The sequence below is a fragment of the Schistocerca americana genome, chromosome 5, assembly GCF_021461395.2.
Source record: "Schistocerca americana isolate TAMUIC-IGC-003095 chromosome 5, iqSchAmer2.1, whole genome shotgun sequence".
Lineage (NCBI taxonomy): Eukaryota > Metazoa > Arthropoda > Insecta > Orthoptera > Acrididae > Schistocerca > Schistocerca americana.
This window is the reverse complement of record NC_060123.1, coordinates 59,248,394-59,536,751: the sequence shown is the minus strand read 5'-3', so window position 1 is coordinate 59,536,751 and position 288,358 is coordinate 59,248,394. Positions and strand designations below refer to the sequence as shown.

Sequence of the window (288,358 nt, the reverse complement as noted above, 5' to 3'; positions counted from 1 at the left end):
GTGAAAATTGCACTCTGCAGTGGAGTATGTGCTGATATGAAACTTCCTGGAAGATTAAAACCGTGTGCTGGACTGAGACTCGAAATCAGGACCTATGTCTTTTGTGGTCAAGTGCTTTAACATCTGAGTTACCCAAACACAATTTGTGCCCCATCCTCACACCTTTATTTCTGCCAGTACCTTGTCTCCTACCTTCCAAACTTGACAAAAGCTATCCTGTGATACTTGCAAAACCAGCACTCCTGGAAGAAAGGATGTTGTGGAGACATGGTTTTGCCACAGCCTGGGGGATGTTTCCAGAGTGAACTTTTCACTCTGCACTGGAGTGTGCACTGATATGAAGTTTGGAAGGTAGAAGAAGAGGTACTGACAGAAGTAAAGCTGTGAGAATGGGGCATGAGTCGTGTTTGGGAATCTCAGATGGTAGAGCACTTGCCCGCAAAAGGCAAAGGTCCCGAGTTCAAGTCTAGGTCCAGCACACAGTTTTAATCAGCCAGGAAGTTTCAAATTTAAGTTACTAATAAACAGGGCGGAAAATTCAAATTTCTTACGGGTCCATATTGATGAGTATTTAAATTGGAAAAAATGCATTTTAGAATTCCTAATACAAATTAGTTCAGCCATATTTGCACTTAGAATCATTGAAATTCTCGGACAGAGACAAATCACTAGGTTGACATGTTGTTGTTGTTGTCTTCAGTCCTGAGACTGGTTTCATGCAGCTCTCCATGCTACACTATCCTGTGCAAGCTTCTTCATCTCCCAGTACTTACTGCAACCTACATCCTTCTGAATCTGCTTAGTGTATTCATCTCTTGGTCTCTCTCTATGATTTTTACCCTCCACGCTGCCCTCCAATGCTAAATTTGTGATCCCTTGATGCCTCAGAACATGTCCTACCAACCGGTCCCTTCTTCTAGTCAAGTTGTGCCACAAACTTCTCTTCTCCCCAATTCTATTCAATACCTCCTCATTAGTTATGTGATCTACCCATCTAATCTTCAGCATTCTTCTGTAACACCACATTTTGAAACATTCTATTCTCTTCCTGTCCAAACTATTTATCGTCCATGTTTCACTTCCATACATGGCTACACTCAATACAAATACTTTCAGAAACGACTTCCTGACATTTAAATCTATACTCGATGTTAACAAATTTCTCTTCTTCAGAAACGCTTTCCTTCGCCATTGCCAGTTTATATCCTCTCTACTTCGACCATCATCAGTTAGTTTGCTCCCCAAATAGCAAAACTCCTTTACTACTTTAAGTGTCTCATTTCCTAATCTAATTCCCTCAGCATCACCCGACTTAATTCGACTACATTCCATTATCCTTGTTTTGCTTTTGTTGATGTTCATCTTATATCCTCCTTTCAAGATATTGTCCATTCCGTTCAACTGCTCTTCCAATTCCTTTGCTGTCTCTGACAGAATTACAATGTCATCAACGAACCTCAACGTTTTTATTTCTTCTCCATGGACTTTAATACCTACTCCGAATTTTTCTTTTGTCTCCTTTACTGCTTGCTCAATATACAGATTGAATAACATCGGGGACAGGCCACAACCCTGTCTCACTCCCTTCCCAACCGCTGCTTCCCGTTCATACCCTCGACTCTTATGACTGCCATCTGCTTTCTGTACAAATTGTAAATAGCCTTTCGCTCCCTGTATTTTACCCCTGCCACCTTTAGACTTTGAAAAAGAGTATTCCAGTCAACATTGTCAAAAGCTTTCTCTAAGTATACAAATGCTAGAAATGTAGGTTTGCCTTTCCTTAATCTATTTTCTAAGATAAGTCGTAGGGTCAGTATTGCCTCACGTGTCCCAACATTTCTGCGGAATCCAAACTGATCTTTGCCGAGGTTGGCTTCTACTAGTTTTTCCATTCGTCTGTAAAGAATTCGCGTTAGTATTTTGCAGCTGTGACTTATTAAATTGATAGTTCGGTAATTTTCACATCTGTCAACACCTGCTTTCTTTGGGATTAGAATTATCATATTCTTCTTGAAGTCTGATGGTATTTCGCCTGTCTCATACATCTTGCTCACCAGATGGTCGAGTTTTGTCAGGACTGGCTCTCCCAAGGCTGTTAGTAGTTCCAGTGGAATGTTGTCTACTCCCGGGGCCTTGTTTCGACTCAGGTCTTTCAGTGCTCTGTCAAAATCTTCATGCAGTATCGTATCTCCCATTTCATCTGCATCTACATCCTTTTCCATTTCCATAATATTGTCCTCAAGTACATCGCCCTTGTATAGACCCTCTATATACTCCTTCCACCTTTCTGCTTTCCCTTCTTTGCTTAAAACTGGGTTTCCATCTGGGCTCTTGATATTCATACAAGTGGTTCTCTTTTCTCCAAAGGTCTCTTTAATTTTTCTGTAGGGAGTATCTATCTTACCCCTAGTGTGATAAGCCTCTACATCCTTACATTTGTCCTCTAGCCATCCCTGCTTAGCCATTTTGCACTTCCTGTCGATCTCATTTTTGAGATGTTTGTATTCCCTTTTGCCTGCTTCATTTACTGTGTTTTTATATTTTCTTCTTTCATCAATTAAATTCAATATTTCTTCTGTTACCCAAGGATTTCTAGTAGCCCTTGTCTTTTTACCTACTTGATCCTCTGCTCCCTTCACTACTTCATCCCTCAGAGCTACCCATTCTTCTTCTACTGTATTTCTTTCCCCCATTCCTGTCAATTGTTTCCTTATGCACTCCCTGAAACTCTGCACAACCTCTGGTTTAGTCAATTTATCCAGGTCCCATTTCCTTAAATTCCCACCTTTTTGCAGTTTCTTCAGTTTTAATCTACAGTTCATAACCAATAAATTGTGGTCAGAGTCCACATCTGCCCCTGGAAATGTCTTACAATTTAAAACCTGGTTCCTAAATCTCTGTCTTACCATTACATAATCTATCTGATACCTTCTAGTATCTCCAGGGTTCTTCCATGTATACAACCTTCTTTCATGATTCTTGAACCAAGTGTTAGCTATGATTAAGTTATGCTCTGCACAAAATTCTACCAGGTGGGATCCTCTTTCATTTCTTCCCCCCAATCCATATTCACCTACTATGTTTCCTTCTCTCCCTTTTCCTACCGTCGAATTCCAGTCACCCATGACTATTAAATTTTTGTATCCCTTCACTACTTGAATAATTTCTTTTATCTCATTATACATTTCATCAATGTCTTCATCATCTGCAGAGCTAGTTGGCATATAAACATGTACTACTGTAGTAATTAAAGCCACTTAAATGTAGCACCAGTAAAACATGTTTGATGGAGTTTAACAAAAATAGTTTGAATAATGAAATTAAATTATACATGGGCAACGAATTGGTAAAGAAAAAGTCTAGTGTAAAATTCCTTGGCGTAACAATCCAAAGCAACCTGAAATGGGACTCACATATTGACTCTCTAGCAACTAAGTTGTCAAAAAATAAATTTGCAATCTGTACTATTAGCAAGTTCTGTAGAGACACCGTAGTCCTAAAGACTGCATACCATGCTCTTTTCTCCTCTCACTTGAACTACGGTATTGAAATTTGGGGGGCAACAACCAAAGCTAATCTAGATAAGCTACTCATTCTTCAAAAAAGGGGTGTGAGAATAATCTGTGGAGCAAAATATAGGGAATCTTGTCGCAACTTGTTTCCAAAAACAGAGGTGTTAACTGTTATAAACACATACATTCTAAAAGCCATATTGTTTGTGAAAAGACTGCACCCAAACACTTATTCAGATTTCCACCAGTACAATACTAGAAATAAAGAAAGATTTTACATTGGCAGCCACAGAACAGCACTTTACGAAAAGCGGCCTCAGTATGCAGGTATAAAATTAGCTAATGCACTGCCTAGAGCAGTCATGGCTCTTCCTACAATTAAACTGAAACATCAGCTTAAGAAATTTTCAGTAAAACACCCTTTCTACACATTAGAAGAGTACCATACTTATATGAAGAACAACAAATGCTTTGTGAAATTATGTGAATAGAAATAAGTAAACACCTTATTGTAATTTTGTTGTAAATTAATGACGTATTCAGAAGAATGTGTCTTGTGTATTGTACAAATAACTTTAACCATTACTGTTTCTTTGTACATGTGCAGTGTACCATTCGATGTTGAATAAAGCTATTATTATTATTATTATATTATATTATTATAGGCATGGGCTTCGTGTCTATCTTGGCCACAATAATGCGTTCACTATGCTGTTGGTAGTAGCTTACTCGCACTCCTATTTTTTTATTCATTATTAAACCTACTCCTGCATTACCCCTATTTGATTTTGTATTTATAACCCTGTATTCACCTGACCAGAAGTCTTGTTCCTCCTGCCGCCGAGCTTCACTAATTCCCACTATATCTAACTTCAACCTATCCATTTCCCTTTTTAAATTTTCTAACCTACCTGCCCGATTAAGGGATCTGACATTCCACGCTCCGATCCGTAGAATGCCAGTTTTCTTTCTCCTGATAACGATGTCTTCTTGAGTAGTCCCCGCCCGGAGATCCAAATTGAGGACTATTTTACCTCCGGAATATTTTACCCAAGAGAACGCCATCATCATTTAACCATACAGTAAAGCTGCATGCCCTCAGGAAAAATTACGGCTGTTCACAGTACCAGCACAGCAGTACCTCATGAAGTTTGTTGGAAATAATTCACTACAGCTCAAAAGGAACAAAGGAACAATCCTGTACACAATTACAATACAGGAAGGAGACATGTCATTCATTGCTAGATTAGATTAGATTAGGTTGTCTTTAGCACAAAAATGCTGCAATAAAATTTTTTTTATCACATACCAAGTGATATAAAAGGCAGGCAGCAAAATAAAATCTGAAAACAAACAGAAAGTTTCTCCTTGACAGCTTCTTCCATTCAGTAGAATAATTTCTATTATTGTAATGTGTAAATGATGGTGGGTAGGAATTGCTAACTCATATCTTTATCATTTCTTTCATTTCATAATAAATAAATAAATAAACTTAGAAATTTTCAGAATGTAAGACTATGTACAAATTAACTTGTTATGTGATTGTAAAATGACTTGTCTCATGTCATTATGATCTATCATGCAAAATGATTCCTAGAATACATAGGGGAAAAAAATGAAAAGATAGTAGATAAATAGCAGTTAAGAAATAAAACTCAGGAGGCAGCAGCATCCCTTAAAAAATAGCAGCTTTCTTACTAATCCACTCAATTAAATTTAGGTAGCATAAGTGGAAATAGCATCAAGCAGTATGGTGACAGTTTATTGCTAATACAATTCACAATTCACAATTGCACAAACAACAACCGAGGAATCTTTCAATGCTTTTTCTAGTACATTCATGTCCATATTTGAGATGTGTTTTCCAAAAAAGCTCACAAAGATCAATGTCATGCCTAGGAACACAAGCCAGTGGATAACACCTGCTATTAGAGTATCTAGTCAAACACTAAAACATATCAGTCAACTCAAAAAAGATAACAAAGATGAACACTTCACAGATTATGTTAAGACATACAAGAAAATTTACAGGAAGGTGATCAAAAAAGCCAAGACAATGCACAATGAGTGTAATTGCTGGGTCAGCAAACAAATCAAAAGCTATATGGAATGTAGTAAAAAAAGAAATAGGCCCAAGCAAAAATGTTAGAAATCCAGATGACTTTGTTATAAAAGATGATCAAGGTATGCTAGTCAGAAATCTTACTTTAGCAAATTACTTTAATGACTACTTCATAATTAGTCCAATCAATCTGAGTAAAAATTGTTCTAAGATTTGTAGAACATCAATCCCAGAAGAACAAAGCGTTAATTCATTATTGCTACCTCCCACGAACAAATTGGAAGTTAATCAAATAATAAAAACAATGAAGAATAAAATGTCCTCAGGGATTGACGAGATACCTTGCTCAGTCATGATGAGATGTGCTAGTGTCATATCAGACCCACTCTCACACATCATAAACATATCATTTTCAGAAGGTGTCTTTCCACAACGATTAAAAATTGCAAAAGTAAAACCATTGTATAAAAAGGGTAATGTACATGAAGTGGGAAACTATAGACCAATAGCTTTATTATCGGTATTTTCAAAAGTAATAGAGACAGTCATGAAAAACAGAATTACAAATTACCTCGAGAAATTCAATCTATTGTCTGTAAACCAACACGGTTTTCCCAAAGGAATGAGTACAGAGTCAGCCATCACCCAATTCATTAAAAATATTGTAACAGGGCTAGATAAGAACAACAATACAAGAGGAATAAATTTGGACCTCTCAAAGGCATTTGATACTGTCCAACATGATATCCTGCTAGACAAATTAGAATACGTCAGTATACAAGGAGTAGCCAAAAAGTGGTTTCAGTCATATCTCCATAATAGGAAACAGGTAGTAGAAATTGCAACAACAAACAGTAAAAACCAAGGTATTGTTTACAGATCGGATATTCAGACTGTGCCAATTGGGGTACCGCAGGGGAGTGTTCTAGGACCTCTTCTATTTCTTCTTTACATAAATGATATCAAGATTCCAGTAAATGGTACTCATATGACCCTGTTTGCGGATGACACAAACAATGTAGTAACTGACATAAACCGGGTATTGCCAACATCTGCCACCAGAGTTATAGAATATTTGCAAAATTGGTTTGAAGCGAACAAATTAACCATAAATATCTCTAAAACTAATTATATCCATTACAGGAAAGCAAAGTCACACTCTGATCTAGATCTCAGAATACAAAATAAAGAAATTGTGAGAGTTGCTACCACAAAATTCTTAGGTGTACATATAGACGAAAATTTAGACTGGAAATCTCATATCCTGTATCTCTCGCATAAGCTAAGCTCTGCTTGCTTTGCTTTACATGTTATTAGCTTTGTATGTAGTAGGGAATGTAGCAGAGCTGTTTACTTTGCTTATATACATTCTGCTGTTACCTATGGCCTCACCTTCTGGGGTCATAGTAAGAAAAATCTCAAAACCATCTTCACTCTACAAAAACGAGCTGTTAGAATAATTACCAACAGTTCAAGGCTAACTCCTTCAAAGCAATTATTTAAACAGCTGAATATTCTACCCCTACCATGCCTCTATATACAGAAAAGCATAATTAATGTAAAAAGAAATATTAACAATTTCCAATCCAACTCGGATCTACATACTTACAACACAAGAAAGTGCAATGACATTCATATAAAAAGAGTTAACAAGGCTTTGGCGCAGAAACAATCAAACATACAAGGAAGCAGATTGAATAACAAACTACCGGTAAAGATAAAAGAAATAAAAAAATTGTCTTCGTTTAAAGAAGCAGTATTCAAATTTTTAATGACCAACTGCTATTATAGTGTAAGAGAATACCTGGAATAGCTCCATACCAAACAATTATATTTATGTACTCTGTGCCAATAGTAATTTTTATCTGACTGTTGCTATGATCTAAATAAAGAATATGTACAAAAGTGCAAGAATTGTACGTGTTATATCTAAATATCAACTGTGTATTCCATGTAAAAAGTCTTTCTCATACATCAATGTAAATCATCAAAGTTGTACATGCTATTTCAATGTGGTCTGATGTTATGTAGTCTACTATGCACATCTGTATTTTGTACAGTATTGTTCACCCTATATGTGTGTATATATATACTATTTTCCCGAATTTCTCCGTCCTTTAACGTGTTTTGGCGGCAACACAACCACCTAACCTTTCTGCACATCGTTGTCTACCAACCCAAGTCCAACATAGCCCAGCTGTAACCAACACCTTTTCGCCTTTTTCACACCAGATCTCCAGTTACTTTCAGAAAACTCTTTGTCTTTAAATATGTCTGCTTGTGTCTGTATATGTGTGGATGGATATGTGTGTGTGTGCGAGTGTATACCCGTCCTTTTTTCCCCCTAAGGTAAGTCTTTCCACTCCCGGGATTGGAATGACTCCTTACCCTCTCCCTTAAAACCCACATCCTTTCGTCTTTCCCTCTCCTTCCCTCTTTCCTGATGAGGCAACAGTTTGTTGTGAAAGCTTGAATTTTGTGTGTATGTTTGTGTTTGTGTGTGTCTATCGACCTGCCAGCGCTTTCGTTTGGTAAGTCACATCATCTTTGTTTTTAGATATATTTTTCCCACGTGGAATGTTTCCCTCTATTATATATATATACTATGTATTTTTTGACGAAATCCCTGCAATGTACATTGTCTCTGGATGAATAAACTACTACTACTACTACTACAGATTAAGTTTCTATGATATCTTTGTCTTATGTTAATATATACGTTGATTCATTTCAAGTCCCTGAAAGTTCATCTTCTTGAGGGGTTCTACAGGACATAATTAATGAATAAATGAATGATACTGGTTGGTGAAAGGTTATTTATGTAATTTTGTTGAAAGTACTACATAAATACAATAGTTGAGTGATGTGACAGGAGGAGCCTTTTTTCCCCTAAATAGCCATTTCCTTCTTACCATGCATATGTAATACAATTCAGAAGTAATTATATAATTATCACTTTAAGTAGATTAATGCTGATCATAATTTGTTGTTATTGTACTTTACAGAAGAAGCCAGCAGTAATTGCTTGTGCCTGTTAAAAGATAACTTGACTCCTTCCACATTCCTGACAATGTTTCTTCATGAAGAGACTTATGTAACATGACTCAAGAATAAATGTTGAGTGAACAAACACAGAAGTTGCACTACTTTGCTTTCTAAAGATCTGCAACATATGACTTCTAGTAATCATCTAAGAATTAAGAATGTCTGTCACACTTAAAAATTGATCCTCTTTCATTACTTCCAGTTGTTTTGAAGCAGCAGCTATACATTTGTATGAAAAACAGGGAAAAGTCATTGTCATGGCAATACACAGACCACCTACTGGGGATACAGACATATTCATCAATCAATTAGAAACACTGTTCAACATTTTACTGAAAGAGCCACTGTAGTTGTCTGTGGGGATTTCAACATAAACCTTATGAATGACAGTAGGCTAAAAAAATCAATTCCTAAATCTATTAGGTAGTTTCAATCTGTTTCCACACATACATGAACCCACAAGAGTAACATATAATATAAACAGTCTTATAGATAATATATTTTCAAATTTACGATCCACAGAAGTAGAAGTAACAACTACTGATTTGGGATTATCAGACCATAATGCTCTTGTCCTCAATATTCCTTCAATGCCACTGCAAGAAAAAAAGTGTACTTCATCTATAAAAGAAAATTTGCCACTGAAAACTGTGTAAAATTTACAAATATCCTAACTAGTGAGTCCTGGGCAGAAGTGCTGCCCCTAACAAATACAAATGATGCATATAACACTTTTTCTTCAGTTTTCATTTGATATTTCGAAATGTGCTTTCCAAAGAAGCTGTCAATAATCACATCATATCACAATACAAATCCAAGTTCTAGGATCATAGATGGTATCCTGTGAAACTATAAGGAGACTAAATTCAAAATTAAAGACAGCTACAGATCCACAGTTCATAGAATATGTTAAGAATTACAAGAGGGTATATAGAAAACCAATTGCCAATGCAAAATTTATGAGTAATGACAACTTAATAAGACAGTCTAATAACAGATCAAAAGCCATATGGGGTATCATGAAGACTGAAATAAGAAAGAGAGGATATCATTCTCAAAAACACAGAAAATATTAATATTAATAAACAAGATTTGCCAAATTACATCAACAATTATTTCATAAAAGCAACAACTTCCTTAAGCGAAAAATTTAAAACCCAAGAAAAACCAGAATTTCCAAAAGCTGCTTATAGCATGAGGATAGATCCAACAGTGAATATGAAGTGTTTAAAGTAATAAAAAGCTTGAAACCTAAACCGTCAATAGGAGTAGATGAGGTGCCTGTTTGTATCTTAACAATGACAGCTGCTCAAATTGCAAAGCCCTTGGCATACACAGCCAACTTTTCATTTAGTGAAGAACTATTTCCAGAAAGGGTAAAAATGTCAAAAGTGAAGCCATTATTCAAAAACAGCAACTATCATAAGGTAGAAAACTATCGGCCAATATCCCTCCTTCTGGAACTTTCCAGCATAATAGAAAAATTAATGAAGCATGGAATCAACAAATATCTAAATGACCATGAGTTACTAAATAGAAATCAGTATGGCTTCCAAGCTGGTAAAAATACAGAAACAGCAGTGATGTGTTATACTGAACAAATAATCAAAAATCTAGAAAAAGACAATTGTGTAGTAGCAAGAAATTTAGATCTCTCCAAGCATTTGACACTGTCAGTCATGACATTCTTTTAGAAAAACTGGAAGCATTAGGTGTTCATGGGACAGGGAAAAGTGGTTTGAATCATACCTACAAAACAGAACACAGATTGTAGGACTGAGGTCAGATTACTCCAACCACAAAATAAATTTAGTATCAGATGCAAAAAAAGTGGAAATAGGAGGCCACAAGGTAGTATTCTAGCCCCCTTATTATACCTCGTCTACATAAATGACATTCACACCTCAGATGGAGCAGCAAAGGCCACTATTCACAGATGACACCAGTGTGATAATAGGTGCTCCAAAGCAAACACTGCAAAAACTACTGATCAAGTAATAAAGAATGTCCACACTTGTTTCATTGCAAACCAGTTCACATTAAATGCAAATAAAACAAATTATATGCAGTTTGGGAAAATATGTCAAAATGTAAATCTTGATTTGTTGTAGGGTGACAAGGCCATAGACAGAGTGGCATCAACAAAATTGCTGGGGATTCATGTAGATGAAAATCTTAATTTTAATGACCATGTAATGAAACTTGTACAGAAACTTAACTCAGCCTGTGCTGCTCTTAGAATAATTGCAAATGTTTGTACTGCAGAGGGTGACAGAATGGCATATTTTGGCTGTTTTCAGTCTCTGCAAAATACAGAATAATATTTCGGGGTTCCACCACTTGTCTGTCTCAGTGGATCAGGTTGTCAGACAAATTACATCAAATGGTTGTAGCATCAGCAGTTACTGCTAAAAAAAATTCATTCACCACTTCTTTTGCTCATACCTTGTACTTTGATCCATGTGACAGCTGGGTAAGTGCAGTACTCAGTTCTCCTGCACCGGTGTCATTCCAGACAAACCAGCTCATATCACGAAGCTGTGCTCAACTGGTTGAGCCTTGTGTCATGTACCATAGATTTCCTTCCACACCATGCTGGTGCAATGAGTTGTCTACCACAGTTTCTGGACAGATTTTGCATGCACCACATGGACAGGGTTTTGGTGAAGCAATGTTCCATCTGCGTCCTGTGATTAAACTGCCTATTTTTCAACCAGATTGCCCAGAGATGTGGTTTTGGATGGTTGAACTCACTTTGAATTATTATGGTATTGTGGATGATGCAAGGAAATTTGTAACCTTGCTGTGCAATCTCTCCAGTGAAGCTCACATTCTCAGTGACATTTTACAGGCACCTCTGGGAAATTTGAAGTAGTGAAGACAGCACTCCTACAATGTCCGATAAAGACACCAAAACAACTTCAGCAAGGTGCATTTGAAGAAAGAATTGGTACCTCATAACTTTGGAGACTGATATGAGAATCCATCCTGCATGATATTATGTCATACAACATGCTGTGGGATACTTGGATTCTTAAACTTCCACTACTCATTCAGTCTGTGTTAACTGTAAAAGAATGTCATACTATGGAGAACAGGTTATGTTAGGATGACAGGTTACATGGAATTCAACTGCAATGCCAGAGAGCTGCAGTTGCCTCTAATAACACTCAGCACTTGCTGCTCATGGGCATGAAGAGACTGCAACAGCACTGCACAGACACCACCGACCAAGCAGTCCTGAGAACTCCCAAGAATACACAATGGCAGTTTACTTATATTCAGCCTACATCCACCCCCACCCTCACCTGATATCAGCACTTTGCATGCCATGGCTTCAGTCCACTCACAAATGTGTTGATATCACACACTCTTTGGAGAGAAGGCACACAACTGATCATTTCCATATAATTACTCAGACTTTTCGGATGGCTGACAATAGGTGCACCAGGACACACTCAAACAAGAATTTGCCTAATTGGCCAGGTTGGCAGCCAAACAAGTGTAACACTGCTTTCAGGAACGTTCTTGACCATGACACATGTTGTATTGTCTCAGGCTCCACAGTGAGCATCTTACGAGGTACTTCAGACCCATCACAGTACAGCACATTGGAATTGTAGAACAAAGCTTAGACATTGGGCTTAGTGAAAAGTGCACATGGCAGTTTTTTATTGCAAAAGTGAGTGAACTGATTTTATTTATTTTTATTTACACATCTAGCACCACAGGACCAAATTGAGGAGCAATTCTCCAAGGTCATGGAATGTGTCAGTGCATGAAATTACAACATTAAAGTAATAAAATGTTATGAACCCAAAAAAAGTCAACCTGTAAGTTTAACTATACACAATCAACAATATAACACAACAGTCACCTTAATTTGTCAAAGAAATCTTCAACAGAATGGAAGGAGTGACCCATGAGGAATCTCTCCAGTTTCAATTTGAAACCATGTGGATTACTGCTGAGATTTTTGGATCCTTGTGGTAGCTTATTGAAAATGGATTCAGCAGTATACTGCACACCTTTCTGTACAAGAGTTAAGGATGTGTGATGCAAATGCAAGTTGGATTTCTGCCAAATATTAACTGAGTGAAAGCTGCTTATTCTTGGGAATAAGCTGATATTGGTAACAAGAAATGACAGTAAAGAATATGTATATTGAGAGGCCAATGTCAAAATACCTAGACTAGTGAATAGAGGCTCACGAACGTACACCACTTATTACCCGAGCTGCCCATTTCTGAACCAAAAATATCTTTTTAGAATGGGAAGAGTTACTCCAAAGTATAATACCATAAAACAAAAGCAAATGAAAATAAGCAAAGTAGACTAACTTTTGTGTTGAACAATCACTTTCTTCAGGTACTGTTTGATTAGTAAAAATGGCAGTATTAAGTCTTTGGAGAAAATCCTGAACATGGGTTTTCTATGACAGTTTACTATCTGTCTGAACACCTAGAAATCTGAACTATTCAGTTTCACTAATCATATGCATGTTCTGTGAAATTAAAATGTCAGGTTTTGTTGAATTATGTGTTAGAAACTGTAAAAACTGAGTCTTACTGTGAGTTAGCATTAGTTTATTTTCTACAAGCCATGAGCTTATGTCATGAACTGCGCTATTTGAAACTGGGCCAGTGTTGCACACAACATCCTTTACTACCAGCCAAATGTCATCAGGAAACAGAAAAATTATAGAATTACCCAGAATACAATAGAGCATATCATTTATATAAATAAGAAACAGGAGTGACCCCAACACAGATCCATGGGGCACCCCCCACTTGACCATACCCCACTCAGACCCCACATCACAGCCATTCTCAGCACTGTGACTAATGACCTCTGGCTGTCTGTTGTTAAAGTAAGAGGTGAACCAATTGTGAGTGCTCCCCGTATTCTGTAATGGTCCAACTTCAGGAGCAATATTTTGTGATCAACGCAATCAAATGCCTCAGTTAAATCAAAAAATATGCCTAGCATTTGAACCCTTTTGTTTAATCCATCCAGAACCTCAATGAGAAAAGAGAATATAGCATTTTCAGCTGTTAAAAGACTTCTAAATCTGAACTGTACATTTGATAGCAAATTATGTGATATAAAGTGATCAATTTTCCTTACATACACAGCCTTTTCAATAACTATAGCAAACACTGATGGCATAGAAATAGGTCTAAAATTGTCTGCATTGCCCCTTTCTCCTTTTATAAAGTGGCTTTACTACTGTGTACTTAATTGTTCATGAAATTGACCATTCTTAAAGGAAAAATTACTAATTTGCCTAAGTAAAGAGCTAACATGTGGAGCACAGGACTTTAATAGTCTGCTAGGTACTCCATCATATCTTTGAGAGTCCCTAGTCTTCAGTGATTTAATTATTGACTCAATCTCCCCCTTGTCAGTATCACGGAGGAGTATTCCAGACATCAGTTGTGGCATTTGCCATGAGAGTTATATGATTCCCTGTGGAAAATAAATTTTCATTTAATTCACCAGCAATGCTCAGAAAATGATTGTTAAATACTGTACATATATCTGACTTATCAGTAACAGAAGTTTTTTTGCTACGAACTGACTTTATATCTTCAACCTTGTGCTGCTGACCAGACACTGCCTTCACAGCTGACTGTATGGTTTTAATTCTATTCTGTGAATTAGCTACTCTATTTGCATACCACATACTCTTGCCTTCCTAATAACATTTTTAAGCACCTTACAATACTATTTGTAATGGGCTACTGTAGTTTGATTGTGACTACTTCTAACATTTTGATATGATTCCCACTTTGTTCTACATGATATCCATATCCCACTAGTCAGCCACCTAGGTGGGAGCCAATTTCCTAAGTTTATCTCAGTCTTGCAACTGATTTGGCAGCAGGATTACTCCAACAGGTGTGAAGTGGAGAGACAGTTTACAGATGCTCTGGGACACCTCTGGTTCCATTACCTCTTTGTCAGCAGCAGGACTATAGCAACGAGGTTGTGGGACCTGAGCAAGCTTTACTACAAGGTCTCTGCAGCAGGGCAAAGAAATTCAAGGATACCAGATAGGGACATCTGAATTTGTGTACAGCAAATGTAGAACTGAAATAGGAACTACTCTCATAATGAGAGGACCTGAGCAATGCTTGCGACAGTATTGCCCTCTTACAACAGTGTCAGCGACAACAGCAACATCTTAACATCAACCTCTTGGTGGCTGCAGCAGCAGTGTACACAGCACCTACACCATGAGATGTCACTGCCTACATGGGTATCAGATGCAGAATAGGTGGCCAAGGCTAGTCCAGCACGTGTTGCTATAAATGTACATTCCACCTCTATGTGAGTGATGAGTGACACTACTCAGCAGTGCATACAGTTGGCCAGACACAGTGTGAATGATGAGACAGTGCATCTTATCATTATGATGCTGAGAGCATCAGTCCATTATAAGTCTTGGCATATGGCACCAGAAAAATTGTGTTTAGCAATGCATATTACAGATGAGTTACTCAATGCTGAGATTATGAGACCATCAGATAGTGTTGAGCTTTGCCAATACATTTGGTCTCAAAGAAGAATGGGTCTCATAGAACGTGTGGGGACTGTCATTCACTAAATGCATGAATGGTACCAGACAGGCACACCATTCCAAACTTCTGGACTTTTCTCATGCTTTAGCATTGGAGTCTGTTTACAGTACAATTGATTGCAAAAAGGCATATCTCCAGATAGCCATGGTTCAGGAAGACATGTCACAGACAACTGTTATTACTCTATTTGGGTTGCATGAGTTCTTTTTCATGCATTATGGCCTACAAAATTCTTGCAGATGTGGCAACATTTGCCGATAAAATTTTAAGATATTTTCCTTTTTGTTACTTATACCTTGATGACATTTTCTTTTCTTTACCTTCTCTGGCAGAACATGAGGTACACTTTTGCTCTGTGTTTGACAGCTGTGCAGGAAGTAGTCACATTTCTAGGACACATGGTTAATGCCTCTGGGGCCTGACACTGCGCAGAAAAAACAAAACTGATTCAAGCTCTATCTTCTCCACGAACCTACAGAGAATTTAAGTGATTTTTAGGAACAATCAACTTTTATAGATGACATCTAGCACAGGCTGTGGCAATTTTAGCTCCACTCATGGATGCACTGGTAGGCAGAAAAAAAACCTGGTAGAAACTGATGAGGGCTACAGAAAAACTCAGGGGCTTTGATAACTTGATGGAGTCCAACAACCATTATGATTCTTTTTTCAGAAACTTATGGATTCACAGCATAAATGGTCTGCGTTTGACTGAGAACTGTTAGAAGTATGTCGTTTCAAAGCAGAAGTAGTGGATAGACCTGTCACTATTTTCACAGACCACAAGCAGAGGCTATACAGAATCCCAGGAAGGACTGCCCTCTACATCTTTACCCAGGGCAGGTAATTAAAGGTAGCACTTTTCAAGGAATTGTGTAGCCTCTATGGAGTATAACATTTTCACACCACTGCTTGCCATCCATAGAGCAATTGCTTTATGGGGCAGTGGCACTGCACACTTAAGGTGTGGCTGATATGCCATGGCCGACAATGATCAGAGGCCCTTCCATAGGTGCTTCTTGGTGTTCACAGTGCTTTCAAAGAGGACCATCAGGCTTCATCAGTAAATATCCTATATTATGAAATATTGAACCTCCCACCAGAGTTAGTCGACCCTGTGGCATTACCTGACACTGCTGAACTGCCAGCAATGGTTCAACATATCTCCAACATCACAATGCCTCCTTTGCACTGTCATGGATTTCTCAAGGTTTTTGTGCACAAAGACTTGGTGATGTGCAAGTACATGATGTTACATGATGAAATTGTTTAGGCATCATTTCAGCCACCTTACTCTTGTCCTTACAAGATCCTGTGCTTACAACTAGAAAAATTATCTCAAGATGATCAAAGACTGGTATTTGTGGAACTTTTGCTTGATCAGTCACTTTCAATCATTATTTTGGTATTACATGTAATAATGTTTTTAACATTTATTGTAATTCTTATTTTGAGTTTGATTCTTTACCCATATCTATGTTGTAATCTCTGCATATTATAATCACATTCATTTTCAACTTCAGTAATGATTTTGTTAGTTTTTTTTCAGAAATGTTCCAGTATTTCCCACTCGAGATGTGTATATGCAAAAAATTCTTACTTCCTGATTCATTATGCCAATAATTTTAATGTATTTTGCTATGCATGCTGGGAGTTTTATGCATTTGTAATATCAGTATTTTATAGAACGCCAATTCTTGCTGTATATACATCAACACCTCCACCTTATATATCAATATGCAGAAATAACTAACCTGATCAGTCTCCGATTATTAGATTACAAAGTTCTGGTTCATTTAGTCCATGCTCCTTAATGCATAATTCATCTGGTTGTCTTTCACTTCTACTTTTAATTTTTGTTGTCTATCTATTGTTTGTTTTGGTGCAAGACTTCAATATTATTTTCCTTTTGATGACTGTGGAGCTGTTGAAGCTCTGTTGTATTGTTAGTGACTGAAATGTGAACTCTAAATGCCTTCATAATTTTTTATCTTGCTTTCTGCTCTTTCATTGTCTTTGCAATAAAAAAGTTTCTAAATGTTGGGGAACGACTTGTGCTCTCTGAGAAGTCCTTCCTGGTTTATTTTCTGTTTGTTATCATTTTCTCAATGATGCTGCTGGGTTGTTGCTTCTTTTTTGGAGTTTGACAAATTTCACATTCTTTGTGTGGTGCTACATGTGTGTGTGTGTGTGTGTGTGTGTGTGTGTGTGTGTGTGTGTGTGTGTGAGAGAGAGAGAGAGAGAGAGAGAGAGAGAGAGAGAGAGAGAGAGAGAGAGAAGATTCATAACGTTTACCTGAAGATGAAGCTGGCCAGATCTTACTTTGATGAATTGCTCCTATTGCGAAATAAGACATTGTTATTTGTTGATGATGCATGGCAGTAGGACAAATTTTACTTTCTTCTTGTGGTGCTCTGTGGTGTGTGTGTGTGTGTGTGTGTGTGTGTGTGTGTGTGTGTGTGTGTGAGAGAGAGAGAGAGAGAGAGAGAGAGAGAGAGAGAGAGAGAGAGAGAGAGAGAGAGATGATTCATTTTTCACATTTAATGCTGCTGGTTCACTCTTGAGCAGTTGATCTCCCTCTCTTTGAGGGTGTGATGGATCCATTCCTGTTGCTAACTCTGCATAAGCTGGTTCTGTTCATGGATCAGTATGATTTTCCTAATTTTCAGCGTTAATGATCCAGTTAACACATTCAGTGTTGAAACTTCCTGGCGGATTAAAACTGTGTCCATGACCGAGACTCGAACTCGGGACCTTTGCCTTTCGCGGGCAAGTGCTCTACCATCTGAGCTGCCAAAGCACAACTCATGACCCACCCTCACAGCTTCACTTCTGCCAGTATCTCGTCTCCTACCTTCCAAACTTCACAGAAGCTCTTCTGTTAACCTTGCAGAACTAGCACTCCTGGAAGAAAGGATACTGCAGAGACATGACTTAGCCACAGCCTGGGGGATGTTTCCAGAATGAGATTTTCAGTCTGCAGTGGAGTGTGTGTTGCTATGGAACTTCCTGGCAGATTAAAACTGTGTGCCAGAGCGAGGCTCGAACTCAGGACCTTTGCCTTTCGCGGGCGAAGGTAGGAGACAAAATACTGGCAGAATTGAAGCTGTGAGGATGGGTCATGAGTCATGCTTGGGTAGCTCAGATGGTAGAGCACTTGCCCGTGAAAGGCAAAAGTCCCGAGTTCAAGTCTCGCTCTGGCACACAGTTTTAATCTGCCAGGAAGTTCCATAGCAACGCACACTCTGCTGCAGAGTGAAAATCTCATTCTGGAAACATTCAGTGTTGCTCCAGTGAGTTCTACTCTTGCATCTATGCAATCTTCCTGTTTTTTTTATTTATTTTGAAGGTGATTATCTTTCCTCTGTCATTATGGTTTGTACTCCAATTCTTTGTATTTTTGTGGTCTGGATTTCAGTTTTTGCCACACACTGTACAATTCCTTCCTCCCTTTCTTATTCACATCTAGTCCTTGCCATAAGAAATCTTGCTTCTTATAAAATAGATTAAGGAAAGGCAAACCTACATTTCTAGCATTTGTAGACTTAGAGAAAGCTTTTGACAATGTTGCCTGGAATACTCTCTTTCAAATTCTAAAGGTGGCAGGAGTAAAATACAGGGAGCGAAAGGCTATTTACAATTTGTACAGAAACCAGATGGCAGTTATAAGTGCACATGGCAGTTTTTTATTGCAGAAGTGAGTGAACTGATTTTATTTATTTTTATTTACACATCTATCACCATAGGATGGGCACGAAAGGGAAGCAGCAGTTGGGAAGGGAGTGAGACAGGGTTGTAGCCTGTCCCCGATGTTATTCAATCTGTATATTGAGCAAGTAGTAAAGGAAACAAAAGAAAAATTTGGAGTAGGTATTAAAGTCCATGGAGAAGAAATAAAAATGTTGAGGTTCGCCAATGACATTGTAATTCTGTCAGAGACAGCAAAGGACTTGGAAGAGCAGTTGAATGGAATGGACAGTGTCTTGAAAGGAGGATATAAGATGAACATCAACAAAAGCAAAACGAGGATAATGGAATGTAGTCGAATTAAGTCGGGTGATGCTGAGGGAATTAGATTAGGAAATGAGACACTTAAAGTAGTAAAGGAGTTTTGCTATTTGGGGAGCAAAATAACTGATGATGGTCGAAGTAGAGAGGATATAAAATGTAGACTGGCACTGGCAAGGAAAGCGTTTCTGAAGAAGAGAAATTTGTTAACATCGAGTATAGATTTAAGTGTCAGGAAGTCGTTTCTGAAAGTATTTGTATGGAGTGTAGCCATGTATGGAAGTGAAACATGGACGATAAATAGTTTGGGCAAGAAGAGAATAGAAGCTTTCAAAATGTGGTGCTACAGAAGAATGCTGAAGATTAGATGGGTAGATCACATAACTAATGAGGAGGTATTGAACAGAATTGGGGAGAAGAGGAGTTTGTGGCACAACTTGACAAGAAGAAGGGACCAGATGGTAGGACATATTCTGAGGCATCAAGGGATCACAAATTTAGCATTGGAGGGCAGCGTGGAGGGTAAAAATCGTAGAGGGAGACCAAGAGATGAATACACTAAGCAGATTCAGAAGGATGTAGGCTGCAGTAAGTACTGGGAGATGAAGAAGCTTGCACAGGATAGAGTAGCATGGAGAGCTGCATCAAACCAGTCTCAGGACTGAAGACAACAACAACAACAACAGGAATCTGTTTACATCAGCCACTTACTCACTTGCTTTATGACATTGTGGCAATGCTCTAGTATGTGTCTGTGCCTGTAACCTGTCTGCTCTAGCAAATGATCTCACACTGTAGCATATGACAAAGTCCACAAGCACCTGAGGACAAGATTTTCTCTGCCATGTGCATCTTTGCCACAGTGTATGTTGTTTTTCCCTAAAGCATGCTACAGGAGGCATCCACAGCACACAGCACTTCCTGTGCTGATGCTGAGCTGTCCACACAATGAGTTCAGTGATTTAATATTCCTTCAGTGTTGAGTTTATGTTCAAGTTATTTATTATTAAAATTTAAAGCTTGCCGTAGTACTATCAGATGGGTATGCAATCCATGAAGACATCAACTGTGAGTCTGTTTTGTGCATCTATAAGGCACACAGCATTTCAGGCTCCTACTACACCCATTACAGCAGCTAATAGGCAAGATTGACATCATACTTCAGGGCAACATTATTCAGCACCCGACTCACTGTCTCATGTTTTTCTTTACAGAGTCCATTATATTACAGTGATTGTGGCAATGTCTGATTCCTTTCTGTGAACTATATGCAAACCACTGTTGCCCCACACTTGCAGCCATTAGATACAGAAATCCCCAACTGAGTTAGATCAGCTTCACCTACAGTACCTCAAGTTTGTTTATTTGTATCTTGTATTTGCTTTAGTCATTGTGTTAGATTAGCATCATTTACAGTACCTCAAGTTCATTTATTTGCATATTGTATTTTGCTTTCAGGATTGTGTTAGATTAGCTTCACCAATGGTACCTCAAATTTGTTTATTTGTATTTTGTATTTTGCTTTGATCACTGTGTTCTATTAGATACACTCACTGTACCACCAAGTTCATTTACTTGTATTTGCATATTTCCTTGATCAGTATTAGATTAGCCCTGCTTAACATACCTCAAGAAAAATTAAAGATGTTTCTCATGTCGTCTTAAAAAACTGTGTAAACTGATTCCGTCACACACAGATGGTGGACCCCTGTTGCACGTACTCATAACACCTTCATGACTTGTGGGATTTATTGGACTGATTCATTGGGAGTTTTCATTCATAGGCTTTTTTTACCAACCTACCTTTGTAAATGTGTTTTGTAACTAACTGTACCTTTTAACATTATAATAAAGGAATTGTTTTGTATTCAGACAACAAGCATTTTGGCATTGAAGTCACAAATTGGCAGACACCTTGTGCATGTCCACAAATAATGGCAGCCAAGGGCACCAGTACCTGGTGGCAAGGTGGGAGTCCAGTTAGACTAGATTAGATTTACTCTCATTCCAATTGATCCCTAGTGCGGAGGTCCTCCAGGATGTAGAACATGTCAGAAAAACAATAACACATGACAAATATTTACAACTAAAAAAATAAGCTAATGTACCTTCCACAGGTCCCAAGTGGAATGATCATCTTTCTTCCTTTCTTTTTTTATGAACACTATATGAAAGGAACATTTTTTATTTATAATGTAATAAACATATAATTGAACTACTACAATCCTTATTTTCCATCAATGGAGTAGAAGGATTTGGCCACCAATAAATTCTTTAGGCTTCTCTTAAACTGAATTTCAGTGGTTGTTAAGCTTTTTGTGGCTGCTGGCATGTTATTGAAAATGTGTGTTTCTGAATAATGCACACCTTTTTGTAGAAGTGTAAGTGACTTTAAATTCTTGTGAAGATTATTCTTATTTCGAGTATTGATTCCATGAACTAAGCTGTTGGTTTGAAAAAGTGATATATTCTTAGTTCCCTTAAAAGGCCTCTGAAGGATGTTCTTGATTTAACACCACATATAACTCTTATTGCACATTTTTGTGCACAGAAAACTTTACCTTGGCTTGTTGAATTACCCCAAAAAATAATCCCATATGACATTATGGAGTTGTAGGAAGCATGGTATGCCAGTTTTTTCATTTTTATATCCCCAATGTCTGACCGAATTCACATTGCAGATAGAAATTTGTTAAGAGGCTTCAGTGTTCTGTTGTATAGTTGAATTTATTATCAAGCTGTAATCCCAAGAATTTAACACTGTCCACTTCTTTTATCTGCCTGTCATCATATTTTAGGCATATACTCTTGGGACTTCCCTTACAAGTTCTGAACTGCTCTTAGTGTGTTTTTTCAAAGTTTAGTGACAAAGGATTGGCTAGGAGCCTGTGATTAATATCCACAAATATTTTATTAGCCGATCTTTCTAAAACTACACATGATTTGCTATTTATTGCAATGTTTGTATCATCGGCAAACAAAACAAATTTGGCATCTGGTACTGTTACTGTTGAAAGGTCATTGATATACACAAGAATAAGCAAGGGCCCTAATGAGGAACCTTGTGGGACCCCACATGTAATTAGTTCACAGTTGGACAATGCCTGATAGCTTAACACATGTCTCTTTCCTAATAACACCCTTTGTTTCCTCCAAGAAATGTAAGATTTGAACCATTTTGCAGCATTTCCTGTTATACCATAATATTCTAATTTACTTAAAAGGATATTGTGATTTACACAGTCAAATGACTTTGACAAATCATAAAATATACCAGTTGCCTGCAATTTTTTGTCTATGAATTAAGTTCACTTTCACTGTGAGTGTATATAGCCTTCTCAATATCAGAACCCTTTAGAAATCCGTAATGCAACTTTGACAGTTTGTTATTTGTGATAAGATGGTTATAAAGCTGATTGTACATTACCTTTCCTAAAATTTTTGAGAATGCTGGCAAAAGTGGAATTGGACAGAAATTTGATGCTATTTCTTTATCTCCCTTCTTAAACAGTGGCTCAACTTTCGCATACTTCAACCATTCAGGAAATATTCCACTGATAAACAACTGGTTACACAGATAGCTTAATATGTTGCTTAACTCAGAATCACATCCTTTAATTAACTTTGTTGATATTTCATCATACCCACTAGATGTTTTTGATTTTAAAGATTTTTATGAAGGACATTACTTCTGCTGGGGTAGTGAGAACCAGTCATATTATGGAACTTGAAATGTCTGGCCTGAGGTACACCATGGCAGCACCTACAGAACCTGACAACCCCATCTTTTCAGTAACAGTTATAAAATGTTTGTTAAAAAGTTCTGCAACACTATACACATCTGTCACCAATGTATCATTGACTATTAATGCTATTTGCACCACTTCATGTCTGGTTTTATTGGCCTCCTCCTTCATTTTGGGTGCACCCACCTTTTGGTGGTGGACTCTGAACAACAATTTACATCTTGCCTGTTTAAAACACCCACCAAAACTAGTGGCACGGTCATCTATTTTACAACTAGTTATCACCCTGCTGCTAATGGCATAGTGGAGAGATTTCACAGGGCCATAAAAGCAGCCCTTACCTGTCAATCTATAACTTAGTCTGCCGCCCTGCTGCTAGTATTCCTAGGATTGTGTGTGGCTGAAAAATTCAACTTGAGTGCATCCACCACTGAAGTCATGTATGGGTAGGTGCTCTCCATTCCCTGAGACTTCATCAAGTTGGAGACCTTGCTGGCCACCATCTGCACCCCAGTCTTTCATACAGCAGCTATATGACTGCGTGGCACACCTGTACCCAGTGCCCCCACAATGCCGTGGCGGAGGAGGGGGAGGAGGAGGTCATTAGAGACAGCACAAGCTTGGATTAGGAAAGGATGGTGAAGGAAAGCAGTCATGCCCTTTTGAAGGTACCATCCCTGCACTTCCCTTAAGCAATTAGGGAAATTATGGAAAGCCTAAATAAGGATGGCTGGATGTGGTTTGAACCATCATCTTCCCAAACATGAATCCAGTGTGCTAACCGCTGCACTATCCTGCTCAGTACAACGCCATGGGGAGCACAAGTCCTTCACTTATCAAGACCTCTGAACTTGCATGCACATCATACTCCAAGTGGATACCAGCTAGCCACCACTCCACTTGCAGTACTAAGGTTCACACCTTGTGCTCAAGCACAGGGAGAAATCCTTTCCTGTATGTCTCCACAGCACTGCCAGCACAGTATTCACTATCAACTGAAGCCAGTGTGCACACTCAACCTCCCCTGTCCTTGTGTGCTGCCAATCACCAAAATCGAGGTGGCACTGAGCGATGAAAACAATACTCCAGCTGATGCTGCTGACCTGGCGGACAGCTCTTTGGATATGAGAGCAGTGGCCATCCTGCCATTCACACCATGATCTGCCCGAGCAGAGTAGCACATGACACTTAATGCCTTGCCCCTGCTGCTGGACCCATCCTCCGGTGTCCTACCTGAGTCACAAGTTGCCAACATCATGTTTTCAACACCGAGGCACCTGTCACTGCCCCTGTGATGTCGGTATGTACCTCAGCTAAAGCACATGAACTGATCAACCAGCAACAGGTGGCAGCAGCATAAGCCAGCATAGGATTATGACAACCATGTGGGGTATACTTTGGCCCCCTGCCATGTATGACCTGACCAAGCACCAGTACACCATGGTGCCCTCTCCCAGGCTCTGCCCCTGCACCACAGCAGGCCATGCTATGCATGTTGATCGTGGTGCATCATGGCCTCCTGCCCCAGCTGTTGGTGAGCGGGTTGTTACCCCCACACTACCTCACAATGTGACAACCCTGAGGCTGCCGAGTATCACGCAGCAGCCTCCATGGTCACCAGTAGTCCTGTCCCAGCTGACACTGCATCACAGCCTGCAGCAGTCTGCTGATCAATTCCAGGAGCGGCCCCTACATCTTGCAACTTGCCCTTTCCTTCTTGGAGGGGAACTGTGTGTTGATGTATTACTATGAGTTCGTGCCCACCACCCGCCTGCCCGAGCAGATGACCTTGCAATCTAGCAGGTGACGTGTCGACCAGCAAAAAAACTGCATTGAACTGTGTGCATCTGAGAACTTCTCTGCCATGTGCTCTGCAGAGTATGGCATTTTTCCTTAAATCATGTTACAGGAAGCATCCGCAACTCCCATCACTTACTGCACCGACTCTGAGTTGTTGACATGGCTTGAGTTTATGTTCAAGTTATTTGATTATCAGAACTAAGTAGCTTGCTATAGTACTACCAGATAGGCATACAACCCATGAAGACATCAATGGTGAATTGATCTGAGTGTCTATAAAGTAAGCAGCACTGCAGGCTCCCATGACACCCATGGGGATCTAGTAGATGAGGTTGATGCCATACTTCAGGACAATATTATTTAGCACCCAACTCATGACCTCTTGGCATGATCCTAAAGTATCTGCTTCACAGAGTCTACTATGCTACAGTGTGTGTGGGAAGATCTGACCTTTTTTGTGAACTATATGCGAACCACTGCAGCCCCACGTGTGTGACCTTAGAGACTGAAATCCCCAACTGTGTTAGATCAGTTTCACCTATGGTACCTCAAGTTTGTTTGTTTGTATTTAGTATTTGCTTTAGTGACTGTGTTACATCAGCTTCACTTCTTGTATCTAAAGTTCATTTTCTTGCATATCGTACACTGAAGAACCAAAGAAACTGATACACCTGTCTAATATCGTGTAGGGCCCCCGCAAACATGCAGAAGTGCCACGACACAATGTGGCATGGACTTGACTAATTTCTGAAGTAGTGCTGGAGGGAATTGATACCATGAATCCTGCAGGGCTGTCCATAAATCTGTAAGAGTATGAGGGGGTGGAGATTTCTTCTGAATAGCACGTTGAAGGCATCCCAGATATGTTCAATAATGTTCATGTCTGAAGAGTTTGGTGGCCAGTGGAAGTATTTGAACTCAGAAAAGTGTGTTCCTGGTACCACTCTGTAGCAATTCTGGACGTGTGGAGTGTCGCATTGTCCTTCTGGAATTGCCCACATCCATTGGTGTGTACAATGGACATGATGGATGTAGGTGATGACAGAATGCTTACGTATGTGTCACCTGTCAGAGTCATAAACAGGGTTATTACAAATGACTGAAGTGATTTCACAGCTCTACAACAACTTTATTATTTGAGATATTTTCACAATGCTGTGCACACACATACAAAAACTCAAAAAGTTTTTTTAGGCATTCACAAATGTTCGATATGTGCCCCTTTAGTGATTCGGCAGACATCAAGCCGATAATCAAGTTCCTCCCACACTCGGCGCAGCATGTCCCCATCAATGAGTTCGAAAGCATCGTTGATGCGAGCTCACAGTTCTGGCACGTTTCTTGGTAGAGGACGTTTAAACACTGAATCTTTCACATAACCCCACAGAAAGAAATTGCATGGGGTTAAGTCGGGAGAGTGTGGAGGCCATGACATGAATTGCTGATCATGATCTCTACCACGACCAATCCATCGGTTTTCCAATCTCCTGTTTAAGAAATGCCGAACATCATGATGGAAGTGCGGTGGAGCACCATCCTGTTGAAAGATGAAGTCGGCGCTGTCGGTCTCCAGTTGTGGCATCAGGCAATTTTCCAGCATATCCAGATACACGTGTCCTGTAACGTTTTTTTTGCAGAAGAAAAAGGGGCCGTAAACTTTAAACCGTGAGAGTGCACAAAACACGTTAACTTTTGGTGAATTGCGAATTTGCTGCACGAATGCGTGAGGATTCTCTACTGCCCAGATTCACACATTGTGTCTGTTCACTTCACCATTAAGAAAAAAATGTTGCTTCATCACTGAAAACAAGTTTCGCACTGAACGCATCCTCTTCCATGAGCTGTTGCAACCGCGCCGAAAATTGAACGTGTTTGACTTTGTCATCGGGTGTCAGGGCTTGTAGCAATTGTAAACGGTAAGGCTTCTGCTTTAGCCTTTTCCGTAAGATTTTCCAAACCGTCGGCTGTGGTACGTTTAGCTCCCTGCTTGCTTTATTCGTCGACTTCCGTGGGCTACGCTTGAAACTTGCTCGCACGCGTTCAACTGTTTCTTCGCTCACTGCAGGCCGACCTGTTGATTTCCCCTTACAGAGGCATCCAGAAGCCTTAAACTGCGCATACCATCGCCGAATGGAGTTAGCAGTTGGTGGATCTATGTTGAACTTCGTCCTGAAGTGTCATTGCACTGTTATGACTGACTGATGTGAGTGCATTTCAAGCACGACATACGCTTTCTCGGCTCCTGACGCTATTTTGTCTCACTGCGCTCTCAAGCGCTCTGGCGGCAGAAACCTGAAGTGTGGCTTCAGCCGAACAAAACTTTATGAGTTTTTCTACGTATCTGTAGTGTGTCATGACCATATGTCAATGAATGGAGCTACAGTGAATTTATGAAATCGCTTCAATCATTTGTAATAGCCCTGTATAGACATATCAGGGGTCCCATATCATTCTAACTGCACAGGGCCCACACCTTTACAGAGCCTCCACCAGCTTGAACAGTCCCTTGCTGACATTCAGCGTCAATGAATTCATGAGGTTGTCTCCATGCTCATACATGTCCATCCAGTCGATATAATTTGATATGAGACTTGTCCAATCACGCAACATGTTTCCAATCATCAACAGTCCAATGGAAGTGTTGACGGCCCAGGCGAGGCATAAAGCTTTGTGTTGTGCAATCATCAAGGGTACATAGTGGGCCTTTGGCTCCAAAAGCTCATATCAATCACGTTTCGTTGACTGGGTCATACGCTGACACTTGTTGGCAGGGCAGCATTGAAATCTGCAGCAATTTGCAGAAGGCTTGCACTTCTGTCACATAACATACCTCCATAAGTGTATTCTGTAATTAACTGTGGCTGTTAACATTCCAATAAATGAACTGATTTTGTATTTGGAGGACTTCCTGTTGTATTGTTCTCATACTTTACCCATTCATTTTACCCTCTATGCCTAACAAACCTATGGTACCCATCTGCCATGAATGGTGATGAACTCACTCCCCTTCCCACCATATCATTTGTCTGTATACTGTGCTGCAGGTATTGAATTGTACACGTCACCCTTGTGTGTATTGTGCTCTCATGTATATCACTTCTGAAAATAGAGGTCTTTTTCTATTGTCCTAGCCATTTGTGCATAATCTATTTCCATGTTTGATTCTCTGTTTGTCCTAACCCATTTCAAACAATTCCCTTTTCCATGACATGGTACTTTGATTCCTTTTGTAATACATGGCTTTTTGCTGTCATATTAGTGCTATGCTTTCACATTGTCTTGGGAAAGCAGCTGTTAAATTTTTTGAAACCTGGCTATAAACAAATTGTGAATGTTCTCCTTCTTGGTGAGATCTACAGAACATGATGACTGAATGAATGACTGGTTTTCCTTTACTTCAGCATAAAATTCTGTCGTCAGCTGCAAATATATTTTTTCAGTTCACTTTAACAGGTTCAACAAATTAATTTGTTATATTCAGAAGCTTACTATTGGTTTAGCAGATGACAATATCTTCCTCGTAGAAGCATAATGCCATAACATGTGCAAAATGTAGGTACATATTGTCTGTGACTATGGTAAACACAGATTAATAAATTGATGATTTGCAGTAACTGAATCACATCTATGTACATATCTAGCTGTTTATCTTTTCCTGTTTATCATAAGGAAAAGTGAGTAAATAATAGTGAACCAAGTACAGAACCCTGAAGCATATCATACTTAATGGCCAAATTGAGATATGTATCCATTCTCTGTGGAATGGATTGAATTGCATGTCCGTGTACGATGTAACTTTGAAGTTTTTCTATTATAACTGTGTAGGTGATTGTTTCAAAATTGGATATGCAGAATTTCTTTTATCCAATGTACCAACAACAGCTGATTCTGTAGATTTCCCTTTTTAGAAATGATTTTGTGTCAGAACTGAAATATGATTTTTGTTCATGAATGTAATTGATTTATTGTGCATAAGCATTACTAATATATTCATGAGCCCAGATATTAGGGAGACTGGTGTCTTTATATTTGGGTCACTCTTATTGGCTTTCTTTCTATTGACACTACCTTGCATATTTTTAATGTTTTCTGGAACAGCAACAATGGCTGCATTCAACAATGGTTGTTATTTCCTTATTAGCAGGCTTTATTAGAGGGTTTGATATTTCAGTATAACTAGCAGACTTCTTGGATTTAGTCTCTGAATGGTTTCTATGAATTCCTATTTTGTGACTGGTTCAAGAAATTTTAACTCCATCTGTGACTATGGCATTGTTAGCTTTAATCAATTCAATATTTCTGTTGTTAGCACTCTTTTTTACTATATCCTTCAGTATTAATTGCACCCCAAACAGTTTTAAGTTTTGTTAAAGACTCTTTTTATTGAGTGGTCTTCTGTTTCTCCTATGAATTGCCAGCATATCTTCCAATATTGTTTACATTCTCTAAATTCCCCATTGTTTGAGATCCATTAGTGTATTATGCTTTATTGGTCCCGTAACACGCATAACCTAAATCATTCAATTCAGGCACAGGAGTCATGTCAAACATTTGTAGTAAAATTTTATCACATAATGAGAAATGACACTAGTGATAATAACTTAACTAATAGCTCTGTTGTAGAAAAAATTTAATTATTGCTCTGCAACATTTCTGCCTTATTTTCAGATCATCTGGCTTCATATTAAGTATGTGGGTTATCTCACTTTATGCTCTATGGAGATAGGAGAAGATTCAAATTTAGATACAGAATTCACTTTATTCTTGAAGAAACACAACATGGAAACAGAAGAATATGCAAAAATTGATAAGTGAGAGCAGAGACTGAATTCAAAGATCATAGCTCGTCACACGAGTTTTTTGTTTGGTTATCGATAGTCATGACAGAGCCTACCCCCTATCAGTGTAGAGCACAGGGAAGAGGAAGTACATGCAAGACTAGTGGGAAGATGCATGGAGGCATTGGATGCTCAGATGACAAGGAAGAAACCACTGTGCAAGGTAGCAAGATCATCCATGTTGTGGCTGGTCCCTGAGGGAGGCATGGCTGGGCCATTTTTTTGAGACTGGGTGAAGTTGGGCATGTTGATGTCATCTACCACGTAATCCTGCAATGAATCAGGGAGACGTAGGCGTCAATCTGAATGGGAAAAGGGGACCTCTAGTGAGGACCTTGGCAGTGCTGAGATAGATGTAGCACAATGGTGATGCACAGGCTCCAGCCTCGTTGACAGTGGCTACAACATTGTCTTTGTCAGTGCCGCGCGGTATCTGAAAGCAATGAATGAAAGTAAATGTATGTGGTAGACCAGTCTTTGTGAGGCCTAAAGGTTGTGGCTAACTTAAAGATTGTGCCATCACAGAACTAGATAGAATGGTCTGCATGCTGAAATCAGAGACATCAACTGTAAAAGTGACTGCACTGGTAGTTGAAGGCCAAGAGGACACATGGCAAATGCGTAGCCTGATTACCTCTGCTGAGAAACTTCACACACATAACTTGCATCTTGTTGTGCACTGGGAAAGGTAGAAGATTGGAAAGAGTTGTCGTTGCTTTCAGCAAGAACCTGCATCTACTCTCAAGTCAAATCTGTTGTTGGAGGTGGGTACTTGTCCAGTATCCGAAACGGTTTAACCCTGTTAATAGAAACTGTTTGATATTTTCCACAGAGAAGGATATCCATTGTGTTGTTTGCATGGCTGAGTATCCTAGGCAGTCCCGAGTATGGAGGCTGGAGGGCCACCCAGACTGTGTAATCGTGTAACATTACGAATTCACACTGTGCCATATGAACACCCACAGGAGGGTGTGAGGACACTGGGCTGGCGTGAATATAGTAGTGATATGTGAGCAGAAATGCTGCATCAGGTCAGGAAGCTTAGCTGAAGATGGGAGTTCAGTGTCTTTGATGAACTGTACATGTCGAAGACATCCCTTTGTATGCTGAATTTATCCATCGGAGGCTGCATATGCTGGCCAATCTTGCTTTGCTGACATGGTGGACACTCAAGTCCATACGCAGCAGCTCTTCTTCATGCTGGGCAAAACAAAATGTTCTGTAATGAGGTGGGTTGTATAGCCTTGATGCCTGGAGTTCGTGAGGTCATTGGTAGCCAAGAAAACAGTCCGACAGAGGGGCACCAGAACTAATGGGTGGATGTTGCCTGTAGATGTGTCACATAGCTTCAGACATGAGGAACTGAGAAGGCAGGGGGAAACCAAGGTCAGTGTTGAGTTATGTCCTGTTGACATTCAGTATTTTCCATTTGGAGATGAGCCAGTTCATCCAAGACCATTGGAGAAGTGATGGAGTTCACTCATGACAGATAATGCACGATCACATTGTCTGCCCCTCTCTTGTAATGGATGTCAGTGGTATACTGGCTAATTAAGCCCATGTTGCAGAATCTCCATGGAGGAAGGTCATGTGCAGGGTTGCGAATAGCATCAGCGAGTGGTTTGTGAATAGTAAGTAATTCTGTAACCTTGTGCCCTTCAGGGCCATCATAGAACTACCATACGGCCTATAGACTGCCAGTTATTAATGGTTGAAAGCTGACCACATGCACTAAGAAGCAATTAGTTTCTTCAAGAAAAACCAAGCAGGTTGAGTAAATGTTATATCAGCAACATGCTCTTGTACAACTGTGCCAATTGAAGTATCACATGTGTCAGCTCTGATGGAGATGCAAGTGTCCAGTAGTATGTGTTTGAACATGACAGCATTTGAAAGTGCAGTCTTAAACACATTGTACACTTGAATCATTTCATCTGACCACTGTAACTTCTGTGTCCCAGAAGTGTTCTTGCCCACCCAAGCATCCATCAGCATGGTCTGGAGAGAAGTAGTATGATGCATATATCACCAGAAAAAATTACCATTCCAAGGAATCATCACAGATTGCAGTAGGTCTCTAGTAATGACAGGTCACTGATAAATGTGATGCAGACTGACTTCGGACACATTCCCTCAGTAGTGATGATCTGACCAAAGAACACTAGTACTGCACAACTGTGATTTGTCATCGTTAATCTCCACATCGTGACTGATAACCTCAGGAGTTAAGTCACATAGTGCTCAGAGCCAATCTCCACATCGTGGTTGGCACCGGCTTTAAGGATCTGTGTTAAATGTTGGTTGTGCTCTTTGGTAAAGGTGGAGTACATCAGAATGTGATTAAGCTAGATGTAGCAACACAGAGATTAAATAAAACAGAGTCAGTCAACCTTTGCCAAGTCTGAGCTGCATTTTTCAGACTGTAAGGCATCAATCAGTATTCAAATAATCTGATCAGTGTAATGGCTGTTGTTTTTGAGATGCCATCTTTGAACATACGAATCTGGAGGTACGTTTTGCAACAGTCAAGAGCACTAAACACTTGTGCCTCATTAAACAGTTGGGCAAAGTCCTGAATGTGAGGGACGGGATACTTGTCCTCAATAGTACAGGCATTAAGTTGCATATAATCACCACACAACCAAAATGAACCGTCCGTCTTGGGCATAACGTGGATGGGAGAAGACCAATTACTGTCTGAAGGGCGTACAACGCGCACACCTAAAAGCTCACTAATAACTGCTTTAGCATGAGATAATTTTTGCAGTTGAGACATCCTGCTTTATAATGAATGGGAGGACCTTCCATCATCATTATCCTGTGGCAAATACCATTAGTGATAGCACTTAGATGTGTAGCTGGAACAAGAGAGGGAAGAACATAATTATCATGTCACAAAGAGTTGGTGCAAAAACGCAAAACACTTGGAGATGGGATGTCACTGAGATTAGCTTGTGGAGGCGGAGGCCCCGGAGGGGCCATGGCAGTTAGGGAGGGCATGATGGCGGTATGCTTCAGCCGTGAATTGGTGAGGAGGCTGAGTCTGTGTTGAGTACACAACAATTCCTGTGACATATTGTTGATAAGGTTTGTGAGCTCAGCATTGATCTTGATGCATTTAGTAGTGAGCTCTAACAGTGTGTTGGTGAGGAAGCCATCAGTGTTGCACACTCAATATACCTAGGAGAAGCTGATCGGATCTTGAGGAAGATGTAATACCAGAAGGCCCGAAGAAGCCTGGGATGCAAGTGCCTGTTGCACGGATCAGGGACATTGTCTGCATGTCTGGAGAGAGACTGAAGTTTTTCAAAACGTCAATACCAAGGACTGGGCCATCAACATCTGCAAAGTCCAGAGTTCCACTGCACCATGAATGTTGATGTGCAAGCTTTAGCTGTGCAGAGAGCAAATTTCACAGGAACTAACTGCATGGGAGCACAAGAGGATGAGATGATGAAGGCATCTGCTCCAGTGTTGATGATAAAGTTCATGTTATTGCAGTGGTTCGAGATGTAGAGATGCCCACATGTTGTGGTTGCCATATTAGATGACTGCTGTCTGAAGTGGCACCCTGCAGGAGTGTCACAATCCATGGTGCCTACACTGGCCCATACAAAGAGTTTAGTTGGGGGCAGTGAGGGCAGCAATTTCTTGCCACAATACTCTTCAACTAACCGAGTGGGAACTCGGGGTGGGGGGTAAGGCGGTCATCACTTGCGTCACCTGTTGTGCTGTGCTGTGGTTTGCTTGCTGGTCTGGATAGTGAGTCAGCAGGACTCTTTGGTGCTTGGAAATCTGAAGCTGGCAGTGTTCGGAGCCGACCACTAGGTGGCTGTGGGCTAATCTGCTGTGACAAGTGGGCTCTCGCACAACCTCTACCAGTCGAGCGCACCAGCAGAGGAAGGGGAGTGGAACCACTGCTTCAACATTCTCATTCACCGGAGCATTTGTAGCTAGGAGTTGTTGCCTGTGTCTGATAATTCTGTAGGCCTGGTCTATGGTCCAATGCTTTCTTTCCTAAGGATCAGCAGAGTGGTAGAGAAGCTGCGTGGTAGAGGAGCTGCATTTGGAGTTCATGAGGAATCTTGACAAGCCATAATGTCCACAGTGTGTATCCCACTTCTGCCCACAAGTGCTTCCACAGCTGTGAAGTTGATCTTGTGCTGAAGTGTTCTTTAAGCATTATGTGGTGCATAGCTTCTGCTGATGGATGCGATAAGCACTATATGATTCTTGCCTTTGCCAGAGCACACTTGAGATGTGCTTGGCAGGCTCAGTAGCAGGTTGCTGATAAGATCAATGTGATCATATAAGTGGCTAAATAAGCAAATAAACTGAGTGTCACCATGCATGATTCCACGAAGTCTAAAAGGTTGTCCACCATGATGAGCCAAGTCTTTGGATTTTCCTTTTGTAGTTGAGGCAGCTTGGGAAATCTGCTCACAGGACATGTTACATAGACAATGGTTGAAATGTTGTATACTGTGGAGGAGGCTATGATGTACCTCCCCAAAGGATGGTGTAGAATCTTGATCGACAGTGCCACATGAAGTGGGATGAGGAAGTGATGTGTCACCTGAGGTTGCCTTATGGTGGGAGTAATGAGGATCTGCCCACATGTGTTGCATGATGTGGCAGGCACAAATGAGTAAACTACAGGCATGGATGGAATGACCGTGGTCGTCAAAGGACAAGGTGGTAGATCGGAAGGCAGAACGGTACCTTGCAACACAAATCTGGAATAACTGTCCTCTTCTGTGGTGCGTAGGATGCGGACGGATGAGGTAGATGCATCAAGACGAAAGGTTGTGTTATGAATTTCTGTTTCAACTAGTGTAGGCCACGATGTGGAACAGTGGGCAGAAAGTGGTAGCTGAGCTTAAGGGCACTCAACAGCAATGTTACTAGCAAAAGTGGTAACCGCTGTACACTACCATTTAGAGCAGAGCTGTTGTATGTTGTGCTGCCATTGTGGCACAGACAAGGTTAAGTTCATTGTATGAAGGACGATAGGAATGTAGATCCATAATCAAGTGAAGCTGGTACTTACACTGTTGTTGTTGCCTGTGCTTCACAGTCGAATTTCAATATGTAGGAATGAAAAGCAGGATCTGAAGTACTACACGGTATGCAATCCATTGTCTGTTGGTTGGCAACAAGTAACAGAAACAAGCAAAATGAAAGGAAACAAATAATTTGTGAGCAAACATGGATTTGGGATCAACACTGTGGGTTATCTCACACTCTGCTCGACGGATATAAGGGAAGATACCACTTTAGAAACAGAATTCACTTTATTGTCAAAGAAACACAATGTATTAACAGTAGCATATGTAAAATTAACACATGAGAGCAGAGACAGAAGTCAAAGATCACACCTCTTAATAGGAGTCATTTGTTTGGCTATCGATAGTCGCTGAATTAATTAAATCCTTTCATCTCCGTATACTGTAGAGCATATGATTTCAATTGGTGTTGTGGAAGCATAAAATTTTCTTTGTTTCTCATTTTTACAAGTGCATCTAAAATGGTTCACCCCAAATAATTTTTGTCTGCCATATAAGAAGATTATAATGTCTTAAATGTATAGAAGGGAAAATAAGGTTTGGAGCTACTACAAAATGGATGACAAGACTATTTTTGCTGTTAAGTGTACATGATAATTTTCTTCTCCAGCTTCACTATTCAAGATACACCGCTTGGAACTTGCCTTGAAAACTATAGCATACCTAATGTGTCTGATTATTGTCCACATTTAATCGAAGGAATTTGGCCATATCAGCTTCTTCCATAAGTTGACTGTTATGTTGTATTTTAAACTCTTAAGTATTTCGAAGCTTTAGTTTTTAAATGTACAATAATACAGGGTTTTTCAATGTTCAGCTTAATCCATTTACATGGAACCAGTTTGGCTGGAGTACTGAGTGGGCTCACAGTGGGGCTCAGAATCTGTTCAGTGTTATCAGCTGTTACTAATGCATAAGTAACATTGGCAAATAGAGCTGATGGAGCCTTTACATTTATGCGTCACTTACATATAACAGGAAAAGCATTCCAATATTTCTTTCATAAAACACTAACTCTAGGGACCCTGCTTTTTTTTCCTAACAAGTCACTTTGGGGAGGTTTCATGAACTGAAGTGCAATATTGTTTTAATAACTGCAAAATACTGCTTGCTTGTGCTTGCATGTTTTCAGACCAATTTTCTTTCCCCAGTGCAGCTCTCAAAATGTGTATGTTTTAGTTTTTGCTTCATAGTGCCTATTCCTATAGATGTAGCACAGCAGTCCACAATAATTAGAGACTGCTGTTTGCACAACTTTTGCTTCACATTCACTAGTACCAGTGCTAATGATAGCATTCTCAATGATCGTCTAGTTTTGATCAGTCATTCTTGTAGAAATGTTTTTTTTTTTACTCAAATAATAATACTTCTGTTGATTATTACTGGTTTTTGATTCTTTACACATCTCTGAGTTGTAGCCTCAAAACAACACAATATTTTTCATTTTATTCAGTAATAATTCTGTTAGATTTTTGTAGATATGGCAGTATTACCATTCAAAGACCTATTTATGCAGAAAATTGTTACTACTCTGTGCTGGTCATTTCAGACTTCTTATTTACATGGTAACATGTTTATTCATTTACAACACTCATATTCTTTTATAAAAATATAATGAAAAGGATAGTTGCTAGTCACTATATAGCAGAGATGCTGAGTCGCAGAAAGGCACAAAAAAAAGTCTGTCAGAAAGTTAGCTTTCAGCCAACAAGGTTTTCGCCAAAAGTAGACAACATACACTCACACAAATGCAAGTGACATACACATGACCACAGTCTCTGGCAGCTGGAGCCATGCTGTGAGCAGGAGGGCATTATGGGAGCACCAAGCGGATGGAGGTAAGGAGCCCAGGATGCCCCACTGTGGCCAGTTACTGTGCCCCCACTGAGAGAATCTCTGTTCTCATAGACCAACACATTCAGCCCATTACCCACAACCTACTCTCCTACGTAAAAGTTTCCTCCACCAACTCTTCACAGTTGCTGCTCCTTTACCACAAGCTATCCTGCTCCTCATTATTGATGCCACCTACCTTTACACTAACATCCTTACTGTCCATGGCCTTACTCCTATTGAACACTACCTTTCCCAATGCCTGACGGATTGCCAACCAACCATCTCCTTCCTAGTTGCCATGACCAAATATATCCTTACCCACAATTACTTCTCCTTTATAGGCATTACCTACAAACATATCCAGGGTACGGCTATGGGCACCCACATGGCACCATCATATGCCAACCTATTCATGGTCCATCTAGAGGAATCCTTTGTAAACACTCAGAATCCAAAACCACTCACCTGCTTCAGATTCATTAATGACATCTTCATGATCTGGATTGAGGGTTAGGACATCCTATCTACATTATTCCAGAACCTCAACACCACCTCCTCCATTTGCTTCATCTGGTCCTAATCAACCCATCAAGCCACCTTCGCTGATGTTGATCTCCACATCAAAGATGGTTCTTTCAGTACCCCTGTCCATATCAAACCTACCAACCACCAGCATACTTGCACTTCGACAGCTGCCACCCATTCCATATCAAGAGGTCTCTTCCATACAGCCAACCAGCCATGGCCTTCGCATCTGTAGTGATGAGCAGTCCATTTCAAAATATACCGAGGGTCTCAATGAGGCCTTTACAGATCGTAATACCCTCCCAACCTTGTACAAAAACAGATCTCCTATGTCTTATCTTTCCAGTCACCCAACACCTCCCAAAGCCCACTGTCCAGGCTCAGAGGGGCATTCTCTTCATGACTCGATACCAACCACAACTGGATCAACAGAATTACATTCTCCACCAGGGTTTTGACTACCTCTTGTCATGCCCTGAAATAGGAAGCGTCTTACCCATTATCCTCCCCACCCCTTCCACAATGGTATTCCACTGCCTTCAGAATCTACACAATATCTTTGTCCATCTCTGAGACCTGTCCCAGCCATTCTCCCACCACCACATACTCCAGTTCAGTCACAAGCATTACCTATCCCATCAAAGGCAGGGCTACCTGTGAAACCAGTCATGTGATCTATGAGCTAAGCTGCAACCACTTGATGTGGGCATGACAAACAACAAGCTGTCTGTCCATATGGATGGCACCAACAAACAGTGGCCAAGAAACAACTAGACCACCATGTTGCTGAGCACGCTGCCCAACACGACATCCTTCATTTCCATGACTGCTTCACAGCCTTTGCCATCTCGATCCTTCCCACCAACACCAGCTTTTCTGAATTGTGCATGTGGTATCTCTCCCTGCAATATATCCTATGTTCCAGTAACACTCCTGGCCTCAATTTTTGTTAGTCATTGTCCTTTCCCATTTAGCCCCTTCCCTGCTACCATTCCAGCACTATACAACCCTCTATTCCACTGACACACTCAGTCTTTTTACTTCTCTCCTTTTCTGCTAACCCTCACTCTCTCACTTGACCTCTGCCTAACCTCCCAATTGCACCTAGCTGTCCCATTCTCCACCTCATCCCTGCATGCTGCCAGCAGCACTCACCAGCCCCCATCCCTACCCCGCTATCCCATCCCCTACCTGCCTCCTCCTTACCCCTTACCCCTACAAGGTTGTCTCTGCCATAATGCCCTGCTGCTTGCAGTCTGACTCCAGCTGCCAGAGACTTAGGTCATGTGTGTTTTTGTTGTGCTTTTTTTTGCGACTCAGCATCTCTGTTATTTGGTGAGTAGCAACTATCCTTTTCATTATATTGTTACACTCCATCCTGGATTTTCCATTGTTTCATTTTCTTTTAAATTTTGTGCAGTGACACCTGTGTCCTTATGTTCTGATCAGCAGAAATAATTTAACATATCATAGTCCTCTGTTATTAGACTGGAAAATTTATCACTCAGCCCTTGCTTACTACTGTATGATATGTTATGAGAAGCAGAAATGAATTTCTGTTCACTTGTAACAGGTTATTCCCATGTAGGACATAGTACCAACAGTGTATCAAAAAAGTCTTGAACAGCTGGCACGAGAAGAGACTTACAGACAATGGTTAGGATTAACATGGATGTGGTGACTAATTCCATTAACTCAACAGACAAAATATTAGTTATCCATTAAAAGATCACACTGGTCACTTTAGAGCACTGTAAATGGTGTACAACCGATATCGTTTTGTCATATGATCCACCATCACCTGATGCAAGTCATGGCAGTGAAGCAGAATGTATGTGACAGTCTATTGTATGGGATTGATACTGGAAGATGGCTCAACATGGAAATGCGACAAAAAGGAGCTGTCATGATCACACCATGAATAAAGTTGCCTAGTGTAGACTGTCCAATGTGCCCACATGGAATGGTGTACCACTCACACCCATGTTCCATAGTGTAGTGAAAAAATTTTTACCAACAAGAACCAGAGACCAGTTGTTGATTTGGGGGAGGGGACCAAACAGCGAGGTCATTGGTCCCATTGGATTAGGGAAGGGAGGTGGCCGTGGCCTGTTAAAGGAACCATCCCAGCATTTGTGAGAAGCAATTTAGGGAAATCACGGAAAAACTAAATCAGGATGGCCAGACGTGGATTTGAACAGTAGTCCTCCCAAATGCGAGTGCAGTGTGGTAACCAATGGACCACATCATTTGGTCCATAGACCGGCAATCACACCTTGTCCACAACAAACACCTGATGGCAGTCGCTGTTCTTATTGAACGCAGGTCGACATGAACCCGATCCAAGATTCACAGTGGTACATAGTGCTGTCCACCTTTAGCAGTCAAACAAAACAGAAACTGGACAGTAACTGACTGGAAGAGTGTAGTGTGATCCAATGAGTAGTGATGTTGGTCATTTTCAAATGAATGCAAAGTAACTAATTGTCCAGTGAGACATTTAACCCACAACGGATGTATTCCAGGTCGGAAGTGGTTCTGTGAAACTTTCAGAGGTGTTTTTTTTGTGCCATGACTGGAGGCCACTCTTTCAGGGTACATCAGAATGTTTATTTTAACACTTTCAATGACCAAGTGTTGTCCTTTCTTTTACAGCTTCACGAGTATGAGGTGAACATTCTATGTCTTCCACGATGAAAACAGCCACGTTCACAGTACTGTACATATGCAATCCTGAGTTTACAAACACTCAGTCATCCTTTTGCAGCTTACTGGCCCTGTAAATCAACCAAGCTTACTGGCCCTGTAAATCAACCAATCTACACCCAAACTATTTGAAACTGTATGCAAAAAGTAGCAATATCCCCTTAAAATGTGGTAGCTCTACAGGACCAAATCATCAAGAATACAGCATTCCTGAAGAAACTTGTGGATACATTTCCTCACTGAACTACAGCCATGATCAAGGCTAGAGACAGTGTTACATGGTATTAGTATGTCTCCTGGAAATGGCAATTTTGTGTCCAACATACTTAAGTCCTAAATGTCCTGCTGATGTTACACAAAGTTTCATTTGTGATTACCAGAATTGTGTCATTTTTAAGTCCGATCTTTTTCTTTAAGTCTGATCTTTTTCTGTCTGTTCATATTACAAAAATATTTCTTTCTACATACTAATAATACAAAACAAGACTAATATACAAAAGGGCAAAGAAAAATTCAATTCTACCACTACAAATTTTATAATCTGTCAATCGTTTACACATCTACTACTATCACTAAATTTCTCTCTCTTCTTTGTTCATTAGGGTCATGGCTTCTTTATAGGTACATAAAGGAAAAGCCCGACATGCTACAATAAAAGTTATTACCAATAAACACTAGCGTGGCCGCTGTAAGCATTGGCAAAGAGATATTTTGCTACACCAGAAGGCGAAAGGCAAATGATGGAAACTTTTTCAATTTTTTTAACAACTATTATAGAGACTATCTTTAGTTCTCATGGCTAGAAGACGTATTTCTTGTGATACAATGTGTTGTCTGAATAATAATCCTATGAAAGTATGAAGTGTGAGAGTTCATTTAGTGCAGAACCATGAAAGCTTTCTTTTCTTCTGTGCATTATCCCAATGTCGTGTCACTGTAGCTGCCTGCATCAAAAGAGAAAGTCCAATTAAAAATCCTTATTGTATCCACGGTCAAGAATGAGAAATAGGAGGAGGAGGAGGAGGAGGAGGAGGAGGAGGAGGAGGAGGAGGTTAGTGTTTAACGTCCCGTCGACGAGGTCATTAGAGACGGAGCGCAAGCTCGGGTGAGGGAAGGATGGGGAAGGAAATCGGCCGTGCCCTTTCAAAGGAACCATCCCGGCATTTGCCTGAAGCGATTTAGGGAAATCACGGAAAACCTAAATCAGGATGGCCGGAGACGGGATTGAACCGTCGTCCTCCCGAATGCGAGTCCAGTGTGCTAACCACTGCGCCACCTCGCTCGATGAGAAATACTTAAATGAGAAATACTTATGGCGGAAGAGAACGAATATAATGAAATGGCGTAAATCTCAACAGCATGGAGAATATACAAATCGATGTAAGTTAAAAGCGAAAGACATTGCATTCGCTTAAAAATCTACAAGGAACCAAAATGATAAAAGTACGAAAAAATCAATTTGTTTAGCTAATTATATTATATTTTTTTAATATAAATTTGCACAACTGCCAACCTGGTGACATGACATTGAGAAAGCCATGAAACCAGTGGTGTAAATTATTCAAAACTATTTATGACATTGATGAAAATTTTTTGCATGTACTAATTAATTTCACATTTTCATGTGCAATGACTGGGAGCAAAATAACCAGAACCAAAAATTTTTATGGATGAAGTAACCAGTTCAGAAGGGAATCAAAAGCGAAACCGGAATTTACGGAAAATTTTGGAAATATGATGATTGTTTCACCACAGCAAAGGTAGGACCGCTACGCAACTGCTTGCTTAGCTATGCTTGGTAGTGTCTCCTGCGTAGTAATTAGACATCCTTTTCCTTAATTTTCCTTCCTAAATGTATTGTAATGAATTCTTCAGAAATTTTACGTAATGATTAGCGAGAGAAAAGTTTGAAGTTTTTGTGTCACAACATTTCGTGCGTCATAAAAGTAGCCATTCAAAATTTTGATTTTAATATTCAATCAAAATTGTACAAAAATCAGTTTCCATTATTGTTGACAATGGCAAAAACGCAATAAGCCAAGATGGCGTACAATTGCAAGACAGAACATCTGATGATCTGAAGTGCCAGAGCCATACCTTAGCGCTACGCTACGCAAATGCATGGGGCTTCGTACTCCGGTGTGTTGTAGGGTGAGCGGATCACGCCTTTCCTACTTCTGCCTGGGTGAGTTTGTAGTAGTCTTCTCTTCGGAATCTTCCTCACGGTTGTGTTTCTTCTGTTTTACTGCATCTGGCTCGTGTTGCGGCGTGCCTTCACTCCAGCAACAGGTCTGGCCACCATACTCTGAAAACTACGCATCACATGCCTAATTTGTATAGCTGCCACACTTCGTCCTGCATTCCTAGCCAGAAACCGGCTGCCTCTTTTCAAACTGCTAGTCACTCACTCTCAATCCCTCTCCCTGCCTCTCTCTCTCTCCACCCACCCCACCAACACAACTTCCACCTAAACCTAGTCCACCTGCTGCAATGCAGCAGTGTCACTGTTCGTCCAGCCAACACCATGTAATGGCATACACTTGCATACATGTTCATGTGTACTTTCCTTTAACTTGAAAAAGAGTTACACCAAAAGCTAGCAAGTTTTCTTTCTTTTTGTGTGAGCTCATCGACAACTGGATGCTTTTGTGTATTGGCGAGTGGTCTCCTCCAATCTAAAATGTTTGCGTTCTACCCAACTTTTGCACAACATTATACTTCTTTTCCACCAATAAAGGTTCCCCTTTCTATGACTTCCATTTCTATCATATATTTTCCCAGATACACCAGAAATTTGTCAGTCAGCACTCATTATACCCCACTCATTGTTTACTTTTATGATTTCTTTACACATTCCATTTCAAATTATGTCGTTTCTGACACTAGTGACAATTTGACACTTTCTGCACCAGTCTTTAAATTCATGAACAATTCTTCCCAAAAACTGTCTGCATATGCTACCAGTCCATTTACATTACCTTCATGACATAACTCCCATGGTATGGTCTCCAGTGTCACTCAGGACAGTTTTTTGAGATTACCTTTGTTATTAAAGAGGTTTGGCACTTGCAGCACTAATGCCTTGGGCAGCTGTACAGTGTCTCTGGACACTTTCTTCCTCAGGTGACTAAAGGAAGAATGCCACCACATGACAAGTACCAGTTATGTCTTGCCTATTGCTAGAACATACGTGGAAAGAGTGGCTGTTGCAAGCAAGATCATCTTATTCATTATTTCTCCAGTTGATTCTCCTCTCCTAACCCATACTTTTGCCATGCAGCAGTTATTGGTCTACTTTTGCCATGCAGCAGTCACTGGTCTCACAATATTTTACATGACTGTTTCTCAAGAACCTTTCCCAGAACACTCAAGGGACAAATGAATATGTGCGATTTGGAGTCAAAGTGAATCCTTGCCCTGCCATTTACTGGTAATCACCATCCCAGAATTCTTTCAAGGAGCGGGCACCTTCCCTCCAACAGGCACAGTTTACACGGGTATATGATCGAGATTGTATTACATCTGGTGGAATCACTTCTGGCAATAGAGGTCTTTTTTTCCCCATTTTTTAACCGTAATGTCATTGGTGTTCGTTTCTTCCAGCATGAATTCACACATCCACACTGCCCTTTATGAGGAGAGAAAACTTTCTCTTCAGTTCACAGTAATCTCTAAGCATTGTTTTGCTATGCCAATGATTAGGAACACACCAATTAAGCTTTATTATTGATGACATTTTTGTCAGTTGAACTGATTTGAGAATTTCTGCTTAAATTCTAGAACCACTCGGGCTTCCACTGTCTCAAACACACAATATATTAGGTGTGAGTGAGAAAAAGGAACCCTATCTACTGTGTGTGCAGGTCTGAAGTTTGTCGTGAGAAGATTGTAGACACGGCGGTCGAACAGCACCGACAAGTACTTGTCGGTCGATCCATGGAAATCATAGTGAAAGCACGTGGAAGAATCATGGAACTTCTGTGTAATTCTGTGCTGTTTTGTAATGGTGACTATTGTTAGTGACAAAAGAACAGTTAAGCTGAGAAGGCTTTTTAGAGATTCTTAACTTGGACTTGCTAGAGGCAAGACATGTTTCTGATATCTGTGTAATAGAGGCATGATTGTTAAACCAACTCTGTTGTAAATGTAACTTAATGGTGTCTAATGGTAGATGACATGAGCGACTTACAAGAAGTCAAATATTTATGTGAGAAATGATAAGTTGTTCTTTATGGAAGTTGACATATACCGATAGTGAACTAAAAGCATTTCTTTGAGTACCTACTTATTTTACAAGTAGAGAGAGAGAGAGAGAGAGAGAGAGAGAGAGAGAGAGAGAGAGAGTCTTTTATGTTCCTTTAACTAGCATTATTCTTCGGAGAAGTAGTTTTTAGAGATTACAGTAGTTGTCTAACCAGCAAAGAAGATTGGCTGCACATTCACAACTAAGTTGACTCATGTAAAAGAAGTGGGAAGGTTGCACACATACTTCACCACTTCAAGTTGTCCAAACTGTTAGAACAAGGTGACCGGTGTGAAAGGACGGAAGGAAAAAAGGAATTTTGAGATGAAAATGAGAGAAAAGGCTATCAAGTGTTGCCATAGCAATCGAGCATAACAAGACAAGAGAACCATTAAGAGAAACTGGAGTACATGAAGGAGAAAATTTGTAAATGCAAATAAGGGAGAAGACTTGAGAAAGTTACAACTTGAAAAACTGGAGACAACATCTTTACATATTAGACTAAGAAGAGATACGCCTAGAATGATACGATTAAGAAGATCTGGTGTAGTGAGTATACAGCTCTCATATGCACCGCGGGGACGCAGCTGTGGAAACCAGCCTACATCCGACGTCACCAACACCAGCTTCTGTTCACCAGTGCTGACCTGCTGTCACATCCATCCACCTACACTGTGAGAAGTCTACATTTGGGAGCGCAAAACAAAACTTTAGTACCTTAGCAAGAAATGATATAAACTATGATTGAACTTTTTTAGTGTAGGTTTATTAAATGCCACAGTTGACACACAGAATAGAGAATTTAGTAACTATGTGAAGGCATGGATGCTTTAAAGACTGAATTTGATACCATAAATAGTAAAGTTGAAAATCTGATATTAGATTCAAAAAATGAACTAACTAATTCTTTGAACATTCATGTAAATCAAATGTTTACTGAATTCAACCAAAAACAGAATGATAATTTTCGGGATTTGACAAAAAAGTTAGAATTTTATATTGAGGAAAAATGTAATATGGTAGAATCCGAAATCAATGAAAAGTTAGGATCATTTGAAAATGTGTGTAATGTTACGTTTTATGCTGTAAAGCAGGGATTGCATACTTTGAAAGAGGGTGTTGAAAAGCAAGATAAGTTAATGCCAATAATCCAATCGTAAACTGCAGGCGTTAATACACGAGTAGATAATGTAGAGAGAAGCTTCAAAGAGAAACTAGCGAACTCAGACATCATAAATGTGAGTAGTTTGGAGGAACAGGTAGAGGAAATTATAAATCGAAAAGTTGCCGTGAGAGTAACCTCCAGGAACATATCGCCTATTGTTTCTTCCAAACTTTCAGATACCTGAAAGGATATAGATGATTTTTGGAAAGAATTTAAACTTATCCAGGATAAAGAAGACTTCTCCTAATGTGGTATTGACTTGTGAAATGGTGACTGATTTACAATGGGGGGGGGGGGGGGGGCAATTCAGTATTATCCAGGCAATTCCCTAAGTGTAAGCCGGATGGAGAGGTACATCTGACTCATTTTTTTAAGAGATTCAACCAGACTTTGCCAAAGGAATGGGAGGATTCTAAAAAAGATTGAATTTGCTGTGGGGTACCTTGTAGGGGAAGCCTCAGAATGGGGTACTGTAAATATTGAGAACTTCTTCTTGGGAAGACTTCCAGAAGAAATTTAAAGAGAAATACTGGTCTGCTAGGGCACAAGAGAAATTAATATCAGATTTGTGGGACCTGAAATGTTACAATAATACATGGGGTACTATGAGAAAGTATTTCGACTGGCATCTAGCATGGGCGAAGTACTTAGATAAGCTGATGGAAGAAGAAGGGTTAGTGAGAATTTTCATAAGACGATTACCCATTTATGTGAGGAAAGATATGTTACGTAATGGTTGGAAAACAGTAGAAAAATTGTTGTCCTTTGTGGACGCACTGGATGCATTAAATAAGGACCGCAGGACAGCAATGAAAACTTACACCAAAGTGATGGCCTGAACTACAAAAGGAACAGTGATAATAATTAAAAAAAGCATGAGGTAACCTAACTAGAGTACACCAGAGCAACAGAAAAAAATGGTAACGACAATTATCAGACGAATCATTCACCTTCGAATTTAGGTCCAGTAACTTTGCAGAAATTTGTACCGAGTAGTAATAGAACGCAAAGTGGTAATGTAGTATCTCAAATCAGAAACCAACCTGTGATTACTAATAATGAGGAAAACATAGTGCGATCTGGATCCAGGGCCGGAGCCCAGGTCGTGGAAATACACTAGGAGGCCTTAGTCCATAAAAGTATGTTAACTTTACTCACAAAATACCTACAAAGGAATAGTTGCTACTGGAAGAACCAAGCTTGACTACCAATAACCACAACCTATAATAGCAGGGATCTTGGAGAATTCAAAGGTTAACATGTTTATAGATTCAGGGAGTGAGGTATCACTAATCTCCAACTTATTCTTTACTTCACGACAGACTAAACAACACTTACCTATATTAATAGTACAGAATATCAATAGGGATGTATTGTTTGGTTTAGATTGGCTATTACAGTTTAAAGTTATTTTGAACTTTGACAAAAATCTTCTATGTTTTGGTAAAAGGGACAGTAACTATATGTAAAACAAACAACTGAGTGTCAATGTAGATCAAGTGACACATCGAATTGACATACAGGACAAAGTTAACGAATCTCTAATATTAACCGATCAACAAAAGTGATATTTATATAAAATTTTAATGGAGTATGAAGCAGTGTTCTCCGATTGTCCCATCAACATCAGTGGCTATATTTGTAAATTCAAAATCAAAGATGACACTCCATTCTTCTGTAAGCTGTATCCAATACCTGTAAGTTTGAAAGAAGCAGTTAGGGAGGAAATCAACAAAACGATTGATAACAATATAATAGAACGTAGCTCCTGCATCATGAATAACCCTTTGGTCTTGGTGAAAAAAGCTACAGGTGGGGTGCAATTAGCATTAGACGCTCGTACATTGTATAAAGACAGAAAGAGACAGACCAATTAATATTGACGAACTGTTATATGAATTTGAAAAAGCACGGTTTTTTAAGCACAATGGACCTGACTGCCGGATATTGGCAAATAAAATTACACCCAGAATCCAAAAAGTGTACAGCGTTTCTGTTTGATGGTAAATCATATTTCAATGTACTGCTATTCGGACTTAATATTTCTGTATCCTATTTTTACATGCGCTGGATGAGGCATTAGGGAGAGATTCATTAAGGGATTTGATAATATATGTAGATGCTATCCTAATAATATCAGCTACTTGAGAAGAACATTGTCTCACCTTATACAGGACTCTAAAAAAATTTAAAGAGAAAGGTATTATGGTGAAGCTGTCAAAATCATATTTTGCGCGCCAAGAGCTTAAGTTTTCAGGGGTCAAGAGAATTAGACCAGACCCTGAACGCATAAAAGCTATTAAAGAATGTCCACACCCTAGAAATATAAGACAGTTGAAAGAATTTATAGGAATGGCAGGATACTATCAACGGTACATACGAGGTCATGAACTGAATGATCCAAAAATTTTACGTTTATTAAGGAAGGGAGTACCATGGATTTCGGATAAAGAGGCAAATGATGCGTTTGAAAACATCAAAAGTGTGCGTGTTGAATCACCCATATTACATCATCCGGTTATGGGTGAACAATTTAAAATTTCAAAAGATACATCTGGTTACAGTATTGCTGCAGAACTTTTCCAAGGAGAGTGAGCTCTAAGTAAAGTAGAGCACGGAACCATAGCTTTTGCTAGCCGTACTTTAAATAAGCATGAATTAAATTACATGGCTACTGAAAAAGAACTGTTGACAATTGTATGGAGTATCCAAATATTTCAAACACTGGTATGGGGGTCAGAAATCCATGATTATACTGATCATCAAGCTCTATCCTTTCTAATGAGTAGTCAATTGTTACACAGTAGATTAATGCAATGGATGCTTTTCCTACAGGAATATTATAATAGGATACAATATGTAAAAGGTTCCGAGAATATTGTACTGGATGCTTTGTCTATGTTACCCATAGGAATGGAAGAATTAAAACATATGGAAGGACCCGGCAATTAATATTATGCAATTAATTTTATGCCAGTAGAACATCTGAACATTAGGGTACAAGAGATAGCTCAAAGAACAACAGAAAATATCCATCAAGATCACTATTTTACAGAACTGTTTTCTATGTGTATCCGGAATTCCTTACCTCCTAATCAAGTAGGAAAATGGAAAATTATAGGTCGTAATGCGTTTTGGAGAGACAGCGTAGCATCGCAACGTTGGCGCTTATGGTTTCCGAAGGTAATGGAGATGCACTTTTGTGGTATGTTCATACAGGATATGGGCACTTTGGAATCAAAAAGTGTATAACCCATATGAATAAATTCTATTATTTTAAGAAGTTAGGGTATAAGATAGCATCTTTGATTAGAACTTATGAAATCTGTCAGAAGGTGAAAGAGAATAATACTCCTGGGAAATACAAAATCTATCTGATTATTTCTAATACTCCTGTGATATACAAAATGTATCTAATTATTCCTAATACTCCAGTGAAATACCAAATGTATCTGACTATTCCTAAGTCGTTACACAATCTCACAGCAGCAGATTTTTTTTGGACCAGTTCCAAGAGGAAAGGGAGGGGTGTCATACATTTTGTTCATCATAGAGTGTTGGACAAAATGTGTTACACTATATTGAGTCAAAAGAGCCAATATGCAGACAGTTATACATTGTTTGCAACAATACTTTCTGGAAGTAGGTAAACCAAAACAGTTTCTTATGGATAATGGCCCGCAATTATTGAGTAATGAATTTAAAGAATTTCCGGTGTGGGAAGGTATTCATCAAGTGTTAATATCCAACTATAACCCATCCTCAAATCTGTGTGAACGAGTAATGAAGGAAATTGGAAAACTATGCCGTACCCACTGCCATGAAAGACATACCTTATGGGGAACAAAAATTAAAGACTTTGAACTTATTCTAAATGAATTACCACATTTATAAACTGGGTTGAGACCTTTAGAAGTAATAGGCAGAACCTTTGTAGGAGAACCTCTGATTAAATGTGTTAATTGGCCTAAACAACCAACTGTCACCGACGAACTGAATCAGGAATTAGTTTCTAAGAATTTAATTGAAAAAGCACAACAAAGAGTAAGTAAATATAATGAAAAAGCTGTTGAACCTCAGTAAAAGGTCAATGACCTAGTTCCAGTACATCATCTTCAAAGCTCTGCCACGAAGAAAGAGAGACAAAATATTTTTCCAAAAATATGAAGGACCATACCGGGTACAAACGGTAACCCATCCTAAGACACTATTTTTAGTAGGCCCTACAACTGGATCAGAGAAGGGGAAGTACAGTGTAAAAGATGTAAAGTTGTACATATCCCCCAGGGACGTTAACATTCTGAGTTAACGGGCGGAGTGACAACCGTCGGACCCCGAGTTGTTTTCGGTGTTTCTTCCATAATAGTTCTGCACCGAATTCCTGTCAAACTATTCTGTTATCTATTCCCTCAGCCACAATGGTTCCTGGTGGGTGATTTCATTATTCCATTCAGTTAGACTACTAACAACCTCTGACTCCCTATATAATCTCTCACGGAACTAAAGAAGCTTGTGCATACATGCTTCTGGTACTACTCTTATGTGCCCTGCAAGAGCACGCATGAGGTAGATATTTTCACAGTGCATTCACGCCTACCAGTCCCCAGGCCCTTTCAGACCCAACTTTGCTTGGCTGCAGCATGAGGTGGAAATATGCACACATGTTGTCCCCGATCCCTGTCATTTGGCACAGCTCTGGAGGAACAAGATATATTAAGTCCGCCTCGTCAACTCTTCTCTCCCCCGGTTTCGATCGGCGTGGTCTCCACACATATTTAGGACATGTTTTGCTTGAAATGGTCTTTGTATGTAATCTCTTCACCAGTTTCTTTGCAAACCCGTGTGTAGAGGTCTTGGTGAAATCAACGTCATCACTCTTGTATGTTCTATTGATATAAGGTGTCATTGCAATGACACCGACACTGGTTTTCTTGAAAGCTGCCTGGTAATCCCTTTATTTGTCACACATTTCTGTGCAAATACGGAGAACCAGTCCTGGCACATAGCTTTCAAAATAATTTCTGAATTCATTGGAATACTATTCTCATACTGAATGTAATATAATCAGGCCAAAGTTCCAAAAATACTTCTCGACGCACATTTTTCTTGGTGAACTGAAGGAAATATTAAGTTAGCTGAAGATATAATATTGGGTGACTAATTAAACAACTGTGATACTATAGTATATATTTTCTACTTTTTACAGAATATTTTATACTTTTATGAGAGGTGCTGTAGATGGGAGGGTTTGTATCAGTTTTGAAAGGGGTGGGTATTATGGATAAAAGCATGGTTAATGAGAACACACAAATCATGACTAACACAAAACACACACACCACACCTTTCAAACAACCGTCACAAACAAGTGTGCCTTATCCTTCATTTGCCATATCTGTAAGGTGGTTAAGATTTCCTTCAGGGACCTCAAGGGTGAAGGTGGAAATGTCCGTTCTGTACGAGACAATGTAACACCAAATCTCCTCTGGCGTCTCGCTCAAGTACCTGCGAAGTGGGGATCCTGGGGAAGGGTGGTGGGAAGAGTTTCCTTTCTTTGGGGGCTATCTTCATTCTATTTATTTCCTTTCTTACTTCTCATTTGACGACCTATCCATTTTTCCCCTTTCCATATGCACCTACTTTTATCGCAGAAGTCCTTCCTAGTTTCCGTTGTTTCTAATAACCTAAATCTTATCTTCAGATAAGAAGGCTGAAGAATCAGACTACACGAACACACATCCGCATACACACAAAATTAGATTTCAACACAAACATTAAAATTACATATTAGAAATCTGTCGCAATGATAGTACGGCCAGGTACACAGGAAAACGCACACACACACATATATATATAAAACTGTGATGATTTCACATCGAGTATATATAAGGAGGAGGTGTGAGTAATGAAAGAGAACTTAATCCAGAGAGGAATTAATTGTGATAATCATTAAGGAATGTCAGTTTAATAAATACTCTGATGAACTGTAGGATAGTAGGACTTGAAAACTACAGGTAGACGTAGTATCTACTAAGAGTATAGAAGTTGAGGACTCTAGGGATTACATGAAGTATTAAGAAGTATATGCAAAGTGTAGAGTAGATTTGTAGCTTTACCAGAAAATACTTAATTATAGTATACATGGGAACATATACTGCGGTAATGAACCATGAGGCCCACTCAGAAAGGATAAGGGTGGCGTACCTCGCATTTGCTAAATATATAGGGCAGGTGTACCTACATGGAGATAGGACGACCTGTGGCCTAAAAAATAGGAATGTTTTATAAAGGGCCTTACCTACCAGAAGGGAAAGAGGAAGTGCACTCATATGGTCAACCCACAGGCAAGGTTAGGTACTGATCCTAGCAGAAGGGGACAGTATCGTGATAGAAGTCACACATTTTATAGGAATTATTCTGGAAATGGTTCAAATGGCCCTGAGCACTATGGGACTTAACATCTGAGGTCATCAGTCCCCTAGAACTTAGAACTACATAAACCTAACTAACCTAAGGACATCACACACATCCATGCCCGAGGCAGGATTCGAACCTGCGACCGTAGCGGTCGCACGGTTACAGACTGTAACGCCTAGAACCGCTCGGCCACTCCGGCCGCCATGATCCTGGAAGGTATGAATTCTATGCACAAAGAGCATTATTACGTTTTATGTAAGTTTACGAGTATCAAAAAGAACACTTTCATGTAGCCAAGGGTTCCACTAAACTACAACAGACAATGAATGACTACATACTTAGGAAAGGTAGTAAAAAAGGTGAGAACAAGTAGATTACTCATGTGTCATGAACACCTGGAGGTTACGATTGTAAAGATAGCAGAAAAAAGAGAAAAAGGAAAATATAGCCCCCATGGTTCCTAGATATTAAAAGAGATGACTAAAACCTTGAGTGAAATGCTCACATTTTATTATCAAAGAAAATTAGAAAAGAATAGCTAAATAGTAAGCAAAAGTTTATTCATGGTTATTGAAAGAAAAGACATGTATACTGTTAGTATGTGAATTGTTATTGTGTGTGATATTAATGTACATAATGATAATGTATAAAATATCGCATGTTTGATCTGAGGGGGAGGGGGATGATTTGAGAATTTCTGTGTAAATTCGGCCTTCCACCATCTCGAACATACGATATTTTAGGTGCACGTTATCTGTCTGTGTGTGCAGGTCTGAAGTTTTCGCGAGAAGATTGTAGACACGGTGGTTGAATGGCACCAACAAGTACCTGTTGGTCGATCCACAGAAGTCGTAGTGAAAGCACACGAAAGAACCAAGGAACTTCTGTGTTACTCTGTGCTGTTTTGTAATGGTGACTATTGTTAGTGACAAAAGAACAGTTGAGTTGAGAAGACTTTTTAGAGATTCTTAACTTGGACTTGCTAGAGGCAAGACATGTTTCTGATATCTGTGTAATAGAGATGTAATTGTTAAACCAGCTCCGTTGTAAACGTAACTTAACGGTGTCGAATGGGAGACGACATATGCGACTTACAAGAACTCAAATATTTATGTGAGAAATGACAAGCTGTTCTTTATGGAAGTTGAAATATAACGAGAGTGAACTAAAACTATTTCTTTGCGTACCTATTTATTTCACAAGTAGAGAGAGTCCTATATGTTCCTTTAACTAACATCATTCTCCGGAGAAGAAGTTATAAGAGATTCCAGCAGCCGTCTAACCAGCGAAGAAGATCGGCTGCACATTTACAATGTAAGTCGACTCGTGTAAAAGAAGTGGGAAGGTTGCAGATATACTTCATCACTAAGTCGTGTACATTCAGTCTCAAATACATTGCAAAAATATTAGTATAAGAATATATCAGATCAGAATTTAAAATGTGTGTACAGTATTTAAGCAGCACATTAACATATAGAACCTGCTACTTGACTTCATGAAATACAGAGAAAGTTTGGAGTAACAGATTTCCCAAAAGTTGAGCAGAGGAAGGAGGGATCTCATTAGGGGTAAATAAACTTATTGTTTAAATAGCTTACTTTTAACAATGCTCATAAACTGTGCATATCTTCAGTCTTGCCTCCTCCTACATTATCAAGAATCAGTGTTGTCATTGGCAGGAGCACTGGCTGTTTCTTGTTTTCTGTTACTGTCCCTCAATTTCATTCTAGTGAGAAACAGATTGCCGATGACCATATCTTATCACCAACTACTTTATGTGCTATTCCCCAGGAACCCATTTCTGGATTAGTTTCCACATTTTGTCCCTATTATTGTGCTTATTCTCTGTACTTTCTTTTAAGTGTCATCTACATATATTTATCTGTACAGCGGATTCTTTGTTCTCTGGTAGAGTTTTCTGGCTCTCTTCATTTCATATCGTAATTTCTGCAGAGCCCCAGTCATGACACAAGGTACGCCCCCAATAGGTACCAACACGTAGTACATATATAGTCTCTGACTATCCTTGCACTTCCAAATCTACATGCTGCCTGGCGACTGATTCCCATACAATAAAATATTCTTTCCATTTCTCCCCAACTAGCCTTCACAATATATTTTGCTCTGACAAACAAAGATGCCTTACTGTACTTCAGGATAGGTGGATGGGGAAAACTAGGGTACTGCTTCATCACCTTTACTAAGTGCCTACATTCCTTTCTGCGTGGAACCTGGTAAATGTTGTGAATCCCAGGGAAAAAAATATTATGGACATATCTTCAGCTTTTCAACAGACTCTAGTCTGAGATTGTGCTGTTTACCACACACTCAGAATTGAGAGCCCACATGAGTTGAGAAACCAACATGTCTTGCATAATGGTTGTACCTGTAAAATTAAAGAAATTTCAGCTCATACAGAATGGCACATACAGTCTTTCTTCCTGTGTACTATACATGAAATGGCCAGGATGTGGGGAAAATTATTCTAGTGTTCTGTGTACTATCTGCCAAAAAGATTTATTGGTGGCTAGCTCTCTCTACTTCACTGACAAATTTCTTAATACAACCGACTGACGTCCATATTATTAACAACAACAAATTATGTGATTCACGAAACCTAATTTTTGCACATCTGTAGTGCAATAATGTGATGTACTGCTGAAGACCAATTTTCTCTCATGATGCACGGCTGCAAGAGCCTAAGAATTCTCTTATGCACCTCACTGTATAATACAACTACATTTTTTATTACAAGTTTGTTATTAACCCTTACATGAAAATATAATTAACATCTCTCTTTTTGGAAACAAGTATTTTTGTTTTATTACATTTTTTATATCCTTGAGGATCTCTCTATTGTGGTTCTTTGAACAAAAAATATACCTAATCGAATAAAGACAGTACACGTAAATGAAGATGTAGAGCTGAAATGCTTGAAGAACTTGAGTTCTAGAAAGGAACAGGCAAGGAATAATTTCAATACAGTTCAGGATAGACTCTTTAAGCAGCTGTTGTGCTGAATTACTTAATGAAAAAAAAGTTTAACTGTTAAACCTTTCCTCTCCTCGGTGTTGTGGTGTATCACTGAAGACTTATTGCCTCGATTCAATATCGTCAGAAAAAGAGTGGCATCCTAAGTGTAAATTCTGTGTTTCTCTATAGCTTTACCATTGAGTTAGCTTTTGAGCCAAGTCAGCAACACTGAATTCTGTAAAACTGGAGTTCTACACCAGATCTTGAGATAAATTCCTGAGTAAATATGGCATAAATGTGTTGGAACAGCGATTAAGACATTGGATTTGCATTTGAGAGGCCACCAGTCTAAATACCCACCTCACTACTCAGATGTGACACTGACTCGGCATTGTTATTGCCACATGACTGCACAGTTTTTATGGCCACAATTGCAAGTACTGAATGTGGAATGTGTGATTTCAACATGATGGACAACCTGCCACAGTGCTGTTGAAACAAAAAGTTAGGTGAGAGAAAGATTCCCTGCTCGTCTCACCTCTCACAATGGTGACCAGAACTGTCCACTTAGATTGTGTGATTTGTCACTGTGGATATTTTTTTTTTTTTTTTTTTTTTTTTTTTTTTTTTTTTTTTTTTTTTTTTTTTTTTTTTTTTTTTTTTTTTTTTTAGGGGTGTGTCAAATCTTGTTTTATGTGAACAATCCATGAACCATCCATTAACTCAAGGCAGAAATTAGATGTGTCATGGGTCAAATTCAAGAGGAACTTTGCTCTAGTTGTCAAAAATTTTATCTGTAGAGTGGAAGCATGCAGACGAAGCCACGACATTTGCCTGATATTTTCTTTCACGTTTAATCGCAGCCTTTGTGTTTCATACTGATATAATAATACTACCAATTTTTAAATAAATTGTATTTTTTGTTATTAAATTAAAAATTGCATTTTTATGGAACCCCCCCCCCCCCTGTGTGTATGAGAGATTGATAATATATATAAAAAGGGTTCCATGACTCTTGCAGAATGGACACACAATCCCTTATGTCAAAGCAGTAGGTGGATCAAAACAAAATGTCCAGACACTCTGTGACCAAAATGGTACTGAAACAGAGGATGACAGACTAAAGGCCGAAATACTAAATGTATTTTTCCAAAGCTGTTTCACGGAGGAAGACTGCACTGTAGTTCCCTCTCTAGATTGTCGTACAGATGAGAAAATGGTAGATATAGAAATAGATGACAGAGGGATAAAGAAACAATTAAAATCTACTTTTGTATCTCCTGATACCCACGAAAGAACACTGCAAGTGAGGGGGAGGGGGGCAGAAGAAGAAGAAGTAGTTTCATTTGTAATCAATCTGATCACTGACTTAATTGTTTGTTTTCCAGTTGATTCTCTCAGTGTAACAAAATGTTTTCAGCATTAGGCTTGCTAAATGTTCAAAAGCAGACTCAGTGTGTGCTACATGATGAAAAAGTTGATTCAGCAGTATTTGTTTAAAAACTAAAAGCTTCAGTAAACAGTTGTTTAATAGAAAAATATCTTTTTTATAAAAAAGAAAAAAACCCACATTTCATAAAACAATTACTGTTCCATAATATCGCAAGATTTCCACACATAAATGAATAATTTGGCAAAAATTGCATGAAGTTGATTTGATACTAAAGTGTCTACTTATTTAATCCAAACACTGAAATATGCTACAAAATCATCAAAGAATAAACAATTATGGGAAAAAATAGGTGCTGTCCCTCACATTATTCTGACTAGATTTATACATATGTATGTTTCAGCACGGCAAAGATCTAATTATGTCATCGTACATTATTTACATCAGTCAGTAGACCATATGCATTTAATACTGCCAAATGGCATACAAAAATAACTTTACCCACAAAGCTTAGTTGCAAATCTGTACCAACATGTAGACAACGTGACAGTCTTATTGGCAAATGCCAATCCAAGACCAACCTTATAATCACAAAAAACATCTTCCAAACTCTAGAAACAAACTGAAGAACACTTCAGCAAATGTCATTTTAAGTTGTAGCAACCACTACATCCATCACACATCACCTGCCCTGGGAAATGCCACAATCACTTACAACAGTCCTGCTATAATGGCATTTACAATAAATTTTCATTGCAATTATGTACATCGAGATACAAGTAATTCCATAAAGTAAGTAATATAAACAACTGTACCATTTAACTTGTTTACAATTCTTTATACACAAAATGGAAGACTATACACTTCCCTTGTGCAAAAATATTTTACACCTTTTTTAACATAATTTAATTTATTTTGTTGGCATAGAAGTATGTGCAAGCTGTCTGCCTGAAATTAATCAACCTGTTATTTTCCACGTGAGTTCACATAATGACACACTAATAAATACAGAATATGCCCAATTATAAATTAATGTGCGTGCACAATGGGATATTTCAGAGCCAAATGCCTAAAGTAACAAATCAGAAAATGTAAGTGCATTTTAAGGTAACTTTTACCAACAATCACTCAGACAACAACTTTTTTTGAAATTTAAGATAGGGAATAAATAAAGTGGAAAGTGACAATTTTATGTTCTTATGCAAAAAAATCTAACAATATATACTAATAAATGCGAGATGTCTCAAAAAAGTAGATATCAGTAAGGGGAAAATAAACACCTGTAAATGCTTAAATTGACATCTTTGGTATCTCTCAGTTAATACACCCGAAAGAGCACAGAGTAAGTAGAACTGAAGTAAATGGAAGAGATCAATGTTCACAACAGATTAAACAGCATGAAAGCAAGGCACAAGGTACAGCAACAGCACAGTAGCATAATATTTCATTTCTTCCAATCGATGGCCCATCCAAATGACTCAGTAACATTAAATACAATAAGTTCTTTAACAACACAATTAACTCAGACAGAAAAAATGTATCTCTTTAAATAACACGGGATACAAAATGAAAAAAAAAAAGTGTCTATACAGCATGAGAAAAATACAAGCAGAAAAAAGATATTTTAAAAAATATATTTATGGCAGGTAACATATTTATGTAAACTTCTATAATGCATTTACAATATGTAACTCTCTAGACCGTAACAAAATATTGTTTCTTTTTTATGTTGGTTTCACATTCAGAACATGATAGGTTTATCTTTGCACTGATCGGCGACATACGACGTGAAACGTTTCAGGAACTTTGGGTACTCCCGCTTGTATACAGCCCTCAGCACTGATGCTGGTGCCCAGCCTCCAGGATTCACTGTTTACCAACACAAAAGTTAATACTGTTATATGGAATAGCTATTATCGAGTACACACTGGATTTTCTGTCAAAGAATAAACTGAAGTCAACTATCAAACTTAACATACACATAACTAAAATTCTAATGAATGTCTGCGTGTATGAAAAATTTACTTGGGATCTGATTAACAGAGCAATAAAACAATAGTATATGAAAAATATACTATGGATCTTATTAACATATCATGAGAAAAAGAGCTTATGGAGCTAACTAACAAATTTTATGAATGTGTATTCTTCAAATGCACAATTTGTGGAATTATATCATCATTAAATGAAATGAATAATCTTTCTTAATTATGTACATAACACTGATATGTTTGCTTGTCCATAAGTTTTTGTTCTAACACCATAATACTTCTGAAATAATAAAAACTAAGACAGGTTCTAATTTAGAATGTTACAGTGAGGAGAAGGAGTATATTTCTTAGAATGTGTATTTCATATTGACTGTGGCAGATGTGATGATTATTAAAATTCCCCCATGAGAAAGATCTGGGTAGCTCTGAGCCAGACCAGACATGTTCAGGCTGCTTGATGGCAAATTGTTGTCTGAATAAGGTAAACATACCACATCCAGTTTTTGTACTGGTTGACTATAAAGTTTTAATCTTCCAAGAAGTTTAATAATAATATACTCTTAATTTCACTACCATAGGCACCTGAGGAGAAAATTGAAAATTTGTGCCAAGACTGCAACTTGAAAGCAGATTTCCTTCTAGTCAGGAGCATTCACATCCCTTTCAGGCAACTGGCCTCAGCAATAAGTTTTTATACATACATATAAAATACTGAATCAAAGATTTACTGCAATAAGTAACAGTCACAATTAACTTGTCGTCTGGTATACTTTTTCTACCTGGGTACGGAGGAAAGTCGAACAGTACTTAGCACACTAATTTCGCTTTAAACAGGACAGACACAAGTCCCTGCCAAGACCTCCATAGTTAGGTTTGTGTGATTTCTAAAATTCACGTAAGGCAAATGACACAACAGTTTCTATGAAAAGGACACTGTTGATTTCCTTCCGCATCCTTCCCACCCAGAGCTTGATCTCCATGTCTAATGACCTCAAGGTTAAAGGAAAATTAATCTGCCTTCCTTCCATGTGGGGAACAGGTTACAGAGGGCTCATGAGATAGATACCAGATGACTGAAGCATGGAGTCACACATCAATAACAAGTTTGATTGAATGAGCAAAGATTCAACTTCTTATTCCACTGTAAGGTTTTACATTTGCCATTTGTTTCGTATTCAAGCTAAAAGTCTGTCTTCTAGAATGACTCTCTTTACGCATTGCAATACCCTTAACTTGACACTTTCTAGCAAAGGTAAATACTGGATCAGGACTTTACCCAGGCATTTTGCCATTTGAAGGCTGAGTTATGCCTGGTTAGCTAAGTTGGTAAGAGCATTGCACTCAAAAGATGTGGGTATAGGTTCAACCACCCTTTTAACCTGATGGGAAGTTTCAAAACGATGCACTCTGCAGCAGAGAGAAAGATTCACTTTCCAAGACCTCTAGGCTATGGCTAATCCACTTCTTTGCAATACCCTTTCTTCCAGAAGTGCCAGTCCAGCAAGGTATGGAGGAGAGCTTCTGCAAAGTTGGGAAGGTAGGAGAGGTGACGGAGAGTTGTAGGTCACACTCGGATGGCTCACTCAATAAGATCAGAACTCACTAAAAGCGAGGTTCTGGGTTCAAATCCTAATCCAGCACACAGTTTTGATCTGGCAGGAGTTTTTCATTTTTAATTTTATTATGATTTACAGTCACCTTTGACACTGCCTTCCCAGAAAATGTAGTCTCGAGAGGTTTCTGGTTTTTGTTCTCTGATAGCTCAGTTTTTTATGTTAACATTATGAAGAGGATAGATTGCTATTTCATCATACGGTGGAGATGTTGACTTATAGACATACACACACACACACACACACACACACACACACACACACACACACACACACACACACACGGGTTGCTGAAGCCAGTTGAGAAGGTGTGTGTGTGTGTGTGTGTGTGTGTGTGTGTGTGTGTGTGTGTGTGTGTGTGTGTGTGTGTTGTCTACTCCAGAAGAAAGCCTTTTGGCTGAAAGCTGTCTTGTTTAACATTGTGTGTGTGTGTGTGTGTGTGTGTGTGTGTGTAATCCAGACAAATGCCTCTTGGCTGAAAGATTACTTGTTTAGCAGTCCTTTTGTTGTGCCTCTCTGCGACTCAACATCTCCACTGCATGGTGAGTAGCAATCTATTCTTTTCATAATATTAACATTATTCCATTTGGATTTTCCATTACTAAATTAATGTTAGCTAGATTTACAAGTAATTGCATTTTTAAGGAAAATCTTAGACAATAGCAACAATCTTGTGTCAACCAACCAAAGTATCCACCTGTATAACACAAGGAGAAAGCAGGACATACATGTTCAACATGCACACACAACACTAAAACAGAATGGACCACTGCAAACTGGAAACAGACAATACAATAGGCTACCTACAAACATTAAAACAATAAATGACACTTCAAAATTTAAAACTGCTGTCCATAATGCAAAAATGTTATTACAGTATAGATGAATATCTCGAAATATAAAAATTTAGTGCCAAGGTTAAATATAATGTATGGAAGCTTAACCTTCAGTTGTGATAATATTAAGCCTAAATCAATGTAAATTCTTGATGATTTAAAAACGTGTACTGTAAATCACAATGACTTGTCCAATATCACATTGTATACCTTGTACAACAAATGATCAAAAGGACCAATAAAAATGTAATGTAATAATCTTGAGCAGTGGAGGCAAAATTAACTGCCAGATGAACTACAGGAATAACAATTCATTCATCTTATCTCCAGTTCATTAAAGCAGTGCCTAAATTATGTTAAAACTTTGACATATATAGAACACATTGCACTTTCTTTGGTAGGGGCAGATCATTTCTCTTTTTAATAGAATACCCACAATATATATAATTGTTTCTGAAGTAGTAGGCTGATCACACAGAGAGAAAGGTTCAACAGATCTTTACTGGGTGTACACGAGTCAAGTTCTTAAGAAACTCAATATTTAGTTAAGTAGTTTTAAGAAATGATTTGAAAGTCAAAAGCATGAAAGCCAACTGTGACAACTGATAAGATAACATAACTTCCACTGAAAGCAAGTTCAGAAATCACTGCAAGTGCATGGGAAACATACTTCAAAAACTGATATGGATTTTCCAAGTTTCTGCTACCTGCTTTTGACTGGGCTAGTAATTTACCAGTTACAGGCTAGTAATTTATCAGTTACATAAACTAAGAATGGATTGAATATGTAAGACACATTACAATACTATGCAGAGAATCTGTCCAATAACATGAAGAAATCTACTAAGTGACAAGTGTTGTTAAATGGACCACACAACATACTGCAGTAAATTGACAATGTGAAGAGAAAGTAAAATGTGTAATAAACAAATTTTGCCAGATGATAACTGGATATAAATCGAAAACAAAAGTGGTATCCATGTGAATGTTTGAATCAAAATTGTATGTATTCGGAACTAATTATAAAATGCCTACTAAAGACATAGCAAAACTATGGAATACAGCACAACAGTTATTCAACTATCTTATAAATGTTTGCAAGAACAAAAAGTTAATAGTGGTTTTTTAATAGACACAAAATCATCATCTAAAGAGCTTGTAAAGAAGGTAAAATAAAGAGTGAAAAATCATAATGGTTTAATGAACTTTTTATTCATACAATTTAGACTACTGCAGCACAAAGCCTGAAACAGTTGGCTGTGAAGATTTTATCATGTAGTCTCTAATTACCGAACCTCTACTGGAAAGGTAAACAGTACACAGAAAGTTTTCAACCTCAAAAATGTCAGAAAAGGTCAGACAGTGGATGTAATTGAAAGCAGCTGCACCTCTATTAGAGGGAAAAAATACCCAGACAAATGCTGAAAGAGACTTCAGAGAAGCCCAAACTGGTACAATCTATTGCAATAAAGAACTGGAAATGTCTCAAGAATATGGACAGGACAAAAATACCACATTAGAATAAAACTGTCTATAAAACAATGTAGAAAATATTGACACAACCACTACTCATTGTGTAATAAATGTAGAGATGATGATTTTTATGATTTTTTAAAACCATGGTCTAAACATATTTCACAATTCATCATACTGGAGAGAACACGGTTATCGGTGTTTGCATCATCTCCTTGAGGAGCATTTTGATTATGTGATCAAGAGAAATATTCTACAAGAACAATATTGCATTTCACATGCTACATATCACCCAGTGTGAAATGAGTTTGTATCTAACAGGAAGTGCTTCAAATTCTGAATCACAATTAATATGGTATGCATGGTACATGTTCAATGCTTCACTTTTTTGTTTGAAGTGGTTGTTGTTGTGGTCTTCAGTCCTGAGAATTGTTTGATGCAGCTCTCCATGCAACTCTATCTTGTGCAAGCTTCTTCATCTCCCAGTGCTTACTGCAACATACATCCTTCTGAATCTGCTTAGTGTATTCATCTCTTGGTCTCCCTCTACGATTTTTACACTCCACACTGCCCTCCAGTACTGAATTAGTGATCCCTTGCTGCCTCAGAACATGCACTACAAAACCGATCCTTTCTTGTAGTCAAGTTGTGCCACAAGCTCCTCTTCTCCCCAATTCTGTTCAATACCTCCTCGTTAGTTATGTGATCTACCCATCTAAACTTCAGCACTCTTCTGTAGCACCACATTTTGACAGCTTCTATTCTCTTCTTGTCCAAACTATTTATCGTCCATGTTTCACTTCCATATATGGCTACACTCCATACAAATACTTTCAGAAATGACTTCCTGACATTTAAATCTATACTCGATGTTAACAAATTTTTCTTCTTCAGAAACACTTTCCTTGCCACTGCCAGTTTATATCCTCTCTACTTCGACCATCATCAGTTATTTTGCTCCCCAAATAGCAAACCTCATTTACTACTTTAAGTGTCTCATTTCCTAATCTAATTCCATCAGCATCACCCGACTTAATTCGACTACATTACATTATCCTCGTTTTGCTTTTGTTGATGTTTGTCTTATACCCACCTTTCAAGCCACTGTCCATTCCGTTCAACTGCTCTTCCAAGTCCTTTGCTGTCTCTGACAGAATTACAATGTCATCGGCGAACCTCAAAAGATTTTATTTCTTCTCCATGGATTTTAATACCTACTCCGAACTTTTACTTTGTTTCCTTTACTGCTTGCTCAATATACAGACCGAATAGCATCGGGGAGAGGCTACAACCCTGTCTTACTCCCTTCCCAACAACTGCTTCCCTTTCATGCCCCTCGACTCTTATAACTGCCATCTGGTTTCTGTACAAATTGTAAATAGCCTTTCTCTCCCCGTGTTTTACCCCTGCCACCTTCAGAATTTGAAAGAGAGTATTCCAGCCAACATTGTCAAAAGCTTTCTGTAAGTCTACAAATGCTAGAAACGTAGGTTTGCCTTCCCTTAATCTTTCCTCTAAGATAAGTCGTAGGGTCAGCACTGCCTCACGTGTTCCAACGTTTCTGCAGAATCCAAACTGATCTTCCCCGAGGTCGGCTTCTACCAGTTTTTCCATTCGTCTGTAAGGAATTCGCGTTAGTATTTTACAGCTGTGACTTATTAAACTGATAGTTCGGTAATTTTCACATTTGTCAACACCTGCTTTCTTTGGGATTGGAATTATAATATTCTTCTTGAAGTCTGAGGGAGTTTCACCTGTCTCATACATCTTGCTCACGAGATGGTAGAGTTTTGTCAGGACTGACTCTCCCAAGGCTGTCAGTAGTTCTAATGGAATGTTGTCTACTCCCGGGGCCTTCTTTCGACTTAGGTCTTTCAGTGCTCTGTCAAACTCTTCACACAGTATCATATCTCCCATTCCATCTTCATCTACATCCTCTTCCATTTCCATAATATTGTCCTCAAGAACATCACCCCTGTATAGAACCTCTATACTCCTTCCATCTTTCTGTTTTCCCTTCTTTGCTTAGAACTGGGTTTCCATCTGAGTTCTCAATATTCATGCAAGTGGTTCTCTTTTTCTCCAAACGTCTCTTCAATTTTCCTGTAGGCAGTATCTATCTTACCCCTCGTTAGATAAGCCTCTACATCCTTACATTTGTCCTCTAGCCATCTCTGCTTAGCCATTTTGCACTTCCTGTCGATCTGATTTTTGAGACGTTTGTATTCCTTTTTGCCTGCTTCACTTACGGCATTTTTGTATTTTCTCCTTTCACCAATTAAATTCAGTATCTCTTCTGTTACCCAAGGTTTTCTACTAGCCCTCATCTTTTTACCTACTTGATCCTCTGCGGCCTTCACTATTTCATTCCTCAAAGCTACCCATTCTTCTTCTACTGTATTTCTTTCCCCCATTCCTGTCAATTCTTCCCTTATGCTCTCCCTGAAACACTGTACAACCTCTGGTTCTTTCAGTTTATCCAGTTCCCAATTCCTTAAATTCCCACCTTTTTGCAGTTTCTTCAGTTTTAATCTACAGTTCATAACCAATAGATTGTGGTCAGAGTCCACATCTGCCCGTGGAAATGTCTTACAATTTAAAACCTGGTTCCTAAATCTCTGTCTTACCATTATATAATCTATCTGAAACCTTCTAGTATCTCCAGGGTTCTTCCATGTATACAACCTTCTTTCATGATTCTTGAACCAAGTGTTAGCTATGATTAATTATGCTCTGTGCAAAATTCTACCAGGTGGCTTCCTCTTTCATTTCTTAGCCCCAATCCATATTGACCTACTACATTTAATTCTCTTCCTTTTCCTACTGTCGAATTCCAGTCACCCATGACTATTAAAATTTCGTCTCCCTTCACTACCTGAATAACTTCTTTTATCTCATCATACATTTCATCAATTTCTTCATCATCTGCAGAGCTAGTTGGCATATAAACTTGTACTACTGTAGTAGGCGTGGGCTTCATGTCTATCTTGGCCACAATAATGCGTTCACTATGCTGTTTGTAGTAGCTTACCTGCACTTCTATTTTTTTATTCATTATTAAACCTACTTCTGCATTACCCCTATTTGATTTTGTATTTATAACCCTGTATTCACCTGACCAAAAGTCTTGTTCCTCCTGCCACCGAACTTCACTAATTCCTACTATATCTAACTTGAACCTATCCATTTCCCTTTTTAAATTTTCTAACCTACCTGCCCGATTAAGGGATCTGACATTCCACACTCCGATCCGTAGAACGCCAGTTTTCTTTCTCCTGATAACTATGTCCTCTTGAGTAATTCCCGCCCAGAGATCCGAATGGGGGACTATTTTACCTCCGGAATATTTTATCAAAGAGGACGCCATCATCATTTAATCATACAGTAAAGCTGCATGCCCTCGGGAAAAATTACGGCCGTAGTTTCCCCTTGCTTTCAGCCGTTCGCAGTACCACAACAGCAAGGCCGTTTTGGTTAGTGTTACAGGGCCAGATCAGTCAATCATCCAGACTGTTGCCCTTGCAACTACTGAAAAGGCTGCTGCCCCTCTTCAGGAACCACACGTTTGTCTGGCCTCTCAACAGATACCCCTCCGTTGTGGTTGCACCTACGGTACAGCTATCTGTATCGCTGAGGCACGCAAGCCTCCCCACCAACGGCAAGGTCCATGGTTCATGGAGGGAGGTATTTACTATTTACACAAAATGTCAGTGTAGGCTTCAGTTTAGAAGTCTAGTGCTTGGCATTTTCCCTGCAACACCTGCACGCAACCCCCACCACTACCACTCTCCCCACACCTGCGTTGTTGACTGCTCATCTACTGACCATGTTATTTTCTGCATGCACTCTACCATCCAGCAGTGGAGGTCAGAAACTAAAATTTGTCCTTTTTAATATTTCATTTGATATAACAGTCTAAAATCATTGGCAACAATCTTCACAATCAAAGAACATGATGGACTTTTCTCAGCTCAGCCCAACTGAAGAAATGAATAATTCTTGTTTGTTTCATTTTGTTTTAGGGCGCATAAAACAACTGGGGTCATACGCGCTCGAGTCAAAACTATAGAACACAAACACAGAGAGGAAGGAAACAACGATACGTCAGTCCCAACGGATAGAATAGGAGACAGCTAAAAAGAGGCATGTAGAAAGAGGGCTAAAAAACACAATACATACAAAAGTGGAAGTCCGTAACTAAAAATTAAATGGCCTTCGCCTTACTGCTTCGGTGGATAAAAAGTAAAAAGCGGTAGACAGCCCGCGCCTCATTCACTAAAACAACGGATAAATTACAAGGCAAAGCCAAGATGGAACATAAAAAAAAAAAAAAAAAAAAAAAAAAAGGGGGGGGGCATTCCAGTAGGAAGTGGCAGACACTGAAAATTTGGGCTCAATGCGTACAAAGAGGTGGGGTAGTGCCACTGAGCAAATGATGATGGCTAAAAAGGCAGTGCCCAATACACAGCTGAGTTAAAATAATCTCCTCCCGATGGGGCGGTCGAGAGGAGGTCGTCCAAGAAGCCAGGAGAGGCTTAATAAGTTGAAAGTTATTCCTGTGAAGGAAGGACCACCACCTCCTGACATACAGCAACACAGAGATCATCAGAGGGAATATAGGTAGTCGTGGGCTGAGGTACGAGGACTGCAGCCTCGTTTCCTGGCAGACCAACATGACCAGAGACCCACAGAAACATGCCATTGGCTCCACCAAGAGTGAGCGAGTAACAGTTTTCCTGGGCCCGCTGCACTAAGGGATGAACAGTGTACAGCGCACAGAGACTTTGGTGGGCGCTGAGTGAGTCTGAGCAGAAAACACAATTGGGAAGGCTGCAAGAGAGAGGTGCTGCATCATCTGAATGTGGATGGCGTCTAGCCCTGGGGCAGAGGATCGGGATGAACTGAGAGCATGATCTAGCTCCCTCATAGTAAAGGAAGCATTGTAGCACTCATGGTTCTGAGAAGAGAAGGGTATCATCTGAATCTCCTTCACTCGTTTCTGATGGATGAAGGCAGGGTGATAGTGGGAAGAGCTCGAAACTTCAGCAAAATGGTGGCCCAAGGTGTTAGAGATAGCAGTAGGGTCCACGATGACATCATCAGCCGCTGTCAAGACAGAAATTGGGGAATGTCCTTCAAGGAGCGAGTGGTAACAAGAACAGAACTATAGATGCCAGACACAAGAACACAAGGTTTGTGACTAGCCAGTAACTTGTGAGCTACTGGGTAAGGCACTTTTTCCTTTACCCGTATCTCTTGAATGGCCCACTCATCTAGATAAACGGGACAATCCCGAGAGGAGGCGATATGGCCGCCATTGCAGTTGATACAGTGGGGAGAAGGAAGCAGACATTTGCCCTCGTGCATCCCTGCCACAGGTTACGCATTTGGCTGGGTGTCAACAAGATGTTCGAGTGTGGTTGAATCAATGACACTGGTGACAGGGCATCAGATTCGGAATGTATGGCCAGACTGTGATAATTTTATAGCTTGCTCTGATCTTGGATGGCAGCACCACCCTGCCAAAGATGAGGAAAAGAGTGCGAGTGGGCACCAAGGAGGAATCGACCTTCTTCATTACACGATGGACAGCAATGACACTCTGATCAGAGAAGTAAGACTGTATTTCAGCCTCAGTTAGACCATCAAGTAGCCTGGTGCAAATTACACCACCGAAAGAATTCAAAGTTCTATGTGCCTCGACACGAACATGATAACTGTGGAGAAGCGAGTCAGCAAGCAGTTGTGTTTGAGAGTCAGAAGCTGTCTCCAAAAGAAGAGTGTCATTCTGTATACGGGAGCAGGATTTCACAGGGCCAGCAATTGCATCAACACCTTTCTGGATAAAAAACGGATTGATCGTGGTGAAGGACTGACCGTCTTCAGTATGTGAGACCACAAGGAACTGTGGTGCAGTGAGAAGGATCTCTGAATCATTAGCCTCATAACGTTTACGTTTTGCAGACGTTGAGTGGAAAGATGATTGACTCATAGCAAGGAAATCCCCCATGACTGCCATCATCTCCGTTGGTGAACTTCTTCCAACTGGGGGACCCCTTCACAAGGGGGCACACCCGCCTTAGGTGATTGACCTCAGGTCACACCTCCTGAACACCTGACGGAGGGGCCAACCGACAATTTGGGATGGTTACAGCTCAGGCAGTCACCCCTCTCTGGGCCTGGCCTGTACCAGGGAATATGTGCGAACCCTACCTACCGACCCAGTGCTGGGAATTACGCGTTACACAGTCACCTGTTACGCGGCCTTCAGGAGCGTACAGCGAGGAATAAGAAAAAAGAGGGTCCTCGAACACAGAAGTGGAGGAACGAGAGGAGAAGGGAAACAAAAAAAAGGAAAAGGGAGCCAAAAATAAAGTATAGACTGTTCGCATGTCAGCAACAGAATGAAGAACATTCCCAATAATACCACAGACATGTTTCCCAAGAGAGGGGAACAACAATAGCTAGAGGATAGACATGCAGCGTGTAAGGGCAAAAGTGCTGCAGAGGCTGGGGGCCCGTGGTAGCCAAGCACGAACCCGCCAAAGAGTGACGAGCCCCCTGGGGCGAATCATTCTTGTTATTTTCATGAAACTCTTCTCCTGTATGATCTCTGAAAAATATGTCCGACCAAGTGTTGCAATGCTGCTGTTCCCTATTAGTTCCAGTCTACTGTTGGTATGAGACAATTATGAGGTCCTTTCACTATTATTTAAGATGAGACCACTGTACTATAAAGATTACAGAAGCAATCACTGACAGTATGCAGACAGAAGAGCTGAAGACGGAAGTTTCTCTGCCCACCATTGCTATCACTATTAAATCTCTCTTTTATAAATATTTTCTTATTCAATATAATTAACTTACCACAATTTTTACATACTTTCAAATTTAATTATTCAAAGTAGAAAGCCACTCAGTGTTGATGCTTACCTACTGAACAGTAAGTTACTTTACATGTAATGTTATCCCTTGTTATCTTGGCATCATCCTTTGGTGGATCCACCAAAGTTTGGCAAACTAGGCATACAGTCAGATAAATCCGTACACATTTACTGGTATTTGCCTGTAAATGAAAACAAACTAGTTAGGGTACAACACATACACGAGAACTGTGAACAATGAATTACCCCATGACTTGAATATTCCCTGACAAAACTGAATCTTTGATGGCTTTAGACAGTTAGTGCTAGCATATTGAAAAGTTTGTAAATATATAAACTCTCTCATGAGAATTGTTTATTTAAAAAGCATATTACAATGAAAAACTTCCATCAAAGAATATGAGTACATTGCTCAAGTCCTAGATGTTACAAAAGGTACACAGTCAGAGCCTTTTGCAGAAGAGGTCAACGATTTTGCAGGTCACTGTGACCAGAATGTCACTAATTTCTTGTATTGCATTCATTATTTCCTTATGAATATCATTATGACACTGTCAGTTGTAAAACACAAAAATTCTGTGCAAACATTAATTTATGTAGATGAGTACATTAATAAAAGCTATCTGTAATTAACTGCTATATGATCACCAGATGCATTTCTTGATTTCACAGAAAAGAAGTGTTGGTGATGAAAGGCAAGTGTAAGATTGTGATCTGTTCACCACAATGCATTTCATCCTCGTAATCTTTGGTCAAGTGTGCCATGCTAAATCTGCCAGCCAGTTGTGATGGAACTGCAATTGCAATTAAAGTTACACCTTCTTTGTAATTTTGTAGTGGAGACAATATAGCACGGTGTTAAGTATAATGAAAAAGATTAAACAATACCCAGTGTACCACAGCTGAAAAAATTTCCAAGAATCATAATTACGGCTGTGAAAAAATTTAAAAGTTGGCACTAATAAAAATTTTGAGAATCTCATACATTGAATGTGACGGTCCCAACCATTTTTGAGTTGCAAGTGACTGTAGGTTCTCTGCATGCAGAGCACAAATAGACACAAAGCTAGAAAGAAATTAACATTATTCCAGAAAGTTTGAGCTGATGATAACAGTAATGTGTTGGAATACACTGGAATTAGAGAGAGAGAGAGAGATAAGGATATGAAAAAAATAAAACATTAAAAACCATCCAAGATCACCTTTTTTATCTTCAGGTCTTAAAATCTTTTTGTTGTAGAACATATTCATTTTATGCTGACCTAATGAGGGTTGCCACAAGTTTCCCCAAGTGAAATTCCCTGATATTTCCCTAATTTCCAGATAAGCTTTAGCATTTTTCCCTCACAAATTTTGAGATCTCAAGGGCAATTTAAGACGTAAGTTGACAATCTGTCTTTGCAGCTATGGCACAAGAAACAATGGTGCAAATGAGGAAATATCTAAAAAAGACTTGCAAGCAGATGGTGTTTCCTGGCGCGAGCAAAAATCTTAAGTACTAACATCAACATCTTTTATAATGAACTATTGTTAGATGGAGGAAGCAAGCTAAATGGTGTAATTGTTTCATTATAACCACTGATGTTATTTTATTTCAATAAAACAAAGCACATTTGGTGACAAGATAAGCATTTCTTTGGAGTTCGCAAGACAGATTTAAAATATCTTCACTGATTTGAGAAGTAACCTCAGAAAAAAGTAGGCCTCTTGGAAGAAGTGTACATGGTGTGGAAGAATTGTGTAAACCAACACTGTAGCTGATCGCCAATGAAATGTTTGTTCTACTATGTTTGTTACTGTCCGTTAGTGCCCGCTGTGTTATATATATTATTTTACAGGTATTGTATGATTTTTCTTTTGAGAAATATATTAGTACATAGAATAGAAACCACCAGCGACTGAGAATTCTCTTCTTGTCATCCATACTTTCTATACGCCACACACACACAGACAGACTTGGCCTGAGAGAGATCGGTGCGACTAGATCTGACCGGCAGGGCCTGCACATTAGTGGGACTGAATGGCTTCAGATTGGCAGGCCCGATCCATTACAGATACCTGCAGAATGGCCTGCAGTTTTGGCCGGTCACAGAAATCCATTGGTGTGGCCGGTTATTCACAAGCCACAGACAGAATGTTGATCAAATGAGACCACAGTGATCAATCCATGCAACAGATAACTTGTTCAAATACTGCGAGAATCAATAATAGTGAGGATAGGTAACAACTCACAGTAAAGATGATTGCTGAGCCGCAGACAGGCACATAGAAAAGGCAATCACGATATCACAATTAAATTTTCATCCACAGCTTTTGTCAGAAAGAGAGCACATACACATTCACACAATCACTCGGGCACTGATGCACACATGATCACCGTCTCCTTCCGCTGTGTCTACAGTCTCTGAGAATCAGATCCAAAAAACCACTCCTCATGCTTCCCTGCCTCTCGTCAGCAGCTGCTAGGCAAGCAGCAAGAAGTGGTGGCAGCACTTACTGTAAGTTGAGGGGAGTGGTAGAAAGGGGGGAAGTAGTAGTAACGAGGGAGTAGGGAAGAGGCAAACGTACTCAGCTGGACCCAGCCAGCAATGATGCATGGCATATCAATAAACATACCATTTCATCTAATGACACAAATTTTTTTTTTTTTGTTTGCAAATTTCTGTGAAGAAAATAAATTCCTCAGATCTTTAACAAAGCTGTAATTGTCTACAATACACTACAGAGATGTGGTGATAAGTCAATAGTCTTCCCATTTCCCCAGCTCCTCTGTTGTGCAGTAAAGTAGATGATACATTTGTAACAGACATGAGTAGTGTGGCAATGCTCTAAGACAACTTTAGCACATTACATGGAGGGTGAGGGGTGAGGATGAGGTGGGTGTGTGTGTGTGTGTGTGTGTGTGTGTGTGTGTGTGTGTGTGTGAGTGTGAGTTTTTGTGTGTGTGATGTTCTGCCATAATGCACAATTGCAATGTGAATTTGGAAGTTTGAAGGGTCAAGAATAGCTCAGAAGAAACAGCTATTGGCACCAAACGGTCTGCATGTACGCCTGCCATCGAAAAGACTCATATTCATTCAGTTTGAAAACTTGCATAGTCTGTGTAGTTCTGGCATTAGCATGCTCAAAGAATAATCCATTCGCTTTAATTTTATCCGTAAGAACTTTACATGGTACAAACAATTGTTCCATCAAGTCTGTAATTCAATATGTCTGGATGTCCAATGACCAAGCTTTTTTCAATTCACTTCAGTGGTTACATGGAAAAGCTGGACTTCTATCACTAGGCTCAAGGAAACCCCGCGCATCTTCACCGACTTACATTACACAATACGAAAACAACCATTATGGGTTGCAGTGTCATATTGTAAGGTAAAAGGTCCTTGTTTTTAACGATGAATGAGGCACTGCCGTCACTGTGATTACTGAACATTATGTCAACATGGTACAGCCATTTCTGGCTCCAAGACTCCATACATAACTAAATTTTGGGATTCAGCACACCTGTTTCATAAGGACCTAGTTCAGTGCCAGTCTATAGCAGTAGTATAACATCTGTTTGGAGATCACATAGTTTCCAGGAACACTAAAATCACTTTTCCATCCTGGTCTGCAGAATTCTATGTTCGACAGTGTAGTGTCAACGAGCAAGGGGAGCACACAGACATGTGGCAGAACTGAAGTATGTCACTTTCCTCCAATGCATACGGTAGCTGATGTTCAAGATCAGCCTCTCCACTACTTGCCCCCTGTATCACATTACAAAGGAGCAAATGGAAGTAATCATAAGTGAACGAGAATCTGCGAACAATTTCATAGCTTATGAATGCTATGTTATTACTTTTATGGTGCTAATAATTAGCACACAAGATACAACACCACACAGTTAGAGCCACAACACAAAACTTTGAACTACGAGAGGACTATTTTATATGGTGAGTGGCTTATTTAAGGACATAAGTACAATGGCATAGGAAAGGAAGAGTTTAGGTTTCTCAATTTGTACGTACACATACATAGTGTACTTGAAACTAAATTGCAATTCCAGATTTTCTTCGCATTAGTCCAAAACTTTGTATATATGTCGGCTGATACTTTTTGCTGGATTCTCATACAATTGCAGAGGAATTTAAAAGCAGAACACTCATTACACAGATGACTAACATAACATGAAGAAAGGCTAGAATTTACTCTCTTGTTAATAGCAACTGGACACATTTACGTCAGTGATTGTTTCATATTCCAATAGTTGCAGTGACATACATGAAGCACCTAAGAATTTTATTAAAATATTGTAAGGAAGATAATGGCAATATAGTATGATTAATTAAATGTGAAATATTCATGCGACCTGTAACACAGGCTACTTGATACAATCTACTATACATGTTAGTCTGTTACAGGACAGCAGTGCTAACATCAGCCACGTAATTACGAGGGCTATTCAGAAAGTACGGAATGTTTTGGCATTTAAAAAGAAAAACAAAGTATAAGAAATACATTTTATTATAAAAATCTGAAAGAGCGACTGACATACTACTTTTCCACATAGTCTTCAAACACATTGAGGCACTTATCATAGCAGTGGACAAGCTTCGAAAGACCTTTGTTGTAAAATTCTGCCACCTGAGACTTGAGGCAGTGCGTCACACCCACCTGGAGTTCTGCGTTGTCATCAAAGTGCTGCGGTGCAAGCCAGTTCTTCATCTTGGGAAACAAGTGGATGTTGCTTGGTGCAAGATCAGGGCTGCAGGGTGGATGAGGGAAAATATCCCATTTGAATGAATTAATGAGTTCTTTAGTGTGGTTTGCTGCGTGAGGTCGAGCATTGTTGTGCAAAAACAAAATTTTGGACATCAAGCTTTCCTCGACATTTATTTTGAACTGCTCTTCTAAGGTTGTGCAAGGTTTGACAGTACTGGGCAGAATTTATGGTTACTCCACATTCGAGAAAATCAATAAGAAGCACACTTTGCATATCCCAAAACAATGTCGCCATCAACTTCCTTGCTGACACAGTTTGCAAACATTTTCTTGGTTTTTGAGGGGACCTTGTGTGCCCCCACTCCATGGACTGTAATTTTGTCTCGCAATTGACATGTTTCATCCAAGTCTCATCACTGGTTACCATTTGACCCAGTAATGAACACCATGTTTGTGGTAGGCCTCCAGAAAAGTCAATGTTGCCCCCATTCGCTGTTCTCTGTGGTGCTCTGTAAGCATTTTGGGCACCAATCGTGCACAAAATTTGTGGTAGCCTAGCTTTTGAGTGACAATTTCGAACAACAAAGTCCGTGAAACTAGTGGAAAACAAAGCGAAAGCTCCATTATTATGAAGCGACGGTTTTCACGAATCGTTTCATCAACTTTAGCAACAAGATCGTCAGTCACAAAGCTCACGTGTCCACTTTTCTCTTCACGATGAACATTGCATGGGTTCAGCCATTTTTTAACCAAATGCACCGCTTCTGGATGGAACACTCACTCATTACGTTGTTTCCATACACTTTGCACAGTTCACAATAAATTTCTATAGATTACAGAGCACAGCAATCAGTCATCCTTTTTTCGTAGGTTTTATTACACAAATCATCATTGATAATGGCTAGGCACTAGCCGAAATTTGGATTTGCGTAATAAAACCTAGAGAGAGAGAGAGAGAGAGAGAGAGAGAGAGAGAGGAGGGGGGGGGGGGGGGGGGTGGACTGATTGCTGTGCTCTATAATTTATAAATCACATAACAGTCACTGAGTGCACCCATTTCCCAATGGAAGGTAAACTGATGAAATTTCTATAGGTTCTAGGTTTTTTGCCAACAAAAACTGTATCACAGACCACACCTCACAACTGGTGGGATTTTCAATTGCTGCACACATTTCAAATTTCAATACCGAAAAAACCAAATGCGCAGTGACATTCCCAGTCACGGATGGAGGCCGACTGAGCTGCTGAGCACGCACATACCAAAATATACGCGATCAGCGCGTGCCTAGCGGCGTCAGACAGAAATGGTGTCAGGTATGGTAAGGGGTTACTTGTGGCAGAATGCAGGGATGTGGTGGGGAGAGGGTGCACAGCTAGGTGCAGATGGGACATTAGATGGACGGCGGAGGGAGCCTCATTAAAAGTTTGCAGGCCAACATCAACATACTGCTACAACAGTTTACTGTTGAACATCTACAAGCAGTAAAAACTAACCACACAGTTCTTGCCGCATATTATGGTAAGTATTGAACAGACATTGTCTTTATTTTAGCACACGGCCAATTACACACGTCATGGTAAAGAGGATGTATTGTTGTTGATCTAACCAATGCAGGCTCCTTGTCTGAAATTCGGCCGTATACTGACTGTCTCGTAACCAAAAATCGGGCCCTTATATTTATAATCATAATAATAGGCACTGGAACTGCACATTGTTTGATGTTTACTTTTCAGAAATTACAATTAAAAATTAACTCATTCAGGGTGTATACATTGTTATTGTTGTTGTTGTTGTGGTCTTCAGTCCTGAGACTGGTTTGATGCAGCTCTCCATGCTACTCTATCCTGTGCAAGCTTCTTCATCTCCCAGTACTTACTGCAACCTACGCCCTTCTGAATCTGCTTAGTGTTTTCATCTCTTGGTCTCCCTCTACGATTTTTACCCTCCACGCTGCCCTCCAATGCTAAATTTGTGATCCCTTGATGCCTCAGAACATGTCCTACCAATCGGTCCCTTCTTTTTGTCAAGTTGTGCCACAAACTCCTCTTCTCCCCAATTCTATTCAATACCTCCTCATTAGTTATGTGATTTACCCATCTAATCTTCAGCATTCTTCTGTAGCACCACATTTCGAAAGCTTCTATTCTCTTCTTGTCCAAACTATTTATTGTCCATGTTTCACTTCCATACATGGCTACACTCCATACAAATACTTACAGAAACGACTTCCTGACACTTAAATCTATACTCGATGTGGTGTATACATGGAGAAGGAAAAAAATTCCTGGATTTTTCCCGGATTTCCTGGTTGAAAATACACTTTCTCCTGAGTGAAAATACATTTATTCTGTGTTAAGTGACAGTAAACTTTTCCACGGCTCTGTAAAACTTATGGTTTTATACACAGAAGTAGAATTTCCCGGCACTTTAGAAAATGAAACTCAGGGGAAAAAAACATGTTTTGGAAAGATCTTTGATGTGCAGCAACATGTACGCTGCAAATTTTCGTGTTATGAAGGTATAAATTTCAATTCCATCAAACACCGCATGTTACTTTCCGAAGCATTGAAATCGAGATTGTGACGCCCTTTTGTAAGCCAGTCACAGCTCATGTCACATGATCTCGCCAGCTAATGACAGCATAGGACACGTGATGTAGTAAGCCAATAGCAAGATCACTCTTAAATAGGGTGAACAAACAAATAAGAAAAGGTAATGATTTAAGTTAATAGACGTATTGCTGCTACAAGAAAAGCAAAGCTTTCACATATAATATTGGTCTGGAAGATTAATAAGGTGCAAGAGAAGCTAAGCTTCCACATATAACATTGATCTTTTTTGACTTTAAGATACATCACATAAATGTGCCAGTAACATTTTTAATAACGACGTAAATGTCTGATCTTCTGGGCTCGAAATTCTTCTAGAGGGTCGTCCACAAAGAGCTGTTTTTTAAATGAGAGTCAAACGCTCTGTGATTTAAGAAATTCGTCGTACATTCTCGCACATAATTCATCTTGCATACAAGGAAATTTACTTTGAAAGTAAAGCTTTTCAAGACACCATTCGCAATATTTTCCCCTGACCTGTTAGAAATTGATTCGTTTCAGCAGTTGCCAGAGAGCGCCAGATAACAGGCGTCATTGCGCTTGCGCAGCTACGATGACGCAGGAAGCCCGTATGTTTGTATGTGTAAAACATTGAGATCTTGTATTAAAACGAATCTACTGTAAACAGCTGTCACGCCATGCTCATCGGAAGCAATTTGTTGTTAAGAAGCATTGCATGGTCTTCATAAAGGCTTTGACACACTTTGCTGTTGGCGGACGCTTGTATGAGCACTGTGTTACGTTGTTGCATATGGTGCATTTCCTTTGTGACTTAAGTTTTACTTTCGTTTTTTGTCTCTCGTTCATGTTTTGTTGCTGCAGTATTATTCTGCTTCATACAGTAATATTCTTTGTTAGAGTATTGGATCTTAGCAGCCAAAATCACAAAAATTTAACTGAAAACTAAAACAATGAAAAATTCCCGTAATTCTAAAAAATTTCCAGATTTTTCCGGGTTTTCTCCCGGATGAAAAAATTCCTGGTTTCTTCCCGGATCTCCCGGGGCGTATACACCCTGTCATTAAATTAACTGAATACATCGAAATATTCCGTCTTTTTAACAGTTTCTTCTATTACAAGAGTTAGGCCAATTTATTTGTTTAAATGATGAAATTAATGGATATAGTTATGCAAAGAATACTTTGGACAAAACTGGTAATTACTTTGGAATTAAGAGCTAGCTTTGCTAACATGTTTTTGAATAGAGCCAAATAAATACTTAAAGAATGCTATTAGTTGTTCCTCCAAATGTTTATACTTAGTACAGAATTTATATTTGTCTATAAGTCAACAACAGAATTTAAGTTATGAAACAATTACAGATTCCACCCTATAATGAAAGATACTAACTAGGAATAGTCAAAATAAATTAGAAAATCAATTACATACATAAAACTAAGCACAAAATAAGATCTGGTGCTATATTCTTTAAGAACGAGTGCCAACCTTTCTCTTTTGTGAGAATGCAGATTATACTAATGTATGTTAAAGGTAATTAGTTAAAAGTGAAAAAATGAATTTTAAGAAGGCAGATGGCAAAACAAGAGGGGAAAGTAAAAATATCCCAGCTTGCTTTGTCACAACGCACAGACTTGAAACACAGTCATGAACCTTTCCTCCAAAAACCTTAGTCCCACAGCAGTATCAATTCTTTTTAAAGGCCTTACTTTTTGCCCCACTCCAAATTCAATCATGCTGGACTCATTAAACACCTCCACTCCTTCTCCTGGTCCCTACAGTGGAAACACTTTTCCCCCACCAACCTTCCCAATCAGACTCCACCCAACCAATGCTGAACCCTGCCCGACTCAATTCAATCTCCATCCGAACGAGATCCACCTCCACTGCCCCAATTATACCCTGTTAACTTCCTAAATTTCTTGACCTCAAGCCTTGCCTCACCATCATTTCCCACATCCCTCAACACACAAACTAATCTTATACCCACCACCTAAAAACTGTTACTATCTCATAATCCTACCATCTGACAAATGCTCCACCGTTTTGGTTTTGAGTCACATGGATTATCTGGCAGAAAGACTCCGCCAGCTGTCAGATTCATCAACCTACAAATCCTGCCACAGTTACAACATTCCAGAAATCCAACATGATCTCCAGTCTCTCCCCACCCCTACCACTACCCGCACTCCTACCTTCTACACGCTTCCTTCAATCCATAAGCTAAAGCACTGAGGACGCCCCACTGTGGCCGGTCACTGTGCCCTCAATGAGAGAATTTCCGTTCTCATAGACAAACACCTTCAGCTTATTATCCAAAAACTACCCTCCTATATAAAAGATCCCGTAACCAGCATTATTCTTCGGAGAAGTAGGTTTTGGAGATCGACGGAGCTGGCAATCCAGAGATTGGCCGTGCAGATCAAGTAAGTCAACTGATGTGAGAGAGGTGTGAATTTTGCATGCAATCCAATTTCGCACCACACTCCAGGTCGTCTAAAGCGTGAGAACGTGGTGACCAGTGGAAAAGACTTCAAAAAACGGGAATTTTGAGAGGAAATTGAAGCAGAAGATATGATGTGTTGCCATAGCAACCAGGTATAACAAGACAAGAGAACTGTTTCGCGGAATTGGATTCTGCCTAAAAAGTTCAAAAGGCAAAAATTCATAAACATAACACAGCGAAAGACGTACGAAAGTAATAATGTTAAAAATACGGAAAGAAGACCTCGGCGTATTAGACTAAGATGAAATACGACAAGAATAATTCATCGAAGAAGATCTGGTGTGGGGAGTAAGTGGCTCTCACTCACACCGCGGGCACACAGATGTGGAAACTAGCCTAACTCTGACGATGCCGGCACCAGTCGCTGATCAGCAGTGCTGATTCCACATACGATCGCTGACGCTGAAACCAACATTCAACGCCTCCAGGGTCAGTGCAGTTCACTGGCGCTGATTACGCATCTGCTCACCAACGCAGCTAGAACTCTACACCGGGTGAGGGCAAAACAATAATTGTTTGAGAAGAAACTGTTGAATAATAGACTGTTAGTATAGTTATTATACTCGATGCAGAATTTTTTTGATGATCACTAGATCAAAAACTAACAGAAATATGGATAAAACACAGAGAATTGGGGAAACTTCAAAACCAGCCATGGCAATGAAAGCAAGTAAGGAGGTGCCAGACTGGTCTGAATTAGCGAATTTGACCGAAACTTTAAATAATAAAATAGATAACCCAAGTGCAGAGTCAGCAGCTTTATGAAAGGAACTAAATGCAGCTTTAAATGATCAAAGTTTTAAATTAGACCCAGTAAATACTCAACTAAATGATAAAACAGATGACAAGCGTACTTCTTTGAGAAATGAAATAAGTGAGACTTTAAATGCCAAACTAGAAGCCCATTTTAATGAAACTTTAAATTCTCGATTGGATGATCAAAATACAACTTAAAATGCTCAAAGTTTTAAATTAGATTCAGTGAATACTCAAATAATAAATTAGATGTTCAGAATGAAATTTTAGGATTGTTAAGTGCTAAGGTAGATTAACAAAGTAAAGACTTTAGTAATTTATGTGAAGGTATGGGAAATCTGAAGACTGAATTTGATGCTTTAACTACTACAGTACAAAATTTTAAAATAGATTTGAAAGAGGAATTAACTATGTCGTTAAGCGGTCATGTAAACCACCTTTTCACTGACTTTAGTCAGACACAGAATAACCAATTTCAGGACTTAGCTAAAAAATTAGAATTGGATATTGAAGATAAATATAATAGTGGAGAAACTGAACTTAGCGAAAAATTAGGATCATTTCAAAGTGTATGTAATGTTACGTTTGAGGCTGTAAGATATAGTTTGCACACTTTAAGAGAGAATGTTGAGAAGCAGGACAAATTATTACCAATAGTGCAACCGCAAATTGCAGGCGTCAATACTCGGGCAGATAATGTGGAACGAAACTTTAAAGAGAAATTAGCAGATTCAGATATGATAAAGGTAAGTAGCCTGGAGGAACAGGTAGATGAAATGAAAGACCGAAAAGTGGCCGTGAGAGTAACCTCCGACAACGTGTCTACAAATTTGTCTTCTGCACTTAACGATACCAAGAGAGGTATAGATAATTTATGGAAAGAATCCAAACTTATTCAGAACAAAGTAGATAACAGGGTGACTTCTCCTAATGTGGTATTAACTAGTGAGGTAATGACAGATTTACAATGGGGAGCCAATTCAGGGTTATCTAGGCAATTCCCTAAGTTTAAGCGAGACAGGGAAGTACATCTTACCCATTTTTTTTTTTTTTTAAAAGGTTCAACCAAGACTGGCCCAAGAACCGGGAGGATTCGAAAAAATTTGAGTTTGCTGTGGGGTATCTATTAGGGGAAGTCTCAGAGTGGGGTACGGTAAACATTGAAAACTATTCCTCTGGGGAAGATTTTCAAAAGAAGCTTAAAGAGAAGTATTGGTCAGCAAGTGATCAGGAAAAACTGTTATCGGATTTCTGGGACCCAAAGTATTACAGTAATACGTGGGGAACAATGAGAAAGTATTTCGACTGGCATTTAACACGAGCGAAATACAGAGATAAGCCGATGGAGGTAGAGCGCTTAGTTCGAATTTTAATATGAAGATTGCCCATTTATGCGAGGAAGGATATATTATGTAGGGGGTGGAAAATCCTTCGTGGACGCACTGGATACCTTAAACAAAGACCACAACGAGAGCGTACACCAAAACAAAAATCAGAATTACAAAAGAATTAGTAATAATAACATTAAAAGACATGTGGCCAACTTAGCTAGAGTACACCAGTGTAGCAGGAATAATAGCAACGACAATTATCAGAAGAAGCATCCACATTTGAATTTAGGTCCAGTAACTTCGCAGGAATTTGTGCCAAGTAATAATATAGCCCTACCCCAGTGAACCATTGACCTTGCCATTGGTGGGGAGGCTTCCGTGCCTCAGCGATACAGATGGCCCTACCGTAGGTGCAACCACAACGGGGGGTATCTGTTGAAAGGCCAGACAAACGTGTGGTTCCTGAAGAGGGGCAGCAGCCTTCTCAGTAGTTGCAGGGGCAACAGTCTGGATGATTGACTGATCTGGCCTTGCAACACTAACCAAAACGACCTTGCTGTACTGGTACTGCGAACGGCTGAAAGCAAGGGGAAACTACAGCCGTAATCTTTCCCGAGGGTATGCAGCTTTACTGTATGGTTAATTGATGATGGCGTCCTCTTGGGTAAAATATTTCGGAGGTAAAATAGTCCCCCATTCGGATATCCGGGCGGGGACTACTCTAGAGGACGTCGTTATCAGGAGAAAGAAAACTGGCATTCTACGGATCGAAGTGTGGAATGTCAGATCCCTTAATCGGGCAGGTAGGTTAGAAAATTTAAAAAGGGAAATGGATAGTTTAAAGTTAGATATAGTGGGAATTAGTGAAGTTCGGTGGCAGGAGGAACAAGACTTTTGGTCAGGTGAATACAGGGTTATAAATACAAAACAAATAGGGGTAATGCAGGAGTAGGTTTAATAATGAATAAAAAAATAGGAGTGCGGGTAAGCTACTACCAACAGCATAGTGAATGCATTATTGTGGCCAAGATAGACACGAAGCCCATGCCTACTACAGTAGCACAAGTTTATATGCCAACTAGCTCTGCAGATGATGATGAAATTGATGAAATGTATGATGAGATAAAAGAAATTATTCAGGTAGTGAAGGGATATGAAAATTTAATAGTCATGGGTGACTGGAATTCGAGAGTAGGAAAAGGGAGAGAAGGAAGCATAGTGGGTGAATATGGATTGGGGGAGAGAAATGAAAGAGGAAGCCGTCTGGTAGAATTTTGCACAGAGCATAAATTAATCATAGCTAACACTTGGTTCAAGAATCATAAAAGAAGGTTGTATACATGGACGAATCCTGGAGATACTAGAAGGTATCAGATATATTATATAATGGTAAGACAGAGATTTAGGAACCAGGTTTTAAAATGCAAGACATTTCCACGGGCAGATGTGGACTCCGACCACAATCTATTGGTTATGAACTGTAGATTAAAACTGAAGAAACTGCAAAAAGGTGGGAATTTAAGGAGATGGGACCTGGATAAACTGACTAAACCAGAGGTTGGGCAGAGTTTCAGGGAGAGCATAAGGGAACAATTGACAGGAATGGGGGGAAAGAAATACAGTAGAAGAAGAATGCGTAGCTCCGAGAGATGAAGTAGTGAAGGCAGCAGAGGATCAAGTAGGTAAAAAGACGAGGGCTAGTAGAAATCCTTGGGTAACAGAAGAAACATTGAATTTAATTGATGAAAGGAGAAAATATAAAAATGCAGTATATGAAACAAGCAAAAGGGAATACAAATGTCTCAAAAATGAGATCAACAGGAAGTGCAAAATGGCTAAGCAGGAATGGCTAGAGGACAAATGTAAGGATGTAGAGGCTTATATCATTAGGGGTAAGATAGACACTGCCTACAGGAAAATTGAAGAGACGTTTGGAGAAAAGAGAGCTACTTGTATGAATATCAAGAGCTCAGATGGAAACCCAGTTCTAAGCAAAGAAGGGAAGGCAGAAAGGTGGAAGGAGTATATAGAGGGTCTATACAAGGGCGACGTACTTGAGGACAATATTATGGAAATGGAAGAGGATGTAGATGAAGATGAAATGGGAGATATGATACTGCGTGAAGAGTTTCATAGAGCACTGAAAGACCTGAGTCGAAACAGGGCCCCGGGAGTAGACAACATTCCATTAGAACTACTGACGGCCTTGGGAGAGCCAGTCCTGACGAAACTCTACCATCTCGTGAGCAAGATGTATGAGACAGGCGAAACTCCCTCAGACGTCAAGAAGAATATAATAACTCCAATCCCAAAGAAAGCAGGTGTTGACAGATGTGAAAATTACCAAACTATTAGTTTAATAAGTTACAGCTGCTAAATACTAATGCGGATTATTTACAGACGAATGGAAAAACTGGTAGAAGCCGACCTCGGGGAAGATCAGTTTGGATTCCGCAGAAATATTGGAACACATGAGGCAATACTGACCCTACGTCTTATCTTAGAAAATAGATTAAGGAAAGGCAAACCTACATTTCTAGCATTTGTAGACTTAGAGAAAGCTTTTGACAATGTTGACTGGAATACTCTTTTTCAAAGTCTAAAGGTGGCAGGGGTAAAATACAGGGAGCGAAAGGCTATTTACAATTTGTACAGAAACCAGATGGCAGTCATAAGAGTCGAGGGGCACGAAAGGGAAGCAGCGGTTGGGAAGGGAGTGAGACAGGGTTGTAGCCTGTCCCCGATGTTATTCAATCTGTATATTGAGCAAGCAGTGAAGGAAACAAAAGAAAAATTTGGAGTAGGTATTAAAGTCCATGGAGAAGAAATAAAAACATTGAGGTTCGCCGATGACATTGTAATTCTGTCAGAGACAGCAAAGGACTTGGAAGAGCAGTTGAATGCAATGGACAGGGTCTTGAAAGGAGGATATAAGATGAACATCAACAAAAGCAAAATGAGGATAATGGAATGTAGTCGAATTAAGTCGGGTGATGCTGAGGGAATCAGATTAGGAAATGAGACACTTAAAGTAGTAAATGAGTTTTGCTATTTGGGGAGCAAAATAACTGATGATGGTCAAAGTAGAGAGGATATAAAATGTAGACTGGCAATGGCAAGGAAAGTGTTTCTGAAGAAGAGAAATTTGTTAACATCGAGTATAGATTTAAGCGTCAGGAAGTCGTTTCTGAAAGTATTTGTATGGAGTGTAGCCATGTACGGAAGTGAAACATGGACAATAAATAGTTTGGACAAGAAGAGTATAGAAGGTTTCGAGATGTGGTGCTACAGAAGAATGCTGAAGATTAGATGGGTAGATCACATAACTAATGAGGAGGATTGAATAGAATTGGGGAGAAGAGGAGTTTGTGGCACAACTTGACAAGAAGAAGGGACCGGTTGGTAGGACATGTTCTGAGGCATCAAGGGATCACAAATTTAGCATTGGAGGGCAGCGTGGAGAGTAAAAATCGTAGAGGGAGACCAAGAGATGAATACACTAAGCAGATTCAGAAGGATGTAGGTTGCAGTAAGTACTGTGAGATGAAGAAGCTTGCACAGGTGAGAGAAGAATGGAGAGCTGCATCAAACCAGTCTCAGGTCTGAAGACAACAACAACAACAACAATAATATAGCACAACGTGGTAACGTGGTATCCTGATTTGGTAATCAACCAGTCATTACTAGTAATGAGAAAAACATAGCACGATCTGGATCCAGGGCCGGGGCCCAAGTCGTACAGATACATTAGGAGGCCTAGTTTATAAGTGTGTTAATTTCACACACAAAATACCAACAAAAGAATGGTTGTTACTGAAAGAACCAAACCTGACTACCAATAATCCACAGCTAATAATAGTAGGAAACGTGGGAGACTTCTGAAGTTAACATATTCATAGATTCAGGGAGTGTGGTGTCACTCATTTCTAGTGTGTTCTTTAACTTATTACAAACTAAACATCACCTACTTCTGTTACCAGTAACTGGAGTGTACATAGTTGGTATAACAAGAGTGAAGAGCAAAGTTGAGAAACACAAAACGCAGGTGTATTGCCACATTGGAAATAACATGTTTCGTCAGACATTTTTAATAGTAGAAAATATCAGTAGAGATTTATTATTTGGTTTACTCTGGCTATTAGAATTGAAAGTCATTTTAAATTTTGAGGAAAAATCTTCTATGTTTTGGGAAAGGGGGCAGTAGATATTGGGTAAAGTTTGTGACAGACAGCTACATTGGTAAACAAACAACTGAGAGTTAATGTCTGCGATTAACAGCTACAACACAACTGTCACCGGACATCAATAATGTAGACCAATTAGCATATAGGATTGACATACAAAACAAAATTAAAGAATCCGCAATATTAACCAATGCACAAAAACTAGTTTTATATAGAATTCTAATTGAATATGCAGAAGTATTTTCCAATCGTCCCGGTAATATCAGTGATTACATATGCGAGTTTAAAATCAAAGATGACACCCCATTTTTCTGTAAGCCATATCCAATACCAGTAAGTTTGAAACAAGCAGTTAAGGAGGAAATTGACAAAATGATTGACAACAATATAATAGAACGTAGTCCTAGTGTCATAAATAACCCTTTAGTAGTGGTAAAAAAGGTCACAGGAGGTGTGCAACTAGTGCTACACATGGGTACATTGAATAAGCATACAGAAACAGAAAGAGACAGACCAATTAACATCGATGAACTGTTATCCAAATTTGAGAAAGCAAGTTTTTTAGCACAATGGACCTGACTACTGGATATTGGCAAATTAGGTTACATCTGGCGTCAAAAAAGTATACAGTATTCCTGTTTGATGGTAAATCTTATCACTTCAGTGTTTTATCTTTTGGACTTCATGTCTCAGTATCAGTATTTGTATGTCCTCTGGACGAAGCATTAGGAAGAGATTTAGTGAAGGATTTAAATAATATATGCAGATGATATTCTCATAATCTCAGCTATCTGGGAAGAATATTGCCTAACACTGAGTAAGATCCCGAAAAAACTTAAGGAAAGCTGATCCAGTTGCTGTAGAGACCTTTGTAAACCTTATCAAGGAACAAGAGTGGCAAGATGTTTATAGCGCTGATACAGTAGGTACTAAATATAATGCTTTTCTCAAGACTTTTCTCGTGCTCTTTGAAAGTTGCTTTCCGTTAGAACGTTCAAAACAGGGTACTAGCACAAACAGGCAGCCTGGGTGGCTGACTAGAGGTTTAAGAATATCTTGTAGAACAAAGTGGCAATTATATCAAAATGTTAGAAACAGGCAAAATCTAAATGCAGCAGCCCATTACAAACAGTATTGTAAGGTGCTTAAAAATGTTATCAGGAAGGCAAAAAGTATGTGGTATGCAGATAGAATAGCTAAGTCTCAGGATAAAATTAAAACCATATGGTCAGTCGTAAAGGAAGTAGCTGGTCTGCAGAGACAGGTTGAGGACATGGAATCAGTGCGTAGTGGGAATGTCCGTGTTACTGATAAGCCGCATATATGTACAGTATTTAATAATCACTTTCTGAATATAGCAGGTGAACTAAATAGAAACCTAGTCCCAACAGGGAATCATATAGCGCTGTTGAAAAAAGTGTTCCGAGACTGTTACCTGAAATGCTCCTCCATGATACTGACAAGAGGGAGATTGAGTTAATAATTAAATCACTAAAGACCAAGAACTCTCATGGATATGACAGGGTATCTAGCAGAATACTGAAGTATTGTTCTATGTATGTTAGCCCAGTACTTAGCCATTATGTAACTTTTCCTTTAGGTGTGGTCGGTTTCCTGACCGATAAAAGTACTCGGTAGTGAAGCCACTTTATAAAAAGGGAGACAGGGATAATGTTGACAATTTTAGACCTTTTTCTATGTCATCGGTGTTTGCTAAAGTTATCAAGAAGGTTGTATATACAAGGTTACTGGAGCATTTAAATTCACATAATTTGCTGTCAAATGTATAGTTTGGTTTTAGAAATGGTTTAACAACTGAAAATGCTATATTCTCTTTTCTCTGTGAGGTTTTGGATGGATTAAATAAAAGGTTGCGAACGCTAGGTATTTTCTTTGATTTAACAAAGGCTTTTGACTGTGTTGACAACAAAATATTACTGCAGAAGTTGGACCATTATGGAGTAAGGGGGGGTAGCTTACAATTGGTTTGCCTCTTACTTTAAGAACAGAAAGCAGAAGGTAATTCTCCACAATATTGAGAGTGGTAGTGATGTTCAGTCCCAATGGGGCACTGTTAAGTGGGGCGTTTCCCAAGGGTCGGTGCTGCGGCCACTGCTGTTTCTTATTTATATAAATGATATGTCTTCTAGTATTACAGGTGATTCAAAAATATTACTGTTTGCTGATGACACCAGCTTGGTAGTGAAGGGTCTTTTATTTAATATTGAAACAGTATCAAATAATGTAGTTCATGAAATAAGTTTGTGGCTTGTGGAAAATAATTTGATGCTAAATCACAGTAAGGCTCAGTTTTTACAGTTTCTAACTCACAATTCAACAAGAACCGATATTTTGATCAGACAGAATGGGCATATTATAAGCGAGACAGAACAGTTCAAATTCCAAGGCGTTCGGATAGATAGTAATCTGTTGTGGAAAGCCCATGTTCAGGATTTTGTTCAGAAACTAAATGCTGCTTTATTTACCATTAGAACAGTATCTGAAATAAGTGACAATTCAACACGAAAAGTAGTCTACTTCGCTTATTTTCATACACTTATGTCGTATGGTATTATTTTTGGGGTAATTCTTCTGGTTCAAAAAGGGTATTTTTGGCTCAAAAACGGGCTGTTCGAGCTATATGTGGTGTAAATTCGAGAACCTCTTGTCGACGCCTATTCAACAGTCTGGGAATTCTGACATTGCCCTCACAGTATATATTTTCCTTAATGTTGTTTGTTGTTAGCAATATCAGCCTATTCCCAAGAGTTAGCAGCTTTCACTCAGTTAATACTAGGCAGAAATCAAATCTGCATGTGGAATGCACTTCCTTGACTCTTGTGCAGAAAGGAGTGCAGTATTCTGCTGCATCCATTTTCAATAAGCTACCACAAGAACTCAAAAATCTTAGCAGTAGCCCAAATGCTTTTAAGTCTAAAAGTCTAAACTGAAGAGTTTCCTCATGGCTCACTCCTTCTGTTCTGTCGAGGAGCTCCTGGAAGAGCTAAAAAATTAAGCAAATTCCAGTGTTACATTATTCATTTTTTTTTATTTAAACTTCAGACTTATCGCCTGAATATGTTTTGTATATTTCATTTTATCTGTTTCTACTATCGTGTTATAATTCCATGTATTGACTCGTTCCATGACCATGGAGACTTGTCCTTAATTTGGTCCCACGGAACAATAAATAAATAAATACATGGAACTAGACGGGATCCTGAGCATATAAAAGCTATTAAAGAATGTCCACCCGCAAAAAACTTGAGACAGTTGAAGGGATTTATCAGAATGGCCAGGTACTATAGACGGTATGTTTGGGGACAAGAACTAAATGACACAAGAATTTTACGTTTGTTAAGAAAGGGAATACCGTGGTTTTGGGACCAAGAGGCAAATAATGTGTTTGAAAACATAAAAAGAGCACTTGTAGAAGCACCCATGTTGCATCATCTGAGTATGGGCGAACCATTTAAAATTGCAACCGAAGCATCTGATTATGGGATCGTGGCAGAACTATTCCAATGAGAGTGGGGTGTAGATAGCGTAAATCACAACAGATCTATAGCTTTTGCTAGCAATAAGTCTTAATAAACATGAATTAAACTACAGAGCTACTGAAAAAGAACTGTTAGCAACAGTATGGAGTATCCAAAAATTCCAAACACTAGTATGGGGGTCAGAAATCCATATCTACACAGATCATCAAGCTCTATCATTTTTGATGAATAATTGTTTATTACATAGTAGATTAATGCAATGGATGTTGTTCCTACAAGAATATGACATTAGAGTACAGTGTGTAAAAGGTTCTGAGAATACTGTACCAGACGCTTTGTCTAGGTTACCTAACGCTTTGTCTAGGTTACCTATAGGTATGGAAGAGTTGAAACGGACTGAAGGACCCAACGTAATTTTTGGAATTAATTTTCTGACAGGAGAGTATCCACACACCAGGGTACAAGAGGTGGCACAAAGAGTAACAGAGAACATACATCATGATTGTATGATTCGTCAAGTATTAATATCCACCTATAACCCATCCTCGAATCCATGTGAACAGATAATGAAAGAGATTGGGAAATTATGACGCACCTACTGCCATGAAAAACATACTTTATGGGCAACGGAGATCACAGACTTTGAACTTATTTTAAATTAACTACCACATTTTTCAACGAGAATAACACCTTTAGAAGTAATAGGCAAACCCTTTGTAGGAGAACCTCTTATTAAATGTTTTATTTGGCCAGAACCGCCTATTGAAAATTATGAACTTAAACAAGAAAGGGTTTCTAAAAATTTAGTTGAAAAGACAGAACAAAGAGTAAGTAAACATAAGGAGAAAGCAGTTGAACCTCAATACAAGGTCGATGACCTAGTTCTGGTAAAACATCTTCAGAGCTCTGCCCTGAAGAAGGAAAAACACAATTTTTTTCAAAAATATGAAGGACCTTACCAAGTACAAACGGTAATCCATCCCAAAGTATTATTTTTAGTAGAGCCTTTAACTGGATCAGAAAAAGGAAAATACAATGTTAAGGACATGAAGTTGTATATCGCCCAGGGACGTTAACATTCTGAGTCGTTCTGATCCCGAGTTGTTTTCGGTGTTTCTTCCAAGATAGTTTTCCTGCAACGAATTCTCTTCAAATCTTAAACTATTCTATAATCTATTCCTAAATCTTAAACTATCCTATAATTACATTATGTAGGAAACCAGATATGACAGTCAAGCAGAAAACTTAAGAGTCATGAATGAACATCGATCTCTGGAGAAATGAAACGAGTAGAATGTTATATTAGTGAAAAGTATGATATGACGGTACTATTTAAACAGAGTGATGTCAAGACGACATAAACTAAATAGAGAATTTTATGTGTGTATAAAATATAAAGAGACTATATATAAAAACAAAGATGAGGTGACTTACCGAACAAAAGCGCTGGCAGGTCGATAGACACACAAACAAACACAAACATACACACAAAATTCAAGCTTTCGCAACAAACTGTTGCCTCATCAGGAAAGAGGGAAGGAGAGGGGAAGACGAAAGGAAGTGGGTTTTAAGGGAGAGGGTAAGGAGTCATTCCAATCCCGGGAGCGGAAAGACTTACCTTAGGGGGAAAAAAGGACAGGTATACACTCGCACACACGCACATATCCATCCACACATACAGACACAAGCAGACATATTTAAAGAAATATGTCTGCTTGTGTCTGTATGTGTGGATGGATATGTGCGTGTGTGCGAGTGTATACCTGTCCTTTTTTCCCCCTAAGGTAAGTCTTTCCGCTCCCGGGATTGGAATGACTCCTTACCCTCTCTCTTAAAACCCACTTCCTTTCGTCTTCCCCTCTCCTTCCCTCTTTCCTGATGAGGCAACAGTTTGTTGCGAAAGCTTGAATTTTGTGTGTATGTTTGTGTTTGTTTGTGTGTCTATCGACCTGCCAGCGCTTTTGTTCGGTAAGTCACCTCATCTTTGTTTTTATATATAATTTTTCCCACGTGGAATGTTTCCTTCCATTATATTGATATCATATAAAGAGACTAACTAGACAACTATTTTATAGTGGTGTATAGTTTTCTAATTGGTATAGAATATTTTATACCTTTTAAGAAATGTGATGTAAATGGGAGGGTTTATATGATTTTTTGGGAGGGGTGGGTATTGTAGATTAAAACATGATTTACACCAACATATAAAAAATGGCCAACACAGAACACACTACACCTTTCAGACAACCCTCGCAAACAAGTGTGACTGGTTCTTCACCGTCTGCCAATCCATAGGGGTTGCTAAGATTTTCTTCAGGAACCTCAAGGGTGAAGGTGAGGCTGTCCGTTCTGTAGGAGACAATTTAACATCATACCTCCTCCGGCTTCTCACTGTACCGGCGAGGTAGGGATCCTGGGGAAGGGGGATGGGAAGGGTTTCCTGTCTTTTGGGTTATCTTCTTTCTCTTCTTTGATCTATGGGTCATTCTATATTTATTTACTCCATGTGATCTGATGGTACACAGTGTGTTGCAGATGTCGGAAAATATCAGTTAACACTGTTAACACATATTAACATAGGCCTGTAGTATCCTAATGTATTATATTGCTCAATGTTTTCAATTTAAAACACATAGCAAGATTACTGTTCTAAGTATTCATTTAGAGAGTAAAAACAGTGACACAACAAATATGACTTCACAGCTTTCCTAAATTTTATCTTGTCTTCGATAGACTTAATACGAGTGGGAAGATTGTTGAATAGTTGGAGGCCCATGTGGAAAGGTCCCTTTTTACACAGTTGGGTGTTTGTAGGTAAAACATGCAGATTTGCGTTTTTCCTGGTGTTGTGTTCATGTATTTCATTATTTTTTAAGAATATGGTGTCAGTTGGCACTATGTGGTTTCTGAAAAATTGTAGAGTCTCAAGAAAGTATAGGCAAGGATTTCCAACTTTCTGAAGATGGGTTTGCAGGAGTCTCTGGGTTTGCTCCCAGTAATAATCGTCATTGCTCTCTTCTGGATGTGCTCAGAGCAGTTGGAAAATTTCCCCAGAATATCACACCATATTTTAAGTGGGCTTGCATGTAAGTACGCACTGGTTAATGTTTTCAGGCTAGCACATGATTTTAGTACACTCAATGCATAACAGCCAGTACTAATTCTGGCATTTACCTTTCCTGTATGTGTATTCCATTTCAGGTTATCTTGAACCCAAAGGCCCAGGAATTTGAAAACAGTGTCGGTATCTATTGGCTGGTTATTTACAGTGACAAATGGCTGAGAGGAATTAGCATTTTGCATTGTGTGAAAGTTCATGGAAGCTGTCTTTTTGGTGTTGATAGTTAATCTGTTGATTTTAGTCCAGTTGCTGAGTTGTTCAGTGGCCAAGTTCACAGCTTTTTGCACAGCCTCTGTATTCTCCCCTTTGAGGAGTACAGTTGTGTCATCAGCAAATATTATTGTTTTGTGTGCATCAACATTCAGGCTCAAGTCATTAATATACAGGAGGAAAAGTAGGGGTACCAATACTGAGCCCTGTGGAACACCTTGCTTTACAGTTTTATTACATGATAGTATTTCGGTTATTGAGTTGCTTTGTCTATTAGTGTATTTCATGCTGACACTCTGCTTCCAATTGGTTAGGAATGTAGCAATCCAATTGTTTGCAATTCCTCTGATACCATAGTGTTCTATTTTTTCCTTTGTGGTCAACAGTGTCAAAAGCCTTTGACAGATCCAGAAATATGCCTGTTATGGGTTGTTTCCTATCTAACAGATCTAATAGCGTATTTATGCAATCACATACTGTAGTTTCAGTAGATTTGTTGCTTCTGAACCCATGTTGAACTAAACTTAGTAAGTCTTTTCTTTTTTTTCAATGAAGTCCATCAGTTTTTTGTACATTATTTTTTCAAAAACTTTAGTAAAGCAGGTTGAGATTGAGATAGGCCTGTAGTTATTCATATCTTTATTATCACCTTTTTTTGAAGACAGGAATTACTTTAGAAAGTTTCAGAGCTTCAGGGAAAATACCTGCCTGGAAAGAACAGTCACAGAGGTGAGTTAATGGTTCAGCAATTGTGTGTTCACAATTTTTGATTACAGCTGCTGGGAGACCATCAATTCCAGCTGAATATGAATTTTTTAACTCTCTGAGGGCTTTTGTAACATAATTTTCAGTGACTTTAGTAATGAAAATTGACTCTGCACATGTGTGATATTTTTGGTTTGCTGGTTGGTAATTTGTGTTAGGATTATTTTTGACCAATTTTTCAGCTTTGCTTGTAAAGAAATTGTTGAAAGAGTTCACCACAAGTTCAGGATTAGATATAGATTCATTGTTGAGTTTGATTTCTATATTCATGTGTGAAGCTTTTACTTCGCCTCTTTCTCTTTTTACGAGATTCCACACTGCTTTTACTTTATTGCTGGATTTGTCAATGTACTCATCATTTTGCGTCCTTTTTGCTTGTATTATCACTCTTCTTAGGGTGTAGGGAGTCACTACTTTGTTTACATAACATGTGGAGTATTCTTTTATGTTTGCAAGAGATTTTTACAGCTGGTGTAATCCAACTCTTGTTTCTCTTATTATTATTATTTATTCTTACTGGTTTTTGTGGAAAGGCCTCTTCAAAGTTGTTAAGAAATATGTTGAATTTCATGTTGACATCATCGGCTGTGTACATCTCTGTCCACTTTTCTTTACTAAGGAGGGCATTTAGCTTGTTCAAGTTATTTTGGGTGAAAAACCTTCGTAAAGTTTTAGGTGGGACTGGGTTTGAGGTATCTTTGTTAACATCGACCTTTAGATTGACAGCTTGGTGGTTGCTGACTACTGCAATGTATTCTTCTAAAGTTGGGTTAAGTTTATTTCTATTTGCAAAAATTTGACCTAGAGCTGTCTGGGATGTCGGTGTTATTCTAGTGGGCTTGTTTACAAGGCCATGCAGATTATAAGTTTTTGCAATGTCTCCCTGTTTCTGTTGTGGGTGAGAAAGTCTATATTAAAGTCACCACATATAATCACATCCTGTTTCCACTGACTTATTTCGGATAGAAACAAGTCCATTTGTAACAGAAAATCATTAATACTACTGGAGGGGGGACGGTAAATTGTAGCTACAATTAGAATTAGATCTGTAAGCTTTATGGCTGCACATTCAAAGATCTTGTCTGTTCCTATTTCCTTTAGGGTAGGAAGTGATCTATATCCAATGTGTTGTTTGATGAAGATGGCAACTCCACCATGTCCATCATTTTCTCTGGAGTAGTGTTCACACAATTTGAAGTTTGGTAGTGAGATTAAATTAACTACATCAGTGCAAAGCCAGTGCTCTGCTAGGCATACTACTGAGATATGTCAGTTCAACCAGGGACTCCAGCTCATAGTCTCAGATTTGACTGAAATTGAGTACACTAATTCTACCATGTGTGTAACACTCGGGTACAAAGTATTAGTTTGCCCTGCCAATTAGTTCCAGAATTATGACTTGTGAAAGAAGGTGGCATGACCCGGAAATTGCAACTCGCATCTGGCAATCTATCTTCAGACCCAACTTCAGGTCTTCATAACTTTGGAACTATTCCACACAGTCCAGTGAAAATTTTACAACCCAGTAACATCCATTTAGAGAACACACTCCTTGAATCCAAACACCAACAACATATTTCTGAGGGAAAATAAAAAATTCCAAAATGTGATTAAATAAATGTAATACGTTAAAAGGTACATATTGTAGATGCCCTCTATGCCAAATATAATTCACTCAAAAAGGGTATAAATTTTTTTGTGGTAAGCTTAATGTGGCCTAAACACACACAGAACTCATCATGCCCATATCAGTCACAAAAAATGAGTTACATGCACACGAAAATACAAAAATTTGAAAAATTACCTGAAAAACATGGATTTTCAAAGTGTGGTAGCACAAAAGGGACAAGTGGTATCCAAGCCAAATTTCACACATTGCATAAGTAGACCATAATGATATATACCTCAAAATTTCAGCATGTTATTGCAAGACATTTGTGTACAATGGAAGTTGACAGATGTATTTGGTGATGTGGCCATTGCTCCACAACACAATTTTGTAAAAACATATCGTAAACTGTTCTGCCTCTTCTTATCCTCTCCCATCACTGTTTAATCACTAAGCAACAGCATATAGACAGATTAACACAACCTATCATTAATGTTTACTGCACCTTAACTGCTAAAAACCAGTCGATTGTGCTTCGAACAGAAGTTCTCCCACACTTTAGCTACTGTCCTCTGTACACTGAGTGGCAAATTGTACTGTCTTCCTGACACTGTGGTAGGAACTGGAAGTGTCATAAGAATATGTTCAAAAGGAATCCAACACCTGTTTGCCAAATGTAGCCAATGAAATGATTTTGCTGGTCCTGCTGGTGCCATGAAGCTCACAAATACATCACCTTCTGCTTCACAGCACTCTGCAACACATCCTAAGTACCATTTGTCGTCATTAACAGCAATAACATAGCAACCTGGTTGTATGTTGCTGCTTTTGCTTCTAATCCTGAGTCAGACACACTGTGAAGACACAAGTTGTGCAAGAACCTATAGTTATAACCAGATAGTCTGCTCATCTGCACATTGTCAGAGTCCGCTGGAGAGAAGTGATGATGGCGCCTTGTGCCTGCAACAGTTTTAACATGTTCTAGTCTGCTTTTTAGCTACTCTTCGACTGATTTCACCTCATCTTTCAAAACATAAAATGACTGTATGCCAGAGATATTTTTTTGTAACCAGGTAAATAACTGAAGAGGTGTTGGAATGTGACCTCCTCTAGGGTGCTGCAGACTAGCTCGTGGTGCCATGCGCTTAATGGTAGCACCAACACCATCACATGCATTTTTACCATGGCTTGTTGTGAAAAAATTCCTTTCTGCATGAATCTGAAAATCATGGTAATGCATGCATAAATTTTTGAGATTTTTACAGTTTTTGTACTGACTAGCCGCCCCATCACTGAAGCATTTCGCAAAATGTATGCGAGGCAGTTTGTTTTTCACACACGTCATGACAGTGCGAATGTGGGCATGAACTGCAATGGCATCACGAATTAACAGTCACTAAAAACGCACAGGTTCATGACAGACACATCACCTGATTCACCTCTATAGTAAATCGCAAATGGCTGGAGAGTTGCTTGAGTGTTGTCCCAATGATATCCTCGGATGGCATCTTGAACTATAAATGCATAATTTTCAGAAAAGTCTAGTATTACTATAATTTCATCTTGTTTCAAATTATCCTTACAAAACTGGAGATAAACCGATTGTGCTGTTGCTGTGAAGCTGTGTGTGGTCAGTTTGTCCGTTTTTTGACAACACATTTCAACAAAATCTTCCACTGTACTTAGCTTTGTTTCAAGACTTGTGCGATCCATGTGTGCCCATTGTTTACAAGAAACACGTTCATCGTCATCCATAAGGAGTTCACCATACAGTTTGTTATTCATGTGTTCTGGAATATATGCCTTACCAGGACACTTTTCACACCTGTGTATTGTGCACTGGTAGGAACTGATGTCACACACTAGCAGCTTCATTGCACCTTTGTAATCCAGACCAGAATCCTTTATAGCAGCAAACACCAGCTTAGCATTTTGATGGGTCTCACATACACAAACATTGTGTGTGCCCCTTGCACTTACAGGTACAACCCATTTTGGCCGAAGATTGAAAAAAGATGATAATCCTACTTTGGTATTGGGATACTTTTCCTTGAATTCGACATATAGTTCTGATATGTTGCATAGCAACAGTCTTTTTTGCATCTGTACAAGTAAATTTCCCATTTTCACTGTTACACAGTCTTCTTTTCCAGGCATTATTCGGCTGTAGATATTATTTTCATAAAACTCCGACACTAGCACCTTTATTTCTGAACTCCATTGCTTACCCTGAGCCGGCTGAAGTTGTGGAAGCACTCCTTGGGTTGCTTTTATTTTCCTAGCTTGCTTTACCATATATGTAGATACATTGAATCCATGTTTTTCAGGTAATTTTTCAAATTTATGTATTTTCGTGTGCATGTAACTCTTGTTTGTGTGACTGATAAGGGCAAGATGAGTTCTGTGTGTGTTTAGGCCACATTAAACTTACCACAAAAAAATTTATACCCTTTTTGAGTGAATTATATTTGGTATAGAGGGCATCTACAATATGTACCTTTTAACATATTACATTTTTTAAATCACATTTTGGAATTTTTTATTTTCCCTCAGAAACATGTTGTTGGTGTTTTGATTCATAGTGTGTGTTCTCTAAGAGGATGTTACTGGGTTGTAAAAATTACACTGGACTGTAGGGAATAGTTCCAAAGTTATGAAGACCTGAAGTTGGGTCTGAAGATAGATTGCCAGATGCGGGTTGCATTTTCCGGGTCACGCCACCTTCTTTCACAATTCATAATTCTGGAACTAATTGGCAGGGGAATTTAAAATTTTGTACATGAGTGTTCCACACCTGGTAGCATTGGTGTGCTAAATTTCAGCTAAATCTGAGACTATCACCTGGAACATTTTCTCAAACTGGTTGAATTGACATGGAATTACCCCTATGCAACCATTTCTTTCTTCTCTTTTGAGTACCTGCCTATTTTTTCCCTCTTTCCATATTCATCTACTTCTATCACAGAAATCCATATTTTCCGTGGTCCAATAACCAACAACTTATCTCCAGATAAGAAGGCCGAAGAATCAGGCTGCACAAACACACAAAGATACAAGAGTACACAAACAATGAAACTACTGACTGGAAACCTGTCAAAAGGTGAGAACTGTCAAGTGTTGTAGTAGGGGGAAGGTATGTGTACATCGGGAAATATGCACACATTGTTGTTTATTGTGACGGTTCTACATCGCACTTACATACAGGAAAATATATATCCAAAAACAAAGATGATGTAACTTACCAAACGAAGGCGTTGGTATGTTGATAGACACACAAACACACACACAAAATTCAAGCTTTCGCAACCAACGGTTGCTTCATCAGGAAAGAGGGAAGGAGAGGGAAAGACGAAAGGATGTGGGTTTTAAGGGAGAGGGTAAGGAGTCATTCCAATCCCGGGAGCGGAAAGACTTACCTTAGGGGGAAAAAAGGACAGGTATACACTCGCGCACACACACATAGCCATCCACACATACACAGACACAAGCAGACATATGTAAAGGCAAAGAATTTGGGCAGAGATGTCAGTCGAGGCGGAAGTACAGAGGCAAAGATGTTGTTGAATGACTGGTGAGATGTGAGCGGCGGCAACTTGAAATTAGCGGAGGTTGAGGCCTGGTGGGTAACGGGAAGAGAGGATATATTGAAGGGCAAGTTCCCATCTCCGGAGTTCTGACAGGCTGGTGTTAGTGGGAAGTATCCAGATAACCCGGACGGTGTAACACTGTGCCAAGATGTGCTGGCCGTGCACCAAGGCATGTTTAGCCACAGGGTGATCCTCATTACTAACAAACACTGTCTGCCTGTGTCCATTCATGCGAATGGACAGTTTGTTGCTGGTCATTCCCACATAGAAAGCTTCACAGTGTAGGCAGATCAGTTGGTAAATCACGTGCGTGCTTTCACACAGGGTACGAAATGAAGTATTAAGAAGTGGGTGTGAAGTGTGAAATAGGTTTTTATTTTTACCAGGAAATATTTAATTGTACATAAAGATGTAAACTAGGGCAATGAACCATGAAGCCTATTCATAAAGCATAAGGGGGAGTACCCGACATTTGCTAAGGATATAGGGCAGGTGTACCCATATAGAGATAGGACGACCGGTGGCCTGAAGAACAGGGATTTGTTAAAAAGGGGCATACCTACCAGAACGTAAGGAGGAAGTGCACTCATAGGGTAAACCCACATGTAAGGCACAGTTACTGATCCTATAGGAAAAGGACAGTTATCATGACAGGAGCCACACATTTAATAGGAATTATTCTGGTAAGTTTGAATTCTATATTCCACCAGCATTATTATGTTTTATGAGAGTTTACAAGAGTCGAGAAGAACACTTTCATTTGCCCAGAGTTCCTGCAGACTACAACAAACAGTCTATAATTAAGGAGGCTACTATGTATTATAGAAGCAGTACAAAGAATTAGAATAATGATTAAAATACTCAAGTGTCATGAATACCTGGAGCTTACGATTGGAAACCAAAGGTTTAGGCCCATGACTCCTATATATAAAAGAATTGACTCCAACACTGAGTGAAATACTCCCATTTTATAATTAAAGTAAAATGAAAAAAGAAAAGCTAAATAGCAAATAAAAAGGTTAAGCACAGTTAATAAAAGAATGTGGAATGTATACTGTGGAATTATGAATTGTTATTGTATGTAATACTAATGTATATAAAGAGTATGTATAAAATATCACATGTTCGAGCTGAGGGGAGGGATATGTAGTGATTCGAGAATTTCTGCGTAAATTCTAGAACCAGTCATCCTTCTTACATCTCAAACATACAATATTTTAAAAAGTAAGTGTGAGAGAATGTACATACTGTTTGACACACATTTGTGTGTGCAGGCTGAAAAGGAGCCATCAGCACAAGGTAGACACGATGGTCAAGCGGCATCGACAAGTGTTTGCCACTCGTGCCACGGAAGTTGTATTGGAAGAACAAGGAGTGTTTATGTATCTTATGGTGTTTTATATTGTTGATTGTCGTAATGAGAAAAAAGGAGAACAGTTGAAACATTGTTAATTATACTTTGTGTTGGACTTGATAAAAGCAAGACATGTTCATAAATTATGTGGTTATAAAACTACACTATTGCAAATGTATTTAATCGGATCTGACGTGAGACGAGTTGGTTGACTTGCACGAGTTTGAATATATATATATTTGGGAAATATTGAATTTGTCCTACGGGGAAGTTGAAATATACTATGACTGAGTTAAAAGTATTCTTCGAGTACTAAATTATTTCAAAAATAGAGAGAGAGTCTTATAAATTCCCGTAACCAGCATTATTCTTCAGAGGAGAAGGTTTAGGGGATCGACGGAGCTGGCAATCCAAAGAAGATCCGCTGTGGTGATCAAGTAAGTCAACCGATGGGAGAGGTGTGAATTTTGCATGCAATCCAATTTCGCACCACACTCCAGGTCGTCTAAAGCATGAGAAAGTTTGGGCATGGAGAGGTTTCACTTACTATTTACACAAAATGTCAGTGTAGGCTTCAGTTTAGAAGTCTAGTGCTTGGCATTTTCCCTGCAACACCTGCACGCAGCCCCCACCACTGCCACTCTCCCCACACCTGCGTTGTTGACTGCTCATCTACTGACCATGTTATTTTCTGCATGCACTCTACCATCCAGCAGTGGAGAGCAACTGAGTCACATTCTCTGCCATGGGTTTCAACTACCTCTCATAGAGGAATGTCCTACCCATCATCCTCCCCACCCCTCCCACAGTGGTACTCTTCCGTCCCACCAAATCTTAACAGTACCCTCAGCGATACCTACTCCACCCCTGTCCCAAACCCTCGCCTCATGGCTCGTATCTCTGAGATATACCTAAATGCAAGACTTTCTCTCTCTCTCTCTCTCTCTCTCTCTCTCTCTCTCTCTCTCTCTCCTTTTTGTTATGGGTTTAGGGCACAAAACTCCTATGGTCATTAGCACTCTGTCTGTGACTTAGGAAAAGGTATTTTTTTAAAAAAAAAAAAAAAAAAAGAAACTGGAAACCAGCAGCAATGGGAGCGCAACTCAAAAAAGTGGGGAAACTAAAAACAGAAGGAAAGCTTAAAAAACCACTATAGAAGCGGGGGTTGTTTGTCCCCAAAAAGAGCTTCAAATGACTGACGTCATCTCACTGACACTAATAAACTCGAGAACGCAATCGGCTGAGCACGTCATCTGCTAAAAGGGAAGATATACTAGGTGACAGCTGTAGACAGGCGCGTAACGGAGTAAAATAGAGGCACTCTAGTAAAAGGTGTCTCACTGTCCACAGTTGAGAGCAGAGGGGACAAAGCGGGGTAGGATCGCCCTTAAAAGATGTTGATGGCTAAGAAGACAGTGCCCTATCCGGAGTCTAGTTAAAATTAGCTCCTCCCGATGACGAGTTCAGGAGGAAGAGGCCCAAGCACAGGGAAGGGCTCTCACGTCCCGCAATTTATTATTGGGAAGTGTCAACCAATGTGCGTGCCAAAGAAGAGTAACACGACGACATAAAACACTCTGTAGATCAGCGAAGGGAACCATGCAAACAGCAGGCTGAAGAAGAGAGACTGCAGCCTTGGCCGCTATATCGGCCACCTCATTTCCACGGATACCAACATGACCTGGGATCCAGAGGAACGCCACAGAGACGCCCCCAAGTGGAGCAAGTGGAGGCAGTCCCGAATCCAGTGGACCAGAGGGTGGACAGGGTAGAGAGCTTGGGGACTGAGGAGAGAGCTGAGCAAATCTGAGCATATAACATACTCTATCTGGTGATGGCGATGGATGTATTGGACAGCTCAGCAGTAAAAAGCTAACACTGGTCGGGAAGCCGAAATCGATTAGGGGTGTCGCCAACAATATAGGCATTCCCAACACCAAATGATGTTTTTGAACCATCAGTGTAAATAAATGTGGCATCCTTCATTTGTGCGCATAGAGCAGCAAATGCCCAACGATAAACAAGAGAAGGGGTACCATCCTTGGGAAACTGACAAAGGTCACGGAGCAGGCAGTTCCGGGGCCGGAGCCAAGGCGGTGCTGTACCCCAAGTTGTCAAGAAAGTTTTAGAAAAGTGGAAGGAAAGAGAACGTAGCAGTTGATGGAAGCAGACTCCCAGTGGTAGTAGAGAGGAAGGGCAACCTGCATACCCTAAATCCAAGGAGGCGTTGAAAAAAATGTCATGGGCCGGATTAGCAGGCATGGAAGACAGATGGCTAGCATGACGACTCAGGAGGACAGCTCGCCGATTGGACAGTGCAGGTTCATCAGTCTCAGCATAAAGGCTTTCCAAAGGGCTGGTGTAAAAAGCTCCAGACGCTAAACATAATCCACAGTGGTGGACAGAGTCGACACGCCGAAGGATAGACAGCCGAGCAGAGGAGTAAACTATGCTTCCATAGTCCAATTTCGAGTGTACTGAGACGTCATAGAGGCCAAGAAGGACCACTTGATCTGCTCCCCAGGAGGTACCATTCAGGACACGGAGGGTGCTGAGGGATCACAGACAGCGAGCCAAAAGATAGGAAATGTGGGAGGACCAGCACAGTTTTCTGTCAAACGTAAGACCCAAGAATTTAGCGACGTCCGCGAATGGAAGGTTGACAGGTCCTAGATGTAAGGAAAGCGGAAGAAACTCCTTATGGTGCCAAAAATTGACACAAACGGTCTTACTGGGAGAAAAGCGGAAGCCGGTTTCAATGCTCCAAGAGTGGAGGTGATCGAGACATCCTTGAAGACGTTCAAGACGGCTGGTCCATTGAGAGCTGTAGTAGATCGCAAAATCATCCACAAAGAGGGAGCCCGAGACATCGGGAAGGAGACAATCCATAATTGGATTTATGGCCATGGCGAACAGTACAACACTTAGCACGGAGCCCTGGGGTACCCCGTTTTCTTGGGAGAAAGTACAGGAGAAAGTAGTGTTCACCTGCACTTTAAATGTGTGCTCTGCCATAAATTCATGAAGGAAAAGGGGCAGCCGACCTCAAAAGCCCCAAGAGAACAGTGTGCAGAGAATGTCTGTCCCCCAACAGGTATCGTACGCTCTCTCCAGATCAAAAAATATTGCTACTGTTTGGCGTTTCCGGAGAAAATTGTTCATGATATAAGTGGAGAGAGCAACAAGATGGTCAACAGCAGAACGATGCTTTCGGAAACTGCATTGGGCAGGTGTTAAAAGACTTCAGGACCCCAGCCACCAGGCTAAACGGCAATTCGCCATACGCTCCAAAACCTTACATACACTACTAGTGAGAGAAATGGGGCGATAGCTAGAGGGGAGATGTTTGTCCTTTCCAGGTTTCGGAACAGGAATGACGATAGTTTCCCGCCATTGTCTGGGAAAAGTACTGTTGATCCAAATTCGATTATAAAGGCGAAGGAGGTAGTGCAGACTAGGGTATGATAAATGCAGCAACATTTGGATGTGGATACCATCTGGTCCTGGGGCGCAAGAGCGAGAAGATGAGACTGCGTGTTGGAGCCCCTGCATGGAAAAAACAGTATTATAGCTTTCGTAGTTTTGAGAGGAGAAAGCAAGAGGTCGCACTTCCGCTGCACACTTCTTTGGGAGAAAAGCTGGCGGGTAATTTGAAGAGCTCAAAATCTCAGCAAAGTGTTGATCCAATGAGTTAGAAATTGCGACAGGGTCCACTAAGATATTATGCGTGACAGTGAGCCCAGAGACCGGGGAGAAACTAGGCGCGCCAGATAACCGTCGAATCCGACTCCAAACTTCCGAGGAGGGAGTGGAGGTGTTAAATGAGCTAGTAAAGAAGTCCCAGCTTGCCTTCTTGCTATCGCGGATGATGCGACAGCATCGCGCACGGCACTGCTTATAGCGGATACAGATGGCCAAAGTAGGATGGTGGTGGAAAACGCGCAGAACACATCGCCGCTCAAGTATTGCATCATGGCACGCCTCGTTCCACCAAGGAACTGGGGAGGTGGGGGGGGGGGGGGGGGGGGGGGGGCAAATCGGAGGTGCAAGGTATTGAACGTTCCGCAGCTGTAAGAATAACTTCTGTAATATGAGTGACATCATCGTCGATGCTAGGAAAGTGATGGTCATCGAATGCCGCTAGAGATGAAAAAAGTGTCCAATCGGCTTGGGCAAACTTCCAGCGTCTCAGGCGCATACATGGCACTTGTAGCTGCAATCTAAGGACACAGGGAAAGTGGTCACTCGAGTGTGTATCAGCAAGATAAAACCATTCTAAGCGCCGAGCTAGCGGAACAGTACCGACCGAAAGGTCCAAATGAGAGAAATTTGTAATGGAGGCAGACAAAAATGTAGGGCCCCAGTGTTGAGGTAAACAAGATCCACTTGGTGGAAGACGTCCATCAATAGTGAGCCATGCGGACAAGGACACAGAGATCCCCAAAGCGGGTGGACCAAGAAGATGAAGGAGGTCAGCTCTTGCCACTGGTGTGGACGATGGAATGTATACAGTACAAAGAGAGAAAGGGAAAAACGGACAACAACAGCTTGGAAGGAACTGTTTAAGGGAATTGGGTGGTAATGGACAGTATCATGGAGAAGAATCATGAGTCCTCCATGTGCCGGAGTGCCATCAACAGAGGGGAGATCAAATTGGACTGACTGAAAATGAGGGAAAACAAAGCGATCATGGGTACACAGCTTTGTTTCCTGAAGACAGAAGATGACTGGCGAGCAGGATCGTAAGAGGATTGACAATTCATCCCGATTGGCTCGAATGCCACGGATATTCCAATGGATAATGGACTTAGGGCGGGCAGAAAAGGGAAGAACGTGACCAAGGGTGCCCTCAACTCAACAGCTGCTCAGAGCCGGCACCCGACAGCGTGTAACGGCATTCAGCCGAAGGCAGAAGATCCTGATTCATAGGTTGTTGTGAAGACGGGGTACGTAAAAAATGTTCATGAGTAGGCTCGTTTTTGGAAGTCCAGGTGTCTGATTTTGGGGCTCATGATTTAGCAAAACCCAATGAGTGTGAGCCATAGAGTGAACAGGTGAGAGTGGAGAGGTTGAACGGGCGATCTTTGCGCTGGCCGATCTGACGACTGTGGCACTGAAGGTGAGATCACAAGTCTGTGTGGCTGCCTCCTTTGTAGGCCAAGGAGAGGCAAGGACAGTGCTGTATTTACCTGCGTGAGGCACAGTGGGCTTTTGACTGGTGAATAACTTTCGAGCAGCAAATGTCGACACCTTTTCCTTCATTCTGATTTCCTGAATGAGCCGTTCGTCTTTGAAAATGGGGCAATCTCTAGAGGAAGCAGCGTGGTCACTCATACAGTTGATGCAACGAGGGGATGGAGGTGGACAAGCACCCTCATGGGCATCCTTGCCACACGTAACGCATTTGGCCGGATTGGAACATGTCTGGCTGGTATGATTGAACTGCTGACACCGATAGCAACACGTAGGGTTTGGGATGTAAGGGCAAACGGAAATTATCTCTTAGCCCGCTTTTATGTTCGATGTAAGTTGAACTCTGTCAAATGTTAAGAAGACAGTACGGGTTGGAACAAAGTCCTTTCAACCCTTTTCGTGACTCGATGAACAGCCGTTACGCCCTGGTCAGACAGGTAGTTTTGAATTTCCTCGTCGGACAATCCGTCAAGGGAGTGTGTATAAACCACCTCACGTGATGAATTTAAAGTGCGGTGAGCTACCACCTAGACAGGGAAGGTGTGTAGCAGTGAAGTACGCAGCAATTTTTGTGCCTGGAGGGCACTAACTGTTTCTAACAACAAGGTGCCATTTTGTAATCGGGAACAAGACTTTACAGGACCTGCAATTGCGTCGACACCTTTCTGAATAATGAAAGGGTTGACTACGGAGAAGTCTTGACTTTCGTCCGACTGAGAAACAACAAGGAACTGTGGCACTGATGGAAGAATTGTCCATGGCTCAGACTCATTTAACTTTTGCTTGTGAGCAGACATAGTAGATGATGAGGAAACCATTGCTGAAGTATCCCCCATGATTACCGGCGTCTCCTTCCTTGTGGGGGCACTCTCTGAGGGCACTCCCGCCTTAGGTGATTATTCACACCTCCCAAGAAACGGACAGAGGGATCAATCGGCATATTCGGAAGGTACCAGCTCAGGTAATCACCCCTCCCTGGGCCTGGCCGTCCAGGGGGTACGTACGTGTCCTACCTGTCTACCCGGGGTGGGGAATTACCGTATTTACTCGAATCTAAGCCGCACTTTTTTTCCAGTTTTTATAATCCAAAAAACTGCCTGCGGCTTAGAATCGAGTGCAAAGTAAGCGGAAGTTCTGAAAAATGTTGGTAGGTGTCGCCACAACTAACTTCTGCCATCAAATATATGTCGCGCTAGACAGGTATGCTTTGCAGGCACAAAGATAAATACTGGCGCCAAAACCTCTGCGTCAGTAATTAAATTAAAAGGTAGAAGAATGTTAACATTATGCAATGTATTCTTTCGTGTTTGCTGCTATTTCATTTAAATCCTGTCTGCCTAATAAACTACGAAACTAGAACAGCAAACGCGGAAGAATATACATATCATGTTATGTTTATATTCGTATTATTCTTATGCTGAATAGTGATAAAGTCAGAAACTAAGCTCGGCAACTGACTAGATTTTTAAATCTAAGATGACTCTAATTTCTGTGCAGAATGTAATGTACTAAAGAAGTCGTCTGCAAAGATTTTCAAACAGAGAAAAATTTTCGCTAAACTTTCGTTCAGAACATCTTCTATCATATGCAGTCTGTTATTTGGTTCTTGTTGATCATTATCAAAGAAAGCAGCAGTTTAAGTAACAACAAATAGTAGACTCCCGCCATTGTTTCGCTTATGAGACAATTCCTCTTCTCTCTCTCTCTCTCTCTCTCTCTCTCTCTCTCTCTCTCTCTCTCTCTCTTCCCCCCCCCCCCCCCCCCCCCCCCTTAATTGTAAGCTGCGGTAGCGCGCACAAAAGCAAGCCTTGCCGCGAGCGGCGACAGGTCGTAAACACGCATTATCAGAATGTAACAAAACAATGCATGACACAGTACAATAATGCATTTTCAGCTTAGAGTGACATAAACACCTATAACAAAGAGAACGGCACTTATCAGATCAAAGCAAAATAAGCAATCGATTCAAACCAGACGAAGCACACGAAAAAAGGAAGGGTACTCGTATAAATACGGATGGAGCGCCTGACATAGCAATGGCTACCTGGTAAAGCTTAACTGTTAAGATTACGACTCGAACCAAACTACTGTAGCTGTATCTTCATCCATTCGACCTCAATTGTGTTTCACGTTACAATGGACCAACTGTTTTTCGATTTGGAGGAGCGGTCTAAAACTTTTCTCTCACCTTGAATTTCGAGTCTCAAATTTCGGGAGCGGCTTAGATACGGCAAAAATTGTTTTCCTTGATTTAGAGTCTCATTTTTCGGGTGCGGCTTAGATTCGAGTAAATACGGTATGCGTTACCCCGTCACAGGCTACGCGTGGGAATGTGTGGGTTGGCCTTCAGACACACACAGGGAGGAAAAAAGAGATAGGGACAAACAATGAACAGGAAAGCAAAGAAGAGAGGTCTCAAACGCCGAAGCGAAGAGGGTAAATAGGTAAGGAAAAGAGAAGGACAGAAACTTGCCAGCAGAGAAAGCGAAGAAGAGAGACTGTTTGACAGTTTCAAGCGTCCATCTCCAGATGTTGGCACTAAACATACTCCCACCAGAGGGGGAGAAAGGGAAGGGAAGAGGCGGAGGTGGGGGGGCGGGGCAAGATGGGGGATGGGGAAGGATGTGGAAAAGGAAGGTATGCAGCTCGGAAAGGAAAGAGCGCCGCATTAGCTCGGGGTCCTGTGTTCGCTATGCATGTATCCACAAAAGAGTTGTGGACCCCCTGGGGGGAATGCAAGACCTGTCCCATACATCCTCCCACCTAGCCCCTTTTGGTCACAAGCATCACCTATCCCATGAAGGCAGGGCTACCTGTGAAAGCAATTACTTGGCCTACAAGCTAAGCTGAAACTACCGCATTGTGTTCTACATTGACATTACAATCAACAAGCTGTCTGCGTGAATGGCAACCTACAAACTGTGACAAAGAAACAGCTGGGCCACCCAGTTGCCGAGCACGCTGTCTAACACAACATTTTTCACTTCAATGACTGCTTCACAGCCCACGCCATACGGAGTCTTCCTATCAACACCAGCTTTTATGAGCTGTGCTGATGGGAACTCTCCCTACAATATACCCTACATTCCCACAATGCCCTAGTCTCAACTTTGATTAGTCACTGTCCTTCATGCATATATCCCTTTCTCTGTTCCCACTCTAGCACTACACCACATTATATTCCACCAATGGATCTACAGGCTTTTTACTTCTCTCTTTTACTCCCCTAACCGTCCCCTTCCAACTTCCCACCTATACTTCCCTCTCCCCACCATGTCCCTGAATGCTGTCACAAGCAGCACTTTACTTTACCCCAACCCTGTCCTTCTATGCCTCCTCCTCTCCGCCCCAGCCTCCTCCTTACCCTACACATCCTGATTGCTTCTCCCATTATGTGCAGCTGCTCACAGTCTCGTCTTGGGGGCCACTGACACGTGTGTGTGTTTTTTGTCGTCCACTTCAGATGGAGGCTTTTGGTCAACAGCTTACTTGTTTAACAGTCTTTTTATTGTGCCTGCCTGTGACTCAACATCTGCGTTATATGGGGAGTCTGGATCTGTCCTTTTGATAATACTGATGTTATTCCATCCTGGATTTTCCATTGTTTACATTATTATTTCTTGTTGCTGAAACAGTGGCCGAAAAACGTTCTGCACTTTAACATAAATCACTAACAGCAGCTTGTTCCGTTTTTAGTATGTACCCTGTAGTAATAATTAGTGGAAATAGATTTTGTAGTAATTATTAATGTAAACAGTGTTTTCTTTGATCTGTATGGTGCTGTGACAGTACGCAGAATTTAGTCATGCATCTGACTTGAGCTCGGCCATCTGCTCAGTACGAGTGTAATTTATATAATTTTTGTCAAATACTTAAAACCATTGGCAACGGCCTTGCCGCAGTGGACACACCGGTTCCTGTGAGAGCACGAAAGTTAAATGCAGTCGGGTGTGGTTGGCACTTGGATGGGTGACCATCCAGGCTACCATGCGCTGTTGCCATTTTTCGGGGTGCACTCTACCTCGTGATGCCAATTGAGGAGCTACTCGACTGTATAGTAGCGGCTTCATTCAAGAATACCATCATAACGACCGGGAGAGCAGTGTGCTGACCTCGTGCCCCTCCTACCCGCATCCTCCACTGAGGATGACACGGCGGTCAGGGGGTCTCAGTAGGCCACTCGTGGCCTGAAGACGGAGTACTTAAAACCATTGGAATAATGAATGTGATGCAAATATGTAAGAAACTGTGACTATATGTCAATTAAATGGAGTGTGACAAAATTGTAAATATTACAATACTGTGGCATAGGGAAGCTCGTGTGTTGTATACAGCAGTAGGGCACATGACAGAGGCTTTAAATAAGCAGGTGGAGTGAGTCTAGTGGCTTTCTTTGGTTCACGCTGAGCTTCGATTGTGGTTTGTGGTAAGACTGGTGAGATTTTGGGCAGTCCAGAGTGCTTAGTATTTGCATTTTTTGCACCCTGCGTAAATTTCAGTTATCACACTGACCGTTTAAAGGCTCCGTGTGCAAACTGTAGTACTTCTGTTAGTGACAGACTTTGATGATGTTAAATTTGTGATTACTACAGTAACTCATCTGTGGTAAGAACTTTAACAATAAATGGCACTTGGAACATTGTCTATCACTCTGCATGCTGCTCACTGTTTTATTTATTTTCCTCGGTGATTTAAGAAACTCCTATTAGTAAAAGAATTGTGTGGCCACAGATCGTACACTATTTCTTTGGTGTTACTTTACCTGAAATAAACACTGCCAAGTTAATACTTGATTCTGTGCATTTCATCAACATTATTATCCCTTGGGGTACTTTTTCTTTTATCATCATTTTATTAATTCTTTGTATGTGTACTCTGTTGAATTGCTTAGTCATCAAGCTGGACTGACAGTTCTGCACACCACGTGAATTCTGTGTTAATTGGACCAAAAGGTGACAGTATGGAACAGAACCACCAAAGAGCAGTGAATCACGTAATTATCTAGGTTGTGTGCTTGCCCAACTGGAGCGTGACTATTAGGTTTGCTTTCAGTTACAGCACTTCATCAAATTTACAGGCCCCCCAAAACACACACACACACACACACACACACACACACACACACACGACACTCATAAATTACCTATTTTCCTGGATCTTGGCGTGGGGTTGGAAGGTATGGAAAATACACAGTTGTTAAGAACAGTATACACATTTGAACTGCTACTGATATAAAGTGAATGATAATGATGAAAACACAGTGGTATCATGGGCAATTGTTGCCCCTTCGGCCTTTGCCCTCTGAGCATCTACACAATCCCATCTGTGGACAGGAGAGCCTCAAAATACGTGGAGATCAGATTTTAAAATGCACCTTTTCTGCTGATACAAATGGTCCTTATCTGTGTTAGAAGCTTTTTTTTCCTCCACCTCACCTCGGTCCTTGAACTGAATCATTTTCTGATGTTTTGCCAGTATGAGCGTTTGGCATTGCAAGTAATAGATGATTTTGGGTCAAATAACTTTTACTTTTGAACTTTCTCTTTTGTGTGCAGGTAAGGCAGTAACACACACCAACTGCTCAAATGTTTTTTATTTGAATTTTACATTTCTAGTTCTGAAGCATCAAACTGAGGAGCAAATTTCCATAGTCTTAGTAATGGAATGACCCAGTAAATGAAATTAACATCAGAAAAGCAATGATGGATAAAATAAAATGTACAAACATCCTTTGCAGACAACAAGCTGCAAGTATAAGTTTTCAGCGCTGTTATCAGAGGCAGAGCAGGTTTGGTGGTTGATACAGTCTTATATGTGGAACTGAACATACATAAAAGTATCTGTTTTGGGACAAGTGCAGCTGATGTATGCTGCAATATTGTTGGCATTATTCGCTGTTGTGTGTGAAGAACTTTATGCAAGTGAAAGCAGCTCGAAGATAGATGTGTAGTAGCTAACTAATGTGCACCAAATTGTGTGTAATCAGCTGCATGCTGGCCACATTTTCATCTTTCTTCTGTGCATGTGATGCCGTGAATAAAATATTTGCTTTTCCTCTCTGCGTTGGGTGATTATTTTGCCTCTTGGTGTTCAAGATGAGAGATGCAAAGAAATCATGCCAAGCACTACAAAAAGGAATGAGAGTAATAGTGCTCCATGTATATCAATTTTTTAATTGGTATCTGCAGGTACAATCCATGCAGCACAGTATATATGTCCTTACACAGAAAAAAGAGGGAAGCAGGTGGCAAAAGCACATGGTGCCATCCTGAAACCTGTAGAGAATTTCTAGCTAAACTAATGCACATGTTCGAACCAGTGGCGCAGACATTTCAAAGCCGTTCGATGAGTATTGCCATCACAAAAGAAAGTGTGAAACTTACACAATTTAGCAAAAAACTTGTGAGGTTGGATAGCACTCTGAGTTGACAAAAATTGCAATAATGAAGCAACCTGAAATGGCTTGGGTTCAATAAGCCGTAGGAAGTCCATTGCCTCTATAGCTGTGCATGATAGCGAAAGTTTGCCAACGCAGGATTTTTTGCTTGAACTGAACTCTCGATTATTTCCCATAAATGTTCGACGGGATTCATGTTGGGCGATCTTGGTGGCCAAATCATTTGCTCAAACTGTCCAGAATGTTCTTCAAACCAATCACAAACAATCGTGGGCAGGTGACATACCGTATTGTCATCCATAAAAATTCCAACTTGGTTTGGGAACCTGACATCCATGAATGGCTGCAAATGTTCTCCAAGTAACCGAACATAACCCATTTCCTGTCAACGATCAGTTCAGTTGTACCAGAGGGACCAGTCCATTCCATGTAAACACAATCCACACCATTATGGGGCAACCACCAGCTTGCACAGTGCATTATTGACAACCTGGGTCCATGGCTTTGTGGGGGTCTGCACCACATTTGAACCCTACCATCAGCTCTTACCAACTGAAAGTGGGACTCATCTGACCAAGCCACAGTATTCCAGTCATCAAGAGTCCAACCATATGGTCATCAGCCCAGGAAGAGGCATTGCAGGCAAAGTTGTGCCATTTGCAAAGGCACTTGGGTTGGTAGTGTACTGGCATAACCGATTAATGCGAGATTTCGCCACACTGTCCTAATGGATACTTTCGTCGTACATCCCACATTGGTTTCTGCAGTAATTTAATGCAGTGTTGTTTGTTTGTTAACACTGACAATTCTGCAAAACCTTTATTGCTCTCGGTCATTAAGTGACGGCTGTCGGCCACTGCATTGTCTGTGGTAAGAGGTAATACCTGAAATTTTGTATTCTCAGCACACTCTTGACACTGCGGATCTCGTAATATTGAATTCTATAATTATTTCTGAAATGGAATGGTCCATCCGTCTAGCTCCAACAACCATTGTGTGTTCAAAATCTCTTAATTTCTTTTGTGAGACCATATAGTCTCTTAATTTCCACTGTGTGGCCATAATCACATTGGAAACCTCTTCATATGAATCACCTGAGCATATATGACAACTCTGCCAATGCACTGCCCTTTTATACCTTTTGTATGCGATACTTCCATCATTTATATACGTGCATATTACTATCCTATGACTTTTGTCACCTCAGTGTATTCAGTGGGCGTGCTGAAGTTAGAAAAGGATGGGGCACTCCCCTTAGAAGATGGGTGCTATCCAGGCTCAAATGATGTGATAAACGAGCAAGGATTACCGACTTTTTCAGAGCAATGGTAGCTAAACAGGCAAGCTCTAGTCACAAGATTTGCCTCTCTTAACATCAGCTCTATGACAGGATGAGCAGATGTAGTAATTGTGGTATTAAAATGGGATAAAATTGACATTTGCACAGTGTGGGACACCAAGTGGAGATATGCAAAACCACAAGATATTTGTGACGTACATAAAATCATTTATAATGGCAGCCCAAAAACCATCAATGGAGTTGGGATCATTATCAGCACAAAATTTTGTGGTTTTGAAGCAAAAATAGAATGATTTGATCATCACTTAATGAAAGTTGTTTTGGCATCTGATTAGTGGAAGATTTATATCTTCTCACATTATCCTCCATATAAAGGCAAAAACTGAGCATACACCCATTGTCTCTGTTGATGTCAATGGTCATGATGGTTCAAATGCAGATGTATATCTATGCCATTATGACAGTGGTGCTGGGAACTAGAATGCAAATGGTGAGAGAATACTTAACTTCGTTGAATACCTACTACAAGAAGCAAATATCCCATCTTTGGACTTAACACAGTGGTAACAGAATGAGCCATATCTAAATATTCTTGTACAGCAACATGGTCTACAAGTTATCTTGAATACAAAGGTCCTTCCCTATGAAACAGTTGCCACACAAATTACCCATCTTATGTCCGAATGCACATCAGACCTCTGTGAGATTGCAGTGGCCCAGCGTGGACTACAGGGTAACTATTCAAAGAACTGGAAAATAACATCATTTCAGACATCACCCTTCCACCTATTACTGGCATTGAGGGGAAAAAAAGTGGGACACCCTGAAAGATTGTGTCACAGCAAATCCTCATTAAAAATTGGGTACCACAAAATCTGGATGATGTAAAATCTATCGCCAGTCATGTATATGGACTGAAGAAGTGAAAAATGTTGTGTTTTAAAAAGCGGCTACATTGAAAGCTTCTATGATGGGGAAAAAGTAAAATTATTTTCATGAGGCTAGCAGTGCAGCAAAGAAGGCAGTGATGGCAGAAAAATCGTTCCACTCCAGCAAAGTCTGTGATAAACTTTCACCAACAACAGAAGAGAACTCTACCGCCTTGCGAAGCAGCATTTCAGACAAACAGAGTCCATAGAAAAATTCCGTGGAAGCGACTATGAAGAAGCAAAACTTGTCACCAGTAGGAAGAATGTAGCTGAGTGATGGCATTAATACTCTGAGAAAATTTGCAATCAGGAGTTTCCACATACTCTGATTCAAGTGCCAGCACCTGTACAGGAAACCAAGACACCAATCGTGGTGTTGTCAAAACAGTGTATAAAATGAAAAATGGAAAGGGAACAGGACCAGACAACTATCTGCAGAGCTGTATAAAACCAAAGAACTGGGATTCAACTGAATAGCTTCAGCTTTGTGGAAATCAAAGCACTGGGATTCAACTTAATGGCTGAGATTTCTTCAAAAAAATTTTGTTGAACAGGAAAAGGATTCCAACTGGTGGACATGTAGTACAACAATTGCAATTTGGAAGCAGAAGGGTAGCCCAGCTGAATGTTGCAACTACTGCTCAATATATCTTCTCTCACACACGATTAAGATCTGTGAACACATCATTGACAAAAGGATCTGACAATTGGCAATCAATGTGGATTCGTGAGGGGCTCTGGCATGGCAGATGCTTTTCACGTTGCTTGCCTGCTTATAGAAAAAGATATTGAGAAGTCAAAGCACCCCCACCTTGCTTTCCTTAACCTTGAAAAGGCCTTTGAGTGCCACACAAGTTGATCTGGTTTGTCTTGCAGGAGCATGAACACCTGAAGAATTAGTGATGGGTCTGACTGTTCTACTATAACCCAGAAAGCTGAATACAATAAGCTGCTGGACTACTGGGCAATTTTCCTGAATTTTACTGCATGCTGCTCCACCAGCAGAAAACTGCTCCATCAGCAGAAAATATGCCAATAATTTTAACAGAAGTAACGGTAAATGTTTAACACAATGATAAATATAAATTCTTCATATCAGGAAACAAACAATGACAGGAAAACTACTGGTGGAACATATTGATGCTGTAGCAGTGGAGACCGTTCTTTTGAGAACAATAACGGAAGACATCTTGAATTTTGTTATGTCCTTGAAACTTTCACGACCCAAAAATGTGCACAGGGAACATGCTGGAAAATGAGCTTCAGGTATGGTGGACTAAGAATTTGGGTGGCAAAGGTAGTTGACTTACTGTGCTTCACATAAGATCAACAAACTCATTTACTCCTCAAAGATGCTGATTTTTAAAGTGTCAAAGGCAAAACATTGTGAAGCCTACAATTCTCCAATACTAAGTGTCTTGAAGCAGAGGTTGAAGAACAATTATTGCAGCACATTCAGTCATCACAAAGAACAACAGGAGCAGACACTATGTTTCAGTGAACAGGAGCCGCCACTACGAACACAAAAAGTCAAATATAAAGACATAGCCGGCCTTAGAGAACTATACTTTTAATGCTGGTCACAGTAGAACATCTGCTCCTGCTCAAGTCCCACACGCCAACGTAACATATTTATGACTGAGATGACATAAAGACACGGCATGTGTATGCTACAGTGAAGTCATATATTGGAGACAAGAACAGTGTATTTACGAGGGTGGTTCGAAAAATTCTCGGAACGGAACAGAAAAAAAAGAACTTACATCACTGAAACTTATTTTGTTTGTCAATGTAGTCTCCTTGTAGATTAATGCACTTGGTCCAACGATGTTCCAGTGGCTTGATCCCATCTCGAAAATAAGTTTCCTCCAGGCCTGTAAAATAGTTGTCAACTCTGGCTATCAATTCTTCGTTTGAAGTGAATCTTCGACCACCAAGAAAAATTTTCAGTTTTGGGAAGAGATGGAAGTCTGATGGTGTCATATCAGTTGAATAAGGCAGGTGTGGCAACAATTCGTACCTTAGTTCGTGTTATTTTGCCACAGCAATGGTACACGAGTGCGGGCGCACATCACATCAAGAGTCGCAGCACCCATCTTGCAGATTTTTCCTTCATTTGTAATTCTTCAGTTAAAATGTGATACGACCTTCCAGATGACATCTGGTAAGTGTGAGCAATTTCATGCACTTTCGATCAGCAATTCTCCATGACCATTTTGTGCACTTTTGCAATGATTTCTGGAGTAATGACACATCTTGGCTGACCACTGTGCAGGTCATCATCTAAGCTCTCCTGACCAAATTTAAGTTCAATTGTCCACTTGGCAGCAGTTGAATATAAAGGAGCAGAGTCCCCCAGTGTATTCTGGAAATCGGCATGAATATCCTTTGCTTTCATACCTTTCTTTATTAAGTACTTAATCACTGTTTGAATCTCAATTTTTTCCATCTTCGCAAATCACTACACAGGAACAACAAGAGAGCTATGTCACTACCACAGCTCTCTTCCAAGACCACTGATGTGGCATGTGTTTACAGGCAACAGTCCAATGAATAACACGTGAACAACCTGTTGCGCTAGCGCTGACCTCTCATGGTGATTCCGAGAACTTTTCAAACCACCCTCGTAGAATCACATGTGTATAGGGGCTTGAACAAAAAACTAGGATACAGTGACCACCCAGAGAAAAACTGGCAGACACACAGTTATGGAGCCTTTCAAATAATCCAGACTCAGAGTAATACAGGTTCCTTGACCAGACAGATTCAGTTCCATGTACACTGGGTATATGCCCATATACAGATAGCAGTATCATCACGACACAAGGTATAGAAGGGCAGTGCATCATCATTTGTACTCAGATGATACATGTAAAAAGGTTTCCACATGACGGGAATTGATAGTCTTTGGACATTACATTGTAGTTGGAGCTATAGACATTAGACATTCTATTTTGGAAATTGTTATGGAATTCAATATTCTGAGATCCACAGTATAAAGAGTGCACCAAGAATACAAAATTTCAGGCATTACTCTTATCATGGACAATGCAGTGGCTGATGGCCTTCACTTAATCACTGAGAGAAACGGTATTTGCATAGAGTTGTCCGTGCTAACAGACAAGCAAAACTGCACAAAAAAAAAAAAAAAAATCACAGAAATGGGCTTGTGACCGTATCAGTTGGACCCTGGATGACTGGAAAACCATGACTTGGTCAGAAGAGTCCCAATTTCAGTTGGTAAGAACTGATGCAGGGTTTGAGGGTAGCGCAGACCCCACAAAGCCAGGGACCCAGGTTGTCCATGAGGCGCTGTGCAATCTGATGGTGTCTCCATAATGGTGTGAATTACACTCCTGGAAATGGAAAAAAGAACACATTGACACCGGTGTGTCAGACCCACCGTACGTGCTCCGGACACTGCGAGAGGGCTGTACAAGCAGTGATCACACGCACGGCACAGCGGACACACCAGGAACCGCGGTGTTGGCCGTCGAATGGCGCTAGCTGCGCAGCATTTGTGCACCGCCGCCGTCAGTGTCAGCCAGTTTGGCATGGCATACGGAGCTCCATCGCAGTCTTTAACACTGGTAGCATGCCGCGACAGCGTGGACGTGAACCGTATGTGCAGTTGACGGACTTTGAGCGAGGGCGTATAGTGGGCATGCGGGAGGCCGGGTGGACGTACCGCCGAATTGCTCAACACGTGGGGCGTGAGGTCTCCACAGTACATCGATGTTGTCGCCAGTGGTCGGCAGAAGGTGCACGTGCCCGTCGACCTGGGACCGGACCGCAGCGACGCACGGATGCACGCCAAGACCGTAGGATCCTACGCAGTGCCGTAGGGGACCGCACCGCCACTTCCCAGCAAATTAGGGACACTGTTGCTCCTGGGGTATCGGCGAGGACCATTCGCAACCGTCTCCATGAAGCTGGGCTACGGTCCCGCACACCGTTAGGCCGTCTTCCGCTCACGCCCCAACATCGTGCAGCCCGCCTCCAGTGATGTAGCGACAGGCGTGAATGGAGGGACAAATGGAGACGTGTCGTCTTCAGCGATGAGAGTCGCTTCTGCCTTGGTGCCAATGATGGTCGTATGCATGTTTGGCGCCACAATCAGGACTGCATACGACCGAGGCACACAGGGCCAACACCCGGCATCATGGTGTGGGGAGCGATCTCCTACACTGGCCGTACACCACTGGTGATCGTCGAGGGGACACTGAATAGTGCACGGTACATCCAAACCGTCATCGAACCCATCGTTCTACCATTCCTAGACCGGCAAGGGAACTTGCTGTTCCAACAGGACAATGCACGTCCGCATGTATCCCGTGCCACCCAACGTGCTCTAGAAGGTGTAAGTCAACTGCCTTGGCCAGCAAGATCTCCGGATCTGTCCCCCATTGAGCATGTTTGGGACTGGATGAAGCGTCGTCTCACGCGGTCTGCACGTCCAGCACGAACGCTGGTCCAACTGAGGTGCCAGGTGGAAATGGCATGGCAAGCCGTTCCACAAGACTACATCCAGCATCTCTACGATCGTCTCCATGGGAGAATAGCAGCCTGCATTGCTGCGAAAGGTGGATATACACTGTACTAGTGCCGACATTGTGCATGCTCTGTTGCCTGCGTCTATGTGCCTGTGGTTCTGTCAGTGTGATCATGTGATGTATCTGACCCCAGGAATGTGTCAATAAAGTTTCCCCTTCCTGGGACAATGAATTCACGGTGTTCTTATTTCAATTTCCAGGAGTGTATGTTTACATGGAATAGACTGGGTCCTCTGGGGCAACTGAACTGGTCCTTGACAGAAAATGATTGTGTTCGGCTACTTTAGAGACCATTTGCAGCCATTCATGGACTTCATATTCCCAAACCAAGTTGGAATTTTTACAGATGACAATGTGCCATGTCACCCGGCCACAACTCTTCACGACTGGTTTGAAGAACATTCTGGACAGTTCAAGCAAATTATTTGGCTACCCAGATTGCCCGACATGAATCCCATCGAACATTTGTGGGACATAATCAAGAGCCAGTTCATGCACAAAATTGTGCATTGGCAAAACTTTCGCAATTACGGATGACAATAGAGGCTGCTTGGCTCAATATATGTGCAGGGACTTCCAACAACTTGCTGAGTCCATGCCACAATAAGTTGCTGCATTGCAACAGGCAATAGGAGGTCCAATACGATATTAGGTGGTGTCCCGTGACTTTTGTCACCTACATGTAAGTACACTCACATAAACAGATAAATATTAATTCCATGATATAGTAGACACCTAGAACAAGAAAATAAAATTAACTTTTTATAACTCATTAAATTAAGTGTTTCTTAAGCACTGAATATTGCAATTTTTACAACTGGAAACTATTTTAAAACTTGTGTCTCACTGAGACTTTCTACAATAAACACGACTAAATTCATTGGAGCAATAAAATGATCTGTTACTGTTTGAGAGATAAAACATTATACAAAATAACAGAATGTAAATTAGTGATGTCACATTGCATTTCTCCATCTTTTTCTAATACTCTGGGCTCTTAACCATCAATGAAAGAGCAAATGATGGGAATCTCTTGCCCCGTGCAAAGTCCCAAGCAACTGAAAAAAGTGCAGGCAATTCCAGCATATAAGAAAGGCATGAAACAGACCCGCATAAGTAAAGACCAATACCCTTAACACTGGTTTGCTGCAGAATTCTTGAAGACATACAGAATTCAAATGTAATAAATTTCCTTGAGACGGAAAAGCTTGTATCTACAAATCAGCATAGATTTAGAAACCAAAGCCAGGGTGAAGCCAGCTCAACCTTTTCCCACATGATATCCTGCGAACCATGGACGTGGAGCAACAAGCATATTCCATATTTCTAATTATCTTGTAAGTGTTTGATATGGTGACCCACTGCAGGCAGTTAATAAAGGTTTGAGCATACAGATAAGGTTCTCAGATTTGTGAGTGACTTCAAGACTTCTTAAGTAAAGAACCCAGTACACTGTCCTTGATGGTGACTGTTCACCACAAACAAGGGTAGCATCAGGAGTGCCCCCAGGAAGTGTGATGGGATCACTCCTATTCCCTAGATACATCACTATGTGATCAAAAGAATCCAGACATCTGGCTGGAAATGACTTACAAGTTCGTGGTGCCCTCCACTGGTAATGCTGGAATTCAATATGATGTTGGCTAGCCTTGACGACAGCTTCCACTCTCGCAGGCATACGTTCAATTACGTGTTGGAAGATTTCTAGGGGAATGGCAGTGCATTCTTTATGGAGTGCTGCACTGAGGAGAGGTATCAATGTCAATTGGTGAAGCCTAGCATGAAGTCGGCATTCCAAAACATCCCAAAGGTGTTCTATAGGATTCAGGTCAGGACTCTGTACAGGCCAGTCCATTACGGGAATGTTGTTGTTGTGCAACCACTCCGCCACAGGCCGTGTATTATGAACAGGTGCACGAGTGTGTTGAGAGATGCAATCGCCATACCTGAATTGCTCTTCAACAGAGTGAAGCAAGCAGGAGCTTAAAACATCAATACAGGCCTGTGCTGTGATAGTGCCACGCAAAACAACGAAGGGTGCAAGCCCCCTCCATGAAAAACATGACCACACCATAACACCAACACTTCCAAATTTTACTGTTGGCATTACACACACTGGCAGATGACATTCACTGGGCACTCGCCATACCCACACCCTGCCATCAGATTGCCACATTGTGTATCGTGATTTGTCATTCCACCCAACATTTTTCCACTGTTCAATCATCCAATGTTTACACTCCTTGCACCAAGCGAGGTGTCGTTTGGCATTTACAGTCTTGATGTGTGGCTTATGCGCAGGCAGTCGACCATGAAATCAAGTTTCCTCACCTCCCACCTAACTGTCATAGTACTTGCAGTGGATGTTGATGTAATTTAGAATTCCTGTGTGATGGTCTGGATAGATGTCTGCCTATTACACATTACGAACCTCTTCAACTGTCAGCGGTCTCTGTCAGTCAACAGATGAGGTCGGCCTGTTGCTTTCGTGCTGTACATGTCCTTCATGTTTCCACTTCAGTATCATTGGACCTAGGGATGTTCAGGAGTGTGGATTCAAATGGATCTGACCACTGTGGGACTTAACATCTGAGGTCATCAGTCCCCTAGAACTTAGAACTACTTCAACCTAATTAACCTAAGGACATCACACACATCCATGCCCGAGGCAGGATTCAAACCTGCGACCGTAGCAGTCGCGCAGTTCCAGACTGAAGCGCCTAGAACCGCTCGGCCACACTGGCCGGCAGGAGTGTGGAAATCTCGCTTACAGATGTATGACACAAGTGACATCCAATCACTTGACCACGTTCGAAGTCTGCGAGTTCCGCAGAGCGCTCGATTCTGCTCTCTCACGATGTCTAATGACTACTGAAGCTGCTGATATGGAGTTACTGGCAGTAGGTGGCAGCACAATGCACGTAATATGAAAAAAGTATGTTTTTGGTGGTGTCTGGATACTTTTGATCACATAGTGATCTGATGGACAGGGTGAGTAGCAACTTACAGCTGTTTGCTGATGATGCTGTGGTGCAGGGGAAGATGTCATTATTGGGTGACTGTAAAAGGGTACAGGAAGACTTACAATTTCTTATTAGTGTGATGAATGGTAGAGTGCTGTAAAAAAGAGAGAGAGAGAACGCCACAAAGTGATACAAATGGAATGAGCACAACCTACTGATAACAGGGAAGGTAAATGGTTGACTTTGTTTTAGTGGGAGAACTTCAGGCTAGTGTAGTTCATCTATAAAGCAGACCACATAGGACAGCAGTGTGACCCATTACTGCATACTGATCGAGGTTGCATTAAAGGAAGACGTAAAAGCACAATTTGACACTGGTAAGTTTGATTACCATGAAAGTATTATGAAGACACTACCTGAAGTCAAATGGGAAACCTTGGAGGGAAGATGGCGTTCTTTTGTGAGGCACAATCGAGGAAATCCAGAGAACCAGCATTTGAGAACAACTACGGAATGATACTACTCCTGCCAATGTACATTTTGTCTAAGGACCACAATGATAAATTAGGGCTCATATGAAGGCTTATAAATAGTAGTTTTTCCCTTACTTTATCTGGGAGTGGAATAGGAAAGAACATGACCAGTAATGGTACATGGTATGCTGCACCCTGCATCACATAGTGGTCTGTGGAGTATGTATGAGAATGTAGATGTACTCAGTTTCAGAGATAAGGATTTATTAGTAGTGATATAGAGGGTAAACTTACTACACCATGCACCATATAACACAAAACAGAATGTGGCACACTTTACATAACATGAGAAAAACTACAAAGGTGATAACTCAGTAGTGCTATAAATAATATCTGTCAAAGTAACAGTCAATCGACTTTGGATCTTGCCAACTCTGTTCCCGTACCTCATTAGCCAATTTCATAATTAGGCTTCTTCAATTCTCTCCCTCATTTCCTCCATCCACTTCTATGCCCATGTATACATCAGTAAACAAATATTACTGTTTTCACTTTGTTCTTTAAACATCTCTTCTGGCACAGTCATTAGACACTGTAACATTACTGTTCAAGGGTCTAATTTCTGAAATTCAGCATTGTACACAATACAATACAATACAATACAATACATTACCTTTATTTCCCTACACAATAAAAATGTTTGTTGAAATAATATTCATGTATAATACTCTTGACAGCAATTGTACTGACCGGAAACTCGCTACTGTCAGTGGAGTGATTACACACTATCCATAAATCCTGACTGTCCCTGTCCTTGTCATCCGGTACTTTACGTATGTGAGACCAGAAGAGTGAGTCTCGCTGAGATGCCGGCCATATACGTTTGTGAACCTGTAGGAATATCAGCGTGTCCTCAGAAACTTTCTCGAGCACTGTCATCTGCTCAATAGTGCCTGGAAACAAAATAATTACAAATTCTTTAGTTGTGGCAACATGTATTTACTTTCAAAAATCAACACAGAACCTAGTTTAAATTTCCCATTCCTTTATTGTAAATTGCTAATTAAAGTGACTGAAAGTGTACTAGCCCATACTACATACAATTCACCTGTAAAATGTTATTTAGCTACTTAATACATAAATAAATAAAAGAAAGCCGATGAACTGGATTCCAAAAATATAAAAGCTATGTTGGAACTATTAAATAATTCCTTCCCAAAAATGTGTAAGTGTTTGAGAGATGAAGTAGTAGTTCCAGATCCCCTATTAGGATGGTAATAAATATATTGCAATACTGTGGCACTACGAGATGTGAGATGGCAAGGTCAAGGACGAATAGATATGATACACCTCAGTATTCTTTGCTGTAGAGTGGAGCAGAAAGAAGAATAGGTCAGTCTGGAACAGGATTTATAACAACAAATGGGATAAAGAGAAGTACTTTGGAATTTGAACCTATAAAGAAAAAACTGAGTAGACTCAAAATTAAAGATGTCCTTGCAAGTACATGCAGGAAAATACAACCTACTGCTAGTTTTGGGAGAGTTTATTGCAAAGGTTGTGGGAAACCAATGTGAAAGAGTATCAATGAGATACACTTTACACAAGAAAAAAGAACTGAGAATGGATCTATGCCATGTCAGTTTTCTACTAGTAAAAACTGTAAAAACAAACCAAATAAAAATTACAGACACTCTGACAGCAGACGAGGAAATAATAGGAGGAATAGAAGTGAGAAAGTGGTGAAAGCAGCAGCACAAGAAGCAAGCAAAGAAATGAATGAATGGGTTGATGATGAATGTAAACTAGCGATAGACAATAGAAACTCAGCAAAACTGAGAACGCTACAGAGAGAGAGGCAACAAAAATTTGGAAGTGTATAAGGAAGCAAGGTCAAATGCACATATGATACATATGAAAAAGAAATGACCGGAGACAAAATTTCAAGGTAAAAGAATTAATGAAACAGAAGGGAACAAGAGAATTGTATCATGTAATATGAAGGACAAGGAAAAATCACAGATGGGGGGAAATAGGGTGATGATCTCTTTACAGTTCTGTTTACCTTAGCTCTAAACAGTCTGATACAAAAAACATAAAAAGAGAGGTACAATAATGATTAAATCCTGCTGGATGCATGCAAATGCAGGTACTCTTGGAATTGTGGCAAAATGCTTAAAGAAATGTAATGGTAGCAGAAAGAGAAAAATTGAACTGACTGTAAATGAAAACAAGACAAAAATACGTGATAAATTCCAGTTCTAGGCTAGAAGAAAACCACATGGCTTGAAGGGCTCTAATACACGTTTCAAAGTTGTCAGTTACTTTCATTATCTAGATGTCCTTTTAACTAGTGAAAATAATATGAAATAATCTGTAAAAGAAAGGATACAAGCAGGAAATAGAGCCTATATACAAATTTTCAGTTATTGAGATAACAGGGTGTTCCTACCTGTAGATTGTGGAACATGTTGGAACAAATGTCATCTGGTCTTTGAGGTTATACTTGGGTCAATCCAGCAACGGGCAGAGTAGATTGAGAAAACCGGTCTTGCACACGGAGTTTTAACAAAGCTTACAATCTTCACCATTGTCCTTAAAACTGATCGCGCCCCTGGTTCTGAGTCAAGTAGAATGGCTTAACCAGACTTCAAAGGTTCTGTGACAAACTAGGCTGTGACTCCTTGGACAGGGGAGGGGGGGACTTCTGATGAGTGACAGTATATAATTAAAAAGCAAGCAATTAAGTCACCAAACAATCAAAGAAATTTTATCTTATATACTTCCTGTTCACATCACCTCAGCATTTACTGCGATAGAATTATTTGCGATGGGTGCAATCCAGCAGCGCAGGAAGAGAGGTGGTGGTGGTGGTGGTGGTGGTGGTGGTGGTGGCACTGGAGGAGGAGAAGGAGGCAGTGAAAGAGGGGTTGCTTCAAGAAGTACAAAATATTCATATTTAAGTAACTTAACATATAAATTTTGAAAATACTTCATTTTTAGAATATACTTTCTATTCACATCTTCTTGAAGTAAGATTTGTTATTTGTCTCTAAAAAGTTGACAAGCCTTCTTATGGTTCATGTATAGCCGAAAATGCTGAAGTAGTATGCAAATGAAATCCCTCCAACCCGGACGCAGAAAAAAAAAAACACTCAGATAACAACTTGGGTCAGTCAGTTGTCTCACATTAACTGAAAATACTCAAATCTGGAGAGTAAGTAAAAATATTTGATTTGTATAGCCAACATAGCCACAGAAACTACTTTCATTCAGTTGTTTCACCTAACGGGGTGGGGTGGGGGAGGGAACCACATGGGGGGGGGGGGGGGGGGGGGGGGGGGAATTGACAGGCCAATTGGTTACTAAAACCAGTCAATTATACTATCACTAGCATATCTTCCACATAAATCAACTATGACCTTTGTTTCAAATGTTAACCTCCAATTCACTATCCACTCTCTGTTCTTGTGATTGTATAGTGACACATACCGACTAATTTGGATACAACTCAAGGCAGAGTAAAGTAAAATTACTTGTATAGTGACACGCACTGGGTAATCTGTACACAAGTCAAGTCAGGGGTAAAGTAAAATTACTGAGTAAATGCCTTATTTATCTGTATGCACAAGAGGAGATTGTGTTGATGCTGGCCAAGACCAATAGAGAAAAGTCTTCCCATCCACATGGTACTTAATTGAAAATTCTGCAGCATCCAAAACTACAAATTGTGCTATACCCAAATGAAGAATTAAATTAGACAAGTTCTCGAAGTCTGGCAGAAAATTAATTATTTTAAACACCTCCTACAAAGGTACCCTGCAATCCTAAGATGTATAGACTTATCTGTCCAAACAATACATTTATTAAACTGCAAAAAATATCTCCTCTATGAAGGTTTTCTGATACAAAGAGATTCTCAGTCTCAGCCCATGCCAGTATGGCTTCACACAGTATAACTCTATTGAGGATGCCGTTTCCTGAGCAACAACATAGTACATAACGTCTCCGATAACTACAAGATTACAGTTAGGATAGACATCACAGGCACCTTTGACAATTTACAGATATCCCAATTTGTTTATATGAATGTATGAGCATTTCGTAACTGCTTCCGTGACTACTGATGACATATGAGGGCTGTTCAAAAAGTAAGGTGACTTTTCAAATTTCACAGGCAACATACATTTGATTATCATTTTTTTTTATTTTATGTTGGTACACATGTCCCAAACATATGTTCACAGGTTCAAGTGCACAGCATACTTCATTTGTTTTTGACAGATAGAAAGGTTAGATGTGTTTGTGTGTGCTCAGTGATTTTCAATTATTATAAACAATGGAGCAAGAAATCAACATCAAATTTTGTGTGAAAAATGGAATCAAGTGCTCTAAAACACTTGAAATGTTGACAATGATGATCCTGATTTGCACGAAAGAGTCATAACTGATGATGAAACATGGGTTTATAGTTATGATGTCGAAATCAAAGCCCAATCGTCCCAATGAAAACATCCTGAAGAGCCAAGACCGAAAAAAGCACACCAAGTTCAATCAAATGTCAACGTTTTGCTCGCTTTATTTTTTTTCCATTACCACGCATAGCGCATCAGGAATTTGTGCCTCAAGGTCATCCAGTCAAAAAGGAGTATTACCTTGTCGTTATGTGCCGTTTGCGAAAAGCAATATGCAAAAAACATCCAGAATTGTGTAAGTACAATTCATAGCTTTTGCATCACGACAGTGCACCTGCTCACTCATTGTTGCTAGTGAGAGATTGTTTGGCCAAAAACACAACCGGCCATCCCAGTCCAATGGGCCGCGAGCAGGGCAGAAGCTACATGGGACACGGACATATCTGCACAAACAGCCGTAGAGCAACTGTAAGTCCATTTCTGTGCACACCAGGAGGTAATCTTGCTGACCAGAAGCCAAACATTGATTGTTGGACAGCTACCAATCGTTGACGACATGGACATCCACAAATAGCCTCTTTGCTTCCATCTCCCCTTACGTCCTGACTAGCCAATCATATTAGAGGGCCAATTAAAAGTTTTACAACAGTGACGTCAGACATCGATAGTCTGTAATAAATAGAAGCACCTATCCCCATGCAAAACCAGTTGTGCCCTGAGGAAGGCCATTGCAATTTGGCCGAAACGTTGGTTTTAGTTTATTATTGTTGTTAGTTTTTAGCAATGACACGGCATAATACCCAGAAGAATTTTAATAACTAAGCACACTCAAGTTTGCGATCTCAATCTGCTCTTCCATTTCAAAGCTTCATGAAAATTAGATACCCATAAATCCTTATCTTTCCCCATTACCTATCTTGACCTTCAATTGCCTAAAAATATTAATATACCTTTAACACTTAGCGTGCGGTTGATGTAACATTACGGCAACTGTAGGAAATGGGAATGTGCAGCGGATGCACTGTAATACTACTTCCTATCAGTTATGATGATTTTCGTGCAGTTGATGTAACATTATGGCAACTGTAGGAAATGGGAATGTGCAGCAGACGTACCGTAATACTAATTCCCACCAGTTATGGTGATTTTTCTGAGTTGTCAAACATATATTTACGATTCTGGAGAAGACAACAGCAATTGAACATCAAATCTGTTGTTTTATTACATCAGATTTATAAGATTTCAACTATTACAGAGTCATCTTCAGTGTTAAAAATCACAAAACAGGAGAATCAGGGAGAAATATAATATAGTTGACACCATATTGTAAGTGCAACAAAAAGCACCACACAGTTACATACCGCATAGCAACAGGTGACATTAGTCCAAAGTGTCACGTAGTAAACAATATTGGTGTAGAGCTTACAGGAGTCTAACATTAAATGAAGCCGTTGCTTACATGGTTGAACAGGAGAAAAAAGTGAAGTCAGAGCCACGTGCTGCCTTCTATCGAGGCTCTGGTGAATAGATGCAGGATAGTAAAGCTATATAATTTTTAACAAATTTCTTTAAAAAAGTGCTGAACAATAAAACCACAAGTGATGGTTAAACATGGAAAGCAAATCATATGTTTGGAGCCATAAATATTACCTGCTCAATGGCAGTAAGCACAGGATAGTATGTCACGTATTTTTGCATTAAAAACTGAAGGAAGAGGACCCATTTACAATTCCATACAATACAAAAAGCACAATATTAAAATAATGTACCAAAGCAATTAAAAATGATAGGAAATGAAGATAGTACAATAAACCAAGACATACCCTATATGAGCATAAACTAACATAGTAAAACTTGTAAAAATGTGTTAGTGCCATCTCTGGGCTTACAGTGCAAACACGTGCGATAAAACAGTATACAACATCAGAAGGTGTGAAGCTAGCCAATGGTGCATACAAAGTGAACATACAAGTAAAATAAAGAAATGCAACAGAGAAGAGAGAACACGGTTATTTTCAAATGCACACCCTCTCTGGGCTAATATAAGATAAAATTAGCCAAGGAACAAGACAACCACACTTTTTGTTATTTTTATGCCCCCAGAAACAAATCATATTATAAAAAATTGTATAGGAAGTTAAAAAGGGCATCCATAAAAGATATGAAGTACCAACTTGAAATGTCTAACAACATACGGACACAATATGTACTAGTAATACGACACACTTGTGGTGATAACAGAAAAGCCAGCAGTACATTAAGCAATGGGATAGATCTCATTATGAGCTACAGATCAACTGTTAATTTCTGATTTTTGATAAATCAACTGTTGAATGTCTTCAAGAAGCCACATGGCAATATCATCATCATTTACACATTTTCTATCACTGCAAATGCAATCGCACTGAGTTGTCGGATCTTTGTGCTAAGTGGTGCCATGCACCTAGCAAATTCCAACAATGGACTGCACTAATAGCACAATAATGGAAATGTGTTAGACATCATCCAACACTGGAGCTCTGTTGGAAAATTGTAATGTCGGACATAGTCCGACTGTGGACCAGGAAGGGTTAATCCCGGTCGTATGACAGGGTTATGGAAAATAAAATATGCTCATACAACTTATTTATGCACTACTGGTTATCTTAATACCTTTCGATGATGCCTATACTATAAGCCCTAGTGCCAGTGTATTTTATCAGTTGGACAACGTGAGTTTATGTCCCAAAGGGAATACTTCAGTTTATTGCACTATTTTTATTTCTTCTAAATTTTAATTGCTTTGGTACGTTGTTTTAACACTGTACTTTTTGTGTTGTGTGGAACTGTAAATGGATCCCCTTACATTAATTTGTAATGCAAAAATACATGACATACTATCCCGTACTTACTACGATTGAGCGGGCTATGCTTACGGCTCCACACATTAATTGCTTTCCATGTTTATAGCCATTACTTGTGGTTCCATTGTTCAGTACATTTTTAACAATTTTTTTTAAAATTATATAGCTTTACTATCATGCTCAACAGGGGGCATCACATGGCTCTGAAGTCACTCTTTCTTCCCGTTCAGCCATGTAAGCAATGGCTTCAGTTCATGTTAGACTCCTGTAAGCTCTACACCTGTTGTTACATGGAATGTACTGTTCCGGCATAATAAAATGCAACCACAGAGAAGGCTGTGAAATGACATCAGTCAATAGCACACTGATCAGGACGTCACCAAGATAGGAGCGGCATCTAGACAAAGTGAATATAAGCGATTCTCCCACCAGCCTTAGGCAGACAGTATTAGCACAGTACCAGACTCGCAGACCAGCACAGTATTAGCACAGTACTAGGAAAGCACTACGATAGTAGTGTTGTGTGATCCATATCAATTGTTTACATGGACCTTGTATACAGCAAAGGACTTTGATTGTTTGCATGTTGCTCATCACTTGTGACACTGTTGTAATTTCAAAGTTAAGTACTGTCATTCTTCTGTTTTGTAATAAAAACTATTAATCTGATTTTCTTGAATTGTTGTATAGCATTCTGAGACCACAGCACCCTTTAGGCATCCTATACGAGACGAGTGGGCAGTACCACACATTTGGTGACGAGGTCTAACAACCGAACTCCGCACCTGATGGCCACCGAATTTTCTATTTTTTTTTTTGCTGGAGCCCTAATTCTGTCTTTCATTGATTTAACAGTTTCTTGTCGTTTTTGCTAATCAGTGTTTTCAGGTGGGCATTGCAGATATTTTCTTTGCTTTTTTTTTTTGCTTGCTTGCCTTGTCTGTTAGTTGCATTTTGTGTCTTCCAAAATGCCCACCCGGCCTCTCCCATCCCCTGCTCAGGTGCCACATCTGCAAGTGTTAAGATGCCACACAGCTAATGCAGATGTTTCAGTTCCAGACGCAACAGATCTTGCAAGTTACTCAACACGGTGCAGCAGCTACTAGCCAATGCTGCGCACCCTACAGAACAAGCACCACCTACAGGAACACCCATTGTCATACCACCTTTTTGGCAGTTTAGTGAACAAGGAGAGGAATGGCTCGAGTGGTTGTCCCAGTCTGAGGCCCACCTGCTAGCTCACAATGTACCAGTTACTGTGAAAAGCCATTACCTATTATCAACGACAGGAAGTGCACTGTTCTGCTTAATCACAAAACTTTTCCCTAAGCCACTCCGAGTGAACTTGCATGTGATCAAGTTATCTCTTCACTGACTAACTATTATGACCAACGAGTGAATATGATAACAGGTAGGTATCAATTCTCCAATTGCAAAAAATGGTCAGAACAAACTTATAGCGATAACAGATTTGGAGGTTATGACAAGGAAATACAAATTCAAATGTGCTTGCGGTGCTTTATATTAAGATGTTATGTTGCGTGATGCGATCGTGTACAATGCACCTGATGCCAAACTCAGAGAACAAATTTTCAAACAGTCTGATCCATCATTTCAGCAGGCAGTACAAATAACAGATCAGTACAATTCAGGTCCCTTGTCAGGTCATAAGTTTGAGCGGCCAGCTATTTGTCGTGTCAAGTCCCTTAGTTGTGATCGGCCCATTCGGCGACAGCTCGCCACGCCGAGTAAATGATCTTCCACGCCACATAAGCAGTTCGCTAAACAGGTGGCTACACAGGTGAACAGAATAAATTCTTGCCCTTGGTATTATTCACGGCACAAATGTCAAGACTGCCCCTCCCGACAAGCTCAGTGTTATGCTTGTGGTAGGAAAGGACATGTACAATCTGCATGTTTGCAATGGAACAAACATAAGAATTCAGCCCACTCACAAAAATCTAGTCACAAGGCCCAAGTCACACGCAGTTTCTTCAGCGACGCACCAGTCAAACGAGCTTCTTGTTCATTTACTTCTTTGTGGGGAAATTTCAGTTGGACACAGGTGCCTCTGTCACACTGCTAAATCGTCACTCATATGAACTGTTAGGCTTCCCACACCTGTCCAAAACTAGCACGCAATTGATGGCTTATAATGGACAAGACGTTCCCATTCTCGGAACATGTACTTTGCCTGCCATGTATAGCTCGCATATGTGAACAGTGCCTTTTATAGTGCTACAATCACACGAGTGTGAGAACATATTTGATCTTGATTCTTTTGATTTGTTTGGCTTTAACATTCAGGACAATGTGTTGTCTGTCTCTGCATTTCAATGCAAAAGACAGTGTAGATAGCTTGCCAAAAGAATTCCCAAATGTCTTTTCTGAAGTTTTAGGCAAAGCTAACAATTTTGGTGCACATGTTACTCTGAAAACAATGCTCAGACAAAATTTTGCAGGGCCAGAATTGTTCCCATTGCATTACGGCACAAAGTTGCTGCTGAACTTAAAGAATTGCAAGATAACGGAGGTAGTGCACCCATATCACATTCGACTTTAAATCTACAGTCAACCCACAAACTGATATTGATACTTATCCATTGCCATGCTCAAGAGGGTCTCATGGACAGCTGGATGCCGCTTTTCAAAAATTGATTTGCATGACGCGCATCTTTAAATACCGCGTAATGACGGATCTCAAAACGTGTGTGTAGTAAATACTCATTTGGGCTTGTTTAGATATTTGCGTTTGCCTTTTGGCAGTGCTTCCGAACCCACCATTTACCAATGGTATTTGAAACAGCTGACTGCGCAAGCTGACTGTTCAAACTATTTGGATGAGATTGTAGTAGCAGGTTGTACACTGGAAGAACATATTGCAAATTTACCTGCTTTGTTTTGTGTGTTATCTGATGCAGGACTAAAGTGTAGACTGGACAAGTGTGATTTTTAAAAACCTGAGTTGCAGTATCTTTATCATGTCATAACAGTCAAGGTGTACATCCTTTCCAGTCACATTTGTTAGCAATGCGAGATTTGCAAGTTCCTAGCAATGACACAGAATTGCAGCCAGTCTTGGTGAAAATGAACTATTGTATTCGGTTCATGCTGAATGCTGCACAAATAGAGGCTCCACTGCATACAGTGTGTCACAAGAACGTCCCCTTTGTTTCGACAGATGAGTGCCAAGAAGCTTTTCACTAACTTAAAGATGCATTGCTCAGTGACTGATGATCAGTTCACTTTGATCCTGACAAAGCAGTCACACTGCAATTGACACTTCCTCGTACGGAAACGGTGCAGTGCTTTCACACAGAATTGGTGATAAAGACAGGCCTATTGGTTTCGCATCGAAAGTGTTGTCCAAAGCTTAGTGTAAGTATTCATAAGTTGGAAAAGAGGCTTTGGCTATTGTGTACGGTGATGCCAAACTTCACCACTATTTGTATGGCAGAAAATTCTACTTAGTAATGGATCACAAGCCTTTGCAGTCCTTGTTTGATCCAACGAAACTGGTTCCTAATCAAACTGCCCAAAAATTGCAAAGATGGGCTTTGTTGTCATTGTCTCAATACCGGCATGAGATTGTGTATCATCCGACAGCTCAACAAGGTAATGCGGGCACACTTTCATGGCTTCTGATTGGCCCTGACACACACTTTGGTGCTTCTGCTGCATCTTGTTGTCACATCGGTGCTCAGGATTCCGAAATGTTCAGTCTTTTCCGCTGAACTATAGCAAAACTGCACCAGTCATGGAAGCTGATTCAGATTTGAACATTTTGCTAAAATACAGTCACACATCTTGGCCTTGTTCCTTGCATAGCATAAAGAACTCTGTAGTGTGCCGATACTTTGCCCATCAGCATAGCCTCGCTGTACAGAAAGGAGTGATTCTTGTTCGAAATGAAAGTGGACAGTCACGTGTGTTGATCCCTAAAGCTTTGCAAAAAGAAGTGTTGCAGTTACTTCAAAAAGGACACTGAGGGATTGTTCGTACAAAACAGTTAGCGCATCGACACTGTACTTGGCAGGGTATAGACATCCAAATAGAAGAGATGATGCCACAGTGTCAGGTATGTGAGGAAAAATCAGTCCGCTCCACCACAAAAATTCTCTGCTTGGCCTAAGTTGCAATTGCCATGGCAATTTGTGCACATGGACTTGCAGGACCTTTTTGGAACACTCAATGGTTGACTGTGGTTGACTCGTAGAGCAAGCTTCCTTTTGCTCTGCCAATGAACGCAATAACTCATTAGCACAATTCAGGTGTTGACATCGTTTTTTTGCCTTGAAAGTTTACCTGCAGTAATAGTGTCAAACAACGTCCCTAAGTTCACGTCAAATGAATTTGAAACATTCTGCGAATGCAATAGCATACAGCACCTAACTAGTGCACCATTCCACCCACAGTAAAACAGCGAAGTGGAATGTTTTGTCAGAACATTTAAGCAGCAGATGGCCAAACTTTGCTCCGCAGGCACCAGGGATCAAGCATTGCAACTGTTTGTCGCCTCATATTGTTGAGAACCATGAGATGGATCATTGTAGGTGGAACTACTTCACAGCTGCCTCCATCGGACACTGCTCCACCCTCCTTGGCATCCAGTGCACAATGAAGTCCACAAATATCGCTTTGCGCTGCACGGTATTGCCTTTTACAGGGTTTTTTGCAGAAGCAGACGGTGGGCATGAGGCGAGATTGTCTGTCAATTTGATGCTTGCATGTATCTTATTTCAGATCCGGATGGCTTGCAGCACTGCCATCAAAATCAACTTTGCCTCTGTCAATGTGCACGATTATCTTCCCCCAGATTCACGGGTCCAGAGGACAGTGCGGCCATAGCAGCCCCCAGAGGGTGTTATCATGACACTGCGGGACGACCCCATGGAGACGGAGCCTTCACTGCCTCTGTCTCCTCTCGTCCTACTGATGTAGCTGGAACTGCCCTTACTGCAGCAATCGCTGCCTTCTTCATCTGGTTCATGGCAGCAGGAGGTGGGCGAGTACCCTTCTGGTCATTTTCTGGGGGACGTTTCCGTCAGAGCACAGGCCAGCCGGATGGTGGGGTACAGCTGGAAGCTTGATGTTCCCTCCAGCCACAGCTTCCAGCCCAGTGATGCGCCCACACTCCTGCCACTCCCCCCCTCCCGCCATGGTCACAATCCCTACAAGTAGACGATCTGTCACTTTGGGGGGAATGTTCTGGCATAACAAAAAGCACCAATACAAAGATGAAGAACGCAACTGCAGAGAAGGCTGTGAAATGACATTGGCCCATAGCGTGCTGACCAGGACGTTACCACAATAGGGGTGGCATCTAGGTGAAATGAATGTAAGCGCCACTTCTGCCAGCCTTGGCCAGACAGTATTAGCACATACAGACCAGCATAGTATTAGCACTGTACTAGGAGAGCACTCGATAGCAGTGACGTGTGATCCGTATCAATTGCTTACATGGACCTTGTATGCAGCAAAAGACTTTGATTGCATGTTGCCCATCGCTTGCGACACTGTTGTACATTCAAAGTTAAGTATTGTCAATCTTCTATTTTGTAATAAAAACTATTAATCTCATTTGATTGAATTGTTGTATAGCATTACGCGAACGCAGCATCCTTTTGGGTGCCCTATACGAGATGAGTGGGCAGGACCCCAAATGTACCATATTAACTACACTATAAAATGACCCTGAATATAAGACCGCACTCCCCCTCCCCCTTTTTTAAGAAATTCCTTGAGAAAAAAATATTTTTTTAGCATACTCTGAGTAATTAACATCACAAACTTTTATTGACGTAAGGTATCTGCCTCAAATATTAACATTACATCCATTCAAAACATAATTGTTATCATCCCAACAAGACAGCTGTGAAACATATATCTTCGTTGCCACAAATATTTGACTTTCCTGCGGAATATGCTGCAATTTCTGAGGCAGTAGTTACGATGGGACCTGAGAAAACAACTGTTTTTTCTGAACACACTGCAGATTTCGCACCTATACTGAAATGGGAATGTTGCACTATCTCTTGCTTCCAAACATATCATCTGCCCGACACTCTCATTGGCTGTGTAGAACCAGCAGCCAACACATCCCTATCATTCCAGTAATGCCTCAAAGTGAGCATCAACAACATTGAGGCACAAAACACTTAATACGCCACTAGCCCCAATTTAGACTTTTAGCACCTTCTGCAGAAATTTATGCTATTGTTGAGTTTCTGTCCATTTTTAAAGTCAATTCGACTCTGAGTACAAATGGATTCAGGCAAACTACAGTTTAAACATGGTAGATGTTCATAAAATGCCAAAGTACGCAGTGTACATTCTCACTGTTACCTGTATGATGAAACCTGCTGAACACTCCCTTCCCAGCACTCATCGTAGTTCTCGGCCAAACTGGCAATACTGTCCCCCTCCGACAATCCAGTGTTGCACTTGGGCAACAATGAAACATGAATGGCAACGACGTATGTCATATGTAATAAGAGCAACCAATACATAAATGAAAGATCGCAATCATGAGTCAGTCCAATTCTCGAGCTTTCACTTGTCCCGTTATCTGGTGACTCGTGTAGCTATTATCTCCACAACAGGTTTTTCCACTGAATTTGTTCTTGCAATAACAATTACAGACATTTTAATGAGATCTACTTGTGGATTAATTATATTTCTCATTTCATCTAAATCCTATCTTGGTCTAAAGCTGATGAAAATCTGGCAATGTTTTTTCCTGATATTCTAATAAGTGAACAGCAAACAAATTTCTCATTTGCAACCCACTTGGTAGATCATTACAATTTCTCATAACTAAATAAAGTTTTGACTTGGGAGCACGATGAAGTATTGGGTTTTTGAAAATCAAGTAATAGTTTTTGAAGGGCAAGATTTTCACCTTTGAATGTTACCTTTACTTAAAAAGCAGCACCAATATATGTATAGAGTATCCACAAAAGTCCAGCAACTTTTACTCCAGATCTGTTTAAGCACAACAAAAGCTTATAACCTGATGGAATTTAATGTTATTTCTTCTTCCAGTGTTTCACAAAATTGTCATTTTGTTCATGTTTCTTGCGTTCCCCTTTGCAGGATATTCCAAAATAAATTTGTATGAAACCTCACTAACAAACTTCATCTGTAAACTTAAGATAACTGCTGCAGCAATCTATTAAACAAATTAAAAACACTGACATCAGCGGCAATAGCTTAATATGCGATTATAAGATACTCTCATATTTTTCAAATGAGTGAAAAAAACTTCGTCTTATAATCAGGCAAATACAGTAATTGTGTGGTGCTTATGTTTGCTCTTATGGTATGGTGTCAACTATCTTATATTTTTCCCCTATTCTCTCATTTTATAATTTTTAGCACTGAAGATGACTACGTAATAGGTGAAATCTAGATCTACTATTTTACATATACTGCACACAACAGGATCACATGGATTCCAATCTCATTAATGTGTTTACAACTCCATGAACATCTGTGGAGTCTACAGACTTTGTAATTTCTACTGTGACCGCTACATGGCAGTAGCAGCATCACTATAAAAATCTGTCATTATTGAATCCTTTGTTATTGTCATGTATTTTATAAGCCGATATCCAAATTCCCTCTATTTTGTAAGTTGTGTGTTTTTTATGCCAATTTTGTATTCAAAATGGGCAGTGAAGAGGAGAAATATTTAGAGCAAACGATTTATCAAGTCTCTGATAATTCGTGAGATGATAGAATGAAATACCTGATAATGATTCATCATCTGAAAATAGTGGTAAGTCTAGATTTATTCAGAGCCGAGTTGTTGCATATGTTCATCACATTACTTTGACGGACTGTTATGAATGATTCTCCTGCTGATGTCTGGCATACAATGGAAAAAGAAAATCTTTTAACAGAGAAGGCTCGCAGAATGGACACCTCATATGTGTGCAGTGAATGCAACGTCAGACAGTGTATCACTAATTGCTTCAAGTTGTATCACACTGTACTGCACTACGAAAACGAAACTGTACTTTTTATCTTGTAATTTGTGTGTTTGTTTGTGATTTAAACTGGCTGCAAAAGAAATGTAAACAAAAAGATTAAATGTTTGCTAATGTACTTCAGTACTAGAACTATTTTTCAATTTTTTTCTGCAATTAATACTACTGAATTTAAGTTTCACCTGTGTATCCATTTTAACACTAGCAATACAAGAAATATTGAGTTTGAAGTAGAAAGTCCAATAAAACTAAAAAGTTTTTAAATTTCAACAACGGTTTTCTTCAACCAAGTTATAACTTTAAAAAAATAAATAAAAGTATCCCACAGATTTTAGCTAGTCCACACATGATGGCAGCTACCTATGAGACCAGCACCGTTAAGTGTTACAAAAATTATGTTCACAAATATGAACTATTGATTGAAAAAAAATTACATACATTTGCTACTACTTTTTATTACATAGATACTTTATCATAAGCAGATAATACTATATCGTAAATAATAAAATATATTCTATGGGCTCTATTACAGTCATAGCTGCTAAAAAGTCACACAGCATCACAATTATTATAGGGGTTAGGCACTAACTGTGAACAATAGGTCTGATTACAAATCATGTCTGTTATTGATGTTTAGGATCGAATTCCATACACAAACACATGCAGGCATTTCTGAAATATACGAGGGTTGGAACATAAATAGTGGCAACCATTTATTCACAACAGATACACAAGAGTTACATGTTTGTACCTGTTACTGTCCTTCAAAGTAGTCCCCAATGTTGTGTAGAACCCATTGCCAGTGATGTGGAAGGCGTAGTATGCCGTTAGCAGAGCCTGTTCTATTGATGGTGCGAATGGAGCAGTCCACTGTCTGTCGAATCTCTGTAACAGTTCTGAAGCGAATGCCACGAAGTGGTTCCTTCGTCTTCAGAATCAAATCAAAATCAGAAGGACTTAAGTCTGGGGAGTATGGTGGATGGTACAGTACTTCCAGTCCCATCAACCAAACAGAACAGCCACAGCTTGCGCTGTATGCACCCGCGCATTCTTGTGCAAAATGATGGTTGGGTTGCGCAGAAAGTGTCGCTGCTTCTTTTGCAAAGACGGTCACAGGTTATGCTCCAAAACCGAACAGTAATACTGTGCACTGACAGTCATCCATGGAGGAACATAATGCGTTAGGGTAACACCATCATAGTCGTACACAAGAATCACCATAACTTTAACTGTTCCATTTGCACCATCAACAGAAGAGGCTCTGCTAACAGTATACTATGCCTTCCACATCGCTGGCAATGGGTTGTACACAACGCTGGTGACTACTTCGAAGGACAGTAACAGGTGCAAACATGTAACTCTTTTGAATCGGTTGTAAATAAATAGTTGCCACTATTTAAGTTCTAAACGTCATAGTAAATGCTGTGTGAGCACTCTGCGTGGTATGCTGTATAATCATTTATTAGTTATGAGTAACTGAACCCCACAGATTATCTTTTATTACTAACAACATAGTATTAGCTACAATACATGTGCGACTGAAACTAGAAGTTGAAAAATTGTTTTGTTTAAGTGGCAGCTTACCTAAGTGAGCATGTCATTATTGAAATAATTAGTAGATGTTAAGTATAATCTACACTTAATTAATTTTACTTCATCATAGATTCCTTTTTTTATCCTTTCTTTTGCCCACATATTCTTTTGTGTCTTTATCTTAGATTCTTCTTTTCTTTTCACATGTTTTTTCAGTTTCTACTAATGTCCACCTTTCACACTGTAGTATCAAGTAATAGATAAAAACAGCAACTGAGTAATGTACGAAGAGTATCTTTGTGCATTCAAATATTTTGTCAGCTATGTAAGACAACACTCGAAGAGCTTCACCAGATCAACACAGTTTCTGGCTTGCGTAATTATCTACGTAAGTCTCACTTAAATGTACCATGTCCTTATTGCCAAACGGTCTTCATTTTCTGTTTTAAGATCTTGTCTCTCAACAATAAATACACTTTAATGACATAATAGTCAGCAGCCACACAATCAGCGCACAGTCCGCTTTTGCATTCCACACTGTGTACATTTCTGTCATACTTGAGCATTCTCATGTGTTTTACCTGCGTGAAACTACGACTGGTGATTTCTGTGTGTTCTGTGAGCTTTCTTGTAATGGTTGAAACACCTAAAAGGCACCAAGAGTTTCACAAACAGGCAAGGGACCTTATTTTTAAAGAGTACTCAGTCTTCAAACATGAGGCAGATTCACACGAGCCAATCTGCGAAGTTGCCAAAATGCAAGAACATACTGTAGCAGCCTGTGGTGATATCGGTGCATTTCCAGCCAAGCTGATAATGCAGCATTTCTTGTGAGCTGCACAGCCAGAGACAATGCTATCACCAACAATAGAAAGAATTTAAATTATCAGACTCACTTTCCCAGTCCATGCGGTAGTCTGGTGAGAAGAAGTAATGGCACATCTCGTGCCCCGTGACTCCTTTCACCACATGGCAAGCTTTCAGTGGGTCCACCACCAGTCCATCGACCTCTTCCTCTCGCTTGTACATCTTCATCTCCCCATCTTCAGCAAACAACTGCCAGCCTCCCTCACCCACACCGAGTCTTGCATAATGCAACTGCTCCACGGTTATCCTATCTATCTGTAAGAAACAGACACCATTTAAAACAGGTTTGTCTGGAGATCACAGAAATATGAGACATAAGGACTGTCACTAATGTGCAAATGAGACACACAGATGGGCAACTGAAATGTATTGACAAAATAAAACGTTTGTAATGGGCTAGATTATAACTCCTATGCACATTATAAACCATCTGTGCAGCAAAAAGTGAAGTTCAACAATGTTTTAAACGGGTTTTAGTAGGCTACAAACTCTATTAACCAAATTATGATGAGGTCAGCTTGCACTGACTGTTAATGTACTGCATTTTCTCAGCTCTTTTTTGTGTTGGTACTGGTGCTTAACATACATGTTGCCAAACGAAATTACATAAACAGCTAGAGACCTGACATGAGGGGCCTTCTTTTTATGAATCTCAATACTGAAATACTACTACTGTTATAAAAAGAAGGCAGCCAAAAAGAAGACTGAGGGCACACTGAGATTCTCCTAAAAGCAGTTTGTAAAGGACCAGCATGGCAGCTATGGTGATGCAACCCACGCATTAGATCTGTAAAATTGACCTCCTTCACTGTAAATGAATGCAACCCTTTGCAATGGTGTGCCTGTAGTCGTGACACTACAGAGGCGCACAACTTGACTGTTATTCAAAGCATTTGTGGATCACAGACAAAGTCACAGCTGGTACTTTTGGGATCTCTAGCATTTACAGTGATTATGCTTTACAGTATCATCCACAGGCACTGGAACTACATCTTGACTCGGTATACTTCTGTCACTCCCTTGTGGAACCACTGAGATGGGCCACACTATCTCCACTGATAGCTGTTCCACAATTATCTCATTTAGATGGGCTACACAACACTGAAGAGATTTTGGCTGTTCCTTGGAACCTGTAGTGAATGGGGAGCCCACATTTGAGGAACGTACAAATGTCCCATCAATCACCTCTCACCCAACACAACACACAGTTGGAGTTGTCAGTTCGTGTCCACATATGAGTAAGTATAAATGGTAGGCTCAGTGCCAGACTACAAATTCAAGCACCCAACATTCAGTCTTCTGTCAATAGAAGGATTTCCTTCAAACACTTCTTTCACTTCTGGCAAAGATTTGTTAATATCAAAAGTGACAAAATGCACTGTGAACTGTGTTTTGGAGATCACATTAAACTGGCTCGATTAATCAATTTAGAGGCTGAAGGAAGGCAAGGGCATACCACCTCCACTAGGGCACACCAGCTCCACTAGAACTTCTCTTAGTAGAGTACTGTGATGTTCAAACCAACCTTCAGTTTGATGTTAGCTTTGCTCTAACATTATGCCTAACTTCAGAAGAGGGGAAGGTGGGTGGAATTTCTAATCCTTCTCAGACAACAAATAACATGATACTTGATATCCACCAATGAAAATGTAATAATCAGATAATCCAAGGGTATTTCAAATATCACCTGGATGAAGATAAGGACGTGACTGACTGCAGAGCTCCTGCCTCAAGGAGAGCTGCACAGCACTACAGCTCTCGGACAGTCTGTTCTCACTACCATAATTCAAACAAAATGGTACCTTCCACACAAGTTTAGTTTTGCAAGCAATCCATGGCTGTCACCGCAGCAGCTGAACAGAGGCCTGTTGCTGTTGTTGTTGTCTTCAGTCCTGAGACTGGTTTGATGCAGCTCTCCATGCTACCCTATCCTGTGCAAGCTTCTTCATCTCCCAGTACTTACTTCAACCCACATCCTTCTGAATCTGCTTAGTGTATTCATCGCTTGGTCTCCCTCTAAGATTTTTACCCTCCACGCTGCCCTCCAATGCTAAATTTGTGATCCGTTGATGCCTCAGTACATGTCCTACTAACCGGTCCCTTCTTTTTGTCAAGTTGTGCCACATACTCCTCTTCTCCCCAATTCTATTCAATACTTCATCATTAGTTATGTGATCTACCCATCCAATCTTCAGCATTCTTCTGTAGCACCACATTTCGAAAGCTTCTATTCTCTTCTTGTCCAAACTATTTATCGTCCATGTTTCACTTCCATACATGGCTACACTCCATACAAATACTTTCAGAAACGACTTCCTGACACTTAAATCTATATTTGATGTCAACAAATTTCTCTTCTTCAGAAACACTTTCCTTGCCATTGCCAGTCTACATTTTATATCTTCTCTACTTCGACCATCATCAGTTATTTTGCTCCCCAAATAGCAAAACTCCTTTACTACTTGAAGTGTCTCATTTCCTAATCTAATTCCCTCAGCATCACCCGACTTAATTCGACTACATTCCATTATCCTCGTTTTGCTTTTTTTTTATGTTCATCTTATATCCTCCTTTCAAGACATTGTCCATTCCGTTCAACTGCTCTTCCAAGTCCTTTGCTGTCTCTGACAGAATTACAATGTCATCGGCGAACCTGAAAGTTTTTATTTCTTCTCCATGGATTTTAATACCTACTCTGAATTTTTCTTTTGTTTCCTTTACTGCTTGCTCAATATACAGATTGAATAACATTGGGGAGAGGCTACAACCCTGTCTCACTCCCTTCCCAACCACTGCTTCCCTTTCATGCCCCCTTGACTCTTATAACTGCCATCTGGTTTCTGTACAAATTGTAAATATCCTTTTGCTCCTTGTATTTTCCCCCTGCCACTTTCAGAATTTGAAAGAGAGTATTCCAGTCAACATTGTCAAAAGCTTTCTCTAAGTCTACAAATGCTAGAAACGTAGGTTTGCCTTTCCTTTATCTATTTTCTAAGATAAGTCGTAGGGTCAGCATTGCCTCACGTGTTCCAACATTTCTACGGAATCCAAACTGATCTTCCCCGAGGTCGGCTTCTACCAGTTTTTCCATTCATCTGGAAAGAATTCACGTTAGTATTTTGCAGCTGTGACTTATTAAACTGACAGTTCGGTAATTTTCACATCCGTCAACACCTGCTTTCTTTGGGATTGGAATTATTATATTCTTCTTGAAGTCAGAGGGTATTTCGCCTGTCTTATACATCTTGCTCAGGCCTACTCTAATCAATTTCAATCTCGAGGTGAGCACAGTTACACAAGACCTTACCATTCTGGGTCAGACCACCAGGCCCATGCACCACATCTCCAGCTTGGAACACCCTCTACTGCTAGCCTCTCCCCATTAAGAGTCCACTCAGGACCTACGTTCTATTGACTGCTAATACTGATAAACCAAGATCTAGAGTTACATGCACTATATTGGTGATAAGTGACTGAGACAGACAGTTCTCACACATCTTTATTCCTAAAACCTTCATATGATAAAATACAGTCAACATTGAGATCCTAACTGTGTCTGGTACAAAATACTCTTCTGTTAATGTTCGTAGCACTTGCATAAAAATTCACTGAGACGCTCTATGTCTGAATCAAACTGACAGCATTGAACAAAATTACACATCCTAAAATACAACACTGACTGAATTGTCTCAACCCTCACACAAAAATTTAGTCCAAAATTGTATTAAATGCCTCTGCAAAAGACCAACAACAAATCACAATTAAGAAGACAGGGGACACTATTTTATCCATTAAATTTACTAGAGTAGGTAATTCTAAATGTTCGGTTCTTACTTCAGGCCACAGTGGGTGTTGTGAGGCTTTAGACAAGAGAGGCTTCATGCTACTCTTGTTTTTGAGTCGTTCCCTGAACTCGTCCTCCTCCTCCAACCTGTCCAATCCAGTTTCAACTGCGTCATAAAATTCTTCATCATTTAGAGCACTGTGAGGTCCTTCCTGAAAACAGTGAGCATCTTTCTTTGCTGCCACAGGATAGGAGAAAAATACTAAAATATGAACATACAGTGTAACATGGACACATGACATTAGGATTTTATCCAGTGCTACGCAGACCCTCCTGTTGTTGAAATTAACATGTCAGACTTGGTAGGACATAATGAAAACAAGAGAGACAGATTATAATGCCTTCTGCTATCTGAAATATAGACTCAAAGAGGAATTATGAATGACACACATTAATCTAAGTGCAACTTTCTGCACCACAATAGTGTATACAATAATATCAAAAGACCACAGGGATTAAAAATTATAAACTACAAAAAAATTAAGCTAGTTCTGTGTGCGTGTATTGAGGGGGGGGGGGGGGGGGGGGGGGAGAAGAAGGTGCAGTGTCACTGTATAGTAAAGCAGGCACGACATACATCAAGCTGCTTGCCTCCATGAAAAGCCATTGACAAACTGTGGCCCAGAGAGTGCTGGACCACCCAGTTGCTTAACATGTTGACCAAAATAACATGCTTCACTTCAATGATTGTTTCACAATCTGTGCCATCTGGATCATTACAAAAAGCACCCACTTTTCAAAAGTGTGCAGATGGGAACTCTTTTAACTGCAACATATTCTATGTTCCCACAACTGTCCTTGACTCAACCTTCATTAGTCACTGTCCTTCACGCACCTATCTTCTTCTCTGTTCCCACTCCAGCACTGCATAGCCTTCAATTCCACCAACACACCTGCTAGTCTTCTTGCCCCTTAGACAACTTCCCCCCTCCCCCCACCCCCACCCAAACCTCTCGACTGCATCTAGCATCACCACCATGTTCAAGTACCCTCCCACGAGCAGCACCATTTCTCCCTCCACTTCCATGCCCCAGCCATCTCCCTATACCCACCACCCACAAGTTGCTTCTCTCATTAGGTACAGCTGCTGCAGGCAGTTCAGCCTCAGTGACCAGAGACAGTGCTCATGTGTGAGTGAGTTGTGTTTATGTGAATGTCTGTGTGTTTTCTACTTTAGAAGAAGGCTTTTTGACCAAGAGCTTGAATGTATAGGAGACTTTTTTATTGTGTGTCTGTGACTCAGCATCTCCTCTATATATGGCAGCACTCTGTTCTTTTTATAATATTTTATTTATTTATTTATTTATTTACTTATTTAATTACTTGACCCAATCTGATTAGGTCAATCAGGTCTTCTCTTACATCAGACAAGGGTTTCATACATGGTTTCACACATACAGTACCTTTTGTTTTTTTCAATCATAGTTACCTAAGAAACAACAGTTTTAATATGGGAAATAGTATTAAAATTGTTTGAGTGTCTGAAGTGGCAATATAAGTAAATAATACTAACTGTGAACTATTGAAGTTAATACTGGCAATACTTGTACTATTGCAGCTGCTGCCACTAATAGTGATAACAGTAGCAGTAATAGTAGTAATAACTACAATAACAATAATCATCATGGCAGATATAAAAAGAATTTATAGGTGACAAGATACACGTTTTCTGATATAGCGAGCCTTGTGGAAAGGAAAATTAAGGATGTAATAGCGAAGTCCCCCCCATGAACCATGGACCTTGCCGTTGGTGGGGAGGCTTGCGTGCCTCAGCGATACAGATAGCCGTACCGTAGGTGCAACCACAACGGAGGGGTATCTGTTGAGAGGCCAGACAAACGTGTGGTTCCTGAAGAGGGGCAGCAGCCTTTTCAGTAGTTGCAAGGGCAACAGTCTGGATGATTGACTGATCTGGCCTTGTAACAATAACCAAAACGGCCTTGCTGTGCTGGTACTGCGAACGGCTGAAAGCAAGGGGAATCTACAGCCGTAATTTTTCCCGAGGGCATGCAGCTTTACTGTATGATTACATGATGATGGCGTCCTCTTGGGTAAAATATTCCGGAGGTAAAATAGTCCCCCATTCGGATCTCCGGGCGGGGACTACTCAAGAGGATGTCGTTATCAGGAGAAAGAAAACTGGCGTTCTACGGATCGGAGCGTGGAATGTCAGATCCCTTAATCGGGCAGGTAGGTTAGAAAATTTAAAAAGGGAAATGGATAGGTTGAAGTTAGATATAGTGGGAATTAGTGAAGTTCGGTGGCAGGAGGAACAAGACTTCTGGTCAGGTGACTACAGGGTTATAAACACAAAATCAAATAGGGGTAATGCAGGAGTAGGTTTAATAATGAATAGGAAAATAGGAATGCGGGTAAGCTACTACAAACAGCATAGTGAACGCATTATTGTGGCCAAGATAGATACGAAGCCCACGCCTACTACAGTAGTACAAGTTTATATGCCAACTAGCTCTGCAGATGACGAAGAAATTGAAGAAATGTATGATGAAATAAAAGAAATTATTCAGATTGTGAAGGGAGACGAAAATTTAATAGTCATGGGTGACTGGAATTCGAGTGTAGGAAAAGGGAGAGAAGGAAACATAGTAGGTGAATATGGATTGGGGGACAGAAATGAAAGAGGAAGCCGCCTGGTCGAATTTTGCACAGAGCACAACATAATCATAACTAACACTTGGTTTAAGAATCATGAAAGAAGGTTGTATACATGGAAGAACCCTGGAGATACTAAAAGGTATCAGATAGATTATATAATGGTAAGACAGAGATTTAGGAACCAGGTTTTAAATTGTAAGACATTTCCAGGGGCAGATGTGGACTCTGACCACAATCTAGTGGTTATGACCTGTAGATTAAAACTGAAGAAACTGCAAAAAGGTGGGAATTTAAGGAGATGGGACCTGGATAAACTAAAAGAACCAGAGGTTGTACAGAGATTCAGGGAGAGCATAAGGGAGCAATTGACAGGAATGGGGGAAATAAATACAGTAGAAGAAGAATGGGTAGCTTTGAGGGATGAAGTAGTGAAGGCAGCAGAGGATCAAGTAGGTAAAAAGACGAGGGCTAGTAGAAATCCTTGGGTAACAGAAGAAATATTGAATTTAATTGATGAAAGGAGAAAATATAAAAATGCAGTAAGTGAAACAGGAAAAAAGGAATACAAACGTCTCAAAAATGAGATTGACAGGAAGTGCAAAATGGCTAAGCAGGGATGGCTAGAGGACAAATGTAAGGATGTAGAGGCCTATCTCACTAGGGGTAAGATAGATACCGCCTACAGGAAAATTAAAGAGACCTTTGGAGATAAGAGAACGACTTGTATGAATATCAAGAGCTCAGATGGAAACCCAGTTCTAAGCAAAGAAGGTAAAGCAGAAAGGTGGAAGGAGTATATAGAGGGTCTATACAAGGGCGATGTACTTGAGGACAATATTATGGAAATGGAAGAGGATGTAGATGAAGATGAAATGGGAGATATGATACTGCGTGAAGAGTTTGACAGAGCACTGAAAGACCTGAGTCGAAACAAGGCCCCCGGAGTAGACAATATTCCATTGGAACTACTGACGGCCGTGGGAGAGCCAGTCCTGACAAAACTCTACCATCTGGTGAGCAAGATGTATGAAACAGGCGAAATACCCTCAGACTTCAAGAAGAATATAATAATTCCAATCCCAAAGAAAGCAGGTGTTGACAGATGTGAAAATTACCGAACTATCAGCTTAATAAGTCACAGCTGCAAAATACTAACGCGAATTCTTTACAGACGAATGGAAAAACTAGTAGAAGCCAACCTCGGGGAAGATCAGTTTGGATTCCGTAGAAACACTGGAACACGTGAGGCAATACTGACCTTACGACTTACCTTAGAAGAAAGATTAAGGAAAGGCAAACCTACGTTTCTAGCATTTGTAGACTTAGAGAAAGCTTTTGACAATGTTGACTGGAATACTCTCTTTCAAATTCTAAAGGTGGCAGGGGTAAAATACAGGGAGCGAAAGGCTATTTACAATTTGTACAGAAACCAGATGGCAGTTATAAGAGTCGAGGGACATGAAAGGGAAGCACTGGTTGAGAAGGGAGTAAGACAGGGTTGTAGCCTCTCCCCGATGTTGTTCAATCTGTATATTGAGCAAGCAGTAAAGGAAACAAAAGAAAAATTCGGAGTAGGTATTAAAATTCATGGAGAAGAAATAAAAACTTTGAGGTTCGCCGATGACATTGTAATTCTGTCAGAGACAGCAAAGGACTTGGAAGAGCAGTTGAATGGAATGGACAGTGTCTTGAAAGGAGGATATAAGATGAACATCAACAAAAGCAAAACAAGGATAATGGAATGTAGTCTAATTAAGTCGGGTGATGCTGAGGGAATTAGATTAGGAAATGAGACACTTAAAGTAGTAAAGGAGTTTTGCTATTTGGGGAGCAAAATAACTGATGATGGTCGAAGTAGAGAGGATATAAAATGTAGGCTGGCAATGGCAAGGAAAGCGTTTCTGAAGAAGAGAAATTTGTTAACATCCAGTATAGATTTAAGTGTCAGGAAGTCATTTCTGAAAGTATTCGTATGGAGTGTAGCCATGTATGGAAGTGAAACATGGACGATAAATAGTTTGGACAAGAAGAGAATAGAAGCTTTCGAAATGTGGTGCTACAGAAGAATGCTGAAGATTAGATGGGTAGATCACATAACTAATGAGGAAGTATTGAATAGGATTGGGGAGAAGAGAAGTTTGTGGCACAACTTGACCAGAAGAAGGGATCGGTTGGTAGGACATGTTCTGAGGCATCAAGGGATCACCAATTTAGTATTGGAGGGCAGCGTGGAGGGTAAAAATCGTAGAGGGAGACCAAGAGATGAATACACTAAGCAGATTCAGAAGGATGTAGGTTGCAGTAGGTACTGGGAGATGAAAAAGCTTGCACAGGATAGAGTAGCATGGAGAGCTGCATCAAACCAGTCTCAGGACTGAAGACCACAACAACAACAACATAGCGAAGTGAGTACATACAGGGACAATGGTAATCCATATTGTTGCTTTTGTAGGTAAGCCATTAATTGTCTTCTGAAGCTGGATATATTATCCAGTATGCTAATATAATGCAGGAGGTTATTCTAGAGTCAGGTTCTTGCCACTGAGATGGACTTTGTGAAAGTGGCTGTTCTATGGAGGGGGACAAAAAGGGTTTTTGCTCTGATTGGAATGGGTGTTTCTGCCATATTGTTCACATGACAGCATTAAGGTCGAGAAGAGAGATGAGGGACAGTATTTGTTGATAATACAATAGAGAGGCCGAGGATATGGAAATCTCTGCACTTGCCTTCACACAGACAAGATAACTGAGCATATGATGGTTAAAGATGATCAAAGAGCCGAACATTATAGATATAACCAACAAAAGCATTCATAACCAATTCCAGAACTGTGAGCTTTCCTGAGAAAGGCCTTGCAAGATAACATCACTGTGATCAACAATTGAAAGTATGAGTGTTTGTACAAGTTTGCTTTTCAGGTCAAGAGGGAACAGCTTTTTGTATTTTTGTAGGGCATGGAGAGATGCTGTAGCCTTCTCGCACGTTGCAGTTACAGGCTCAGTCCAATTTGGATTTTCATCTAGCATTACTCCTTGACTCTTTACTGAAGTAGAGAAATTGATATCTGTCCAATTTAGGGTTAAAGATGGTAGGGATTCTCAATATTACAGGTTAATGAGCCTAAAATGGCCAACCAGTACAATGCGGTTTTTGGGTGTGTTGAACTTTAACCCTATATCCTTCACCCATTTTGATGGTGCACACTGGTTGGTACTGAGATTCCCTATAGCAGTCTTCAAGTGCATTGATTTTTCCATTAGATACAACTGGAGATCATCAGCATACATATGGTACTTGCAGTAGGGCAAAATTGATGAGACATTACTAATGTACAATGGAAAAAGTGTAGGACCTAATACGAAAGAACAGGGGATGCCTGACACTACCTGCCTCCATTGTCATTTTATGGTGCCAGATATGACTTACTGCTGAAGAGACGTCAGGTATGAGTGAAATCACTGCACTGCATTTGGCCAGAAATTTAGGCTGCTAAGTTTAGCACATAAAATGTCAAAGTTGACAATGTCAAAGGCTTTGTTTAAGTCTAAGAAGCACATGATAGCTGCCATAGCTGCCTCTTGTGCATCCATGGCAAGGTTCAGCTCATCCACAATGTTTATGGAAACATGATCGTATTCATCTAGTAGGTTATTTGTAGTTCGGTAGTTTGCCAGCTGGTCATTAACTTCTATACATAACTATACGTTCTAATATAACAACGAAAATTTCTTTGCTTCTTATCCCATCCAGTAAGTCTCCCCTGACCTGGAGTTCTGGGTGACTCTCCTGAAATGTACCCCTCTCCGTAAACCGATCCAGTCCTCTTCTTTCACCCCTCTTCCTTCCCCTTCAACTCTTCTACCAGAAGAAAGAGCGACTTGCTCCGAAACCTTGTAAAAGTTAAATCCTTTTGAGTGTGTTTTCCCCTGCCACCACTTGATGGGTATGTTTTTTATCTATCCATTTACATTACATTAACTATACGAGGTGCTATACAAGATTTTCAGGACTGGTAAGGCCACTTGTTGAAAAACTTACCTTTCGACTAAAAGTCACCATCACCCTCAAAGTAGTTCCCATCCACACATACACACTGGTCCCAGTGCTTCTGCCACTGGTCAAATGTTTTCTGTAAGTCCTGCTCTTGAACCCCCTCTTAAAGAGTGTTGAACCGACAGCCTTTCAACTTGAGTTTCAGTTTTGGGAATAGTGCGAAGTCGCAAGGTGCCAAATCTGGCGAGTACCGTGGGTGAGGTACAACCGCCATGTTGTTTTTTGCCAAAAAGGTCCTCGTGAGCAAGGCCGTGTGACAGGGTGCGTTGCCGTAATGCAGCAGCCAGTTCCCTTGACACCAAAGTTCAGGCCACCATCGCCGTACGTTTTCACAGAGCCGTTGCAAAACATCACAGTAGTATGCGGAATTCCTTGTTTGGTTGGTTGGGATGAATTCCTTGTGCACAATTCCCTTGGTATCAAAGAAAACGATGATCATGCTCTGCGCAACAGACCAAATTTGTTGTGATACAGCTCGTGATATGACAGTGTGATCCATTACTGCCATTTGCATGATATGCCCGTCATTGTGTGTAGTGGTGCAATGAGGCGAGCGCAATCTGTCTCATTGGTCTGTCATTCCCTCCTGCATCCTGAGATTAGATATATGCATCACAGTTGGTTGGATCCATCTGACATGATCATTTTTCTGAAGGATGATCCACAATCCCTATAGGCAACTATTCTTCCTTGGTCGAACTCTGAAAGGTGCTCCTAAGACGCTCACTATATTCTATGAGGAATACTGAAACTGTTTACGCAAAACAACTGCACAAAAGAAGATTCCATTACATCCACATGACCACCTGTACCATTTTACAAAGAGCTTGCAGGTGGTGCTACTCGTGCCTGAGATGTGTGCTTCCACTCAAATACTAATCATGTGCACCTCCCATTGCTGCACACACATACTGCAAATTATACCTGATTTGGATGCTTCCTTCAGACTGTTGCTTTTTGGATGGCGAGCAGTGTACATGGTACATTATAAGACTTTCTTTAATGATCAGAGTTATTTCTGGATACACTTGTTTTCTGTTTCATGTTTAAATGTACATAGCCATTTTGTATGCACCATTAATAATTTAATCACTTACCTGTGAGGGTATAGTTAATAGCTGTCTTTCCTTACTTAATAGTGCAAAAAATAATGTACACGCAAATCCCATTTTCATTCTTTGAACGTGCAATTTGAATTCAATGATCTTAAATGTGCTACTGAATGCTAGTTGGTCTGACATTTTGGTAACATCTGAGCCCCCCCCCCCCTCTCTCTCTCTCTCTCTCTCTCTCTCTCTCTCTCTCTCTCTCTCTCTCTGGATGTCTACCTCATAATCTGGGCTGCTATGTATGATGAGACGGCGGGATGCAGCAGTGCGTGCCTGCTCTTCCGCCTTCCGCCTCTTCTCCACTTCACGTTCCATCCTACGCCTCCACACTTCTTCGCGCTGTCCAACCAATTCCACACAGTGCTGCAGGGTTGCTATCACTCCTGCAGCTGTGGCCTTGAAAGTTAATGCTTCCCCTTTGAAGTCTGCGACTTGAAGTTCTCCTACAACAAGTTATCAAATTTTAAATATAGCCAGGACATACAACACTCATACACAGACAAATTGAGTAACGCATAAATAATTAGTATAATCAAATTGTACAAACCGGATGCACCACGGAGTGATGGAGTTGTTTCGGCACAAGCATCAAAGTATTGTTGAAGAGTATCAATTTGCTGACAGAGTATGTCTCGAAAAGTTTCTATTTCGGCAACTTTTTCCTTCAAACCTGAAAGACAGTCAAATAATTGAGTCTATGTTTGCTTAAGGCCATGAAAGATATATCACAAAACTTTTACACTTAAAAGCTATGTCTACTGAAACACAAATGAGAAGCCACTGGAAAGCTATCTGCATAGTGCCACTTCAATACTGCGTACTTAGTGGGATGCAGTGTCCTAGGTAACATATTTCTAGTACTTGTAAAGAGTAAATCTATCCTCATAAGATAAAAATAATGTTCATTGTGTAACACTGTTTGTGTGATAAATTAACAACAAACAACAAGTTGAATTCACACTAAAAAACTCATTTTCAGTTTAAATATTGAAGCCACACCAATCAGTTGATATATGGGGAAGTAAAAAATTTATTTATTTATTACCTGGTTGAACTTAGTAGCCTGCAATCTAGATACTACTACGATGGATCCCACATTCTATTTATTACATAACTACGATAAAGAAATGATACACAACTGTTGCATTCATTACCTATTTGTGTATATAACATTGTTTGGTAGTACAAAAATAACTGAAAGAATGATATTTCAAACCACCCCCCCCCCCCCCCCCCCCCCAAATGAACCATGGACCTCGCCGTTGGTGGGGAGGTTTGCGTGCCTCAGTGCGATACAGTTAGCCGTACTGCAGGTACAACCACAACGGAGTGGTATCTGTTGCAAGGCCAGACAAACGTGTGGTCCCTGAAGAGGGGCAGCAGCCTTTTCAGTAGTTGCAGGGGCAACAGTCTGGATGATTGACTGATCTTCTAACACTAATCAAAACGGCCCCGCTGTGCTGGTACTGCGAACAGCTGAAAACAAGGGGAAACTACAGCCGTAATTTTTCCCCAAGGCATGCAGCTTTACTGTCAGGTTAAATGATGATGGCGTCCTCTTTGGTAAAATAGTCCCCCTCTTTGGACCTCCGGGTGTTGGGGGGGGGGGGGGGGGGGGGGGGGTAGTCTGGAGGACATTGTTATCATGAGAAAGAAAACTGGCATTCTACAGATCGGAGCATGGAATGTCAGATCCCTTAATCGAGCACGTACATTAGAAAATTTAAAAAGGGAAATGGATAGGTTAAAGTTAGATGTAGTGGGAATTAGTGCAGTTCGGTGGCAGGAGGAACACGACTTCTGGTCAGGTGAGTGAAGGGTTATAAATACAAAATCAAATAGGGGTAATGCAGGAGTAGGTTTAATAATGAATAGGAAAACAGGAATGCGGGTAAGCTACTACAAACAGCATAGTAAACACATTATTGTGGCCAAGATAGATACGAAGCACATGCCTACCACAGTAGTACAAGTTTATATGCCAACTAGCTCCGCAGATGACACAGAGATTGATGAAACGTATGATGAGATAAAAGAAATTATTCATATAGTGAAGGGACACGAAAATTTAATAGTCATGGGTGACTGGAACTCTATAGTAGGAAAAGGAAGAGAAGGAAACGTAGTAGTTGAATTTGGAATGGGAGTAAGGAACGAAAGAGGAAGCTGCCTGGTAGAATTTTGCACATTGTTATCATGAGAAAGAAAACTGGCATTCTACAGATCGGAGCATGGAATGTCAGATCCCTTAATCGAGCACGTACATTAGAAAATTTAAAAAGGGAAATGGATAGGTTAAAGTTAGATGTAGTGGGAATTAGTGCAGTTCGGTGGCAGGAGGAACACGACTTCTGGTCAGGTGAGTGAAGGGTTATAAATACAAAATCAAATAGGGGTAATGCAGGAGTAGGTTTAATAATGAATAGGAAAACAGGAATGCGGGTAAGCTACTACAAACAGCATAGTAAACACATTATTGTGGCCAAGATAGATACGAAGCACATGCCTACCACAGTAGTACAAGTTTATATGCCAACTAGCTCCGCAGATGACACAGAGATTGATGAAACGTATGATGAGATAAAAGAAATTATTCATATAGTGAAGGGACACGAAAATTTAATAGTCATGGGTGACTGGAACTCTATAGTAGGAAAAGGAAGAGAAGGAAACGTAGTAGTTGAATTTGGAATGGGAGTAAGGAACGAAAGAGGAAGCTGCCTGGTAGAATTTTGCACATTGTTATCATGAGAAAGAAAACTGGCATTCTACAGATCGGAGCATGGAATGTCAGATCCCTTAATCGAGCACGTACATTAGAAAATTTAAAAAGGGAAATGGATAGGTTAAAGTTAGATGTAGTGGGAATTAGTGCAGTTCGGTGGCAGGAGGAACACGACTTCTGGTCAGGTGAGTGAAGGGTTATAAATACAAAATCAAATAGGGGTAATGCAGGAGTAGGTTTAATAATGAATAGGAAAACAGGAATGCGGGTAAGCTACTACAAACAGCATAGTAAACACATTATTGTGGCCAAGATAGATACGAAGCACATGCCTACCACAGTAGTACAAGTTTATATGCCAACTAGCTCCGCAGATGACACAGAGATTGATGAAACGTATGATGAGATAAAAGAAATTATTCATATAGTGAAGGGACACGAAAATTTAATAGTCATGGGTGACTGGAACTCTATAGTAGGAAAAGGAAGAGAAGGAAACGTAGTAGTTGAATTTGGAATGGGAGTAAGGAACGAAAGAGGAAGCTGCCTGGTAGAATTTTGCAAAGAGCATAAATAAATCATAGCTAACACTGCGTTCAAGAATCATAAAAGAAGGTTGTATACGTGGAAGAAGCCTGGACATACTTGAAGGTCTCAGATAGATTATATTATGGTAAGACAGAAATTCAGGAACCAGGTATTAAATTGTAAGACATTTCCAGGGGCAGAAGTGGCCTCTGACCACAATCTATTGGTTATGAATTGTAGATTAAAACTGAAGAAACTGCAAAAAGGTGGGAATTTGAGCAGATGGGACCTGGATAAACTGAAAGAACCAGAGGTTGTAGAGAGCTCCAGGGAGAGCATTAGGGAACAATTGATAAGAATGGGGCAAATAAATGCAGTAGAAGAAGAATGGGTAGCTTTGAGGGATAAAATAGTGAAGGCAGCAGACGATCACATAGGTAAAACGACGAGGGCTAGTAGAAACCCTTGGGTAACAGAAGAAATATTGAATTTAATTGATGACAGGAGAAAATACAAAAATGTAGTATATGAAGCAGGCAAAAAGGAATACAAACGTCTCAAAAATTAGATTGACAGGAAGTGCAAAGTGGCTAATCAGGGATGGCTAGAGGACAAATGAAAGAATGTAGAGGCTTATCTCACGAGGGGTAAGATAGATACTGCCTACAGGAAAATTAAAGAGACCTTTGGAGAAAAGAGAACCACTTGCATGAATATCAAGAGCTCAGATGGAAACCCAGTTCTAAGCAAAGAAGGGAATGCAGAAAGGTGGAAAGAGTATATAGAGGGTCTATATAAGGGCGATGTTCTTGAGGACAGTATTGTAGAAATGGAAGAGAATGTATATGAAGATGAAATGGGAGGTATGATACTGCATGAAGAGTTTGACAGAGCACTGAAAGACTTAAGTCGAAACATGGCCCCGGGAGTAGACAACATTTCATAGAACTACTGACAGCCTTGGGAGAGCAAGGCCTAACAAAACTCTAGCATCTGGTGAGCAAGATGTAAGAGACAGGCGAAATACCCTCAGACTTCAAGAAGAATATAATAATGCCAATTCCAAAGAAAGCAGGTGTTGACAGATGTGAAAATCACCAAACTATCAGTTTAATAAGCCACGGCTGTAAATAACTAACACAAATTCTTTACAGACGAATGGAAAAACTGGTAGAAGCCAACCTCGGGGAAGATCAGTTTGGATTCCGTAGAAATGTTGGAACACGTGAGGCAATGCTGATCCTACGACTTACCTTAGAAAATAGATTAGGGAAAGGCAAACCTGCGTTTCTAGCATTTGTAGACTTAGAGAAAGCTTTTGACCATGTTGACTCGAATACTCTCTTTCAAATTCTAAAGTTGGCAGGGGTAAAATACAGGGAGCAAAAGGCTATTTACAATTTGTACAGAAACCAGATGACAGTTATAGGAGTCGAGGGGCATGAAAGGGAGTGAGACGAGGTTGTAGCCTGTCCCCAATGTTATTCAATCTGTATATTGAGCAAGCAGTAAAGGAAACAAAAGAAAAATTCGGAATAGGAATTGAAATCCATGGAGAAGAAATAAAAACTTTGAGGTTCTCCGATGACAGAGATAAATTCTGCCGAAATTTTTACAAAGGTACAGACGGTGTTTAGAAAGGATAGATTGCATGCAACCGGCGGTGGAGTGTTCGTCGCTGTTAGTAGTAGTTTATCCTGTAGTGAAGTAGAAGTGGATAGTTCCTGTGAATTATTATGGGTGGAGGTTACACTAAACAACCGAACTAGGTTAATAATTGGCTCCTTTTACCGACCTCCCGACTCAGCAGCATTAGTGGCAGAACAACTGAGAGAAAATTTGGAATACATTTCACATAAATTTTCTCAGCATGTTATAGTCTTAGGTGGAGATTTCAATTTACCAGATATAGACTGGGACACTCAGATGTTTAGGACGGGTGGTAGGGACAGAGCATCGAGTGACATTATACTGAATGCACTATCCGAAAATTACCTCGAGCAATTAAACAGAGAACCGACTCGTGGAGATAACATCTTGGACCTACTGATAACAAACAGACCCGAACTTTTCGACTCTGTATGTACAGAACAGGGAATCAGTGATCATAAGGCCATTGCAGCATCCCTGAATATGGAAGTTAATAGGAATATAAAAAAAGGGAGGAAGGTTTATCTGTTTAGCAAGAGTAATAGAATGAAGATTTCAGACTACCTAACAGATCAAAACGAAAATTTCTGTTCCGACACTGACAATGTTGAGTGTTTATGGAAAAAGTTCAAGGCAATCGTAAAATGCGTTTTAGACAGGTACGTGCCGAGTAAAACTGTGAGGGACGGGAAAAACCCACCGTGGTACAACAACAAAGTTAGGAAACTACTGCGAAAGCAAAGAGAGCTCCACTCCAAGTTTAAACGCAGCCAAAACCTCTCAGACAAACAGAAGCTAAACGATGTCAAAGTTAGCGTAAGGAGGGCTATGCGTGAAGCGTTCATTGAATTCGAAAGTAAAATTCTATGTACCGACTTGACAGAAAATCCTAGGAAGTTCTGGTCTTACGTTAAATCAGTAAGTGGCTCGAAACAGCATATCCAGACACTACGGGATGATGATGGCATTGAAACAGAGGATGACACGCGTAAAGCTGAAATACTAAACACCTTTTTCCAAAGCTGTTTCACAGAGGAAGACCGCACTGCAGTTCCTTCTCTAAATCCTCGAACAAACGAAAAAATGGCTGACATCGAAATAAGTGTCCAAGGAATAGAAAAGCAACTGGAATCACTCAATAGAGGAAAGTCCACTGGACCTGACGGGATACCAATTCGATTCTACACAGAGTACGCGAAAGAACTTGCCCCCCTTCTAACAGCCGTGTACCGCAAGTCTCTAGAGGAACGGAGGGTTCCAAATGATTGGAAAAGAGCACAGATAGTCCCAGTCTTCAAGAAGGGTCGTCGAGCAGATGCGCAAAACTATAGACCTATATCTCTTACGTCGATCTCTTGTAGAATTTTAGAACATGTTTTTTGCTCGCGTATCATGTCATTTCTGGAAACCCAGAATCTACTATGTAGGAATCAACATGGATTCCGGAAACAGCGATCGTGTGAGACCCAACTCGCCTTATTTGTTCATGAGACCCAGAAAATATTAGATACAGGCTCCCAGGTAGATGCTATTTTTCTTGACTTCCGGAAGGCGTTCGATACAGTTCCGCACTGTCGCCTGATAAAAAAAGGAAGAGCCTACGGAATATCAACCAGCTGTGTGGCTGGATTGAAGAGTTTTTAGCAAACAGAACACAGCATGTTGTTATCAATGGAGAGACGTCTACAGACGTTAAAGTAACCTCTGGCGTGCCACAGGGGAGTGTTATGGGACCATTGCTTTTCACAATATATATAAATGACTTAGTAGATAGTGTCGGAAGTTCCATGCGGCTTTTCGCGGATGATGCTGTAGTATACAGAGAAGTTGCTGCATTAGAAAATTGTAGCGAAATACAGGAAGATCTGCAGCGGATAGGCACTTGGTGCAGGGAGTGGCAACTGACCCTTAACATAGACAAATGTAATGTATTGCGAATACATAGAAAGAAGGATCCTTTATTGTATGATTATATGATAGCGGAACAAACACTGGTAGCAGTTACTTCTGTAAAATATCTGGGAGTATGCGTACGGAACGATTTGAAGTGGAATGATCATATAAAATTAATTGTTGGTAAGGCGGGTACCAGGTTGAGATTCATTGGGAGAGTGCTTAGAAAATGTAGTCCATCAACAAAGGAGGTGGCTTACAAAACACTCGTTCGACCTATACTTGAGTATTGCTCATCAGTGTGGGATCCGTACCAGGTCGGGTTGACGGAGGAGATGGAGAAGATCCAAAGAAGAGCGGCGCGTTTCGTCACCGGGTTATTTGGTAACCGTGATAGCGTTACGGAGATGTTTAATAAACTCAAGTGGCAGACTCTGCAAGAGAGGCGCTCTGCATCGCGGTGTAGCTTGCTCGCCAGGTTTCGAGAGGGTGCGTTTCTGGATGAGGTATCGAATATATTGCTTCCCCCTACTTATACCTCCCGAGGAGATCACGAATGTAAAATTAGAGAGATTAGAGCGCGCACGGAGGCTTTCAGACAGTCGTTCTTCCCGCGAGCCATACGCGACTGGAACAGGAAAGGGAGGTAATGACAGTGGCACGTAAAGTGCCCTCCGCCACACACCGTTGGGTGGCTTGCGGAGTATCAATGTAGATGTAGATGTAGACATTGTAATTCTGTCAGAGACAGCAAAGGACTTGAAAGAGCAGTGGAACAGAATGGATGATGTCTTGAAAGGAGGGTATAAGATGAACATCAACAAAAGCAAAACGAGGATAATGGAATGTAGTCGAATTAAGTCGGGTGATGCTGAGGGAATCAGATTAGGAAATGAGACACTTAAAGTAGTAAAGGAGTTTTGCTATTCGGGGAGCAAAATAACTGATGATGGTCGAAGTAGAGAGGATATAAAATGTAGACTGGCAACGGCAAGGAAAGCATTCCTGAAGAAGAGAAATTTGTTAACATCGAGTATAGATTTAAGTGTCAGGAAGTCGTTTCTGAAAGTATTTGTATGGAGTGTAGCCATGTATGGAAGTGAAACATGGACGATAAATAGTTTAGACAAGAAGAGAATAGAAGCTTTCGAAATGTGGTGCTACAGAAGAATGCTGAATATTAGATGGGTAGATCACGTAACTAATGAGGAGGTATTGAATAGAATTGGAGAGAAGAGAAATTTGTGGCACAACTTGACTAGAAGAGGGGATCGGTTGGTGGGGCATATTCCGAGGCATCAAGGGATCACCAATTTAGTATTGGAGGGCAGCGTGGAGGGTAAAAATCGTAGAGGGAGACCAAGATATGAATACACTAAACAGATTCAGAAAGATGTAGGTGTAGGTTGCAGTAGGTACTGGGAGATGAAGAAGCTTGCACAGGATAGAGTAGCATGGAGAGCTGCATCAAACCAGTCTCAGGACTGAAGACCACAACAACAACATCTAAAAGACAAACTACGCAGAAAAACTGAAGAAATGTAACTAAAAGACAGCAAGATGGAAAAAGTATAGAAAACAGGAAGAGATACTCGTAAATCCTCACTACAGCAATGAGGAAGTAAAACAACAATGAAAAACGGTAGTTACTGTTCTGTGGGAGGTTACACAGCTGATCTTCCTCCATCCCATAAAGTGGCTCAGGCCACAAGTTTATTGAGAGTGAGAGAAGGCACTTTCCACATTTTAAACACAGAATCTATACTGTGACAACTTCACATTTTTCACCTAAGTAAAGCACTATCAGATATGGTCATCACATTCTGGGCACAACCAACTGCCAATTTCAATTACTATTTGTTCTCAACAGATCTCGCGTACTTTACACTAGTACATTAAAAAATTTCGGGTACTGGAACGTGCAACAAATGATACCGCATGTAACTTGTTACTGTATCACAGTCCAGAGGTGCATAAAATTAACTGAGTGAGCTGAGAATAGAATTCGTTGAAAAATGGTGGACGTGTGCTGCTCATTAACGCCATTCAAAGTGATTAGGATCCCACGAGATTTATGCTTTATACTTCACACCCAATGCTGAGTTACATCTGACTGCCATGTTGTCAAAGGCCACATCCTCATACAAACATGTCACAGCTGCAGTGGTACAGTGGTCAATCTGTCCGTAAATAAGGCAATATTTATTTCCCATGTCCGAAGAATTTCCTTCAGCTCATTGTTGTTAAGACAGCGGTGTCATCACAAACTTACAGAAGGGTGTTGTGGACCAGTGTCGCTAATTATTTTGGGTTCCTCCCCATAAATAGGTTACATCATTTCAAATATTTCAAAATTCTGTTTCCCCATTCTCATGAGGACTTTCATCACAGCACTCTTCAAATCAAGATCATTTTCCACCATCACGATAATAAAGCAGACCAGTACAAACCCACAACTACTCTCAACATAAAGATAGTTCAGAAACTGGTAATGTAAAGAACATTTTTGATAATCATGCCTAATATCATCCATAAACCTGAAGTTTCCCACCCCTTACATTCTCAAATTACATATCTCTCCACTAACCTTCATTTGCTTATAGCTTTACTGTTTGAATTCACATATGAATGTATACAGGACATTTCATGCATCACCACCCCTTCTTTTAGAAACTGCAAGAATAATATGTGTAACTCCACAAAATTTAACAGGTGGTAGCAGCAATTCTTTAGAAAATTCCCAATCTGGCAAATATGAACTCCATATGTTGCAGTCAAGGATTTTAAAGCAGGAGACTTGTACAATAATTTTGATTATTAATCATAAATATTAGTCACGCATTTGCAATATGAATTATAATATGAATTTATTTTGAAATGGGAATTTCAGCAGCTAATCTGGAATGAAGAGGCTGTAACCTTGAAAATACTAAGATTGAAAAGAGATTAATGCAGCATATTGGAAGCAAAACCACTGTTGTCACAAAACTGTCAATAGCTCAACATCTATATTTAAGCAATATACCATCATCATCATCATCAACTAGTGACCTGTCCAGCTTCGCATGGGTAGCACTAAGTACAGGGTGACAATTATTGAACTATATAAAATAAAATAATTCCTGAACAGTTTGTGTTAGGACATTCAAACGGCACAGTTGGCTGCGGGGCACGATGAGAATTTGTATGCACATGCATGGCTTGGTTTAGCAATGAAGCCCACTTTTATTTGGATGGGTTCGTCAATAAGCAAAACTGGTGCATTTGGGGGACTAAAAAACGCATTTAGCAATGGAGAACTCTCTTCGCCCTCAATGGGTGAAGGTGTGGTGTGCAAATGCCCAGTCGCTGGCCGGTGTGGCCGAGTGGTTCTAGGCGCTTCAGTATGGAACTGCGCGACTGCTTTGGTAGCAGGTTCGAATCCTGCCGCGGGCATGGATGTGTGTGATGTCCTTAGTTTGGTTAGGTTTCATTAGTTCTACGTTCTAGGGGACTGATGACCTCAGATGTTAATTCCCATAGTGCACAGAGCCATTTGAACCATTTTTGAATGCCCAGTCACAGAACAATCAATGCAATATTCCTTGATGGCACAGTGACTACCGAACAGCACATGAAGGTTTTGGAGGACAATTTCATCCCCATTATGAAAAATGGCCCTGATTTCGACATGATATGGTTCATGCAAAATGGAGCTTGACCCCAGCGAAGCCGGAGCGAGTTTAATGTTATGGAGGAGCACTTTGGGGACTGCATTCGGGCTCTGGGGTACCCAGAGGCCACTGGCATGGGCCTCGATTAGCCCCCATACTCTCCGGATCTAAACACTTGTGACTCCTTTTTGTGGGGCTATATTAAAGACGAGGTGTACAGCAATAACCCCGAAACAATTGGTGAGCTGAAAACAGCCATTCAGGAGGTCACTGACAGCATCAATGTTCTGATACTTCAGCGGGTCACGCAGAATTTCATTTTTCGTTTGCACCCCATCACCACCAATGATGGTAGGGATATCAAACGTGTCATAACCTAAATCCGAATATCTGTAGTGACATTTACATTTTGAATAAAGTGTGTGCATGCCATACTCTGTAACTAATTTACTTTTTTTTCTCATATAGTTCAATAACTGTCACCCTGTCTCTATGGCTGGACAACCTTTATAGTGAGGAGTAAGATCATGCATGACACTCTTGATCAGAGTTATGTCACACCTCGCTTTTGGAACAAGTTTCCAAAGAGTAGTTACAGCCTGACATTCTAGAACCACAGGAAGGTTTGTCTCACAATCTTCACTGGATTCTTGAGACCACATAGTACTCAGTCTTTTTGCTGTTCTGGTGTACTGAAAAAGACTCGACCGTTTCCTATGGATTTTTATTCATAAACAAAACAAAATCAAAATGTAATAAGTATGCACCAAAATTGCAAACCAAACTTAGGCCTAATAAATTTATTTTTCCTACCCAAGAAGTCAAATATAAACATGATCCATCAAAAGAAGCAAAGCAATTTCATTAAGATTTTAATACACAAAGTGAAATCAGTAAATCCATACATCCCAGCTAAGCAATTGTTTTTTTTTTTCTTTTCCAAAGATATGATTGTAGGACTTAATTCTGTCACAGACATAAACTTACGAAAATACTTCTACACTGACGTAAAAAATAGCAGTGCCATGTAGCGGTTCTCTGGTGTACCATGGAATACATACAGTGCCATCTACTGGTGCTGTGGATAGTTACCTGTGGAAACCTCATAAAAATTCACGTAGTAGTTTTGGAGACTAGCATGTTCAAAGATAGAGACGAAGTTTTAAACTATGACCAGCAAGTCCGACAAGCTGCAGCTAGATATCAGTTCTAACTGTAGTTTGTTAAATTCCCTACAACACTTGCAATCAGTTTTTGGAAAATATTTTCAATGTACACACACGGCAGTTTAGAACTTATCAAGACATAGGATGTTTTTAGAATTACGATCCACTTGAAAACCTCACACATTTCCACACAAAGGTACATGCTAATGAAATGACGAAAACCTCAATGAGCTAGTTTGTATTGATTGTGAATGTATGATGACTGTACTTGTTACACGAATGTAATTAATGAAACGAAACATATAAGGAGGGCACACAAAAACTAGTAGTTTCTTTATTTGGATACAAAGGGGAGAAAAAATAATGATGCCACTACTTCACACTAAGGACACACTACATATTCTGACCGTTATCATCATATGATGAGAACATCACAAACTACGGACAGAACCGGCAATCTGTTCAAGTGCCCAAATTCTATTCTGATCCCCTGAGTATTGTTTAAAATGGGCCTTTAGTGTCATTTGAAATTGTATAAATGATTGTATGATTCAAAAGAAACATTGTAATTCTGATATACCACTTGGCTGACATCACAAGAATGGTGCCACACACCGCCGTAACAGAAGGAGTTGCCTCAGCTAACGGTGGGCCCAATTTTTCAGCAAGGTCTCGCAGTTACTTGGAAAGTGATGGGTTCAACAGGCAGTAGTTTGGCCTGACACTTCTGATGACATGTATTCTTTTCTGAGTAAGAGTACAGTAGCAGCACTGCAGTGGAGCAGATACACATTTGTAATTTGGGCTGGAGGCTAACAATAACAAACACACATTATGTTAAGTTTCTGTTTGTAATTGAAACGCCCATGACACCATGGACTCGCAAAACAAACACAAGGTAACGAACTATATTCGTGAGAGTTGTTGATTTGAGAAAGTACTCGAAGGTGGCTCAAAAAGTAAACACTGTTAGATTCCTTGTAGTGCTCAATTCCGGATTCTACATGACCATCTCCTCTACACCTGCATCTGCATCTACAGCTATATCTACAGCCATATCTATACTCTGCAAACCACTGAAGTGCACAGCGCTGGATACTTCCCTTTGTACCAGTTATTACGGTTTCCTCCTGTTCCATTCATGTACAGAGTGTGGGAATAATGACTGATTGAATGCCTCTGTGCATGCTGTAATTATTCTGATTTTGTCCTCATGATCCCTATGTGAGAAATACTAGGAGGTTGTAGTATATTTGTAGAATCATCAATTAAAGCCGGTTCTTCAGATAGTTTACATCTATCTGCAAGAATCAGTTTCTTCGGAATCTCTAACACTTTTCCCTGTGTCAAACAAACCTGCGACCATTCGTGCCGCCCTTCTCATATACATATTCAATATCACCTGTTAGTCTTATTCTGTACAGATCCCATACACTTGAGCAGTATTCTAGAATGGGTGCCACAAGTGATTTTCAAGCAATCTCTTTTGTAGACTGACCAGCTTTCACCAGTATTACACCAAAGTCTATCTACCACCTGTGTAACCCATAACTGAGCCTATGTGATCATTTCATTTCACATCCCCACGAAGTATTATACCCAGGTGTTTGTATGAGCTGGTTAATTCCAGCCGTGACTCATTGGTATTATAGTCATAGAAAATTATGTTTTCCGTGTTGAGAAGTATATTTAAAGCAAGTTGCCAGTCTTTGCACCACTTTGAAATTATATCATGCTCTGAGTGAATATTTATGCAGCTTCTCTCAGACAGTATTTTGTTATTAATAACTGCATCATGTGCAAACAGCCTGAGGTGACAATGTTGTCCACAAGGTCATTAATATACAACATAAACAGCAAGGGTTCAAACACACTTCCCTGGAGCACATCTGAAGTTACTTCTACATCTGATGATGACTCTAAATCTAAGATAACATGCTGTGTCCTCCTTACCAAAAAGTCCTTAATCCAGTCACAAATTACAACTGATACCCCATGTGATCGTACTTTTGACAGTAAGCGTTGGTGCTGCCTTGACCCAAAGCTTTCAATATCTCACGTGAGAAAAGTGTGAATTGGGTTTCACGTGGTCGATGTTTTTGGGATCCATACTGGTTGGCAAGGAGGAGGTCATTCTGTTCAAAATACCTCATTCTGCTTGAGCCCACAATACGTTCGAAAATTCTACAACAATTTGATGTCAAGGATACTGGATGGCAGTTTGTGCATCAATTCTACTACCCTTCCTGTGGACAGGTGCGAGCTGTGCTTTCTTCCAACAACTACTTGACACACTTTTCTGTTAGAGAGATCTAGGAGGATTATGGTTAGAAGAGGGACTAAACCAGCTACAAATTCAGTATAGAATCTGATAGGGATTCTATCAGCCTTGAAGCTTTGTTTGATTTTAATGATTTCAGTTGTTTCTCTACACCAATGATACTTATACTGGTTTCACTCATCTTTTCAAGAGTTAAGCATTTCACCTTTCCCTTTGCTACTTTCAATTTCAGTTCCTGTCCCATTTGCTAGGGACTGGGTATTAACACTGGTGTCACTAATAGCCCTTACATATGGCCTCAATTCCTTTGGGTTTTGTGAAAGATCATTTGACAATATTCTGCTATGATAGTCACTGAAGGCTTCATGCATTGCTCTCCTGACAGCCAAACAAGTTTCATTCCGCATTCATCCCTCCTTTGAAGTAAATCAGTCAGCAACTTTGAGATTTTTATTAACAATGTTGAACAACAACTTGTCTTTATACAACAATATAGATTGGGCAGTGAATGGAAAACAAGACAGATGTAAAAAAAAAAAAAAAACAACTAAGTACACTGTTTATTATTTATAAATCACTGTAATTGTTAATACATTTATCCCACTGTGAGACAAGACAGACAATATATTCATGGTAACATGTTTTTGGCTGCCTACTGAACCATGAGATTGTACCCAGATGTGCAAGACTTCATCCAACGCAAATCAACGGCCATGAATGTTTTTTCAGGCCTCCAAAAGCATGGAAACCGCATGGATGTGCAAGAGGTTCGCAGCAAAACTTCAGCAGCATAGTCAAAACAACTTTACACACATTTTTCCTTGAAGGCACTGATCATCTCGTCTCACAGTAGGATACAATTAACATTTATGGCAATTAATTTCGAAATAATAAACACCTTATTTACTTTTTTCCATCTGACTTCTTTTTATTTGACTGCCCCTCACAATATAATGTCAATATTGATGATAATCTGTAAGCCACCTCCAGAAGGTTGGACTTATCAACGATAAAATTACATATCACACTATCCAACGCAGCTATTGAGAACAGCTGGACAATGGCTATTTGGAAATGTACAGTATTTCTCAGGCTTGGAGAGAAGAATGAAAAGCAGTTATTTCCACAAATCAGGAAATAAATTTGTTTAATTTATAAAGTTAAAAAAATCAAAGAAGATTTATTCAGCATTTTCTGTTCATCATCACAGCCACATCAGATTTTTACACGTTGTAATGCCCCCAACAGTGTCAAGTAATGCAATTTTTTGTCTCTAGTATAAAGTAACAGTTTGCGATTTATTGTTTCCAGGGCATTTTGGATAAAGTGCATTTTATCAAAAAAATCGATGCTTATGTCATTGTGTAACTACAGTAATCACTGGGATAGGATAAGGCAAAGAGAAGACTGGACATCTCCCAAACAATGACTTTTGGACCTCAGCGTGTGCAACTGCATGCTGAAAAGGTTGCATTACAGACCAATATCCCTAGCATTGATTTGCTGCAGAATTCTTGAGCATATTCTAAGTCTGAATGCAATGAACTTCCTTGAGACAAAAAAAGCTTCTGTTCACAAATCAGCACTAATTTAGAAAGTATTGCTTGTGCTTGTCCATTATTCACACAATATCCTGCAAACCATGGGTGAAGGGCAACAGACTTATATTTCTGGAAAGTCAGACAGTGTCACTGTAAACCATTAATGAAGGTCTAAGTTACAGTACATGATCTCAGATATCTGAGTAGCTGGAAGATCTCTTTAGGTAACGGAACCCAGTATGTTGCCCTGGACAGTGAGTGTTCATCAGAGACAAGGGTATCATCAGGAGTGTTCCAGGAGACTGTGACAGGACCATTCTTATTCTCTATTCACACAAGCAACCCAATGGATATGGCAAGCAGCTGTCTGTGACTGTTTGTTGGTGACACTGTATTGTACAGAACAGTGTCATCGTTGAGGGGCTGTAGGAGGATACAGGATAATTTGTAAGTGAAGCGATAGTGGCAACTTGATCTAAATACAGAAGCATGTAAGTTAAAGCAGATGAGTAGGAAAATTAATCCTATAGTGTTCGAATGCAGTATTAGTGCTGTGCTTCTTGACGGAGTCACACTGATTAAATATCTGAGCAACAGTGCAATATGATATGAGCACACATATGCGCACATGCACGCGCATTCACACTTACAGATGCGCACGCGCACCCCCCGCCCCCCCCCCCCCCCACACACACACACACACAAGGTCAGTAGTAGGGAAGGCGAATGGTTGACTTCGGTTTATTGGGAGAATTCTAGGGAAGAGAATTTTATGGAGACCACAAACTGAACACTACTGCAACCCATTCTTTAGCACTGCTTGAATGTCTGGGACCCCACCATTGGATTAAGGACAGACATAGCAATTCAGAGGTGTGATGCTAGATTTGATACCAGTAAGTTTGATCAACACGTATTATAGATATGCTTCATTAAGTCACAAGAAAATCCCTAGAGAAGAAGGAATTCTTTTTTTGAAACACTATTGAGAAAATTTAGAGAATTGACATTTATGGTTGACTTCAGAATGATGTTATTGCCGTAAACAAAGACAAGATAAGAGAAATTTGGCTCATACGGAGGCTTACACACATCTGTTTTTCTCTTGCTGTGCTGGCGTAAGCCGTCACCAACACATTGGTCGGCAAAGATGAAGTGCGAAGATCGATTAGTAGGCGCTGGTTCAAGCGCGCCTATGACGAGAGAAGCCACAAACACGCCCACAACCAACATTCCGCCAACACCCTCTCGACAGCATATATTTAGGCTGCCGCTGCTGACCAGAGGGACTCAATCACTCAATCATCCAGTCTGGCGTCTGTCAATTTACTCACAGAATGTGTTTAGTTCGACACAGGCTGTGGCAGTACACAGTGACCACATTCATGATTATAGCAGGACTAGTTTACCTCAACCAGAATTGTATTTTACATCAGTCTGCAGGAGGATTACTACTGATGAGCTCATACCACAACACATGGACTCCATACAAGTTAAGTAAAATTTTCAGTTCATGTAAATAAAGAACCATATTAATCCACATGTGCTTTGAGTTGTAGAAAGAGAATAATAGCCACCCATAACACCATCCTCTCCCTTGCTTCCTTGCAGTACACGACTACAGTGGCGAATGAGGATAATTCAGTGGCAATCGAAGTTAATCAACTTGGCCGAAGGTTTTGCATGTTTCTCTTGTGTTTCAGCTTGCAGGGGCACTCTTGTTCAACTGTTTCTATTTGCTAATTTGTTGTTTTGTTGTTGCATGTATTCCAGGAGGGAAGCCGCAGAATTAATCAAATTCCTCTTTTCAATCTGCATTGGCCACACAACCACAACCGACCAACCAAACAACCAGCCCAACACATGCCACTGACTGGTATACCACATTCCAGCAATTTAAGGAAACAGAGGAGAAATGGACTGAATATGACTCAGTTCCAAGCACATTGTCAAGTTAATCGTGTTCAAGGTACTGTAAAGTTACGTACTTCCATTCAATTGCAGGGTCTTCAGTAGTCCGGTTAATACAAAACCTATTCTCAACTGCATCTCCCGACGATCTCATCTACGACCAAGTAATCACTGTATTAACTCAATACTATGACCAGCAAGTCCAAGTAGCTGCAGCTAGATATCAGTTCCTTCACTTGCAGAAAAGTTGGAACAGATGTACCACCAATGGTTAATCAATGGGCATGACTATGAAGTGTAAATTTAAGTTTGTGGCTACTTTTACAGTGATTTTATGACACATGATACAATAACATTCAATGTCCCAGATAGTATAATACTATCCAGGCCCTGATTTGTTGGGTCGAGTTGCCCTTATAGCGACCACTCCACGCAGTCACAACAACGAGCGCGTACATAGCCGTGCAGACAGCGACATAGACATGTAAACTGGCCCGTGAATTTAGTGAAGTCTTGCCCTAGATGTTTTGCTCGCCATAAAAGACAGGACTCTCCATCACATAATGCAACATGTTACATACGTGGAAAAAAAGGCCATATCCAAGCAATCTGTTTGCAATGGCACAAAAATGCCAGTTTTGCACACTCCCAGAAAAAAAACAGGCTCATGCACTTGCAATGAATGCAGTGTTTTCAAAACCTACAACAGGTTCTGACAAAAGTAAGATTAAGGATGTGCCTCCTAGTGCTGAGCAACAACATTCTAACAAATTCTTTGTCTCATTACAAATTGGTGGCTGTCGTGTGAACTTTCACTTAGACACAGATGCCTCAGTAACTTTGCTTATCGTGCCATGTATGAACAGTTGGGCTCAATATGCCTTTCTAAATCTAGCAAGCACCTCACTGCTTATAAATGACAGTAAATTCCAATGCTTGGAGAGAGTAGTTTGCCCGCCACTTACTAATCTCACACTAGGACAGTGAATTTTACAGTGTTGAAATTAAGAGACAGTGAGAACATATTCAGTTCAGATGCCTTTGATTTGTTTGGGTTTAGCATCCAAGACAATGTACTATTTAGCAATCCAAGACAATATACTTTCAGTGTCAGTGTCAGCTAGCTTGCTTAAAGAATTTCCTGAACTAGTTTCAGAAGGAATTGGAGAAGCTAATAACTTTGTAGCACATGTTAACATTGAAAGACAATGCACAGCCTAAGTTATTCCGGGCCTAACCCATTCCAGTTGCTTTAAGAGACAAAGTAGTCAGTGAATTGAAAAACTTGCAAGATAATAGTGTAATTGCTCCCAATAAAGTAAGTCAATGGGCAAGTCCTCTTGTTTTGTTGACTAAGCCTTCTGATGAAATTCGCATTTGTGTTGACTTCAAGTCTACAGTCAACCCACAGACACTTGTCAATTACCTCGCCCTGAGGAACTTATGGGCAGGCTCGGCACTGACCATTACTTTTCTTAGATAGATTTCCATGATGCCTACTTGCAAATTTCATTGGATGAAGAATCACATAAGGTGTTGTAAATACACCCTTAGGGCTGTTCAGGTCTTTGCATGTGCCCTTCAGCAGTGCTTCCACACCTGCCATTTTTTCAACATTACTTGGGGCAGCCGACTGCAACAAAAGTGCCATTTTGTTCAAACTACCTTGACTATATTGTCATCTCAGGCTGTACACCAGAGGAACACATTGCCAATTTGCGTACTCTTCCTCGAGTGTCGTCAGAAGCGGGACTCAAGTGTCATCAAGAAAAGTGTGACTTTTTTTCAAATTGAAAAAATTTGGTCATGTGATAAACAGTCAGGGTGTGCACCCTTTCCAATCTCATTTGCTTGCAAGCCGTGGCCTGCCTGTTTCTTGCAATGTGTCTGAACTGCAGTCAGTACTACGCAAAATGACATACTGCGTTCGGTTCATACCGAATCCCGCTCAGATCATGGCTCCACTGCATCGCTTGCATCACAAAAATGTGCCTTTAGTATCGACCAAAGAGTGTCACGACGCATTTCAAGGACTCAAAAATGCTTTGCTTAGTGACAGATGTTTAGTGCATTTTGACCCTGCCAAGCAAATAGTTTCACAAGTCGATGCTTCTTCCTACGGAATCGGCACTGTGCTTTTGCACAGAACTGGTGCACAAGACAGATCTTTTGCTTTTCCTCAAAGTTTTTAACTAAAACTCGGTGCAATTACTCACAAGTTGAAAAAGAATTTCTCAATATTGAGTATGGTGTGACCAACTTCCATCACTATTTTTATGGTCACAAGTTCTTTTCAGTAACAAATCACAAGCCTTCGCAGTCCTTGTTTCATCTGTCAAAGCTGCATTGCTCAAAAATTGCAACATTGGGCTTTTTTTGCTTTCACAGTATCAGCATGAAACTGTGTATGGATCTGTGGCAAAGCATGGCAATGCAGACATTTTATCTTGCCTTCCAATTGGCCCAGACTCTGATTTTGATGTGTCTGCCACATCTTGTTGCCAAATCGATGTGCAGGACTCCGAGATGCTGGAATTTTTTCCCTTGCACTACAGAAAAATTGCACAGGCCATGGAAGCAGGTCCACATCTCAGATTTTGTTGCATTACACTCGCCAGTCTTGGCTTCATTCATTGAACAGTATCCAGAACTCAGTTGTGTGACGATACTTCACATGTCGGCATAACATTTCAGTTCAACAAGGTCTGATTCTAGTTCAACATGACAGTGGACAATCACATGTGCTTATTCCCACAGTGCTGACAAAGGATGTGTTACAACTGCTTCACCAAGGACATTGGGGAATTGTTCGCAGTCAACAGTTAGTGTGTTGGCACTGAGCTTTGCAGGGCATGGACGCCCACACAGAAATGATGATGTCACAGTGTCGTGCATGCGCGGACAACCGATCAGCTCCACCACAGACATTCTCAGCTTGGCCTAAGATTCAATCCCCACGGCAACGAGCACACATAGACTTCGACTTTGATGCACCCAGGAGAAGCGGAATTACGATGCACCCTCGTCCCTGCCATCCCTGCTCACCGGCCTAATGGACATGGACCCGTCGTCGCCATCATCAACCCCGGGACACGCACTCTGACCTGGACATGTGCCCTGGCAGAAGTTTTCTGGAGGATGTTCCTGTTGCCTCACAAGCCAAATGGGAGGAAAGGGGTGGGGTGGGGGAGGATTGTACAGTCAGCAGCATGCCACCCTCCATGGTCACGGCTACCAGTTCATTTCTATGTCCAGCATCCTGCCTCCCTCCCCGTTGTCGTTCACATCCTCCCCACACAACAACAGTGAGGCATTTCAGGGGGGAGGAATGTGAAAGATGAAGTGCAAAGATCAATTAGTAGGCACTGGATCAAAGGCGCCTATCATGAAAGAGGCCAGAGAGACACTCACCAGCAACACGCCACCATGCCCTCTTGACAGCATGTATTTAGGCTACCGCCGCTGACTGGAGGGCCTCACTCACTTAATCATTCAGTTTGACGTCTGTCAGTTTACTCGCAGAATGGATTTAGATCGTCACAGGCTATGGCAGTACACAGCGACCACATTAGTGACTACAGCGGGACTAGTTTACCTCAACCAGAATTGTACCTTACATCAGTCTGCAAGAAGACTATTACTGATGAGCTTATACCACAACACATGAACACTATTCAAGTTAAGTAAATGTTTCCAATTCATGTAAATAAAGAACTGTATTAATCCATGTGTGTATTTTTGTTGTAGAAAGAGGATGCTGGCCACCTATAACAACATCCTCTCCCTTGCTTCTTTGCAATAGAAGACTCCATTCTTGCTCCATTTTTGAGTGAAGCAGGTTAAGGAAATGACTAACAGTGGCACAAAATACCCTCTACCACGCACATTACTGTGGCTTTCAGAGTATGTATTTAGATGTTGTTGAACTGAGCTGCAAGTTGGATGCATCACTAATTCAAGCTCCAGGGATGCTTAAAAATGGGAGACTGTGCTAGTGTGCCTCTGTAAGGCATCACAAGATTTTCTTGTAAGCAGAATGTTCATGGACTGAGGTGGGCTGAAAAGATCTGACAACAGTTTACAGCACTGCACAAATCAATAAGCTGACGTCAAAATTGTGTATGGAGTAGTTATGGACCACTGTCATCACAATCGTGTATGAAGTAGTTATGGACCACTGTCATCACCAACCAACTGCTCCTTGGGATTATAAGATTAGACAATGACAGCATCATGAGACTGTAAGACTGAAACAGAGAGATAAGTAAATCCCAGCGACTCTTTTGGAAACAATGATTTTCCTATAATATAAAGTTTTGTATCAGTGTAAATTATGTGTGGTAGACATTACTGACCTACATCATTACTTATATCACTATTACTTGTGACAGTTTCCTGATACCAAGATTCCAGCATGTCAGGGAAGTAATCAGGTGCCAACACCACCCTGCAACACACCTCTGCCAAGTGAGCTGCAGAAAGCACTGCTCCTGTGATTCAACAACTGCACTGTCCAGTGAGCCAAGAAATTTGCAGCTCCACTCACTGAGGGCCTTTGTGTACACCAGACATGAAAACAGGTGATGCACACAAACTGCTGCAGACCATTCGCTACATTCTGTCATTTCACGGGCAGCCAATCAAATGCCACTATACCTCCGTTATGTGAGTATTTAGGACTGCTACGGACCCTATCCAGGCAGTCCAATGTAGCCAGTCAACTGATGCCTTCTGCTATGCATCCAGCATCACTTCTGACTGCAAGCCACCTCCGCCTCCAGTGGACAGTGCTAAGTTCAGCAACATGCTCCCAGGAACTGTTAGCTTACTCATTACTGACAGATTCTTCAGGTGAGATTGAATGACTTTGAAATTATTCTGGTCTTGTCAGAACCTGTTCAAACTTGTGCCTCCCTATGGGAGTGTGGCATTCGAGATTTCCAGATGTTCATTAAGTGGGAGGGCTGTATCACATAACAGACAATATTTTTGGGTTTTCCAGTTGTAGAAGGATTGCATATCACACATTCATTGAAATTTCCATTTAGTCTAAGATTTTGTTCCACATTATTGATATTTTTGCACTTTGTCTGTGTTGAGCTTCAGTATAGGCCAAAGGAGACCAGCTGTTGTCAGGTTGAAGAAAATCATTTTGTTCATAAATGGAGACAGAACTTTCTTATATTTACCTGAGGGTGTGTTCTGAGCCTGGAACACTTCAATTTCTATTCAGAATAAAAACCAAGCCACCTTCGGCACATATTGTGATTTTATCTCAATGCATAATGCATTTCAAGCCCTGAACATCAAACCTTTGACTTGTTTTGAATTGTGTTTTCAAATGTCCTTTAGGACGAAAAGTGTATATATGTACATTACTTTCTGACTTTAGTATGTGAGTGCTCACCCTTTAGTACTGTCTGAATGACTCAAAAACAAGTCTGTACAAAATTGTATTGTGACTGAAACACTGTAGCCCATGCAGACTTGAGTACAAACTCTAATGAGGAATACAATCTTTCACACTGTTTGCAGATGTCATGCTAATTTCACTTGTTTGTTTTTTATTGATCGCATTGAATGTATTTTCCAGTCGCTGCCTAACATATCGCATCAGTTACACAGCGCCAAGCAATGTGTGTTTTTAACAGGAGCTATATACACCAAATAACCGGACACGAGTTACTGTCAAGTGGACAAGTGATAGAAGTTTTTATTTTATAACATACTGGAAGTAAAACTTAACAATTAGTAAAAGTCCAAATCTTATGGTTCAAGAGTGCATTATACTTTGGAAGAAAAACTTTTTAACTTGCATTCAGAGTTGAGAAAATTACAAAGAAGTGTCAAGACGTGCTTAAGTGCTGCGAACAGAACTATAAATGGTTTGGACAGTTTATTTGAAATTGTAAGTGCCAAGCAAGTCAGAAGAAGACAGGTTGTTGTTACTTCGACAGAGAGAGCCAGGACGTAAAGGCTACCTCAAAAGGGTAGATTGAATACTTGTGGATAAAGCAGAAAAGGTGAGGCAGAGAAAGCTTGAAGATGAGAAAAAGCAAGAAAAACAAATGCGCACAACATCTACTTCCACATCTTCTGCTGTACTTCCTTCTTCTTCATCTCAGGAATCAGATAAAGCATCATCAGTTCACAAGAAATTGCTGCAAGGCAAGGTGCAAAGATTTTATTACTGAAAAGTTAACAGCTGACTTGGACAAATGTCAGCTGAGTGTAAGAGATCCTGTATATATTCTTCAGGTGACTGCAGACACAATTGGTCACAACACTGAAGAGCTATGTATTAATCATCTTCTCTTCACAGAATCAGACAGCAGAAGAGAACACTCTGAAACAATAAAATCTGTTTTCAAGAATGATATCCCTGCAGTTCTGACTGTTTATTGGGTTGATACACTGTTGCCACCACTAAATGTCAGGGACCCAAAATAAGAAAGGCTTCCAATAACTGTTGCATTTGGGAACAGAGAACAGCTCATAGGTCTTCCAAAATTACAGAATGGTTCTGGTAACGAGGAAGCCAATGCTGTTATGAATGCATTAATGTATTATGGGTACTGAAGACAGTGTACAAATTCTTTGCAGTAAAACAACTGCCTCAAACTCTGGTTTTCTTAATGGGGTATGTATCTTACTTGAATACAAATTGTTGTAGTAGTAGTAGTAGTAGTAGTAGTAGTAGTAGTACTAGCAGCAGCAGCAGCAGCAGCTGTCTTCAGTCCGAAGATTGGTTCTCTGCAGCTCTCCATGCATGTCTAGACAGTGCAAGCCTCTTCCTCTCCGAATAACTACTGCAACCTACATTCATTTGCACCTACTTACTGTATTCTGTTCTTATGTCTCCCTATACAATTTTTAAAAAATCCACATAAAGTGTAAATGTGGATGGTTGATACGATCGGTGGCGCAATGACAGACTACAAAGTATGTGATAAATGTAGAAGAAATTAACTCGGGGATAAGGGCTTGTGGCTGACCCAACTACATTGAAACAAGTGTAAATCACAAACCTGCATAGCTCCTCAGATGAGTCAGACACATCTGTAGCCACAAAAATTGCTTTAGATGCATTAAATGATAGTTTCTTATATCTTGGTGAGTCCCCTGAGAAAAAGAAGAGACTGGGAGAAAAAACGTATGTGCAGAAAAAGTCCGAGCAAGTGTCTGAGGTATAAGTACCTAGTGTGGAAGAAATTGCAGATTATGAAACAAATTTTGAATCTGAAATGATAATCCAATTGAAAGACAAATTAGGTACCAGCACCACAAGCAGTGGGAAGATCCAAATTTTGACCTCCTTCCAAAAAGTTGAAGCATTAAAAGGATTGAAAACGAATTTGGAGCCTCTAACTATTTAGTGAGAAAAGCAAAACAATTTGTCAAAGATTGTGGTATCTTAGCAACCCCCAATCCAATATCTAAACGTGTCTTAAGTGAAGAAATTGTGAATGGTGTCACAAAATGCTACAATAGAGACAATATAAGCTGCTTTTTGCCTGGGAAGAAGGATTTTGTTTCTGTCAAGGAAAATGGTTCCAGGATTCATAAACAAAAATGGCTAATGTTGGGAAACCTGCATGAACTGTATCAGGCATTCAAAGGTGAACACCCAGAATTGAAAACACAGTTATCGAAATTCTGTCAGTTGTGAGCCAAGAACTGTGTTTTGGCTGGTGCAACTGGTACTCACTGTTTGTGTGTGTGTGTGTGTGTGTGTGTGTGTGTGTGTGTGTGTTTGCAGTATTCACCAAAATGTGAAATCATTTTGGAAGGTTCCAGATTAAAAGAGTTGACACATGAAACAGACAGTCAACTTAGCACCTAAACTGTCTTGCTCTGATCATTTGTAAACCTTCACAGTCAAAATATTATATGTTCACAGCGATAACTGCGCAGGTACACATTCTACCATGACACACCTGCAAGAGTCGTTTGATGAAGATGGAATTGATGAAATAGCATATAAACTGTGGGCATCTACAGATAGAACAACTCGCCAGACTTGTGTATCATCTGTGGAAGACTTCTTGGAAAACCTTGTAGACAAATTAAAAAAAGTTTCTGTTGCATTCCTTCCTGTAGTCATGTCCTAGTTCATGAACCACGGGCAACGTATGAGTGGTCCCGACAGTTGGGATACCAGTTACTTTGGAATAAGGCTGGGCATCTCGGACATATTCTGAGTCGTGGTCACCTTTGTGCTCATACGGCAAAGACTACCAAATCCACCGGTTAGTCCCTCAGCCGTTAGGGGTAAAACCCAATGGGACTCGGGGCAAGTAAGGCTAGCAACCTGCTTCCCTGGTACTTTCAATATGATGCTGGCAACAATCAGAGCAAAATGCCTCGGACCTTCGGAGGTGACGGAGTCCCACCTCTAACTGACAAACCAGGGACTCCTAAGATACGACTTGGCAAACAAATGGTAATGAGATGGGGAGCTATTAATATCAATGGGGGCTACTCTGGGAAGAAGGTAGAGCTGGCAGAGACTGCAAGTAAGATGGGGCTGGACGTTTTAGCTGTTAGTGACATTCGGGTAAGGGGTGAAAAAGAAGAGGTAGTGGGAGAATACAAGGTCTACCTGTCAGGAGTCAAAGCAGGAATAGCACAATGGGGTGTAGGGCTTTACATCAGGAAAGAAATGGAATCCAGCGTAGTTGCAATAAGGTATGTAAACGAACGACTGATGTGGATAGATTTGACAGTGTTTAGCAAGAAAATTAGGATTGTGTCAGTATATTCGCATTGTGAAGGGAGAGATCAAGATAAGATGGATAGTTTTTATGAGGCACTCAGAGATGCAGTTGTTAGAGTAAAGGACAAGGACAGTGTTCTGCTCATAGGTGATTTTAACGCCAGGATTGGAAATCGAACAGAAGGGTATGAAAAGGTTATGGGTAAATTTGGAGAGGATATGGAGGCCAACAGGAACGGGAAACAACTCTTGGATTTCTGTGCCAGTATGGGCTTAGTAATCACAAACTCCTTTTTTAAACATAAGAACATTCACCCGTATACTTGGGAAGGCAGGGGAACCAGATCTGTCATTAACTATATAATAACAGATCAGGAATTCAGGAAGGCTGTGAGGGACACACGTGTATTCAGGGGATTCTTTGATGACACTGATCATTATTTAATCTGCAGTGAAATTGGGATTGTGAGGCCGAAAGTGCAGGAGGTCAGGTCCATATGTGGGAGGATAAGAGTGGAGAAGCTTCAGGATAAGGAAATCAGGCACAAGTACATAACAGCGATCTCAGAAAGGTACCAGTTTGTTGAGTGTAGTCAATTACAGTCATTGGAAAAGGAATGGACAAGGTACAGGGACACAGTACTAGAAGTGGCTAAAGAATATCTTTGAACAGTAGTGTGTAAAAGTAGGATGAAGCAAACAGCTTGGTGGAATGACACAGTCAAGGCAGCCTGTAGGAAAAAGGAGGCGTATCAAAAATGGCTACATACCAGAACCCAGGTAGACAGAGAAAGTTATGTTGAAGAAAGAAACAAAGCCAAACAGATAATTGCAGCATCCTAGAAGAAATCTTGGGAAGACTTTGGAAACAGGTTGGAGACTATGGGTCAAGCTGCTGGAAAACCATTCTGGAGTGTAATTAGCAGTCTTCAAAAGGGAGGTAAGAAGGAAATGACAAGTATTTTGGACAGGTCAGGAAAACTGCTGGTGAATCCTGTGGACGCCTTGGGCAGATGGAGGGAATATTTTGAAGAGTTGCATAATGTAGGTGAAAATACGATCAGCAAAGTTTCAGATTTCGAGGTAGAATGGGATAGGAATGATGATGGAAATAGGATCACATTTGAGGAAGTGGAAAAAATGGTCAATAGATTGCAGTGCAATAAAGCGGCTGGGGTGGATGAAATTAAGTCGGAACTCATCAAATACAGTGGAATGTCAGGTCTTAAATGGCTACACAGGATAATTGAAATGGCCTGGGAGTCGGGACAGGTTCCATCAGACTGGACAAAAGCAGTAATCACACCAATCTTTAAACATGGAAACAGAAAAGATTGTAACAACTACAGAGGTATCTCTTTAATCAGCGTTGTGGGTAAAATCTTCTCAGGTATTGTTGAAAGGAAAGTGCGAGTACTAGTTGAGGACCAATTGGATGAAAATCAGTGTGGGTTTAGGCCTCTTAGAGGCTGTCAGGACCAGATCTTTAGCTTACGGCAAATAATGGAGAAGTGTTATGAGTGGAACAGGGAAATGTATCTATGCTTTATAGATCTAGAAAAGGCATATGACAGGGTTCCTAGGAGGAAGTTCTTGTCTGTTCTACAAGATTATGGAATAGGAGGCAAACTTTTGCAAGCAATTAAAGGTCTTTACATGGATAGTCAGGCAGCAGTTAGAGTTGACGGTAAATTGAGTTCATGGTTCAGAGTAGTTTCAGGGGTAAGACAAGGCTGCAACCTGTCTCCACTGTTGTTCATGTTATTTATGGATCATATGTTGAAAACAATAGACTGGCTGGGTGAGATTAAGATATGTGAACACAAAATAAGCAGTCTTGCATATGCGGATGACTTAGTTGTGATGGCAAATTCAATTGAAAGTTGGCAAAGTAATATTTCAGAGCTAGATCAGAAATGTAAGGACTATGGTATGAAGATTAGCATCTCCAAAACGAAAGTAATGTCAGTGGGAAAGAAATATAAACGGATTGAGTGCCAAATAGGAGGAACAAAGTTAGAACAGGTGGACGGTTTCAAGTACTTATGTTCTCACAGGATGGCAACATAGTGAAGGAACTGGAAGCGAGGTGTAGCAAAGCTAATGCAGTGAGCGCTCAGCTACGATCTACTCTCTTCTGCAAGAAGGAAGTCAGTACCAAGACTAAGTTATCTGTGCACCGTTCAATCTTTCGACCAACTTTGTTGTATGGGAGCGAAAGCTGGGTGGATTCAGGTTACCTTATCAACAAGGTTGAGCTTACGGATATGAAAGTAGCTAGGATGATTGCAGGTACTAGTAAATGGGAACAATGGCAGGAGGGTGTCCACAATGAGGAAATCAAAGAAAAACTGGGAATGAACTCTATAGGTGTAGCAGTCAGGGCGAACAGGCTTAGATGGTGGGGTCATGTTACACGCATGGGAGAAGCAAGGTTACCCAAGAGACTCATGGATTCAGCAGTAGAGGGTAAGAGGAGTCGGGGCAGACTGAGGAGAAGGTACCTGGATTCGGATAAGAATGATTTTGAAGTAATAGGTTTAACATCAGAAGAGGCACCAATGTTAGCACTGAATAGGGGATCATGGAGGGACTGTATAAGGGGGGCTATGCTCCAGACTGAACGCTGAAAGGCATAATCAGTCTTAAATGATGATGATGATGATGATGATGATGCATTCCTTCAGAGTCACCCAACAGTCTGAATTTCTACAACATCTGAAAGAGACACTTTGTGACAATGAATACATTATAATATGTGATTTTGCACTTGTCCTGCAGGAGGAGGTACAGGGTTTTCATTGGAACAATGCACAGGCCACCATTCACCCATCTGTTGTTTATTATAGACATCCAGAAAACTGTGCAACTGATCACATTTCCTCTGTTATAATATCGGAATGCTTTAGACAATACACAGTGAGTGATTATCTTTTTCAGCCTCACTTGGTTAGCTTCATGAGATCCCATTTCCATAGAACACCCAAATATGTGCACTACTTCTCTGATGTGCTGCAGCCCAGTACGTCCTATGACTATAATATCAGCGAGTCACTGTTGCAATCAGTCAACTCATACAAATACCTGGATGTAACACTTTGTAAGGATAACTTTTCATCAGGCCGACTTTTATATCTCTGCGGAGTGCCATTTCTTTGCTGCATCACATGCCAAAGAACCATGTGATGGTACAACGAGTATTATCAAGAGACGTGCTGCCCATGCCAGTATGCTGTGCAACTACAACTCTCAGTTAATGACACCCAGACTACTGGTTGAATGGTGCTCCAAGAACATAGCAGTGTGTCACTTACATTACACAACGAACAGTGAGTATGATGAAGAAGAATATCTCCTTCAAGAATGGTTTGCACAAATTGACACAATTGCATGTACCCACAAGTTACATAGTGTTATTCTACATCTACACCTACACTCTGCAAACCACTGTGAAGTGCATGGCAGAGGGTACCTCCCATTGTACCAGTTATTAGGATCTCTCCCTGTTCCATTCACATATGGAGCAAGGACGGAATGATCGTTTAAATGCCACTGTGCTTGCAGAAATTATTCTAAGCTTATCCTCATGATCCCTGTGTGAGCAATACATAGGGGATTGTAGTATATCCCTAGAGCAATCATTTAAAAATTCTGGTTGTATGTAAAGGCTGTTAGTGGCAACAAAGTTAGTCTCCAGTCCCTAACAAATGAGACAAGAACTGAAATTTAGAGTAGTAAAACAAAAGCTGAAGTGCTTAACACAGTTTTTTTCAAATTTAAAATCGGTTCTTGAAACTCTGTTTACAGACTCTTAGGATAGTTTACTTCTATATTCAAGAATCTTCAAGTCCAGTTCCTTCAGTATCTCTGTGACACTCTCCCAAGGATTAAACAGTCCTTTGACTATTCATGCAGCCGTTCTCCGTGTATGTTTGATATCTCCTATAAGCCCTATTTGGTATAGGTTCCACACACTTAAGCAATACTCTAGAACCAGTTGCAAGAGTGATTTGCTAACGATCTCTTTTGGAGACACACTGATCTTTCGTGGTATTCTACCAATAGACCGAAGTCCACCAGCTGCTTTACCCAAGACTGAACCTATGTTATCATTCCAGTTCATATCCTTACAAAGTGTTACATCCAGGTATTTGTATGAGTTGACTGATTGCAACAGTGACTCGCTGATATTATAGTCATAGGACATGATGTTTTTTTTTAATTTTGTGATGTGCAAATTTTACACTTCTGAACATTTAAGCAAGTTTCAAATCTCTGCAACATGTTGAAATCTTTTCAAGATCTGACTGAATATTTATGCAGCTTCTCACAGATAGTACTTCATTATAGATAACTGCATCATCTGCAAAATGCCTGATTTTACTATTAATATTGTCTGCACGCTATTAATATGCAACATGAACAGTTTAAGGGTCCCAACACACTTCCCTGGGACGCACCCAAAATCACTTCTACATCTGACAATGACTCTACATCCAAGATAACATGGCCTCCCTGCCAGAAACTCCTCAATCCAGTCGCAAATTTCACTTGATACCCCATATGATCATACTTTTGACATTAAGCATAGGTGCAGTAGTGAGTTAATGCTTTTCGGAAATCAAGAAACACTGCATCTACTTGCTGGCTGTCTTGATCCAAAGCTCTCAGTACGTCGTGTGTGAAAAGCGCGAGTTGGGTTTCACGTGACTGATGTTTCCGAAACCCATCTGGTTGACACTGAGGAGGTCATTTTATAAGATACCTCATTGTTTTTGAGCTCATAACATATTCTGCAACAATGTCAAGGATCTTGGACAGCAGTTTCCTCGATCACTTCTACTACCCTTCCTGCAGACGAGTGTGACCTGTGCGTTTTTCCAAGACCTATGGCATGGTTTTTTGCTCGAGTGATCTACAATAGCTTATAGCGAGCAGAGGGGCTAATTCAGTTGCAAATTCAGTACAGAATCTGACAGGGATTCCGTCGGGGCCTGAAGCTTTGTTCAGTTTTAACAATTTCAGCTCTTTTTCAACACCAGTGACACTAATAATTATTTCATTCACCATTTCAGCGGTATGAAGATTAAATTGGGGCAATTATGTGTGCGTGTGTGTGTGTGTGTGTGTGTGTGTGTGTGTGTGTGTGTGTGTGTGTAAAGGAACATTTGAAAAAAAAACTGTGTTAAGCACTTCAGCTTTTGTTTTACTACTCTAAATTTCAGTTCTTGTCTCATTTGTTAGGGACTGGAGACTAACTTTGTTGCCACTAACAGCCTTTACATACAACCAGAATTTTTTTCGATTTTGTGAAATGTCATTTGACAATAGTCTGCTATGGTAGACATTGAAGGTATTACATATAGCTCTCTTGACAGCCAAACACATTCATTCAGCATCTCTCTATCTATAGCCCTTTGCTTTGTTTTACACCTATTATGCAGTAATCTCTGTTTCTTTAAAAGTTTCTTTACAGTGACTGTCCACCATGGATGTTCCATCCCATTGTGAACTGTTCTACTGGGCAAATATCTATGCAGGACACGGTCAACTATTCTTTTAAACCTGAGCGAGAGTTCCTCTACATGCTCCTGACCTGTGCTGAATGTTTCGGACTTCTCATTGACATACGACACTACTGGCTGATTTTTTAACTAGTTTACTCTTTGCAATCATTGTTGCCATAACCACACCACAGTCACTGATACCAGTTTTGATGTGGATATCCTCAAAGAGATCAGGTCTATTTGTTGCCATTAGATGCAATATACGAGTTGTGTTCAAAAAGTAAGGTGACTTTAAATTTTTATGAAGAAATACTTATTTATTCATGAATACTTATGTTTTCCTCTTCAAAGTAATCCCCCTCAAATACAATACACTTGTGCCAACACTTCTTCCAATCCCCAAAGCACTTTTCACAAGCATTTTTTGGTACAGCCTTGAGTACTTCCAGTGATGCAGTTTTTATTTCCCCAATCACTGAAAATCGTCGTCCTTTCATAGGTCTCTTCTGTTTTGGGAAAAGGAAAAAGTCACAGGGGGGGGCCAAATGTAGTGAATATGGTGGCTGAGGCATGATTATCGTGTTGTTTCTGGCCAAACTGTTTCTCACAAGCAACAATGAATGAGCAGGTGCATTGGTGTGATGCAAAAGCCATGAATTGTTTTTCCACAAACCCGGGTGTTTTTTGCGTATTGCTTCTCGCAAACGACGTATAACATCAATGTAATACTCCTTACTGACTGTACAACCTGGAGTCAAAAATTCATGATGCACTATGCCATTGTAATTGGGGGGGGGGGGGGGGGGGGGGCACTAACATTTCATCGAACTTGACGTGCTTCCTTTGGTCTTGGTTCTCTGGGATGCCTAGATTGGGCTTTGGTTTCAACGTCATAACTGTATACCCACGTTTCATCACCATTTATGACTCTTCTGAGCAAATAAGGATCATCATTGATGTCATTCACGAGCCCCTGAGCAATGTTCATGCGGCGGTTCTTCTGATCAATATTGAGAAGCTTTGGAACAAACTTTGCTGAAATGTCTCATGGCCAAAATGCCTGAAAAAATTGAATGGCATGAGCCGACTGAGTTGCCAACATCCTCAGCAACTTCTCTTACAGTAATTCGACAATTTTCCAAAACAATTTTCTTCACAGCTTCGAAGTTATCATCTGTTGTTGACATACTGGAACATCCAGAGTGAAGTTCATCCTTGGCATCTTCTATCTTGAAAGAGCTTGTACCACTTGGAAGCCGGTCGCAGTGGCCATGCGATTCTAGTCGCTCCAGTCCAGCACCGCGCTACTGCTATGGTCGCAGGTTCGAATCCTGCCTCGGGCATGGATGTGTGTGATGTCCTTAGGTTTAACTAGTTCTAAGTCTAGGGGACTGATGACCTCAGATGTTGAGTCCCATAGTGCTCAGAACCATTTTGAATCACCGTATGCCACTGTCAACATTTCCAGTATTTTAGAGCACTTGATTCCATTTTTCACACAAAATACGATGCAATTTCTTTCCTCCATTTTTTTTTTAATAATCCAAATTCACTGAGCACACTAAGACAAGTCTAACCTTTCTATCTGTCAAAAACAAATGAAGTGTGCTGTACACCTGAAACTGTGAACATATGTTCGGGACATGTGTACCAATATAACAAAAACAGATCGATAGTCGAATGTGCACTGTGTGATCAAAAGTATCCGTACACCCCCAAAAACATACGTCTTTCATATTAGGTGCATTATGCTGCCACCTACTGCCAGGTACTTCATGTCAGCGACCTCAGTAGTCTTAAGACATTGTGAGAGAGCCGAATGGGGCGCTTCGCAGAACTCACAGACTTCGAACATTGTCAAGTGATTGGCTGTCACTTGTGTCACAAATCTGTATGCGAGATTTCCCAACCCTAAACTTCCCTGGATCCACTGTTTACGATGTGATAGTGAAGGGGAAACGTGAAGGGACACGTACAGCACAAAAGTGTACAGGCTGACCTCATCTTTGACTGACAGAGAATGCAGACAGTTGAACAGGGTCGTAATGTGTAATAGGCAGACATTTATCCAGACCATCACACAGGAATTCTAAACTGCATCAGGATCCACTGCAAGTACTATGACCATTACGTCAAAGGTGAGAAAATTTCGATTTCACGGTCGAGCAGCTGCTCATAAGCCACACATCATACCAGTAAATGTCAAACGATGCCTCACTTGGTGTATGGAGCATAAACATTGGACGATTGAACAGTAGAAAAACGTTGTGTGGAGTGATGAATCCAGATGGTAGGGTGTGGGTATGGTGAATGCCCAGTAAACGTCATATGCCAGCGTGTGTAGTGCCAACAGTAAAATTCGGAGGCGGTGGTGTTATGGTGTGGTCATGTTTTTCATGGAGGGGGCTTGCACCCCTTGTTGTTTTGCGTGGCACTATCACAGCTTACGCCTACATTAATTTTTTAAGCACCTTCTTGCTACCAACTGTTGAAGAGCAATTTGGGGATGGCGACTGCATCTTTCAACATGATCTAGCACCTGTTCATAATGCACGGCCTGTGGCGGAGTGGTTACATGACAATAACATCCCTGTAATGGACTGGCTTGAACAGAGTCCTCACCTGAATCCTATAGAACACCTTTGGGATGTTTCGCAACACCGACTTCGTGCCAGGCCTCACTGACTGACATCGATACCTTTCCTCAGTGCAGCACTCCATGAAGAATGGGCTGCCATTGCCCAAGAAACCTTCCAGCACCTTACTGAACGTATAGCTGCAAGAATGGATGCCATCTTCAAGGCTAAGGGTGGGCCAACACAATACTGAATTCCAGCATCATCGATGGAGGGCACCACGAACTAATTTTTAGCCAGGTGTCCAAATACTTTTGAACACTTAGTGTATGTTGCCCACGCAATTTGAAAAGTCACCTTACTTTTTGAACAGCACTCATGTTTTCATCATGACTGGTTCCTAACTATCTGTTCTAGGTAGTTTTCAGAGAAGGCATTTAGTAATGTTTCACTGAATGTCGTATCACCCTCTCACCACTAACAAAACTGTAATTTTCTCAATTAATTGTTGGATGATTATAGTCTCCACCAATGATTATAGTATGATTGGGGAACTTACATACTGAGGTTTTCTCTGAAGTTTTTTTTTTACATCAGGAGACGAGTCTGGTGTGCGATAGAAGGATCCAATTATCATTTTATGACCACCCCTGATATTGGGTCTTCCCCAAACAATCTCACATAGGGCAACAGTTTCTATCTCAGTGGAATTGAGTTTCTTGTCTAATGTGACGAATACACCATCTCCATTTCCCATTTTCAATATAAACTTAAATTTTCCTCAAAAATCTCACTGCTATCAATGTTATGTTTCAACCAGTTTTCTGTACCTAGTATTATGTGAGCTTCGCTGCTCTTCATGAGCACTTCAAACTCGGGGGTTTTGTTGCGAATCTTTGGCAGTTTACCATTAGGATTTTAATACTCTCACCTATGGGAGGCATTTCTTTTGATCTTACACTCACACTCCTGGGTTTCTTACAGCTACCGTTATCTGGACTGGACCGAGTCGCCTAATCTAAAAAAAAAAACCTTGTGTGCACCCCACACACAGTCAGCTACCTGAGTAGCAGCCTCTGATATGAAGTGCACACCTGACTTATTTAGGGGAACATACGGTTCTCAACACTATGACACAAGTCCAGAAGTCACAACCTACATTGTCGCAAAACTTTTGAAGTCTCTGGTTCAGTCCATCCACTTGACTCGGAACCAAAGGGCCACAATCAGTTATGGGGACAATGCTGCAAACTGTGAGCTTCGTTGAAACTCCAAGCGCAAGGCTGGTCTTCTCAAACTTCTCTGCCAGTTGCTGGAATGACAAAGAATGACTCTGGAGCCCAGACAACAGGCATTATTTGCTCCGATGTGTACCACTATCTGCAATTGGTTGAATCCTGTTCCCTCAATGGCTGCCGGAATAGGCTCTTCAACATACTGAATGAGGCTCCCAGGCATATGCACGGAGTGCATCTAGTGTCCTTTCCAGTCCCTTGCTGCCATTTCCCTAAGAGGTAACATCATTCACCGTACGATTGAACTGCCGACGATTACTAGACCTCCTCCTGATGCCGGACAAAACACGTTTCCCCAAAAAAGGTGAAATGAGACCCACTGGGTCAGTTCCAGTGAAAGACGTGTTGAGCCCTCTCTGGTCCCCGTCCACCCTGTAGATGGTGCCTAAATCCACCACTGATACACCACTCGCAGTCAAGTGGACAGGTAATGACAGATCCTGTACTTCCTGAAGAGGAGACTTGACCCACGGGAGAGGGTAACACTTGAGGTACCACTGTTACAGGTATCACAGGTACACGATTCTCGGAAGCTCTTCCAACACACCGATTCGCAACAACTCTCAATTGTTTGACAGTAGTCATAGTGATTTCCAGCTGCTTACGAATGTGAACCAACTTATCCCGTGTTTGAGAACAGCATTCACAGTGGGGCTGCATTTTGGCTCGTGCAATGTATTACAAGGCTGTGAACAAGGGAGTTTAAATTAAACCCGCTGATTATCTTTTAATCTGTTGAGCTAAAAAGTTGCTTAATCCCTATAAGAATAATTTGAAACAGATACACAAAATGAGATTTCTATTAACGCAACACAAACACCTGTGGTAAGAGTTACTGGTTTCCTAAAATGTTTTGATGTTAGTTATAGCTGTTAGCAAATTTGAAAACCAAGTTAATTTATGTTAAATGCAGATAATATATAGGGCTACTCCTCTTTAAGGGAAAACTAGATATGACACAAAATATTAAGTTAGAAAATCTGTTAAAGTAACTAAATCACTAACCCCGATTTGTTACAAATTGCTCGTAGATTATGCAAAGACAATGGTAGCTTCCAAAAATTCTCGAAAACGCATATTTATTTGTGTTGAAATTCAGGGGTGATGTATTCTTTGACTGAACTGTGAAACACAAACGTTGATTTCCTACGAATTAAATTACATATCCAAAACACTGACACCACTAACTTACAAAAATGTAGTTTTGTAAGTGTCCAAAAATTCTGAAACTACCCTATTTTTCATGTAATTGTACAATGAAACTAGAGAAAGATTGTTTTGGGCGAGGACAGCCTCTGTCCTTAAAAATTTTAAAAGAACATAATTTAGTTTAAGCCTACAACTGACAGTAACAATACTAGTTTCCACTGGCCACTACAATACCCAAACGAAAGTTTTCTCCAGTTTGCTAGATATCAGAAATAAATCTCTAACTAGGACCCAACAAAACTAATATCTCAGTGATATCACAGGGTTTGTTGTATGCATGTATGAACGTCACTACTGGTTTAGAAGTTGTTGGTTTGTGGGGGTTGAAGGAACCAGACTACAAAGGCCATCAGTACCACTTAGAAGTGTTTTTAATGTTAATGAGGATACCAAAAAGGTTTCAAGTAGCTTCTTACATTCTTGTGGGCCTTCACTTTCACCTTTGTATGTATACCCTGAGAAACATGATGCCTTAACTATGGGCAAGACACATTCTCATAAATCTGAATCTGTTTACTGTACCCACCAAGCAGGTGCTCGGCTGGGATGAGTATTATTATGTTTCACATCATTGAAGGTCAGATGTCGTACTGCGTGATCTTATATATTATAAATGCTTGCTACTGGTCTGTTGACTGTAGTAACTTACTATGCTATGTTGTAACACCACCTTTTTAACAATAAACATGTTTTTCGGTGTCATAATGTTGGAGTCTGAAAACAATTTATTTTGCATTAATGCAACACATTGTTGCACGTACTAAACAATGGAAAATCTGAGACGTAATGCAACAATATTATGAAGAGGAAGGTTTCTATCTTTATTAGAACAGAAGTTACAGTCATATTTGTCAGCAGCGTTTGTCAAATTTTCCACTCTTTTTAGAACTTTTGAGTGGCCACTAGTCTCATCTTACTTGTGCTAAAATTCTGCAATTTGGTATTTGCCATTTTCTTGTCATGTGCAAGGAACACAACAAATTTTATGAAAATTGAAGAGGGTCAGGTTGACACCTTTTAACTCTGACACGGAATGACTCTAAGGTATTTTGCCTTTCTCATACATCTTGCACACCAGGTGAAATAGTTATGTCATGGCTGACTGTCCTAAGGATCTCAATATTTCTGAGGGGACGTTGACTACTCCAGGGCTTTTGTTTCAACTTAGATCTTCCAGTGCTCCGCAAATTCTTCTCACAGTACCATATCGCCTGTCTCATTTTCACACGCTTCCACTTCCCTTTCAACAATATTATCTACTTGTTCATTTCCCTTGTAGAGTCCATAAATACACTGAAGCAACAAAGTCATGGGATAGCGACATGCAAACATACAGATGGCGGCAGTAATACACAAGTTATAAAAGGGCAGTGCATTGGCAGACCTGTCATTTGCACTCAGGTGACTTATGTAAAAAGATTTCCAACATGATTATGGCTGCACTAAGGGAATTAACAGGCTTTGAAGGTGGAATAGTACTTCAAGCTGACACATAGGACATTCTACTTAAGAAATCTTTGAGGAATTCAATATTCTGACATCCACACAATGTCAAGCGTGTGCCAGTTATACCAAAGTTCAGGCATTACCTCTCATCACACAGCAGCCGACGGCCTTCACTTAATGACTGAAAGCAGTGGTGTTTGTGTAGAGTTGTCAGTTCTAACAGACAAGCAATCTGTTAGGACAGTGCAACGAAAATTGATGTTAATGGGCAATGGCATCAGATGACCAATTTGAGTGCCTCTGCTGACAGCACAGCATCACTTCCAGTGGCTCACCTGTGCTCGTGACCATTTCGGTTGGACCCTAGGTTACTGGAAAATTGTGGCCTGGTCAACTGAGTCCCAATTTCAGTTGATGAGAGCTGATCATACGGTTTTAGAGTGTGGCACATATCCCATGAGACCATAGACCCAGGTTGTCAATAAGGCACTGTGCAAGCCAATGAAAAGGACTGGTTCCTCAGGCCCAACTGAGCCAATCACTGATGGAAAATGGTTATGTTCAGCTACTTGGAGACCACGTGCAAATGTTCAGCAATGAAATTTTTATGGATGAAAAATGAGATAATCATATGGCATTGACAGCCACGAGTCCCCACCTGGGGATGTTTGGCCGCCAAGTTGCAAGTCTTTCCAGTTGATGCCACATTGGGCAACTTGCGTGTTGATGCTTATGGATTACCACATGCTCTATCACTGGACCACAATTGTTCACAACTGATCTGAAGGACATTCTGGACAATTCGAGCGAATCATATCGTCACGCCAGACTGCCCAACATGAATTCCACACACATTTACGGGACATAATCGAGAGCTCAGTTTGTGCACAAAATCCTGTACTCGAAACTCTTTCACAATTATGGATGGATATAGAGGCAGCAGGAAACTTCCAATGACTTGTTGAGTCCATGGCATGTCGAGCTGCGGCACTATGCCGGGCAAATGGAAGTCCGACACGGTATTAGGAGGTACCCCATGACTTTTGTCACCTCAGTGCATATTCCCTTCTTTATTTAGCACTTGCCAGCTTTTATTAAACATACAGTTGCTTGTCTTTTCTCCATAGGCCCCTTTCCTCTTCCTATATAGGCTATGTTATACATGCTTCTACAGCCTTTCATTTGTCTCTAACATTTGCTGCTTACCAATTTTGCAATTTCTGCCAATCTCGTCTCTTAGGCACCTGTATTCACTTTCACCTGCCTCATCTGCTGCACTTTTGTATTTTCTCCTTTCATCTTTTACTGTATTCGCTTCCCCTGTTGCAGTCAATTATTATCTAATGATCCCTCTGCAACTCTCAACAATGTCTTGTTCTTCCATTTGCAGCTACATACATATTCTGCAAGCCACCGTGGGGTGCATGGTGGAAGGGAACTTGTGACTCTAACAGTAATTTCCTTTTCTATTCCACTTGCAAACAGAGAGAAAGAAACAACAGTTTATATGCCTCCATACGAGCTCTAATCTCTCCTATCTTATCTTCATGATCCTTATGTGAAATGTATGATGGCAGCAGTAGAACCGTTCTGCAGTCAGCATCAAATGCCAGTTCTCTAGAGTTTCTCAATAACAATACCTGTGGGGAAAAAAGGTGCCTTCCCTCCAATGATTTCCATTTGAGTTCCCATAGCATCTCTGTAATACTTGCATGTTGTTCGAAACTACCAGTAACAAATCTAGCAGCCTGCCTCTGAACTGCTTCAATGTCTTCCTTTAATCCGACCTGGTGCAGATCCCAAATACTCTTAACAGTACTCAACAATGGGGGTGCCCTAGTGTCCTATATGCAGTTTCTTAAAATTCTTCCAATAAAATATAGTCAACCATTCTCCTTCCCTACAACAATCCTTACATGGTCATTCCATTTCATATTGCTTTGCAATGTTATATCTAAATATTTAATCCATGTGACTGTGTCAAGTGGCATGCTACTGATGCTGTACTCTTAACATTATAAATTTGTTTTTCCTATTCATCTGCATTAACTTACATTTGTCTACTTTTAGAGCTAGCTGCCATTCATCACACCAACTATGGAGTTTGTCTTAGTCATATTGTATCCTCCTACAGTCACTCAATGATGACACCTTCCCTAAACTACGCCATCATAAGCAAACAGCCACAGACTCCTGCTAACTCTGTCCACCATGTCAGATTTACGTATATCAAATTATCCATGTCCCATCTCTGTAATTTCCTAACTTTTTGCAATTTCTTATGTTTAAGTTACAGTTCATAACCAATAAATTAAGCTCACAGTTCGCACCCGCCCCTGGAAATGTCTTACAGTTTAAAATCTGGTTCCAAGATCTCTGCTTTACGATTACATATTTAATGAGAAACCTTAGTTTCCTGAAGGCTCTTGCACGTATACAACTTTGTTTCTTGAGTCTTAAACCAAGCATTAGCAATGATTAAGTTAAGCTCTGTGCAAAATTCTTCCAGATTACTACTTCTTTCATCCCCCCCCCCCCCCCACCTCTTCTGTCAGTATTCCCCTACAATTTTTCCTTCTCCTCCCTTTCCTTTAAATTTTCACTCACTAAACTGAACAATTTCTTTTCTCTCATCATACATTTTTTTCAATATCTTCATCATCTGTGGAGCTATCTGCCATACAATAAACTAATACTACTATGATGGGTGCCGGCATCATGTCTAGCTTATTCACATTTCTATTTTCTTTTTCATTATTACACCTACTCCTGCATTATCCTTAGTCAACTTCACACTTACAACCCTGTAATCAACAGGCCAGAAGTCCTCTTTACACTGCCACCAAACTTCACTAATTTTCCCTGTATCTAATTTCAACCTACCCATTTTCCTTCTTAAATTCTGTAACCTCTCTATCCAATTAAGGGACTTAACATTCTACACTCCAACTCGTAGAATGAATTTTGTTTTCCCTGATGACAGTATCCTCCTAAGTTGTCCCCTGCCTTGAGTTTCGAATGCATGACTATTTTACCTCCAGAATATTTTACCCAAGAGAACGCTATCATCATTCAACCACACATAAGAGCTGCATTCCTTCAGGAACAACTGTGGTTGTAGTTTCTGTTTTCTTTCAGCTGCTTGCAGTACCAATACAGCAAAGCTGTGTTGGCTAGTGCTACAAGGGCGGTTCAGTCAGTCATTTAGATGGTTGCCCCTGCAACTACTGAAAAGGCTCTCTTCAAGAATCAATGTGGCTGCACTTACAATATGGCTATCTGTACTGCTCCACTCAAGTCACCCCAAGCCAGCAAGGTCCATGGTTCATGACAGGTGGAGCTGTACACATACAGAACTACAGTAGATTAAGAGCTGTAAAGCAAATCGATCTCTGAAGCTGTACCTCTACCCTTCTTGAAACTTGATGTAGAAGCTGTTGATAAAGTGTTTGAAGTCAGCGATACGGCACTACCGTGACGTTTCAAGTTGTTCTCACTGCCATAACCGGATTCAGCCTGTAACATTCACCAGAAATCCGAATTTACCAATTAAAAATAGTTCTTCACTTGTACTTAATAAGGTATAGTCTATGAGGGAAAACAAACAAACGCACACACACACACACACACACACACACACACACACACACTCACTACGGACAAAGACATGACGATCATGATAATTATCTGAACTACTTACCAAATCTCAAAGAGATCTTCCAAGGAGTCCCTGTCACTGTGTCCTCCACACCACCAACACCACATTCTTATAGCTCAAACTTGAAATTTATGAAAATTAAGAATGAACTTTATACTCTAAATAAATATGTAGGTGCAGTGCAATCTGACATTTAGTTTTTTGTTGTATGATCTCGGCCTAATCTACCTGTTCTGGAACCTACTTTCAGAAGTTACCCATATTTTCCCCTGAATGATATCTGGTCCTTTAAATACTTGACAAGTAGTTCTGGTACAAATAATAAAAGAGAGAATCACAAAACATTAACTGTTCTTTTTGGTCAGATGTCAAGTAAAAGCCATTAATGTGATATCAGCTCTGATTAACTGTTCCACCCAGGCAGTCCTGCCAGGTATCTTTACAAGTAATATTCTCCAGCAATTACTACACACTGGAGGAATTACCAACTACACAGCAGCCTAAGAAATAGACATCATATTACCTGCTGAACACGGAAATTCACCATCTTTCATGTCTACAGACAATAATTTCCACACTGTGTGACATTATGGTTTCCTGGTGTAATTTTGAAATGTTCTCGGGTTCCCAGGGAACACCTGTCTGAATACTAAAGAATATTTGAAAATCAATTTTCAAACCAACATCAAGTATACTTTTGGTGTTACCTGGTGAGAGTGTCTTGTATTATCAGTAACAACAAGGCATCAACAAGTTGCTGAAGCTCCCCTTCACATCTTTTTTGGAATGTATGTTACTGATGTCGGCATTAGTCTCGGATGGAGGTATCAAAGAACATTTCTTCCACTAGTGTGCTATCGATAGTATAAGAACAAGTAGCAGTACACTCATCACATTTCTGTTACGGGAGCAACTCCTCTGCATGCTGATGCCTGCTTATATACAGCATTTTATTCTGACATTTTTTTGTCACCACATGATACTTGTAGACATTTCAGTTCTGTATTGCTAGCTATGCAGGTTCCATCCAGATAAATACTGTTTCACCTCTTACGTATGCCACAACCTCAGTCACTAACTTTTAACTGGCCTTTGTATCAACAACAAAAAGTGAATGCAATTTGGTAAACCACAGCCGTCATTTGACAAGTTACATTTTCATGGCCACTAACAGAATGAATGGTGACAGATAGAGTAACTAAGGTTAAAAATGTCACTTCCAGAAACACATCAACATCAAGAACTTTCATCTAAAGTCCACTGTTAGAACATTATACATTTTGTAACATCGATATTTTTTTTTACTTGTTTACTGTATCCTCCTTTAATCTTCTTTTTAGGTTTAAATAAAGATTTCTGCTTCTCACATGACAAACATGAAAGTGTTAGTTTTGAAATTAATAGTCCTGCTAATTTTCCCACACACTGTTGGCCACTACAATCTGATGAGTTCACACAGAGACAATAGTAATTAACTCGCACCATGAAGTCACACTGAAGTAGTACTTTGCAGACATTATTACTAACCACAAAACAAAAAGTAAAGTGAAATGATACAATGTCAGAGGCTTTACTGGTCTCATACAGGTATCATTTTTATGTATATAGATTGAAGCTGCGAGTAAAAATCTGTACCAAGGCTGGGACTTGATCCCAGGTCTCCTGCTTATTAGGCAAGTACATTTGCCATTAAGGGGAGCCGGAGGTGCCTATGCTGCCCATGTTAAAATCACTAAGTTTGAGGAACATTTATGAATAAACTACCAAATAGAAAAATTTATATATAGAGTGGTTTAGTATTGCAGTTATGACAGAGGGATTTTGGAGTATCTTTTCTAGTTTCCTTCCAATTATTTTTTTTATTAATGACCCAAACTTTTATTTACAAATAATTGCTTTATAATTAAACTGAAATGAAACTACTGAACATATTGCCAAATGGCTGTTTTACAATGTAAGTTTGACCACTAGGAGTGCTGTATAAAAATTTCATCTCTCTAGCTTGAGTGGATTTTGAGAAAATGTTCCTTATATTCGAAAAATTCTAATTTACGGGAAATGGCTACCAAAGTTTCTCAATACATTCCTGCACTATAGGATGGATTATCAGGGTCTTCTTCTTCATCCTCCAAAAGCTTCCTCTTCTGTCTTCTTTTCTGGCCTGTTGTTCCATCATACTTCATATGCCTTTCTCTTCTTTCTGCTCCTCTTATCCTTTCTCTGTTCTTAGTGCTCGTTCAGTGTTCACCCCAGCTGTAAATCCTAATGCCTTCAGAACTTCACACTTTACACTGTTCCCTTGGTTGTAGGTTGCTATTGAATCATAAATGCCAAAGTGCAGTGTTTTTATGCTTACAAACAGCCTTTTAGGGATCACTTTCCAAATCAAATTGTTTATACGCTCTCATTAGGATTCTGCGTCTTTCCGTGTAGACATTTGTGTAACAATTCTGGCTGTGCTAAGTCATGAAAAATTGGTTTTATTGCATTTATCACAGCTGCTGGCAAACCATTATATTTGCACCAGGAATCTTTTGGGCACAGGCTGTGTTGAGGGTATTCATTGGAAGAGGCAGTATGAAGGAATAATGCCCACACTGCTTTTCGTATGTCACAAACATTACTAGTATTTTGCCTTATAGCATACCCATAGTATCTCTGTAGACGTTCAATCACCTCATCAGTAAGCCTGCCTCTCCCTCCTATTGTCTTTCCAACACTGAGCTTACTTGAACCCAAAGTTTGTTTGAGCCTTTGAAGCTGTGCACCCATACGCTTTTGCACATGCCCAATGCATTCCAACTTTTCAACTACAAATTAATTTCCATATGGTTTCAGTTCCTCTATAGTCTTGAAACCTTTGGAGTCACCATCCCCGTCACCATCCCCAAGGTAGTATTTGTACCTAACGTTGTATCTGGGAACTGAACGTTCAAAAATTTGTTTCACTCCATCCACTTCCATTGCTCCACTTGATCCACTAAAATTTGCCTCACAGGTTCCACTGTGCTCTCCTTTGATTTTATTTTTGCACCTACAATGTTTTGATAATATTGCAACATCTATCACTTTTGCACTATCACCACAAGTAGCAGTTACAACCCCATTCAGGGATTTATGACCCCTCTTTTGCCAGGAACCATCTAATGCCACTACAAAATCCCTAGAACCACCGTTCATTTCTACAGATTCCTCCACTGCTTCCTTCATGGTTTTCAAAGCCACATCTTCAACAGAGGATCCTACCAGTTCACAGTAGTACCCAAATTTGCTTGGAGGATGAGGAAGATATTAGTGTTTAACGTCCCGTCGACAACGAGGTCATTAGAGACGGAGCGCAAGCTCGGGTGAGGGAAGGATGGGGAAGGAAATCGGCCGTGCCCTTACAAAGGAACCATCCCGGCATTTGCCTGAAGCGATTTAGGGAAATCACGGAAAATCTAAATCAGGATGGCCGGAGACGAATTTGCTTGGAGGTGATGGCAAGTTCCTAATACCACAAAACAGTTTACCAGCAGCAGGCCCTTTTCCAATGGATCGAAGACCACACACAAGTCGAACATTCACATCAAACACTATAGATCGTCCATTTTCACCAAAGAGACTGGCATGTGAATTGTAGAAAGTCACTTGATACTTGCAACATGCACAGATTATCATCATCTCACAAGCTAAACCAAAGTGCTTTGTTATCTCTAGTCCCACTCCTACACTTGAACACATTTTGCACAGAACACTTTCTTTCAGCACAGAAGATAATAATCCAATATTCAGTACTTCGTTAATATCATCACTGTCACTAACATATTCACGAAATCTGTCACTTCCACCAGTCAGCTTCTTACTAGAAGATGTCACAGGGCTATGGCCGGCCATGTGTTGCTTAGCAGAAGAACGCACTGTTTCAGTAATTGTAGTATCGTTCTTCCTCTTCTTATATACACGGTTACTAAAATGTGGCATCGTAACCAGGACAACGCTTTACACAAGAAGTATAATACTACCAACAGGCGCAACACTGAACTAATTCCAAACGGTAAACAGCATAGAAACGATGTTCCGCGCTCTTAGCGCTTCATTTGTCACAGAAAACAATGTAACCAACCCTTGCACACTCGCTGTATGCGTAACATAAGGCGCTGTATGCGTAACAGGCCGAGAAAATCCCAAGCAGTTCACCAGGAAGTCACGAGAGGGTGTTAGATGCATTCAGCGGACACCCATTTCCTATGCAGGCGTGGGGGAGAATGGTAATAACTCCACTTCTAGGGCGAGTAGAACAATAATTCAAAGTTTACATTAAAAAGGAATGTTACAATTAATTTTCGGTATATATATATATAAGAAAAAAAAATCGTAATTTTTTTGGATTTGACCACCTCCGGCTCCCCTTAAGCCACCTTGGCACAGCGGTTTACACAAATGCATGGATTACCCTGGCACACCTCCCTTCTTGATCCAAATACTTACTGCCACTCCAGTCTATAGCAAAAAATAAAGTTGGTATGACCAAGTATAATCAACTAACTGATGACAGTAGCAATGAGACAGAAGATCATAAATTCAAATCACTAGATACTAACCTTTATGTATTCTTCCAACAGTAGTTGTAAACATAGGGAAAAAAGGACGATTTAAAAGACATCCTTTAGACTTAGTTAGATAGGTATTGCATGCTCCATCACCATCACCGCCAACACACATTATTTTTACCAAGTCCATTGCCAAAGAGATCACAAAAATCATTGGATAAATGACAAGCGGTTCGTTGGTTGATTGTGGGAAGGGACCAAACAAGGAGGTCATCAATCCCATCAGTTTAGGGAACAATGGAGAAGGAAGTCGGCTGTGCCCTTACAAACAAACAATCCCAGCATTTGCCTGAAGTGATTTAGGGAAATCACGTAAGCCTAAATCAGGATGGGCAGACATGAGTTTGAACCATCTTCCTCCCAAATGCGAGTCCAGTGCGCAAACCACTGCGTCACCTCGCTCGGTCACCAACAAGCAGTAACTCTTCTTACTATGATAGTATTCCAGCCGAAGAACTTGTAATGACAAGGTAGTGGGCCCCATGAGCAGCCTTTATATACAGTTGATGATTCAAGATGTACGACCGAAAGACTGAAATACAAGGCAGCAACATCCACTTAAGCAGGGTTAAGTAAGCAATTTCTAATTGAAGAGCATAATTCTCAAAGGTGTCACATGACAAAACATTGCTGTTCTATTATAAACAATACTGTGTGTTAATAACAATATTGTGAAAAGGAAAGTTGCACTCACGCAAACACAACTCACACACACGACTGCAGTCTCAGGCAACTGAGGTCACAGTTACAGGGGAACAGCTCCCTGCCACCTGTACTGCAGGATGGTGGTAAGTTGGTGGTGGCTCTATTATGCTCTGGGGAACATTCACGTGGGCATCCATGAGTCAAATGGGGCTTGTGCAAGGTACCATGGCGGCCAAATAGTCTCATACACTGGTTGCAGACACATATAATCCTTCACGACAATCATGTTTCTCAATGCCAGTGGAATTTTTCAACAAGATAATGCACTATGTCACAAGGTCAGGAACACAGTGACAAGTTCCAACTGAGGTGCTCACCCCCAAACTCCTGGAATTGAACCCGATCAAACACATCTGGGATGTGACTGAATTTGGCGTCAGAGCTCATTGCCCCAACCCCTCCCCGGAATTTACTGGAGTTAGGTGACATGTATGCAGATGTGGTACCAACTCCCTCTAGCGACCTACCAAGGCCTCACTACTCCCATGCCACAATGCGTTGAGACTGTTATCCATGACAAAGGTGGACGTACTGGCTATTAGGGAGGTGGTCATAATGATCTGGTTGCTACATGTCTGTCAGATGATAATATAACTAAAATGTCTTCATCAATAAAAAACTGGTGTTAAACAATATGAAACATGAAAATGTTATGTCACTGATCTTGCAAAAACATATTTTTCAAACACTAATAAAACAAAATGTCTTTATCAATACAAAACTGACATTAAACAATATGAATATGAACACTTTTCACCATTATTCCTGACAGTTCAATGCAGAATGACTTGACTTCTTCAGGAAGGCAGTCCAACACTGACAACAGATCTTTCTTCTTTCCAGCAGTGATACTATTTTGACATTTCAGGACAGGTATCCCAGATTTCTGTGTATACCTCTGTGTCTTCCTTTTTTTCAAACATGAAATTCTTTCCGGTCTTCTATATCACTGAAAATTGTTTTCATTACATTTTCTCTAGGATATCTCACATCTACTCAGTACCAGGAGGCATTTTTTATGTTCATTTTGTTAATTAAAATTAAGAATTCTGCAACAAATTGCCTCCATATGTACAACTTTGAAATTCTTTATATTTTTGCTGATGTAATCACTTTTTCAAGTTCTGCTGGGACAAATGACTTCATTACTATTTTATGCTTCTCAACAAGAGCAAACTATCTGTTTCACTGTAAATAGCCTTGACTGCTAACAAGAAAATTATGCTAAATAACTTCAAAAACTCCAAGGAAAATCAGAAATAGGTAAAAATACATCATTACTCTGTTTTTATTTTGTCCTATTCAGTTAGCACTAAACAAATGTAGTTCTTTTTGTTCTATAATAACAAGATTGATAACACTTATAAGACATGAAGCTATTTTATTAACTATTAACAGTACCTTCATGCCATAAACACACACATAGGGAGTCTGGATGTCACCTAAGCTGGTGCAGAAATTAAAACAGCTTAACTGACGAAGTTAACACATTTCAGAATGAGTAAGTGTAGGGACATACACTACTTGCTGCAAATCCATAGAAATAGCGGATATTTCACTTCCTGGCACTTAAGTAAGAGCAACTGTGGATTCATCTCATTTTCCGCACAACCTACTTACAAAGGTGCAATTCTCGTGCATGTTTTGCATGTAAACGTTGTAGAGTTTATTCTCGAATTTCGCATTGCAGGTTGTCAACAGTTTTCACATTTATCTAGCCCGGGGTGATGGAATTTCAGTTCAGGAAATTGTTGCTTGAAGACCTTCTTATACAATATGTATGTAACTTTGTTGTTTGGAAATATTTCATTAAATGCAACTGACATTTTGTGGATATTCAAGTCTGGACTTAGAAATTGGGTGTTAAATTCTGCCTTTGAGTAATGGCTTTGAAAATTAATTAACATGATTTTTCAATCAGCACTCATCGTCATCTGTATACTTAGAGAGTATATTAAATTCCCTGTTGTCAAAGTAACTTATGTCACCCTGATCCTTTTTAGAAATTACCACTTCTATTTCTTTGCAGCCTACATCACAAATGTTCATTAATGTATTTTTGCAAACACAAATCAAGTCACGTTTCCCATTTGGGACACTGTACGACGTCTATTCAAAATAATTTCGAAACATCCATAATTTCACAACAATGGTATGTTGGAGCAAAATGCAACTGGCATCCCAGCACATGCCTATGTTTAAAGTGTAGTTACCAAAGCTTTCATTTTGTATGTCTGTTAGTTATTGTTCACTGCTGTATTGATTAGAACATTGTGTCGCAGAGTTTGCAAATTCTGAGATAGCAGAGTTAGAGGAGCAATGTGTCTGCATTAAATTTTGTATGAAATTCAAGAGAACCTTTACAGAGACACACCACATGATGCAGTAAGCAATGATGAGTGCTTAAGCCATACTTGGTGTTACGAATGATTCTTACAGTTTAAAAATGGATGGACAGAAGTTAAAGATGAGCCTCGTTCAGGAAATCTATCGATGGCGCTCATGTCAGGAACGTCAACAAAATTGTGCGTACCAATCAAAGACTGAATGTCCAAGAGAGATTGCGGAAGAACGTAACATTTCAGTTGGATCATGTTATGAAATCCTGACGTGGCATCTTAGAATGCACCATGTGCTTGGTGGCATGTGGTGCATTCGTCCCTCGCCTCATGAGTCACGACCAGAAAGACCTTCGCCTCACAATCTGTGAAGAGCTTTTGGATTGCGCAAAATTAGAATGAGATGTTCCTTAAGGGAATCACAGCTAGTGAAGAGATGGGAGTCTATGGTTCTGAAGGTGAGACCAAGGTTCTATCTTCACAATGGGTCAGGAGAGGTTCCCCAAGACCAAAACAAGCTCGTCAGGCCAGGTCAAATGTCAAAGCCATACTTATAGTTTTCCTAGACTCTGAAGGCTTACTCATCATGAATTCGTGCCACAGGGACAAACTGTTAATCAATGATACTATTGGTATGTGTTGCGACGCCTGCAAGAAAATGTGAGAAGGAAATGGTCTGAAATGTACAAGACAATTCGTGGTTCTTGCGTCATGTCAACACACCCACACATTCTTCCCTCTTGGTGCATGACTATAGCAGTCAAAGTCCTCCGTACACTCCATAGCTGGCCCCTGTGGACTTACTTTATTTCTAAAGTTGAAAACCCTGTTGAAAGGATGAGAACTTCGTGCGATAGAGCAAGAGGTGTTCCAAGCCTGCTTCTGGAACTGGAAACGATGTTTATCAATTGTGGTGCTGAGTATTTCGAAGGAGACCATGCACATTAAGTAAAAGGTAAGCATAAAAAAATTTGTGGACAAAGTTATGGTATTTTTTTGAACACACTATGTTGTTGTTGTTGTTGTGGTCTTCAGTCCTGAGACTGGTTTGATGCAGCTCTCCATGGTACTCTATCCTGTGCAAGCTTTTTCATCTCCCAGTACCTACTGCAACCTACATCCTTCTGAATCTGCTTAGTGTATTCATTTCTTGGTCTCCCTCTACGATTTTTACCCTCCACGCTGCCCTCCAATACTAAATTGGTGATCCCTTGATGCCTCAGAACATATCCTACCAACAGATCCCTTTTTCTGGTCAAGTTGTGCCACAAACTTCTCTTCTCCCCAATCCTATTCAATAATTCCTCATTAGTTATGTGATTTACCCATCTAATCTTCAGCATTTTTCTGTAGCACCACATTTCGAAAGCTTCTATTCTCTTCTTGTCCAAACTATTTATCGTCCATGTTTCACTTCCATACATGGCTACACTCCATACAAATACTTTCAGAAATTACTTCCGGACACTTAAATCAATACTGGATGTTAACAAATTTCTCTTCTTCAGAAACGCTTTCCTTGCTATTGCCAGCCTACATTTTATATCCTCTCTACTTCAATCATCATAAGTTATTTTGCTCCCCAAATAGCAAAACTCATTTACTACTTTAAGTGCCTCATTTCCTAATCCAATTCCCTCAGCATCACCCGACTTAATTAGACTACATTCCATTATCCATGTTTTGCTTTTGTTGATGTTCATCTTAAATCCTCCTTTCAAGACACTGTCCATTCCATTCAACTGCTCTTCCAAGTCCTTTGCTGTCTCTGACAGAATTACAATGTCATCGGCCAATCTCAAAGTTTTTATTTCTTCTTCATGAATTTTAATACCTACTCCGAATTTTTCTTTTGTTTCCTTTACTGCTTGCTCAATATACAGATTGAACAACATCGGGGAGAGGCTACAACCCTGTCTTACTCCCTTCCCAACCACTGCTTCCCTTTCATGTCCCTCGACTCTTATAACTGCCATCTGGTTTCTGTACAAATTGTCAACGGCTTTCTCTAAGTCTACAAATGCTAGAAACGTAGGTCTGCCTTTCCTTAATCTTTCTTCTAAGATAAGTCGTAAGGTCAGTATTGCCTCACGTGTTCCAGTGTTTCTACGGAATCCAAACTGATCTTCCCCGAGGTTGGCTTCTACTAGTTTTTCCATTCGTCTGTAAAGAATTCGTGTTAGTATTTTGCAGCTGTGACTTATTAAACTGATAGTTCGGTAATTTTCACATCTGTCAACACCTGCTTTCTTTGGGATTGGAATTATTATATTCTTCTTAAGTCTGAGGGTATTTCGCCTGTTTCATACATCTTGCTCACCAGATGGTAGAGTTTTGTCAGGACTGGCTCTCCCAAGGCCGTCAGTAGTTCCAATGGAATGTTGTCTACTCCGGGGCCCTTGTTTCGACTCAGGTCTTTCAGTGCTCTGTCAAACTCTTCACGCAGTATCACATCTCCCATTTCATCTTCATCTACATCCTCTACCATTTCCATAATATTGTCCTCAAGTACATCGCCCTTGTATAGACCCTCTATATAATCCTTCCACCTTTCTGCTTTCCCTTCTTTGCTTAGAACTGGGTTTCCATCTGAGCTCTTGATATTCATACAAGTCGTTCTCTTATCTCCAAAGGTCTCTTTAATTTTCCTGTAGGCAGTATCTATCTTACCCCTAGTGAGATAGGCCTCTACATCCTTACATTTGTCCTCTAGCCATCCCTGCTTAGCCATTTTGCACTTCCTGTCGATCTCATTTTTGAGACGTTTGTATTCCTTTTTGCTTGCTTCATTTACTGCATTTTTATATTTTCTCCTTTCATCAACACACTATGTACATTGCAGTAATCTGCTGCCTACTGGTACCTTCACTCTCATTATTATGTTTTTAGTGTTTCTGGACCTCTCCAATGGGAACATGTCTTGGCTTACCCAATCCAGCTTACAGAATTCAATGAAGGCATGCAGCTTTGAATCTTTGTCAAGTTTTCTGCATTTGAATTTGCTTTTGCCATATTTTCTGTAAGAATGAATTATAAAGATGTAAGTTAAGTAATGGAAACTCCAGGTCAGAATATCAACAATATAAGGAAGAGAGAGAGATTGCTGTTCACCGTAAAGGTGATCAACTGAATTGCAGAAAATGAAAAGATACTTTCACATTAGCTTTTAGCAAAAGCCTTCATCAGAAAAGGACACACACACACACACACACACACACACACACACACACACAACCACCATCTCCAGCAGCTCGGACCGGAATGCAACATCACACAGAACAGAAGCAGCAGTCTGGACGGGGCAGTGAAGGGGGAAGCATAGCAGGGTACAAGTGTAGGGGAGGAGAAGAGAATTGTCTGGCGGAACGTGTAGGGACCACATTCCAACAAGGGCAGCATTGGGAGGCTATGGGGCAGGGAGATGTGGAGAGGGAAAATGGGGAGCAAAAAAGGAGATGAGCCAGTGAGAATAAAGAGGGACAGGTGCGTTGGCAGAGGGAGGCACACAAGAGGGTGGGAGACTAAAACAGGGAGGAGGTAATAGGACACAGGGGGTGGAAACTGTTGGGTGGGGAGTGTGGGGATAGTATTTTACTGTCTGTTAAGGTGGGAAGGATCCAATGGCTTGGATAGTGAAAAGCAGCCTTTGAAGTCAAGTATGTTTTGTCCAGCTGCATGTTGTGGCAAAGGGTGGTCTACTTTCTCTTGGCCACAGTTTGGCAATTGCCGTTCATCCTGGTGGACAGGTGGTTGGTAGTCACACCAATATAAAAAGCTGTGCAATTATTGCAGCAGAGGTGGTAAATGATACAGCTGCTTTCACAGATGGCCCAGTATCTAATGGTACAATAAGCCTGTGACAGGATTGGAACAGGAAGCACTGAGTAGGTGGACTGGGCAGGTCTTCAACCTAGGTCTCCCACAGGTAGTGGAATTAGGAGTGGCATAAGGATTGATTAGGATCTTGTGGAGATGCAGGCCCAATGGAACACCACTTTAGGAGGGGTAGGAAGGATCTTGGGTAGGATGTCCCTCATTTCAGGGCATGATGACATGTAATCAAAGCCCTGACAAAGGATGTTGTTCACTTGTGATAGTGCCTGCCTGTGAAGGCCTTGGTGAGACCCTTAGCATACTGCGCAAAGGAATTCTTGTCACTGCAAATATTCCACCCCCAGGTGGCCAGGCTGGTGTAGATGGGATCGAAACGCAGGTACTGCTGGTGGTTTTAATGTGGATACAGGTGAGGATGGAGCCATCAGAGAGGATAAGGTCAATTTCCAGGAAGGTGGAGGACCACATAAAGTGGATGGAAGAGAAGGAGCTGAGGTTGTTATGGAATGAATACACAGCTGTCTTGGCCCTGAGTCCAGAGCATGAAGATATCATCAATGAACCTGGATCACACTAGGGGTTTGTCATTTTGGGAGGCTAGGAAGATCTTCTCTATATGGCACATAAAAAGGTTTGCATAGGAGGTTGCCAAGCAGGTGCCCAAAGATGTGCCATGGATTTGTTTGTATAGCTTCCCTTCAAAGGAGAAGTAGTTGTGAGTTGGACAAAGTTAGTATAGTGCTGTATGAGGAATTAGGTAATGGGTTTGGAATCTGAAGGACATTGGGAAAGATGGTGTTCAACAGCAGTAAGATCACAGGCATGAGAGATGTTGGTGTGCAGGGAAGTAGCGGCGAGACATAAGGGAAGAGGTTGGTATCTTTGACGTGAGAGGCTACATTAGGGGCAATTGGGTGGAGGTATTGGTCAATGAGGGCCAATTTCTTACACTGGAGGCACAATAATAAGCTACAATGGGGTGTCCAGGATTGCTGAGTTTGAGGATTTTGAAGAGCATGTAGCAAGTTGGGTGTGAGGAGGGAAATGGATTTAGGGGAGAGCTTCTAGGAAGGATCTAATGCTTTAAGCAGAGATTGGAAGCTATGTTGGACTTCTGGGATGGGATCACTCTGGCAGAGTTTGTAGGTGCAGCAAGAATCAGATAACTAGCAGAGGCCTCCCACCAGGTAGTCACTGCATTTCATAACAACAATGGTGGACCCTTTGTGTGTAGGAGGAATGATTACATCTGGATTTGTTTTGAAGTTGTGCATGGCTGTCACTTCTGCTGCTGAAAGGTTGGTTTTCTGAGGAAGGGACCTGTGAAAGGTTGGTGGGGCCAAGTTGGAGGTAAGGCTTTCCTGGAAGGTGACCAGCCAGTGGTGGTTAGGTGGGAAACGGGAGGGGGAGGATCAAAGTTAGATGGTGGTGTGACTTAGGAGAATCCCCATCGACGCGCAGGTCGCCGAAGTGGCGTCAAATTGAAAGACCTGCACCAGGCGAACGGTCTACCCGATGGGAGGCCCTAGCCACACGACATTTCATTTTTTCAGGAGAGGCAGGGTTCAATGTTGGGATTAGGTTGATTTTGGTTTGAGGGATAGCTGGCAAAGAAATTTTTCCATTGCAAAGATCAGGAGAAGGAGAGTAAGTCTTTGACAAGTCCAACATGATTAAATTTAGCTGTAGGGCTAAAGGTGAGGCCTTTGGATAGGACTGAAACTTCTGTGGGACTGAGGGTTTTGGTGGATAGGTTAACAATAGTACTGCAGGAAAGTTTCAGCTCTGAATTTGGTGGAATGTTGGTAAGGAGTTTTGGGGAATGTGGCAAGCTGAAAAGAACATCTAGGCAGGGTCTGGTTGCTATGAGGGGCTGACAAGGAGGAACACTTTGGGATAGGATAGGGGTTGGATAGCAATGACTCGAGGTGGCAGTAAGATGTCAGCAGGTTACATAACATTTAAGAGTGCCGTGCCCATAATATAACACTGCTAGCAGAGTTGGGGGCAGTGTGCTTTCTTAAGACCTGTGACGCCCGTAATATTACAGGTGGTGCTCGCCAGTCAATTGCCCCACTTGATAAAAACCAAATGAAAGATTAAGGTGAGCCAGGGTTCGATCCATTATTCAAAGTACACCTGGGAAGCAGAAGATATGTCAGAGGTGCAACTGAACTGTAACATCACAATTGATGAAGGGTATGTCCATTTCGCGGACATCTCAGTTTCCAACAATATAGGCCACAAAAACTGTACCGACATGGAATCAAGCTATACATGCTTTCAGAGGCACAGTCTGGGTACATCTGGAACTTTGAAGTATTCTGTGTGCACTACAGTGTTGTAACCAATGTTGTCCTACGACTGCTTGACAATTTAGTAGGAAAGGGTTACACACTGTTCACTGACTGGTACTATACCAGTTTTTCATTAGAAACAGCTGTTGAAGTAAAAGGCAATGGTCTCTTTGGCACTGTCAAAAAGAACAAAAGAGGAATGTCATCTGATTTGTGTGCTACATCTCTTCCATGAAATGAAATGCTTTTCTGTTGTAAGGAAAATATTTTAGCCCTATGATGGAAAGACAAAGGAGCAGTTTTCATGATAAGCACAAGGCACAGAGAAGACATGATTTTCTATACTGACAGGAGAAGATGAGGAAAAAATCAAATCAGCAGAAGTCCTCAGTTACAAAAAGAAGTTTAGTGTTGATCTATGTGACCAGAGAATGTCATACAGATTCACTCTGTGAGGCGATGGAGAAAACTGTCATTTCATCTATTTCTCATGGCTATTTCCAATGCTTGTATACTCTACATGCAGGTAACAAAAAAAAATATTAGTACCAGCCAGTTCAATACTACTGTTTGTAAGGACCTGTGCATGGCATGCAATACTGACCCTCAACTTTCCCCAGCGGCACTAATATTTAACAACTTGCTGGAAATCATTTCCTGAAGAGAATACCAATGCCACCAGGAAAAAAGAAAGTGCAGAAAACTTGCAGTGTATGCTCAGAAAGGAGTAAGAAACAAGGAGCAGCCAAGGGAAAAGATATGTCTTTTCAGTGTGGTGTGTGTAAAGTGGGGTTTTGTGTGCAACCATGCACCACACAAAAAATGACTACCTGAAATATTAAGTCATTCTCATTTATATAATTTTCAGTATCACTGTATACAGATATATAAATTCATATTATATATGGTCTTTAAATATGTCTGCTTGTGTCTGTATGTGTGGATGGATATGTGCGTGTGTGCGAGTGTATACCTGTCCTTTTTTCGCCAAGGTAAGTCTTTCCGCTCCCGGGATTGGAATGACTCCTTACCCTCTCCCTTAAAACCCACTTCCTTTCGTCTTCCCCTCTCCTTCCCTCTTTCCTGATGAGGCAACAGTTTGTTGCGAAAGCTTGAATTTTGTGTGTATGTTTGTGTTTGTTTGTGTGTCTATCGACCTGCCAGCGCTTTTGTTCGGTAAGTCACCTCATCTTTGTTTTTAATATAATTTTTCCCACGTGGAATGTTTCCTTCCATTATATTGATATATAAATTCATAATTTTATTCAGATATTGTAAATAAAACACTACAATAAAATTTTTAAAATCTGAAAATGGTATTATTTTTCTCACCTAGTGATGATGAAAGATTTGAGAGTACGTCAATATATTTACCATTTTCTTAAAGAGCAATTTATAAACTTTATTTTTTCAAAGCACAGAAAATATTTTCAAGTATCTACTGTATCTGAGCTTGTAGCTAGAAGTCAAATTACAGTGAAAACGTCTGGCAAATGGGGAAGGAGACTGTTATAAGGGCTGGCACAAGGGTCGGTAGATTTAAATTAGTGACTGCACTCTAGGTGCTAACTTATGAATGTGGTGTCTGCAATGTTTCTCCAGCTTTTGGAGAGCAAGGGATTCAATTTCACAGATGTGAAATATGGCAGAAGAGATTGCACACTAGCACTACCTTGCAGACAGAGCAAAGGTGGTTGCCAAATTAGTAACCAATACCTATCCTATATAATGGTTACAGTTTTAAATCACAATTTAATATAATTAATCTTAACATGCAATTCAGGTACCTCAAGTGCTGGAGGTTTCTTCTCTTTAAATATTGTTCTAGCACACATGGTCACAGCAATAAAATATATCCTTTTCACTTTAAATACAGGTAATGTATATAATTGGCCTCATAAGGCATGAACTACACTAAATTCAGAACTACCAACATTAACTACGCCGATTTGAATCACATCAGTGAGAATATCAATGTGGTGCTTAACACTTTTCAACAGATCATGACTAATGGAGTTGACAGGAGTGCCATCTATTGCCATCAGTTTCAAACTGGAGATGATTCTTGGGGAAATGGCCTTCGCTTAATACACTTTCTGATCAAAAATCTCAGTTATGAACATTTTGGCACTCAACGCCTTTGGTAATTCCACTCTACAATCATAGACAATACTTCCTCTTTCCTACATTCTCACTCTTTGCTATGTTCTCAAAACATTTCGAGAAGTACTTAAAACATAAAATTAAACCTTTTTTCTGAGAAAAACATTTTACCAACAGCCAAATTCAGCTTCTGTAAATGCAAATGTGACCTTACAAACTCAATCCTGACAGAAATAATAACAAGAAGAATCACTCTTTTAGCATTTTCTATTATCTCAGTGCCTTTGATTGTGTAGATCATAAATTTTACTAGAGAAGCTAATATGGGATGATGATAAAGTCATTTTCCTTGCATGAAAAGGGGTCTACCATAACAACAGAAAGCAGAGTATCATGTTAATGAGTGATACAACTATAATAAGATTAAATTCTGAGCGGAACAACATTAAACACGAAGGGTGGAGAGCAATGGGGGCACTTGAATAGGTCAAGAAAGGTGACAAAACATTTGAAAACAGTAATTAAAAGGTGGTAAAATATTTTTAAAAGGTAACAAATTATTTCAGTCAACAGATATGACACAAATGAATCATTTTCTATCTTATAATCCCCTACTAAATACACCAATTAAGACGATAATAAATTTCTCTTCTATAATTTTGGATGGAGCATGGCCGTCTTTTTCTTTCATACAAATTAATTAACATATGCAGGTAGATTGGTAATTTTGCATTGTTAATCGTAATTAACAAACAAAATCTACGTCATCACATTTTTACAACAAATGACATTCTATACTTCAGTATTGGAAAAATGTCAAAAAGTTATTTTTGGGTTAATATTTCTTAGGAATCTCAGCAAAATGAAGTAATCATACTAGATTTTCTTTTCTCAAGAGTTTTCTGTGTGGTTTCTACCTTCTTTTCTTTCACTCTTTCTTCTACTTATATGGTTTGTGCTCCCTGCACAATATCCTGGGCCAGTGTAGTGTCTTTAAATCTTTTTAGTTCTTCCTACAGTTTAGCTGAAGCTTGAGAGAAAAGCTACTCTCATGTCTCCTTAGATAGTTGGTGTTCTTTTTTTCTTTTCTTTCAGAGTAGCTATCTCACAGTCAATTGATTTTGTGTTATTCATCCTTTTAACCTCCTGTTTTAAGTTGCCTTTGGTTTTGTTCCTCTTTTTATTTATCTTCTAATTGAAGTTTTCTTTCCCTTTCAAATTCTTCCTCACAAGCAGCATAATTTGCATGTGCTTGCTTTCTGTCCACAGTTGATGAGCTGTGAGTCAATGGACACAGAATGTCAATGGGGCTACTGTCCCAAAGCATCTCTTTCAGCAAAACACTTTTTACAAATTTCTCACTCATCATCACTGCCTTTTCTTCCCCTAACGTGCACTTAAACACAGAATATCTTCTTTCTATGTTTGCATTTCCATTGAACAACATTAAGAGAAACCTCAACAAGTTTTGAAACATTTTGATACTTTAAATCTATGGATGATGGAGGAGGAGGAGGAGGAGGAGGAGGAGGAGGAGGAGGAGAAGAAGGAGAGGGAGATTAGCGTTTAACATCCCGTTGACAATGAGGTCATTAGAGATGGAGCACACGCTCAGATTATGGAAAGATGGAGAAGGAAAACGGCCATGCCCTTTAGAAGGAACCATCCCGGCATTTGCCTTAAGCAATTTCGGGAAATCACTGAAAACCTAAATCAGGATGGACGGATGCGGGTTTGAACCGTCGGCCTCCCGAATGCAAGACCGTTGTGCTAACCACTGCGCTACCCTGCTTGGTATATTGATAATGAGTCTCTTTTTGTGATGTTTTGCTGTCAGATGGTCAATGCCTCTGCTGTGTAAATCTGGTTCATCTTCTTCAAACTGTAGGACTTTCCACTCATCTAATAAGTAATCCCACAGCACATTGAACAGCATCATTTTTACAACCGTTAACACATCACTACAGTACTACTACAGTAGTACAAGTTTATATGCCAACTAGCTCTGCACATGAAGAAGAAATTGATGAAATGTATGATGAGATAAAAGAAATTATTCAGGTAGTGAAGGGAGACGAAAATTTAATAGTCATGGGTGACTGGAATTCGAGAGTTGGAAAAGGAAGAGAAGGAAACATAGTGGGTGAATATGGATTGGGGGAGAGAAACGAAAGAGGAAGCCGTCTGGTAGAATTTTGCACAGAGCATAACTTAATCATAGCTAACACTTGGTTCAAGAATCATAAAAGAAGGTTGTATACATGGAAGAATCCTGGAGATACTAGAAGGTATCAGATAGATTATATAATGGTAAGACAGAGATTAAGGAACCAGGTTTGAAATTGTAAGACATTTCCAGGGACAGATGTAGACTCTGACCACAATCTATTGGTTATGAACTGTAGATTAAAACTGAAGAAACTGCAAAAAGGTGGGAATTTAAGGATATGGGACCTGGATAAACTGAAAGAACCAGAGGTTGTACAGTGTTTCAGGGAGAGCATAAGGGAAGAATTGACAGGAATGGGGGAAAGAAATACAGTAGAAGAAGAATGGGTAGCTCTGAGGGATGAAGTAGTGAAGGCAGCAGAGGATCAAGTAGGTAAAAAGACGAGGGCTAGTAGAAATCCTTGGCTAGCAGAAGAAATATTGGATTTAATTGATGAAAGGAGAAAATATAAAAATGCAGTAAATGAAGCAGGCAAAAGGGAATACAAATGTCTCAAAAATGAGATCGACAGGAAGTGCAAAATGGCTAAGCAGGGATGGCTAGAGGACAAATGTAAGGATGTAGAGGCTTATCTCACTAGTGGTAAGATAGATACTGCCTACAGGAAAATTAAAGAGACCTTTGGAGAAAACAGAACCACTTGCATGAATATCAAGAGCTCAGATGGAAACCCAGTACTAAGCAAAGAAGGGAAAGCAGAAAGGTGGAAGGAGTATATAGAGGGTCTATACAAGGGCGATTTACTTGAGGACAATATTATGGAAATGGAAGAGGATGTTGATGAAATGGGAGATACGATACTGCGTGAAGAGTTTGACAGAGCACTGAAAGACCTGAATCGAAACAAGGCCCCGGGAGTAGACAACATTCCATTGGAACTACTGACGGCCTTGGGAGAGCCAGTCCTGACAAAACTCTACCATCCGGTGAGCAAGATGTATGAGACAGGTGAAATACCCTCAGACTTCAAGAAGAATATAATAATTCCAATCCCAAAGAAAGCAGGTGTTGACAGATGTGAAAATTACCGAACTATCATTTTAATAAGTCACAGCTGCAAAATACTAACGCGAATTCTTTACAGATGAATGGAAAAACTGGTAGAAGCCGACCTCGGCGAAGATCAGTTTGAATTCTGCAGAAATGTTGGAACATGTGAGGCAATACTGACCCTACAACTTATCTTAGAAAATAGATTAAGGAAAGGCAAACCTACGGGTCTAGTATTTGTAGACTTAGAGAAAGCTTTTGACCATGTTGACTCGAATACTCTCTTTCAAATTCTAAAGTTGGCAGGGGTAAAATACAGGGAGCGAAAGGCTATTTACAATTTGTGCAGAAACCAGATAGCAGTTATAAGAGTCGAGGGGCACAAAAGGGAAGCAGCGGTTGGGAAGGGAGTGAGACAGGGTTGTAGCCTGTCCCCGATGTTATTCAATCTGTATATTGAGCAAGCAGTGAAGGAAACAAAAGAAAAATTCGGAGTAGGTATTAAAGTCCATGGAGAAGAAATAAAAACTTTGAGGTTCGCCGATGACATTGTAATTCTGTCAGAGACAGCAAAGGACTTGGAAGAGCAGTTGAACGGAATGGACAGTGTCTTGAAAGGAGGATATAAGATGAACATCAACAAAAGCAAAATGAGGATAATGGAATGTAGTCGAAGTAAGTCAGGTGATGCTGAGGGAATTAGATTAGGAAACGAGACACTTAAAGTAGTAAAGGAGTTTTGCTATTTGGGGAGCAAAATAACTGATGATGGTCAAAGTAGAGAGGATATAAAATGTAGACTGGCAATGGCAAGGAAAGCGTTTCTGAAGAAGAAAAATTTGCTAACATCGAGTATAGATTTAAGTGTCAGGAAGTCGTTTCTGAAAGTATTTGTATGGAGTGCAGCCATGAATGGAAGAGAATGGAAGATTTTGATATGTGGTGCTACAGAAGAATGCTGAAGATTAGATGGGTAGATCACATAACTAATGATGAAGTATTGAATAGAATTGGGGAGAAGAGGAGTATGTGGCACAACTTGACAAAAAGAAGGGACCGGTTAGTAGGACATGTACTGAGGCATCAAGGGATCACAAATTTAGCATTGGAGGGCAGCGTGGAGGGTAAAAATCATAGAGAGAGACCAAGAGATGAATACACTAAGCAGATTCAGAAGGATGTAGGTTGCAGTAAGTACTGGGAGATGAAGAAGCTTGCACAGGATAGAGTAGCATGGAGAGCTGCATCAAGCCAGTCTCAGGACTGAAGACGACGACGACGACGACGACGACGACGACGACGACAACAACAACACTGTAGCTTCTGCGCTCTACTCTTTCTTTAGGGTCTAAAAACGTGAAACTTTTGATGCAATTGTTAAGTACATGTTTCCCATCACATTTACAAGCTGTGATATAATGCTTTTGGACATTCTTTAGAAACCACTTGCCACACAGTTACAAGCCAACTACCTAATTGCTAAAGAAGGATCAGATTATCCAATGCAAGGAGTTCATTAGTAAGAACCTCAGAAATACTGTCAATTTTTCTCAGAGCAGAAACCTCCAAAACACAAGCCAAAAACATTTTAACTATGTTTTCTACTTCTGTAAATCAAAGTTGCATGGTTTTGCAAACATGTGAATTTACAAAATAGCTCTGCAGATGCAAATATAAAATGAAGTTCTGCTGTACTTGAAATAATTTTAAAGCATTCAAACTGATATTATAGGATATGGATAGAACAGTAGCAGAATTCTTTAAAATATTGAGTACCCTCCCACTGTTCACTAATATTGTTGGCTGAAGTTCCTAACGTAAGCCACCACCATGTGGTTATGTGTCTCCAAAATTGTGCTACAGAATTTTAAACTTCGACTGAAATCCTTGAAATTCTTTCCAGTGACTGAACCAACCATCAAATTAATGTTAAAGGTAAATGAGAAAATCGGGTGCTTCTTCACCAAAACACTCCAAAGCCTTTACATAGGAATTTTGCATTGTACAAATGTTGCCAGTTCTGACGTTTCTAAGTCGCCTGCCTCTGGTCGTGTGTTCATCACTACATAAAACACTAAACTAAACAATGAAAACTCCAGTTCATTAAAACATTAAAATTCTTTTTTTATTGGAATTAGATCTATCTGATCCCATTTATTTAGGGGTATGTTGGCTTCAGTGTTTTGCCTAATTTCTAATTTAACTTTTTCGCCATCTGCTATGCCGATACAGAAAGTTCTTAGCTGACACGTCCATGTGCAACACTTACTCATTGATCAAAAAGCAGTGCTTATTTGTAAGTATTTATATTTAACAATGGCATTTCCATTGAAACTCAATGTGTAATATGATGAACATGCTTCTTCTCACATATGTTTTGCAGAAATACGGTTCCAGTTCATTATGTACTAGGTATTTCATTTTCTTAGACAAAAATAAAAAATGTTCAGAACACTATCAGGGAAAATCTTATTCAAAACGAAACAAATCTATCTGATGAACCCAAAGAGGAACCGGAAATTACTCATTTCATTGCCCAAATCAATTCAGTCGTGGTGGAACTATCCTTCGTACTTAACATCCATATTATTGGCACGTACCAAACCTGGTAATTGTAATGTGACCTCAAAAGTTATAAATGTAACTGATAGGTATCACATTTAATTTCAAAATTTTATGTATGTTTTGTTAAAAGTAGTTATTAAAAATTGCCCCAAGATTAATACGGCAAGAACAGACACTGCAAAATAGCTCACTTTTACTGACTATCTGTCTTTTCAAGCCAATCATATGGAATTTGAAACTTCCTTCTCAGAAAGTTTATTTTCAAAACAGAACAGAGTATAACAGCAGTAGTTTTGTAACTAAGGCAAAGTTAGACTCTGGCACAAAATTAGAAGCAGTTGCATTGGGGGATCATTTGACACTAATAACAATGAAAATTATAACTTTTTGAAAATCCAGTGTAATTGGATGTATAAGAAATCTACTCACAAGGTGACAGCAAGTGAAAACATACATAAAAGTCAAACAAATGTGCAGCTTTTGGAGGCAGTGGTTCCATCTTGTGAAAGAAGGTTGAAGGGGAAGGAAGAGGGATGAAGATAAAGGACTGGCGAGGTTTAGCAAACGGGGAGAGTTGGTAAAAGTCATCTTGAACCCCAGGTCAGGAGAGACTTACTGGACTGGATCACAAGGAAACACTGACTGTTGGGAACTGAACTGGACAATATTTGAAAACCTGAGAGCTTGCAGGTGGAAGATAGAGTAACAAACAAGACAGAGATTACTAGTGAAATATTGTGCACGTGTCATTAAGAGCAGAAAGCAAAGTGCACTGTATGTGGTAGAGATGGAGGGCAGGGAAAACTGACAGGTCAGAAAATAAGAGACATAGAAGACTAAAAGGGAGAGAAGAAAGGAATAATTACAGAGAAGAAATACTGAGAACAAAGAAATTAATGTAAATTAAGGCCAGGTGAGTGGTGAGAACCAAGGACATATTTTAATTAAAGTTCCCATCTGTGGAGTTGTGAGAAACTGGTCTCTGGGAGAATAACCAAGATGGCACATATGGTGAAACAGGCACTGAAGTCACAAGTGTCATGTGTTAGAGAATGCTCTGCAACAGGATATTGTGTGTTGCCTGTATATCCCCTCTCTTTATGTCCATTCATCCTAATTGATAACTTGGTGGTAGTCATACCAATGTAAAGGGCCAAACAGTGTTTACATAACAGGTGGTACATGGCATATCATTTCACAATTGCCTCTTCCTTTAACAGTATACCTTTTGCCAGTTACAGGATTGGTATAGGTGATTGCAGGAGGTTCACAGAGCAACTCTTATAGTGGGGATGGTCACAGAGGTAGGAGCCACAGGGTAGGGAAATGGGCGCAGAGGAAGCATAGGGTCTGACCAGGATACTGTAGAAATTACAGTATTAGGGGAAAGGGGGGGGGGGGGGCTATTCCAGGTGTAGTGGGCAAAATGATGGACAGAATGTACCTCATTTTGGCATGATTTTAGGATGTCATAGCCTCGTTGGAAGTAGCTGACTGATACATTCAAGACTAGCATAATACTGATTGACAGAAGGTGTATTCTGAAGCTGTTTTTGGAGGGATGGCCTGGGAAGTCTGGTTTTGAACTAGGCTGGCGTTTTTTTTTTTTTTTTTTTTTTTGGTGGGGTTTAAGGGCACTCAACTACTGAGGTCATTAGCGCCCAGTGACTGTTGTTAGAGCACATGGAATCTAGTAAAACTCAAGGGGATGGGGGGAGGGGGGGGGGGGGGGGACACCAGAAGGACCTGACAAAGATGCAGATAAAATAAGTAAAAAGGTTAGATGTCTCTGGATAAGCCAGTCAAAGTTATAAAACGCAGAATACGAGCAGCTGCTCGAGCGTCATCAGCTAAAACATCTGGTAAAGTAGATGGCAGGGACAGGACAACACGAAATTGACTAAAACGGGGACACGACAATAAAACATGGCGCACTGTTAATGCCTGACCACAAGGGCACTGCGGGGCTGGGTCACCGGAGAGCAGGTAGCGGTGGCTAAACCGGCAATGCCCAATCCGCAACCTGGTCAGAAGGACCTCCTCTCGCCGAGATGGTCGGGAGGAGGTTGTCCAAGCAGTTGGGAGCGGTTTTACTGCCCGGAGCTTGTTTCCTTGGAGGGATGACCAAGCATCCCACCACAACGACACAAGCCTCTTACATACATCCCCACGAACGTCAGATGACGGGACACAATGGGAGGCTGGCCGAGGCAGGAGGACTGCAGCCTTGGCTGCAGCATCCGCAGCCTCATTCCCAGGCACTCCTACATGTCCGGGAACCCACAGAAAGCTGACAGGAGAACCATTAGCAGCGAAAGAATGAAGGGACTGCTGTATCCGTTGAATCCAGGGATGGACCGAATAGGGAGCTCCAAGGCTCTGAAGAGCACTGAGTGAGTCAGAGCAGAGTACATACGATGAATGGCGATGGCGGCGGGCATACTGAACGGCCTGATGGAGAGCAAAAAGCTCGGCCGTAAAGCTCGAACATTGGTCGAGGAGCCGGTATTTAAAGGTGGCGGCCCCGATGACAAAGGCACAGCCGACACCATTGTCAGTTTTGGAGCCATCAGTGTAAATAAAGGTGTGACCGGCAAGTCGAGCACGAAGTTCGACAAACCGTGAGCAATACACTGCAGCCGGAGTACCCTCCTTGGGGGGGGGAGTGAGCTGAGGTCGAGATAAATATGAACCGGAGCCTGGAGCCAAGGTGGTGTCGGGCTCTCACCCTCTCTGAAGGTGGTAGGGAGGGCAAAATCCAATTGTCGAAGCAGGCGACGGAAGCGGACTCCGGGGGGCAGCAGGGCAGACACATACAACCCGTACTGACGGTCGAGAGAATCGGCGGAGAAGGACTGGTAAGAGGGGTGGTTGGGCATAGACAACAGCCGGCAGGCATACCGACACAGCAGTACGTCGTGCCGGTAGGTCAATGGTAATTCGGCAGCTTCAGCATAAAGACTCTCTACAGGACTAGTGTAGAAGGCTCCGGTCGCAAGACGTATCCCCCGATGGTGGATGGAGTTGAGCCGGCGTAAGAGAGATGGCCGAGCAGAAGAGTAGACGAAGCTCCCATAATCCAGCTTCGATCGGACTATGGACCGATACAAGCGAAGCAGGACAGTGCGATCCGCTCCCCAAGATGAACTGCTAAGAACTCTGAGGACATTAAGGGAACGTGTACAACGGGCCGCCAAATAAGAGACATGTGGAGACCAACACAGTTTCCTGTTCAATGCGAGCCCTAGAAACTTAGTTGTTTCCACGAATGGGAGAACAACGGGACCGAGATGTAAGGATGGCGGAAGGAACGCTTTATATCGCCAAAAGTTGATACAAACCATCTTCTCTTCAGAGAACCGGAAGCCATTTGCCACACTCCATGAGTAGAGGCTGTCTAGACAACGCTGAAGGCAGCGCTCCAGGAGGCATGTTCTCTGGGCACTGCAGTAGATCGCGAAGTCATCGACAAAGAGAGAGCCTGAGACATTATGTGTAATACAATCCATAATTGGATTGATCGCGATGGCAAAAAGGGCTACGCTCAAGACGGAGCCCTGAGGCACTCCGTTCTCCTGGAGGAAGACGTCGGACAATACGGAACCCACACGTACCCTCAACTTTCGATCCGTAAAAAAGGAATCAATAAAAAGGGGCAGGCGACCGCGTAGGCCCCACCTGTGCATAGTGCGGAGGATACCTCCTCTCCAACAGGTATCATAAGCCTTCTCCAAGTCGAAGAACACGGCTACCGTTTGGCGCCTTCGCAAAAAGTTGTTCATTATGAATGTCGACAAGGTCACAAGGCGGTCAACAGCGGAGCGGCGGCGACGAAAGCCGCATTGGACATTAGTAAGTAGCCGTCGAGATTCAAGAATCCAGACTAACCGAGCATTAACCATGCGCTCCATCACCTTACAGACACAGCTTGTAAGAGAAATGGGGCGGTAACTAGAAGGAAGGTGTCTATCCTTCCTGGGTTTGGGTATAGGAACAACGACGGCGTCACGCCAACGCATGGGGACCTGACCTTTGGTCCAGACGCGATTGTAGGTACGAAGAAGGAAGCTTTTGCCCGCCAGAGAAAGGTGTGCCAGCATCTGAACGTGAATGGCATCTGGCCCCGGAGCAGAGGACCGGGACAGTGCATGCACACGTTCGAGTTCCCGCATAGTAAAGGGGGCATTATAAGTTTCCAGACTCAGCGAGTGGAAGGAAGGTCGCCGAGCCTCTTCTGCCTCTTTCCTGGGAAGGAAGGCAGGGTGGTAATGGGCGGAGCTTGAAACCTCCGCGAAAAAGTGGCCAAAGGCGTTGGAGACAGCCACAGGATCAACAAGGACCTCATTACCTGAGGTCAGGTCAGGTACCGAGGAGTGGGCCTTAATGCCCGACAGCCGGAGCAGGCCACCCCAAACGACGGAAGAGGGAGTAAAACTGTTAAAGGAGCTGGTGAAAGAGGCCCAACAAGATTTTTTACTGTCTTTGATGACTCTACGACATTGCGCTCGGAGTCGTTTGTATTCAATACAATTCGCCAACGTAGGATGGCGGCGAAAGGTGCGTAAAGCACGTCGTCGAGCACGGATAGCGTCCCTACAAGCCTCGTTCAACCAGGGGACGGAAACGCGACGTGAAGAAGAGGTAGTACGAGGAATGGAATGTTCGGCAGCATTGATGATAACAGCCGTGAGGTATTCGACCTGACTGTCACAACTGAGAAAATCGTGGTCCGGAAAGGTCGCCAGGGAGGAGTAAAGTCCCCAGTCAGCTTTCGGTATGTTCCAGCGCGAAGGACGTGGGTATGGGGTGTGGGGCAGGAGACGAACGACACAGGGGAAGTGGTCGCTCGAATAGGTGTCAGAAAGGACATACCACTCGAATCGAGGGGCAAGAGTGGTAGAACAGATCGAGAGGTCCAAGTGGGAGTAGGTATGAGTAGAGTCCGAAAGGAAAGTCGGGGCGCCGGTATTGAGGCAGACAAGATTGAGATGGTTGAAGACATCCGCCAAGAGTGAGCCTCTTTGACAGGATGCAGGAGAGCCCCAAAGGGGATGATGGGCATTGAAGTCGCCAAACAATAAAAACGGCGGGGGAAGCTGAACGATCAGGTGCATCATGTCAGCCCGACTAACAGCAGATGACGGTGGAGTGTAGATGGTACAAACTGAAAAAGTAAAAGCAGAAAGAGTAATACGGACAGCTATTGCTTGGAGTGGGGTGGTCAATGGGATGGGATGGTAATACACATCGTCCCGAACGAGCAACATAACCCCACCATGAGCTGGGATACCGTCCACAGGGGTGAGGTCATACCGCTCCGAGGTATAGTGGGTAAAGGCAATACGGTCAGTCGGGCGCAACTTGGTTTCCTGGAGATCAAGGACGAGCGGATAGTGCAGGCGGAGGAGCAGTTGTAATTCCTCCCGATTAGATCGAATACCTCTTATGTTCCAATGTAACAAGGCCATCGCTAGTCAAAAAGTTGGGGGAACGAGACGGGGGAAGAGCTGGTCACCTTGACGGCGGCGGAGGGCCAGGTTGCGAGGGAACAACGCTACAACCGGCGGGAGGCGGATCCTGTTCCATTGAGTCGTCGCCAGCTGCGGCCGCTGTCCCTGGTTGTGTAGGAGGGGCAGCATCATTTGCCGACGAGAGGCCAGCTGAGTGCCTGGCAGCAGAGCATCCCGGCGAAACTGAGGACGGCCGGGAGCAGCGACTCACGGATGGAGCGTCAGACAAAACGCGCCGGGGTGGAGAGGGGGATAGAGACTTCTTCTTGGAGGCCTTCTTGGAAGGCCGAGGATGGTGGGCTGGACCCGAAGAAGGTCCTCACGCGCGGGGTCCGTTTTGGAACGCCGGACCTCAGAAGCTGGGGTCCGGAACGTTTCCCCGATGGACGCCTGAGAAGAGGATCGCTTCTCAGGTGGCGGGGGGAGAGGAGGAGGAGGAAGGGTGGCCCCTGGGGCAGAGGGGGCGGGGGCCACGGGGGAGGAGGATTTGGAAGGGAGGGATTTGGGAGGCGGAGGCAGAGCCCCCTGATGGGCGGAGGAGGCGGAGGGGGGACAGGATAGGGGTGAGGATACCGCGGAAGGAGTGGACACAACTGAGGCAAACGAAGTGGTCAACGGCACGGGATGGAGGCGGTCATACTTCTTCCTGGCCTCAGAATAAGAGAGCCGATCCAAAGTCTTGAGTTCTTGTATCTTCTTCTCCTTCTGATATGCGGGGCAGTCTGAGGATCTAGGCGAGTGGATGCCAGGACAATTAATGCACCGAGGTGGTGGGGTGCATGTATGTTCCTCACGAAGAGGACGTCCACAATCGCCACAAAGGGGCTCAGCCTCACACCGTGACGACATGTGCCCAAAGCGCAAACACCGAAAACAGCGCATAGGAGGCGGGACGTAAGGTCGCACGTCGCACCGGTAGCACATCATCTTTACCTTCTCCGGGAGAACGTCCCCCTCGAAGGCGAGGATAAAGGCCCCGGTGTCGATGCGATGGTCTTTGGCAGCAACAGACAGACTATATACATGGGGGTGCTGGTATAGAGGGACATGGCATCAATGCTGACAAGCAAAGTGTATGGTTGGAGTGGGGTGGGCACAGATTTCAGACGATCTAGGAAATAGTTGGTGTCTTTAATATAGGAGGGAAGTTGTCGTACTATAGGTTGCAGGTATTGATCAACTGAGGCAGATATACGTTCCGCAGGTGTTTTGATGTTAGCAACTAAGGGACAGTCAGGGTAATTGAGTTTGTGGATCTTAGGAAGAACGTAAAAGGTGGGGGTGCATGGTTTGGGTGGGGTAAGAAGTTCTATAGACTGAGGCGTAAGTCCTTGTGAGGGGCCTGAGGTTCTAAGGGAGGGCTGTAAGTCAGTTTGTATCCCATGGATGGGATCTTGATGGCAGACGATTTACACAGAGGTGTCAGAGAGCTGGGAATAGGGCCTCGCTTACATATTCCTGTTGCTTAATTACCACAGTGGTAGTTACCTTGTTTGGCGAGAGGTTAATGATGGTCATCAAATTTTAAGGAACAAAAAGACTGGAGTTCTGCAGAGCCCTGGTCAAGGTCATGTTGTAGGGACCTGACGAAGGGTTGTGAAGCAACTTTGGATATTAGGAATTCTTAGAATGCTTGTCATACTGTTCAAGGCATGGTTCAATGTCAGGTTTCTTGTTGGAAAGATTTTGGGATTGGTTTGCAGAGTGATATTTTTAGTTGACCTTGGGTATTAAGGGAAGTAGCTCCTTCACCAAAGAGTTTGATTAAATGCAGGTTTAGGATAGAACGTGAGAGTCTTTAACAATACAGATAGTTCAGGAGGGAAGAGGAGTGGTGGTTGATGATGTGGCTGTTTAGGGAGCTAGAGAAGGACAGGAAGGGAAACACTACTGTTGAATTGGTTAAGGAGGTGAAATCGGACCAGCTGATGCAGTTTCAAGTTGGTCTGGCAGATGATACCATCCAAGGAAACATGAGAGGTAGATAGCTACAGGATGTTGTAGAAGAAAAGAAGACTGATGGTGCAGAAATTGGCAAGATGAGGCGTGAAAGTCACAGATTAGCCAAGTGCAAGAGATTGCTGTATTTGAAACTGTAAAAGCGGCTAGTGCAGAGTAGGATTACATCCAGAAACAGTGAATTTCAAAATCAGACCTTAGGAGGTGACTCCCAGGGACAGGCAGGTTCCAAGAAACAGACGGTGAGACTTTTGATAGCGCAAAAGCACTATTTTGAAAGGGCCAAATACAATATGTGATGGGATTCATCCTGTCAACAGAGGAGAGTTTGAAGTATTCGGGATGGTGGGCGTGACAAAAAAAGAAGCACAGAGGGAAAAAGAGGGAAAAAAGACAGAAAAATGGAAGATAAGTGGGGGGGGGGGGGGGGGGGGAATGGGCAAATTGTCAGGGATAAATAAGAGGTAATTGGGGGGAGGGGGGGGGCAGAATTTCTCACCACAAAAGTAGATTATATGATACAAAGATGTTAAATTCCGATTGGGAATATCGTGCAAAAGACATTAAACAGACAAAAGTTTAAAATCATGGCAAACAGAAAGAGGAAGTCATGGAAAAAACGGAATCCACTGTGTTTGGAAAATATGCAGCAGAGGCAGTAACAATTGATCAGCATGGTTTGGTGAAAAACAAATGCACAAAAATGTGAAAGAATCACATAAAAGCAAGGTAAGTGGTGAATAGGAAACAAAAATGCTGCCAAATTTGCAAATAAAATGCTGACAAATTGTAAATGAAGTGTTGTATGCAAATTTGTAAACAACAATGAACCCATCTAAGCACGTGGAAATCAAATATGCCGGGGCAAGATGATGACTAATATAGGTGGTATGGATAAATAAACAACCGAACTAAGACGATTGGGGGAGAGGGGGGGAAGGACAGTTACATTAGCAGTAGTGATTGCCACAAGTGCTAATGTATCAACAAAAAATAATTTTTGAAAATTTATTAACAGGGTAGATAAAAAATCTACTCACAAAGTGGTGGCAGGAGGAAACATACATGAAGATTAAGTAAATGTGCAAGCTTTGTGAGCTAGTGACTTCTACTTCTGGCAGAAGGGTTGAAAGCGAAGGAAAAGAGGCGAAGGAAAAGGAACGGCAAGTTTTAGGAAATGGGGAAAGTTATCTGTACTATCCAGGAGTCTAACTTTCAGCACTACGACCTGCATTTAATCATGCTGCTTTGGTGAAGGACCTATTTTCCTTCACATGTAGTGCCATATCACTTTGCACCCCAATCCCAAAACCTTTCCAACAGCTAACCTGACACTGAACCCTACCTTGAACGGTGCCAACTCGATCCTCCACCACTACCTCAAAATCACCCCTTACAAGCATTCCAAGAATTCCTAACATCCAGCATTGCTTCACAACCCTTTCTCGGATCCCTAAAACATGACCCTAAACTGTCCTCCACAGAACTCCCAGTCTCTCTGTTCCCTAAAAGCTGACGACTCCATCAGTATTCTCCCAGTAGACAAGGTATCTACCACTGTGGTACTTGAGCCATGGGAATATGTAAGCAACAGTCTGTCCGAGCTGTCTGACACATCTATATACATCATCTGCCATCAAGATCCCATCCCTAGGACACAAGCTGACATTCAGTCCCTCCTTAAGGGGATCTCGGTATCAAGTCATGTAGTTTTTAATAATATTTTGAACTTTAATAACTTAATAACTTTTAAAATAACTTTCACAGACATTGGAACAAAACTTCAGCAAATAATTAGAATATTGTTACCATTATGTGAAAAAAATTAAGAATTGTGGAGTGAATATTGATTTTTTCCTTACATACTGAATTACGTGTATTATTCAAAATGAAATGTCATAACAAATTTTGTTCTTTTAACTGTTGGCTTGCTGAAACTTTAAACCAAGAATAATTACCAGTCTTTTGTTTCGTGTAGTTTTTAGTATGTTTTTTAGAAGTCAATTTTTCTTCCTAATAATTTAAGAACGGGTGACAGGTTCCAACTCAAAATATATAATACACTGTTGAATAAGGTTGTTCACTGTGCAGACAGCACTGTATTATTACTCATGCAAAATTTCTTGTACCTTTAGTACTGAATGAGATAATGATACCTAAGCACACAAAAATGTTAATTACAGGAAACTGAAACAAAAGATTTGCATGTCATTGTCTTCTCAATGATAACATGTCAAACACTCTAGCTCCATCTTGTTGACTCAACATGTCTGTTTCACGTTCTATGGTTTTCTTTCTTTACTTTGTTATTCTGGCCTCCTTTATCAGTCTTTCAGCAGTTTTTTACGCTACAGCGACATATTGTCTGTTCCAGCTTTGACGGTTTGTCTGCTCATGGTTTTTTGTCTCTCTGTTATTCCATCACTAAAACATATTATGGCATCCATCACACTAATATGAAAAGCTGACGTGACAACAAAACCAGTTTCTGATAAGTGTGCCCGTATATAACTAGTGAAGCTTTAATTCGGATTCTGTGTTTTTCCATGTAAAATTTTTCCAAGAGTTTAGAATCTGAAAGATATCTACATACTGGCTTTGGTTCTACCATAACAGTTTCTGGTATGGGTTGTGCATGAGTATGCTTTTGTCCATTTGTTTCACACCTATTGTACTTGCACCATGAAGTGTTTGCTTTTGGGTAGAGATCATCTTGTGGATGTTCATCAGTGGATCTTCTGTCAAACAGAGTTACCCAAATTCCTTTTTTCATCTCAATGACATTTTTTCTGTTTCTCCTGATGGCTAGACCATAATATGCAATGAGGTTTTCTGTTTCTGATTTGGTGGTCTTCAAGGATATTACACAAGTGAATTGTTATGGAAATAGCAGTGCCAAAATTAAATAACAATACATTATAGGCAAGGTTTTGTGTCTGAAAGGAGTGTGACAGCTAGGCATTCATGCGCCGCATCTGCTTAATAAAGGCATTTAAACACAAACGCGGTGAGGTACTATACATACAGTATATATTTCTAAAATCAAGAGGAACCTTAGAATTTTATTACATACAGCAAATTCAATTCTTTCAGCCCTCATGATCTCCTTGTCCCCTTAAAACCTCAGGCTCCTCACAAGGACTAACACCTCAATGCACAAAACTTCTCACCACACCCAAACAATGCACCTTCACCTTTTACCTTCTTCCCAATATTCACAAATCCAATGACTCTGGCCATTAGATAGCTGCTGCCTTCAAAGCACCCACGGAACATATATTTTCCTTAATCAACACCTGCAAACTGTAGTAAGAAACCTTCCTATATTTAAGACACCAAACATTTACTAGATTATCTTAAATCTGTCCCCACTCCTGTCACACATATTGCCTGTCACCACTAATGACATCTCCCTCTGTACCGACACCCCCATGTACATGGCCTGTCTGCTGCGGAACATTACCTTGACCAGCACCCAGCTGCACTCTATGACATCCTTCCTGCTTATCTTATACTTACTAACAACTACTTTACCTTTGAGGGGCACACATACAAGCAGATCAGGGGCATGGTGTCACATACTGACAATGTAATGACGTGTACACTGTTCGAAGCCAGCAAGGGCGTTTCAAGATAAGAAACTGAAGACACAATGGAGATAGCAGGCAAAAGCGGTAGCATTTAGGTTACCGGAGATCACCAGTAACGATAGAGTCCAACCAGGTTGCAGATGCACTGGGCAGCTGTCCCAAAAGAAAATTTTCACTTCACAGAATTATCTTGTAACTCCATCCACTGCCTAGACACTGTTGTAAGGTGTAACAGTAACATATAGTAAGAAAAAAGCACGTTTTCACAAACACAGCAATCTTTAAACTTGCCCCTGAAGACTGCCAATGGATTTACACAGCCCGAAAGGCCTCTGGACAGGGCCAAGGGACATAAAACACTGTTGTTGGTGGCCGTAAGAGGAAGGGCAGTGACATTTAGCTTTAAGCCAAATGCTGTTGCTAACATAATTAGAGTTTGTTAATGAACAGTCCAGAAGCACCCCTACCAGGCACCTTTGAGGTGCAGAGCCACTACCCAGATTGGCTGAAACCTGTAAAGTGCTGGTGGATTGGTCAGAACTAAAGGAAAGGAGAATTAGTGCGCCTCCACAATCCCTTAAAAGCCCATGATTTTGTATTCAGAAGCAGTTCTCAGTCAGATCATTGGGCCATTAACTCCTTATCAGTCATTGCCAGCTTTGGTAAGCCACAACAGTCTGTTTCTCTCAGTTTGTAATTAAAATGCTGCTAGTGTTCTCTGTTTCTGTTAGTGTTCATCCTACGAGCTTGGATACTGACTTTTTGAAATTAGCCTTAATCATAGTAGTTAGTTTGGTTGCAAATAAACAGCATTAATCAGGCCTTGAGCTCTCCTACTGTGAGCATGCAATCAAGACTTAAAATCCGCACCTCTCATAGATGACTTGTGACAGTGTTTGGTGCTACTGCAAACAAATCTACAGCCTTCACTGGACTTTTTATGTCTGCACTTGGTCCTAACTGCTTGGAAATTTGAGACTGACATGGAACCCCTTCTTCCCTCTATCGTGTGTTAGGACATGATCACGGCCATGGGGGCCTGGATGGTTCCTTCCTAAGCCAGTTTCTTCATGGGTCACTTGGAGGGGGTTTTCCTGGAATCTATAAGCCTTCAGACCCTTGTTTGGTTTATATATATTGATAACATATTTGTCATATTGACTCATTGTGAATTTTTGGAATCTCTAAATACATTCTCCCAATTAAATTTCACAGGGTCTTATTCTGAATCCCATGCCACTTTCCTTAACGCTGACTTCATCCTCACAGTGGGTCAGCTACACATACTCACAGAGGGGTCAGCTACACACTTCTGCACATTAAGCTGCCTAACAAACAATAGTACTTACATAATGACAGCTGCCATCTTTTCCATGTCAAATGTTCCCTCCCATACAGCCTTTGCATTCAAGGCAAACATATTTGTTTAGAAGTAGACACTTTACAGCAATACACCACTATTCTCACCTCAGCCTTCACTGTACATAATTACCCCACCAGCCTAGTTCAAAAGCAGACTTCCCGGACCAGGACCCTAGTACTGCTGATCCCTCCAAAAAAAAATAACTTCAGAACACACCTCCAGTCAATCAGTATTATGCTGGTCATGAATGTATCAATCACCTTCTTCAACAAGGCAATGACATCCTACAATCATGCCCTGAAATGAGGTACATTCTGTCCAGCATTTTGCCCACTACACCTGGAATAGCTGCCCTCCCCTTCTTTACCCCAAATTTTTGCAATATCCTGGTCAGACCCCATGCTTCTTTTGCACCCATTTCTCTTTCCTATGGCTCCTACCTCTGTGACCATCCCCACTGTAAGACTGGCAAAAGATATACTATCAAAGGAAGAGACACTTGTGAAATGACGAACTGTTATGTAAACACTGTTTGGCCTTTTACATTGGTATGACTTCCACCAAGTTATCAATTAGGATGAATGGACATAGAGAGAGGGCGTACACAGGCAACACACAATATCCTGTTGCAGAGCATGCCCAGATACCAGTTTCTCGTAACTCCACAAGTGGGAACTGGCATTAAAATGTGTCCTTGGTTCTCACCACTCACCTGTCTTTAATTAACGTTAATTTCTTTGTTCTCAGCATTTCTTCTCAGTACTCCTTTCCTCACTCCATTTTAGTTTTCTATATTTTTTATTTTCTGACCTGTAAGTTTTTCCCTGACATCCATCTCTACCACATACAATGCACTTAGCTCCTTGCTCTTAATGATTCATGCGCAACATTTTGTCAGTAATCTTTGTCTTTCTTGTCATCCTATCTTCCATCTTCAAGCTCTCAGGTTTTCACATGTCATCCAATTCAGTCCCCAACTGTCAGTCTCCCTTCCCATACAGTCCCGTAAGTCTGCCCTGATCCATGGTTCTGAGCGACTTTTCCAGCATGTGACAATGTTGGAAAAAAAAGGTGACAATGTTGGAAAAAAAAAGGTGACAATGTTGGAAAAAAAAAAAAAAAGGTGACAATGTTGGAAAAAAAAAAAAAGGTGACAATGTTGGGAAAAAAAGGTGACAATGTTGGGGAAAAAAAAGGTGACAATGTTGGGGAAAAAAAAGGTGACAATGTTGGGGAAAAAAAAGGTGACAATGTTGGGGAAAAAAAAGGTGACAATGTTGGGGAAAAAAAAGGTGACAATGTTGGGGGAAAAAAAGGTGACAATGTTGGGAAAAAAAAGGTGACAATGTTGGAAAAAAAGGTGACAATGTTGGAAAAAACGGTGACAATGTTGGAAAAAAAGGTGACAATGTTGGAAAAAAAGGTGACAATGTTGGAAAAAAAGGTGACAATGTTGGAAAAAAAGATGACAATGTTGGAAAAAAAGGTGACAATGTTGGCATGCATGTAAGTCAACCGAAATGCCCACTTCCACCTGCTTTCCACACTGTGTTGACCTGTAGACAGGACTGCTATCATATTTTCACTCAATGCTTCTATGGGATAATCTTGTTGGGCAATGGAATGTCTTGGGGGGCAACAGAGTGAAGGCCAAGAATCTAGTAATTCTACACATCTATTCAGTAAGAATATTATGTGAAGTTGATTGCTGAACATTTTGCAGAAGCCTCTTCAGGAACATAGGGATTCCCACATTACTATGTAAGCTCCCTGATGGTATTTGTGGTTAATAAGAAGACTGAATTTAGGATGAAATGTGAAATTCACAACCACAATACTAGAAGTAAAAATAATTCCCATATAGACTATGCATCACTGCATTTGATTCAGAATGGAGCTTCACATTCCAGTACAAACATTAACAGGATGCCAGAAAACATCAGGCACGTTGTTGAAAAGCTCAAGATGTTTAAAGACATTTTTTTTACTTCATCTCATTAGCCATTCCTTCCATAATTTATTAGAAAAATTATGGAAATTCAACAGAAGCCTCAGAAACTGGATGGAAAACACGTATCACAGCCTTGGCAAACGAAATAGATAAAGAATCTGACAGTAGCGTCATAGAGTGTGAGGACAATGCCTCAGCCTGGAAAAATGAAAAAAATAGTCAATGAAATTTTAGAATTTAATTATGATGTTGTAGGGCTACAGGAAATGGGCACATCAATAAACCTGAGTACGCATTGGTATATAGTGGAACAGGAAGAAGTAGCAACATCCAACGTAAAATTGACTTTGCACCCACGGAAGAATATAGGTCCATTCAAAATAACTGCCTGTGCTGTTCCATTGCCACCAAGTTTATTTTTTAGGCTAATAATGTGTTTGTAGACAGGCATGCGATGGCGACGTTGCCGATACACACGTCGACGAGGCATAGTGCTTCAATCTGTTGCAGATAGAGCTCAGAGCCTCTCAGCGCGTTACGTAACCAAGGTCTTTCGCTTTCTATATAAGCGGGCAGTGCACGCCTGCGGAACCATTCCGCTGTGAGCTCTATCTGCAACAGCATTGAAGCACTATGCCTCGTCGACGTGTGTATCGTCAACGCCGCCATTGCATGCCTGTCTACAAACACATTATTAGCCCTGAAAATAAACTTGGTGGCAATTGAACAGCACAGGCAGTATTTTGAATGGACCTATATTCTTCTGTGGCTGCAAGGTCAATTTTACGTAGGATGATGCTACTGGAAATTCTGGTAGTGGTTGGTTTACGCTAGCCATAGTTCGTTGTGAGAATGCCTCACTTCCTGGACTTGAATCTTTCGCCGATCGAGATGTCATCGCTTACAAGACTTGGCACTGTGGAATAGATCCCAAGACCCAAAGTAGACCTAGTTATGTATATACCGAACAAAAACGCTGGCAGGTCGATAGACACACAAACAAACACAAACATACACACAAAATTCAAGCTTTCGCAACAAATTGTTGCCTCATCAGGAAAGAGGGAAGGAGAGGGGAAGACGAAAGGAAGTGGGTTTTAAAGGAGAGGGTAAGGAGTCATTCCAATCCCGGGAGCGGAAAGACTTACCTTAGGGGGAAAAAAGGACAGGTATACACTCGCACACACGCACATATCCATCCACACATACAGACACAAGCAGACATATTTAAAGACAAAGAGTTTGGGCAGAGATGTCAGTCGAGGCAGAAGTGTAGAGGCAAAGAAGTTGTTGAAAGACAGGTGAGGTATGAGTGGCGGCAACTTGAAATTAGCGGAGATTGAGGCCTGGCGGATGACGAGAAGAGAGGATGTACTGAAGGGCAAGTTCCCATCTCCGGAGTTCGGATAGGTTGGTGTTGGTGGGAAGTATCCAGATAACCCGGACGGTGTAACACTGTGCCAAGATGTGCTGGCCGTGCACCAAGGCATGTTTAGCCACAGGGTGATCCTCATTACCAACAAACACTGTCTGCCTGTGTCCATTCATGCGAATGGACAGTTTGTTGCTGGTCATTCCCACATAGAATGCGTCACAGTGTAGGCAGGTCAGTTGGTAAATCACGTGGGTGCTTTCACACGTGGCTCTGCCTTTGATCGTGTACACCTTCCGGGTTACAGGACTGGAGTAGGTGGTGGTGGGAGGGTGCATGGGACAGGTTTTGCATCGGGGGCGGTTACAAGGATAGGAGCCAGAGGGTAGGGAAGGTGGTGTGGGGATTTCATAGGGATGAACTAACAGGTTACGAAGGTTAGGTGGACGGCGGAATGACACTCTTTGCGGAGTGGGGAGGATTTCATGAAGGATGGATCTCATTTCAGGGCAGGATTTGAGGAAGTCGTATCCCTGCAGGGATACGACTTCCTCAAATCCTGCCCTGAAATGAGATCCATCCTTCATGAAATCCTCCCCACTCCGCAAAGAGTGTCATTCCGCCGTCCACCTAACCTTCGTAACCTGTTAGTTCATCCCTATGAAATCCCCACACCACCTTCCCTACCCTCTGGCTCCTATCCTTGTAACCGCCCCCGATGCAAAACCTGTCCCATGCACCCTCCCACCACCACCTACTCCAGTCCTGTAACCCGGAAGGTGTACACGATCAAAGGCAGAGCCACGTGTGAAAGCACCCACGTGATTTACCAACTGACCTGCCTACACTGTGACGCATTCTATGTGGGAATGACCAGCAACAAACTGTCCATTCGCATGAATGGACACAGGCAGACAGTGTTTGTTGGTAATGAGGATCACCCTGTGGCTAAACATGCCTTGGTGCACGGCCAGCACATCTTGGCACAGTGTTACACCGTCCGGGTTATCTGGATACTTCCCACCAACACCAACCTATCCGAACTCCGGAGATGGGAACTTGCCCTTCAGTACATCCTCTCTTCTCGTCATCCGCCAGGCCTCAATCTCCGCTAATTTCAAGTTGCCGCCACTCATACCTCACCTGTCTTTCAACAACTTCTTTGCCTCTACACTTCTGCCTCGACTGACATCTCTGCCCAAACTCTTTGTCTTTAAATATGTCTGCTTGTGTCTGTATGTGTGGATGGATATGTGCGTGTGTGCGAGTGTATACCTGTCCTTTTTTCCCCCTAAGGTAAGTCTTTCCGCTCCCGGGATTGGAATGACTCCTTACCCTCTCCTTTAAAACCCACTTCCTTTCGTCTTCCCCTCTCCTTCCCTCTTTCCTGATGAGGCAACAATTTGTTGCGAAAGCTTGAATTTTGTGTGTATGTTTGTGTTTGTTTGTGTGTCTATCGACCTGCCAGCGTTTTTGTTCGGTAAGTCACCTCATCTTTGTTTTTATATATAATTTTTCCCACGTGGAATGTTTCCTTCCATTATATAGTTATGTATATAGTAATATGCCATTTACGTTGTATACCTGTGCCTGTAGAAAAGTTAGTAATGATGAAAAAATTCATGTATGGATGAAAGGACTTGGTGTACTTGCTGAAAATACAACCGTAACTAGAGATATTACTTTGTACTATAATAATTAATAAAGTGTGATCCTTGACTTCTGTAACCACTAGATGTACATCTAGAACCAAAGAACAGGATTCGAAACAGGGTTTATAATAACTGGAGAAGTTAGAATTTGAACCAATAAATCGAAGGATGTGCAGACTCAGACTAAGAGGGAAATTTAGGAATATATCAATAAATTAATACACATGCACCAACGCAGGAAAAAAGCGGATATACTTAAAGGACGGTTCTACGAAGACTTGGAAAAAATATGCTGCGCAGTACCTAAATATGAGCTGATACTAGTAATAGGAGATCTTAGTGCAAAAATAGGGAAAAATGAACAACAACATGAAACTTTTGAAAAATATTCACTATATGAAGAAAACAATGAGAATGGACACTTACTATGCCAATTCGCAGCAAGGAATGACATGATTATTACAAAGTACCTACGTTCCACACAGAAGGATCCATCTCGGTATTTGGAAGTCTGCAGTCCATGGAGTAGTCAATCAGATTGACCATATTTTAGTGACTGCATGCCACTTCACATCAATTATAGAAGATGTACAGAGCTGCAGAGGACCAAACTGTTACTAACAAATGGGAACAGAACAGAAAAGAAGATGAACTGGAATCCTGACAAACAGAAAATCCTCGATGAAGTAAAAAAGTCCCAAGTAATGTTAAACAAAAAGTTGGGGAATGAAGAGACTGCAGTAGAAGTAGATGAAAGATGGAGCAATATTGAAAAATCCATTACAGATGATGCAAAAGAAATAATGAAAAGGAAGAAGGAACACAAGAACCCAGGAATGGTTTGATGTGTGCTGCAGGTCAGCAATAAAGGAAAAGAACAGGACAAGAAGAAAAGTGTTACAGAGACAAACCAGAAATAATGTGAAACAATATAGAGATTTAAAGAGAAGAGCTAACGGGCTGTGCAAGAGAAAGAAAAGAGAGTGGACTAAGAAAAAATTTCAAGAACTTGAAGAGTTAAAGATCAGGAATTCAGGAAGGCTGTGAGGGACACACGTGTATTCAGGGGATTCTTTGATGACACTGATCATTATTTAATCTGCAGTGAAATTGGGATTGTGAGGCCGAAAGTGCAGGAGGTCAGGTCCATATGTAGGAGGATAAGAGTGGAGAAACTTCAGGATAAGGAAATCAGGCACAAGTACATAACAGCGATCTCAGAAAGGTACCAGTTAGTTGAATGTAGTCAATTACAGTCATTGGAAAAGGAATGGACAAGGTACAGGGACACAGTACTAGAAGTGGCTAAAGAATGTCTTGGAACGGTAGTGTGTAAAAGTAGGATGAAGCAAACAGCTTGGTGGAATGATACAGTCAAGGCAGCCTGTAAAAGGAAAAAGAAGGCGTATCAAAAATGGCTACATACCAGAACCCAGGTAGACAGAGAAAGTTATGTTGAAGAAAGAAACAAAGCCAAACAGATAATTGCAGCATCCAAGAAGAAATCGTGGGAAGACTTTGGAAACAGGTTGGAGACTGTGGGTCAAGCTGCTGGAAAACCATTCTGGAGTGTAATTAGCAGTCTTCGAAAGGGAGGTAAGAAGGAAATGACAAGTATTTTGGACAGGTCAGGAAAACTGCTGGTGAATCCTGTGGATGCCTTGGGCAGATGGAGGGAATATTTTGAAGAGTTGCTCAATGTAGGTGAAAATGCGATCAGTAATGTTTCAGATTTCGAGGTAGAATGGGACAGGAATGATGATGGAAATAGGATCACATTTGAGGAAGTGGAAAAAATGGTCAATAGATTGCAGTGCAATAAAGCGGCTGGGGTGGATGAAATTAAGTCGGAACTCATCAAATACAGTGGAATGTCAGGTCTTAAATGGCTACACAGGATAATTGAAATGGCCTGGGAGTCGGGACAGGTTCCATCAGACTGGACAAAAGCAGTAATCACACCAATCTTTAAACATGGAAACAGAAAAGATTGTAACAACTACAGAGGTATCTCTTTAATCAGTGTTGTGGGTAAAATCTTCTCAGGTATTGTTGAAAGGAAAGTGCGAGTATTAGTTGAGGACCAATTGGATGAAAATCAGTGTGGGTTTAGGCCTCTTAGAGGTTGTCAGGACCAGATCTTTAGCTTACAGCAAATAATGGAGAAGTGTTATGAGTGGAACAGGGAATTGTATCTATGCTTTATAGATCTAGAAAAGGCATATGACCGGGTTCCTAGGAGGAAGTTATTGTCTGTTCTACAAGATTATGGAATAGGAGGCAAACTTTTGCAAGCAATTAAAGGTCTTTACATGGATAGTCAGGCAGCAGTTAGAGTTGACGGTAAATTGAGTTCATGGTTCAGAGTAGTTTCAGGGGTAAGACAAGGCTGCAACCTGTCTCCACTGTTGTTCATATTATTTATGGATCATATGTTGAAAACAATAGACTGGCTGGGTGAGTTTAAGATATGTGAACACAAAATAAGCAGTCTTGCATATGCGGATGACTTAGTTGTGATGGCAGATTCGATTGAAAGTTTGCAAAGTAATATTTCAGAGCTAGATCAGAAATGTAAGGACTATGGTATGAAGATTAGCATCTCCAAAACGAAAGTAATGTCAGTGGGAAAGAAATATAAACGGATTGAGTGCCAAATAGGAGGAACAAAGTTAGAACAGGTGGACGGTTTCAAGTACTTAGGATGCATAATCTCACAGGATGGCAACATAGTGAAAGAATGGAAGCGAGGTGTAGCAAAGCTAATGCAGTGAGCGCTCAGCTACGATCTACTCTCTTCTGCTAGAAGGAAGTCAGTACCAAGACTAAGTTATCTGTGCACCGTTCAATCTTTCGACCAACTTTGTTGTATGGGAGCGAAAGCTGGGTGGATTCAGGTTACCTTATCGACAAGGTTGAGGTTACGGATATGAAAGTAGCTAGGATGATTGCAGGTACTAGTAGATGGGAACAATGGCAGGAGGGTGTCCACAATGAGGAAATCAAAGAAAAACTGGGAATGAACTCTATAGGTGTAGCAGTCAGGGCGAACAGGCTTAGATGGTGGGGTCATGTTACACACATGGGAGAAGCAAGGTTACCCAAGAGACTCACGGATTCAGCAGTAGAGGGTAGGAGGAGTCGGGGCAGACCGAGGAGAAGGTACCTGGATTCGGTTAAGAATGATTTTGAAGTAATAGGTTTAACATCAGAAGAGGCACCAATGTTAGCACTGAATAGGGGATCATGGAGGAACTGTATAAGGGGGGCTATGCTCCAGACTGAACGCTGAAAGGCATAATCAGTCTTAAATGATGATGATGATGATGAGTTAAAGGAACTGAGTGAAATAAAGTTCTATCATGCTGGAGGCAAAATTAAGAGCAGATTACAGCCAAAAATAATGACATGCTTCAGTAAAGATAGGAAAATGATAAGGTAGGAAGAAAGATAGTGGGAAGAAAGCCAACATTACAAGAGGTCTCCCAGGCTGCACAAGATGAAAAACAATTAAGCCCCTGGGGAAGACAAAATAATCCCTGAATTAATACAAACTGGTAGAGAGAATGTAATAAAGGAACTGCACATATTAATATCAGATAATGGAAAACAGAAACTATGCCAGATAATTGGAAAACTGGAATAATAATCCCCATTTATAAGAAAGGAGAAAGAACAATATGTGAAAACTATAAGAGGTATAACACTCCTAATCACAGCTTATAAGATCTTCACAAGTACATTAAAGGAAAGGAAACACAAATGTGCAGAAGATATACTACGAGAGTATCAGTGAGCTTTCGACCAGACAGGGGAACAACTGATCCAATACTTGTGATAAGACCAATGATGGAAAGTTTCTATTAATACGATATAGATCTGCAGTTCCTATTCATCGACTTCACCCAAGCATTTCAGAGCATAAACCAGCAAGAACTACACAGAGTACTGACAGCATAAACTGGCAAGAAATATACAGAGTACTGGAAGAAGTTGGCACATGTGCTAAACTAATAAGACTAGTGAGAGTGACAATGACAGAGACAAGAGCAAAAGTAAAGGTCTTCAGCAGAACAAGTGAAAGCTCTGACTTTAACAAAGATATGAAGCAAGATCATAGTCTCTCCACTGTTCTATTCAATATAGCCATGCAAAGTGTAGTAAATAAAACCAAAAAAAGAGGGACCATATTTATGAAAAAAATTGGCTTCATAGTAAATGAAAACAAAATATATGACAATGTCACAATCTGAGGCCAGAAAAACCAAAATATTAATGGGGAATGCTTCAATGGAGTGTCCTCTTTTAACAACTTGTGAGCCCTAATAACAAATAATAACCGTATTGGAATAGCTATAAGGGAAAGAATACAAGGAAGAAAAAGAGCCTACTTTGCAAATATGCAACTTTTCATAAATAATCTTGTTGCAAGAAAAAACGTAGCTACTGCCATATAACTCCCTAGTCCACCCAGTTATCACAAATGGCTCAAAGGTATAGACATTGACAGAACATGGCAAAAATGCACTAAGAAGCTTTGAACGGAAAATACTACAAAAAATCTATGGTCCAATAAGGCATGAAGAAGGCTGGAGAAGACACTACAATGTCAAATTACAAGTAATACAAGGTAGGAACCTAGCAATTTTTGTGAAATTTAGCAAATACAATGGCTAGGACATGTGAACAGAATGGCAGAGGGTAAAATTCTAAAGAAAATTGTGAAAAGGTATGATCCATTCAGCTAGGTGAAAAGGGAGGCCTAGAAGATGGACTGACGGTAACAGTAGATGTCACCAGTGTGTGTGTGTGTGTGTGTGTGTGTGTGTGTACATATGGCAGGGGGTACCTTGTGCCACTACTATGTGTGTGTGTGTGTGTGTGTGTGTGTGTGTGTGTGTGTGTGTGTGTGTACATATGGCAGGGGGTACCTTGTGCCACTACTAGCCATTTCCTTTCCATTCCCACTCGCAAATAAGAGTGACGGAAAAATGACACACTATATGTCTCCATATGAACTCTACATTTCTCATACCTTATCTTCGTGATCCTTATGCGAAATGCATGTTGGTGGCAGTAAAATCGTTCTGCATTCAGCTTCAAATGCCAATTCACTAAACTTTCTCAATATTGTTCATCAAAAAGAATGTCACATTTCCCCCCATGAGTTCCCATTTAAGTTCTTGAAACATTTCTGCAACACTTGCGTGTTGTTCGATCCTACCAACAACAAACCTACCAGCTCAGTTTTGAATTGCAGATCCCAAATACTTGACCAGTACTCAAGAATAGGTCACTTCAGCATCCTGTATGCAGTCTCCTTTACATATTAACCACACTTTCACAAAATTCTCCCAATAAAGCGAAGCTGACCATTCGTGTTTTCTACCACAATACTCACATGCTTATTCCATTTCACATCACTTTGCAGTGTAAGCCCAAACATTTAAAAGACATGACTCTGTCACGAAGGACAGTACTAATGCTGTATCCAAACATTATGGGTTTGTTTTTCCTACTCATCCGAATTAACTTACATTTTTCTACATTTGCAGCAAGCTACCATTCATCATAAAAACTAGAAATTTTATCTAAAATATCCTGTATCTTCCTACAATCACTTGACTTCTACACCTTATCGCACACCACTGCATCATCAGCAGACAACCACAAATTGCTGTCACCCTGTCTACCAGATCATTTCTACATCTACATCTATACTCTGCAAACCAAGGTTAGGATCAGGGCGGAGGGTACATCCCAAGGTACCAGTTATTAGGATTTCTTCCTGTTCCATTCACATATGGAGCGCAGGAAGCATGACCAGTTGAAAGCCTCTTTGCATGCAGCAGTTATTCTAATCTTATCCTCACAATCCCTATATGAGCAATACATAGGGGATTGTAGTATATTCCTAGAGTCATAATTTACAGCTGATTCTTGAAGCTTTGTTAATAAGACTTTCTCCAGATAGTTTATATCTATCTTCAAGAGTCTGCCAGTTCAATTCCTTCAGTATCTCTGAGTCACTCTCCCATGAATTAAAGAAACCTCTTACTATTCACACTGCCCTCCTCTGTACACATTCGATATCCCCCGTTAGTCCTATTTGGTGCACACTTGGGCAATATTCTAGAGTCAGTTGCACGAGTGATTTTTTTCCCTTTGGAAACTGATTAAGCAATCTCTTTTGGAGATTGATTGCACTTCCCCAGTATTCCTACCAATAAACCGAAGTCCACCACCTGCTTTACCCATGACTGAACATGTGTGACCATTCCATTTCATACCTCTACAAAATATTACACCCAGGTACTTGCATGAGTTGGCTGATCCCAACAGTGACTCACTGATATCACAGTTATGGGGTGATACATTTTTTCATTTTGTGAAGTGCCAAATTTTACATTTCTGCACCCTGTTGAAATCTTACCCGGATCTGACTGAATATTCATGCAGCTTCTTTCCGATAGTACTTCATTACAGATAACTTAATCACCTGCAAAAAGCCTGATTTTACGATTAATACTATCTGCACGGTCATTAATATACAACATGAACAGAAAGGGTCCCAACACACTTCCCTGGGGCACACCCAAAGTTACTACTACATCTAACAATGACTTCATCCAAGATAACATGCTGTGTCCTCCCTGCCAAAAGCTCCTCAACCCAGTCATAAATTTCACTTGATAACCCATATGATTATATCTTTGACAATAAATGTAGGTGTAGTACTGAGTCAAATGCTTTTTGGAAATCAAGGAATACTACATCTACTTGATTGCCTCGATCCAACACTTTCAGTATGCCATGTGAGAAAAGTGTGAGCTGGGTTTCACATGACTGATGTTTTCGAAACCCATGCTGGTTGACACACAGGTGGTCATTTTTTTCTAGATACCTCATTGTGTTTGAGCTCATAATATATTCTAAGGTTCTGCAACAAATTGATGTCAAGGATCTTGGATGGCAGTTTCCTCGATCACTTTTATTACCCTTCTTGCAGACGACCATGACCTATGCATTTTTCCAAGAACTGGGACATGGTTTTTTGTTCGAGGGATCTACGATAGATTATAGTTAGAAGAGGGGATAACTCAGCCGCAAATTCAGTACAGAATCTGACAGGGATTCCATCAGGGGCTGGAGCTTTGTTCAATTTAAATAATTTCAGCTATTTCTCAACATCACTGACACTATTACTTATTTCATTCATTATCTCAGTAGTACGAGAATGAAATTGAGGCAATTCTTCTGGGTTTTCCTTTGTAAAGAAACATTCGAAAACAGGAATATTTAAAAATTGAGTTCAGCTTTTGCTTTGCTACGCTAAATTTCAGTTCCTGTCTCATTCGCTAGAGACTGGACACTAACTTTGGTGCCACCAACAGCCTTTACATATGACCAGAATTCCTTTGGATTCTGTGAAAGATCACTTGGCAATATTCTGTCACTGAAGGTATCATGCATTGCACTCTTGACAGCCAAATATGTTTCACTCAGTATCCCTCAATCTACAGCCCTAACCTTTGTTTTACACCAATTATGCAGTAACCTTTGTTTCCTTGGACGTTTCTTTACAGTGACACATGGAAATTCCCTCTTATTATGAACTGTTCTACAAGGTACATATCTATCCAGTGCATGATCACCTGTTCTTTTAAACTTGAGCCAGAGTTTCTAATTGAGATGTGACATTCCTGATTTTTTATCTAATTTACTGAACATACGTTTGCGTACATAGAAAATAACAATGGTCCTATCACACTTTGCTGACGATATCCTTGTTTTGGATGGACATTCGCTGTCAACGACATCATACTGGGGTCTATTACTTAAAGAAGTCTTTGAGCCACTCATGCACCTGGGAACCTACACCATATGCTTGTACCTTCATTTGCAATCTGCAGTGGGGCACCATGTCAAATGCTTTCTGGAAATCTAGAAACATGGAATTTGCCTGTTACCATCCATTCATAGTCTGCATAATAACATGCAAGAAAAGGCCAAATTGAGTTTCACAGAAGTGATGCCTTCCAAAACACAGAAGTCATGCTTTCTAAAACCACGGTGATCAATGGACATAAGTTTCTTAGTCTCAAGAAAATTTATTATATTCGAATTGAGAATATGTTCAAGGGTTATGATGGAAATTGATGTTAGGGATGTTGGTCTGTAATTTTGTGGGCATGTTCTTGTACACTTCTTATGTGCGGGTGTTATCTGTGCTTTTTCCAACTTGCATCCTTTCCGTTGGGCAAGGAATTCACGATAAATGCAAGCTAAGCAAGGGGCCAATGCCATAGAGTACTCTTTGTAAAATCGATTGGATTCCATTCAGACCTGGTAGTTTTCTTTTTACTTTTTCTTTTTTCAGTTCTCTCTCTACACGAGGGTTGCTTATTACTAAGTTGTCCAAATGGAGTCTATCTGATGGTCAAACGATGGTATGTTTGTACGATTCTCCTGCGTGAACGGTTTCTTAAACACAAAATTTAAAACTTCGGCTTTTATTTGGCTTTCTTCAATTGCCACACCAGACTGGTCAACAAGTAAATGGATTGAGGCCTTAGATGCAATTAGGGATTTTATGTAGCACCAAAGTTTTCTCAGATTGTCAGCCAAATCTTATGTTATGGTGTGACAGTGATAGCTGTTGTATGCTTCATGCACAGCCTTTTCACAAATGCATGAACCTCTATTAACCATTTATCATCATTTGTGCATTCTCTATTGAACCAAGAGTGTAACAGCCTTTGCTTCCTTAGCATTTCCCAAGATTCGTTGTTAAACTATAGCGGGCCTTTTCTGTTCTTAATCCACTTGCAAGGCACATAGTTTTCCAGTTCACCATTTACAGTCTATTTAAACTTTGCCCATAATTTCTCTACATCCATCTTATTAGAACTGAGTGATGTCCATTCACTGTCTAAGTGAGATGATAGTAATTGTTTATTCGCTCTTTCTAGCAGGAACAGTCTCGCATCGTTCTTGACTGATTTATTAACTTTCATAGCCACAGTTGCTATAATGACATCATGATCACTAATCCCCATCTCTATACTGATGCTGCTGTAAGGTCCGGCCTGTTTTTAGGCACAAAGTTTGAAGTATTTACATTGCATGTGGACTGCTGAACTAGTTGCTCAAGACAGTTTTCAGAAAATGTATTCAAAAGTAATTTGCAAGAGTTTCTGTCTGTATCCCCCACAATCAATCCATACACATCCCACTCTATACTTTGTAGGTTAAAGTCACCTCCAACTAGTACGACATGATCTGGGTATTTACACATTACTGATTGTAGACCTTATTTGCATAACTCACAAACTGTCACAGCAGAATTGGGTAGCCAGTAAAAACATCCAAAAATTAACTTGGTTGCACCTAGACTTTTTATACACGACCTGATAATCTCACTGTCATACTCAGCTTCAACCTCAATAAAGAGAATATTTCTGTCAACTGAAAAAAACACTCGCCCCTTCCTATGGTACCTAGTTTGTCTTTCTGATATATATATATTCCATGACTCAATGTACCACCTCCATATATATAAAAACATGCACATATTTGAGTCCAACATTGTGTAAAAATTTCAATGCAACTGGTGAAGAACTTTCAATGAGTTAAGATTTTGAACTAACAGACATTTACATCTATATAAATAAATACCTACTAGCACGCCATATATAATATAATTGTAATAGTCGTAAGAGAAATATATATAAAAATCTAAATGTTCATCTGATCAATATCCTACTTGTCTGTAAGTTCTTTATCCATTGCTTCGAAATTTTGACACAATGTTGTATTTGAATACATATGTTTATTTTTAATATATGTAATATATAAATAAATATGCAGTGTGAAGGGGAAACATTGTTACCAAAAATCTCAATAAGTACTTTACTGATTTATGTCACATTTTTACACAATAACCTAACAAACATTAGGATGGACAGAGGCTACACATTTTTCATATATCAATACATACGTACATTACAAAGAGGAAAGTTTTGATATCAAAATTCTGAAAAAGTACTAGACTGCTTTACTTCCAAATTTTACATGGTACTGTAATAAAAGTTTGGACACGTACAGTGGTAGCAAAAAGGAAAGTTGTATTTATGGCCTCTTCAATTATGATTAAAATACTACTGCAGACTCTGAATGTTCAACAACAATAAAAAGGGCTCGAGGCCACTGAGAGAGAGGACGAGAAGACAAACGGAGTCGTGGGAGAAAATGGACATAGAAATTGGAAAGGAGAATATGGACCGAGAGAGGGGGGCAGAAAGAGGGAGGGGGAGGAGGTGATGGACAGAAAGAAGGGGAAGGAGGTAGAGGTGGACAAAGAGAGGGAAAAGGAGGAGGAGATGTACAAAAACAGGGGGGGTGGGGGGGGCAGGGAGGAGATGGACAGAGGCAGGGGGAGCCCAGCAATGCATGGCCAGGAACAGCTAGTAATACATAAATACACCTGAGTAGTCGCACAGGATGAGTAGTAGATTTTTGTTCCCCTAATACACATAAACATATATAAATTAATCTAGAAGTAAATCCCACAATTATCAATATGCATAAACTAACTATAATTTGTTATTAGGTAACTTTACAGAAGTACCCTGCAGTCACTGCTTCTGCTTGTTAATTTTTAACACGATATGTTCCACATACATGAAGGCAGGACTGACAAAAAAAGATGAGAGAATGAATAATAATTAAGTAACAAATTAAAAAAATAAAATGCATCATCCACACTGTGAGCACAAAGTTCATACTTGTAAAACATGTAATTCACCGTGACATCAGTACCAAACCAGTGTGATATGCAACCTAATGACCACGAAGCCACCATTACTTTGAGCTACTTGAAAGCCAGTTCATAGTATTATATATGTCGACTGATTAGAGGTGGTTCAGTGACATTGTGGCCGCCTCCAAACAACAGTATGTGTATATTGGTACAGCCACCACTTATACACTAATATAATGCAATGAAGCAAGCACTGATTAGTCGATCACCCCAATATGAGGCTAAACAACTAGTAAAACTATTTCCAAGAGAACAACTCCTTAGATAGCATATTCACTCAATCAATCCGACAACTCTGCATATTACCTGAATCCAAGGTAAATTATAATATTTTGCACAATATGCAGCCTTGAGCTTCTCAGGGGATGCACCGAAGATCTAAGCAATGTGAATTGTTGATTGGGTTGAATTAGCACAAACGGCAAAGAGAATATTGAAGGTATTCACACTATGGCTAATGCAGAAGAAACAAATAAAGTGATAAACCTACAGACATACTACAGGCCCAAGTATCAGCATTTACAAAACAGGATGCAGACTTGAAAATGAGACACAGTCATACAACTCAAATCTGTCATTCTATAACCAGAGAGCAGAGGTCATCCAGTACAAAACCGGTACATAGAAATTGTAAAAAATTCTGTGCAAACCATCCTATGAAATGGAAATTCCTAACAGGAGTGACTAGTGGTTGTGACTTATTCCGAGCAATACACACACACTGAATGTTTGTCACAGCCCAGTTTGCCTACAAAAAAGCAGGCAATGCATAGATACAGGCTACAAACAGACCAGCTATCATGACATGTATATGTTAATATACCTTGAAATCTGTGACTACGGTGAAATTTTGTGTGGCATTTTATCACGGCAAAAATTTAATATTCAATAATGGGAGCACATTAGTATAACTGCTGGCAACACACTACATGTCACACTACCATATCAACTCCATGAGGTCACCTGCACAGAACAGGACATCATATAATTACATCATTACTGTCACATATGTGGGACTACGACAGGTAACCCTGAGACAGAGCAAGGGATGTGTCTACAATCAAAAAGCAGTTTGGCCTCACCACAACATATGACAGCTAAAAAGACCACCTTGCGTCATTCATGTAGAGACTGACAAATGAATACAGAAACAGTACCAGCTTGTTATGTAGTCCCCTAAAAGAAGATTTTGCAGCAAATGTGTATGACACAATGATACACTTCCTGCATGATCTGGCAAAGCTTATTATCAATTCCCAGTCGTGCCCAAAGATACTGCTGTGATTTGTACAGTTTTCAGGTTGTACAAATTTATAATTACGGCATTCAACCACGTAACATGGTGAAGACTTTTCAAAGGTTTGTAGGCAAAGTAACTTGCTATTTACATTCTGTTATTTCTATATTGTCAAATTACTGATAATGTAGAAGACAGAAGAGGAAATTCTCATTCATTTACAATAATTGTTACGGTAACTACTGCGTGAGAATACAGATTGTTAGTTAATTCTTCCAAATGCATTTTGGAACTAATAAAGCGAACGAATAAAAACATTTAAAAAATTTTGCATTATATCGTAGTAAGAGAATTCTGCTGATTTTTGGGTTCAGTTTTTATTGGCATTTTGTGTGAAATTACCTTTTTACAACATAGCTCCATGATTTCTCAAAGTACATCAAGACCAGAAGATGCCCAAAAGTGAATTTAAGACAGCAATGACAGCCTTTAATGAAGTAAGGCAGCTGATGATGGATATGTGCTCTGGGCACACACACACGTTTGCTGTTACCTCTCACTTTAATAGTGGTTGCATCTGCAGCCACTGAGGAAGCAATGTTGTAATACTGCACATACCATCAATGGAAATAACCAGCTTTCTTTACACAGAAATTATCTTCAGAACAGAAAAGACTGTCCTCATTCAATCATGAATTTTACACCGCTTATGCAGACATCAAGAAGTTTAAATACACGGTGATCAAAAAGTCAGTATAAATTTGATAACGTAATAATGTAGGTAGAGAGGTAAAAATTGACACACATGCTTGGAATAACATGAGGTTTTATTAGGGGGGGGATTCACAAAATGTCCGACAGGTGGCGCTGGACAGCAAAACGTCAGTGACTGCTACCATGACGGGTGAGAGGTACGCCGATATGTTACAAAATCACATCATCCCCAGCCTGGCTGATAAACACCTGCCGGAATGTACGACGTTTATGCAGGATGGCGCTCCATCCCATATTGCTAGACGCGTGAAAGATCTCTTGCGCGCGTTGTTTGGTGATGATCGTGTGCTCAGCCACCACTTTCGTCATGCTTGGCCTCCCAAGTCCCCAGACCTCAGTCCGTGTGATTATTGGCTTTGGGGTTTTCTGAAGTCGCAAGTGTATCGTGATCGACCGACATCTCTAGGGATGCTGAAAGACAACATCCGACGCCAATGTGTCACCATAACTCCGGACATGCTTTACAGTGCTGTTCACAACATTATTCCTCGACTACAGCTATTGTTGAGGAATGATGGTGGACATATTGAGCATTTCCTGCAAAGAACATCATCTTTGCTTTGTCATACTTTGTTATGCTAATTATTGCTATACTGATCAGACGAAACGCCATCTGTCGGACATTTTTTGAAATTTTGTATTTTTTTGGTTCTAATAAAACCCCATGTCATTCCAAGCATGTGTGTCAATTTGTACCTCTCTATCTACATTATTCCGTGATTTATTCAGTTTTCAAATTTATACTGACTTTTTGATCACCCAGTACATCTTACAAGATCATTTTATGCTGCTTACAGACTACTCACATTTGCTATCCGGCAAGTTTCGCTGTGCTGCTGATACCTCTATTTCCTAGCATAGTCCAAGGCAAATATTTCAGATGTCAATTAGAACAAATGAGCCCACAGGATACTTTGTCACATTTATAACTCATCGTGGGACAGCTGAATAATGACACACTCCTGCACTTGAGGGACAATGAGAACAAGATGCGGTCATTTCTTAAGAAATCTCCTTACCAACAGCTGTGTCAATGTGCTATACCTGACACTAAGGTAATATCATATTGTGATATGTCTACATAACAGGATGGCCATACATAAACAGTAGTGTTTCATCGGGGTGGCACTGCATCATTTCAAAATCTTTCTCTGTCAGGGATGAGAACAACACGCTGCATTTACCTACCCAAGCACAGAAACTGGACTAAAAACAGGCTGAACACCAATGCCAGAACTGACAGTACAGCAAACTCACACATTGTATTACCACACCCTGATGTTACTTTGAACCATCCAACTTGCATCTAACCACAAGTACACACATACAGCAGGCTTGTTGTTATTATGAGAAAGAAATATTTTACAGCTTAACTGTAATAGATTGATATTCATGTTGGCCAATAATTTTTCCAATGTTGGAGGCTATGGTAAACACCACGCTAGATGCTTTTATACAAGACAGGTAGCAACCTTCTGAATACCACTGCAGGTAACAGACAAAGATAGTTCAAATAATGTTCATTTAAGGCTCACAGTTGCTCTGGTAATGAAACACATTTAGACAGTCACCTACCACATACCTGCGAAAAGTACTGTAGGGTGAAAACACCACAAGCAAAAAAAATTTCCTACGATTCAAACTAGCAATAAAAATTTTGTACATCACTACACACTACACAAACTGATGTGCAACCCTGTAAAATAAGCTGTAGGGACATTAGTGTACAGGAATGAGCCATACACTACTGATGTTCCTAATCTGAACTGACTTTTATTTAATCTTGAAATTAATACTCATCCTAACAGGAGCACAACATCAAAGTTCTAGATGTTGTGATGAGTGTGCGTCATTGCAAAATGATACTGTAACTAAAGCTATAATATTGTGACATACTGGCAGTACTTTAGCCAGTTTTCTGGACAGATGTGAAATGTATCAACAGGTCACATTGGAACTTGCACAAATGATCTACCTTCCCTAAGAATATATTACCAACATTGCTAAGAGGTCTTAAGTGCAATTCCACTTCTTCTCTTTACAGTTTTTATTTTAAAATTTTATTAGAGCAACATGTTCCATGCATCCAACATCCTCAATTTTCTTCTTCGTGTTTATCAGTTGCCACTACCCTGCATATATATGGATTCACTCTTTTTGTCAACAAGCCAATTAACCACTTTTTAGATGTGGCAACAATTAATGGTGAGACTGACGAAAGAAATGATTGTGTAGTAAAGAATGGACAGTTCTATATGAACTCCATTCCGACCCCTCCACCTTCATCTTCTGAACTATTTGTACATAATACAACTGTTTTATAGTTTATTTTATAGCTAATGTAAATAAATTTACACGGCATATTTGTGATGTGGATGCCTGTGAAAGTAGCAAGATTTTATTTTATTTGGCATGTATTCCATTCATCACTAGCAGCTTTATTGTTACAAACTGGGATACAGTCCCTTTAAATTCACCATTTCAAACTTTGTCTTCTACCAAGCGTCTATTCCATTAAAGTGAAAATTCCATTAACTGTGTCTAAAGACATGTTTATGCCAGTGGTGTTCATAATCACATTATCTGGGTCCAATAACACATTTCCACCTAAGTGCAGCCATGCACTACTACTCTTATTTGTAAGAGGTATTTGAAAATCACAGTAAATGTAAATGAGGTACACAGCACTCTGGTCAGATGTTGAGTCCTCCCATGTATTACCCCAATCACCGATGCTAAATCCTCCCATGTATTAACCCCAGCATTTATCGCTGAGTAATTCATTTGGAGCATTTCAAAATCACGAAAGCAAATTGTCTGAATCAAAAACTCTCACAATGAGTACTAGGTCAAGGAGTGAAGAGTGAAAATATAACAGAACAATACAGTTATCCTGGACAAGTAGTGACATAAAATTGGTGGGAAACTACTGTTTGCCTAAAAATATTTTTAACAACATCTGAAATTCCTGAATGGGATTATATGCAACACAAAGAAAAGTCAACAACTCACCTACAGCTGACATGTTTGGCACAAAGAAACAGAAAACAGTACTTACAATTTTCAGTTCTTGTTCTTTCTCTAGTAGCAGTGCACATATTCACTTACAAACAATCACACAGAAACCCAAACGCGTACACTCACAGATGTGACTGACTGTTGATTATTGATTAATGAGAGCAGTTGCTTGGGCATAGGTAGGGAGGAGATAGGAAAGAATGCACGACAAAAGGAGGGAAAAGTGGACTAGTGTGAGGCAGGTCTTTCAACAGAAGACTCAGCCACTGCACAAGAATGATGTAGTTCAGTGGGTGGAGCATATAAGAGGCAGAAGGAGAGGGAGTGGGTTAAGGGAGGGGAGGCATGGAGAGGAATGTGGAGATGATGAGGGAGACAGGGAGGGTAGAGAGAATGCGTGGTTGGTTGATTTGGGGGAAGGGACAAAACAATGAGGTCATCGGTCCCATCGGATTTGGAAAGGATGGAGAAGGAAGTCAGCCGTGCCCTACCAAAGGAACCATCCCGGCATTTGCCTGAAGTGATTTGGGGAAATCACTGAAAACCTAAACCAGGATGGCCAGACATAGGTTTGAACCATCATCCTCCTGAATGTGACCCCAGTGCGCTAACCACTGTGCCACCTTGCTCAGTGGAAGAGAGAATAAGAAAGGGATGAGAGGAGCAGGAGAGAGAGAGGGGGAGAAAGAGAAGGGGCAGAGGGGGAGGGAAGGAGAATGCCTGCATTGGTGGAGAGGGGGAGGAAGAGTGGTAGGAGAAGGCAGTACACGATATAGGCAGGGAAGCAGTGGTATGGACAGAAGACAGAAGGGAAAAGGTAAGGTAAGGCAGTAGGAAACAAATTAGTGGAGACCGAGGGCAGGAGGATTGAAACAGTATGCTAGAAACACAATCCCCACCGCTAGAAACACAATCCCCTCCTGCATAGTTCAAAGGAACTAGTGCTAGAAGAGAGTACCCAAATGGCTTGTGTATGAAGCAGCTGTTGAAGTTAATTGTGTTGTGGTGTGCAGCACGTTCAACAACTGGATGATCAAGTTTACGGTTTCCCACAGTTTGGCGGTGGCCATTCATGTGAATAAAACAGTTGGTTATGTGTCATGCCTACATAGAAAGTAATAGCAGCTTAGCTGTCACATAGGGTGTTCCAGTGGGTATGGCGAATATTCAGGGATACTAAGGGGACTATAATCTGAAACAAAAAATTTCATATGGATATGTGCCCTATTCCAATTGATTTCCGAGACATAACACATCTAATATACAATGTTATTTGTTTTAGCATTATTCAACACACTGTCAGGTTTACACAAGTACAACAGCCACTGAACATTACAACATGCGTTTCACAAAGTATCTATTGAAAAACACAATTTTTAACATATTCACCCTAAGCGTTATCGTACATGTCACATTATGGCTTTTGTACAATTCACAATAAATGTTAAAATATCACACCATCAGCATGTATGTGCATTCTCGAGAGGTGATGTTGCATTCCTTATCTGAGTGACACGGCACATTTCCTACTGAGAGCAGCAGTGTCTATGAGGCAACCAAGCAGTTCAACCCGCATACTCACTTTTCACTTGTACATCTCAGACTTTATCAAACCCCATGAATGAAATTCTAATGGTGTAAGTTTTGGCAACCTTGGTGGCCAGTTAATTCTACGGTTACAACCAATACGCAGATTAGGGTGAGTGCGGTTGAGATATTACCTCACAAGTCTGTTAAAAAATGGAGGCGACCAACATGCTGGAAGCATACTGCAGTTCACATAGCCAAAGGAACAACCTCAATGAGTTCAACAGACGAATTTTCCACAACTGTGCAAGTAATTCTGTATCATAATTTGCTCTTCTAAAATGACTGGACTAATCAACATGTTACCAACCACATCACATCAAATACTGATCAAAAAACAAACTTGGAGAATGGTTTCCACAATGGCGTGTGTATTTTCCTGTGACCTTCAATGATTATTATGTGTGTTGTTGATTCAATTACGTGTAAACATGGCTTCGTCAGTGAACAGTATTAACTGAAGCAAGTGATAAAATTCAAGCTATGTGGCAGTGTTTATAATGAGAAGATTGTGGACTTGCTGTATGTGAAATGGGTACACGTTTTCCGCATGTAATGTGTTTCACCAAACATATGTTTGTGAGATACTGACACGACCACAAAGTTGCCATGTGCTGGTCGTATGATTATGCTGCAATACTTCAACACTGTGTTGCTGTTCCAGCACAGGTTGTTTAACTACACAGTCAAAAGAAACACGGGAATTGGGAAGTATACATGTTTCACACAACGTGCTGAAAACTCTGATAAACACTCCACAATCAAAAATTCAATGTATCAAAAAGCACGGACGGTATTGTTCAGCAGCACTGACTGACTGTTCTATTGCTTCTTCGTAGAATATTTTATATATTATGAATGAACACACACAATGGTGGTGTAAGATTTTTTACAATATTTATTATTTTTTTCACAAACTGGTTTTTGGCTGTTAACCCATCATCGGGTACGAAGATAAGTATATAGTGCAGTGAAATTTGTTGCAATAAAGATTTTAAATTAGAGCATGTACAAAGTATCTAGATGAGAAATGTTAATGTTAAAAACTAGACTGATTTTTCCATTGTAAATACAATGTGAGATTATTTTGCTAACATAAAATATGAGAAACATTAACAAACTACATAACATTGCAACAGTTGTTCATACATGAAAATGAATTGAGCAATAAACTTTGTGACATGTTCAAAAGTTGTGGCTGAACAAAATAATGTCTCTAATAGGTCCAAAATTACAAACAGATAACATATACTAGTGAGGTTAAGCAGGTAAGTGAAGCAGCTGTGATTATACACAGCTTTTTTAATGCAACAGGAAATATTATAGTAGCTGAAATAAAGGACAGTGGGGCATATGAGTAAGAGGAGTAATTTACAACATGGCCTGGATGGGATTATGAGTGGTATCTGCAGTTAGAAATGGCGAGTAAGGGAACTGTGTCTGGTCATTCAGTACTAAGCTTGGACTGATCGACATATATTTATTACTTGCCATTATTTCAAGACAGTTCATTTTCCTTCCTTTATGGATGTTATGTAATACTTCATATTTCACTAAGAATAACTATGATCTCCTTTGACAGGTGGTCAGCAAAAGGAATGTCTTCTTTTCTAAGTTTCCGACTTCTGTGGTGTTCCTTCAAGCGGTTGCATATTGCCATGCCAGAGTGACCTATATAGAATTTTCAACAATTACAAGTAATTTTATATACCGTCAAACGGGGTGATTTCGGACGGTTTTGTCGTTATTTTGATTGTAACTTTCGTTTATATTGTTAGATTAAATTGATTGTTATGGAAGTGGTAGGGTATATGTGTAACGAATAAAATATCCCAGGACCAGAGAGTGTATGTGTAGGTATATTTATCTGATGCAGTTAAATAAAGTGTCCGAAGTCACACCATGGATTGGGGTGACTTCAGACACACGCGTTTTTTAAATCTCTGTCCGAAGTTACAGTATATAGAGGGCGAATTCGGACAGTTACTGCTTTTTTTAATTCTACATGTTTCTTATTTGATTTTGGTGACATTTTCCACATTTTAAGGGAGCCCTTTGTTACGAATAAGTGATATGGAATGATATAATGAATTTTATATATTACAGATAAGTTTTTATTTTGCAAGAATTTAAATAAACAGTAGGCATCAGAGTCAAATATTATGCTTTTATAGAGTTTAATAACACTTTTAATTTTGTTCACTTCTGCAAGAGCTCATTTAATATTTTCGCTTAAGCGAATGGAAAGATCTTCTCACTGTAGTTTGAGGAATAAATGCACCCATTCTTCTCCTGCAAGATATTACGAAATTTCTTCTTTTTTCGGCTAGGTTTATCAAGGTAGCCTTTAACTAAATATCTAATATCCAATTTAGTGAAGGGAAATCCCCAATGTGCAGCCCTCAAGATACCTTGCTTCAACATTTCTTCTTCTTCTTCTTCATTTAGCAATGGCTGTCCTCCCATTTTTTTTCGGATGTGCTTCCTGCATTTTATTTTGTAGGGTTGATTTAGGTATACCATACAAATCATATGCTTTTCTGTACGATAATTTACCTATCTGAATACCACGAACAGCTTTATCTAAAAGTTCCGGGTAAAAATTACACCGTACTGTAGCACCTCTCCTGCTCTTACACGTTCTTGGCATTGTCCGAAATCACCCCACACAGGACACAGTTTTACAAAAACCGTCATTATTTTATAACCTTGCATGAGAAACTCGAACAACTTGTACAGAAATTGTCTCAATGCTGTTAGCTACTGAGCGCGTCAACAATTACGGTTACAATAACTTCCCGCTCAGCGCAACGATAGAACGTTTCTACTTTACGATAATGCATGGATTTTTAACACTGAGGCTGTTCGTCAATTATTCACCTAGGGAAACAATTGATGCAAAATAAAAGTTGTGGAAAGTGATAAATGCAATCTTGTGCTTAAAATAACTGGCGCACGGACATTAAAATAAGTAACTCTTTGTTTCTATGCAGTAGCATAGAGCAAATAAGCCATTGTGTCCGATTCGCCCCGGTGTCCAAAATCACCCCGTTTGACAGTACCCCACTCATTTCCAAAGTTGGAGTGCTGTCTTTACCATTGGGCAAAAAATGTCCAACAGTGTTGTGCACATAAAATTATGTTTTTACATTCCTAGATTTAAGATTTCTGGTTACATCCAGTGTGACTTTTCCTAAATATGGAATTGTGCACCATTTATTGTGTTCTTGGGGTGGTGGGTCGAGAACAGGGTAGAAGAAGAGAGTACACCCATTGTTTCTGCTTTTTGTGCATTATGGAGTCCACCAAGGTAGGAGTACAGCCATTGTTTGATTCTTTTTTTTTATTATTATTACTACATTTAGAATCATTTGGAAACTGTCTTAACTCATGGGGATGGATATTGGGTGATGTATCATGAATGAATGGCAGCATGTTTATGGGTTACTGAGTATTGAGAATAGGCAGGTATTACAATGCCTGTGGTGGTAGATTTTGTATAAATCTCGAAAGTATGAGTTACTGATGTCTTTGATTAGAACTAAATAATTTATGCAGTTACCCCCACACTCCATTGTGAATTTTATACTGTTGTGTTTGGAATTTAATTACTTGGAGATTTTCTGAAGTTGTGTGGTAGTACCTTTCCATAAGCACAACACATTATCAACACACTTAAAGCAGTGTCAACCTTGGAAGAGAGTGGATTAATTTCCAAAAACTGTTTTTCAAAATTGTCCATGAAGATTTCAGCAAGGACTGGACTGTGGGGGATCCCAAAGCTAGACCAACCAGCTGTTTGTACATCCTGCTACTGAAAACAGAAATAATTTTATGTTAGGCAAGTTTGTGTAACTGGCCTCATGTTATCTGTTGACAACTCGGTTAACTCCTGGGGCTGATTTATCTAGTAAGTCTGTGAGAATGTTTAGGCACTCCTGAAGAGATATATTAGTGAATAAATTGCTAACATCAAATGAAAATAGCTCGGCACGTCTTTTAACTTGTCCACAATGTCAAATGAATTAAGAATACATTGACTAGGTTTAAATTTGGTTGTGGCATTGATCAGTTTATTTAATTCTCTGGCTAATTTCTAACATGGAGCTGAGAATGAAGACACCACAGGACATATTATCTTTATGGAGTTTATGGAGGTCATAAAATCTAGGAGGTGAAGGATTCATGTTGGTGGGAAAGTAGGCATCAGAGTCAAATATTATGCTTTTATAGAGTTTAATAACACTTTTAATTTTATCACTATAGGATTGCGTGGGGTCCTTCTGTATCTGTTGGAAGCTGGTAGAGTTTAGAATATCTTTCACTGTGTTAACATAGTCATTAAGTCAACAGCATTTTCTTTGATTAGAGAGCTACAAAATTATTGACAATCATGTTCTTCCTGATATTGTTTAATACTTGTTCTTTAGCTGGTGAAGCACTAGAAACGAGATTAGATATTTCCAGTTCGTGGGCTACAAGATATTCAGTGCAGGTGTCATCACCTAATGATGATTTTTACTATCTTCAGGACTTAAGGTTAACTACACAAACTTGCGTAACACCAAATTATTTCTATTTTAATGGCAAGATATACAAATAGTTGGATGGTCTAGCTATGGAATTCCTCCCTCAGTCCAGACCTGCCTGAAATCTACAACTTCAAAAATTACTCAAGCAATTAAATTTTAAACATAACAGTATAAAATTCCGAATAGAGTTGGGGATGACTGCAAAAATTATTTAGATCTAACTATGGACATCAGTAACAACATCCACACTTTCAAGATTTACAGGAAACCTACCACCACAGATATTGTAATACCCACCAATTCTTAACACCCAGTGACCCATAAACATCCTACCTTTCAGTTAACCAAAAATCTCCTAACATCCATACCCACAAGTGAAGACAGTTTCCAAATGGAATTAAAAGCAATCAAAGAAATAGCAACAAACAGCTTCTACCCTCCCACCTTGGTGGACTCCCACAACATACAAAAAGCAGAAACAACTGGTGTACTCCCTTCTTTGCCCTGTTCTCAACCCATCACCTCAAGAACGCAATAAATAGTGCACAATTCCATAACTAGGAAAAGTTTCACAGGATGTAGCCAGAAAGCTTAAACTCAGGAACATGAAAACATCATTTTATGTGCACAGTACTGTTGGACACTTTTTGACCAATGGTAAAGACAGCACTCCAGCTCTGGAAAAGTATGGTATGTGTAAAATTACTTGTAATTGTGAAAAATTCTATATAGGTCACTCTGGCAGGGCAATAAGCACCCGCCTGAAGGAACACCAGTTTAGCTGGAAACTTACAAAAGGAGACACTACTTTTGCAGATCACCTATTAAAGAAGGCCATAATTATAAGGTGAAAAATGAAGTATCGAAATTAAGAAATATATGACCATCAGCTCAGGCTCAGTACTGAATTACCAGATACAGTTCCCCTATTTGCCACTTCTGACTGCAGATACTACTCATAATCCCATCCAGGCCATATTGTAAATTACCCCTCTTACTCGCATGCCCCACTTTCCTTTATTTTAGCTACTATATTATTTCCTGTTGTGGTTATACGCAGTCCTTTTTAACACAACTGCTTTAATTAACTGTTTAATGTCACTGGTCTATCTAATCTGTTTGTAATTTAGGACATATTAAAGACAAGATTATTTTGTTAAGCCACACCTTTGGAACATGCCACCAAAGTTTATTGCTCAATTTATTTTCTTCTATGAACTGCTGTAATGTATTTATGTAGTTCGTTAGTTAAGGTGTCTCATATTTTATGTTAGTTAAATAGTCTTACATTGCATTTACACTGACATTTATACTGAAATAATCACTTGTTTTATCCCAAAATCTAACCTTAACATATTTCATCTCTGGAAATATAACTACTCTGTATGTGCACTAGTTTAAAATTTTTGATCCAGCAAAATTTCATTGCACCACATATTTATCTTTTTACTGGATGATGGTGCAACAGCTGAATATTGCAGATAATATTACACTAGTGTTGTGTGTGTTTTCATTCATGATGTACTCTTCAACAGCAGCAGAAGCCATAAATATACACCGTACCTGCATATTCTTCATTAGTGTAGATGTGTGGCATTTTAGCGAGTGTGTGTAAAAAGTGTGGATAAGACACATAAATGCAATCCACTAGTGCAAGAACAAATGTACATTAACTGTTCTATATTGGAAACCATTCAGGATGTGGCAGGTGTCCAGATAGAGGTTTTTGCTTCTAACTAGCATTCCCGTCATATTGATCATTCCTCCTGAGAAACCCAATATAATGTGGCTACTCTCATATGTGGCCCTGATTGCTATAGGATCGGAAATGCCTGTGACTGGATTGCAGTAGGAGGTGGTGGAGGGGTGTATGGAACATATCTTGTAACTGGGTCAACCACAAGGGAATGACCCATGGGGGTGCAGGACTGGGAATGGGATTGGAGTAGCGATGGACAAAGATATCCTGTTCGCTGTGTGGATGGCAGACCACTATTTTGGGTGATGTGGGTAATAATTGGTTAGGATTACTCTACGTAAGACACAATAAGATGTATTCAAAGCTCTGGTGAAGGATGTGGTTGAGCTTTTGAAGAACAGGATGATACTGGCTGATCAGACGAGTGCTAGTCAGTGGCTGATTAACAATTTACTGTTGTCAGAGGAGGAGATGACAAGAGAGATCAGTTTATAGATAATCTGGATATTATACTGTCTTGGCTCTGGTCATCAACATATTTTGATAAATCCTTCTTTCCACTGCAGATGCAGTGTCCTCTGGTGGTGAGGCTGTAAGAAAGGGGCTTTTTGACATGGGTTGGTTTCAGCTGTCAAAGTGGAGATGATGTCAGTGGATGGCGCACCTGATATGAACAAAATTATCTGAGAGGTGGAGATCAAGACCTAGGAAGGTGGCTCACTGAGCTAAAAAAGACTAGATAAAGTGGATTCGGGAGTCACTGTTAGGGAGAAAAGAGCATGAATCCGGATCACAAAAATGTCAACAATCAATCTGAACTAGGCATGGGGTTGAGTGGTTCACTGGGTAGGAAGTATTCCTCCAGATGGCCCATAAATAAGTTAGCATAGGATGGCAGTACCTCCGACTTGTTTACAGACTTGATTTTTGAAAGTGAAATAATTATGGGGCAGGATCTGGCTGACTAGGATGATTAACAATGAGATGATGGGTTTCAAATCAGAGGAACAGTTACATGGAGGACATTTTTGGGGATGTGGAAGGTGTAATAAGTCAGCAAGGCATGGTCGGGAGAGCTACAAGGGGTGGCTGACAGGGGGGCAGGTGGAGGGGGAGGGAAGGAGGAAGTGTTTGGACCCGAGTGGTAGGCTTTTCTTGGCTATAAATAATCCCATGTGGGCACAGCTCAGGAGTAGCTACAACAGTTTCCTCAGCTGTTGCAAGAATGGCATTCCAACTGTTGAAGGGCAAGGGTTTCTATTGCAGTAGTAGCATTTGGGAAGTTTTGGCCGTCGAGTAGAAGGATTTTACGAAAGGAGTAGATGATGTGAAGAATGGTTTGAGCTTTGCTCTCTGTTTCCTCGTCGTCCACCTTCCTCTCCTTGCCTCCCCGCATTTATTCTATTCTCTCGTTCTTCTATCTCTTTACATCCTTTACCCTCTGAACTCCTTTTGTGTTGTTTGTCATCTGTTGAAAGATCTAACCCTCACCACTACCCACTCCTTGCCTCATGTGTCCTCTTTTCCTACCCCCTTCCACCCTCATCTGCCCAGACAACTGTTCTCAATAACAGATGATCAAGAGTCACCTTTTCACTTGTGTGTGTGTGTGTGTGTGTGTGTGTGTGTGTGTGTGTGTGTGTGTGTGTGTGTGTCCTTTTACCAGAGAAAGAGCAACACCGCAAAAGCTAGTGTAAATATTGTTCTCTCTTGCCTATTTCTATGTGCCACACAGTAGGCTGTGGCATGTTGCCTTTACTTCACTTTACATAAAAGAATTTTTGTTCAGTTGTGATACATAACTGTGTACACATGTAAGGTAATGGACAGAGCAAATACCAGAAAAGTAAGACACACCTTTTCAAAAAGACCTTTCAGCATGTCTTGTGGTAAAAAACAAAGATAAAAGCCACATGGTTTGCGTGCTGTCATCACAATCCATAGCAAATTATTTCCAGTCATGAGTGTCAGGACTGAAAACAACTTGCAAATCCTGATAAAATTTTCTCATATACCTCCACATGTGAAAATTACTGTCTAAACCATTACCTACTAGAGAAGGAATGAAACATACATAAGTGGAAAATCAGTATTTCAGGAGTGTCAAAAAAGTTTGTTAAACAGGACATATGACAAACATGAAATTGTCACTGTAAATAGAGGATAAGAAGAGGTCAGTTGGAAAACTTGTGCAAATAAACTCCCTGGGTATCGAGAGGTTATGTACAACTTCCATGGTTCCTGAGTGAGTGACACCACACTGAGAAACTTATTCTTATCACTAAAAATAGTATTCCGTTACCTGCCTGACCCACACATATTTTTAGAGGTATGTTCATTACATTAAGCGCAATGTCAGCTGTAAGGCCTGTAAAATATGGAAGGATGGATGGATTCTATGGTTTTAATGTACCAAACTACTGTCAACACTGGTCCCTCCATATTGAGTACCTCAAAACGTAGGGAAAAAAGGCATGCAGTTTTAAGCCATAAACAAAAGAGCAAAAAATAAACCTGGCACAGAGAGAGTTGCAAGAGAGTTAAGAATAAATTATTAAAGGATTGTATAATGTAAATGGATTGATAGAAAATCTACTCACCAAGTGGCAGCAGCAGGGGGGGGGGGGGGGGGGGCACACACACACACACACACACACATAAAGATTTGACTTTACAAGCTTTTGGAGCCAATGGCTCCTCCTCCTGGTAGAAGAGTTGAAGGAGGAGGAAGAGGGGTGAAGGAAAAAGAGTGGATCGGTTTAGGGAAAGGGGTACAGTTCAGGAAAGTCACCCAGAATCCTGGGTCATGGGAGTCTTACCAGACGGGATGAGAAGGATAACAGTCTTTCTTTCTCATCACGTCTGGTAAGTCTTCTCTGACACGGGGTTCTGGATGACTTCCCTGAACTGTACCCCTTTCCCTAAACTAATCCAGTCCTTCTCCTTTACCTATATTCCTCCCCTTCAACTCTTCTACCAGAAGAAGGAGCCACTGGCTCCAAAAGCTTGTAAAAGTTAAATCTTTTTGTGTGTATGTTCCCCTGCCACAGCTTGGTGAGTAGATTTTTTATCTACCCATTTACATTACCCATTTACATTATATTATCAATAATTGACTACTTTCATTGTTTTATTAATGGATCAGGGCACACAGGATTTCATGTGGCAGAAGACGCACTCCCACCCAACCAAGCTCACCTGTACAAGGTCAACAATCAATCTGAATGCGTTGGGATATTGGGTGTATAACCAGACCTTCATCTGGAGGCAGCTGGACGTGTCTTGGAAGTAAAAATGTGGCAGTAGGAAACCATCCTCCCCAGATGGCAGTCAGAGGACCATAACAATGAAGATTTCAAGTAGAAACATAAAGTCTACTCTTACAGAAAAAATGAAAAGCCTGATTCTCCACCTTGACATCACCAGCTAAGATTTCAGGGAAGCCAATTTGCAAAGGTCGTCGTGCAGCAGCAATGGTGGTTTCACTCCAACAGGATTTGGGCAACTATCAAGAGGGTGTCACAACTACAACGAAGCAGGTCAGATTGTCATAGGATTATATCAGGGTGTCAGATTGTTGAGATCAATCTGGAGGCAGCAGAGGATTAGATTCATGTCAAAGTGGTCAAAGAGAAGACAGGCACACAGTTGCAGGCCCTCTTACAGACAGTAACATTTCATTCTATGCTCCACAAAGTAAAGAATGTTTTCCTCGTGTCAAATTCTGGTACTTTTATTTCCATAAACCCTTCCCAACAACATGCTTGGCAAGTTGATCGTATAGCCATTCCCCAGGATCCCAATACGACTGGTGGGGACCAGAGGAATACAATTGTCTTACTGTTGTCCTTAAGGTCCACAAGAGGTGGTCTTTTAGTGCAGAAATAGAGAGTAGATTTGTCACTAACTCTGCCATAAAGACACTACATTCTTTGTTTACTGCTACTGGTCTTCAGTCACAGAGCCTTCTATATAAGTGAAACCAAGAAAGCATATACAATAAAACAGCATCCTCATAATTTGGAATAATTACAAAACGTGTAGCACATATTCAATGTCAAGATAGCTCTTGTTATATGTAAATAACCTGCCATCAAATATACCAGAAGCAGAAATAATTCTTCTTGCTGATGATGCGAGTATTATAGTAAGGCCTAATGAAGACACTTCAACACCTGAAAACAATACTTTCTTGCACATTAATAACTGATTCTCAGCAAACAGGCTGCCACTGAACTTACACAAACCACAATAGATGCAATCCAGTGCTGTAGAAGTATTGAGAACACCTTTGGAAATAATGAACACAGGTAATTCAGCAAATGAAACAAAATGTTCTAAATTCTTGAGTTTTTATGTTGAAAAGAAGCTGAAGGAGGAGGTGGCAGAAGAGGAAAACAAGGCTGGATGCAGATGTCAGCTGCCAGATATTGAGAAAGGAAGATTTGATGGATCTAAAAGTGTGTTTTAAGGACAATTATAACCTTTATGGTTCACAAGCCAGTATCGTGTAGAAACACTGAAAGAGAGGGGATCCAGATGGCATATGCTGCAAAGCAACTATTAAAGCCAAGCACATTTTGCTGCAGGCTAGTCAACTGTATCTTCGGTCATAGCTTGGGTGTGCAATTAATTCAGGACAGATTGTAGGTGTTTGAATTCCCATAAAGGGCTGTGCAGGAAATGCTGTATTTCCTTGACAAATGAAACTATGGGAACACAGTAAGAAACTGCCAGCCAGCATTTTCAATCAACCATTCTCAGACTTCAAACTACTATTGTGGTCTTCAGTCCACAGACATATTAGTTAGTTACTTGTTCTACTAATACTTTGATCGAAATAATGTGAAACTAATCAGTTTGCAGCATTAGTGTCAACAATAATGAACATATTTTCAATCCTACACACAAAACTTTATTTTTGACAGGCTACCAGTTTTTAAGCAGAAACTTACCCACATAATAGTAAGAGTTGGTGAGGAGAAACGATTTTATGTTAGATTTAAAACTTGTATTGCTTCCTTCCAGACATTTTATGTTACTGGGCAAGTGCTCAATAGTTTTTGTTTGCTACAACTGATCTCCTTCCTGACCAACCAACAGCATCTATAATGGGAAGTCAAGGTCATTTTTTTCCCTCTAGTGTCATAGGCATTTATATCACTATTTTTCTCAAATTGTGATGGATCATGTATGACAAATTGCATTAATGAATATACATATCGTGATGGAGCAGTTAAAATACAGTAAAAACTTCTGCAAGAGTTACCTACATGATGATTGTGGGTGAACGTCAGATGTTATTCTAACTGCACGCTTTCTAATTTAAATCTATACTTTCCCGAGGGCATGCGACTTTACTGAATGATTAAATGATGATGGCATCCTCTTGGGTAAAATATTTCGGAGGTAAAATAGTCCCCCATTCGGATCTCCAGGCGGGGACTACTCAAGAGGACGTAGTTATCATGAGAAAGAAAACTGGCGTTCTACGGATCGGAGCGTGGAATGTCAGATCTCTTAATCGGGCACGTACATTAGAAAATTTAAAAAGGGAAATGGATAGGTTAAAGTTAGATATAGTGGGAATTAGTGAAGTTCGGTGGCAGGAGGAACAAGACTTTTGGTCAGTTGAATACAGGGTTATAAATACAAAATCAAATAGGAGTAATGCAAGAGTAGGTTTAATAATGAATAAAAAAAATAGGAGTGCGGGTAAGCTACTACAAACAGCATAGTGAACACATTATTGTGGCCGAGATAGACACGAAGCCCACGCCTACTACAGTAGTACAAGTTTATATGCCAACTAGCTCTACAGATGATGAAGAAATTGATGAAATGTATGATGAGATAAAAGAAATTATTCATATAGTGAAGGGAGACGAAAATTTAATAGCCATGAGTGACTGAAATTCAACAGTTGGAAAAGGAAGAGAAGGAAACTTAGTAGGTGAATATAGATTAGGGCTAAGAAATGAAAGAGGAAGCTGCCTGGTAGAATTTTGCACAGAACATAAATTAATCATAGCTAACACTTGGTTTAAAAATAATGTAAGATGGCTGTATACATGGAAGAACCCTGATGATACTAGAAGGTTTCAGATAGATTATATAATGGTAAGACAGAGATTTAGGAACCAGGTTTGAAATTGTAAGACATTTCCAGGGACAGATGTGGACTCTGACCACAATCTATTGGTTATGAACTGTAGATTAAAACTGAAGAAACTGCAAAAAAGTGGGAATTAAGGAGATGGGACCCGGATAAACTGAAAGAACCAGAGGTTGTACAGAGGTTCAGGGAGAGCATAAGGGAACAATTGACAGGAATGGGGGAAAGAAATACTGTAGAAGGAGAATGGGTAGCTCTGAGGGATGAAATACTGAAGGTAGCAGAGGATTAAGTAGGTAAAAAGACGAGGGCTAGTAGAAATCCTTGGGTAACAGAAGAAATACTGAATTTAATTGATGAAAGGAGAAAATATAAAAATGCAGTAAATGAAGCAGGCAAAAAGGAATACAAACGTCTCAAAAATGAGATCGATAGGAAGTGCAAAATGGCTAAGCAGGGATGGCTAGAGGACAAATGTAAGGATGTAGAGGCTTATCTCACGAGGGTTATGATAGATACTACCTACAGGAAAATTAAAGAGACCTTTGGAGAAAAGAGAACCACTTGCATGAATATCAAGAGCTCAGATGGAAACCCAGTTCTAAGCAAAGAAGGGTAAGCAGAAAGGTGGAAGGAGTATATAGAGGGTCTATACAAGGGTGATGCACTTGAGGACAGTATTATGGAAATGGAAGAGGATGTAGATGAAGATGGAATGGGAGATACGATACTGCGTGAAGAGCATCACAGAGCACTGAAAGACCTAAGCCTAAACAAGGCCCCGGGAGTAGACAACATTCCATTAGGACTACTGACAGCCTTGGGAGAGCCAGTCCTGACAAAACACTACCATCTGGTGAGCAAGATGTATGAGAAAGGCGAAATTCCCTCAGACTTCAAGAAGAATATAATAATTCCAATCCCAAAGAAAGCACGTGTTGACAGATGTGAAAATTACCGAACTATCAGTTTAATAAGTCACAGCTGCAAAATACTAACGTGAATTCTTTACAGACGAATGGAAAAACTGGTAGAAGCTGATCTCGGGGAAGGTCAGTTTGGATTCCGTAGAAATATTGGAACACGTGAGGCAATACTGACCCTACGACTTATCTTAGAAAATAGATTAAGGAAAGGCAAACCTACGTATCTAGCATTTGTAGACTTAGAGAAAGCTTTTGACAATGTTGACTGGAATACTCTCTTTCAAATTCTGAAGGTGGCAGGGGGAAAATACAGGGAGCGAAAGGCTTTTTACAATTTGTACAGAAAGCAGATGGCAGTTATAAGAGTCGAGGGGCATGAAAGGGAAGCAGTGGTTGGGAAAGGAGTGAGACAGGGTTGTAGCCTCTCCCCGATGTTATTCAATCTGTATATTGAGCAAGCAGTAAAGGAAACAACAAAAAATTCAGAGTAGGTATTAAAATCCATGGAGAATTAATAAAAACTTTCAGGTTCGCCAATGACATTGTAATTCTGTCAGAGACAGCAAAGGACTTGGAACAGCTGTTGAACGGAATGGATAGTGTCTTGAAAGGAGGGTATAAGATGATCAACAACAAAAGCAAAATGAGGATAGTGGAATGTAGTCGATTTAAGTCGGGTGATGCTGAGGGAATTGGATTAGGAAATGAGGCACTTAAAGTAGTAAAGGAGTTTTGCTAGTTGGGGAGCAAAATAACTGATGATGGTCGAAGTAGAGAGGATATAAAATGTAGACTGGCAATGGCAAGGAAAGCGATTCTGGAGAAGAGAAATTGATCAACATTGAGTATAGATTTAAGTGTCAGGAAGTCGTTTCTGAAAGTATTTGTATGGAGTGTAGCCATGTATGGAAGTGAAACGTGGACGATAAATAGTTTGGACAAGAAGAGAATAGAAGCTTTCGAAATGTGGTGCTACAGAAGAATACTGAAGATTAGATGGGTAGATCACGTAACTAATGAGGAAGTACTAAATAGAGTTGGGGAGCAAAGGAGGTTGTGGCACAACTTGACTAGAAGATGGGATCGAGGGATCACCAATTTAGTATTGGAGGGAAGCGTGGATGGTAAAAATCGTACGGGGAGACCAAGGGACGAATACACTAAGCAGATTTAGAAGGATGTAGGTTGCATTAGTTAGTCAGAGATAAAGAATCTTTCACAGGATAGAGTAGCATGGAGAGTTGCATCAAACCAATCTTTGGACTAAAGACCGTAAGAACCACCACCTTCAGAAATGTGAAAAGTGTTCCACTCAACACAGTCAAAAACTTTCTCTATATCTACAAATGCTGTAGACACTGGTTTTCGTTTCTTCAATCTACATTCCAAAATAAGTTGTAGAACCACACAGCTCTGCCTCACATGTTCCTACACTTCTCTGGAACCCAAATTGAACTTCCCTGTGGTTGGTTTTACCAAGTCTTTCCATTCTTCTGCAAATACTGTGTTTTATTTAGTTTTCTGCGGATACAACAAGTCACTCGAGTTTAGATAATGTAAAAAAATAAATGAATAAATAAAATAGTTATCTACAGAGTGCTATACCACAAAAATGAATTAACCAGTTTAATGTAAAAAGGAGGTAAAAAAAGAAACGTGCATCAACAACCAATTTCAAAGCATACATGAGAATAAAATGCAGACAAGAAATGTATGTATTATTTGAAATACTATTTCTCCATGATGTGTGCTACCACTGCTGCCAGTTGACATAGCAGAAGAGATTACGTGCAAGGGACATTCTGAATCAAAATAATAAGAGCATGGGTACATGTGTCTTTTCCGGTTGTTGACGTCTTATCACTCTTGTAAATGACTGAGAATTTTGATTACAAGCTGTGACGTAGCAACACATAAAGGTACTGATCCAGGAAGTACAGAATTTATTTCTTTAAATCTAGTCAATGATCATGAATAAATTGTCATCAGACTATCATCCTGAATGTATAATAAACGCATTCAGATCTGCCTTGTGTGCATTCTATTGTGGACATTTTGTGGTTTGCCAGTGCAGTAACATTGTTGACAGCAGTGCAACACGTACCAGTACATAGCTGCAGAAAGTACAGTCATCGTGCTTGCATATCGCACAGTGGGTTGCAATGGGAGAGGCACTGCAAGATTGTAGATGGAATGTTTTCCAAGAAGATGTACCACACACCATTCCACATTCACGGCCATCGAGACACGCCTCGGAGAAGTCAGAAAGTTGTACGTGGATATTTCCAGTGTGTCCATTGTCCAATGAAGTAGTAGCACTTTGTGCCTGGTACTTGCCCCATTCAGCTCGAACTCTAAACACTACAGTTGGAGGAGGATGTGCTGAAAATGTTCGAAAAGGCCCCAGCCACCACCACTTGGCAGTTGTCATAGACATGGCACACAGATAAAAGTGCTGTGTAGTGAGTTGTGTGTTATCCATGAACACCAGCTCCATCAACACCAGTTCCATCCATAACATCTGCAGAAGGTCCAGGCATTACAGGAAGAGGACTGCTCATGATGGGTACATTTTCTGAAGTGGTATTTGCAGCACTGCATATTCCAGCCACAATTCCTGGGCTTGGTGTTAGTCATGGATGAATGCACACCGACTACAAATGGCATATTAAACTTGCATAATATGCATGTTTGGGTGGACGAATATCAACAATTAACACATGGACTTGGATAATTGGTGACCATATCAATGGGCCATATCTACTGGCAAACGGATTAGCAGGATCGATCTACCTCACATTTATTAGAGACTTTGTCCCACTCTATTGGATGTATTGCCAATGAATGTTCTGATGTGCACATGGTTGCAACATGATGGAGCTCCATCACACTTTGATGTCAATGTGCAGACTCACCTCAACTTCACATATCCCAAATAATGAATTATTAGGGGTGGATCAGGTCCACAAACAATACAATTGCCAAATTTGACACCTCTCAACTATTTTCTGTGGGGCAGTATGAAGAGAGTACTGTATGGCACACCTGTAAGTGGAGAATCTTATTGCTCAAGTCCATGGAGCAACTGAAACAGTTCAAAGACGACGACACGTATTGGCTCGTGTGTGAGGCTCAGCAATGCCAATGTAGGCTCTGCACTGATGTAGGGGAAAGTCTCTAATAAATATGAGGTAGATCGATCCTGTTAATCTGTTTGGCAGTAGATATGGCCCATTGATATGGTCACCACTCAGCATTATAAATCAGTAGGGCCTACTGAATAATTCACATGTGGGCTATGTGTAATTCACGTACAGTTAGCTAAAAATTAACTAAAAAGGTATTCTGGGACTAAAATTTATTCCAAGGCATCATACCGACAAAATACGATACATCAAAATGGGTGAATGGCATTTATTGTTATTAAAAGAAAAATGGGTGATTCTGACTGAAATGAAGATTGTCATTACAGATCAAAATCAACAAACGATTTGTCTGCTCTTGACCTAACAGTCCTCCTAATAATACAGTTTGTTGTGACCCATCTTCATAAGAATTAAAAATAACTCTAAGCAAGAGTAGGCTATCAACGCTCCAAGATATTTAATATATTTGCAGTTAAGAAAATGAAACTCAGTACTCTGTAGGTGCATAATCATTTCTAATCTTGAAAACTGTTAGAAATTGTGTTTGTTTTCACTGAAAGTCAACACCACTCATTATAAATCAATAATGGATACTTCACATGTGGGCTATGTGAAATTCATGAATTCTGTTTCTTTGTGAACAGTGACTTAATTAACAAAAGGAACAGCTAAATAAGAACACACTGTTAAATAAATACTCTGCAAACACCACTTCCTATTTTCTAAGTTTCATCTTTTGTCTTCGATATGGGATACCTTTAACAGTACTACTCATTAGAGGCATTCAAGAGACAACACTGAAATGGCAACTGTAAGCATGGTATTTACTATGTGAAATAGTGCTGGAATAGAACTCTAAACTGAACACCTACCGTAATTGCCAATAATACAATTCTTCCAACTGTCATCAAAGTATGAGTGCCTTATGGCTGAGCTAGACTAAAAGTTTCAACCCAGAAACAGATCCCTCTCACTAACAAATTTTTAGCATTTGCTTGGAGCTCATGCTCCTGGATGCTGTGTGTAATATCACTGACTGGAAGAGAGAAATACGAGTCTAATAACTGCACAAGTTCAATGATATCATGTTATGATTAAAAACATCTGAACTGTCATCAAACTTCTCTCATTTAAAAATGTAGTTCTTTGCACCAAATATCTTTCTGTAGTGCAACAGAGCAAAATCATTGTTTGCAACTGGTTTGTAGTAGAAAATTCAGAGAATAAGTAAAGCTTTTCCCACTAATAAGAAATTATGTAGTTTAATTCTGAGCAACATGAACAGTGTTACCTGTCAGAGGTGAAATGGTGATATATAGGCTGTGGACATGAAAAACTAGGGTAATGGACCAATCAACTGTGCTGTGTCCTTTTATTTACAGTACACAGTTCAAACCACTTTATCACTGACTGTAAATATGTGGAGACTCACTGGACCATATCGAACAAACGTTTGCTTCTGTGATAAGCTAGCATATAATTTGCCAATTTCTGTAATTATTTTCAATAGCACCCTCTTTCTAACCAACTAGTTACGTGCAACAGAAAAAGTTCAGATATACGACCATTGAGAACTTGTATCATAAGCAACATACCGTACATTACAATATGGGGCACTCAAACAAAGAGATTTTAATTATTATCAAAGTACCATTTCTATATACTAAGTAGAGTTCTGCCTTACCTTGTGCGCTTCCAGAACTTCAACCCATTGTTGTTTTTCTTCGGGGTTGTCAGCTCTCAGATACCACACACAGTCATTAACGGAAACATCAAATCTGCATTCATCAAATTCATGCGGCTGAAAAAGGATTTTGGTGTTTTGTAATACACTCAACATGAAAGTTTCAAAACAAATATTAAAACGACTAGCAATAACAGGCAACAACATGACTTCACCACTCCAAGATTTCTCGTAACTAGATGAGAACATTAATAACAGAAGAAAATCACACAGATGAGCAGATATTATAATACTAAACATAAGAACAAGAATGTCCACGTCCTATTATGAAAGTTCAGATACATTTATCTTTTCCACAATGTGTAGCATATTAATATTTTTTGGAAGGAAACGACATAGATTTGATGAACCACCACCTCACAAATTAGTTACTTTTTCGCAGTTCATCGGTAATGACCTTTCAGTATCTTACCTACCTCCTTGGTAGTGAGTGATTAAACTAAGCCTTGCAAAACATTTATCACCAGAAACGTTGTGAAAATCTTGCACTCTGTTTTTACGCTGGATTTTAATTCATGTGTACACAAAATTATCCTAATTTTCGGTGCTGTCCGCAGTTGTATCGACAAAAGAAATGTTTCGAATACAACAACAGTGAATGACAAAACGAAACAGATTGAAAAGTACTTCGTGCAACAATTCACAAAGCTAACCTTAACTGTCGCCTTGTAAATGCTAATAGCCCCTCGACATCCGAAGCCTGTATCTTGTTCTGATTTGTAGTATGAGAGCGTGCCATCCTTCAAAACGATAAATCTGCTTTGCCATCCATGAATGTAGTTGGTCCATTTGCTAAGGACACCTTGCATTTCGGGGTGGTTATATCCATTGTCGGAATCATCTTCATCATCACTAAATACTAGCGCGTGATCATCCGTCATTTTTGAATTACAGAATGAAGATTAAGAAAACCAAAAACTGGTGTCATACAGAAGACATGTCCCAGTCTTTTATCTTTTTTTATCACTGAAGATACCCAATCAACCCCAAACACCTGACACAAAAACACAAGTTACACACTCGGCTTACGACAGATGTGTGACGGTTTAAGTTCTTTGGACCAGTGCACAGCTGTTATCATCTTTGGTTACTTGCACACAGTGATGGTGGTGGTTGAGGTTAACAGTACGATGCAAGAAGAATAGATTTTTTTGTTTAGTACAAACGTGTGTAGTTCGCTCCTCCAAGGAAGAAGCAACTGCTAAGAAAATTGCTTTTGCATTTGGAACAGAATAAATGTACTAGTGAGTTGTTACGAAGTTTTATACGGTTAAAGAGCTGGACGTTATGTGGTGATTACATCTTGGACCCGACGCAAGTTTACAAACTTCCTGATCCACATATCATAATGTGTAATGACTGAGCAACAGCGGGTTACCAGAATGAATGCAAATCGTAGATTTTAATGTATTCCCTGTAATAACTTGAGTAACTCTTCGCTTATCCTGTGTGTAAGATGTCAGCTCATAAAAGCCATGGCAACCCTTCAGGCCTGAAGCAGATTGACCTCGACCAAATCTGGGATGATCTGAAGGATGGCATCGAACAAGTTTATAATCGCCAAGGTATGCCAAAACCTCGATACATGGAATTATACACCCATGTGTACGATTACTGTACAAGCGTTCATCAGCAAGTTAGTCGCCCAACAAACAAGCCAAAGAAAGGACAAGTATCAAGTGGTGGTGCACAGCTTGTGGGTCTGGAGCTGTATAAAAGACTCAGAGAATTTCTAAGAAATTATCTTGTCAATTTACTCAAAAAGATGAAAATGGATGGTATAGATCTCATGGATGAAGATGTACTCCAGTTTTACACGAAACAGTGGGAAGACTATCAATTCAGTTCAAAGGTGCTAAATGGAGTTTGTTCATATCTGAATAGGCACTGGGTTCGACGAGAATACGAAGAAGGTCGTAAGGGTGTGTATGAAGTGTATCAATTGGCATTAGTAACCTGGAGAGATAATTTATTTAAGCAGCTGAATAAGCAAGTGACAAATGCAGTTTTGAAATTTATAGAAAGGGAACGCAGTGGTGAGACAATTAACACAAGACTTGTGAGTGGCGTTATAAACTGCTATGTTGAATTGGGCCTCAATGAAGAAGATCCAAATGCTAAGGGGCGAAATTTGTCAGTCTACATGAATTCTTTCGAAGATGTATTTTTGGAAGATACAGAAAGATTTTATACCCACGAAAGTACCGAATTTTTGCGCCAGAATCCAGTTACAGAGTACATGAAAAAGGCAGAGCAGCGTCTTCTAGAAGAACAAAGAAGGGTACAAGTGTACCTTCATGAAACAACATTGGAGAGATTAGCCAAGACTTGTGAAAGAGTACTGATTCAGAAACATTTAGAAATATTCCATGCAGAATTTCAGAATCTGCTTGATGCTGACAAAAACGAAGATCTTGGAAGAATGTATCAATTGGTGGCACGGATTTCAGATGGTCTTGGTGAATTACGTAACTTGCTTGAAATTTATATTGTAAACCAAGGCCTTGCCGCTATTGATAAATGTGGTGAAATGGCTAACAGTGATCCTAAAGTTTATGTCAACACTATACTGGAAGTACATAAGAAGTACAATGCCCTGGTTTTGACAGCTTTTAATAATGATTCTGGATTTGTTGCTGCCCTTGACAAGGCATGTGGGAGATTCATTAATAGCAATGCTGTCACTCGTCAGGCAAACAGTTCATCAAAGTCGCCTGAACTACTTGCTAAGTATTGTGATTTGTTGCTAAAAAAGAGCAGTAAAAATCCCGAAGAGGCAGAGCTTGAAGATACTCTGAATCAAGTCATGGTAGTATTCAAGTATATAGAAGATAAAGATGTTTTCCAAAAATTTTATAGTAAAATGCTGGCAAAACGTCTTGTACAGCATATGTCTGCTAGTGATGATGCTGAAGCATCGATGATATCTAAACTAAAGCAAGCATGTGGATTTGAGTACACTTCAAAATTACAGAGAATGTTTCAGGACATTGGTGTATCAAAAGACTTGAATGAGACCTTCAGAAAGCATTTGGCTAATTCATATGAACCCCTGGACATAGATTTCAGTATTCAAGTTCTTTCGTCTGGTTCCTGGCCATTCCAGCAGTCATTCACATTTTCTTTGCCATCAGAATTGGAACGTAGTGTTCATCGCTTTGCAACATTCTACAGCAGTCAGCACAGTGGGAGAAAACTTAGCTGGTTGTACAACATGTCAAAAGGAGAGCTCGTTACAAACTGTTTCCGAAACAGATACACACTTCAAGCCTCAACTTTTCAGATGGCAGTTTTACTGCAGTTTAATGTAAGTGAAGTATGGGTATTGCAGCAGCTTCATGAATCTACTCAAATTAAGCTTGATTTTCTGATCCAAGTTGTTCAGATACTCTTGAAAGCAAAGCTGTTACAGTCGGATGATGATGAAAGTGAATTGCAGCCAAGCTCTGTTATCTCCTTGTTTTCGGGTTATAAAAACAAGAAACTGCGAGTTAATATCAACATACCTATGAAGACTGAATTGAAAGTAGAACAAGAGACCACACACAAACACATAGAAGAAGACCGTAAATTATTAATACAAGCAGCAATTGTCCGAATAATGAAAATGAGGAAAGTCCTGAAGCATCAGCAACTTGTGGCAGAAGTTCTCAACCAGCTGTCATCAAGATTTAAGCCCAGAGTTCATATTATTAAGAAGTGTATTGACATACTGATTGAGAAGGAATACTTGGAAAGAACGGAGAGCCAGAAGGACACTTACAGTTATCTTGCTTGATTACTGAGCAACCATTCATAATGAAGTGTTCTCTCATTGTGCATTTGATATGGAGGCATATTATGTGCAAAACTTAATGTTTGTCTGAGACACTGTTAACTATAAAATTGTCATGACCACAATTCTACTTGTAGAAAGTGAAAGTAAGAAATATACTTAATCTCTTTCCATTCCTCTGTTGGTTTTCATTTTATAGAAGCATGGTGCATTACTTTTTTTACCATTATAATTAAAAGTTCCACATTTCAAACTGTCAGTTTGTGTGAGAATGTGTATTTTTGTTTCCGAGTCTTAATCATTATTTTTTATTATCCTGTAGAATTGTAAATAAGTGTGCTATACTACATTCAAAATGTTGTAGCCCCCCTATGTAGTGAATAAAATGTGATGTCGAAGTTGTATTGTGAACCCAATTTACAGTTACTGCTTCACCTGTACCCTAAAAAAATTACTTTGTGTCTACTGTGCATATCGTTCATGTTTTGCTGACGTGCAAGATCTTAAACGTAACGTATAAGAATAATTAAGTTAAATAAATGTGGAATTTTGTGGTATCTGTGCTTATTGTCCATATAACAATAACTACTTTTTGCTGTTGTGAATGTGTAGCTACAAAATAAATGTGATGCCTGCAAAACACACAGTCCATTTGAATAAGAATTATTTTGTTAGCATAAAAATATTTTACACACTATGTGACTTTTCATTGCATAGGCCTAAAAACTTTTGAAATAAGTAAATCAACATGCAGCTCTTTTTATCTAGTGCTTGTAATGGTTCTCTCAATGTGAAGACTAAAATTCTTAAAGTTCCCCATATCCCTATATGATGTTGTTGGCTGTTGCTGTTTCCCTTGCTTGATTTCAGTTCAAATGGGGATGGCGTTTTCCATCCATATATTTTATAGCTGATTAAGAATAATATGCTTCTGCCTGAAAAGTAATGTGTGACAACAATTTCTTGGGACGTGGAATCAAGAACATGTAATTCTGATTGGCTGTATGAGTGATATTTTTCTGGTTTATTGCCCTATTAATAGGTGAGTGTTCTGTACTTGGTACACACAAATGTATTTAAGTGTTTGTTAGACATTATAAATAAATGTTGTGGCTCCATTTGCATAAATGTGTGCAACAAAAAACAAATTAATGTGTCTTTATGTGAAAATAAATTAGCCAAGAAATCAAATTCACAATAATTTTTTTAACAAATTTATCTGTGATTGTCATTTGTTTTGGTGCAGCTTGCTGCCATAATGTAGTATGCCATTACAAATTGTGTTACTTTTTAGGCTGACTTTTCTGTTTTGCAGTGGGAAAGTGTTTGCCATTTTAACACCTGTAACAGAAATGCAAGTACAGAAGAAATCCGCTTGCGATCTCTCTTGTATTTTCAATAAGGTTCATCTTCCTGCTCAGCTTGCTATATTGTGTATGGTACGTTTGAGATGCCGACCAAATGGTTCTGTTGTACGCCTCATAATTCTTTGTAGCCTAAGAGAGAGACTTTCAGTGGCTCTGCATGTATTTTATGTAATTACGATGATGGTCTGTGCTTTGTCAAGCTACTGGAATTAGTTTCTCTCCAATACTTAATCTAGTTTATCATCATTTCACCTATTCTTTACTGCACAAGTCATTTTGCTTATGTTGCTTTAAAAACTGGTAATAACACAACTATTCATTTAATTAGAGTTTCACATGTTTCCATACACGTATCACTGTAAACAAATAATTTTGTATTTGCTATCAAATAATTATCTTATGTGTTGGAAAATCATTCTCTTTGTTTTTAATGTGTTTCCTCTAATCCTCTTTCTCCATATTACACTCAAAGCTTATTACGTGAACCGCCTTCTCAAAAACCTTCCTCAGTTAACACCAGCAATACATACAATAAGAATTGTAAATTCTGCAGAAATATCCTTATAAACGTTTCCTTCTTTACATAAAAGTCTTGTTATTGTTATGCAAAAGAATCTGTTGTCTGGTCTGATACACCATATCACAGCCTGTACATGATTCACTGTGATAGCTTAGTTTAGGATTACAGGTTAAATAGAATGAGGACATATGCATTGTCTGTAAATGGTCGTAAGATGTACGTCATTTAAATATTGACCTTTCTGATAAAATGGAATTCCAACGTCCTCGGATATGTCCCTTTATTTCTATTATTCTTTCAAGTAAATGTTATAGTATTAATACTAAACTGAAACATGAAAGACATGTAATTCTTTGCCTTTCAGCACTTATGTTGAACTGTGTAAGTTTATGTACTCATGATGTGATCAAATAAATGTTTGGGAGCTAAAAATTTATAAAAATCCAAACATGTTTTAGACAAATTGAATATATATGTATTCACTCTTTATGTACTGTACATCTCTTCCTTCATAAATTGATGGGATATAGCACTTTGCTTGACTGCTATCAAAGAGAGTCATCACCACCAGAGTTTATATTTGAATAGTGTTCACAAATTTGTTAAGGCAAACAGCAATAGCTTTATTTGAAGGTCCAGTTTGTGTTATTTCATCAATTTAAGTGAGAAATGCTTTGCCTCCACTGAATTTAATGTCAGATAAAACAAAAGTGATTGATCGCCTTGCCAATTTTGTGGTGAATGTTTCTTGTATTTGTAGAAGATTTGGTGGTCTCTTGACTGGCTTGTGGATATAATTGACATAGCATCATTCAGTCCACAAAATGTTCTTTACATCTGAAATCAGTCTAAACGTTATTCTGTTAAAAACTCTCGCAAGAAGCCTTGTAGTGTAGACTTGTATATGCACCTACACCATAGAGTATTGAAAGTTCATACAGAAATAAATTCACTTTTAACCTGTTTCAATGTGAATGCAATTTCGTATTATTGTACTACCTTAAATCTTTATATCTTTTGTATGCTTCTTTTTTCCGCAATGTGTGTAATCTTGTCTCTCAGTTCTTGGTGACCCTGTCCACTACTTGAGACTCCTTTCAAAATTAAGACCTGATTGGTCTAAAAAGAACACAGATCAAAAAACTGTTAAGGGATAAACATTCTCTGTCCATTTTTCTGCATAGGTACGATTATTCTGAAAGCATTTACCCTCATGGAACAAGTCTTTTTTACCTTTGCTTATGATTCTGTTTAGGGTTTCAGCCAATACAGAACTGAAATTTTCAGAAGGTCTTACTCCTCAAAAGTTCCCAAAGTTTGGATCACATATGTATCATGAGTGACAGTCTGTGAGCATGCATTGTCGTGAATCATTAGAGGTAGAGAGAGGTTTCCCATGTTGCCATGGCGTATGTTTACTAGTTCTCCTCAGATGCTATTCATGTTGCTGGTTTCTGTAAATCTGGCAAGACCACATCTCTCTGCTCTCAAAACACAATTGGCTTGATTTTTTATGCAGATTGTTCTTTAATTTAATGGCTTTATGAATAGTTTGTTGGCTTGCTGCTGAGGGTTCACATTGGTACAAGAACCCTCTTTCATAATCAATATCAGTAATGGTTACCGAATATCACTCGTCTCCCAGTCATGAGGATTAGTGCAGCCTACTCTAAATGTGTGAAAATATTGTCTTACATTTCCCTTGCTTGTAGTTGAAGGCTTGTAAATGTCACATAGTTCATAGTGCATTTGTTGCAAACACTGTAAAGGACTTTGGCTTTTTACACGTGGAAGATTTGTGCTGGCTAATGCACAAGCAGAACCTCTTCACTTCATTTCTAGTCAAAAAGCATTTACATTCAACAGGGGCAAGTGCATAGGCAACAGCTGTCAACTTTTGTTTGGACCCAACTGCTTTCAGTGCTGTAAAATCTTCCAGTCTTGTGTGTTTGTGAGAGGTGACAAAACATAGCAATTTGGAACTTTATTAATAAAGAAAAAGACATTGCCACATATTTAAAATTAATTCTATAGACCATGGCAGTGGCATAAAAAAATGACACATTGAAATAATTGTCCACCAAGTTTAATGACTTTTCCTACATTTGAATGCAAGATAAGAACAGATACCAAAAGCTGAGCCCATAGATATGGTCTCCCAAACACTACTTCATTCTTAGAGATCCAAGAACTTAAGATTACAAAGTGTTGTCACTTTCATTAAAACATAAATTCAAAAATATAAAAACAAGTAGATTGTGTACAGGCCAAAATACATTAAGCATTTGCTTGTGAGTTAATATTGAACAATATAGCATTTGTGATTGTTAAAGTATACATGTCCTCGCTGCGAAACTGAGAAATATCCATGAAAAATGTTGATGCCTTTTGAGTTGTTATTAGCAACATACAGTTTAGTATCATTTATAAATTCTCGTCCTTAACTAGCTCAATATGTAGAACATTGATAATGTATTTGTAAATAAGCAGAAGTTAAACACCTACCTGTCCTGTAGTAAGTGGAATGTTAGATTATGATAAACCCTTAGTCATAGTACATAACTATGTATGCAGTTCAGAATCATTCAGTGACAGCAGTCAGGGTCATTAATGATAAAATAGAGCCTAAAGCCGGCTCTAAATTCAACATTTTCTTATTAGTTTGTAAGCAACACCCCCGCCCGTTCTTTTAAAAAATTCATTAATAGGAAGTCTTATATGAAACCTTGGATCAGTACAGGCATTTAAGTGCCTCACAGATCAAAAATGGGAAATTGTCAAAATATCCGGAACAAGTAAGAATCCTTAAGTACTTTCATGTTATAAACAGTGTTGCAACATTTTATGAAAAATAGTAAAGGGATTGAAATATGCATATCTTGTTAGGAATTGGGATGTCAAACAGTAAAAGACATTCAAATGGAATATTGTTTAAAGAGAGTCTAGGTTAGTAGCCTTAGAAGATGAAACTATTTCTAATCAATAGAATGGGAACATTGTAGAAGAGTAAGTGCAGCAGTTATTTTTATTGATTTCATTTTAAAAAAGATGTGAGACCATTTCAGAAGTGGTAGCAAACCAGTACTCTGAAGAATCAAATGAGGGGAGATTTAGTGTAATGGATATTTGTCACTCATCCCCGTTGGAAATAAGATCAACATAAACCTAAAAAGGAAAAGTTTCTGTACAGTTTATGAAATCTCCAATGAGAAAGTAAATGGTTGTCGCTGTTTAATTTATTTTTTGTCACGTATGTAATACATCGTTAGTTCTGATTATTTTTTTTTCCAGACACATTAAAATTATCAGTTATTAGGCCACTCTATAAGAAAGGTGACTCCACAGATGTATACACTGGCCAGTCTTACTTCTGATATCATTTGCAAAAATTTTGAGATGATAATGAACTCAGTGGTTCTCACATCTGAGTAGTAAATGGATACTTAATCAAACACAGTTTGGATTTCAAAAGGGCTGTTCTATTAGAAAATCTGTGTATATCTTTACTGAGCACATAATAAAATTTTCAAATTATAAAATATCACCAGTTGGGATCTTCTGTGATGTATCAATGGCATTTGACTGAGTGAGTCATAATATTCTATTTGAAAAATTAAGCTTATGTGGGATACATGGTCCAGCAAATTCCTGGGTTAGTTCTGTGTAAGACACAAGATGCAGAAAGTTATGTTTAGGATAACTGAGTAATAGAAACAAATCACAATGAATGTTGCACACAAAGTTCAAGACTGACTGTTGGGGGCTGCACCGAACAAGATTTGAAAATCTGAGAGCTTAAAGGTGGAAGACAGGGTAATATACAAGACAGAGATTACTGCTAAAACCTCATGTACGAGTTAATAAGAGCAAAAAGCTAAATGCATTGTATGTAACAAGTGGGAAAGGGGAGGCGAAAAATAGCATGTTAGAAAATGAAAGTTGTTGAAAACTAAAACGGAGTGAAGAAACGAGAAGCTGCTCTGAAGAAATGCAGAAGAAATTAATGTAAACTAAGGCCAGGTGCGTGTCAAGAACCAAGGACATGTTGTCGTGCTAGTTCCCACCTGCTGGGTTCTGAGATACTGGTGTCTTGGGGAAGAACCCAGATGGTGTGTCTCTTGAAACAGGAACCAAGGTCACAACTGTCATGTTGTAGAGCATGCTCTGCAACAGGTTATTCCGTGTTCCCTGTGTACACCCTCTGCCTGTTCCCATTCATCCTTAACTCATAACTTGGTGGTAGTCATGAGGCTGAACAGTGTTTACGTAACAGCTGGTTTATGACATGTCGTTTCACTGGTGGCTCTCTCTCTTTGATAGTATATGTTTTGCTAGCTACTGGTCTGGTGTATGTGGTGGTAGGAGGGTGCACAAGGCAAATCTTGATGTGGGGACGGTCACAGGGGTAGGAGCCATAGGCTGGTACTGCTGATCCCTCCAAAAAACAACTTTGGGGCACATCACTTGCCACTCAGTGTTATCCTGGTTGTGAATGTATTACTCATCTACTTCGTCAAGGCCATGACTTCCTAAAATCATGCCCTGAAATGAGATCCATTCTGTCTGAGAGTTTGCCAACCACACCTAGAATAGTGTTTCATCACCCTCCCAATCCTAGCAACATCCTTCTCAGATCCAATGCTCCTTTTGCACCCATTGTCACACCCTATGGTTCCTACCCCTGTGACTGTACCCACCGCAAGATTTGACTTATGCACTTACCACCACTATGCCAGCCCTGTAACTGTCAAAACACACACTATCATAGAGAGAGCACCTGTGAAATGACACGTCATATATCAGCTGTTATGTAAACACTGTTCAGTATTTTATATTGGCATGACTACCACCAACTTATCAGTTAGGATGACCGGACAGAGGCAGCGGGTGTATACCAGCAACACACAATATCTTATTGCAGAGCATGCTCTATAACATGACAGTCATGACCTAGGTGCCTGTTTCACCACCACCAGACACCAGTTTCTCAGAACTTCACAGGTGCGAGTTAGCGCTACATCATATCCTTGGTTCTCGACACCCAACTGGCCTTAATTTTCATTAATTCCTTCCGTCTCAGCATTTCTACACAGTAACTACTCCTTTCTTCACTCTGTTTTAATTTTCTACATCTTTCATTTTCTGGTCTGTCTATTTTTCGCCATCCCCCTTCCACCTCTGTTACATATAACGCACTTAGCTTTTCACTTTTACTAACTCATGCACAATGTTTTAGTAGTAATCCCTGTGTTGGACATTATCCTGTCTTCCACCTTTAAGCCCTCATGTTTTTAGTTATCATGCAGTGCAGTCCCCAACAATCAATCTTTCCCTTCTCATCCCATACTGTAAGTCTCCTGTGACCGAGGGTGCTGTATGACTTTTCCAACTCTAACCCCTTTTCCTAAACCTCTCTAGTTTCTTTCCCTTTACCCCACTTCCTTCCCCTTCAACCTTTCTGCCAGAAGAAGGAGCCACTGGCTCAAAGCTTGCATAAGTAAAACTTCTTTTTTTTATTTGTGTGTAGTCCTACTGCTACTTGGTGAGTAGTTTTTTAATCTATCCAGTCACATTATATTGTCAAAAATTGGAAGTGAAAATTAGTCGTTTTTGCAAATGGCATGAGTGTTGCTGTCAAGCCCCACAAAGAAGCATGCTCAGGGAAATTAATAAATGGTGTTTTTGCTAAAATGTTAACTAGCTTTGTTCAGAAATGATATACTCTATCATGTGAAGGTGCTGCATAATTTATTGAATCAACAAAAACTATTTTGCTCTTGCTTAAATGGACTAGCTTCAAATTTTACAGAAACGTAGCTCACTCAGCTTTGCACTGTCAAAAATGACTCTCATAATATTAATATAGTTTACCAACAAAAATAATAAACAGGGTAAAAAGTTCTACATTCTTTGATGTGCATAATGACAATAGGGTAAATTGGAGAAACCCTACAGTAGACATACAATGTTTCAGTTCAGCTACTATTACCTTCGTAATAGTTGCTAACTTAGGGGATATAGAAATCGGTAAGTTAACATATTCTGCATATTTTCATTCACTGATGTCAAATGTATATGCAGTGGATAGACAGAAATATGGAAACACCATGTGAAATGCATGCTTTAACGTAAATGCAGATGTTAACCAAGCCTGCAGGTTCCAAAATTGTATCTGACTGCTAATGGCAGTTGTGCTCTTCCATAACAATGCCAGCCAAAGTGTTTATACTGCATTAGGGAATGCAAAAAAAAAGTCATCGTCTGCTAAGTCACAACACAAATTGTCATTGAAGAGAATTCTGACCGAAAAAATAAGACAGCGGCAGTAGCGAAAGTCAGTGAAGAACTGATGTCACATTTGCAAATACTGTTAGCATGAAAACAACATGAAGGGAGCTCCATAAGCAGGTAATTCCACAGTGAGCTGGTATTCCAAAATCAATCGTCAGTGATGCAAATGCTCTTAACAAAAAAAACATGGTGTTGAAGCCGTGAAACCTGGACTATGGAGCAATGGAAGATTGTTACTTGTCAGATGAGTCTTTTTTAACTCTGTTTCCAGCTTCTGGTTGAGTTTACACCCCAATAGCAGAATATGGTGGGTTATGGTGAATATTTGGGCAGTAATATCATGGTATTCCTTGGGCCCTGTAGTTACTCTGCAAGGCTGCATTACTATGAAGTATTATGTAACCATTTTGTATGACCAGGCCCATCCCATGGTACAATGGTGATTCTGTATTCCAAGATGACAGTGCCATTGTTCACACAGCTCACATCCTCCAGGACTGGTTTTGTTACCATGAGGATGGATTGGATCTCCCCTGGCCACCACAGGCTCCAGATCTCAATAGTACTGAGCCTTTGTGGTCTGCCTTGGAGAAAAGAGTGAGTGATTGCTATCCACCTGTATCATTGTTACCCTAACTTGCTACTCGTATTTATTCATTCTGAGATGACTGGAAGCTCTTTCAAATGCCAACAGTTTTCCTGCACCATATTATGCATGGTAATATGTTGTGTTTTTAGGTGATTCCATAATTTTTGTCTTTCTGTAGATTGCAGTAGTTAAGCACAGATGAAGAGGCTTGCACAGAATAGACTAGCATGGAGATTTGTGTAAAACCAGTTTTAGGATGGAAGACCACAATAACAAATTACAGCTTCACAGAACATTTATTAACTCATGAAATTTGTTGTCAACAGACCACTGCAGTTTAAGAGTTATAGAGATATTCACAAATACAATACTAGAGGGAAAAATGATCTACTCTTCCCACTTGTGAAACTAGCTTTGGCAGAGAGAGGAATGCAAAACTCATTTATAAGATTCTTTGATTATGTGCCCATTGAAAGCCCATTGAAGCATATATCATTTATTTCAATTCATAGAGCAAATGATTAAAAACAAACATTTGTATTTGTATTGAAGACAAGCTAAAATGAAATCCGAACATTGCCAAATTATTTATTTATTCCATGTTCAATGGATCCAGGTACCTTATGAATCACAATGATAAGGAATGTGTCAAACTGCACAGAGGTTAGATGTAACTTAGGTAAGTACAATAAAAGATATAATGTAAATAAGATATCAAATTAAGAATATATATCCAATTAACAGAAAATTGTGTTATGCTGTAGAATGATCAGGCAATAAACAAAATTAATTAAAAATATTTGTACAACAATTCCAAGTTCAGTGGTAGAATTCATTTCATCTCATAAAACCATTAACTGTATAAAATGATTTCTCTGTTATATAGTCTTCAGAATTTGTTTGGATTTCTGCAGTTATTTATGAAGGGATTTGATATGCAGTGGGAGTGTGTTGAACAGATTAATGCTGGGGTAATAAACCCATTTTTAAACCAGATTTAGACTTTTCAATTCAATGTGCAGGCTGTTTTTTGTTCTGGTGTTGTAGTAACAATATTTGCTATTGCTTTGTACAGAAAAAAAGTTATTACATACAAAATAGTGTAAACAGATAGATAAAACATCTAGTCACTGAAGAGCTGCAGGAAAACACACACAAAAAAAGTTTAACTTTTACAAGTTTTCAGAGCCAGTGGCTCCTTGTGGCAGAAGAGTTAAAGAGGAAGGAAAAGGGGTGGAGGAAAAGGACTGGAGAAGTTTAGGGAAAATGTCACACCTCAGAAAATTCACCCAGAACCCTGTTTCAGGAGTGACTTACCAGATGGGATGAGAAGGAATGACTGATTGTTGGAGAATGCGCCAGGCAAGATTTGAAGACCTGAAAACTTCAAGGTGGAAGATGGTAATATGGAAGACAGAGATTACTACTGAAACATTGTGCATGAGTTAATAAGAGTGAGAAGCTAAGTGCATTTTATAGCATTGTACGTAACAGAGGTGGGGAGGGGGACGATGAAAAATAGACAGGTCATAAAATGAAAGATGCAGAAAACTAAAATGAAGTGGAAAAGGAGTAGTTACTGTGAAGAAAAACTGAAAACTGGAAAGGAATTAATGTAAATTAAGGTCAGAAGAGTGATGGGAACCAAGAGCATGTTGTAGTGCTAGTTCCCACCAGCAGAATTCTGAGAACTGGTGTCTGGGGGAAGAATTCAGAGACACTGAGATCATGACTGTCATGTTGTAGAGCATGCTCTGCAACAGGATATTGTGTGTTGTTGGTAGACACCCTCTGCCTGTGCCCATTCATCTAAACTGATAACTTGGTGGTAGTCATGCCAATGTAAAAGGCCGAACAGTGTTTAGATAACAGCTAGTATATGACATGTGTCGTTTCACTGGTGGCTATCCCTTTCATAGTATATGTTTTGCCAGTTACATGGCTTGAATAGGTGGTGGTAGGAGGGTGCATATGACAAGACTTGCAGCGGGGATGGTCACAGGGGTGGTAGCCAGAGGATAGGGAGATGAGGCCAGAAGGAGCATAAGGTCTGACAAGGATAATGCGGAGATTGGGAGGGCGACGAAATCCCAAAATCTTCCAGCAGCAAAGCTGACATTAAACCCTACTTCGAACAGTCCCAAGTATGATCCCAACTTGATCCACCACCAACAACTCAAAATCGTCCCTTAAAAGCCATCCAGGGATTTGTCACATCTAGCACTGCTTCACAATCCTTCCTCAGATCGCTACAGCATGACCCTAACCTGTCCTCTGCAGAACTCCAGGCTCTTTGTCCCCCAAAATTGATGAGTCCATCATTATCCACCTAGCAAACGAGGTAACAACCTCTGTGGTACTTGACCAACTGGAATATTTAAGTGAGGCAATATGCCACCTGTCTGACACATCTGTGTAAATCATCTGCCAACAGGATCACATCCATGGGATACAAACTGACCTACAGCCCTTTCTTGTAAACTCAGGTGCCTCACAAGGACTTATACCTCAATCCACAGAGCTCCTTACCCATCTCAAACCACACACTCCCACCTTTTACCTTCTTCCTAAGATCCACAAACCCAATCATGCTGGCCATCCTATAGTTGCCGGTTTCAAAGCACTCACCAAACATATATCTGCCTTAGGTGACCAACATCTGCAACCCATAGTACAAAGACTTCCCTCCTGTGTTAAAGATACCAACCATTTCCTAGATTGTCTGAAATCCATGCCCATCCCACTCCTACCACACACCTTGTTTGTCACCCGTGATGCCATCTCTCTTTATACCGACATCCCCCCTCATACGGTCTGTCTGCCACTTAGTTAACACCCACCTGATTCTAGATCTATGACATCCTCCTTGCTCACCTTAATCAACTTCATACTTACTTTCACCTTTGAGGGGCAGACATGCAAAAGAATCAGGATGACTCCTTCCCACACCAACCTTTTCATGGGTCACTTGGAGGGGGCTTTGCTGGGATCCATAAGCCTTCAGCCCCTGGTTTGGTTTGCCATATGGACTCATGGTGAGGCTCAACTGTTAAAATTCCTGGACTCTCTAAATACTTTCTTCCAATTAAATTTCACATGGTCCTATTCCATATCCCATGCCACTTTCCTTCATGTTGATCTCATCCTCACTGAAGGCCGTACACACTTCGTGCACAATAAACCTACTAACAAACAATTATACTTACATTTTGACAGTTGCCATCCCTTCCATATCAAATGTTCCCTCCCATACAGCCTCGGCATTTGAGGCAAATGTATTTGTTGTGATGCAGACTGTTTGCAGCAATACACCACCACTCTCACCTCAGCCTTCACTGGACATAGTTATTCCAACAGCCTAGCTCAAAAGTAGATTTCCTGGGCCATCACATCCAATCCTGGTACTGCTGATGCCTCCAAAAAACAACTTCGGAGCATACCACTTGTCACCCAGTATTATCCTGATCTCGAATGTATCAATCAGCTACTTAGACAAGGTCTTGACTTCCTAAAATAATGCCCTGAAATGAGATCAATTTTGTCTGAGATTTTATTCAACACACTTAGAATAGCTTTTTGTCACCCTCCCAATCTCCACAATATCCTCGTCAGACCGAGTCTCCTTCTGCAACAATTTCCCTACCCTATGGCTCCTACCCCTGTGACCATCTCCACTGCAAGACTTGTCCTGTGCACCCTCCTACCACCACCTGTTCCAGCCCTGTAACTGGCAAAACATATACTATTAAAAGGGAGAGCAACCTGTGAAATGGCCAGCTGTTATGTAAACGCTGTTCAACCTTTTACATCGGCATGACTACCATCCAGTTACTAGCCAGGATAAATGGGCATAGGCAGAGGGTGTATATGGCAACACAAAACATCCTGTTGCAAAGCATGCTCTACAACATGACATTCATGACCTCAGTGCCTATTTCACCACAATGTCTTCTGGATTCTTCTCTCAGACACCACTTTCTCAGAACTCCGCAGGTGGAAACTAGTGCTACAATACGTCCTTGGTTCTTGACACCAGCCTGGGCTTAATTTACATTAATTCCTTCCATCTCAGCAATTCTTCACAGTGACTACTCCTTTTTCATGCCATTTTAGTTTTCTACATCTTTCATTTTCTGGCCTGTCTATTTTTCGTAGTCCCCCTTCCCACCTCTGTTACATTCAATGCACTTAGCTTTTCACTCTTATTAACTCATGCATAATGCTTTAGTAGTAATCTCTGTCTTCCATATTATCCTGTCTTCCATCTTGAAGCTCTCAGGTTTTCAAATCTTGCCCAGTACAGTCCCCAACAATCAGTCTTTCCTTCTCATCCCATCCAGTAAGTCTCCCCTGGGTTCTGGGTGACTTTTCTGAACTGGGACATTTCCCCAAAACCTCTCCAGTCCCTTTCCTTCACATCTCCTTCTTCCCATTAAACTCCTCTGGCAGAAGAAGGAGCCACTGGCTCCAAAGCTTGTAAAAGTTAAATCTTTTTGTGTGTGTGTTCTCCTGCAGCCACTTGGTGAGTAGATTTTTTATCTATCCATTTACACCTTATTACAGATGTCAACAAGGAAATTATATACTGTGAGATGTTAAGGATCCCCATCCTTTGAAATAAGTACCTGCAAAAGTGTCTATGATGGACACCACTCACTATTCTGATAACCTTTTTTTCCCTCAGCAAAATTTTTGTTTGCGAGAGGTTGGTTCCACCAGAATATGATACCATATGACATTAATGAATGAAAATAGCCAAAGTAGTAAGCCTTTGTGGTATCCACTTCAGGCACAGAACCAATAATACTTAGTGCAAATATTGTCACAGAAGAAGCTGAGTAGCACAATCACCGTGGTGTAGTGGTTATGATACTAACTGTTGCATGGAGGGTCATGAGTTCAACACTCACCTGAACTGTAACATTCTAATTTCTATATTCAGTTTGAGTACATTCTAGAAGTATCGACAAATGTCAAGAATAATTGTACTGGAATGTTCTGTAACTGTGTACATGGTGTCCCATTTACTGTATCTTGACCACCCTAAATAACTGTTTGTCCAGATGCAAATTACAAAATGTTTCAAGCAAATGTTCTTCAGCCATCAGGGTAACATCAATCAGCATGATTGCCTTCATTGTAGCTTTGTTTTTTACAAAGATATGAACAGCGGTATGACTTTTTTAAATGGCACCCTGTATTTTTTATTCGGTAATTCATTTCCTCTCCTAAAGACCTATTCAAAAATGTATCACAGTGTACCATTCACTGAAACACAATGTTATTAATTACATAACACAACATTGACGTTGATGCTCCCAGCACTTAGTGCAGGTACTCAGGGTAATGGAACACATCCACGTGCTGACATTGACAGAGGACAAATGTAAACATAAATAGAATGGACACCTGTCGTTCCATCAACCATCATCAGTTGAAGAGTTGTGTGAGTAGAATGTACACCAACAAAGAGAAGATAGAAATGCTACTCATCTATGGGGAATGTAAGTTAGCAGAACAGTAACTGCATTACTGTTTTCTTATGTATGGATACATTTAGTACAGTAGTGAAGTCCTTTTAAATACTGTTGATTAGAGTAGGCATACAGTAAAAGCTGTCCTTCCTACAAACTGCATCAACAGAACATTTCTTTTCTTGTTGTTGTTGTTGATGGTAGGCTAAATGCTACGCAGGCAGCAGAACTGTACAGAGAGCGATATCCTGACAAAAACCCACCTTCCCGATGGATATTTTCTTGTCTTGTTGCAACGCTTCAGGAAATGGGAAGTATCAACCCACGAAAATGCAATTGTGATAGCACTCACCCAGACAAAGCTGCCAAAGTTAATGTTCTCACTTCCACTGCTATGAATTAACATGTGAGCACACAACAGCTTGAACACAAGATTGGCATTCCTAAAACCAGTGTAGATCGTATTCTTACATGTCACGGGATCCATCCTTACTATGTACACCTACATCAGGAATTGCATGGGAATAATTTCCAGAACTGTGTACAGTTCTGTCAGTGGGCACATGGCTTAGATAGGTGGAACATCAGCATCAATGGAGAGTTAACGTCTGGCGTGGGATGTTTGGTACTACAACTATTGGCCCTTATTTCATCAACGGTAGTCTAAATGGCACAGTATATGCCAACTTCCTCAGATGAATTCTTCCTCCTTTTCTGGATGAAGTGCTGCTAAGAACCAGAATGCTTATGTGGTATCAATATGATGGATGTCCAGCACATAATGCCTTGCATGCACGTCGTGTTCTGAACCAAAGGTATCCTGCCAGATGGATTGGTCGAGGAGGAACAGTTACTTGGCCTGGTAGGTCTCCTGATTTAAATCCTCTGGACTTTTTTCTTTGGAGATGCATTAAAGACGATGTCTATTGTAATATTCCAACAACTCCAGAGGACATGCAGCAACTTATCGTGCTTGCTTGTAATTCTCTTCAGCAGGAAGCAGTACATAATTCTTTCATTCAACGAGTGCACCAGTGTATCAGTGTCCAGGGTCACCACTCTGAGCACCTTTGAATGTTCTACTCCTAGGAAATGGTACAGCAGAGTCAAAGTCAATTTTGTGTTATGTTTTTACTTGGTTTTCATTTATTTTCTGATAACTCCAGCAAGTGGATGAGTTTGTGATCCTGGGCTCAAAGTCAATGATGCGTTATGTAATTAATAACATTGTGTTTCAGTGAATGGTACACTGTGATACATTTTTGATTAGGTCTTTAGGAGAGGAAATGAATTTCCAAATGAAAAATACAGGGTGCCATTTAAAAAAGTCATACTGCTGTTCATATCTTTGTAAAAAAAACAAATCTACAATGAAGGCAATCATGCTGATTGATGTCCCCCCTTATGGCTAAAGAACATTTCCTTGAAACATTTTGTAATTTGCATCTGGACAAACAGTTATTTAGGGTGGTCAAGATAAATGGGAGACACTGTATATACCATATGTGTTCTGGCTGGAGGCAGTTCACTCCATGCGCCTGTATGTACAAGTGCTGAATAAACCTTTGTTAAGTGAAGTTATTGTTCATCATTCATCTAATTACACCTTCTTCTAAGTGAAAATATTGCTTTCAAAAAGTTGAAGAATGTGGGCAGACCAATTAAAGTTGCAGTCTATAAATGCACACAGCAATTTTGTATCCTCAGCTTTTTGTATTGGTTGGGGACACTGTATTAATTTGTTCAAAATTTATTTGTGGTGTATAGTGTCTCATACAATGGATTTTATATGCATTGACTGAGAGACCATTTGAAGAAAACCAGTTTAAAATTTCAGTGAGAACTTCGTTCAAAGTTTGTTCAAGATTGTTGCATGACAATTCATCAGTGAAAATTGCAGTATCATGTGACTTGTTAAGGTAAACAACTCTCTACAAAAATTACTTATATCTGCAACACAAGTATTGATCAGGAAATTTATTTCAGAATGTTTTACACTTAGAAATAGCTCTCTGTTATTGATATGCAGAGAAAAATATTATCACATTTTACATGTTAGCACTTTCTGTTGTTTTATGGAATTATCTTCCAGTGAAATACAGCTAAAGTAAATAGCATACAGTACAAGCAGTAACTATAAAGCATAAAGTAGGTTATAGTACAGACCTCACATAAGCCTATTTAAAAACAGCTGGAAATTCCTTCACCCAGCTTCCCAGCAAATTTACCTTTTAGTGGCATTAATATTTAATAATAAAAAATCAATTTTAAATCAACTGGTGAACACAACCATAACAGAAGATACAAAAATCATTTCCATTCTCTGAAGATTTTTAATCTGCTCACTGTAGAAATATCACAGTGAAGTCAGAAATATCGTAGTCAAAAGTAAAACATCTTTGTAGATTTGGAAATCCGAAATACCTTATGCTAGGCTAGCATAATAATCAACTGTATCAATTAGAAACAGACCTTTTTCTAGGCACATAGCTGTTTATGATTCTTTGATATTTATCAGTGTACCCAATACTCTGCCAAGGAAACAGTAGCAGATTCACAGTGAGCTGAACCGATAAACTGAAAAGAAGACAGTTTTTATCCCTAGAATAATGGGTTTCTTGCTAACTATATAAGATCTTCATTTGTCACCTTTGTAAGCACATAGTGTTAACAGATATGTTAAATTGTAGTGGTCTACAATATATACTTCCCTACTGATGCACACTTCAATCAGTCTATACCTCCAAAGGTGACAGAAAATTAATTGTGTTAGTAGTGGAGTAACAAGTAGTCCATTTATATTTAAAAAATATGCTCACTCTATTAATATTAAATCACTATTGATTGGGTGGTTTGGCTTGGTGTAACCTGTTATGTTATAGAGGTTTTTTTTAAAAAAAAAAAGTGCCACATATTCATACAGGTGGTAGTAGTGGTCAAAATAAGAAGAAAAGTTCCTACAATGATATGTCTGGAAACCAATACTTGTTCAGATATGGGCCACTGAATGCCTGCAATTCATATCCACTATATTATCTACAGATGAGGTAAGATTCACAAGGAATGGCATACCACAATACACACATGTGGGCAGAGGCAAATCCCCAAGCAATCATAAAGGTGAGGCACCAGGGTCACTTTGGGATGAATGTATGGGCAGGAATTGGTGGCAGAGTCATAGGCTCATACACTTTATCAAACACATTAACAGGTGCTGTGTATCTCCATTTTCTGCATCCTACTGGAGAACATTACCTGTCCAGGCAATAACTGTGGTTTCTGCACCATGTGACAGCACCTTACCCTAACATTTCATTCTCTATGTATCAATCAGAAACAAAACTGGCACTCAATGAATTGGAGCATGAAATGACAGATCCCTTAATTGAGCTTGTAGATCAGAAAATATAAAAAGGGAAATGGACAGGTTAAAGTTAAATATAGTGGGAATTAGTGAAGTTCAGTGGCAGGAAGAACAAGTCTTTCGGTCAGCTGAATACAGCGTTGTAAATACAAAGTCAAATAACGGTAATGCAGGAGTAGGTTTAATCATGAATAAAAAATAGGAACATGCATAAACTAATATGAACAGCACAGTGAATGCATTATTGTAACCAAGATAGACACAAAGTCTACACCTACCACAGTGGTACAAGTTTATATGACAACTAGCTCTGCAGATGATGAAGAGATTGAAGAAATGTATGATACGATAAAAAAAATTATTCAAATAGTGAAGAAATACAAAAATTTAATAGTCATGGGGGACTGGAATTCAATAGTAGAAAAAGGAAGAGAATGAAAAATAGTTTAGGAACCAGGTTTTAAACTGTAAAACATTTCCAGCAGCAGATGTGAACTTGGACCACAATTTTGTTGGTTATAAAGTGTAGATTAAAACTGAAGAAACTGCAAAAAGGTGGGAATTTAAGGTTATGGGACCAGGATA

The 288,358-nt window shown here is 40.2% G+C and overlaps 2 protein-coding genes across 2 annotated transcripts; one reads left to right on the top strand and one right to left on the bottom strand.

The window, feature by feature from the left end:
• Positions 1 to 56,645: 56,645 nt before the first annotated feature.
• Positions 56,646 to 267,417, bottom strand: LOC124615912 (ceramide transfer protein). Its single transcript, XM_047144090.1, has 10 exons — positions 267,047 to 267,417; positions 266,334 to 266,450; positions 191,488 to 191,599; positions 150,534 to 150,656; positions 150,206 to 150,429; positions 142,198 to 142,359; positions 138,393 to 138,618; positions 121,465 to 121,667; positions 68,761 to 68,893; positions 56,646 to 57,783 (listed from the first exon to the last, which is right to left on the bottom strand). Exons 1-10 carry the CDS (start codon positions 267,272 to 267,274, stop codon positions 57,656 to 57,658), a joined length of 1,656 nt encoding a protein of 551 aa, XP_047000046.1. The 5' UTR covers positions 267,275 to 267,417; the 3' UTR covers positions 56,646 to 57,655.
• A 63-nt stretch (positions 267,418 to 267,480) lies between these two features.
• On the top strand, positions 267,481 to 273,024 carry LOC124615412 (cullin-1). The gene has a single exon (XM_047143278.1). The coding sequence runs from the start codon at positions 267,850 to 267,852 to the stop codon at positions 270,169 to 270,171; it is 2,322 nt and encodes a 773-aa protein (XP_046999234.1). The 5' UTR covers positions 267,481 to 267,849; the 3' UTR covers positions 270,172 to 273,024.
• Positions 273,025 to 288,358: the final 15,334 nt, after the last annotated feature.

Coding starts and splice junctions, on each gene's coding strand:
- LOC124615912 (XM_047144090.1), bottom strand. CDS start 267,274: ATGACGGATGATCACGCGCTAGTATTTAGTGATGATGAAGATGATTCC. Junction 68,894..121,464: donor CTGACAGTAGCGAGTTTCCG/GTCAGTACAATT, acceptor TTTCATTTACAG/GCAAATACCAGTAAATGTGT. Junction 57,784..68,760: donor AGTAACTTACTGTTCAGTAG/GTAAGCATCAAC, acceptor GTTGGTAAACAG/TGAATCCTGGAGGCTGGGCA.
- LOC124615412 (XM_047143278.1), top strand. CDS start 267,850: ATGTCAGCTCATAAAAGCCATGGCAACCCTTCAGGCCTGAAGCAGATT.